General features: G+C 40.6%; 4 protein-coding genes, 1 non-coding gene and 3 pseudogenes across 8 annotated transcripts; 2 read left to right on the plus strand and 6 right to left on the minus strand.

The window, feature by feature from the left end:
• Positions 1-38,749: 38,749 nt before the first annotated feature.
• On the minus strand, positions 38,750-140,430 carry IFT80 (intraflagellar transport 80). Its single transcript, XM_074190838.1, is given in 18 exon segments — positions 38,750-39,800; positions 48,410-48,533; positions 57,559-57,731; positions 57,826-57,915; positions 59,040-59,211; positions 60,501-60,648; positions 61,641-61,776; positions 67,136-67,200; positions 73,305-73,468; positions 81,556-81,630; positions 83,580-83,698; positions 85,436-85,615; positions 101,037-101,174; positions 101,996-102,085; positions 108,110-108,219; positions 124,639-124,707; positions 129,628-129,738; positions 140,135-140,430. Coding segments are annotated over 18 exon segments (2,109 nt in total). The 5' UTR covers positions 140,172-140,430; the 3' UTR covers positions 38,750-39,692.
• Positions 140,431-154,336: 13,906 nt separating this feature from the next.
• Positions 154,337-191,444, plus strand: SMC4 (structural maintenance of chromosomes 4). 2 transcript variants are annotated; one of them, XM_074190839.1, is made up of 23 exons: positions 154,337-154,454; positions 154,537-154,715; positions 154,842-155,033; positions 155,147-155,323; positions 165,658-165,822; positions 166,209-166,336; positions 167,031-167,171; positions 167,639-167,789; positions 168,824-168,988; positions 176,012-176,245; positions 177,073-177,258; positions 178,960-179,121; positions 179,568-179,793; positions 179,879-179,958; positions 181,526-181,678; positions 181,889-182,015; positions 182,899-183,088; positions 184,839-184,983; positions 185,194-185,367; positions 188,304-188,486; positions 188,573-188,805; positions 189,339-189,522; positions 189,718-191,444. In XM_074190839.1, exons 1-23 carry the CDS (start codon positions 154,337-154,339, stop codon positions 189,868-189,870), a joined length of 3,846 nt encoding a protein of 1,281 aa, XP_074046940.1. In that variant the 3' UTR covers positions 189,871-191,444. The 2 variants fall into 2 exon arrangements, with proteins under 2 accessions (XP_074046940.1, XP_074046941.1); XM_074190840.1 differs by lacking the exons at positions 154,337-154,454; positions 154,537-154,715; positions 154,842-155,033; positions 155,147-155,323 and adding exons at positions 162,080-162,972; positions 163,085-163,171 and having other exon boundaries at positions 189,718-191,442.
• A 2,031-nt stretch (positions 191,445-193,475) lies between these two features.
• On the minus strand, positions 193,476-196,226 carry LOC141491490 (E3 SUMO-protein ligase KIAA1586-like; annotated as a pseudogene).
• Positions 196,227-196,256: 30 nt separating this feature from the next.
• LOC141491491 (E3 SUMO-protein ligase KIAA1586-like) lies at positions 196,257-197,183 on the minus strand (annotated as a pseudogene).
• Positions 197,184-203,124: 5,941 nt separating this feature from the next.
• On the minus strand, positions 203,125-206,768 carry TRIM59 (tripartite motif containing 59). 2 transcript variants are annotated; one of them, XM_074190842.1, is made up of 3 exons: positions 206,645-206,768; positions 205,885-205,947; positions 203,125-204,636 (listed from the first exon to the last, which is right to left on the minus strand). In XM_074190842.1, the coding sequence occupies exon 3, from the start codon at positions 204,631-204,633 to the stop codon at positions 203,410-203,412; it is 1,224 nt and encodes a 407-aa protein (XP_074046943.1). In that variant the 5' UTR covers positions 204,634-204,636; positions 205,885-205,947; positions 206,645-206,768; the 3' UTR covers positions 203,125-203,409. The 2 variants fall into 2 exon arrangements, with proteins under 2 accessions (XP_074046943.1, XP_074046942.1); XM_074190841.1 differs by lacking the exon at positions 205,885-205,947.
• Positions 206,769-216,135: 9,367 nt separating this feature from the next.
• LOC141490689 (10 kDa heat shock protein, mitochondrial pseudogene) lies at positions 216,136-221,663 on the plus strand (annotated as a pseudogene).
• A 5,643-nt stretch (positions 221,664-227,306) lies between these two features.
• Positions 227,307-280,275, minus strand: KPNA4 (karyopherin subunit alpha 4). Of its 2 annotated transcripts, none has more exons than XM_074190844.1 (17): positions 280,147-280,275; positions 255,524-255,568; positions 254,199-254,288; positions 254,071-254,100; positions 253,937-253,989; positions 252,578-252,673; positions 251,919-252,004; positions 249,798-249,884; positions 240,625-240,794; positions 240,497-240,541; positions 236,225-236,356; positions 234,651-234,779; positions 232,480-232,584; positions 231,430-231,501; positions 230,073-230,235; positions 229,392-229,486; positions 227,307-227,488 (listed from the first exon to the last, which is right to left on the minus strand). In XM_074190844.1, exons 1-17 carry the CDS (start codon positions 280,213-280,215, stop codon positions 227,390-227,392), a joined length of 1,566 nt encoding a protein of 521 aa, XP_074046945.1. In that variant the 5' UTR covers positions 280,216-280,275; the 3' UTR covers positions 227,307-227,389. The 2 variants fall into 2 exon arrangements, with proteins under 2 accessions (XP_074046945.1, XP_074046944.1); XM_074190843.1 differs by having other exon boundaries at positions 231,415-231,501.
• Positions 233,168-233,487, minus strand: LOC141492425 (small Cajal body-specific RNA 7). The gene has a single exon (XR_012469899.1).
• Positions 280,276-288,358: the final 8,083 nt, after the last annotated feature.

A 288,358-nucleotide genomic window follows, 5' to 3' on the forward strand; every position in this document is an offset into this window, starting at 1 on the left:
AAAAAGAGGAGGAGGAGGAGGAAAAGGAGAAGGAAAAGAAGAAGGAGGAGGAGAAGAAGAGGAAGAAGGAGAAGAAGAAGTCTTGTTTTGCTTTTCTAGGGACTAACAGGAAGTGCTATCAGGGGAAGAAATGTACAAAATGAGGATATCATGATTCTTAATATGACATGCTAACATTTTTGTGACTTCTTAAAGTTTACATCTAGCTTAGCATGTGAGATTATTTCTTTAAAAGCAGTGACTGAAATATTCTAAAACCTGGGAAACAGAATGGTGGAAATGGGAGCAAGATGGTAGGAACAGGAACAGGATAGAAGAAATCTGACTTTGACTCAGATCTAAATTTGAATCTTGGCTTGGTATTTTATTAGCCTTGTGAATTTGGGCAAATCACCCAACCTCTATTATGAGTTTTCTCTTCTATAAAATGAGGATAATAGCTCCCTCATAGAATCACTTTCAGGAAAGATACTTGTAAATCTTTAAATGTTTAAAGGTAAATGTGACCTATTATTATCAGTATAATAGAAAGAAATTATTTGCCAGGCTCCTAATTTTTGAAAATTTAAAATCTGACAAACTAGTCCAGGTCTATAAATTCATCAACATGGGTTGGTATGGAAATTCTTTTCATACTCAAGTCATAGTCTTAGAGAAATATCCAGGACATTGAGAGGGCATTGTCTAGCTGGTGTTAGGCAAGGAAGATACCTTGAAATTGAGTCTTTCTGATACCAAGGTCACATCTCTATCCACCAGTCAACACTGCCTCTCAATCCTATTTTTATCGCAGAGGAATTTCTTAAGGAGATTCCTTGGGGAAACCACATAAGTTGTTTCTTTTTGAGCTCTTGGAAATTGTCTTTCCCCAGATTTCTCCAGTGTTTACCATGATTTTCTTGGTGGGGTTTTTTTTAACCCTCAATGCAATATCTGTATTTGATTTTTCTAGTATATTTTTAGATTTATTCATGGTTTAACTCACCTAGTGCTAAAAGGACAAACTGATTTGGAGTAAGATGAGGAAAAAGCACCAGCAAGACCAATAACACAAGGAAATGAGAGAAAAAAGACAGGGGTATGATTCCTCGTGCTGAAGGACATGAGCAGATTGCTAACCAATATTAGGACATTTCCTCCTATGGATTCAGTCTCACATTACACATCGTGGGTTTGCTTAGTGGCCTTCCTCCTGTTCTCATGGGCTGTGCTGCATGAAACAGAGCAATCATCTGTCTGGGTGGGGGCTAATTATTTTCTTCTGTGCACACAGTTTTAAGAGTGTGTGTGTGTGTGTCTATGTGTGTGTGTATGTGTATGTGTCTATCAGAGAGAGACAGACAGAGAGAGATGGAGGGGGGGAGAGGGAGAGGGAGAGGGAAGTGGGAGAGGGAGGGAGATAGAGATAGAGAGACACAGAGAGAGATAGAGACACAGAGAGAGGGATGGGGAGACAGCGACATAGGTAGAGCTGGAGAGAGAGAGAGAGAGAGAGAGAGAGAGAGAGAGAGAGAGAGAGAGAGAGAGAGGTGAATAAATAAATATACAAGGAAGACTTAGAAAAAAGACATTGAAGGGACTTGAGGAACCAAGCAAAGCAGCTCAGCTCCATCATCTTTAGAAAGCTTTCCTATCATTGACAATGCTAGACAAATAGCCATTTCCTGCCCCATCCCACGAGATTCTTTGTCTCAGTACTTCTGTATTCATCTCACAGGGTGTCCAATTTTCGTCTCAGTTCATTTTGGTACTTAACCAGCATTCTTCCCTCCCCTTTCAAACTGATTAGGGAATGTGCTGTGAGTGCCAACCTCCCTCCCTGAGTCACTCCGATTTATGGTTTTCTCGGAGATGAAGCTACCTCATTCATATGTGCCTTAAGCAAACATGAGGGAGAGTAATAAAGACCTCAGAGGAAAGAAGACCAAGTATTCATTCCCTGGAGTAACTCAAGCCAATGAATTTTTTCCTCTTGTTTCGAAATGTTGCTCACGTTAAATTGGCCTGAAAATAAAAATGAATCAAGGCAAGCTGAGATCAAAAGGTGAAAGAATGGGGCAGCGGCTCTGGCAGCGATATTTCAAAGAATATGCTTAGGGACTGTTAAGTAGGAAAGAAAAGACATCCAGAGAAAACCCAGTCTCCCCTGAGGGTCCAACTCTCACCCATTTCTCTAAAAGTTGAGAATCAATGAATCCTCATTCACCCCGCGTTTCTACTTTTCAGGTGACAAGATATTCTGTTGGGATTCTCTAATTCCTTTATAAAAAAAGGGGGGGGGGGACAGACCACTTGAAACACATGTTTAGCACAGCATGTAAAACCTTCCATTCTGGTTCTAGTGTCCCTTTATGGGTTTGTTTCTTGTAACTCCCATTAGGATACGAACTTGGGGCGGCTAGGTGGCACAGTGGATCGAGCACCGGTCCTGGAGTCAGCAGGACCTGAGTTCAAATCCGACCTCAGACTCTTAATAATTACCTAGTTGTGTGGCCTTGGGCAAGTCACTTTAACCCCATTGCCTTGCAAAAAATAAAAAACAAACCTAAAAAAAAGAATACGAGCAGTGTTTTTGCTTCTTTTCTTCCTTCCCTCCTTCCCCCCTCCCTCCCTTCCATCCTTCCATCCATCCTTCCTTCATCCTTCCTTCCTTCCCTCCCTCCTCCTTCCTTCCTTCCTTCCTTTCCTTTTCTTTCCTTCCTTCCTCCTTTCCTTTCCTTCTTTCATCCCCCCTCCCTTCCCCCTCCTTCATTTCTTCCTCCCTCCTCCTCCTCTTCTCTCTCCCTCCCTCCTTCTTTCCTTTCTTCTTCCTTCCTCCCTTCCTTTCTTTTTTATTCTTTTTTCTTTTGGTAGCTCTAGAACTTATCAAGGTTCTTGATAGATAATTATTTAATAAGTGTTTATCAACTATACCCCAAGAGCAATCAAACAATACATACCCTTTAATCTAGCAATGCAACTACTCAGTCTGTATCCCAAAGAGATTATTAAAAAGGGGAAAGGATGTATAAAACAATTTTAGCAACTCTTTTTGTGGTGGCAAAGAACTGAAAATTGAGGGACTGCTCATCAACTGGGGAACAGTTAAATAAGTTCTATTATATAAATGTAATAGAACAGTATTGTTCTATTTTAAAAAATGATGAGCAGGAGGATTTCTGGAAAACCTGGAAAGATTTACATGAACTGATTCTTTATGAAGTTACCAGAACCAGGAGAACCAGTTGTACATAGTAATAGCAACATTGTGTTTTGATTGGTTATAAAACACTTAGCTCTTCCAGACAATAAAGTGATCCAACTATGGAATCTGAATGTAGATTGAAACATAATATTTTCACTTTTTAAAATTTGGGTTGGGGGGGTTCTTTCTTGTTATTTTCCCCCTTTTCTGATTCTTCTTTCACAACATGACTAATATAGAAATATGTCTAACATGAATGTTATATCAGATCACTTGGGGAAGGGAAGGAAATTCAAAATTTTACAAAAATGAATGTTGAAAATTAGCTTTCCATGTAATTTTAAAAAATGAAATACTATTAAGAAAAATAGCAACATCATATAATGATCAGCCAAGATAGACTTAATTCTTTTCAGCACTACAATGATCCAAGATGATTCAAAAAGACTCAAGATGGAAAATGCTAGTCACATTCAGAGAACTAACTGGTGGAGTCTGAATGCACTTTGAAGCTTAATATTTTCACTTTGTTTTTCCCCCATGGTTTTTCCCCCTTTTGTTCTGTTTCATCTTTCACAGTATGATTAATATGAAAAGTGGAAAAAAAATAAAATAAATGTTTATCAGTTTATTCCCAAGCTTTCCATTGTGCCAAACTGACTTATGTTGCCTGAACTCATTCAGAATTCCACCTCCCTTTCTGTGACTTTGGATCGGCTGTCCCCCAGGCTTAGAATGTACTCCATCCTCATTTCTGCCTTATAGAATTCCTGTCCTCCTTTATGCCTTTGATCACATTATGAGAAACTTTTACTAAAACCTGAGCTGCTAGTCCTTTCTCCAATAATCACATGCATCCTTATGTGTTTAGATGTTGTATCTCCCCAGCAGAATGTCTCTTCATTTATCTCTATCTCTCCAAGATCTTACAGAAAGTAGATGTCTCTTGTATTGGATTGTACCACATTTTATTATTTCATTTGCTAGAGTTTCATAGTTATTAGTGACACAAGAAATAGATAGTTCCATCTTAGTCTTAATCTCCAATAAGTATCCAGTTGTTCTTGCATTGGAAAAGCAGGTAACAAAAGGGAACTTTCTGCAAGTAATCTTCCTTTGTGATGCACATATAAAACCCACCACCAGTTATATAGGTTGTTCTAATAAAGGGATCATTTGTCTTCATAAACTGAATTTTTTCCTTTAGGATCGTAACAACAAAGCTAACTCACAAATAGTAGTTTTAACCTCTACTAGTCAAATTTGTTCAGATCCCAATGAGTGAAATAGAAGTAGGGCATGAAAAAGCTAACTTCCTCAGATTTATTTCAGAGAACAAATAATAAAGGATAAATTTGTGTTATGCTATTCAAAGTTTCCTCTGTTGTTTCTTCCTTCTTTCCTTCCCTTCTTCCTCCACTGCTCCCTTCTTTCCTTCTTCCCTTCCCTTAGCAAATATTTCTTTACACACTGCTGATATACAGATCAAAGTGCTGGGTGTTGGGGAAGTACAAGATTTGAGTATGGGATTTATTCTTGTATAAGTGCCTAGTAGTGACTGTAGGAATAGGCGATTTTCAATAAAAATTATTTGAATCCATGAATTTGACAAGATTAATTTTGCAACTAAATATGCTTGGAAGCCTTTAGCTAATTATAATTTACAAAACAGATTAATAATATCATATAGACAAGCAAACTATAGCCAAAGAGAAACTGAGAATGATAACCTACATCACATAAACTATTGGCTGAGTCCATCATGGAGTTTTGGAAAACTAATCTCCCCAAATCCAAATTATGTCAAGAGCTACAGTCTAGAATTTCAAATAGAAGACCTTTATTATAAATGTTGGTATTAGAGTGCCATGGATTCAGGAAGACTTGGGTTCCAGTGTTGGTTCTGTCATTAACTAATTCTATAACTTGAGATAAGAAACTCTCTTGGACTCAATCTCATCATTTGTAAAATAGGGGTCTGGACTTGGTTATCTCTCATTCTCTAAATCTATGATCTCATGACCTTGGTAGGCATGATACTCACCTCCTTCAGTCTGTACTAATGTAACAATGAGGCTGGACATATCATTTCCTTTGCCCCAAAACCTTCGAGGACACTTCATTATCCAGGATTTAACCCACATTCCATAGTCTGGTACTGAAGGGCCTCTGGGGTCTGCCAACAATTTATATTTCCAAGCTTATTTCATATTAGTCCTCTTCATGAATTTCATACTCCATTTGGACTGGATTGGGATCCAGTCTGTGTATCCTTGGGATAGCCATGATTCCTAGAACGGTCTCCCTGCTCATTGCTATGTACGGAGTCCTTCCCTTTGCTCCATTAAGCCTCTCTGACCCCTTCAGCTAGAGTGCCACCCATCCCTCTCCAATTTTTTTGAACTCTGACCTTTCACACACTTTTCTCACTCTTACTTGTATGGTATTTATTTGCATATATATATATATATATATGTATACACACACACACACACACATATATATGTATACACACACATACATATATATGTATACACACACACACACACACACACACACACACACACATATATATATACACACCTCATACTAAAGGATCCTTGAGGACATGACTTGTACTATTTTTTCTGTCTTTCTACTCCATGCCCCTAGCATAGTGCCTTATACCGAGTAGTTATTTAATTAGTATTTGTTGAATTGAAGAAGGAAAGTGAGACCTGATGAACTGAGATGACTTTCCCAACTTCACCCAGCCAGAATGGGACAGAGTCAAGTTTGGTTCATCAGTAGCCTGATTCCCAGGTCAGTTACCATGCACTTCCCCAATACCTCTCTTCCTTCACTCCAAGGGAATCTTTACTCCCCACTTCCATGGAAAAGTTGAATCTTTCAGCTTATTTTCCTTCAGTTTAAAAAGAAAAAAAAAGGAAGAAGTGTAATTGTTCCCTCCCCCCATGTTTGAAAGGCTCTTCTTCCTCCCAATGTCTCCCAAGTTCCCTCTCTTTCTATTAAGACTCAGATGAAATCCCACTTCCTGCCAAGGTTTTCCCTGGATCCCCTCCCCTCCTTATTCTCAAACCCCAGTTCCTTCCCTCTGAGATTCCCTTCTATCTACTCTGAATTGATCTTTCATAAACATAGAGTGACACTTCTTTGCATCTTGTCTCCCTTAGGGAGAATGTGCTTCTGCCTTTATAGCCCTTAGGACAGGGCTTGGTATTCAATCAGTGCTTAAGAAATGTTTGTTGATTAACTCATTTTTCACTTCTCTCCATGACCATGAAACTTCCTCTTTCAATTCTACCCAATGAGGCCTTTAAGTAAAGTCCAAAGTCAATGAATTTTAAAATCCTCAAGTGGAAAAGTCATTTTCATAATTCAGTCTGTGTTAAACATAACCTTCTGGGATGTTGGAGCTGGAAAGGACTTTAGAGATGACCTAATCTCATGCCATCATTTCACAGGTAAGGAAACCTAAGCCTCCAAGAATGAAGAGATTTGCTCCCATCCACGAGTGAAAAAAAGCAAGTCCAAAAAGGCTTCTTTTCCACTGAGTCATGCATGGTAGGGTTTCTGGCTAATCCCTTTGTTCCAAGGTCTACCTCTTCAGGAAGCAGGGCAGCTAGCTGGCACCATGCATAGATGTACTGATGTATTAATGTGCTTAGAGTCAGGACAACTTGTCTGCCTTCAAATCCGGCCTCAGACTCTTCCTAACTATATGGACAAGTCCCTTTGTAGTGTTGGCCTCGGTTTTCTCAGCTGTAAAATGAGCTGGAGAAGGAAATGATAAACTACTCCAGAATTTTTACCAAGAGAACCCCCAAAGCAGTCACAAAGAATCAGACGTGACAATAGTCTTCATGAATCCTGATCTGTAAGTCCTCGATCTTTTCTCTTTCCTCAAAATCATCATCAGATAGAGATGACAGATAATAGATAGAAAGAAAGAAAGAAAGAAAGAAAGAAAGAAAGAAAGAGAAAGAAAGAAAGAAAGAAAGAAAGAAAGAAAGAAAGAAAGAAAGAAAGAAAGAAAGAAAGAAAGAAAGAAAAGAGAGGGATGATAGATGATAGGTAGACAGACAGATGGACGAGGGACAGACGGACAGACGGTCGGATGGATGGATGGATGGATGGATGGATGGATGGATGGATGATGTTTAACTATCTTCACCAGGAGACTAAGATCCTAAGAGGGCAAAAGTGCATTGATTTCCCAGCTCCTGGGAGAGCTCCAGACACTAGGCAGGTTCTTCATTACTTGTTTGAATTGCATCCCACCATCAGGTTGCCACATCTAGTTATTTAGTTAGGAAGAGCCTTGTGATTTTTGTCAGCTTAGCACAATCTACACTGAAAACCTTAGCACAAAACTCACTCTGGCGGCTGCTACAGATTATAAATGGAGAGGACGGGATTTTTTCCAGGAAAACCTCTGGAGCCATAACCATCTCGAAGTGGACCCCACGGCCTTAGATCCATGTTGCACGAGCTCCCCAGCTGTTCCCTCTGGCACTTCCGTGGAGGTGGGTATTTTTTATAAGGGTCTGTGCTCTTCCTAGGCCATTGGGTGGCCCAGCTGAAGTCAGACACTCGTCTTTCTGAGTTCAAATCTGACCAAAGGCACTGACTGGCTAAGTCACAGCGCTATTTTGACTCGGTTCCTCAACTAAGGAAAAGGGGGGGGGGGGGGGGATTGAAGAAGGAAATGGTGTCTTTGCCAAGAAAACCCTAAATGGGGTCCCGGAGAGTCCCTCATAACCGAAAAACAAAGAACGGAAGCGCCGCTCCCCAGATTTCTCTTCCTGCCCCCTCGATTCGCGGCCCTCTTCAGTCTTCGCTCCGTGTGTCCTGACAGGGGCTCTGCTCTCCCCGAGCTGTTTCTGCTTGTGCCCCTGCAGAGAGAGGGACCCGGACAAGGCAGGGCAAGCCCTGCTGGGGGGAGTCTCCAAGCGAACGGAGGGCTGCGCCCAGCGCCCTGGCGAGGCCCGAGCCCTGCCCTCCTCGGCCAGCCTCTTCCTCCCAGCTCCCCGAGGGCCCAGAAGCTGCATTAAGCCCATTAACAGCCACTCAAGGGGCCCCATCAATTTTTAATCAGCGAGAAAAACCAGAAGGCTGGGAAACGCGTCCCAGCGGCGAGTAAACTTAAATAACGGGTCCGGGGAGATCCGATCGCTCCAAGGCCGAGCTCTGTCCGAACCCGGGCCCGGGTCCGTGGGGTCAGAGGAACGCAGGGCTTAAGGGGAGCCCTTAAGCCTGCCCGCTCCCGGAGGGGTCGCTGAAGGGGGGCCCCCCCTCCTGCTGGCCCCGGCGGCTCGGCGCGGACCGGCTCTGCCCTCTTGGGTGGCACCGGGCGCGCCTGGGCCCGCGGGCTGGAGGTCACCCGGCTTTTCTCCGCGGAGACAGGGGCTTTGGGAGCCCCGCAGTCCGGCCCGCCGCCTCCCCCTCCTCCTCTCCTTCCCCTTCCTCCTCCCCCTCCCCTTCCTCCTCCTTTTCCCCCTCCTCCTCCTCCCCCTCCTCCTCCTCCCCCCTCCTCCCCTCCTCTTCTTCCTCGTCCCCTCCTCCTCCCCTTCCTCCCCCTCCCCTCCTCCTCCCCTCCGTCCCCCTCCTCCTCCTCCCCTTCCTCCCCTCCTCCTCCTCCTCCCCTCCTCCTCCTCCTCCTCCCCTCCTCCTCCTCCTCCCTCCCCCTCCTCCCCTCCTCCTCCTCCCCTCCTCCTCCTCCCCTCCTCCTCCCCCCTCCTCCTCCCCCACACCTCCTCCTCCCCTTCCTCCCCCACGCCTCCTCCTCCTCCTCCCCCCACACCTCCTCCTCCCCTTCCTCCCCTCCTCCTCCTCCTCCTCCCCCTCCTCCTCCCCCCACACCTCCTCCTCCCCTCCTCCTCCTCCTCCCCTTCCTCCCCTCCTCCTCCTCCCCTCCTCCTCCTCCCCTTCCTCTCCTCCTCCTCCCCCTCCTCCTCCTCATCCTCCCTCCCCTCCTCCTCCCCCCCACACCTCCTCCTCTCTTTCCTCCCCTCCTCCTCCCCTCCTCCTCCTCCCCTTCCTCCCCTCCTCCTCCCCCCCCTTCCTCTCCTCCTCCTCCCCCTCCTCCTCCTCATCCTCCCTCCCCTCCTCCTCCCCCCCCACACCTCCTCCTCCCCTTCCTCCCCTCCTCCTCCTCCTCCCCCACGCCTCCTCCTCCTCCTCCTCCTCCTCCCTCCCCTCCTCCTCCCCTCCTCCCCCCCCCCCCAGCCCCGGAGACGTGAGCGGGGCGCCGGCAGGTAGCGCCGCCAGAGCGGAGCGGAGCAGCCGGGCCGGGCCGGGCCGCGGGAGCCCCGGGAGCGGAGCCGGGCGCCGCCGGCGGGCGCGGGCCATGGGGTGGCCCCGGGCGGCGGGCGGCTGGGGGGGCCCCGGCGGGCCGGCGCTGCTGCCGCTGCTGCTGCCGCTGCTGCTGCCCCCCTCGCAGGGCTGGAGCTGCGGGGGGCTGACCTGCGGGGAGCGGGAGCGCTGCTGCGACTCGGGCAACGTCACGGCCGCCGAGGTGAAGTGCTGCCGGCCGCCCTTCCACACCTTCCTGGACAACGTGGGCTGGTTCGTGCGCAAGCTGTCGGGGCTGCTCATCCTGCTGGTGCTCTTCGCCATCGGCTACTTCCTGCAGCGCATCATCTGCCCCAGCCCCCGGGGCTACCCCCGCCGCCGGGCCGCGCCGCCCGCGCCGGCCCCGGGCCAGCCCCCCGCGCCGCTGCACGAGACGGCCGCCACCTCGCAGGACTCGCTGCTGGACGGCGGCTGGGCCGAGCCCGCGCCGCGCGCCGCCTCCTCGCCGCCCTTCCTGCGGCTGCCCAGCTACGACGAGGTCAAGTACCTGCCCACCTACGAGGAGTCCATCCTGCTGCAGGAGCGGCCGCCGCCCGGCCCCGAGCTCCGCCAGCCGCAGCCCCACGGGAGACACCCGCTGCTCTGAGCGCCCGGCCGGGCCCCCGCGGCCCGGGGCCGCTTCCCTCCCCGCCCCGGCCGGCTGGTGGGGTCCTGGAAAGGGAGGGGCCGGGGCCAGGACCCCCAGCCGCTGCTGCCCGGTACCGAGGTGGGCAGCGCCCGGAGACCTAGGAGCGCGCGGGCGCACACACACACACACACACACGCACACACACACACACACACACACGCACACACACACACACAAACACACACACGCACACGCACACACACACAAACACACACACGCACACACACACACACACGCACACACACGGACACACACACACCCAGGATGGACAAGGAGCAGAGACCTGGAGCTCACACACACACACACACACACGCACACGCACACACACACCCATTGCTGCTCGAGGAGGGACAGGGTGCCAGGGCGAGGGGGCACCCGGAGAGCTGCCCCCTACAGTGACCACCCCCGCCACGGTTGCTCCCGGAGATGGGACTGCGGGGCTTCTCCAAAATTCCCGCCGCCGGCCCCGGCTTTACACCTTCGTTTTCCTGCTCCACCTTACAGAGACACGCGTGACGCGAAAGGATGAGCGAACGGGGGGCACCCCCACCCTTCCCCGGGAGCTGCAGTCCCCCCTGGATTTCCTTCTGCCCAGTGGATAGCTCTTCCCCTCCTTCCACGTGGCCCAGCACCTCGGAGAGCACCTTCCCTTAAGCCTTTACTAGTAATTGTATTAATCGTAAGTGCCTGGTTCCGAGAGCATCACAGTGTCCATTGAACAGACCTGCATCTCCTCACAGGCTTGGGGAGCTTTCCACCGGGCCGGAAAAGAAGGGAATGGGGCGACTATGTCTCCCCCTTCTCCCTTCCGGCCCCCCGCCCCAAGGTTTAAATCGGGGTTTAGAATGGCAGGGCGATGAGGGACCGACTAGTCTCCTCAGTGAGTAAATGCTTCTCTGCCAGGACGCCAGAGTTTTTCTAAAAATGGTGTCTTTCGTAAATCATGTCAAATGAACTGATGCTGCTAGCCAGAAGAGGGAGGGGAGGGAAGGGAGGGAAAAAAGTCTAGGGAGACAGAGGAAAAGAAAGGTGCGACAGAGAGGGAGAAAAGAGGTGACCAAGAAGGGGGGGGAGAGAAAAAGAGAGGGGAGAAGGGAGTGAGAAAGCAGAGAAAGAAAGGGCAGGAAGTGAGAGAAAGAGAAGGGGGAGGGTTGGGCTAATAAAACACCCCCCACAAATGAAATAAAAATTGTCTCTAAGAGTATTATGAAAAGTTAACTAAGTAAAAAATGGCAGAATTATGCATTGAAGACCATATTTTTTTTAATAATTTACTTCATCGATCCAGAGAAAGATCAATTGCTGTATATTTCCAAGCTAGGATTTCAAAATAAGATACAGTTGACCTTTGCATCTTTCAAACCCTGATGACTTTCATTTGTCCTTTATTATTTATATTTTGATAATTTATTGAATGCAAGAGGAGGGTATTTCTGCCACTTTAAATGACTGGCTAATGCTTCCCTCCTCTCTCAAGCCACCGACTGCCAGGAACTTGTCTTCCCAGGCTGTCATGATTATTTCAGGAATATATTGGGTGTTGGTTCATTAAGAAAAAGAAAACTTTGGGACAAAAACAATATGAACAAGAGATAAATATGATACAAATGTTGAGGAGGATACCTTATTTTCACTATCTGAGAGGAATATATTTTATTTTTAGTACTGTGGTATAAGATATAACTTTTATAGCAATTGTATATAATATGTAGTCTACTGTTTGTCTCCAACAGGCCTCCACTGTACCCATCATATCATAGGTTAGAGTATAAAGAAAAGAATTGTATTTCTGCCCTACCATGAAGCATCCTTTTACCATTTCTCATTTGGTATACATTCCACAAACTCCATCTGAACACCTCTTGCTGTGACACAGGATCTCTTAAAACACAGACACACTCAGGCACGTACTCAGACACACACTCAGACAGACACACACACTAATTTGTGATGTAACATTTGTGAATAACAAAATAAACAACCCTGTAAGCATGAAATTTGCACCATTGTTCTCAACATTTTCATTCTGTGGAATGTCTTACAAATAAATAGTAATAGAAAATGCCACTATAGGCCGGATGCCCTGTGTATGCTGTATATTGCATATTGTCTATGTACAGTATATACTTTGAATACTATTTGCTTGTTATGTTCAAATTATGATATTGCGTCTCATGGGAGCAATGGGAGCCATTGCTAGCCAGAAAAGGGAGGGGTGGAAAGAGGGGAGGGATGAGGGGAGGAAAGTCTGGGGAGACTGAGGAAAAAGAAAGGTGGAAAAGAGAGGAAGAAAAGAGGTGAGCAAGAAGGGGGAGAGAAAAAGAGAGGAGAGAAGGGAGTGGCTAGCAATGCTCCCAATGGGAACAAAGTCTCTCTGCTTTGGAAAAAAAATGGTGAACACTATTCCAAGAAAGAGTAATTATCAAGTCTAAGATGTATATCTAGAAATATTGTTCTTTGTATTTTAAAATTCTGTTAGAGGAATTTGCAAGTGTATTTGCAAAGAATGGTCTCATTACTTTGAAACTCCTACATGTTTATGCATTTGTCATCCTTTGAAAACCATTGAAAGTGTGCTAAATATGGTAAAACATTAAAGTCTCTCTCTCTACATATATTTTCACATGTGTGAATGTATTATCTAACCAAACATTAACATCTGAAAACACTTTTGCAGTTTAGAAACAGTTTTAAACAGTTAGCTGTCTAAATTGTTTATAGTTGTGTGTATGCTGGGGCAAAATAATTTAGGAAAATCACATGAACATCAATGTTGCTTTATTACAATGGCCTCAAGGTTTGTGATTTTAACAATATTCTTCCATCAATATTTATTTTCACTTCTGCCTCCCCCGCCCCCAAGAATGAATCAATCAATGAATTTGCATTGACCAAGAGGCTACTAGGGGACAGGCATGTGCTGGACCCTGACAATAAAAAGGAAAAAACCCAAACAGATCATGCCCCCAGGAAGCTTAATGGTCTTGCCATGGCAGCAACAGATACATAATGAGGTCTATGCAAAAAAAGGGGGGAGAGGAGGTTCGAGCAGAAACATCACAGGCTTCTGGGGGAATCAGGAAAATCTTCATGTAGAAGCTGGCATCTGAGTCTTAAAAGGAAATAAGGATTCAACAAGCCAGAGGTCGGGGGGATTGTGTTTCTGTCATGAGACTCAGGTAGATAGGTAAGTAAGACTAGTTTGGCTTACCATAGTGAGTGTGAAATCAGCAAAGTAAGCTAGGACCAAAATGGGAAAGAATTAGGGGATTCCGTGGGTACCAGGGAGCTACTGGAGTTTATTGAGCTGGGGTGTGAGCTGGTCAGACATGGAAGATGAATTGAGGGAGAGAGGCCAATCAGAAGTCTGCTGCCCAAGTGGAGGGGAGGGGTGATGAGGGCTTCAAATAGTATAAGAGACATCTTGGAAGTAGAAGGTATAAGATCTGCAACTGGAATAGAATAGAAATAGGTTGTTTGTCCTTCATTCTCAAAGAAGACCAACGACATCAGGCAAGTGAACCTAGGCTTGCAAGGAAATTGGATTTAAATGAAGGGAAATTGTGCAAAATTACCTGCTTCACTCTCTTCTTTAGAGTCCTCGAGTCCAGTGGCAAGGGACCTGGATAATAGATCAGGACTTGGAGATGGCCCTGGTTGCAGTGGGAGAACTTGGCCTTTGTAAGTTAAGATTTTTCCCAGCAATGCCCATTCAGTGGTTAAGGCTAAGGAAGAAATGAGGCAAAGAAAGCTCTTTCTTACCTAGTTAAAAAAAAAGTTGTCCTGATCTATAGAAATAAAAAAGCTTGAAAGAAGGATAAATATGGGAAGGGAGGGGAAAGAGAAATTCAGTTTTGGACTTGCTGAGTTTGAGGTGTCTGTAGATGTCGGGCATTTCAAATGCCCAGTAGGCAGTTCAGGAGAAATACAAGGGTTACCTATAAGCTATGGGAGTCATCTGAATAGAAGTAATAATAGAGGCAATCATTAAACTTTTGAAAGTTACTGAGCTCACTGAGAGAAAAAAGAAGACCTAGTATTCTAGGTCTAGTTATAGTTAGAGAATATTATAATAACAGTGATCCAGTTAAGGGAACAGCATCATTTTAAATATTTCAGGTTACGATATTCTTTAAAATATTTTTGATATTTGGAGCAAATATAGACACAACTTTAGAAACATCCTAAATTTTTAGCCAAATAGTAAAATACATAATAAAAAAATTTTAAAACATGAAAAGAATTGAAAAATTGTTATTGCATAATTCAAATTACAGTAAAGCCCTGAGGAAAACCTCGTCATAACATTTAGGGAAATGACTATCGCAATGCATTTAGCTCTGGTCAGAACACATGTATAGTGTTGTTTCCAGTTCTGATCACTTTTTAGGAAGGACATTGATAAGGGAAGATCATCCAGGGGGAAGTGACCAAGATGATTTGGAACTTGGTTCCAAAGTATTTGTTGAAGGAATTGGGTATCTATATCCTGGAGAGGAGAAAACACAGGGTGAGACATGATTGGTAGCAAATATTTCAGATGTTTTGAAGGTCTATCACATGGAAGGAGTTGACTTCAAAGGACATTATCGGGAACATTGAGAGGAATTCTCAGAGAGGCAAGATTGATGTCATGGATCAAAAATTTTCCTAATGATAAGACCTATGCACAAACAGGATGAACTGCCTTAGGGAGTAGTGAGTTTTCTTTCCCTAGAGACATTCAAATAAAGATTGGTTGACCAAATTTCAGGACTCGTTTCTTAAGCGCTTCCCATGTGAGAGTGTGAAATAAAAAACAGACTCTGTCCTCTAGAAGGATTTCACCTTTAAACCAATAAAGAAATAAGCTGCAATTAGAGAAGAAGAGAGTATTAATAGCTAGAAGACCAGAAAAGGTATGCTGCAAAGTGGATTCTTATTCAAGTATAATAATAATGGATACCTAGCTGGTTCAATGGAAAGAATCCCTTGAAAATCAAAGATTTTCAAGAAATAAAATATTAAAATTCTGATGACTCATGGAACAGTAGAAAAAGCACTGAGTCTAGAACTGAAGGTGTGGGTTCAATTCCTGATCCTTCTTTTTATGACTATTGTGACAGTAGACAAGTGATTTTCCCCCCAGTTTCCTTTAACTGTACAATGAAGGTGTTGGATGAAATGACCTCCAAGGTCCCTTCTAGCTTTGAATCCATGATCTTATGACACTTCAAATCCTGAATATTTTCAGACTAGTTCCAAGTATGGAAATGATGCTTCTGGTTTTGCCAGTTCACTATCTGGGTCCCTTCAGATAGATAAAGGAAGGAAGGAATGTCATTTATTAAGCAATTACTATGTGTTAAGCAATTACATTGTGCTAACCTTTGGGAATCTAAATACAAAAGCCATACAAGACCTCAAGGAATTTACATTCTGGAGGGCAGACAACATACAAAGGGCAGAAGAGCAAAAGGGGACATGGGGCTTGAATGTTAACAAGCAGACTAGTCTGAGTGACTGGAAAATCTCTTTTTCCACTGTGGTGAAGGGCTGAGAGATGTGTGGCAGACTTATTGGCAGCCTGGTTTCCCCTTCCCTCTCAGAAGTCATGGAAGCACATCCCCAGGGAATTCTGAGGAGGCTAACTGGCTTGCTTGGGTTTTTTACAGGTACCAGAAATGCTTTCTACTCATGTCTTTTCATGATTGTTACAGATGAGCTGAATTATTTTCATTACCCTAAACTTAGGTGATTTATGAGCTCCATCTAAGAGAAGGTGATGTCTGTCCTTCATTCTTGAGGAAGAAGACCTTGAAATAAGAGAGGTGATGCCATGAGATGCATGTGAATAGGATTTGAGTGAGGGGGGAACTGTCCTAAGTCACCAGCCTCACTTTCTCCTCCAGAGCCATCTGGGTCCAGTGGCCAGATATGGATCAGGATGACAGGAGATGGCCCTGGATCCATGGCAATTAGGGTCAAGTGACTTGCCCAAGGTTGCACAGCTGGTAAGTGTCAAGCATCTGAGGCTGGATTCGAACTCCTGTCTTGATAAGTGCTCTATTCATGGCAACATTGCTGTATTTGGGAGAGATCTTCTTTGGGTTAATGACACTGGACCGGAACAAGAAAAGGCTGAAAGTGAGTGATCATATTTGGGGATAAGCATATTTCTAAAAATCAATAACATTTCTTCTTTGTTGTTGCTATTTTTCAATTATGTCCTACTCTTTGTGACCCCATTTAGGTTTTCTTGGCAAAGATAGGGAATGATTTGCCATTTCCCTTTCCAACTCATTTATAGATGGGAAAACCAAGACAAAAATGTTAAGTGACTTACCCAGAATCACACAGCTAGTAAGTATCTGAGGTCAGATTTGAACTCAAGAAGATGAGTCTTCCTGACTCCATGTCTGGAACATGCCTACATGAAGTTTATCCTGCTTTGCCCAACTCTTAGCATCACTCCTTTCTATTACCTTTCTTTTTTTTTTAGGTTTTTGCAAGGCAAACAGGGTTAAGTGGCTTGCCCAAGGCCACACAGCTAGGTCATTATTAAGTGTCTGAGGTTGGATTTGAACCCAGGTACTCCTGACTCCAGGGCCGGTGCTCAATCCACTGTGCCACCTAGCTGCCCCTTCTATTACCTTTCAACAAACCAATGAGAGCCCAGTGCTAGAAGCATGACCATGGGACCCACATGGAAATTTGATGAATCTGTTTCTGGAAGTTCATGACAAAGCAGGCCTCCTTAGAACATCTCCAAATATTCACAGATTGTTTCCTATCTATTCACTAAAAGATGATGAAAAGACCTTTCAGTTGACCATCAGGATAGAATTGAGAGGGCCTGGGGGTGGCTAGGTGGCGTAGTGGATAAAAGCACAGGCCCTGGGGTCAGGAGTACCTGGGTTCAAATCCAGTCTCAGACACTTAATAATGACCTAGCTGTGTGGCCTTGGGCAAGCCACTTAACCCCATTTGCCTTGCAAAAACCTAAAAAAAAGTGAACTTTGTAGGAGAATGTTTTGTAACCTTTTAAGTTTGAGTCCATTTTTTTCCAGAATATGGAGGATAGAGGGTGCCTCCAAATCTAGGAAAGATGTGTATTACTTCTATTCTTGCTCTATCTTCTCAGTTAGTATCCCTTTATAAAAAAAAAAACCTAATGAATGTTAACTGACTAAATTGATAGTAGAACACTATTCAATGGCATCAATGACACTGAGGAAATTAAATTTGATTAGAAGTTGAATTTGGGGTGAACCCTGGAATAAGAGTTCAAATAATAGAATTAGAAATACAATCTAACTCCTCAGATGTACCTCTAGAACCCTGAATTGGAAATGTATTCTGCCATGCTTTGGGGATCTGACCAGTGAGTATGCACACCTGGGAGCTAAGGGTTAAGTCCAAAATCTGCTAAGCTTATAGACATACATATTGTTTCCCCTAATAGAATGTAAGCTCCTTGAGGACAGGGTGGGGTATTTTTTTATATAAAGTGCCTTACATAGTGTTTTATATAAGAAAGATTCTTAATAAAAGCCAACTGATTACTGCTTTTATGGATAGTTTCTCTCAACTTGAGGTAAATTTGAAATCAGGGAAAAAGAAAAACACCAATTTGAAAATGGATCTTTTATTAACCTTGCTACTCTCTCCAGCTTAATACAATGTTCTTCAATGAATTTTTAAAGATGCCACAATATCTCAGTAAATTCAGTTTGGTTCTCCAATCAAAAGGAACAAAGCTATAAAAGTTGCATTTTCTTTTTTAATATTTGGGTCTGTTGATGTTCTGGCGCCCCTTGGTAACCTCATATACTTAGTTATTGATCAGGCTCATCGTCACAAGACACCCTTCAAATATGAAATACTAAAGAAAAGCCCTGAGTAAATATCAGTCTGTTTGCCATGCTTATTTTGACGATGCTTCAGGCAGGGATTCGTAACCTAGGTAGATTTCTGGGGGGCTGTGAACTTGGTAGGGAAAAATTGACAACTTTCAATATAATGGATTTCCTTTCTGTAATGTTACATATTTTGTTTTACGCTTTAACAACATTCCTTCAAGAAGGGATCCGTCTGCTTCATCAAACTGACAAAGGGGTCCATGAAACACACAAGAGAGACAAGATTAAGGTATCCGCTTCTTTAGAGTGTAAAGGTTGATTTGGATCAGGAAGACCTGAGCTCAAGACCTCTCTTGGGCACTAACCATGTGACTCTCTCAGCATCAGTTTCTTCATCTGTAAAATGGTACCTGCCTCATAGAGTTGTTATGAAGACCAAGTGGGTTACTATCTGCAGTTTGCTTTGCAAAATTCTTATTCTTAGTAACTTGGGAGAGTTGAAAAATAAGTAAAAACCAACATCATGGGAAAACTTTGGAGCTAGTCATTCCTACTGTTATGCTACCATTAATAGCATCTTCAATGTTGGCGATATTGCTTTACCCCTTAACTCTGGGAAAACACAGATAAGAGAGTTTTACAGACTCCAGCCAAACCCCAAAGAGTAATCAGGTGATCTGGAAAGTTTGTTCACTTCTTCTGGTTCACATAGTCCTCCAATCTAAGTCAATGAAACATCTTGTCACAGTTTCCAAGAAGTTTTCAGTTCCAAAGCACTTGGCAAAACCACTTGGGAATCTTCACTGGTTTTGAGTTTTACCTTAGTTCTCACAGGTCAGAGGCACAATAAGAGATAAATTTAAAAAAAGGAAGAAAAAGAGGTGAAGCAAAGGTTATACAGTCTGCTATCCAAATCATGAAGAACCAACTGACTTTTATTTCATGTGGTTATTGACAGGAAAGAGATAACAATAGTTAAAAGGAAATTTCTTTTTATGATCTTGCTTACACAAGTAATAAAACTGACATAAGATGAGTACAATGATCATACATCAATATATTTATTACATAGGTTCATCTTACACTGCTATATCTTTTTAGCAGTCTCATATAATTCAATTGAATTCAGCCTTTATTAAGCTTCTACTGAATACAGCCAACTCTAGTAGGAGTGGGGGGTGAGGGTGGAGGGCTTGTACAGTGTTTATATAAGATGCCATGCCAACAACCCCATTGCCTTAAATAAATGCAATTTAAAAAAAAGATGTCATCATGAGTAAATAGGCTTACAATCAATCGGGCACATACATAAGTAACAATAATATGAATACATCAGAGAGGTTTAAATAACAGGTTTGTGCCATTCAAGGATAGAGAGTAGAAATGTCTTTAGCAACTGGAGGTTTAGGGAAAACTTAAATTAACCGAACTTAAAAGCCTGGATAGTAATTCAGGAGGTAGTGAGACAGATGTAAGGCTAGGCTATAGCAGATTAGCTACACTATTCATTTATCTATGAATTCTCATGCCCAGAGCAAATTTATTTGAAGAGAATGGAACCCAGAGAAAAACAATCTACCCCAGTCAGATGCTGTAACATTTGGAGGAGGAGTGGCTTGTCCTTTCAAGACTCCAACCCCAGCCCCAAAGCTTAACTGTTAACTCTATGAGAATAGTGGGGGGGGAGGGAAATAAAATGCAGGAATTGAAGAGGGGAAGGCAAAAAGGCAGGTCCAGAGAGAGGGGTAGGATACTAACAGCTGGAAGGCCTTCAAGATAGGAAGAACACTTTCCCAACAGATGTTGGTAATCTGGAACAAAGCCTCAGTTGCCCTGCCCCATTTAAAGCTCTGGGATATGGTATGAGCAAAGACATTAGAGGAGCAAAGCAAAGATGGTATGTGTAATATGGTAAAATAGGTCAGTTTGCCAGGGCTGTAGCATGCAAAGAAGGTGTTCATTCATGTAAGAGATTGCTAGAAAGGAAGTGTATCAACAAATGGTGGGGGTATTGAAAGTCAGTAAAGGGATTTGAATTTGACTTGGTTGACAAAGGGTCTGTGATTTCATTCATAAGGAGGCCTTCCATGAAGAAACCTCTCTCCCATTGTCTTTCACAACTTCTCTGTGACTTCCAGTCTTAGTGTCACCAATATAATGGGAGCAACCTCAATAGAAACAGGAACAACTAACCCTAAGGTCACATGTTGACTTATAATATCACATATTGATATTATCTATGTCTTATTAGATTTTTATTTATTTTGTTAAATATTTCCTTCCTGGATTTGTATGTACTGTTGCTGAGTGAGATGAGCAGAACCAGAAAAACACTGTCCACCCTAATAGCAACATGAGGGTGATGATCAAGCTTGATGGACTTGCTCATTCCATCAGTGCAACAGTCAGGGACAATTTTGGGTTATCTGCGATGGAGAATACCATCTGCATTCAGAGAAAGAATTGTGGAGTTTGAACAAAGACCAAAGACTATTACTGTCAATTTAGGAAAAAACCCATTATCTTATTATGTAATTTTGCTCTCTCTTATACTTTATTTTTCTTCCTTAAGGATATGATTTCTCTCTTATCACATTCAACTTAGATCAATGTATACCGTGGAAACAATGTAAAGACTAACAGATTGCCTTCTGTGGGGGGAAGGGGGAAGCAAGAATGGGGGGGGGGGGGTTGTAAAACTCAAAACAAATAAAATTTTTCTTTAAAAAAATTTCCTTCCCAATTACATTTTAGTTAGGTTCAGGCTGAAAGTACTTGACGATTCCGACCTAAAACCTTGGTGATGATGTTTGTCCTTCATTTTCTTTTTTTTTTTCAGGTTTTTGCAAGGCAAATGGGGTTAAGTGGCTTGCCCAAGGCCACACAGCTAGGTAATTATTAAGTGTTTGAGACCAGATTTGAAGCCAGGTACTCCCGACTCCAAGGCCGGTGCTTTATCCACTAGGCCACCTAGCCGCCCCTGCCCTTCATTTTCAAAGAAGACCATGACATCAGGGGAGCTGATTCCATGACAAGCACATGAATTGGATTTGAGTCCGGGGCGAGGGGAGTCCCCAGCCTCACTTTTTCCTCCAGAGCCTTCTGGGTCCAGTGGCTAGATAGGAATCAGGACAACTGGAGATGACCCTGGATGCAAGGCAATTGCCCAAAGTCATACAGTTAGTAAGTGTCAAGTGTCTGAGGTAGGATTGGAATTCCCAACCTCCTGACTACACTGTAACTCCTAGAATCTTAAGAAGTTAAGTGACTTGCCCAAGATCACATAGCCAGTATGTATCAGAAACAGGATTTGAACCCAGATTTTTCTGGTTCCAAAGATGGTTCTCTAGTCACTCCCTCAAACTCAATAAATGCTTAAGTTTCTGCTTAGAATTTTACAGTTTACAAAGTGTTGTCACACATTATTTTATTTTATCCTCAACACAACAGCCATGTGTGAAAGAAAGAGAAGATATTATGATTCTTATTTGAGGGATGAGCACAAGACTAAGTGACTTGGCCAAGATTATATATTGGACCCATTGGGTCATAGGTATAGACATAAATGGAAATTCCAAGGTCAACACTTTATTTTTGCAGATGAAAAAACTGAGGTCCTGGAGGTTAAGTGACTGCCCCAAGATTCTATAGATAGTAAGAAAATTAGAGATACAGGACTCCACCACTAGCCATCAGGAGCAGAAATTGGACTTGAGCCTCATGAAACACACTCCATATTCAATCATTCATCCCTCTGTGCTGTTCATATGCTTTGTAAATCCCTGGTACTTCATTTTTTCAGTCTAGGATTTGGGATTTAAAGAGGTCCTTAGAGAACATCGAGTTTGACCCACTCATTTTACAGATGTGGAAACTGAGACTCAAAGAATGAAATGACTTGCCTAAAGTCACTCAGATAAGATTACAGGTCTAGAGAGAGAGGGACTTGCTCTGAGATCACAGAAATAGAAAGAACTCTGGTTCATACTTGAACCCTCATTTTCTAGTCCAGAGATCAGAGCCCTGTACTTTTCACTGGCTGCCAGAAAGAATAGAGTGTTCAATCCCCCCTAAATAGAAGTAAGTAGGTAAGTTTAATCCTGAGTCCAGTTTTCATTTCAACCCCTCCTTTTCCTAGAAGGGAATATTCCCCTGATGCAATAACGCTCAACATCATGAGCTTCTCCAATGCCTCCTGCTGTCATTTTCACTTACTGTCAAAGGCCACTCAAGCTTTTGGAATGAAAACCTAATTGCTTCCCATTTGTGTTCAGGAGTGATGTGTGTTCTCCAAGCCTAAGCATCCATTCTTGCTTTTCATGTGCTAAATGAGGGAGCTATTAGTCATGATCAGTTGCTTTTTAAAGGAACCACTATCAAAAATCCAACAGCACCTTGGTTGGAGTCCTCCATCACTTTAAAAAAAGAGTATTTTCACGTGTGGAAACTCTTTATGGAGGAAATGGCCCTCTTGGATGTCTCAGAAAAGGTTCCTGCCACTCTCAGAGCCATCAGAAGTGCCTCATTCCTGACTTAGTTTCATTGATTTTAAACAACAGAAACCAAATTTTAACAAAGAAATGCTGGGCTTCACAATATTCAGGTGCTAAATTTCTTGCCTTCTTGGTGGATGGAGAAGGGGTGCGATGAGGGAGAAAATCTGGAACTGAAAATAAATATGTTATATATTATTATACATTTAAAATATAAAAAATGAAATGCTATTTACACTCACTCTGTCATGAGACACGTGTCCTCTGACATTTCGAGCCATGTGTCCTTGGGCAAGCCATGCAGCCTCCCTAGTTTCCGCCTCTGTAAAGGGTTTAGACTATATAGTCTCTGAATTTCCTTCGGACTCATTTATCTTAATGGAGTTTGAGTTCTTGTCCCAATGAATGTAAACATAGGCAACCTAGACTTTTCCATTGAATCTAATAAACAAGGTGAAAATGAGGCCTTCATTACTTTGGGAGGAATGAAATAATTGGATCATTAGATGAAGACATACAGAAACAATGTTAGGGCCAGCTGAAAGAATTAGACATAAGTTTACATCCCAACACACAACAAGGTGATTTGAAACCCCATATTCCAATAGCAAGCCAGTCTAATGGTGCAGTGGGTCCAGCCAAGCCCTGAGAGGGATTCTCTTTGGTTGGGGATGAGGAAGGAGGAGAGAAAGAGTCTCTAGTTCCCTCCTCCCCTCCTCTCTCCCAGGTAGTTGTGTAAATTCAGAAGATCCATCAAAGTCATCAGAAAGATTTCGCTGGCAACTGAATCTGGTAACAGTGTCTCTGGAGGAACTGGCTGAAGGCCACTGAAAACTGAGAGACATACCAATGGCAAATTAGGCACACTTGGGAAGGGCAGTTTCATGACTCTGCAAGGGCACCGACCCTCAGAGCTAAGCAGAGCCACGCAGAGCCACACAGGCTGAGGACAAACACAGACATAGGCAGGTTCAGTCGCCCAAGAAAATAAGGCACCTCTTGAAACAGAAAAGAATAGGAAATATGGACTCAAGAAAGGACCTCCAGTCACCAGTAGTTGTGGGTTTATTTTTTGGCTAAACAATCTCTCTATATGTGCACCTCGCGGCCTGGTAATTCTATTTAGATTTAATCCCTTATTCACTTCTATATTTTTGGAGGAATTTTCCTCAAGTTCTTTAGGGAAATATTTTTAAACCAACTGCTCTTATATTACATTTGTAATTACATTTACATTAGTAAATGCTCTTACTGAAAGCTAATTATGTCTGGCTGATAATCAATAAAGGGCAGACTGGATAGGGGCCCAAGAGCAAAAGTTCTAGAAACACTAACTTCTCAGAGTTACCCATAGGACTCTTCTCCAACTTATTGAATTTGTGGTTGTCAATAGTATTTATTCCTTTTGTGACCTTGAGTAAGTCACTTTCCTTCTCTAAGGCTGTTTCCTCATCTGTAAAATCAGGGTGGTTGAGCTTAATTCTGAGATCTTATTGATGGTGACATAAAAGGCCCAAGTATACAACAGGGAAGGAAATTATGAATTAAAGCATTAGTATTCTGTTAAGAATTCCATTTTGGAAAATAATATTTGGAAATATATGGAAATAATTGGAAAATAATATTAGCTTAAAGTAAGTAATTTAATATTTTATTCCTTGATATCAATTTTTAATATTACTGGTCTTATAGATCTTAGAGTCCTGCTATGGGATTCAAATTTTCAGTGGAAATTCAAAGATAATTTTTATATACTCACAGGAATTCATGAAAGAACACTTTCCTTCAATTATAAATTAGTCTTAAAAACCAAAGCATAAATTATATCTCTTTAATGATTTTGAGCAGTGCTTTTCCATAATGCCTACTTTGACTGCTAATTGGTACATGGATAGTTGATTTTCCCTGTTTTCACAATTGAACAAGTCACAGTATCTTAATTGATCTTTTTTTTAAAGTTTTTGCAAGGCAATGGGGTCAAGTGTCTTGCCCAAGGTCACACAGCTAGGTAATTATTAAGTGTCTGAGGCTACATTTGAACTCAGGTCCTCCTGACTCCAGGGCCTGTGCTCTATCCACTGCACCACCTAGCCACCCCTATCTTAAATGATCTTTCAGTGACATTTGGCAATCGGTATAATTCCATTGGTTTGGCCATTCCCACTAAGCCTTCTCATCGTTTGTGATTTTTTTTCTCCTCGATATAGTTTATTTGTTTCATTAAATATTTCTCAATTACATAATTTTTTACATTTTTTAAAGTTCCTAATTATCTCCCTTCCTCCCTTGCCTCCTCCCTTTTTGAGAAGGAAATCTTTAGATTATACATGTGAAGTCAATTATATATATAGTAGATTATACATGTGAAGTCATACAAAACATATTTCTATACTAACCATGACCAAAAAAACCTGAGAAAAATAAACTTTAGAAAAGTTTGCTTTGATCTTCATTCAGAGTCCATCATTTCTTTCTCTGTAGATGATGGATAGTAATTTTCATTAGGAGTCCTTTGGAATTGTCTTGCATCATTGCTTTGATCAGAATAACTAAGTCATTCACAGTTAGTCATCAAACAATATTGTTGTAATTGTACATTTGGTTCTCTTGTTCTGCTTACTTTACATCATCTGTCTTTCCAGGTTTTTCTGAAACCATCCTGCTCATCATTTCTTCATATTAGTATTTCTTCTCAATTATATACCAAAACTTGCTCAGCCATTCTCCAATTGATGGGCATCGCACAGGAAAAGGGCTGCCATAAATGTTTGTACCTACAGATCCTTTTCCTTTTGTTTCTTTGGGATATGGATCTAGTAGTGATACTGCTGGATAAAAGCTATGCACACTTTTATAGTCCCTTGGGCAGAGTTCCAAAGTACTCTCCTAAATAGTTAGATTAGCTCCATATGTGATTCTTGTCTATGTTTTCTAATAAATCCTACAAAGTTCTTCCCAATGTAATGAAAGTCTTGTTTTTTGTATAAGTCTGAAGATACCAATGTACCACTCTGGTTGTCTATCTGTTGTCTCTCTCTTTCTTGCTATTTGATTAGTCCTTTCTCTTTTCCAGTCCTTCCTCTCCTTGCAAGTCTACTTTGGGACCTCCTTATACCTACTTGATCTGCCATATATCTTCCCATTGCTTCCTGGGGTATCGCTAATTTCATGTTTCCCAAGATGATAACCTTGAGATAATATTTCCATAATTCACAATCATATAACATATAACACAATCATTTGAAAACTAGATAAACACTTTTTGGTGCATGAAAATAATGTGCTATAAGAAATGCTTATCTGACCATAATCTAATGACTTTTCACCTCTCCCCCAGCCTTCCTTTTCATAATTCCACTCTTATCTGCATCATGACCTCTAATCCCTTGACCCATTATCTCTCTCCCAGATCACCTCCCCCCCCCCCCCCCCCCCCCCCCCGCGCACTAGCCACTCTCTCCTCTTTTCCCCATCTTGATTTTATGGTAAATCAATCCAACTCTATATTATCTTCCTTTCTTGAATCTCCAACCCCCTTAATTTATCACTGATTACTTCTAGCCAAGCCTCAGCCTTGGATCATTCTCAATACTCATCATCTTCATGCATCACGCATGCTGTTGAATGAGAGTGGAGAAAAATCACCTTACTGTTGTATGTGCTACTTAACCCTACTGAGCACTCATTGCTGTGAGGCTGTGCAAATATACCTCCCTTCTCAAATCACTATCCCTCTCTCTAACCACTTTTCCCAAAATATTTCATCACTCCTCAAACCTGCTTTGGCTCTTCATTTCCCCACTTTCTAAACTAAGAACTTTCCTTCATATTTTTAGAGGAAAAAAAACTCCATGAATCCATTTACTGTGAGCTCCCTCTTCTCCCCTCTCATCTCCTCAGATGCCTTGCTCCATTCTCCCCTTCTTCACCTTTGTTTCACATGATAAGGTGGCCTTACTCTTTACCATGGCTAACCTTGACCTGCTCAGATGATTCTATTTTGTCCTAATTCCTCCAACAGACATCCTCTCTATCATCCACTCTTTCATTACAATATCTCTATCTACTGGCTCACTCCCCACTGCCTACAAGCATGCCTCTGCCTCACTAAAATCCAATTCACTTGCAAATCAAGACCTCACCCTCCTGATGTCATTAGTGCTCTTCAAGAAAGAAGGACTACCACCACCAACAACAAATTGCCTGTGTTTGTCCCAACCTGAAAAAAGTCTACACTCGATCCTTCCTCTCCACTATCATCTTAGATCTCTTCAACTCATCATATCTAAACTTCTTGAATAGGTGCCTCCATTTCCTTTCTTCTCACTCTTCTTATTTCTTAGAATTTGGCTTCTGGTCTTATTCCACCAAAACTGCTCTCTCCAAAGTTACTAATGAGCTCTCAGTTGCCAAACTCAATGAACTTTTCTCAATCCATCTTTGACACTATTGATCAATGAGTCTTTCTAGAGTCCCCTCTTTCTAGATTTTTGGGACACTTCTGTTTCTTGGTTCCCTTGAAATGGAGACGGAGATCACTAAGTAATATAGAACACCAATGTCAAACAAATAGAATTGGGAGTTATGAAACCATACATAAAGATCCCTGCAGGTTGCAGAAAATCACATATTTACATTATTTTTTTTTTAGGTTTTTGCAAGGCAAATGGGGTTAAGTGGCTTGCCCAGTGCCACACAGCTGGGTAATTATTAAGTATCTGAGACCGGATTTGAACCCAGGTACTCCTGACTCCAGGGCCGGTGCTTTATCCGCTACGCCACCTAGACGTCCCATATATTAATATTATTTATGTTCTATTATATTTTTATTTATCTTTATAAATATGCTTTAATTTAGTTTAGACAGTATAAGGTAGTAGTCCAGGCCTCTGAGTTTAACATATGATGCAAACCACTGTTTGACATCTCTGACAACATCTCTGACAATTAAGCAAATCATTTAAATTTTTCAGTTTCCTCGTTTATCAAATGGGGAGTTTATGGGGCTGTTGTAAAGATAAAATCAGATAACATATGTAAAACTTTGTACATTTTCAAATACTCTGCTATTACTAGTGTGTTATATTGATGTCTTATACATATATATATATATATATTTGATTTTTTTTACTGTCCTCTTTTGCCTTCATGCTCATTCATTCAGTCTAACCATTGCTACATAACAAGAAAAGAAAACATTCAAGTTGTAGAGAAGGGGAAAAATGGGGGACCATTCCAAGTGGGCATCTGTGGGTAAAACTGTTGAGCCTCACTCCAAATGTATCAAAGATAACTGAAAATATATGCCCTCAGGGCGGCTAGGTGGCGCAGCGGATAGAACTCTGGCCCTGGAGTCAGGGGTACCTGGGTTCAAATCCGACCTCAGACACTTACTAATTACCCAGCTGTGTGGCCTTGGACAAGCCACTTAACCCCATTGCCTTGGAAAAACTAAAAAAAAAAAATGTGCCCTCCCTACACTAAAGAACAATAGTATTAGAGGAGAATGTTTTCTGCACTAGTTCCTTGGGAATGAAATGTTAATCCCTAGCTTGTGTTCTAATTATCTTTTTCAATTTCTTTATTAATTATCCTATTCCAGATGAAAAGTTTTACTTTTAAAATGCACTTTCTTTTTCTGAACTGATAGTAAGGTAAAATACTGAGTTCAGGTGAGCAATAGGGTGTGAACCCAACTGAATTACAAATGCTTCCAGAGAACTCCCAAAATGAATTTAACAGTTTTGGGGATTCCAGGGTTGAGTGGAAGGGGGGAATATACATATCTACAACTCAATTAAAATTAGAACCCTGGGCAATAGGATTCCTGGTCAAAGAGAGGCTCAGAACTTTCATTTATTTCTGTTCTTCAATATATTCTGAGCCTAGATAGGAAATGAATGGATTGCTTGGTAATCAATGTTTGGAGACCCTTCCTTACCAAATATGGCCTCATGATGTTTCCAACTGTCACTATTGTCTCCTCACTGGGACAACTTGTGAGCTAATTTACTTTAGCCATGACCTGCAATGAATCAAAATATTTGCAAAGGCTGGATATATTTCCTTAGCAAAATTGGTCAATCTGAGACAACAAAAGTGGCTAAAGCATTATCAATTTCCATTCCACAGGACTAATGAATACAGGGCAGAATGGGACAGTGAAAAAACAAAGATCGGCTTTGGTTAGGCTAAATCCTAGGTTGGGTTGAAGATAGGAGGAAATGGGCTTCAGGAAAGGGGGTTTAAAGATTGATCTCTGGGGGTTCATTTGGGGGATGAAGAACTCACCAATCTCTGATTCAAGAGGATAAGAAAAGGCATAGACTAATTCACAGGTTGCTCAAAAGTTTCTAAGTTTCTACATAAAGTTCCCAAGGGACTACAAAAAGTTCACAGGTTCTTTTAGGAGCAGCAAGATAGTGAGTTTCTTAAAGAACAAGCTGATGAGCAGAGGTTTTAAGTGCTTAAAAAAGAAAATGGGAAAGAAAAGAAGCTTAGAGAAGAGAGAAGTATCCCAAAGGGAGTCCAGGAAAAAAGAGAGATCCCTTTCTAGTGGGTATGACAAGGGTGGTGCTTGAGGAGTGGTCTAGCACCTAGCTTCAGGTATTCTCCAATGTGAATGCCATAGAGAGACTGTCCCCAAGGAGCATCTAAGACAGTACTCATTGGGCATGAGTAGCCTTCTTCATGCTATGTGGTATGCCTTCTCCTGCCCTAAAGGACATGACCAAAAAGTAATGGAGAACAGATTTCCTTGCTACAGGACTAGAGTTTGGAGTTCCCCTTACAGAACTAGAAGACCCCTAAAGTTCCTTTCAGTTGGGAAAAATTTTCAGGAGAATTCAGTCTAGGTCATGTCTGACAAATCTTTATACTACAATATCTCAATAAGTTATCCTTTAGCTTTGCTTGACCTACAATGAAGGGAAAGCACTTCCACCTATGATAACCAACTAAATGATCCTTAGAACACCACCCTATTCTCATTTTACAAAAGGGAAATCATAACAGACACACAGACACTGTTATCTGGTATGATTGAACTTTCATAAGTGGAAATAGGAATTCTAAATCATGGAGTGGGGAATTCCAGATCTAGAGTCAGATATCGAGTATGCATCTTGCTCTGCTATTTTTCTAGCTTTAATTCATCCTCAGTTTTTTTTTAATCTGTTGTTGACCTTCATTCTTAAAGAGGACCATGACATCGGGAAGGAGATGCCATGACTTGTGAGTGAATGGATTTAAGTGAGGCAGAGCTGTGCAAAGTCAACAATTTCACTCTTTCCTCCTGAACCATTAAAATGAGCAAAACAACACTGTAATGATGAACCTACAGGGTTGCTGTGGAGAATGTGCTTTGTAAGCTGCACAGAGCTAAAGAAATGTCATTTATTATTTATTCATCTTACTCTTCTGATTGATTAGCAATGAGAAAATCCTTGCAAATCATTTTATATTTAAAGGAATTTTAAATGAGTTTAGGGATCATATGATACAATTGGAAGGAATTCTTATATTTTTCTTTTCCCCACATTGGCTACATCTTAAAATTTTATTTTTGTCCCATTCTGCATTTTGAGTCCTTCACCTTTCTATCAGGAGGTATCATGTTTCTTTATTATTCTGGAATTATGGTTCAGTATTAATTTGATAAGAATGCAGTACAATCATATTCCATTAAGATATAATAGAACAGTCTCCAACTTTGTCTAATAGGACTCATGCTATAAAATCTGATAATGATAGAGTTCAGAGGGAACACATTTATCATCTCCCCATATTTGAATGGAAGCAGTTTATCCTTATTCAGTTTTTTGTCTATCGTCCATTACTCTTTACTTTTGTATACTTCTATTCACGCCTATATTTGAAGTTAAAAGTTTCTCTACTACTCTGATTTTTTCATTGGAAATACTTGTAACTCCTCTATTTTATTTTTTTTTCTTTGTGGGATTATACTTAGTTTTTCTGGGTAAGTTCTTGTCTATAAGCCCATATTTTACTTTCTAGGATTGTATATTCCAAGTTTTCTGCTGCTTTAAAGTACTGGTTGCTAAATCTTGTGTCATTTTGACAGTAGCTCTTCAGTACTTGAATTCTTTCTTTCTGGATGCTTGCAGTATTTTTTTTCTTTGAACTGAAAGCTCTGGATTTTGGCTATGCTGTTTCTATGAATTTATTTCAGGTTTCTTTTGGATTGGGTTGTTTAAGGTTTATGTCAGGAATGACCACAGGGTTCTATTTCTACATTGACCTAGTTTTTAAGAGAATCTGGACAATTTTCTGTTAATATTTCTTGAAATAGTATGTATAGATTCTTATTTTGGTCACAGTGTTCATATAATCTATTGATTATTAAATATATTTACTCAATCTCTTTTTTTCTTTCTCTTTTCTTGAGTTTATTAAGTAAATATTTCTGGATCTCTTTTATAAGATAATGGTTTTTGCTATGAGATATGTTTTTTAGACTTTTTTTAGCCTTTTGATTTTAATATTCCTTGTTGCCTCATGTAGTTATTGGTTTCTCTGTGGTCCATTTGAATTTCAGGTAGTTTCTCTTGGACAAGGCTTTTATGGTTTTAATTTCCTTTCAAACTCTTTCTTTCATAGTGTTCATTTCCCTTCCATTTTTTTCTTCAAGCACTCTCATTCCATTTATTAAAACATTTTAAACTTTTTAAAAACTCTTGCTTCATTTCTTCCAGGAATTCCAATTGAGTTTGAACCCAACTTGTGTTCTTCTTTGAGGCATTGCTTATAGATGTTTTAGAATCATTCTCTTCTTCATTTCCATCTTAAGACTCACTGTCAACATGATAGCTTATTATATTGTGATTCTTTTGTTTGTTTTCCCCTTCTTTTTTTACAGACTACTTCCTGATTTTGAAGCTGAGGTTAAGGTTAGGCTTTGTCATTTCTGGAAGAAAGATCTCCTTTCTTAGGGTATCAAGTGTTGTGTTCTTCCAGGATTTCAGGGACAGCTCAGGCTGGAGACCTACAAGCTTTCAGTGTTCTCAAAGTGATTTGATCCAAGGCAAATTGTCTGAGCTCTGCAGGTTGGGTTTTGGGCTGGGCAAGAGTAGATTGCTGTTAGACTCTGTCCTTATTAACCAGATGGAAAGCTCTGTGGTTCAAAGTGGTTTGGGTTTCCTGCTTTGGTTATTCTTCTACAGGCTAGATGTGGAAAGTGAGACTTTACTCTGACCTTGGAGTCTGCTGCTGCAGGGGCCCGGAGCCTCCCTTTCCTAGTAGGCCCCCCTTCTCACTCTGAATCTGTCACTATGGACTGGGTAATGGGTGGCAAAGGTGACACTTGCAGTGTCCCAGCATGAGTCTGGGGGTGCCCCAATAGATATCTAAGACTGCTTTTGTACTGGTGCACAGCATCTTCTTAAATGCTGGAGTATTCTGAGTTCTTTGTCTCTACCCTGTCTCCACTGTCTGTTTACCTCTCCATCTGTCTCCCTATGCTGACCTATACTGCACAAAGGACTTGCTGTGATTTTTTCTGGATGTCTCTCTCATAATTCAGACTTCAGCTGTATTTTTCCTTCTGTTATGTCATCTTGGCCTTGCTCCTTCCCTCTCCCACTATCTTTCTTAAAAGTCACTCAGGAGGAATAGCTAAATGCCTCAAATAGAGAATACTTAGTAAAACATTTTTAACATATTTGAAATCAAATCCTAATCCTTTGGCTAAGGATAATCCATCTTCCTTTTCTAATATTAAAAAATCATTTTTAAAGCTTTGCTTCTATATTTTGTTACATTATTTATAATGAATAAAAAACCCTATTGTCATATTATCTTATGATTGAAGTACCCTATTGGGAAGCTTTTCAAGTCTTACTTACCCACCTCTTCTGCTCTAGAAAAAGTACAAAAGAAAGTACATTTTGTATAATTTGAGAGATCAGGGGGTAAGCATTTGTGTTGAGATAGGTTAACAGGATCATTTCAGCTTCCAACTATGTACCAATCACTTTGCTAAGAGTTTCAGTGAGGTGGTTGCTATTATTATACTCATTTTATAGTTGAGGAAACCAAGGGAAACAGGTTAGATAACCTACCCAGAGCCACACAGTTACTGAAGCTGAATTTGAACTCAGGTCTTCTTGACAAGCCCAGCACTCTATCCAAAGTGCCATCAACTCAATGGCAGAAGACATAGTGACCAAGATGATTCATTTCCATGGACTTCCCATCATGACTTAGGCTAACTCTTTAAAACAAATTGTCAGGCTCTATAACTTTCCCATAAATGCTCACTCCAAACTGATCTCATATATCTGGACTGTTCATGACACTTACCTGTCACCCATGAATCCTGGCCTAGTTTCTCTGGGGTTCCAGTCCTTGTCAGGTTGCCTGTCCTCCCCTATTTCCCCACTTTTGACAGTCAATTAGTCCATGTGTTCACCCAGCTACACAAACTATGCTTTCCATTGTAGTTTTTTTGTTTTTCTGTTATTGCCCTCTCTGAAGTTCTAACAGTTGATGTCCACTTGGGTGATCTGGAAGATGGTCAAGCTAGATTGCAGCATTCCTTATATGATAATAAAAGACATTAGTGCAGAGAGTCAATGAACATGGGTCACAGGCTCGATCGTCCTTTTGCCACCTTTGCACGAGCAAACCTTTCAGAAAACAGGTATGAATCACTTCGGTAGTAACACTTCAGTTAGTCACTTATGGCTGAGATTACCTTCCCAAATTCACAACCATCTTAGTTTCCATTGGTGTCTGCTAAAATTGGTTTATTTTAATCCCAAATTACACCTTCCAAGCCTTTGTTGACCATTACTAATTCTAGATGGGGAAAAATCCAACCCAAACAGAAGCTATGCAAGATGTCCTTGGGTCATGGAAGTGACAGATTACCTCTGGTACCAAGTAGAGTATGGGGACAAATGCATGTACCAGAACTGGTAGAGATACTACATTATTACAATCCCACTGCTAGGGCTACACCATGACCTCAGGTCTCTAATGGACTCACGTGAACCTAAGGTCCTAAGATATGAGTCTCCTTAGCAGTTAGTTATACCCCAGGACCATATTGGCCCATTTGTTTAGGACAGAGGCAGAACAGGAAATTCAATTTGAACATTTGCATAAAGAGAGTTAAGATTAAGTAAACTTCTAGGCATTTCCCAGACTGATTTCATGACTGTGTGCAGAAGACTTCCTGACCCTGAATCCCTGATTTGGTAATTGGTCTTCCCTTTCTATTGTGGTCTTTGAGATCTGGATGTTTCATAGCTACCTAGACAGCAATCTGACCTGACTTTTCAATTTATGTTGGTATTCTTCCTTACTTATTGGGTCTCAGGTGGAGATTTCCCATTACCTTTCTAGGGGCTCCCCTGACACTGCCCTGCCTTAACCAAGAAATGAAGTAAATGACCAATTCAGGACTTGAATCCATATCTTTTGGTTCTCTAGGGCTCTTTCTAGTAGACCACATTGCCCCTTAGTGAGACTATGCAAAGAATCTCTAGAGAAATGTATTAGCTTTTTAAGGACCTCATTAAGGGATCAAAAATAATTACATATTACTAAGTAGACAACCATGAAGCAGACCTTGGAAATTTAAAAAAATTGCCTTTCAAATTAAATACTCTATTATGTAGTCTTATCAATCCTTTGATATTACTTTTTTAATAAAAAAGTACTAATCTTTTAAAAAATAAGTTTAAATTTTTTTCATGAGAATATTAAAAGCTTGCCAGTTTCCATTCCTGACTTTCTGGACTTTTTTCCAAAATACCAACAGAATTTCCTACCCTGAAAACTCACTCCATTCCCTGTAGCCCTTCTCTCTGACTGATCATTTTCTCCCCGAATCTCCATTTTAAGGAAAATGTCTAGGCCATGTCTTCATTCTTCTGTGGGCTTCACTCTTGACTTCCCAGTTCCCCACTTCAACCTTTAACACATTCCCTTTGCAGTTTCCTTTTGTTAGCTGTCTTCACCCATCAGAAGGTAAGTTCCTTGAGGACAGGAACCTGGAACATCAGATATAAATTTTGTCTGCTTGCCTTTCTCTAATAAGGAATATAAATCTCCCATTTGTATCAACATAGGATGACACAGATATCCTGGAAGTGGAGGAAAATTCCCCTGCTTAATTAAAGGCTGTAATATAACTGATAAGGCACAGATATCCTGAGGAGGGGGGACATGCCTCCCCTAATAGAATTCTTAACAGCACCTTTCCTCCCATAATAAGACCATGACATGAAGCAGACATCCTGAATGGAGGGGCACTTCCTTAATGGAACTGTGTGTGTGATGAATGCCAAGGCATCATGAAACAGCTTTATGGCACTTGTGTCAGTTCTGATTGAATCCTGCCAATAATTTTATGGTCCTTTGTCTCATTTCTATAAATACATCTTTTCCAAAATCCCACTTGAGGTCCATTTCCAACTGGGTCTCCATGCATGCATATTTGCAAGTCTAGAGATCTCATCAACAGGTATGTTAAGCTAAATCTGTTTGTTCTTTATTAAGACCTAACTCTGGAAGTTAACACTTATTTATCCTAATTCCATTTGTCTTTCCTAAGACCATACTCTTGAGAATTCTTCAATTTTATTCTCAATTTGAGTTTTCAGATGCCCCTTTCCAGAGTTTTACCATCACTTTGAGACATTGACTTTATATATTGGCTTCTCAGCAAAGAGAAATTACTCATTTATAAAAATAGTGCCTAGCAGTAGCTAAACTAATTGTGCATAATTGTTTTACACAGTGGTCTTTTTAAAACTGATGTGTATCTAGTATTTAATTGCAATAAAGTCACAGATTTTTGGAGCTAGACAGGACCATTAAGATAACTAACCTTGGGATGGTTAGGTGGCACAGTGGATAGAGCACCAGCCCTAGAGTCAGGAGAACCTGAGTTCAAATCCGGCCTCAGACACTTAATAATGACCTAGCTGTGTGGCCTTGGGCAAGCCACTTGACCCTGTTGCCTTGCAAAAACCTAAAAAAAAAAGATAACTAGCCTAACACTCTCACTTGAAAGGATAAAGTAAAGGAGTCTCAGTGACTTGCTTGAGCTCATATTACCAGTTGGTGGCAAAGACCAAATTCAAAGTCAAAGTTCACTGTATCATTATGCAAAATGAGTATCTTAATATTTGGGTGGACTGAGGAATTATAAAATTATTTTACTAACTTCACACTTTGCCACTGTGTCTCCCTTTTCCTAGTGAATACATGGTCAAGAAATTGTGAATAGTGATCTTAAAAGTCAAGACAAGTCAACATGCAGTATCTATCATGGACCAGGCATTATGAGTAACTATGAGGACACAAAGTCAAAAAAATAAATATCACCCTAGCACCAGCTCTCAAGGAGCACATCAGCTAATGGGGAGAGATGCCACGCAAACAGCTATACACAAACAAGATACAGGCAGAATACATGGGGGGGGCAATCATGGAGGGAAGGCATTTAGATTTAAGGAGAATGGGAAAAGACTTCTTGCAGAAGGGGAGATGTTTTCTTGGACCTGAAGGAAGGAAGGGGCAGAAGATGAGGATAAGGAAGGAGAGAATTCCAGGCATGGAGAACAACCGATGAAGATGCCCAGAACTGAGAGCTAGAGATACTATGTAAGGAACAAAGTGGAGGTCAGTGGGGAAATGTGTAAGACTGGAAAGGTAGGAGGAATGGGTTATGAAGGGCTTTGAGGGCCAACATAGGATTTTATATTTGATCCTGGATGTAATAAGAAGCCACAGATGCTAGCAAATGAGAGGGTGACATCATCAGATTTGAGTTTTGGGGGATCAATGTGACAATTGAGTGGAGGATAGACTTGAATGGGAATAAATTTGAAGGGGACCAAGTAGATATCTACAATAATAAACCAGATGTGAGAACTGTAATCTATGAATGACCGTATGAAAGACTTCCAGATCATTTATAAGAAGAATGCAAATCAAATTTTGTCTCACATTTGACAAATTTGCAAATATGAGTAAGAGAAGTGGTCAACAGGGAGGGAATGTGGACAGACAGGCACATTGATATATTATTGGTGGGGGCAGCTAAATGGCACAGTGGATAGAGCACTGGCCCTGGAGTCAGTAGTACCTAAGTTCAAATCCAGCCTCAGACACTTAATGATTACCTAGCTGTGTGACCTTGGGCACATTGCCTTAAAAAAATTAAATTAAAAAAATATATATATATTATTGGTGGAGATGTAAATTAGACCATTCTAGATAGCAATTTGAAATTATATCCCCACCCAAAAAGTGGATAGAATGTTCATATCCCAGAGGTCCTACTGCTACAAAAACTTGAACCAAGTCTCATTTTCTGCACGTTGTCATTGGCCATCCCTCCCTTTTCCCCCAATCCCCAGATTAGATGCCTTCCTCTCTCAGAATACCTTGAATCCATTCTGGATATACAGTGTTTTGTGTATATATATATATATATATATATATGCAATTTACATATTGCATCCCTATTAAATAAAATATATACCCCATGAAGGCAAGGACTACTTTTGACTTTTTTAGATTTTATTGTCTTCCTTTATATCTGTGCTTTAGCATACTGTAAATGAGGCACATTATAATGGATTGACTAAAAGTCCCCATAGAGAACACAATATTGATGACAGCACCTTCATGGTAGCAAACAGCTGAAACCAAGTAAATGTTCATTGATTGGAGACTGGCTAAACACTCTATGGCATATAAATGTGATGGAATATTTCTGTGCCCTAAGAAATTATAGAAGCAAGGATGCTTCTCTACTGCTTCACTTTTTTGAAGGGATGCTGAATAGAGCAAACAACTTAAAACAAAATTAAATGATTTATTATTAGAATGATCAAACTTGGCCTTGGAGAAGAGATGGCAAAGGTGAGGGGAGATCCATGTGGAATCTCATTTATGCTGAAAAACATGGTGGATGCCTTGCTAAGTATGCCTCACTGTTTTTCTCTCTTTGAAACTGTTACAGGGAATGGCTCATTGGTAGGAGACAGAGAAGTGTGGAAATGTATGTGCTGCTAAAATAGAAGATTTCAATAAAAATATCCCAAAATATTTTTAAAAAGATGACTCCTTGAGAATTATATTTTTGGTTTGCATTGCAATTACTTTCAACCCTTTTCTCTTATAATCTGAAGAGGGGAAAGGTTCTGCTCATCTAACCAGGTTAGACTGAATTTGAGTCTGTATTTATAATACATTTATATATATGGGAAATTACGAGACATCCAAGAAATATCACCACCACTTTGATTGGTGGGATGTCATCACAGAAGAGAAGGAAGAAAGTAAGGAAGAAAAGAAGGGAGGGAGAAAGGAACATGTACTTTAACAAATAGCTCATTTATTCCTCCCAACCATTATGGGAATTAGGAGCTATTATTAAATTTTAAAGTTGAGGAAATAGAAAAGACAAAAATTTAGTGACTTTCAGAGGGTCACAGCGAGTGTGATGGAGGCCACATTTGAACTTGGGTCTTCCTGAATCCAGGTCCCAAGCTCTGTGCATTTTGGCACCCTCCTGGCTGCTTTTATTAATGCTTACTGTGTGCCAATATGCTAATATCTAAGATACAAAAAGAATAAAAAGACAGATCCCTTACTTCAAGGAGCTTCCAGTCTCATGGAGGAAGGCAGTACACAAAAGGGAGCTGCAAAGGGGAGGGTGAGACAGTCAGAGATATAGAGATGGAGGTGCCCCATACTAGGGCCACAGCTTGAAGCAGGTACAGAAGTGAATCAATAGGAAATAAATCAAGGCTGGCTGGCCTGGGCTCCCCCCATGGGAGGAGGGGAAGGGGCCTTGTAATCACAGTGAGAAGGGGCTGAGGAAAATTAGGGGATGAGCCAGCTGCAGAGGCAGACTCAGGGAAAATTTGGTCAGGAAGAGGGCCAAGAGGGAAAGGAGAACTCAAAGCTGGCAAAGGAGTGACGTGAGAGGTGAGTCCACTTTTTTCCTTGGGAGAGGGGGGGTTAGTTACACTACAAATATGTAGTGTCTCTAATTTCCAACCTGTTTACACATTTCTTTTGCTACATAAACTTAGCTATTAGTAATTAAATATGCCAGCAGCACAAGCCACTGGCCCTCTATGATATTACATTCATTACATTCAGCATTCATTAACAAGTTTTCAGAAAAAAGAATCCTACAGATACTTAGTTAAAATAGCTTGGGCCTCTGATGAAAGCATCAATTGGTAGGTAAAAAATGTGCTTTATTGGAAAAACTCATCTTTTATTTAATAAATTTATGAAAGGTGAAGAAATATTTATGTTTAACAGTGTTTGCAACCACTACTCACATTTGAATTCACAAAAGATACAAAACTATTTAGTGTTAACGTAGGAAATAAGTATGTAAAGACCAGTTTATATAATTTTAACAACTGATAAACCATAATAATTGAAGAAAAGCTACTGCCATAGATGAATAAAAAACAGTTCATTCTAAAATCTCACCTTAGTGATGTATAAAATCCCAGAGGGCCAGGCAGGGTGTCAAGGTGGTTTTTTTTCAAATAGTGCCAAATTATCAGCATTATTCTTCACAATGCTTTCTAAAGCATTCTAACATCTTTCATGGAAACAAAGGTAAAAATTATACTGAATTCAAAGTGTTATGCAGCCATTTGTAGGCCACTTCAAAAAGTCCCAGATTTGGGAATCCTGAAACATGTTATTTTGGTCAAGACTTAGCTTTAGAACTTTGCCATATCCCTTCTGGGAGATATCAGTAAGAACGTCGTGCTTGTGAGAAAACTTATATAACATTTCTTTTCTTTAGAGGAAAACCCTAAGCACCAAAGCTAATGATCTACCTGTCATTTTCACAAATCCATCTTCTTTTGTTTTCACTCTGATAATTTGGAGGATGGTACAATTCTGAAGAGTTAAATGAACAAGCTTATGATAGTTCCTTTTGGAGTTCAGACCTTGGAGAACAGCTTAAATGTTTTTCTACACCAGACTCATTCAGGAACGGCAATAGAGGGAAGACGGATATCCAACCACTTTTGGGGCAGAGATGGCCAGGAAGGTTCACAGGAGCCAGGAGAGGAGAGAAACCCTCTGCTAATGACTGGCCAGGGAGACATAGCTGCAAGCAGGCAGCCTCCCTCTGGCCATTCCCCCTACCATGGACAGCAACCCCAAGGCCATCAGTGCTTGATGGTCAGACCCTTGCCAGTGAAGCTGGAGGTCCGCTCTCGTTCTTTAGTAATCTCCATCTCGATCTTGGCTTTGATTTTGTCCCAGTCTACCTGGAGCTACAGAAAGGCAAAGGAGAAGAATGTCAATTTTACCTTTGATGGCACTTTCCTTCACACAGCAAGCAGAGGAACCCATCTGAGATGAGAACCCTGAAAGAGCAGTTTCTCCAAGGCTATGCCTGGGGCAAGAGAGAGTCAGCCAAATTAAGAGACTAGTTTTTTTGGGGGGGGAGGGTGCTTAATGAGTGGTAAATTTACCTCAAAATAACAAATCTTTTGAGAATAAGAGTCATTTGCATCAAGTTGACCTGGGCTGGTGGTGGCCAGCGCAGAGGCTATGCTGACTCTTCAGATCACACCCTCTCAAGGTTGATCCAGACAGGTGCAATGGAGACAACACCTTTGTCATGGGGGAGGGGGAAGAGTTTTTTTTAAAAAACAGAATAACAAGTTTTGTTGAAGATGTGATACTGAACATTAGTCTAACCTATAGATCTTTCTTGGAAACAGTTTACACTTTGATTTCAATGTACCACAACTTTCCAGTGCCTCCTCCCTTTCAGATTTCTATTCAGATAAATGGCTTAGTGTCTTTTTCATCTGCCTTTCCTCTCTGGTTATGGAGTATCTTCCTTCAGTCATTCTGCTTTTTACTTTTCATTATTTCATAAAAGTGTGGATTTTTTTCCCTTTCAGAAACTTGTCAGTCTCAATGGCATCACAGGACCCCATCACACTGGGGTAGAGGGCAGTGGTCCCTAGGAAATAGAAGCCAATGAGACCACAAAGCCCTATCTAGGAAGGAAGGTGTACCCCAGACGATTGGAGTAAGCTGAAGCGCTCTTGGTGTGATGAGAAGAGGAGCCATGGGAGGTGTGAGAAGGGGCCTTATGGAGATAGAGACAGAGATGGAAGGTTTTGGAGAACTGCTCAGCAGCAGTGAGGGCCCTGATTCTCTATTGGATTTATCTTCTATGTAAATGAACCTATCAAAACTGACTCTCCCTTTGTGGGTCCCTTGGGTACAATCTGTTCTGGTTTATCCAGGTTGGTGGGAAAATGTACAAATCCCTTGATCTGCCTGCCTCAGTTTCCTCATCTGTAAAATGGGGATAACAGCACCTGTCTCCCAGGACGACTTGGAGCAGCACATAGGAGATACTCCATACATGCTTCTTTCATTCCATTCTTTATGGTGAGAAAAATTTTTTTGTAAATCTTCCTCTGCTGTTCCAGGAATTGACTTTGCTTTGGGCTAATTTTAGACTGGTGTCAAGAACCTGACTTCACCCTTCCTCGCTGTGGGACCCTTGTCAGCCTCAGTTACTTCATCTGTAAAATGGGGGGGGTAACAAGAACCCCCAACGGGGGGTCCAATGACATCACAATATTAGTACCCTATCAACACTGTGGCTGTCATGTAGGGAAAGGTTTATGTGCTCCAGTTTGAAATGTACACAGAGAACAGAACTTGAATCCAGAACACCTGTCCTTTGGGGAAAGGACAGTTCCTTCACCTAGGGGGCTGCCTATCTATTGCCTGGCACTGTTATTTAGCTAGTGTAATCATTCTAGAGCACAAGTCCAACTGGTCCCACAAGACTTCAGGGGCTTCCTAGAACTGCTTAAAAACAAACTTGCTTGGTCTGGCTTTCATCCAAGTCTCTCCAGGCTGGATCCACTCCCATTGCACTCCAAGGAGAAGTGGTCCTTGTCCTCAACATTCCACCTCTATCCAGGCCTAGCATTCCCCTCTCAATCTGGCTCTGACTCCCCCCACCCCCAGCTGTTCTCTCTACCCTTAAATCATCTTGTTTTTAAGCCTGCAAATGGATGTTGTGATCCACTCCCCCCACCCCCAGGGCAAGCAGAATGGAAGCTTCTTGAAGGGAAGGAGTGTTTCATTTTGGATCCTGAATCCCCACCATCTAGCATGCCCTAGGTGGAGCAGAAGCTTAATCAATGCCTGCTTAATTGAATTTCTGAATCTCATTATTGAGTAGGAGGCTCATTTTTTATAGCCAGGGCATTCAGTTTGCAGATGAGGTCTTGTTAGGTTCTTAAGAAGCCTAGGCAGGTGTCTCCTGGTCTTAAATTACTAATGGCTCAGAGCTGAACAAATTGGGGGCAGATGGCTCCAGGTATTGAAAAGGGGGGGAATCGGGATGACTCTTTAAGAATTATATTCTGGGATCTCTCTCTTAAATAGGATCAGATTTAATGCAGGAAGGGACCTTAGTAGTTACTTAGTCCTTACAGCAGAGGAAACAGACTTATAGAAGGAGGAGGAATTGCTGAAGGTCCAACAGAAGTCATGGAGCCAAGACGACTCCAACTTGGGTCTGATGACTTTCTCTGGAATAGAGAAATAGGTGCTGGAGGCACCAATGATTTAGATTTGAATGATATGAAGGAACAGAAGAAAGACATCTGCTTAGCATCTCTTGTGCTTGTTCTGACACACGAAGGCCCTGCTGAAGAGTCAGTTGTGGACATTGATTCCAGGAGGAAAACTACAGAATTAGCTTTCCTGTTCTTTCACTGCCTTTTCAGTCTCCTTCACTGATAGGACCTCTCCTGAAGAGTGTGGGAGAAAGCATGATCCGGGGTGGCATTTGACATTGCTCCATTTCCTTAGCATCAGGATGGTACCACCAAGCACTATGGGTAGCTCCTGCTCATTCTAGTCAAAGGACACCAAGGTAGGGTTGGTCATGGGAGAGTTTCATGAGGGCAGGCAAGGCCCATTGCTTTTCTGAGTCTCAGTTCCCTAATCCAGAAAATAGAAAGAATGCCTTCACTCCTTGGAAATATCACAAAAATTTAAGCTGTTTTACACATTCATCCTTCATTAGCTGAATAAGCTGAACTGGTTGTTTGCTGTTCATAATAAGGCTGCATTCTATTCTTTCAAATCCTGCCCTTTTCTTATTTATGAAGATTTAATTTACATCACAGCATGAAGTTAATCATGGAGCTATAGCTATAATGGCTCTAGTTTACAAGTTTGTTAGTGATACATATATGCCACTTAACCCCATTGCCTTGCAAAAAACAAAAAAAAAGTTAATAGTTTTACCTTATATGAGAAAGAAATTCTTCATATACCTTATGTTTATTCTATTCAGTAAACATAATTACAAAGGTTCCTTTAATGTTAAGTACTAAATGTAGGCCAGGGCCAAGACATAAGGACCAACTCATGGAAAAGTGCAGCAAACATTAAAATACTAGAAGAGTTCATTTTTCGCTGAGAACAAAACAATTTTTTTTAAGATTGCAAAATAATTTTTGTCCACATTGAACAAAAATATTTGTGAGAGAGATTTAAAGTTTGATGAACATCTTGGTCCTCCTCCAGACCTAAATTAGCTCATGAATGTTTCTGAAATCAATCACAATAAAACCACTTATTGATGGTCCACGAGACAAGTGTCGCTCACCAGAAGTCATCAAGTCAATTGTCTACATTCACATGAGACATTTCATATCATACAAACAAGACTGCAAGTTGAAAGCTATCATATTATTGAAAATAAATGTTTTATTTTGGCAGTTATCCAGTTTGTGAAAACTATTTTTATTGACATTGAAAACCAGCAGGCTCCAAATGTTTTTGTTCACATAAGGGTTTGATCACAAACCCTTATCATTAAACATTTTTGATCACATACCTCCAATCTGTATATTATTTATACCTACATATACATTATATATAGCCTTCTTTACTAATAATTATGTACATTATAAAACTTACACAAAATATAGAGTTAAAAGGATGACATAAAGATGAAATAATATTTGATCCTATAGTCAATGGGGAGTCTACATTCCCTATTGAGAGTATGATGGATAAGGCTGGAGTTTACTGAGTAGGGGAGTGATGTGGTCAGACGTACACTTTAGAAAAATCAATCTGGCAGCTGAGTGGAGATGGATTGGAGTGAGCAAATACTGAAGGCAGAAAGAGCAACCTGAGAGTCTGTCCAGGTGTGAGGTCATTAGGGCATTGCCAGGGGGTGGCAGTATCAGTGGAGGGGGTGTGGAGGAAAGATGTTACAAAGATGGAAGCAGCAAGATGTGATAACAGGATGGATATACTGGAAGGCCCACAGCTGACTTAGAAGTGGGGAGGTGGGAGGAAGCAGAAGGGTTGAGAGTTGGGGATATAGGTACATAAAGTTATCCTGAAAGGGGAGAATGGGGTGGCACCTATCTTCCCACCATGTGACTGGCTCCCCACTTGGGATCAGGCCATAACTCCCCTCCAATGTCTCCATGGACCCCACTTTGGATCACTGTTAAAGACCACGGAGGAGGGAATCTTATTAATGGTGAATTCTGGGGAGGTAACAGCTGGAGCAGCATACCTTTCTATAGGATTTCAAGCTTCAACTCTTTGAACTAGATAGGATGACTTTTTATATCTTTTAATCAAATAAGGAAAGGTGAGATAATGTGCTCAGAAACAATGCATGGCAGAATCACCAGAGCAGGAACCCCAAGCAGGCCTCCTGAATTGAAGTCGCTACCTTCTCTATCATGTCACATAATAATCTTTAGCAAGATCAACAATGTCATTGGTCTGTACCAAATCCAGACTCTGCTAATGTGGTTGACTAAACAGAGAAGGGCAGCAAATTTCTAAGAAACAGCATCTAAGTGAGATTTTAGAAAAACAGTGTTAGGAGCTGAAAGAAACAAAAATTCTCTATTTTATATTGACCAACTTCAAGCCCAGATGGTATAGAGATTAATTCTCTCCTCCACAGATTTCCATAATTCCTTCTTTGCAGGACAGATGAAATCATCTACCAATGCCCATCTAAAAATTAAGGTTGCTATCATCATCAAACAATCCACTCCAGACTCCTTCTCAGAGAGCTTTTGAAACAAACAACAGTTTAAAAGTTAATTTGAGGGGCAGCTAGGTGGCATAGTAGATAAAGCACTGGTCCTGGAGTCAGAAGTACCTGGGTTCAAATCTGGTCTCAGACACTTAATAGTTACCTATCTGTGTGGCCTTGGGCAAGCCACTTAACCCCATTTGCTTTGCAAAAAAAAAAAAAAAAAAACCTAAAAAAAATTTAAAAAAATAGTTAATTTGAGAGCTGTGTCTCAATTTGGATTCTGATATCACAGAAAATTCTTTGTCTTCAAAGCCGAGTTAAGGGGTAGCTAGGTGGCACAGTGGATGGAGTACTGTCCCTGGAGTCAGGAGAACCTGAATTCAAATCCAACCTCAGACAGTAATTGCCTAGCTGTGTGACTTTGGGCAAGTCACTTAACCACACAGCCTTTGCTACCCACCCAAAATAACAACAACAACAACAACAACAAAACTGAATTGACCAGGAACCAGGTGTGTTTATTTTTCCACCCTGGTAATGCTCATTGTAGCAAGTGTCACTTCTGTGTGATCTGTGAAGTGTCCATTGTCCTAGGCTAAGAAACCTAATAAAAATTCCATGATGATGATGATGATGATGAAATCAGCATCAACTTTCAGGTTTTACTCCAGAATTAAAGACTGATAATCTTTGCAACATCTCTTTGGTTTTGGATAATTGGAGTCAATCCATTTAGTTCTAAAGCCCTCACCCTGGGGCTCAGTTGCCTCAAATGTTAAGTGAAGCACAAATTCAATTAGACACTTAGCTCTAGCTGGCCCCACACCCCAAAACAAACCATGATTTACATCCTAACCAACTGAATAGAGTTCTCCCATCCTTCATGTTCCCATTATCCATCTCTTGCCCTGGAAAGAATAATCTAATCCATACTATTGTTCCCAGTAAGGACATGCCAGAAGGCTGTCCTAAGGAATCAATTTTCACAAATCCTGTGACTCCCCAGATCTCATTCCCAGTAAATGAGTTTTTCCCCCCATTAGAAAGAAATTTTTTTGACCCTGGGCAAATGCCATTCTTCATCTGTAAAATGGGGGGGGGGCGCCTACAGCTCCTAATAGCTGATCCTTAGAGAAGAATAGAAAGCTCAAAGTGAGTGAAAGGAAGGAAATGTTAAAAGTTTAAAATAATAAGTAAGTTTTCAGGAAACAAAGTAATTCAGAATTAAAAACAATCAAAGAATGGATAACAAAGCTCAAAGAGAAAAAGTCACAGAGTGCTGGTGGATACCCAAACCTTCCTGCAAGGCTTAAGGACTGTCCCACTGCTTTAAGAGAGGCATTTCCCAGAAAGGAATCCCAAACTTTTAGGCCTCACACACTCCACTCTGAACCTGTAAAGTCTTTGACTTTGGCTGAAGACAAGTCAGTGATGTAGTCTGGCCAAGAAGTGATTCTTTGTGAGAGAAATGATTATTAATAATCAATGAAATCCACAATGGGGAATTGTGGAACTTTTCTAAACTTTTCTAAAGTTCTTATTTTTAAAAAGTTTAGTCTCTTAAAGGACATTGCTGAATGAGACTGGCCCAGCTTTCTTGTTCAGACTCCACTCAGGTGAAATAGCCATTAGAGTTTGCTCAGGCTTGGCGGGGAGCATTCCTTCTTTGACTAGACTGTCCAGAACTGGGGGGAACTTAGAATGATGACACAATCAAAGTTCAGGTCCAGCCTCTTATCATAATATTCATGCTCACCTGAATTGTCAACCAAGCAGAGGTGACTGCCACTCCTCTTCCAAAAGGGCATGTAAGCCATGACTGGCTTGAGTTTAAGAGAGAGGCCAAATAACCATTCTTTCATTACAATGCTGGCATTATTAATAAAATGACTAAATTACCTAGACTATGTCTCTCAAACCTTTTTAATTACCACAAGTGATCTCAGCTTTCTGACTGGGGAAACTGGAAAAGCCATGGAAGGACAGGCATGAGAGTCAGAATATGGGCAGCCCCTTCCAAGCTGCTTCCTTTGGCATGAGTTCATTTTCCTCCAACCCCTGAATGACCAGGGAGCCCAAACCCCAAACGGTCCATATCTTGTGGAGAGAATGGTTTCTTTTGGAGACCAGATCATTCCCCAACATGATAATGCATGACTGAACCCCAAGTTTTCCCTAGTTTCACAGAGACAATCTGAGATGGTGCAGAGGAGGACACTAGGTCTAAAGTCAGAAGACAGCCTTGAGACTCTTCCAAGCTGTGTGACCCTGGGCAAGGCACCAGATTTCTTAAAAGCCTCAGCTTTCTCCTCTCTAAAATAGGGAATATAATCCTAGCACTTACCCCCCCCCCCAGGTCTATTGTAAGGAACAAAGGAGATCAATATGATTAATAATGGGTACTATTCTCCTAAGATTAGACTCACATAGCATGTGACCTTTACTGTTGCTCTGTGGAAAACAGTGACCTTAATAAATAATCACATTTTCCTTGGTAGACATGGACCTACTCATTAATTAGCCAAAGTGTCCAGTTACTTTTCCCCCTTCAAAAGAAGAGTTAGAGACAGTACAGAACATGGAAGGAAAACTGAAGGAGGAATCAGGAGCACTGACTTTGAGGCTGCCACTTGTGGTCTTAGGCAAATCTTTTTCACTGGCTCTAAATCTCAGTTTGTTTTTTCTTCAAAGAGAAACAAGGACATGGGGAGGATAGGGGATGTCTTCTGGTTCTGAAATCTTTGTGAAAAAAAGTGGGATGCAAAACAAAATGTTGGAAAGAATGAAAGTAATATATATATACTGAAAAGATATAGACATAGAAAATACTTAGTTACTCCTTGTGTTAAAAAGTTCCTTCCTAACTTTTCACTTGACTTACTGGATATTAAGCCCACAAAATTCTGGATACTAAGCAGCTCTATATTTCCAAAGATCTGTAGTGCTACGAATCAGAAAACCAAGTTAGAATGTCCACTTCTGTTAGTTGGAATACAATGTCTTGGAAGAGAGAGGCTGTCTTTTGTAAAGGGCATAACTAAGACTCATCAACCTTGTCTGAATATAGCCTACCTGCACTAAAATGAACACAAATTAGTGGAGGTATTCAAGTTTGTACAAACCAGATGTGGGTAAACCAATAAATGTTGGTATTAATGAAAAAGAAGCTCAATTATAGACCACTCTTCCCAAGGTGAGATACTCCCCTCTCTCCTCCCACTCCCTCCAACTTGTGGGTCTGGGCATCTTCTAAACTGCTTGGCACTGGAGTGCATTGGTCCTACCTGATGACTTAGGAAGTGGCTTGAGTCCCTGTCCGAGGGTGTGGATTAGGGCTAGGGAAGGTCAACCTTCCTAAAGAGAGCTGCTGTTCAGGCCCTGCTAAGTCCCAAGATAGTCCCTGCCCTCAAGACGTTCCCAATGGCCTGGACCCACTAGGGGCCTGGCTTCCTAGGAACTTCCTCCTTTGATGCTTCATGACTCCTTGTAGGCATTCTGGAAGCAGGTGCTCAGGGATTCACCCCAACAGCCTCAAAAGCTGCATCAAGGTCCAAAGGCATGGGTTAATGACAAATTAAGTCTAGATGTGGCTGGTGGATGATAAAAAATAATAACAACATTAAGGGTTAAGTGTCACAGTAGAGCTGAGATCCCAGAAGTGGCAGGGGAAAGAAAATGAGGCCATGACATCATAAGGAAAGGCTATAATTAAATTTAAAGACAATTATACAAAGTTAAGAAAATTTCTCTTGTAACGCAATTATTACTTATGTTCTTTAAGATATTATTGGTATCTTAATTTTTGCTAATACTTACTCCTTCTGCATACTGCAAATATCGTTTGTTAGTTTCCTGTTTACCAAACGTCTCCAAAAACTTTTGCCGATAAGCAAGAACCGTGTCGACGTGTGTCTTGTGCTTGACCGCCAACTCAAGGGCCCTGTGAGAAGAAAGGAGAGGAAGGATGCAGGGCCCAGGCCAAGCCAGCCAAGGCCACAGTCCCTACCCACACCCACTCCTCGTTTTCACCTCTATTTTTACCAGGCTGGAATCCACAACCTGTAGGCTCACTTTTGGGCCATTGTGTGTCCTTTCTTCCATAACAAATCATTCAATCAATGTGTGCCAATTTCAAAAGTCAGTCAAGAATTTCTCCTGCTAAGTAGGTAGCTAAACTCTAAATTCAGGTCTTTTTCAACTATTATAACTAATTTTTTTTTTCAAATCAACATCTTGCCATCAGTCTATAAATGGAGCAACAATTAGGCAGCAGCTTCAAAGCCTCTTTGGAAATGGGCAAATTAAACTAAATTTTTTCAAGTTTTAATAGGTTAAAGAGAATCCAGCAAAAATTTCCTCTAAATCCTCAGCTAAATTCTTTGAAAAAAAAATGGTCACTGAGCTATTCCAATAACTAACAAAATTCTTTTAAATTAATATAGTCTCATCTAGCTTTTGTGAACATGCAAGTTATCTAAGGGATATTTATCAAACAAAAAATGGGGAACTAAATGGATGATGGGATAATAGATTTTAAAAAGGAAAGAACTTTATAGGGCAGAGATTTTAGATTATCTAGTTTAACTATCCTCATTTTACAGATGAGGAAACTGAGACTCAGGAAAGTTAGGAGATTTGTCTGAGCCCACACGGGTCATATCAGAGGTAGAAACTGAGTCAGAACTAGCGCTCTTTCCATCTAACACCTTAGTTTGGGTTTTGGTTACAGTTCCCTGTAACACTACCATCTACAGACTTAGCATTGCTCACCATCATCTCTTTTATCAATATGAGGAAAGAGTCAACACTATGCAAACCCCAATACTTCTCAAATACTGGCAAACCCTTAGAAGAAACATAAGTTTCTTTCTGTGTCCAGAAGTCACTATTTTATTTTCTTATCCCATTTGGAGCTAGAGTAACTATTAGAACACAAAGGCCAAGGGTTGGCAGCCAAGACTGGCCAGCCGACCTTTATAAGCTGGGAGAAGTGAGACTCGGATAAGATAAAGGTCAGACCTCTCACATTCTCAGTCCAGTGCTTTTTCTACTCCAGCATGGAGGCAAGTTCTGTGTGACCCTGGGCAAGCCCCATCCACTCTCTGGAGTTCTGGCTCCTTGTCCATGATACAAGGGGACTAGACTAGATAATCTCTTAAATTCTCTTCCCTCTTTACAATTCTGTGACTTAAGATTTACAAAAATATTTATGAAATCGGTAGAAACAAAGGTCTGGCTCCAGGCATTTACTCTATATTAACATTTCCTTTGAAAAGATAAATCTTACTAACCAAATGCCCCAAAATCTGGGCATTCCATTGGTGAAACACACACACACACACACACACACACACACACACACACACACACACACACACACTCTTCCACCAAAGATTCCAAGGCCCTTCATCAGAAGGCAGGGCCCTGATCCCTGTCCTCAAGGAGCTTACTTTTTGTTTATGTGACTTTGTGAATAAACAGAACTTCTTTCAAGGGTCTTTGATCTGTAAGTTGGAATGGTTCGCTCTTAGTTCACGAACCCTACCCATCCAACATGTAAGCCCAGGGAAGAGGAGCAAAGGAAAAGGGCTGTCCCCAAGGAGGAGAAGGTTTGTGAAGGCTCCCAAGTGGGGCCTGAGCTTGGAGATGCCAGTAAAGAGAATCTTTCCTCCTTCCTGAGAGTAGGAGTCGGGTCCTATGGTTCTGGGTCTCGTTTCTCATGTGTTTCCCTTTCCACTCTGCCCCTACTGTTTTGAAGGTGAAGAGACAGAAGGGAGTTCTTGATGGACAAAATTTTAACTGCAATTCTCCAAGTAGGAAAACACCGCATCAAATCAATCCTCTATATCAAAGATAATGGATTTAATAAGTATAGGACTGTGTTCCTTTGAATCCAGCATTTAAAAAAAAAGTCACAAAAGGATACTTTGTGCGATGTCAAAACAAAGTATCTGGATGGGAGTAAATGATCTTTTTTTTTTTTTAGGTTTTTGCAAGGAAAATGGGGTTAAGTGGCTTGCCCAGTGCCACACAGCTAGGTAATTATTAAGTGTCTGAGACCAGATTTGAACCCAGGTACTCCTGAGGATTTGAACCCAGGTACTCCTGACTCCAGGGCCGGTGCTTTATCCACTGCGCCACCTAGCCGGCCCTAAACGATCTTTTCAAACTGTTCTCTAGCAGCCTAGGTTGGGTTGACCAGGATACCGTGCCACATTTGGAGACAGTGCGAGTCACAAAAACGGGATGTCTTCAGTTCTAAAACGGTTCTCTGGCAGCTAAACAAATGTGACATTAGGTTCTGAATTTGGAAGGAATCCATGGCTCTTTTTGTATTCATTTTAATAGGCCACACATAAAGTTATTTCAAAATATGATCTTTTAACTCCCCTAATCAAACCCCAAGCACTTTGTTTAACCCAGAGAAAGTCGCAGAGGAGTTAAGTGCTCAAGAGCTGCTCCTCTGCAGCCTCTCCCCTTCAAGAGGAAAATCCTACTGCTTCCCATCCAGCACCAGGGCAACACCCAGATCTCAATCTGTGAGAGGCAGGAGGACCTGGGGGGATAGTGGGGGGGCAGTCTTCTGAGCAGCAGGGAGGACCAAGGGGTTTGGAGGGGCTCTCCTCATCTTATCTGACCTCCTCATTTTATAGCAAGAAACACTGAACTTTGACCCCCTGGTCCCCAGGTCACTGATCTTCCAAGTAGAGGTCAATGCCTTTCCCTGTGTCGGTAGCTGATGGAGCTACACTACAGAGATGTGTCACTGAAATTACAGGAATTATGGATGAAAGGGGCTGATTGTTAGCTGCATGATATGGGGCAAACCTCCTAAAGCCTACAGTTCTACAGCTGTAGAACAGGAAGGCTGGACTAGATGACCCTGGAGGTTTCCCTCTCAGCTCTAAATTTGTGGTTCTATGGTTTGTTTTTTATTGTTGTTTTTTTTTTAACAAAGAAAATGTCCCCAAGGGATGAAAACATCATTTTTCTTTTAAAAATCTGTCTAATTTGCTAATGGAGCCAAGACCAAATGTCCAGATTATTACAACATTATTCTGGGGTGTCTATTCCATTCTGAACTAAAACATTCTAGCCTTATCTAAGGATGATACTCTTGAACCAAAGAACAAACTGGTCATTTCCTATTCCACACTGTTCAGGTGTTTCTTCTTGCCAATGGGATATAATACTCAATCCTTAGTCTGGTGCGGGAAGCCCTCTACAATATGGCTACAACATATGTTTTTAGTCTAGTTTCTTTTTTTGTGTCCACTATGAAATCGTAATCCCATTCATTCTGGCCCCCAGGGGTTCCTCCTAGGGTACTAGGGAGGTTCCTCCTCCTATCTCCCCACTCAGTGGTCCTCGATGTGTTCAAGATTCCTTGCCTTCCCTTCCCAAAACTTCCTTCCAAGAACCACTCCACTTGTGACCCCCAGTGTTGGTGCTCTCTTGTCCTCTGGAAGCTGCTGGGCTTTATTTGGCATGTACTTTGAATTGACTCACATTAGTACACCACAGCCCTTGAACTAAGGGACTCCCACGTTTGTGACCTCTCGGCTCCCCAGCTCCTCCTCCACTACCTCGGCCACACCTGGAGATGGCCATATCCTGGGTCTTGCGATCTGCTACAAAAGCTCCGCTGCTGGGTTTATGGACTCTAAATTCCCTTCTCTGATAGCCTGTTCTTCCTCTTCCTCACTGTGTCCTCCAATCACTTGACCCTTCCCTGGACCAGCCACACGCTCTTCCTTCCATATCTTGACCCCTTAGGGAACTGTTTCAACCCCTTTGAGTCCCTTCTTCCCTTGTCCTATTGCCAGTCTTGTCTGTCCAAGCCTTCACCCTGGATGACTTCCACTATCTCCTGACTTAGCTCCTAATGCCAAATGAAGTTGAGGAAAATCACAAAAATCCCACTGACTGGATCCAAGACCTTATGGATCTCTCTGGAGCCCTCACTGCCACCAGGTACTCCTCTTCCACCTCCCAGTCATGCCCTCTCTATTCACTCTTTCCCAAACCATCACTATCTGGGTCAGCCCACATCACACACCCAAACCACAAGGTCACCGGTGATCTTGTAATGGCCAAATCTAATGGCCTTTTCTCAGTTCTGATCCTCTGCAGCCTCCTGACATTCTCTATCACCCTCTTTTCTTCAGTACTTCCTTCTCTTTCCGGTTTTATGCCAGCCCCAGCAATCATCTTTGAAAGAAAAAATGGCTATGGAGAAAAACTGGGAAAAGAGTCCACCTTCCTCATCACCAGCAAGAACTGCTGCCCCTCCTTCATTAACAGGCAGCTGACCACAGTGCCCTCCACTCTACCTCCCACCCCTAGACCACCAGTCCTTCTTGAACCCCAAGCTCTCAGCCATAATCTCCAGTAGAGAAGAGGCCAGCCATCCCTACCACTGCCGGCCTATTACCACCCACAAAGTAGATAAGCCAGGCTAACTGAAGCAGCCAGGTACCCTGAGGGCCTTGGAGGAGGTAGACAGGTCAAAACATCTCTACCATCTCCCCTCAGGCCCCTCATCCCAGGCTTCCAGTCAGCCCCTCTCCACCTTCCTGGGAAGCAACTCCCATGGAGATGCAACCTGAGGACTGCTGCTGGGGAGCTACAGCCACAGTAACCCAAGACCCAGAAAAATAAGTGTTTGTCCCAAAATCCTTGTCCCTGGCCATTGATTCCAGATGAGAAAAATGGTATGATTAGATCAACATAAAAGATATTCAAGAAAAGATATTACCATCTGCTGTGCTGCTAGGTGCCCTAAATACTATCTAACTTGCAGTTAAAACCTTCCCTATGGGTTGTCTCCTGCATTCAACCCTGAGCTTTTACTTTCTGTGGTGGCAAAGAATTAGAAACCACCCATCAACTGGGGAATGGCCAAACAAATATGAAATAGGAATGTGATAGAATACTATTGGCCTGTAAGAAATGGTGGAGGGGATGGTTTCAGAAAACCCTGAGGAAGCTTTTATGAACTGATACAGAATTAATCAAGCAGAACCAGGAGAACAACTTATATACTAACAGCAATATCATAAAGATAATCAATTTGAAAGACTTAGCAACTCTGACCATTGCCATGATTCACGACAATGCCAATGACTCATGGTGAAAAATGCTTCCCTCCTTCAGAAAGAGAGCTGATGGACTAAGAATGAAAGTTGAAGTAAGTTCTCTCTCAATTTTCTTGCCTTTTACATTGGGGGGGGGGGGACATGATTAATATGGAAATTTGTTTTGTGTGACTATACCTCTGTAATGAATTCTATTAATTTTTTTCCTTTTCAATTGGGGTGGGAGGGGAGGAGGGAACCTTTTATATCTGCACCCTTAGGACTTATTACAGAGGTCTGCACAAGGACTAAACAAAGGCTCCATTCATTCCTTCATCCCCGCATTGACTCCCTTTCCAGGCTTGAGGTGAGCTTCTGCAGAGGGCACACTGGTCTGAACTGGAGGAAAGACAGGGACAGACAGAGAAGAACCCCAGCAGGAAAGTCCCTGACTTGGAAGAGACCTCAGAGAGACCACCCCATATCTCAACAAGAACACCCTCTCCAACACTGCTGGCAAAGGTCATTCAGCAATAGTTTAGAGATCTTTAATTAATCAGTCAGCTGACACACAGTGGCAAGGGGTGAGGCAATGCAGAGAGAAGACCTAAATTTAAATCCAGTCTCAGACACATCTGACTCAGTTTCCTCATCTTGTAAAATGAGGACAACATGAGCCACTATCTCCCAGGGTTGTTGTGAGAATAAAATGAAATAATATCCATAAAACACTAAACTATTCTCATTCTCACTGTTAGCCTAGGCCAGGTCTTGGGCTTGGAACTTTGTAGAAAGGATGAAGATGGCCCCTGCCCCCTGGAGCTCACCACTAAATGGTGGAGACAACATGCAGAACTAAGTATAAACAAGTCCCAGTTGTGGTCCTCGAGTATAGTCAATGGAAGGAAGGCACTCATGAGGGGATGGGGGTCTGAAGAAGGCCCAGCATGTGGAGGTGATGGAGGGTCCTTACTGAGGAAGGCGGGAAAGGGGAGATAGACTGCAGACAGGCTCACACAGCCCAGCCTGGAGATGACAGGAGTCAGTGGAGTTGCCCAAGGCTTCTGGGACCCATCTGGCACAGCTTAGATTCAAACCCAACTTTCTCTGACTCCAAATCTGGTGCACTCTCCACTGCATCTTTCACTGCAAAATACTGCAAGCCTGCAAATACCATCCCCCAAAAAAAGAATGCTTCTGGTTTTCTTTTTAAGTTAATAGTGTTTCCTTCTGAAGGGTAGAAAGACTGGAGACTCACATTTACCCAAGACAGAATCTATCCTTGGAATTACATCTGTCTGGTCCAAATAACTGGCAGACTTAACTAAATAAACCAAAGTGCTATCTAATATAAATAACATATTTTATTTTCAGATACTAGCAAGAACAAATTTCTTTTATCAGTCACTAGTGTATATTAAATAATCATCAAATCTTTGTGATTTTTTTTCCATCTTTCTCTTCCTCAAAAAAAGCAGATTTAAAAATAAAATTTAGAGTACTTCTCCCATTACAACAAAAGTCCAGTTTTCACATTTTAAGAAAATGAAGAACGAAAGTAGGAACATTGATTGGGTAGGTACTCCTGAGCCTCAGGACAGTGCCAAAGGAATGAAATAACAGCTTTAAACTTTAAAGAGCTATTATATCCAGAGATTCGATAGTGCTTATCTAGCAATTCAGATTGCTTCTGTTATATATTTGATTTTAAAAATTAAAGCAAGTTTTTTCCAATATTCTAAATTTAGTTTATTTGCAAACTGTCAATTTACAAAAAGGAACATTTAAATGCCTTTCTATATTGAGTGATTGTGAATTAAGGATAGTAACATCCTGGATGATCAAATACAAATTGGGAGATGCACCTTTATGAATTGTACATGTATGAACTTGTTCATGGAAGATATGTATTTCTTCCCTTTAAGTACTGAAACCAACTGCTAAAAAAAGTGTCAAAACATTTTAAATAAGGACAATTAGCAATGCAAATGTGAAGTTTCTGGCACTGATACAAAAAACATTAAACAAAACAGTGAAACCGTAAGATTTTGAAAACTTCGCTTTGATGAGTCAGAAATACACAGAAAAGCAGAACTAGTTCCTGCCAAGAGGTTTGTTTATCCTGCAAATCTCAAGTCAGAGCCAACAATCCTAATGGTTTGGAATGGCCCTAAATGCTATCTTTATTTGAGGAGGATCATCTAGCCCATATGCAGCTGGGCAAAAAACACATTTCCTAGCCATACTTTTCACAAACAGACCATAACCATATTGTAACAAAGTATTTTAGGGAAAAAAATTCTCAGCTGAAAACCTTGGAGAGATTTAAGTATCTTCTAATATATGATAAACATCCTTAATCAACTAAAAATGCCTTATTTTTTTGTCCTCTCACTGAAATACGAAACAAAAAACACCAAGTTGTCTTTGAGAATCCAACAGTCTGAGGAGAAAGGGTGAAACAATAATGAGACACAGGACAGGAAAAGAAAAGTGGAGAATGGCAAGAGAACTGGGGCTAAAATTTGAACACAGATTGAGCCATGCAGGGTCAAAAAAGTGTAAGCCGAAGAGTGAAGAAGGTGGCTTGGGCAAGGATCAGATAAGAGCTCAGGCAGAAGGTAAAGGGAGAAACACAAGACAGGAATCAAATTTGAGAAATGAAACAAAAATAAGGAAGATCCAGGCCCACCAAGGAGGACCCTTGGGAGAAGACTGGGTAGCAAGGAAAAAGAAAAAAAGGAAAAAGCTATTAAAAAGGGAGTTCAAAGTCCAGGTGCTAGTGACAAAGAGAGTCAATCTGGGATTCCCCAAAAGAAATCTGATCAAGGGATCTCTACATTTTGGCAGTTGAATTACTGGTAGCATTTCAGTCAATCAATTTTGATGAAGCACCTGCCATCTTGCCAATCACTGCAAAGGGCTGGGGAGACAAAGAGAGAGTCCTGACAGCTACCAACAGGAGAAGGCCCTGGAAAGCTGAGGGACCTCATAAAAAGGCCAGGGAGGCCAGGAGTTGCTGGGGAGGGGAGGTCTGGGGCAAGGACAAGTGAGAAGGCTGGAGTCAAACTGGGATGTCCAGAGACCAGTGAGAATGACAGAGACAGCCAAAGTCAACTTTTGCGGTGGACCTTCAAGCATGGTGAAGACATCTGCAGCCAGGGATGGGAGCAGAGCCATTCATCCAGGTTGGATGAGCCACATAGTTTTAATTAACTCATAAAGTGCCTGATGATAAAGCCAGAAAATGATGGTAGAGCCAGACTGTGGGGACCACTGAATGTTATGGATGAGAAGTATTTTCACCTCCTATGACAAGATCCCCCACCTTTATCATGAATTCTGGCCTTTCTCTCAGACAGCATCACTTAGAACACAAACCAAACCTGGCACATTCTCCTGAAACATCTTCCTTTATTGTTTACCCCCCCAACCAGGATGCAGCCCCCTCCAGACCCTTGTCACCCTCCAGCTGCCCCCACCCCATCCCTGGCCCCCCATGGCCTTGCCCATTAAAGTCTAAATCCAGGGGCAGTGAGCTGGCCCAGCAGAGAGCACCAGGCCTGGCATCAGGAAGACATGTGTCCCCATGTCTCACCCAGCCTCACCCTAGCCATGTGACCATGCCAGGTCCCTTTTCCTGATTGATATACTGCAAGGCTCTGAACCCTGCCTGCCCTTGATGAGTCTCAGAGAAGGGCTCTCTCCCTGTTGTTGTAGGGAAAGTCTCTTCTCACTCTCCCAAATCCTCCTCCTGTCATCCCCTCAAGTCCATGACAGTCACCTGCCAGACCTGAGTGACCAGCAGGACTGACTTGTGCATGGTCAGCTGTCCCAACATATCAGTGACCCCGTCTGGCCCTTCCCTCTCCCTGCTTGGCATAGTACCTTTCCCAGTTGTAGAGATTGATGTTGATCTGGATGGCCTGGTAAATGAGACCCGCCTGCAAGAGGACCATCTCTGCCTCCTGGATGTTGCCACTGAACATCAGCATGTGTGCCATTTTGGACTCTTTGGACGGAAGGTCTTTAATGGAGTTGATGTACTGCACCTTGTCAATCTGGAAAAAGAGAAGTAGACATATTGCAAGAGAGGAAGAAAAGGTGTATGGTTTCAATCCAGCTGAAAAATATCAAGGAGCACCATTAGCTTACTTCTCCAATGGAGGCATAGGCTATTTCTGCGGTGGTCATATCTCTGTTGGCCACTGACATGGCAGCCAGGCAAGCCCACATCGTCTGCTCCTAAAATGAAATAGGAGAATGAGAATTCAAAAAGATTTAGTTTTTATTGGTTGAGTTGTATTAAGAACAAACAATGTAGTAACAGAATTAAGTTACAGCACAATTCTGGATTATAAAGGCTATAACAAAGTGTGCCAAAAGGTAAGCTTCAAAATAATTTCATTTTTTTTATTTTTTTTGTTTGTTTTTTTAGGTTTTTGCAAGGCAAGCGGGGTTAAGTGACTTGCCCAAGGCCACACAGCTAGGTAATTATTAAGTGTCTGAGACCAGATTTGAACCCAGGTACTCCTGACTCCAGGGCCGGTGCTTTTTCCACTACGCCACCTAGCCGCCCCCAAAATAATTTTAGATACTGGAGAGTCTCTTTAAATAAGTGTTGAAACACCAAACAGGTTTTAATTTTAATTAATTCCTAGGGAGAAAAACTGTTTTGTTTTTTTCTGAATTACAAAAGAACTTAATTTATTGAATTAAAAATCTACCCTCAAATCAATATTATAGGGGCGGCTAGGTGGCGTAGTGGATAAAGCACTGGCCCTGGAGTCAGGAGTCCCTGGGTTCAAATCCGGTCTCAGACACTTAATAATTACCTAGCTGTGTGGCCTTGGGTAAGCTACTTAACTCCACTGCCTTGCAAAAAAAAAATCAATATTAGGTTGAAGGCCTTTAGAATACACGTTATCAGAAGTTCTTGGGAATATTTTTTTTCAATTTTGGAGAATACAACTAATTAATCTTAAGGACTTACAGGAAATGTGGCTTCTCTGAAAAGAGAGCTCAATCACCAGGCAAATGTTGCTCTCCCATAGTGGTTCTGAGAGATTACAGACTGCTTTGGGTAGGAACCTTGGAAGTCACAGAGTCCACCCCTTTCACTTTCCAGATGAGTGAGTTCCAAGGTCACAGAGCTGGCAAGCATCTGAGGGAGGACCTTGTCCTCAAATTAACTTGCCACCCAAAAGAAGGATGCCAAGAAGTCCCTTTGGGGGAAGGAGAGTACGATAACCCCTGTCCCAGCTATCCACCCTCAGCTCTACTCTGGTCCCGAGTCAACCAACAATACAACACCAATCAAGACAAAAAGTATCCCCAGGGTCATTTGAACTTATTTCTATGGAAGGTACCTTCACAAAACGGCACAGTCTTACAGCATCTTCCCATTTGGAACTGCTAACATACTCGTGAAGAATAGCGGGGTACGGTGATACGCTGATGTGAATCAGAGAGCCATCTGCTCTTCTTATAGTTACCTGATTTCCAACAAAACTCACAATGTGGGGATTTTTACTGAATTCGCTGTCAAGAGAGTAGATGCTAAGTTACTTATAAATTTAAAATGGGTACTGTATTCCAAGAAGTTTTTCTACAGACTGTTAACAGATTTGGGGCAATTGTACATCCTGCCCTGTCTATGCAATATTAACTGCCTTCAAAGTCCTCAAAGGTGAAAAGAAGTATTTATAATAAAAATGAACTGTGCCTTACCGAATGAATGGACTACAAGACTAGGTGTATAGAATGTATAGTATATCAAAAGCCATTACATATTTGAAGTTCAGCCTGAGAAGCCTTTAGTATTAGGTATCTAAACAATTTGACAACCTACTTCTTTGACCACCTACTTCTTCAACACTAAATTATTCAACTTCAAGAAAAAATGTGAACTAATAAAAATAAGAGAATTAGAAAATGTTCTTACAATAACAAGAGATGAACAAGAGTGACTTTGATGATTCTGGACTAATATTCCATAAGTCTCTAAGAGCTTCAGTAACTTCCAAAAGTTTTTGTTTTTTGTTTTTCAGTCATTTCAGCTGGGTCCAAAGCCCAACTGGGATTTTCATGGCAAAAATACTAGAGTGGCTTGCTGTTTCATGTTCATTTTACAAATGCGGAAACTGAGACAAGCAGGATTAAGTGACTTGCCCAGCATCACAGAGCTAATAATGTCTGAGGCCAGATTTGAACTTAGGAAGAGGAGTCTTTCTGACTCCAGACCTGGCATTCTATTCTCTTGAGCCATCGAGTTACTTTCAAAATACCTAAAATAAATTTAATATTTCAGTGAGTTCTAATAATACATGGAACTTTAATGTGAAAACCAGACTAGAAATCAGATTCAAAAATCTATGTTTTTTTGAAAGAAGAGTTTCAGAGTAAAAAAGTATTTTTATTAGTAATTTTCAATGACCAAATGGTTAAACTTAAAAGATTTGGGGAACCTAAGAGTTAGGTTTCTAATCTCAGGGGAACAAAAAAAAGGAAATTCTAATTGTATGTGTCTACATGTAACAATCTACCTATACACTGGGGATATCTAAACATGTATGATTATATATAGCTGTAACATTTTTAAAATATAAATACACATTAATTTTTCATATTTATGTTTACATGTAAGTTGATATATAGAAATATATAACTCAATGTTTTCCAATTTAATACTAAGTAAGGTAACAATGGATGGAATCAAGCAATTTAGCTAAATCCTACATCTGAGAGTTGAAATATTTTCACAGGTTAAGCACTTTTTTGGTATGACTATTAGCCATAATAAATATTGCTTTGTGCAAAAGAGATGTTACCTTGCATCCTTTTCAAACAATGTTTTGGGCAAAATATCTCGATCAACATAAACTGTATTGGGATAATACCAAACTGTAAAACGAGTATCTTGAAGCCCACAAAGTATATTGGATGTGTCACACCAGGCCAAAGTATGCACCATTGTACCTGCATAAGAAAAAGCAATTAGAACTGTTCTACAAATGATTTTCACTGACACTATATAGAATATATTGATGACTGTTATCTTGATTATCATGAATAACATTCCTATTAGAGATGTTTGTGAAATGAATTATTAAAAGCAAATTTATGAAACATTTTCAGTTTCTTAAAATGATCTGGACCCTTTCTTGCAGAGTAAAGTTTGTAGGGAAAGATGGTGATAAGACTGGAAGACTGGGCTTGGTCTCCCCATGAAAGACAATCTCCTTGGATGATGTGTGGCCTGAGGCTGGTCATCTTCTATGCTATGGCTTAGAATGACCAGATCACCAAGGCAACACATGGCAGATGAAGGATTTAGAGCCGAATCTTTTGGGCTCTCCATTTGTGTGTGTGTGTTGGTGTGTGTGAACAGGTTTTTATTTCCATCTTTAAAAAGTATCTGAAGTTAGTGATGTCCTGATCCCCTAGTATTTTTCATTACAGGTTGAATTTATTGTATCCATAAGAGAAAAAATAAATGATACATAATAGATATACAGTGTCTACCTTTTCAAATCCAATCCACACCCTCCCCATCCCATCCTATTAAATGTTCTTGATACCTCCTGGTTGCATGATAAATGGAACATAAACTTTCTGAATAGTCCCTCCTAAAAAAATTTAAAATGATAGTTAATGGAACTGTTTTATCTTGAGTCATAACATTTCCAATTGGCAAGGCCAAACTCTGGGACACATAAGTGGAAAACAAGCCTTGCAAATTAAGCCAAATGTCTCTTAGTTAAAATTAAGTCACTTAAATTCACATATTTATTTGATTAAGTCAAATATGAACACATTTTTCAACACTCAAAAAGCACTTATTATGTATAAGGCAATATTTCAGACACTTGGATAGCAAGACAAAAATACAAAATAGACTTGACCTTCCAGAAGTTTATGTTCCATATGATGAAGAGAGGATGGTAACAGTTTAAATAGGTTCTTTTTACCAAGTTTAATAATTTGTTCTTCCTTTCCAAATCTTTTAACTGAAGTGATATAAAGATCTCTATTTTTGTCAATAAAAGCAATTTTTCTTTCATTGGTAAGTCCTTTTTGATCCAAAGCAATTTCCAAGATTTCATTCTAAGGTTAAAAAATGAAAAAAAGGTATGATTAGGTTTTCCCCACGTATAAATGTCAATATAAGAATATTCCAGATGTAAACTGCATATAATATCAGATTTACAATGATAACATATCAGTTAGTTTGACCAAACTTTTTTCTCCTTTTAAAAAATTCTGTGTTATAAGGGACATCTCCCTAAGAAGAGGCAAGTGGGTGGAAATGAGAAATGCAGGTGATGTAAAGATAAAAGATATCAGCAAAAATTTTATTTTAAAAATATTTTAAAATTTTACATACAAGAACATTTCAATGACTTTCTCATAAACACCTTTCAAGGATCCTAGACCTCATTGATGTAGATACTTTTTCCACTAAAAGAGTTTGTATCTTGAGCCCCATTAGGACTGAAAGAAAGGCATTGATTTCTATGACCAAAAACATTCATGGTGCTGGTCACATGGCCAATCTGATGCTGAGTCTCTGTGTCTCAGATGCCAGGTAGTTTACCTTCTGGGCTGTACTTGGAGCCTTCCCACCTTAGTAGTTTGTCAAACCCAGAGTCACTTTATATATCACAATTAGGCATCAAAGCAGGACTTTAATGGAAAAAATCACAATCATAACTCAATTTTATACACACACACACACACACACACACACACATATAGCCTAGATGCTATTGTATTACTCAGAATTATAAGATTTTCATCAAATAATTTTTAGTACTGCTAATATTTTACTTGTTCAATTCAACAAATGTGTTCATATAGTCAGGAATAGCAGTTATGTCATGATAAACAAAATGGTCCCTGCTCTCAGAGATCTTACAGTCTAAGGGAGCTTGGCAGTGAGAGGGAGTACATATAACAATTTAAAACAAATGAGAATATGAAATGGGCACCTTTAAAAGTCCAGAAATGTTAGGAGGGAGATCTCGTTGAGCTGGAGGGCCAGAGAAGGCTTCATGGAAAATGTTGCATTTGAGTCATATGTGGAGAGAGCTGATGGGTCATGACGCAGCTAAGCTGAAGTCAAAGCTATACCAATGATGAGATGGGGTGTCCCAGGGAGCAAAGGAACAGGCAAGAGATACCAGGAGCATGGAGGGAGCCAAGCCAGGGTCCAAGACACACCCACGCCAACAAGTGGGACAGGCCGCATGGAGAGCCGGCATGGGCTGGTATGCGGTAAGCTTCCGCTTATGGAGCCCTCTCAAGTGTGCCTGCCTCCACTTAAGATGACCAGAAAGGCCCTACAGCTCTGGTCATGGGATTTGCACAGGACACCCCAGCTATTCATGTCTGGCTCACAGATATCCCACACCACCAGCACCTATCCCCTGTGCTCAGCCCCCCATTCCTGCCAGAAATGGTCTACTGCTTAGACAACAGAATCCCTCCAGCTTTTGGGACCAAAGAAGGAAGAGGATCTGGGGCTGGAGAGTAGAAATCTGTGCCCCAGGGTGGCAACCAAGAAAAGACCCTGGGAATCCCCAAGTGTTGAGAGTTTCAGCTGAATGGCCTTGCTCCTTGGACTGAAAGATGGCCAGCGAGAGGGGAGATTCTGAGTTTATAAACAAGCCCATTCTTCTGTTCGGGAAAGATGTCCAGGGCAGGCTCCAGTTCCATCTAGTCAACCTTCAACACCAGAGTGGTCAAGCAGAAGGATGGAAAGAATCAAGAGCAACCTCCAAAGATTAAATAAAAATGACAAGTTTGAAGGATTCAATCGAGTCTAGGTTTGTTTGTCCTGGTGGGTACAGGTTGTCTGGCCTTGATGCAGAACAGCTAGGGAATGAGTAAACAAATTGTAATTTAGGGTAAGGAATATTCCTGCGCTAAAAGATGGTCTCTAAGAGACATGGGAAGATGAATTCTGGCAGTGGGAAGTGAACAGACCAAAAAAAAAAAAACAATTTACACTATGATATTATTACGGTTGAAGAGCTCTTATCAACTAAATGTTCAACTCTATTACAGAGAACAGAATTAAAAAAATCATGACAGATGGATTAATTCGTAGAAAAAGAACAGCATATTTGGATGTGACTGATGTGGGAAGGTTTTGCTTGACTGTGCTCATGATTCAGGGGCTCTTCATTTCTCTTTGTGTCTCTCTGACACTCTCTTTCTCCCCAGTGGGTGGAGGGATGTGGGAAGGAGGAAAAAAATGAATTCTTGGTAATTGAAAAAAAATTTTAATAAAAAAAATTTGCATCATTGTAAGCTCTTTCCAGACTAGATACTGACTCATTTTCCAAAGTGTTAGATTATTTGCTACTGAGATTGTGTGTGCTGGGACTTTAGGACTTTGTTTTAACTTGGGAAAATACTACGTTTTTGAAAGTTTGCTTGAGGCTCAAGATAAAAATTTTAAACTCCTCTAGCAAATAACAATTCATAACTGGCAGATGATGATACTCATCCAGTACCTGCCTGGATAATTTCGAAATGACAAATTGCAGAGAGGCAAAATGATCCAATGACAAGAGGGCCAGACCAAGAGATGGAGAAGCAGGGTCCTTAGGGACCTTGGGGGGGGATCCTCATTTCCTTCTTCATTTCCATCCCGGTTGGACTAGGAGTCAACCGATGGGTCTAGTCTGGAGACACAGACACAGACTCCAAATCTGGGCCTCTCTTCAGCCTGAGTGGATTCTTTCTCCAGTAAATCTGCTCAAGTGGCTCCAGCTACAGTCAGAATCAGAGTTGTGGTCTTCTGTGCCTAAAACCTGATCCTGCAGTCAAGTTATTCTCCATTTGGAGGTGGTCCAGTTTGGTCTGCAGGGCAGAGCCTGGCAGGCACGAGGCCAAGGGAGAGGTCAAGCCCTTGACTCTGAATAGTTCAGCGGGGAGAGATAGCTAAGGGCAGATTAATGGCACATGGGCCAGTTACTGATGGGGTGGAAGGGGGGGAGTGTTTTCCAAGAGGAGCAGTATCAGAAGCAGAAAGGCGATGCATGATGTGCAGAGCCAACTGCAGAACTTAGGGTGAGAGAGCTGGATCCCGTGATGGTGAAGCACACTGAGATGTTCAGGACGACACTCAACGCCTTTGGGAGAGCTGTGATTTCATTAGTGCTACCACTTCCTCACAACCCCTACAAACTTTCACACATGAATATAGAATTAAACAGTTATTTAAATTATGGGCTGGGAATCAGATATGTGATTTCCTGTAGTATTTGGAGGAAGAATTTGGAGGAGGAAGCAGCATCTGCTCTGGAAGTGAGGTGACTTGCCCAGGATCACACAATCAAGAAGTGTCAGAGCCAAGACTTAAACTCAGGTCCTTCTTGCTTAAAGGTTGGCTTTAGTCAATTTGTGATCCTACCATGTAAAATTCAACGTAAGCAATAAATGTTTAAAAATAAATTATATGAGGGGCAGCTAGGTGGTGCAGTGGATAGAGCACTGGCCCTGGAGTCAGGAGGCCCTGAGTTCAAATCCGGCCTCAGACACTTAATAATTGGCTAGTTGAGTGACCTTGGGCAAGTCACTTAACTCTACTGTGTTACAAAAAAAATTTTTAAAAATAAATTATATGCCAGTAAGTAAAGGGGCATGAGAGCATTAACAGAGGTAAGCAAAGAATCAACTATAGGGTTTCTGGGTTTGAAGAAATTATTGGCATTTTTACAAGTACTGGGGGGAAAGTTTATAATGCAAATAGACAATATTAACACTTTTGGTAGAGAATGGAATTCATCTTTAATTCAATCCTAATGACCCAAAAGAACAACTAGTTCCAACCCTGAATAATCTGTTCCTCTCTTATCAGACTGGCTCCAATGAAAGAGAAAACAACAGGCATAACCATCTTTATAAACAAGTTGTAAGCCAGAGGAAACATAGTTTTGATAAACTCTCGGAGTCAGCACAGTGGGAGTTAAAGAGACCTGCACAGTGAGGATTTGGCCTCTAGTCTCTACTCTGCCACGCTTTACTAGGTAAGGCACTTTGCCAAGTTTCCTTACCTGGGAAAAGAGAGGGATGGACAGAGCTGAACTTGAGGGCTGCCGGAGATCTGAATCTAGGCTTCTGAGCCTAGAAGCCTTAATGAAGTAAAAGGGTATCCTGAGGAAATAGCCTGCCTTCTCCTAGAGGAATCCCTTGGGAGGATAAATGATTTTTGTCATCCTCCTATTTCTCCAAAGCCTGGACCGCTTTGATCAAGCCAAAAAAGTCATTCAATGAGGAAGGACACATCAACAAGTCTCTTCTATCTGAGGGTCAATCTAGTCATCCCCAGAAAATTTATGAGCTCTATTCTAGCTATGGTGACCTATCAACTGCACAAAAATACATACTAACACTTAGTTTTGTGTGGTTCAGTTCCACTTTGCAGGAAATGAGAGAAAAATGGAGAAAAAGAGACAGTGAGCACTATGTCTCACACAATTCTTAAACCTTCTATAAACATTAAAATAAATGCTGGTATTCAACATGTTAGACATAAGTGTACCCATAGTAATAGTAAGTATATTATAATACAAATATATTATAATATTAAATATATAAATAAATCAAAAGTATATTATCAACAATGATATATGGTTGAAAACTTGCAGGACAGGAAAGGGGAAGGGGACAGACTCAAGAAAGGCCTCTAGCACCTTGGTGGGGTTTTCTGTGGGGGATTTGTGTAGACAGAGTTGAGAATTCCACTGTGTTCTGAACTGAGGGAAAAGCATCCACACAGATGAAAACAGATCTATCAGGAGTGTGCAATCAAACAGTAACAGAACTAGAGGAAATCTTGGAGGTCATTTATAGTTCAATGTCTCCATTTTCCATGAGGAAACTGAATCCCTGAGAGATATAGGGACTTACCTGAGGTTACACAACAGGGACATGTTAAAAGCTATCGATTGGCCATCACTAAAAGTCTGTAGCAACTAAATAACTTAGTAAATTCATCAATATTGGTGTCTTTGTTCTTCTGTTGAGGAAGATACTCATTTTCTTTTAATAAGTTTAAAATGCATTCATTTAATGCATACTTTTATATAGTAGGTTATTGAAGGCCGAGGAAGGTTAAGAGACATAGAAATACAAACAGCTTCAATTGCTCGTGGCTATCAACCACTTTAATCAAGCCAAGGATACCTCACTTAGATGAAACAAATTCTAAACCCAGACAATATAAGTATAAATGGGATTTCTTTAATTGCTTTCTCTATTGAAGACATTGGACAGTAACTTTTTTAACTAATATTTTTCTAGGCAAAATATCTCATATAAAGCTAACATGTAATGGGAATAATTGTACAGTTAAGCTATGTTTATTTTCCTTGGCAAAATTGTTAGTTTTTTAAAGGTTTAAGTACATAAACAATAAATATTATTTAAAGAATAATTTTTAAACATTCATTACCTTATGTGAAAGAATTTTTCCATCACCTAGGGGCTTTCCTGATGATGCCTCAAATAAGAAGATGACTAAAAAAGGAATCATAGCAAGATTTTATGTATTTAATGTATCATATAACATTTGTTATATTGTCAATCTCAACAAATTATCATATTATCAGTGAAAATTACCATAACTCTCTCTAAATATAAAAGAATTTTGAATGTACTCCTCAAATTTACTAATATGTCCAAATCTTTATGTAAAAATAGTGATGAATTGAATACAATTTTCTAAAACAAATATCCCTGAATTAAAATTATTTTTTAAAAACTAGGGTGGCAATGTTTCAGAAGGAAGTCAGTAGATAATCCATCTCTGGCTTGTAAAGTATGCTGGGTTAGGAGAAATTATAAGAAAACAACAAAACAAACCCATATCCTAGTGGTGAGAATAAGCGGAATTATATAACAAAATCCGGGGAAATGACCAGTCCCTCCTTTACGTTTTTATCTCACATAAAGTACATTAATTATAATTCTTCACATTATAGCCAGAAGACACCTATAATTCTTAATTATTTCTCCAGTCACTCTACATAAATAAAATTTAGTTACAAAAGAATGATCATTAATGAACATTAAAATTAATGATCATTAATGGACATTAAACATAAAGTTTTCTTAAATGCTTTTACTTATTTACTTATTGAAGGGAGAGATATGGGCCAGACACTAGCATAGTTATGGTTTTTGTCCTTTTCTGGGGAGGACAGGCATTTGATTTCTTCAGGGTAGGAGATGCAAGGTGTGGAAGGTTCTACTTTCTCAAAGATGATCAGCAATCCATCTGTCATTTTTAGCCTTAAGAGTTTTGCCAGAAGCCTCTACAAATTAAACCACTGAGCTATGTTCCCACAGCTAGGATTTGACGTAGAATCTGACCTCAGGTCTTCCTAACTCCAAAACCACTAAGTTATGATTCCTGATGAGTTAGCAATCTTGGTAAATTGGGCTGAAAAATTGATAGATATGTAGTGATGCTTGCATGGATTTATCCTCCATGAATGAGATTCAAATCCTGAATTCAAATCTCATCCTTTCTGAGTTATCAGACCTTAATTTTCACTTAATCTTGCTAGGCTCTAGACTCCCCACCTACAAGATAGAGGAATAGGATAAGATGGTCCACTAAGATCAGAGATGAAGCATGTCCATTATCACCATTACTATTTAGTATTGTGCTAGAAATGCTAACTATAGCAATCTATTACTTTCTACAGGTGATGTGATTATTTACCAAGAGAACCCTAAAAGGTCAGACAAAAAAAAAGTGAAACAATTAGCAACTTCAGCAAAGTTGGATCTAAAATACCCAATAAAAGTATATAAAATAAACCTAAACAAATCATTAGTATTTCTGTATATTGCCTATACAATCCAGGAGAGTGATAGAAAGAAAAATTTCATTTAAAATAACCATAGACAGTATAAAATACTTGATAGTATAAAATACTTGACAGTCTGCCAAGACTTCAACAGAAACTATATGAGCACAATTACAAAACACTCCACACAAATGACAATCTAAATAGAAAAATATTAGTTGTCCATGGTTAGGCCATGTATAAACTGTATAATAAAACTCACCATCTAAATTAGTTTACTCATTTAGTGCCAAATTACCAAAGAATACTTTCAAGAGCTAGAAAAATAACAAAATTCATCCAGAAGAACAAAAGGTCAAGAGTATCAAGAGAGAACTGTTGAAAAAATGGAATCAGATCTCAAACTATATTACAAAGCTGTAATTATCGAAACAATTAGATACTGAATGAGAAATAGAGAGGTCGATTGGTGGAACAGATTAGATCCTTGATATACAGAAGCAAATGAGCACAGTAACCTAGTGTTTACATAAACTCAAAGATCCTAGCTTGGAGCAAAAACTCACCATTTAACAAAAACTGCAAAATTGTCTGGAAGATACTAGATCCAGACCAACATCTTCTGCTGAATATCAAGATAAGTTCAACATGGAAGCATGACTTAGACAAACAGGGTAAATTAGTGGAGCATGGAAGAAATCACATTCAAATCTATGGACAATGGAAGAGTTTGTGACCAAAAAAAAAAGAGAAAGAGGAGGTAAAAATGGATAATTTTGACAAAAGATTTAAAAATTTTTACACAAACAAAACCAATGCTGCTAAAATTAGAAGAAAAAAGGTCTGGGGGAAAATCTTTGTGACACATTTCTCTGGTACAGGTATCATTTCCAAGATATTTTGGGAACTTAGTCAAATCTACAAGGAAAAAAACTATTCCCCAATTGATAAATGGTCAACAATATGAATAGGCAGTTTTTTGAAGAAAAAAATCAAAGCTTCAGTAGCGATATTAAAAATGTTCTAAATAACTAATAATTAGAGAAACACACATTAAAACAACTAAGGCACCTCCTCACATCCACTGGATTGGCTAAAATGACAAAAAAAAGGAAGATACTAAGTGCTGGAGAGGATGTGGGAAAACAGGCTCCCTAAGGGATCAGCAGAACTGTGAAATGGTCCAATCATACTAAAGAATGATTGGTAGCCATTCTCCTTTAAAAGCTACTAAGTTGCACATACCCTTTGATCTAAAAATACTACCACTAGTACTTTTGGACCAAAATGATAAAAAAGAAAGAGGGACAGGAACCATATGTACAAAAGCAGTTCTTTTGGAGGTGGCAAAGAACTAGAAACCAAGGAGATGCACTTCAACTGGCAAACTGTTGAATGTGAAAGAATTATGTTATAAGAAATGATGAAAGGTATGGTTTTGGAGAAACCTGTGAAGACTTGTATAAGCTGTTGCAAAATGAAGTAAGCAGAATGAGGAGCACTATTTACATAGTAAAAGCAATATTATAACAATAATCAAGTGTGAAATTTTAATCAATACAATCACCAACCACAATTTCAAAGGACTCATGATGGAAAATATCATTCACCACTAGATGAAGTGAAGAAGCAAGATTGGGGGAAGATTGTAAAACTCAAATAATATCTTTAATAAAAATAAACTTAAAAAAGATGAAGTGAAGAAAAATATATATTTTCTTTCTCTTTTTTTCAGGGGAGAAGGGGAGAACATAGTTAATGAAGAAATTTGTTTTGAATGTCCATACATATTTGTAATGGGTTTTGTCTTTCTTGCCTTTTCACGGAGTGGGAGATGGGAGAGAGAGGAGAGGAAGAATTTAGAACTAAAAAAGTCTATGTGCTTTAAAAAATATATATATATCACAAAATATATATATATATCATATATATATATATATAAATAACACATATACATACCACCTACTTCCCATGGTTATTGTGAGAATAAAATGAGTTATTTGTAAATTATTCCATCTGAAACATTTATCTTTCACCATAAGAATAGAAATTTTCCCTAGATCTCAATAGAAGAAATGATCTAGAAGCATTTTAAAAACATCAGCTAATATACACAAAAGTGATGAGTTGTTACCTAGAAGCTAATAGGAAAGAAATCTCCTCCTTACTCTCTGGGCAGATATAACCATCCAGGGACCACACAATTAGGCAAACTCAAAACCAGTTTAGTTTTGATTATCATGGAAACGGGATCAAGCAAAGGACTACTGAATAGGGAGTAGGGAATTCTGAAAGATTGTGGGGAATAGGAAAAATACTGTAGACTCTGATGACCAACCATGATTCAAGAGCACTCAAGACAAGAGCAGTCACTGATACAAGGAATTGGTTTTGCTTGACTTTGTCTGCTTGCAAGAAGGATTTTGCTTTGTTTTGTCTTCCCTTTTTAATAGGATTGCAGAGAAGTGGGAAGGAGAAACAATAGATTTTTTTAGTTAAAAATTAGTAAGATAGGATGCAACACCAGCCCTGGAGTCAGGAGGACCTGAGTTCAAATCTGGCCTTAGACACTTAATAATTACCTAGCTGTGTGACCTTGGGTAATTCACGTAACCCCATTGCCTTGCAAAAACTAAAAAAAAAAAAATTAATAAGATAAACTTAAAATGCATTGCAGAATAAGAGATGGGTAAATATTTTAATTCTTAAAAAAAAGAGAAGCCAATAAAATTTATAAACTAGTGAGCTTGATTAGATACCTGGCAAAATTCAACATTAATAAAGTGGTAGTTAGGAAACCCCTAGAAAAGGAATCGATGATCACAAAAAGCCAGTATGGTTCTCATAAGTACAGGTTATACTGGATTAGCTTCATTTTTGACAGTTGGATGAGATGGAGATCAGAGATGTCATAGAGTTAACCTAAATTTTAATAAAGCATTTGGCCAAGTCTCATATTATTCTGATGGTAAATGATGGTACAATTAGAAGGATTTGAAACTAGTTGTAAGCCCCAAGTGCAGCTACATGAATGGTCTAGTGCTAACTGAGAATTTTGCTGGGAATGCCCAGGGAATGGTGTTCAGCTATCATTTCACATTTTTATCAATCACTTAGCTGAGACAACTAGCTTGCTTCTTAAATGTGCAAAGAACAAACTTGGGAAGAAGTCACACATCGTATGACAGTCAGAATCCCAAAAGATCCTGCCAGGCCAGAATCTCCTCACATTTAATAATGATGCAGATGAAGGCTTACACTTGAGTTTTAGGCTTTTGTCTTTTAAAATACACTAAGTTCAAGATAAGAGATACCACTTGATGGCTGGTCTGAGAGTCAGTGGCCTGCAAGCTCATTCTGAATGAAGAGCTAACAAAGAGAATGTGCTCTCAGGCTTCTCTTTTGGAGGTGGTGGTGGTGGAGGTCATAGCCACAACATGCTCTGCTCTGGGTAGAAGACACCTAGAAAACAGTGTAAAGGTCTGGCCCCATGTTTTAAGAACTCACATGGACACATTAAAAAGTATCTAGATACACACACAATCCATGACTGGCCTGAGACTTGGAGAGAAGATTCAGAGAATGCATGGAAGGGTGGTCCCATGGAAGAGGATTTAGATTAGATGCCCAAGGGGAGCAAGCACAGGGGAGAAGTTGCAAAGAGGCAAAGACAGGCTTGAAGTCAGGACCTATCCCCAAGAGATTGGGCCACCTCCCAGGAGTGTCCTCAAACACAGGATAGATGCCGACTTGTCAGATCCACTCAAGAGGGCTTCCTGCTCAGATCCATGATTGACTGCATTGTCTCTGGGGTCCATGCTTCTTATAAGAATGTAAAATATGCTCTCTTCATATCATTGGGTGAGCTGGCCAGAAGGGAGGGCTTTCTAACTCTCTTACAACACCATTTTAGGTTCTATCTGAAGAACCTCTTTATAATGCCAGTTTGGCCGACCAGATTCACATTCATGTGACACATTTTCTTTGCTACTAATAAATAACCCCATGTTATTAATAAACAACACCCAAGTTAGTCCACTCTCTGGTATAGTGAGGCCTTTTATAAAATAGCTTTATTACACTGCAGATTGCCCAAGTATTTAACAAATATAAAATTCTTACATATATTTAAGTGCCAACATATTTAAAAGTCAATATCTCTTTGAAAATTGCTATGACTTAAAAATTCAACATCCAGTGATCAATCTAGTGATGCTCCTCCCTCAACTTAGCTAGGTTGGTCCTTGAACACGTGGCCCATTGCCAGGTCTGCATGTGAAGTGCTAGCAGAGCCTTCATCAGTCTCTGGTTTCTGCCACACTAAGGCTGGCAGGGGAACAATGATTTATAATCTTTGTTTCAATATAATCCAAGTCAACAAGTGGTGTTTAGTGAAAGTAATATAAACATCTAAATTTGAAAATGAATCTATTTTAAACCAAAATTAAGAAGATTATTATAACTATTTGTTGTTGCCTAAGATTTAAGTCCAAACTTGGTATCTTTTGAAAACAATGCTTTCAGTTATTGAACTTCTCTACTGCAGCGTAGGTTCTATTAGATTGCCAAAGCTCTGCTCATGGCTTTAGGGATGATTTGCAGGCCTGTCACCAAAGGGTCAGCAGAACTAAATCTGGAGAAGTTGGCTACAGCAACTCTTGACAAATAGTCACTAATTCACAGTGTCCACAATCTGTGGTACTTGCCCAGGGTGAAGCACAGACCCTTGGAACCCAAGAAGTGATTCTTCAATGGTAATAACACATTTACATTTTGAATGTGGGTGAACAATGAAAATATACATACTTTTCTCATCAGCTTTGTCTTTTATTGCTATAGTATCATTACTTAAAGATACTGTTTGGGCATTCAGAATATCTGTTCTCATCCCTGAAAATTTTGGAGAGGAAATGAATCATCCTTCATAGGAATATAAGTATATGCCTCCTCCGTCAACAAGAAGAAAATGCCTAGAAATAGAAAAAGTGACAAATTAATTTTCCAAATTTCTCTCTGGACTGTTTTTTTTTTTTACATCATTTGAAATGATGAGGGTTAGCTGGGTTTAGGAATGACAATTCTCTTTGCCATGTTCAAAGAAATCCCTTTAGTTCTGTACCCTTATTCCAATAGCTCCAGCACCAGTATCTTTTCTTACCGTCTCATCCTCCTAAGCAGTATTTTACAATACTTACCACTCTGTCTTCCTCAACATTCTCTATTCCCTTGATTTCCAACACATTAAAAAATCTCATTCTCCTGCTATTCCTAACTTTTATTTCTTTCATGGCTCCTTCCCATCCCTTTAAAATAGCTGTTCTTATCTTTGGTTCCTATCACTTCTCTCTCAACATTTTCTCATAATTTTATTCACTCCATGGGTGCAACTATCCAGATACCTCCAAAACTTCTGGCTCTAGCCCTGACTTTTGTCCGCATCTCCATCTGGCTGGTTGGCACCTCACCCTCAAAAGACCCCTAACCTAAACTTCTTTGACATCACTACTTCTGTCACCGAGAATGTCATTTTTTGTTTCCCACATTTGACCTCTTATGCTATCTTTGTTTTTCTCTCTCCCTGTAGTCTCATACACAACCACAATTCACAAGCCTCCTTCATGGGTCACCTCTTGTCTCCCTGTAACTGTGTCCTCAGTCAGGTCACCACTGCCATGCCTTTGGGTGGTGACGATAATGCCTTAAACTCAACAATGGCCCCCTCCATGTGAGTTCTCACATCACTACCACTAGAACTTTCTTCAGGCAGAGTCTGGTCATGTCGCCCACATGCTCATCCTCCTTCACTGGTTTCCTAAATATCTTCTGAGTGAAGCCTCCTTAGCCTGGCACTCAAGGCTCCTCAATTCAATCAGCTTAGAATTATAGTATTACTAATTTTATACTAAGCCCTAAATATTCCCATACAGATATCCTATACTCCCACCCAATTCGCATTTATCTTTTTTTTTTAGGTTTTTGCAAGGCAAATGTGGTTAAGTGGCTTGCCCAAGGCCACACAGCTAGGTAATTATTATTAAGTGTCTGAGGCCAGAGTTGAACTCAGGTCCTCCTGACTCCAGGGCCAGTGCTCTATCCACTGCACCACCAAGCCGCCCCTCCAATTCACATTTATCAAACACCCATTTATTGTTGTGATGAGTACTGGGGAATAAAGACAATGAAAAAGATTCCCTCTGCTTCAGAAGCTTAGGTTCAACTGGAGGGATGCAGTATGTCCCAAGGGAATTAATGCTTTGAAGGAGGGACAGGTATAGCCAAGAAGTGGGCCTTTAGGTGAAGAATGTGAAATTAGTCTGCAAAGGAGTGCTGCAGGCAGACTGAGTCAGGCTTCTTAAGTAAAGGGAAGCAGTGTGGCAATAGGGAATCAAAAAAAAACCCTTTTAAATCATCAACAACACTGCCAACCCTGAAACAGGGATGGGATACAAATGTCACTGAAGTTGTTACTGCCCATCACAGTCTCAACTCCTTGAGTTGGAAATGTGTGGGAGATCACTGGAGAAGAACAGGATGGTTTCATTTATTTTAAATTTTTATGTTACATACATTCCCTTCCCTTTCTTTTTTGTAACAAGGAAATATGGTTTTATTCTGGAATGTGCGTGTATGTGTGTGTGTGTGTGTGTGTGTGTGTGTGTGTGTGTGTATGACAGAGATAGGCAGGCATAGGGAAACAATTCACTGAATATGAGCTATATTAGGCAAGGAAAGCAAAAGTTAATTAAAAACTTAATTATCTTGTTATTTTGACAGAATGGTGCAAGGAAACAACAGAATGGCACTGCTATTTTATAACATAAAATGGGCAAAAATAACTGCATGTTCCCAATTCCCATCCATGAGCCATGAGTCCAAGGTGCGGTGATCATGTAAGGGAAAGGAAAGGGATGGATGCATGATTTGTTGCAGAGACAGCCAATTAAGATAGGCGAGATGACACAAAAGGGAGAACAAGTGGAGGCTGCTGTCCTGAAGAGACCGTCGGGTTATCATCTCCTTCCTTTGCTCCCACTGTTACTGGACCCACCACATGCTTCATGGTCCCTTTCCTGATCCTTAGGACTAAGCAGCCACCATTGTATCCACAGAGATGGAGAGAAGAAGGGGCTTCAGAGAGCAACTCACCCAACCCCATAAATGGACCTGAGACTTTGAGACATTTGATGGATGTGAATACCTCATGGCTGACAGAGCATGGGCCTTAGTCCCAAAAGTGGAACAATTAAAAAATTTAACAGCATCCCATTTATCCTCACCCTGGGAAGTCCAAGAATTGATTTTCCTTCTGTAAAGACAGACATAATTTCCCAACGAAGATGTGACTGCTGATTTTCCCCTTGTGTCCCCAACACAGTCCCAGGTTCATCAAATATTTCATTCCAAGCATTGGGGCACAGCGTACCCGGGTAACAGAAGCATTAAGAGAGGAGGGCTGCCTTCATTTTGGAATGGCTCCTCCTCACCTGGGGCATGTATGTACGTGTGCACAGGCGTCTGTATGGACGCCTGCACTGCTCATCACAGCCCACACAGGTGGCCATCCCCCAACTCCGTGACCAGGCAGGACCACATAGACCTTCCTCCCTGGGAGCTGACTGCCACAGCAGGGCTTCACCAAGAAGGGCATTGGACCCCATCCTAGGTCTGCTCTCTGGGGTCTCAGGCCCTCATCACAGGCATTTCCTCAATTATGTCTTTCCTACTATTCCCTACATGGAGAGTGCCTCTAAATATGCTACATTCATGAGAACACCTGCCAACAGCCCAAATTCTGCAAAGACTGGGTCAGGCCAAAATTCGCCATCATATGGTATCACCAAGAGTATTTTTACATTAAACAGGTCATTTTTTGCTAAAGAGCTTGGGATAATACAGTGTGTTTTCTATCTTAAGTAATAAATTTTCATTATTAGTGCGTTGTTTGAGAGACTAACCTTATAATGAAATTTTACAGAAAACATTGTTTAAAGCTTTGAACATGATGTAGTACTGTATGTCAGTTTTGTAGTTTTCAAAGAAATTCATTTTTTTACTTTGAGTTTCAGAATTTAGCATTTAACTTCCACCATATAATACTCATGTCAGAAGGAATCTACCGATCTATTGAAATTATTGCTCCATATAGTAAATAAATCAGGGTGGAGCCAAGATGGTGGAGTGAAGGCAGCATTTCCCCAGCAACTCCCCCCCCCCACTCCAAAAAACAAACAAATGATGACTCTAGCCAAAATTTAGAGGGGCAGAACCCACAGAAAGACTGAGTGATACATTTTCCCAGTCAAAGATAACTTAGAAGTTCTGCGGGAAAGGTGTGTTTCACCAGGACTGGGGGTTGGAAAAAAGCCAGCCGTAGCCCAGTCCAGCCCAGAGATCACTTGCAACAGCTTGAAGGGGTGGGGAGAGAACTCTGCTACACCAGAATGAGTGTGGAGTGAGGGGCACCCACAGAATCTGCAGTGAGAATTGGGAGAAAGCAGCCTGCACCCCCAGAGACGGTAAGGGAAGTCTGCAGAGATCTCTCTGCTCTCCCTCAGGGTGGGACTCTGCTGCAAGTCTACACTCAGATCTAGGTTGCAGTTTGGGCTTCCATACTAAGACAGCAGGACACAGAGGAAAAATTGGGAGGAGAAATGAGAGCCATACAGAAAAAATCACGAAAACTGAATCAACAGCTTGGTGAAAGATATACAAAAATATACTGAAGAAAATAATATGTTAAAAGCCAGTTTAGGCCTAACAGAAAAAGCAAAACAAAAGGCAAATGAGAAGAATGCCTTAAAAAGCAGAATTGGCCAGCTGGAAAAGGAGATAAAAAAAGCTCTCTGAAGAAAATAACTCCTTCAAATGCAGAATGGGACTAAAGGAAGCTGATGACTTTGCAAGAAATCAGGAAGAAATAAAACTCTTCCAAAAAAGCCAAAAATTAGGAAATGTGAAATATCTCATTGTAAATAAATCATTTTGTTTCCTTGAAGACATTTAAAGAAAGATAGCTAGTAGGCTTCTAAAAACCCATTTCAGGGGCGGCTAGGTGGCGCAGTAGATAGAGCACCAGCCTTGGAGTCAGGAGTACCTGAGTTCAAATCCGATCTCAGACACTTAATAATTCCCTAGCTGTGTGGCCTTGGGCAAGCCACTTAACCCCATTTGTCTTACAAAAACCTTTAAAAAAAAAGTCTGTTGTGCCTCTAATTACTGCCTCTCTTAACCTTTTATTAGCATCCCCCACCCCCTTTCTTTTATTCCCTTCACTTTCTACTGTCCTTTTGAGTAATATAGATTTCTATTTCCAATTGTGTTTATATACTCTTCCCTCTTTGAACCAATTCAGACGAGAGTGAGGTTTAGACATTCTTCACCACCTCTACCTCCCTTTTCCCCCCCCTTCACTATAAAAGCCCTTGCTGGCAAACCTCTTTTTATGTGAGGAAACCTACTTTTCCCTTCCCTTTTCTCATCCCTCTTTCTCATCCCCTACAGGTTTTTTTGGTAGATCATCAGTGCCCTTCAACTGATTTCCCTAATAATGATAATGTTCTTAATTACATATTTCGTCTTCCCATATAGAAATGGAAACAGTTTAACTTTATCAAGTACCCTTAAGATTACTCTTTCACATTTATCTTTTTACGCTTTTCTTGAGTTTTCTGTTTGTCATGATTTTCTATTCAGCTTTGGTCATTTTATCCAGAATGCTCCAAATTTCTTTATTTCAATTCCATATTTCCCCTGAAGGAATAAACTCAGTTTTGCTCAGTAAGTTATTCTTGGTTGTAATCCTAGCTTCTTTGCCTTACAAATATCATATTCCAAATTCTTCACTTCTTTTAACATGTAAACTGCCAAATCTTGTGTGTTCCTGACTGTGGCTCCATGATCTTTGAATTATTTTCTCTCTCTGGCTGTTTGCAGTAGTTTCTTCCTGACCTAGTAGTTCTGGAATTTGGCTATAATTTTTTTTACCTGGATCTAAGATATTAGGGCAATCTTCCTTGATAATTTCTTAAAATATGTCTCGCTTCTTTTTTTGGACATGGCTTTCTGGTAGTTCAATAATTCTTAAATTATCTGTCCTCAAACTATTTTCCAGATGAGTTGTTTTGCCAATGAGACATTTCAATTTTCTTCTACTTTTTCATTTATTTGATCTTCGTTTTATTGAAATCTCAGTCATAAGTTTCCACTTTCCCAATTCTAATTTTTAAGGAATTATTTTGAGTGGACATTTAAACCTTTTTTTTTCATTGATCAATTCTGCTTTTAAAGGAGTTCTTTTCTGTAGTGAATCTTTGTTATAATTTAGGCCAATTTTGTTTTTTTATAGTGTAATTTTAAGGGGTTTTTTGTGCCTCTTTTACTAAGTTGTTAATTCACCTTTCCTATTTTTCTTGCATTACCCTCATTTCTTTTCTCAGTTTTTCCTATGTCACTTATCCCTTTCTTTAATGATTCCAGGACTGGGGTTTCTTGGAGGGAGAAGAGCAGGGGGAATGGCTCATAGTTCTTTCACATTGTTATCTTCTACTAAGTTTATGTCCTGGTATTCCCTGCCAGCAAGGAATAGCAGCTTTTTATGATCAAGCTCTTTTTTTGTTGTTGTTCACTCATTTTTCCAGCCTGTTTCTTGACTTTGAACTTGGTCATATTTGGGATCTGCTCATCTGGGGAGGATGCACTGGCCCAATCTTGAGGCTTTTTCATGCTGCTATATTCAGACCTAGTTCTGGAGGTCTGCAAGTTTTCAGTGCTTCAAGATGGGATGAGCTAGGAAGAGGTGTGATCGTTGCTCCCCTAATCTGCAACTCTGGTCTTCATCTAGAAAGGGTCTCTGCACCCTGCAGCTTCCAGGTACACATCCTCCCCTTGGCCCTGAACCTGTGATAAGAGCCCCTATTCCTTGTGATTCATTATAAACACTCCTCTCACCCTGGAACTGAGACTCGGAACTGATTATGGGTAAAAGGGTTGTCAATCAGCACCAGCTGCCCCCCAGTGCCAGGTCCCCTGCCATTTCTATTTAACCACTTATCTGACTCCCCTTACCCTCTTTGGGCTAAGAGCTGTTGCTGTTACTGTCACCCCCAAAGCCCAGCACTAGTGTTTCTATGTGCTCCAAGCTGGCAGCCACCCCAAGGTTATTGACCTCCTAAGTTCTCTTAGGCTGGATAAATGTCTCCTCCTGACTTTTTATTGGCTCTGTCACTCCAAAATTTGATATAAGTGTTATTTTAAAGTTGTTTGGAAGGGAATGATGGGAAAGTTCAACTGGGTCCCAATATGTACTCTTCCATCTTGGCTCCACCTCATCCTAGCCTCTACTGGGTGTATTCTTAAATTTAATTTTGAGCCTAACTTGGCATCTTAGGGATGAATGTTCCAGATACATTTATTGATATACTCTTACCTGAAGGAAATAACTTTAAACTACATGTCACAGTATGAACAAAAGGCATTTTTCATTTATTTAGTTTTTTCTACATGGATTATTAATCTTTTCTGAGAATGTCACAGACAAAGTAATCTTCTGTATACCATTCCACAAAAAGAAAATCAATTTCTAAACAAAACTAACAATATTACAAGTATGGTATGTTGTAAAGACTAAAAGTCCACCAACAGACAAAAGTTCTATACATTGGTTATGGTCACAACACAATTATCAACTCAGTGGAATACAAAGTCTTTGAGGACTAAAAGGTTTCATTTTTGTTTCTGTTATGTTTGTTAATTTGGTTTGAATTCATCATCATTCTACAAAGGAAATTTCTAGATAAATAAAGTTTATTTCTGTATTTTGTGGACATAAAATGTATTACAGATAGTTCAATCAACAATCTAGGTCCATTCCTCCTTTCTAGCCTGTTACCCTATGTCTACTAAACTTCTCTGAAAAAGAATTGCTCCCTTTTTCATGAATTTGTCCTGCATTTCCTTTTCCATACATTTGCCAAGATTCCCCTATGGTAAAATACACTGTGCTATCATCCTCTAGAAGTTCCTCACAACCCTCTTTTTCTAGACTGGAGTTTCCCACATACTATAGCAGGGAAAATCTGATGGCCAAGTCTATTAAGAATTGCTGGAATCGGGGCTGCTAGGTGGTGCAATAGATAGAGCACTGGCCCTAGAGTCAGGAGGATCCAAGTTCAAATCTGGCCTCAGACACTTAATAATTATCTAGCTGTGTGACCTTGGGCAAGCCACTTAACCCCATTGCCTTGTAAAAACAAAAACAAAAACAAAAACAAAAGTTATGATGAACAATTCCTGGAATCAAAGATGGAGCTTTAAAGTAAGGGTAGTAGGAGAGCAAGTTTAGGCATGAAGAGGCCTTTTCCCTAACAACCTAAGGTAATAGGGGTGCTCCTATACTTGGCCTCTGGCTGACTCTCTCTAATAAACAAACGTATTGATTGTGCACATTGTTTAAGAACAATAATGGATTCATGTTAAATGGGACTTTTGGAGTTCTCTTTAAAACAGAGATTACAATATAAAATATAGAAGTAACATACAAAGTATATTTTCATGATTGAGAAAACTTTTCCCTTAAGAAAAATATTGTTTCTTATATTTCCAAGCTTAGTGTTTTAAAGTTATGGAAATGCCAAGTTAGGATTTTTTTTGAAAGACAATAAAGCAAAAACATACCACATATATCTTTAAAATAAAATATAATGCTTATTCTGGGTATTTTCTGTTTCACAGTATGTTATTTTAAGATTTTGCCAAAATAAACAGCTAACTAAATGAAATCATTCTCTTTTCTAATCGAGATGTCAAAAGAAAAAGCAAATAGCTCTGAGGAGGTCATTTTCTTTCCTTTTAAAAATATATTCTGCTATGAAAATAGTACCACACTCAATAATGTTAAATATTCACAGAGCAATCTGTGAAATTTAATTAAGACTTTTAAAACTATGTGTTGCTTTTGATTTGGTCCTAGTATTAAAGAATCACAATGTCTGAAGAGAATGTGGAGGTCATGCACATTTTAACCTAAATCTGAATTATCAAATATTAAAATAAATTTTACCTTTCAGCCTGAAGAATTAAACTAACAGTTCCTTCTTTCAGGTCAAATATAAGTGGTGTATTCCAGTTCTTTGTACTAAAAGAAAAATAAAACATAATTTGTTAACATTTGAAAAACATAAAATTAACAAATAATCAAATAATTCACTTAAATATTTTATGTAAATTTACATCTTCTAAAACTTTTTCTGGCATGTTATAGTAATAGATTATTTTGAGAGTACAATTCAAAAATGCAGTGCTTTTGATCACACATTGGACTTTTTTAAATGGGCCTCAATTCCATTCTGAGAGCAGCCACCTTGTGAGCTACGTAGCAAAAATGATGATCTAAGATATTTTCGGTCTAAATTTCTTAAGAGCAACAAAGGATAACATGAAGGAAATGATGATACTGTTTGTCCTTTGTTTTCAAAGAAGATCATGACATCAGGGAGGTGATGCCATGACAAGCACAAGAAATGGATTTGAGTGAGGGGGTTGTACTAAGTCCCCAGCCTCACTTTCTCTAGAGTCATCTGGGTCCAGTGGCCAGATATGAATCAGGACGACTGGAGATGGCCCTGGATTTGAGGCAGTCAGGGTGAAGTGACTTGCCCAAGATCACATATCTAGTAAGTTGTGTCACTTGTCTGAGGTCAGATTCAAAGTTCCATCCTCCTGACTCGAAGGTCAGTACTCTGTCTACTATGCCACCGAGTTGCTCAACATGAGGGAAAAGGGGAAAAGGGGAATACTATGGGCTGGGCTAGGATAGTGCTGAAACACAAGTCAGGTGGACATAAGGTTTATTACAGCTGGGTGCATTCCTCCTTTCCAGCTTGCCATCCTATGTCTAGTAAACTTCTCCAAAACTGAATTGCTCCCTTTTCTCTCTTCCTTTACTAAACTGCTATTTCTTTCATCAACTTCCAGGTGGTTAAGGTTATCCAAGATGATAGTGTAGCAGGCTTGCTGTAATACAAAATTCAAGTTTATCAATAAAACAAAAGCTACATTTGATATAATCATAGTATTTATCTATTGGTTCTGATAATAGAGTATCTACACTACTTTTGATAACACTGAACTTTTAAGAAAAAGACAAATCATTTTATTTTTTTAATTTATAAAATTAAGATTTTTACAAATGACAATAACTTCCTAAGTATAAAAAAAGTGATGGCAAATGAGAGAAATGACAACAAATAACTACTTATTAATATCTGGATTCAAAGTTCTGTCTCATTTTGCTTCTTCATTCAAAGTCCAAACCTTTTAAAAGGTCAAGGCAGCCTCTTGAGGACATGGCTGCAAATGGGATTGGCCTAACCCAGGGGACAGTAAGTCTCCTCTTATCTTGGGGCAGACTCTACCCAACTGAGAAAGTTTATTTCTGATTAAAGATAAAGAGAATCTAATCTAGGTGAATTCCAGCCCACTGTATAATTGAAGTGGTCTGGGATGGATCCCTTTGACTAGATTTCAAGCTAAAAGTAGTCTGGATGGGGGTGGCTAGGTGGTGTAGTGGATAAAGCACCGGCCTTGGAATCAGGAGTACCTGGGTTCAAATCTGGTCTCAGACACTTAATAATTACCTAGCTGTGTGGCCTTGGGCAAGCCACTTAACCCCATTTGCCTTGCAAAAAAAGAACAAAAACCCTAAAAGTAGTCTGGATGACATTGGATTTTTTTTTGACTGGATAGCTGGGAGGCAGCTGAGTCTCCTGGATCAAGTCATCAGCAGGAGGAGTTAAAGATACCTTCTCATTAATTTGTCCACCCCTCATTGACAGTTCACCAATCAAGGGTTGATCTCCTCCTGCCAAGGACACCTCTATGGTCTGTCTTTGATTACTAAGAGAAACCAATGACAATCAATTTATTGATTATCTGATAGTATAATTAATAAATTGATTATTAATTATGTAGAAACTTGACTTTTTGTACATCTCCCAACTAAACTATGCTTAAGATGAAGTCTATTAGTACAAATTTCTATAGTAAAATAAAACTTTAAATTACTAGGAAATTCAAGATGCTTACGAGAACACATAACATTGAAGAGATGTTGAAACAACCAAATGTCCAAAGTTCAAAGATGCTTTGATGACCCTATCACGGAATTCCAATAAATCTACTGCATCATTAAGAACATTCCGAACCTAAGAGGGTAAAATAAAATAAATCTCATTAAAGAATATATATATTAAATGTGCAAATAATATTTAATTAGGAATTTAATAAATCAGAAATCAGGGGAAAAATCTAAACAATCATAATAATTTGAGAAAAATCATCTTCTAAAAACATGTGGAGATTCAACAGGGAATGAGCAATAAAAAACAAACAATAAGGAAAGGCATAATTACAAGCAGCAGAAGCCATCACTGATTACAAGAGGACAACTTGAGAAAAAAGCCAAGATTATACTTTGGGATATTATTAAAGTAATTGTGACCCATGGACCTGGGAATTATGATATTATGGAGAAGCTACATTATTATAAAGTTTACCACACTCTGCTTCAAAGTGTTTAAAATGGTTATTTTCTGGGAAAAGTAGTAAAAATATTAAAAGGTTTGAGGAAACTAGTTAGAGTTATTAGTAAGGAGATAAGAAATTAATCAGTGGCCACATAGAACCAAATCCACAACAAAAGAACAACACATTCTTCTTTTTTTTTCTTAATTTATTTAAGGCAATGGGCTTAAGTGGCTTGCCCAAAGTCACAAAGCCAGGCAATTATTAAGTGTCTGAGGCTGGATTTGAACTCAAGTATTCCCGACTCCAGGGCCAGTGCTTTATTCACTGTAACACCTAGCTGCCTCCAAATTCTTCTCCTTTTAAAGTAAAATGTTACTAATTGGGAAAAGGACAGTAACTAAGATCTGTGCTCTCTCCTAGCTTTGGCAAAGGGAGGCTGGTACTTACACACATTTCAGGTAGGCTGTGAATTTGCATGTGAGAAAAAGATTATCTTTATTTTCATGATCCTCTGTTTTCCTTTGCATACTACATATTTTATTTTATGGATTTAAAAACATAACCCTGAGAAGGGCTCCACAGGTTTCATCAGACTGACTGCCCAATGGGTCCAGAACACAAAAAAAGGTTGAAAATCCTGGAGTTAAAAGTAACAGAGAAGTGGTTTTCATCCACAGCCATACCACCCTGAAGGCATCCAATCTTGTCAGGAAAAAAAAAATGGCTTTCAGGGAGCTTAACACTAGTCTGAGAGAATTTCAAGTTGGAGATACTGTAGACAGGCTTCAGAAGACCCTGGAAGAGTCAGGGTTCATTATATTCATTTAAATGAAAACCAGGGCTGGATGGGTCATGGTGATTGGTAACAGTTGGAAATCAGTGGAAAAACGTATCAACCTCAATTTATTTAGGAATAACTTAAAACAGCAATTCAATTTGATTTAGTAAACACTTCTAAAAACAGCCTACTAGTCACAAGACACTCTCCTTTTTAACTATAACAAAATTCTTTACAGTTGAAACAAATTGTTATGTTTTAACTGGGGGGGGGGGGGGACTGTTTGTAAAAGGGAGTTAATAATCTCTGTTGATGAAGTCATTCTCCCAGAACTGGAGGTTCAGCAGGTCACTACTAACTTGAGTTGTAAGCTCCAAGTTTAAGAAGAAAGGGAGGCAGTTCTAAATTATAAACCAGTTCATGAACTATTCCAATAATCTTGTCATAAAACAAATGTTTTTAAAGACCAATGTTCCTTCCCAGTTGACTGCATACTCCACCCCAATCCCACAGAGAAGGCAGTGAGTACTCCTTAATGTCTAACAAGGCCTTCTGAGTCATTAGTGGTCACTCCATTGACCCTGTGTTAAAAAAAAAACCTATCATGGACCAACTCCAAGACATCCCGAATGCATACTTGCATGGTCCTTCTTTTTGTTAAGGTCACTTCAAAGTTCTTCCACTCCCAACGCTGCTCCACCACATGGGCAAACACGACCTGTCCATTTCCACAAGCTCCTGCGATCTGGGTGCCATCAATTGACCAAGCAATATTGAATATACTGCCAGTATTCGGCTTCTCTAAAGCATAGGACCACTAGGGAACACAAAGCAAAAGAAACTCCATTGGTGAAGGACCTTCTATGTGTATGTCAAGAAAATAATCCAAGTAATGAAAATGCCTGCACCTAGGCATCATTTTATTTTTTAAAAATGTCATCATATCTGTAAAGTACTCAAATGAAATAATAGAAAAAGAAAACAGTGTGGGCTCAAGAATTGAAAGAAAAGGAAATTACTTCCAGTAACAAATTTATCATATTGTCCAGAGGAACTCAAAGTTTCTATGGTTTTCTACAGTTTTCTACAATTTTCATTTTAAAAGACTAAATTCTCTAAATTCTTTTAATTCTGACTTCAGAACTTTACTCAAAGAAAGCCCCAAATCAATTTGCTCTCACTGAGGGTGTTGGAAGGAGACAAGGGAAGACCACAACTGAACAGATTAAAATCCACAACAAGTTATTAAGCACCTACCAGCAAAGTCCCAGACAAATACACAACATTGACCCAATAAATACAAAGCCATCTGGGAGAGACAGAAGGCCTGACCCTCTGCCCTTAGCCTGGAGTCTGCTACTTGTGACCCTAAACAACACTTGGATGTCACTGTTTAAAAGACTGGCCTTGACTTCAGTACTAAAAGAACTCCACTTGGTCCAATATAAAATCGAATTCTCTCTTCCGTTCCATCCTGCTCCTTGTCCAGTGGCTCAAAGATCTACAGGAAACCGAGAGGTCACTAAATCCAAGCCTCTTGTCCCGTGGGTGACCCAGAGAAGCTACAGGAGAGCCCCCACAGCATCAACAGAGGGGCAGGGGTTGGCAGTCATGGTCTTGTTCTGTGATGACTCCACTCTCCCTTGTTGTACCTCTCCAAGTATCCGGCGCAGTCTGGTCAAGAGGTGGCTCTCCCCTACTTTTTTGTCCTTCGTCAGAGGTGCTGCAGCAGGGTCTCAGTTTGGCCTCACGCACAAAAAGGCATCACCTCAAAGTCGTTCCTGCCCCATTTAGCCTCTACCCTGGATGTCTTGGCCAATACCTTTGTACACACCCACAAGCTGACAGCAGCTTTCCAAACCTACAAACTGGCCAGGCTTTCTGACCATCATTTCTTTATCCATTCTCCTCCCTCATCCCTCCTTCCTCCACAGTCGCATGCTCCACAATGACAGGCTCCTCTGGCAGCTTCATTGAAATTTTGAAAGCTGCATCTATCTCCACAGAAGGATTTCCAAAAGGGCTCATGACCCACAGACTTAAAAACCCTGCTACCCAAGGGGCAGCTAGGTGGCACAGTGGATAGAGCACCAGCCCTGGAGTCAGGAGGACCTGAGTTCAAATGCAACCTCAGACACTTAATAATTACCTAGCTGTATGGCCTTGGGCAAGCCACTTAACCCCACTGCCTTGAAAAAAACCTTAAAAAAAAAAAAACCTTGCTACCCAGCTTCCTCCCTGCATGCTGGAGGAATATCGGTGACACACAAGAAGCCCTCTCCCTGGGGTAAAGAACGACAATGATGGTAGACGACCCTTGGTCTACCTCTCCAGGTAGACGGCTGGGGCCACTGGGAGACTCAGGGGCTTGGACCAGGTTCTCTCCATCATTCATTTTATCATTAAGCAAATCAATGAGATTGATTTAGAAATTGCTTCCTCCACCCCCAAACCACCCTAAGGAGGGAGAGCCCCTGCGGGCTTGTGACTCCCCAGGATTTGGGACATGTCACTCCCCTCTCAGTTTCCTCTGCAAAATTAGGGGTTTGAACTAGACAATTTCTAAAGGTTCTAATAAATCCCCATCTAGGATCCTATCAATGGAGGCAATTTTGTCTTCAGGCATTTGTCAAGTGAGTCAAGGTCTAGTGGGTCTGACTGCTTCTCTAGTCTATTCCACTGGTCAACATGGCAATTTTTTAATGTCATCATCAGACTGCCTGAATAATTAGTTTTATGATATAACATAACATAACATAACATAACATAACATAACATAACATAACATAATGCAATGTAATTAATATAATATAATATAATATAATAAATATAACTGATATAATTGATATAATATAATGTAACATCATGTAACGTAACATAATATAATGTAATGTAACATAATATAATTACTGCTTTACAATATAACAATATAATATGATAAAATATAATGATGTAATAAATATATAAAAACATTTTCCTTCATTATTTCCTTTGAGATTCTGGAGTTTTTTTTGGTTTTGTTTTTGCAAGGCAATAAGAGTAAGTGACTTGCCCAAGGTTACACAACTAAGTATTAAGCATCTGAGGTCAAACTTGAATTCAGGTCCTCCTGACTCCAAGTGCCACTTAGCTGCCCCTGATTCTGGAGTTTTTTGTTCCTGAAAATTAATTTTATTATTTAATACTTCTATTAAAGTAATCCCTTTATATTTAGTATAACAGTAAATCTATATATTAACCTAGAAAGTATTATCATTGATATTTTTTATTTTTTGTTATTAAGTGCTTTTATAATATTTAGCAATATCCTTGGTATGAAGTATTAAATCTGATTTTGCCAAAGTGTTGTGTATGTATGTATTGGGTGTCTGTGTGTACACATTAAAATACTGTTTTCTCTTTGCTAAGATTTTATTTTATTTCTGCACCAAAATTTTTTGTGTGTGTGCAATCGGTTTAGAAGTATCTCTCTTACACACTTACCTAGAGGAAAAAGGAGAGGAAGGGAATGGATGAAAGGGGATGGGGGGGGGGGTGTAGATGATAGAGGAGAGGGTAGTCAGATACAACACACTTTTTTTGTTTCTTGTGAGGTGCTGGGATTGGGTGGCCTGTCCAGGACCATGGGGCTGGGTGGTTAGAGGGTCTCTGGGGTGGGATGTAGGCTTGAGGTCTCCTGGCCCAAAGGCCGTTGCTCTGTCCTCTGTGAGACTTGGCTGTCCCACTGCACACTTTTAAAGAAGGGCAGAGTGAAAGGAGAAAGGAAAATAGAATAAATGGGAGTGGAGAGGAATGGATGGAGAGATTTACAATCAACAATAGCAACTGTGGAAAAATACAGAAGTAACTTCTCTGATGGACTTATGATAAAGAATGTGATCCACCTTGGAGACAGACCTGATGGTATCGGAACACAAACTGAAGCAAATTTTTTTCTCTTGGTTTTACTTTATTTCTTGTGAGATTTTTTATTTTTGTGAGGGGAAGGGGGGATTATGTTCGTTTTTACCACAAGACTATTTTAGTGATGTATAAATAAGTAAAAATATAAATTAAAAAAAATAAAATTAGAATTCTCTTCCTCAAAAATAAAAGGTGTCAGGGGCAGCTAGGTGGTGCAGTAAATAGAGCACCAGCCTTGGAGTCAGGAGTACCTGGTTTCAAATTCGACCTCAGCCACTTAATAATGACCTAGCTGTGTAGCCTTGGGCAAGCCACTTAACCCTACTGCCTTGAAAAATCTAAAAATAAATAAATAAATAAATAGAATTTTTTTAAAAGGTGTCTCTTGGGTGAGTTCCTCCTTAGTTTGAGTATTATGATCATACTTGTCTCATAAAAGTAGTTTGACAGATTAACTAACTTCTTTTTTATTTCTTTGAAGAAAGTTTTTAGAGCTTAGTATTAATTGCTATTTAAATATTTGTTAGAATTCATTCATAATTCATAGGAATCAGGTGTTTGTCTTTTCTTATTTCTTATTTTCCTATTTCTTATTTCTTTTCTAAGATGGAATTTTTTAAAATGTGACTTATTTTATGAATTTGAATATTTTCTATTTTTATAGATGTAATCCAGGGGATTTCATCAGTTTCCTTGGAGTACTTAGTTTTGATCATATATAATTATACATTTTTTTATATTTTTAATTTCTCTTTTTTGTGAATTTATCTTGCCCAATTATTTCTGTCTATAAAATAATATTCCTCTTGCTCTTTCTGGATCAGTTTACCTAATAATTTACAAATATTAGGGCAACTAGGTGGCACAGTAGATAGTGCACCAGCCCTTGAGTCAGGAAGGTCTGACCAAATCCGATCTCAGACACTTAATAATTACCAAGTTGTGTGACCTTGGATAAGTCACTTAATCCCACTGCCTTGCAAATCCCCCCCCCCAAAAAATATTCTTGGTTCTTTGAAAATAATCACTTCTTAGTTTGGTCAGTTCTATAGTCTTTTTATTTTTAATTTATCTACTTTCAAAATTTTCATAGTTTCTTTATTTGTACATGCTAATTTACTTTTTTTTCTCTTTTGTTAATATGTGCTTTTTGATACATAAATTTTCCAGACAGGTCTGTTTAACTATATTCTATAAGTTTGTATATGTTGTCTCATTCTTATTATTCCTTCATAATTATGAAAAGATGATTTTCTCTTGGTCCACTCATCTTTTAATAATACTTAGTATCTATTTGCTAAAACATCATTATTGATTAGCATTCTTATTCTAGAATATCTCTAAAGGAATGTCTTTCATGTTTCTATATTTTTACATTAACATATGATTTCCTTATTTCCTCACCTGATTCACTTTTTTAAAGGTACTTCATGATGCTAAGAAACATGCATATTTTTAATTCCCATGCTGAAGTCATCACAGAACTTTCAAAAAACTTCCATCAATTTTATGAATCAATATTATTTCTTATTTTTTCATTTTATCCATTTCTGAGAAAAGAATGTAAAAGTCTCTTATAACAATGCATCTTTGTCATTCAGATAGTTTTTCCTTTATAAGCTGACAGTATTATGCCATTTTGTACATATATATTTAATAATGGTACATACATAATAATATATTTAATAATGTTGTTTGTAACAGAAATATTGTACTAGGATCAACTATAAATGACTAGCAATTCTCCGCAATACAAAGATCAAGATAATTCCAAAGGATTTATGATGAAAAATGTTATCTGCCTCCAGAGGAAAAAACTTAAGGAGTCTGAATGGAGATCAAAAAACTCTATTTTTCACTTTTTTTTATTTGTTGTCTCTGTTTTCTTTCACAAAATGACTAATAGAGAAATACACTGCACATATATAACTGATATCAAATTGTCCACCTTTTCAATGAGTAGAGAGAAGAGGGAGAGATGATGAGAATTTGGAATTCAAAGTTTTAAAAAATGAATGTTAAAAAAATTTTTTAAAGTAAATAGAAAACACATTTAATTTTAAAAATGATACTGCTGGGGTGGCTAAGTGGCCCAGTGGATAGAGCACTGGGCCTGGAGTCAGGAGTACCTGAGTTCAAATCCAGCCTCAGACACCTAATAATTACCTAGCTGTGTGGCCTTGGGCAAGTCACTTAACTCCATTGCCTTGCAAAAAAACCCCTTAAAAAATGATACTGTTTTTGGGGGCAGTTAGGTAGCACAGTAGATAGAGCACCAGCCCTGGAGTCAGGAGGACCTGAGTTCAAATCCAGCCTCAGACACTTAATAATTAATAATTGCCTAGCTGTGTGACCTTGGGCAAGTCACTTAATACCACTGCCTTAAAAAACAGGATACTGTTTCATTGTGGTACCTTTAATTAAAATGTCATTTTCTCATTTGTCTTAATATTAGTCAATTATTATTGTCACCATATCTAAAATATTTGTCACTGTTACTTTTTCAAAGTCGAATGATAACAAATTTTGTTCCAGTCATTCTTTTTAACTCTACTGTAGAAGACTAAATGTGTTAAATGTGTTTGTTGTAGGCAACAAATTGTTTTTTCTCTTCTGAAAAGAGAATATTTATTTTTTTATTACACGTATTCCCTTTTCAGAAAAGAGAAGAAACATCAGTTTATCAAAATCAATAAAACCAAATGTATCTGGGGTGGCTAGGTGGCATAGTGGATAAAGCACCAGCCCTGGAGTCAGGAGTACCTGGGTTCAAATCCAGTCTCAGACACTTAATAATTACCTAGCTGTGTGGCCTTGGGCAAGCCACTTAACCCTATTTGCCTTGCAAAAACCTAAAAAAAACAAAAACAAAAACAAAACAAAACAAAAAAAACCAAATGTATCTGACAGTATATGCACTATTACTATTCTGTATTCATAGTCCATGTTTGCTCATTTTAATTCCCTGTTGTTAAGGTTTGGTTTTTTCCTACCTATATTGCTGAAGTCATGTATATTATTTTCGTGACTTTGCTTACTTAACTATATAATTCTTATAAGCATTTTTATGTCTAAATTCTTCAAAGTCATCATTTCTTACCAAACATTCCCATAGCACAACTGATCCAGTCATTCTCTAGCTACTTTGTCTAGTGCTCTGCCAACATAAAAGTGGCTATCAATATTTTGATGTATCTGTGACTTTTCTTTCTGTGTGTCATCTCATAACAATGTTTCAGACACTCTGGACTCCATATCCACAGTTTTAATACACTGTGGTAGTGTACTGTCTGTCTTTTCACACACTCCCCAATACTGGTTATACTCATCTTGAGTCATCTTTGCTGATTTGCTGGGTGTGAGATGAACCCTCAGAGATATTTTCATTTGCCAGGGTGCCCATATTTTACATGGAAATTGAGAGTTTGCAAGTCTTATTTGGAGAACAGCTTTTAAAAATCCTTGGACCATCAATCTGGGTAGAAATGACTCTTAATGATAATTAATTAATGGTATATCTTGAAAAATTAGACTTTTATCAGAAATATTTGGAGGAAAAGATTTTTCTTAATTGAATATTTCCTTTATTACAATCTTATTTCTTTTGTTTGTGCTGATATAATTTTTAAATTTCATCACTGTAGCTTCCCTATTCTAGAGTTATTTATTTCTGGCAGACATCATTTTTAGAACTTGGAATAAGAAAATATAAATCAAAATTTTATTTTGTAAAATATAAATTATGCTCTGCTTATCTAATCAATAAATAGAAGGGAATTAATGATGCAGAAAAAAAGCATAAGATAATTATTATAAATGAGATTTCTATTTGCATTCTAATAGTAAAAACTAATTTGGACTTTGAATAAGAAAGCACCACAAAAACAAAGCGACAGAGCTATTTTTCTTTTTTCAAGTCTCCTGAGCTCTTGCCTCCATCAGGCCCGCTAAGTCACCTAGACAATCATCACCAGCTCCTTCCCCCTTCTGCACATTCCCATACTCCCCCTCGTCCTCCAGGCCTACTCTTCCTCAATTCCAGCCTCTTTCTTCAGCTACCCAACCAACATCTTGCTCGTGACTGGATAAGCTTTTGAAAGGGCTCTGATACACCCAAGAAAACTAAGGTGCTTTTATATCCAAATTAGCAGCCACTAGAACGTTGCCACTCTACTCAAGGTAATAATTGAACAAAAGACTCAAAGGAATGCTTCTTATATACTCATATCCTCAAGAAAACTTCAAGGAGATCTTTGAGCAAAATCTTGGTGGAACCCTAACAAAACCATTCAGCCAGGATGTGAAGCCAATCCTAAACTCTGCCTCCAAAACAGAACCAAATTGGAAGGAAAAGTTAGCAAACCAATCTGGGGAAAGAAGACCCAAATTAATAAATGGGTTAAAATATTTGTAAGGGCAGCTGGGTGATGCAGTGAATAAAGTGCTGGGCCTAGAGATAGGAAGATCTGAGTTCAAATCTGCCCTCAGAACCTAGCCCTGTTTCCTCAACTTTAAAATGAGCTGGACCTGCTCCAGTGTGTCTGCCAAGGAAAGCCCAAATGGGGTCCAAAGTGTTGGACGGGACTGAGATGACCGAACACCAACAACATAATTATCGGTGAGTGGATTCAGTCGATGGTCAGGCACCATCAGACCCTTTCCAAAGAGCACTATTCCGGAGAGCAGTCACAGGCATTTCTCCTCCTCTCTAAGTACAAGTTGGAAGTCGGGGTCCCTGGACACCAGCCTCAGTATGAAAGTGAGCAGCTCTGGGACCTTTGGTAAATGAGCTGTTGCCTCTGGCCTCCGATGCCTCTCCATAACATGAAATAAGGATGGATGAGATGGGGTCTAACTCTAAAACCCCACAATTTCCATGATTTTCACATAAAGACTGATTTTTTTTGAGCTGCAGCTTAAACCCACCTGTCTGTTTGGTTGGGATGGATGACTTCTTCAGTGTAGATCTTAAATCAGATGTCCCTTAGACCGCCTACATCCAATCTAAAACTCAACTCACTGCCCCTGACCCAGCCTCCCCGTTTCCTGATGTCCCTATACTGTCAAAGGACCCCAGTTCATCAGTGGTCAAGTCCGATTGTTTCCAGCTCTGCTATCTCTCTCCACTAGTCCCCTTCCTCCTCTGACACAGCCCCCACTCTGGTGCAGACCCTCATCACCTCATGCCTGCTGGGAGGCTGCCTGCCTCAAGTCTTTCCCCCTCCACTCAACTAACGCAGTGATTCAAACTCCTCAGCTTAGACAGAAGGAACGAAGGCCCAGAAAGGCCAAATCACTTGCTAAAAGTCTCACAAGCTTCAAGTGGCAGAGGCAGAATTTGATTACCAGATCTGACCTGATGAGGGCAGCTTGTGAGGTGGCGCAGTGGGTAGAGCACTCATCTTCCTGAGTTCAAATCCAGCCTCAAACACCAGCTAGCTCTATGACCCTGGGCAAGTCACTTCACCTTGTTTGCCTCTGTTTTTTCATCTGTCAAATGAGCTGGAGAAGGAAATGATGAACCCCTCCAGTATCTCTGCCAAGAAAACTTCAAAAGGGGTCATGATGAGGTGGAGGTGACTGAAAAGTGACCAGACAACACTTTGACCTGACACCAACTGGGTCGCTGCCTGTTGGACCAGGAATCCTAACCAATGCATCTGATTTGCTCAAAGGAGAAGCTAGGTCTTTTTCCCTCTGAACTTAACAATTTCCTAAAACTGCCCACCTCGGTAGAATTCATCAGTTTTCTCTCCAAACTTCCCGATGCCAATTTCATTCCTGCTACCCCTTCCATATCACTGGTAAAAGAAGTCTAAATCTAGTTGCACTAAGTACAATGAATTTAGCTTATGACATTAATTCCAGAAAAATAATTTAAAACACAGCTAAAGAAAGTTTGAATTTTGTTATGATCCTCAAACTCATTTATACTACTTTTGCCACCACACCTAAGGCATTTGTTAATTGTATAGTTATTTCAGGATAAAGTACAGGTAATGCAGGTAGACACAAATCGGAGGAAATTACCGACATCTAAAAATCAAATTCTTATTTCTATCAGGATGGATCATTTCAAAAACCAGCGGGAGAAGCTGTTTATAAATATGGTTTCTAGGACTTGAGCAGTGCCTCTCAAATCCACCCACATCTTGACACGGCTCATTCTCCTTACTACCCTTTGCTTCTCTCTCATCTACCCCAACAGCCAGGATGCCTAAGGCATGGGGACTAAGTTCAGAAAGGAGAGACTTCTCTTCAGCACCACCTGCTGACCACTTCAGAGGATCACAGGTCTGCCAACCACAGGTACTGTGAGGGGGTCATTCTCAATAAAAGACAGGCAGCGGGGGAAGGGGGGGGTGCAGAAGGAAGACTGAACCGGGTACCAAGACCTGGATTATAGGAGCGCCTCTGCCATGGATTGCCCGAGTGGCCTTCCGACGTCCTCATCTGTAGAATGATGCAATCAGACTATATCCCTTCTGCGGTCACTCCATGGCCCTCTCATTCCTTTTGAACTGAATTAACCTTTAGTCCGGTAATTTAGCTTAGGCTATGCTCCACACTGAGAATACCAAGATATAAATGAAAGTCTGCCCTCCAGGACCCTCCAAAGAGGGAAACCACACATTCACCAAAATTGTACACAAAATAAACCAAGGCAATCTGGGTGGGGGGAGGCATGAGGAGCAGGGAGGGTCTGGAAAAGTCCCCCAGAGGAGGCAGCCTCTGAGCTGATCTTCAAAGGGAGTGAGAGATTCTAACAGAGAACTCTAAGGACCGAAAGGAAATGAGAAATGCATAAAGGTCATGCCAACAATCAGCAAATACTGATTGGAGGTCTGGCAACATAGTCACTGGGTGCCAGGCTTCCAGAGTTCATTGGGGAATTCTATACCCTTCTCTACAGCTGGAATCAAAAGCTGAGAAACCCAACACTGGCTATGAACCAAGGCTGTAGACTGGTATGATGGATGTGGCCAATGGTGAAGGAGCTGAGCCGTCAAGTCTGAGCATGGTCAAGTACAATTAGAGGAGTACTTCTCCTGGACTAGCTGAAGGGAGCAAGGCTGTCCACCAAAAAGACTTAATGGGTAAGAAATCTGGGGCATGAACAAAGCACAGGAGGCAAGAAAGCTGGAGCAGTCGGGCCAAGACTCAGAACAGTCATCAGCAAGGGGGACACCAGAGAAAACCAATTGGAGAGGTGAATACATTCAGGTAGACCTTCCCCAAGGTCCCAGATCAATTGAAAATGAAAATGAAAACCATTAATTCCTATTGGTTGATTAGCTCATATGCCTAATGTAATACAGACAATGGAAAAACACGACTCCTTTTTTCTAGGAGTTTACCATCACACAGAAAAGGGGAAAATGTGGTTCATTGAATCCTTAACTCAGACCAGCTCCCATATGGGAAAGGAAAATTTCAGCTCCTTACAGTTGTCCCTCAACATTAGTGGGGCTTAGGGGCCCAGCACCCCTAATGAATGTGAATGTTAAAAACATGCATGACTCTAGGATTCCCAAAACCCTTATTTCTAATCATTCGGCTCCTATTTCACAAACAAAACAAGTAAATCACACTGCACCCATAAAACAGTGGCAGTTTTTAATGTAAGATTAGTATCTCGCACATTATGCGGAGTCTTAAGAGTGGCAGCAACGGCTCCCCAGATTTCCTTCTTCTATGAAAAGCACAAGATACAACCCTCACTGTGGGAGAAATCACACAACTCGGTCTGCACAGTAGAGAGACAAAGAGGAAATGTTTCCAAAGAGAGTCCATAGTTCTTTAGCTCACTGAAATCTATAATAAATTTATGTAGCTATCCTTATGGTAGGAAAATATAGATTAATCCCTTTGCCTTGCAAAACCCAAATAACAATAATAATAATAATAATAATAATAATAATAACAATATACAGTATACATTCATGACAGTAATTTTTAATTTTCTTTACATACACATGCCTTTTCTACAGTATGTCACAAATTTCTAAAATTTCCATTTAATTACTGAGGTTCAACTACAAAAAAACAAAATTATAAATATAAAACATGCAAATGTTGAGGAATGATTGTAGTTTCTCTAGCTTAAACCATTGCTATTCCTCTCCTCTTCCCCACTCTAAATCTAGGAGATCTCAAAGGATCGACAGAATAGCCATCACTGGAAAAATGAGCTAAAAAGTAAATCAAGGAAATATTAAATAATAATTCATTAAAAAGGAATTTGAAATAATTACCTTACAAATTGATACATCTGTTTTATGTGTGGGGCTGGTTTAAGGAATAAGCCTAACAAGACTGCATGTATTTATAAACAAAAGAGTACTCACGTATCCAAAGAGTGGTACCAGGGGCTAGGCATGGTACAAGGGGGAAAGGAACAGGGTCAGAAGAAGGCAGGAGAAGGAGGGGCTCCACAGAGCCTGCTAAGCTGTTTTGTGGGGAGTAAGACTGCACCAGATCCCACACTAGTGTGGCAGACAAAGAACTCTTCTGAGCCCTAGGCTAGCATGAGCACATTGGCATAAAGAAGATCCATTGGCAGGAGAGATTGGGGGGAGGCAGCAGGACCCAACAAGAGCCAGTACCTGGGATGGTCCACATGACCATGGTCCTCATGGACCAAGTCAGAGGAGAAGTGGCTACCAGAAACACAAGGAAACAGCCCTGAGCTTCTGGGATGCTGCCTCGGTGTCTGCCTTGCTGGGAAAGGAGGATGGGGGACACAAGGTTAGCAGGACCAGGCTCTGGCAGAGTTCAACAGGACTAAGGACGGCTCTCTAAGGGACCACTTGAACTCTCAGAAAGGTTCATCACAAGACAGATGTCATCCCAACTCATCCAGCTCTCTGCCCAACCTGGGGAGAAGGGAGGGTTAGGGGATGCAATTGGCAAAGGATACAAACCCAATGATGAAATGATCTAAGAATCTAAGTAAGGAAAAATCTACAGGTTTAGAAACTGATTCCAAGTAGTAGGGAGGGAGAAGGAAGAAACCACATTGAAGCCAGGGTTTGATCATGGGGGAAATGTGAGCTTCACTGCCTGAAACAGGAGTAGAAAAGAGCAGATTTTATTTTCAAAGGAAGAAAAGGGAACAAAATAAGGCTGAGCTGCCCTTGGATTATCAAAAGGGAAATCTGCCCAGTAAGTAGTGTGAAATGAGGGCCTGAAGATAGGAATCCGAGACTTGACTTCCTGGACTGCAAAGCTGACCCTATGGGAATGAATGAGATGGAGATAGCCAAGAAAAGAGAAGAGGGCTTCCTGGAAAGAGTAAGACCAAGGAGCCTGGGTACCAACACCACTTAGTAGCGGAGACACAGGGAACGCTGGCATCAGTGGGGGAGTTCACAAGAACTGTCAGGGACACAAAGGTCAGGCAAGGGTCCTGCCAGCACCAGAGCTCCCCTGGTACCCAGCACTGCCCTGGACACACTCCTCAGCTGCAACCCATGATGAAGGCCCCACGATAAAGCCGGCTTAGGTAGCCGACCTCTACCAGCTGATACATCTCGCTATTCATTCCAAGGAGCTCTCAAACCCATTTCAAATATGCAGAGAATTGTGTGGCTAAGAAAGAAGAAAGTCAGAGTGTAAAAAGAGGTGATGGGAGTGGTGGGAGGAAGAGACCAAGGAAGGTCTCCTGCAGGAAGTGGGGGGAAGCAGGGAGATGCAGGGAGCAAGCAAAGAACAACAGTGGCCAAATAGGAACGAGATGCCACCTCAAGCCACTTTGTGTATGAACTCTAGGGATCACCCCTGAAGGCTCCCCAGAGCTCAGCACAAACTCCCTATCAGTCACCTTTAGGGGTGTTGAGGGGGTCAAACCCCAGTCTGAGAAACAGTAGATTAAATACCATTTTAAAAACCCACTATTTAATTTTAAAATGTTGATTATTTCTAGCATAATTCTTTCAAAAGTATTGTCTACAGTTTATTTTACCTAATGGATTGTTCTTCTATAATTAGATCATGTGCTTAAAAATCTGCGTTACATCTGAATTCTAAGAATATAATTTAAAGTTAATTATAAGAAAAATAAATTTCTTCCCATTTTGAAGCAAATACCCAATGAAGTAATATTGTATATAACTTTTTCTCATTACTTTTATGCATCCTAATCTGAGAACAGGAAATTAAGTTACAGTTTGCAATTTAAACACTTTACAATTTAACTATGCTTTACATATTGTGCAACATTTCTGCTCCTCAGATGTTCCACAACCCTAACATTGTCAAAATTTTATCCTACCACCCAAACTGAGCTTTTGAAGGAGTTGAATTTTACACATTAAAAAAATAAAAAACAAGTTAGCCAAACATTTTTCTAAAATCACATATACACAAACCCCTTATTATTACTATTAATTTATAAAATATGGTATCAAATTGAATTAAATGTCTTCAACGGATGTATTTTCAAAGGAAGGACAAAGACTCCTGATGATTCCCAGATGTCAATCTGCTGATTCAGTCTCTTTAAATACAATGTATACAATAAAGATGTCTGAATTGACTGCATATAAGGTCAACCTGGCTTTTGTCAAATCCCTCTGATGCTAAGTAACTTATGAATTATTTAGCCTCCTCTCTTCTCCAAGTATTAGGAAGGCTAATTCTTTTGGAAATGTTTATGTTAAATAGTTAAGGATTAAAAAAACTGCATAAAAGAAATATCATTAGAGGCTAATCTAATAAATTATTATAATTTCCTTTAACCGTTATAATTCTTATTATATATCAGGTCAAGGTAAAGCAGTCATAAGTCAAACTTCTGTGGTTTCATAAGAATTTCAATAAAACCTATTAACAGGTATCCCTTGGGTTTAAGCAAAACTGGAATTTGTAAAAACTGGTTAAATAATAATAGAAGCTCTTATTTACAGAGTACTTCCTCTGATGCCAGGCCCCCTGCATTTGACAATTACTTAGATTATTTTCTCCTCTGATTCTCACAACAACCCTGGGAGGCGACCTTACAGAAGAGTATTTTATTTTACTCACTAGAGTTTGAACCTGAAGGCACTTCTTAGGTGGAACGCTGACCCCTCCTGGTGACTGGGGTCAATACGGTGCTGCTCCAAGAGTCATGTCGATGACACAGGTCCTGGGCTCATGGACCTGAAGGGGACCCCAGACATCTAAGGGTTCCCATGAGGTCCCTGGTCCCAAGGGCGACACCTTGCTGAGGGTGTGAAGCAGCACCGCACAGTCATCCAGAGTGAGGCTCACCTGGGCACTCTCAGCAACCCAGGACCTGCAGATGTGACCCCATCAGACCAGAGGGTCCTAGGCAAGGACCCCCAGCACTTGGCCCAAGACCTGGCCGGGGCAGCAGATCATGTCCAGAAGAATCTGGACCAGATAATCAGGTGGGCAGCCTCAAAGAATGACTAAAGGGGAGGGGCCTTACACACAGTAGTAAGGTGATGCCCAGAGAGGGTCAGCAATTGGTCTGGGGTCTCCCAGGACTAGAGTAATGAGAGCACATGTCACTGAGATAGCTTGGTCAAAAGTTTACTTGTCAAAAGGCTTGTATGAAAGGAGGATGCTCGTATGGGAAAAGTTCTCACACTGTCCACCTTAAAATTCCAGAAGTCCAAGATCTTTAGACTTAGATGAAGCATTTTATTAATTTACTACAATGTCTTTACTGTAAGAAGCCATTAATTGATGCAAGATGAAAGATACACGGACAATATAAACAATAACAAAACAAAAAGTGGAACAACAATCAAAAGGAAACCAAATGCTGTCTGATGATTAAGCCTGGTCTTGAATAAGCACGATGCATACATACATCATCAGGCTTAGACAATGCGCTGCTTAGTCTTGCTGAAACGCTCTCTAAGATAAAAGCAGGGCTGTTCACGGGTAAGGCATTCAGAAATGAATATAAAACGAAAACATTAGGCATAAATAAAAATAAGATGGAAGAATAAAGACTTTATGGTGGAAGAAACTGCCTTAAAATAGGATTAAACTTTTTTTAAAGGAATAAAAGGACTTTACACATTGATCTAGTCAGGAATTTCGAATAATAGTTCCTTTGAAAAAATGGTTTTTAAGGATGTCCTTCACAATTAAACATGTTCAAAGTAAAATCTTTCCAGAAAGGCAGATACTAAAGCATGTTCACCACTCCTAAAACTTTAAAGAACTCACATGGTCTCATGAAGTCTAAAATTAAATAAAACATTAAGAAATCCAACCAGATGCATGCACTAAAAATGGTTTTAAGCTCTGTATATTTTATGCATTATCAAGAAATGTATGTGACAGTATGCCTGTGGTTTGTCAGAAGTATAACTTACCCCTGTTTTATCACACAAGCGTAAAGTATGAAATGATCCCACAGCAAATAATTCTCCATCTGGCGCCCAGGCAACTGAGGTAATAGGATGTTCAAGAAGGTGGGAGCTGTAGAGCAGACGACCATAACTGTCCCAAACCTATGAAAAACAAGTAGGTCAGTTTTTTCATTATCAAGCTCCCTCCCCCCATCACTACAAGAGTAAGTATGATTCCTACAAGTTATCAAGTAAAAGTTTAGAAACAGTGTTATGGTTTTGTAAAACTCATATTTATCAGTAGATTTTTTAACACATACAGAAAAGAGATAAGAAAGCCAATTATATTCTGTGGAATGTTGAAAAAAAGTGCAAATGTTAAAAACACAGCAATGTTCTGCCATAGTAAAAAACCAATCATTTTACTAAAAAGGCTGGAAAAGCATGCAGAATTAGAAATAGTTCATATAAATTTAACTGTTATTAAGAATGAGAGCTATGTTGAAACTAGGTTATAATCTCTTTTTTTTGAATGTTCAGTTTTCATTTCTCCTATTTTAATAAGAATTCTGTCAATGGTGTTTTATATTGATTAGTTTTCTTCTAATTATACATAGTCAATCTTCTCCCCCACACATTTATTTTTGTCAAAAGCTAAAGGTTTCCTTATATTTACTGCCTCAGTGGGTTTGACTTTCATAACACAAATGTACTGATTTAAACAGTAACTAAAAATGGAAACAGTAATTACAGTGCTATTTTATTAGGCCAATTTTTTACATCAATAAGATTGTGAATATAAATTAGGCATTCTGAGAGGTACTACTAAGGTAATACTTATTACAGTATGGAATAGAATTTCACTCAATATTAAATTTAGGTTATGTTGGGTTAAAGTTAGGAAACTTAAGGATGTTTTATGTGCTAAACATTTCGATACATTAAATACTTCCAATACTATGATGAAGTTATTTGTTACACACCTTATATTTACAGTCTTCACCAGCAGACAGGATTAGGTCATTGACTGAGTTCCAATCCACTTTTAAAATAATTCCATCATGAGCTTTCCACTGTAAAAAAAATGAGAAATTTATAACTTTAAGGAAAGGATGATGGATGGTTTCCAGTATGGCTATTTTGCAACAGATTAGTCATCTTGCTCAAATGCAAAAGGAAGAAACGAACAAGACTCTCCCTTGCTCCTTCCCAACCATCGTCCTCTTGGCTCACTATGTTCCATCCATGTCCACCATGATCCACATTTGGTAAAAGGCTGTCAGCTGCATCAAACCACAAAGGTCTTTAGTCTTCTCCAGAACAGGCTAAGTAAGGAAGCCACCAGAAGATCAAAGGCGCTGGTTTCTGTGGATGATGGGGAAAGGAACTTTTGAGTGGAACTTACTTAAGGAGCAGACTTTCCTTAAGACCTGGCAGGGCTGATCATGTTCAGGCTTCCAGCAAAAGGCTGTAGCTATCAGTTCAGCTGAGGTGCCTGTCTTCTGGAAGTCCTGGAGCAAGGTAGAAGCCAAGGGGAGGAAAGAGCCAGAGAACTAGACTCTCCTCCATTTATGTGTAGCCAGATCAAAGTCATGTTAGAATAAAGGACAACTGCTTCCCTTGAACACTGGTTGAAGTGGGAAAACAGGCAGCAACTATGGGGCCTAGGCTCAGTAGAGTCCCTTTTGTCAGAGGGGACACTAGGTCACCAACCACTCACCACCTTCCACTAGATAGGTCAATCAATCAAACCTTGCACTTCCTTTTCTCTACTTCATTTCTTTCCTCTTTTCCTTATTTCTGAGCACAATCCCTTCCATTTTTTTCTTTCCTTGCTACCTTTTTCTCTTTCGCTATTCTCAAGTCTGGGATCTCAGAGCTAACCTGTCATCTATAAGACCCCATTCTCCTTGCAAGAATGTTCACATGGCAATTTCTTAGGTTTAAGTACCTATAAGTTTAGTACCTATAAGGTTTAAGTACCTATAAAGTAGCTATCTCAACTTCACTGGCCCTACGTTTGTATTTTTCCTAAACAATCCACGTATACTTCAGTCTTAGATAATCAATAAATAGCTCCTATATTTCAAAATGTATGTGTGTTTTATTGGGCCAACTCTATCAGAGAACAAATAAAGCTGAGATTGTGGCTATGGAAGCATGACTGGAGATTAGGGGATGGTAAACAGGAAACCTCTGGAAGGCTTTCAGACATCCATGTGACTAGATGGTAGGATGCTTCTACTGTCTGTTTTACCAAGAGGCCCAAAGGACTCAAGGGAGCAAAAGGGAGCCTCTTCTTCACTAACCAAGAATGCTGGAAAGGCTGATCCTACCACCCTTCTCCTTAGCTCGACCCAGCCTCATCAGGTGTCCTACACCATCACTGGGCATCATTCTACCCAAGGAGAAAGCGATGTGTAATGGTCTGTCTATAAACGCGCGCACACACACACACACACACACACACACACACACACACACACACACCCCCCTCTATGGCTCCTTTGGGAATTTGATACATTCATATATATATTGCATATATAAGTATATAGATATATTATATAGATATATATTTCAAGGGATCTATGAATAGATGAGAGAAAAATTTTCATCTTTTTTTTTTTAGTTTATCTCTAATTCAGCATTTCCTCCAATTATTTAAAAGCATTGTTCTGAGAAGGGATCAATAGGTTTTACCAATTTGTCAAAGGGGTCTACTATGACACAGAGGTTAAAAACCTTTGACACAGAGAATAGGAAACAGATCTACAATTATATGATATAGGAAATTCCCTCCACCAATGTAGGCAGACATTTTTCTCTTCAACTGAGCTTTAGATAGTTGCCTAGAAGACTGAGATTCAAGCACAGCCAGGATGGGTCAAGAAATGAAAATTCATGGGGCAGCTAGGTGGCGCAGTGGATAAAGCACCTGCCCTGGAGTCAGGAGTACCTGAGTTCAAATCTGGCCTCAGACACTTAATAACCTAGCTGTGGCCTTGGGCAAGCCATTTAACCCTATTTTGCCTTGCAAAAACCTAAAAAAAAAAAAAGAAATAAAAATTCAACAACTCTGAAGTACTACCTCACACCTATCAGACTAGCCAATATGTCAGAAAAGGGAAATAATCAAGGTTGGAGAGGATGTGGGAAAACAGGAACACTAACACAATGCTGGTAGGGTTGTGAGCTGATCCAACCTTTCTGAAGACAATCTGGAACTATGACCAAAGGGCATCAAACTGTGCCTACCCTTTGATCCATCAATACCACTATTGGGTCTGCGTCCCAAAGAGATCATAAAAAAGGAGGAATGACCCATATGTACAAAAATATATACCACAGCCCATTTTGTAGTGACAAAGAATTGGAAATTAAGGCATACCCATCAAGTGGGAATGCCTGAACAAGCTGAGGTATGTGAATATAATGGAATATTAATGCTCTATAAGAAATCATGAGCAGATAAGATTTCAGAAAAACCTGGAAAGATTTATATGAATTGAAGCTGAGTGAAGTGAGCAGAACCAGGAGGACATTGTACACCTTAACAACAAGACTGTGCGATGATCAACTATGACAGATTTGGCTCTTCTCAGAAATACAGAGATCAAAGACGAGGGCATCCACATCTAGAGAAGGAACTATGGAATCTGAATGCGATCAAAGCATGCTATTTTCACCTTTTTAAAAAATTTTTTTTTTGCTTTTCTCCCCCCTCCTTGTTTTCCCTCTTTATTCTGACTCTTCTTTCATAGCATGACTAATATGAAAATATGTGCAACATAATTATACATACATAACTTATATCAGATTATGTGCTATCCTAAGGTAGGGGGAGGGAAGAGCAGGAGGGAGAAAACTTTATAAAAATGAATGTTGTGACTATTGTAGTAATATTTTTTCGTTGCTTCACATGTTTAACCTATACCAAGTAACTTGCTTTCTCAATGTGGGGAGTGAGGTGGGAGGTAGGAAGAGAATTTGGAACTCAAGGTTTTAGAAGTAAATATTAAAATGTAGCTAAGGAGGTGTGGCTAGGTGGTACAGTGGATAGAGCACCGGCCCTGGAGTCAGGGGTACCTGAGTTCAAATCCAGCCTCAAACACTTAATTATTAGGCCTTGCAAAAAAAAAAAAACAACAACAACCCTAAAAACAAAATAAAAATAAAAATAAAATGTAGGTGGTAGAAGAAATTTAAAAAGAAAAGAAAAAAAGGAATAGCAAGTTGTAAAAAAAATAATTGAAAAAATAAAATAAAAACTTGGGGAAAAAAGGGTAAGGACTTGGACCCAAAGTCAACTCTCTATCCATTATTGTTTCTCATTCAACATATATCAAGTGTCAAATGTCTCAGTACAATTTTAAGCTAAAATAACTTCAGAAGTATAAAGATTATAAACTTAACTAAAACAATATTTAAAAAGCTAAGCAAAAATTTTAAATATTGATACATGTCTTATTAAATTTCACCATAATCACTGTCTTGTGCTGTACTGCACTAAAGTCAATTTTTGAACTTTGTAAAAGCATTCATCAGCATCTGCTCAGGGGCTGAAGGGACTTCAAGCCTAGCTTGAAGATCATCTAAAGAATGAGGTTTGATACATAGGTGACAGTTTGGATATGATCCCACACGAAAAAGTCTAATAGAAACCAATCAGATGACCAGAAGGGTCTAAGAAGAGACTCTCCTCTCCTAATCCCTAAGACTAAGAAAGTGTCATCCAAAAACTGTGACCTAGGCAATGTATGACAACAGGATGCCCATTTCATTAAAATTTAAAATTTATAAGGCCAAATAAGTACAAAAGAATTTTAAATAATCAACATTTTCAAAGTTTTTTACAAATTTGTAGCATAGATATTTTTAAAGTTATTAAAGCTTCAAGCTGCACTAAGTCATGGAGGACCCCCCCACATAATCACATGTCTTCTTCCTCCAAGGAAGTTGGGGCAGAGTTGCTGAGGGGTTCTACAAAAAAAACTACATTATCTTACCCTTTAATGTCTTGGTGAAGCCAATTTGGGTCCCATTCACAACCTGTTGCAAAGCTGGGAGCATTTCCCTGAAACCACTTCTAAACAGACCCTAAAGTGGTAGAACCTTTAATAGAACCTTAAAAAACCAGAGTGAAACAATTTCTCAACTCAAGATATTTGGAGGAACTTCAGGAAAGGTCTGTCTTAAGTGGGTAAAAGAGGAAATAGAGACCAGCATAGGTGAGAGAGCTGGAAAACTAGCAGGAGGTCTTAGCCAAGGCCAGGCCCTGGTCTGGGCTCAGCAGGCCAGCAGCAAGGTGGCCCACCCCAGGAATGCAGAGGTCATAGGAGGGAACAAACCCCCCCAGCAACTGAAATAGAGGCAATGCCCTAGGCTAAAGTGCTAAGCCAGCAACCAGACCCCTCATACCTGAGTACAAGAAGCTTGGGACTATATATCCCTTGTGCCCTAGGAATACAGCCTCAACCTTCAAAATGAGCAAAACACCAAAATCGTGCTAACCATAAAAAGCTACAATTCTGAGAGGTGATAAAATGCCATCTCAGAAGAGGAAAGCTATGATAAAAATGGCTCCACATAAAGCCTCAAAGGGGTTTATAAATTGCTCTCAAATATAAAAAAAGACCTCTTGGAAGAGCTCAAAAAGGATTTTAGAAATGGAAGAAGAGATGAGGAAGAAAAATGGAGAAAAGAAATGAGTCATGCAGGAGAATTAAGAACAATTGCCTGAAAAAGCCACTACCTTTAAAAGTAAAATTGGCCAACTGGAAAACTCATCTCCAACCTGCTAATTTCAAGGCAATGAGCTGCTCTCCAAAGGATGGTTAAATGTGGAAGGAAGGAAGGAAGGAAGGAAGGAAGGAAGGAAGGAAGGAAGGAAGGAAGGAAGGAGAGAAGAAAGGAAGGAGGGAAGGAAGGGAGGGAGGAAGAAAGGAAGGAGGAAAGGGAGAGAGGGAGGGAGAGAGGAAAGAAGGCATAAATAAAGCTGACCAGTCTGTTCCCTTGACCTCCTGGGAAATCCAAGGGCGGGCACAGGACTGGTGATGGTGGCTGTAAGTGGGAGCTCACCCTCCACCAGAACTGCCTCTCCGTTGCTGGGTTTCTTAATCCTAGCAAATCCCTGTTTGTGTCCCTCCATTAAAGAACAAACTTGGAGAAAGAATGTCTTTAAAAAACAAATGTTCTGTTATTGCAGTTTAAAAAAAGATGCATATTATAAACTGTCACACTAGTTAAATTTCCCAACATTACTTATAAAGGAAAAATGAAAAACAATGGTTTCTGATTATAAATGACTTACAGAGGGGCAGCTAGGTGGAGCAGTGGATAGAGCACTGGCCCTGGAGTCAGGAGGACCTGAGTTCAAATTCAGCCTCAGACACTTAATAATTACCTAGCCACTTAACCCCATTTGCCTTGTAAAAACTAAAAAACTAAAAATAAATAAATGACTTACAGAGCTACAAAGCAATTCCCTCAAATCAAAATCAGATCAGTAAGACACGGGTTTCCATTTTTCTAAAACTACATTTACACAGTGCTGCAGTTCCACAGCTATCTTCTACAGGAAGCCTTTCCTGGTTTCCCCAATCCCTCACATTTCACTGCTTGGTCCAGACTGGCATGAGCTTGCTTTGCCCTGGGGTGACACAAAGTACCAGGCTGACTGGCAACAGGCAAAGAGCTGGGTAGGGGAGCCAACCCCACCCCTGAAAATTCTGAACACGTTCTAATTTCTGCATGCTACCCACAAGGATGATGTAGCATGTCAGAATTCCGGGCAAGTTTCGTGAGAAATTTCTAGTTCAAATCTACTTTGTTTCATCCTAACTCATGCCTATTTTTTAAAGTCCCCACTGTGCCCAATTGTGAGAACTCTAGGAAGTGAGGTAGTTATATTTTATTACTATAATGCTAGCAGCAGTCTCTACTCCTGCAATAAAAGCTACTAAATCATTACAATAAAGATCCATCCTGCAGAAGTAAGGAGACCACACAACAGGACACCAGAACAGCAACCAATGGCTTTTTCCCCCCAGTAACCCAATCAAGTCCTTGCTGTAATTCTGCTATTATCTAAATAGTACCTGTAAAATTTTAGCATTTGGCTGCAGAGGCTTAATGATCAGCTGCTTCCCTGCTGTATAAAGGACCTTTTCTGAGTCAGGGCCCCATGCTACTGAATAGACTGGTGTGCCTGCAGGAAGAAAGAAAAGAACATTGATCAGGGTTTGATTTTGCTTTTGGTCATGCCCCTAAAACAAGACTTCTCATGATTGAAGAGGTTATGGTGGGAAAAAAAAACAACCAAAGGTGTTATCTGTGTTCCTTCCATTTCCATGGCACATTTCAAAGTGGCTTATATCCTACTTTTGATACAGATACTGTTAGAACAATCTACCCCAGGCATCTGACAGATGACAAATAACTGACTTATTCCTATTTGGATCAGAGACCCTAAAGATTTACTCAAGATTTCTGAGATTCCTAAAGAAATTTGATCAAAATTAAATCATGTTCAATTTAATGAGAACCCAGAGATCGCTGTTGGAATGACTGTTCATCCATCACTACCTATCTCACACAGTAGGATGTGTGGACTTTCAAGCTAAATTTTTCTGTTATAAAATAGCAACTTGACCTAAACTCACCATAGAGGTTGGTTCTCCTTGGGCCCCCGCTTTCAATGGCAGGGCAACTGTTCCTCTTAACTATCTTCTAATTGTATTCTCATTGTGAGGAATTACTTTAATTGTAGTAGTGTTCTGTAACCATCCACAGTGATTGTCTTGGAAAGGAACTATCTAATTTACTGAATGATTACTTAGTGGAACAACAAAACCTATAAAGCATTCAGGACACTCTGATTCAGAGAAAATGCCTGGATTACAGAAAAGACAAAAGAGATTACCACAAAGAATTCGAATGAATGAAGTGTAAAATTACCAGAGAAGTATTCTAAGGTGGAAAATACCATTGGCCCCTCAAAAGAAATAACTTTTGGGGGGGACTTCAAAATATGCCACCATCTCCCTTCTCCCCCCAATTCATGAGCAGTTGCTAGTTTTGTTCCCTATGACCTCTCCCTTTTAGACTAGGGGGAGAAGGTCTCAGTGGCAACTATCTCCTCTGTGTAAGTCAACCCTACTTCACAGGAAAGATTTTTGATTTAGGTTGTTTCGTTTGTCATCATGTTAAAAGATAACCACTAAGTTTCCTCTAAGTTCTAAAATTCTGTGCTCCAGTAAGGATGATCTCTACTTATTCACACGGGACACTTCATGACCACACTTTATAGGAGAGCCCTTTCAAAGTCTCCCTTGCCTGGTCCCTCCCAAACTTCTGCATCGCTGCTCCTTCCAACAATATTCCAGTCCCCATCTCTGATCTTTTCCTTTACTCTGTCTGTCCAAGGTACCCAGTTTGCTTTTCCTCTCCCCCTCTCCTGCCGCCTAGTTCCCCCCGATAGAGAGCCTTCCCTCGAAGATGAGCTTCCAATCTTTCCTAGGTGCATCCTTCACATGGTGGCCCCCCATCCAATAAGGATGCGAGCATGCTACTTCAGGGTAGGGACTGTGGTCTTTCCTAGTATTCTCAGGTACACACGGCAGGTTCTGTAACTGAACTGGTCAACCTGTTACCTTCTGGATTACCTTGATTACCTAGTACATTTTGGTTGGAACTGAGAGCTAATAAAATAAACTAAGAGACTCAGATGATGAAAAAAAATAATATCCCCTTTGCTGGATGGATGTTCAGCAACAAGTTAGCTAGCTTTTCTCCATAATCTACCTATGCTATCCATGCATTAGGAGGTTGACTCAAAGTACAAGAGAGAATATATAAAACCTTAAATCTATTATAGTTATAAAACTGAGCTTTTGGAAAGTGTCCAGAATTCTTTAATGATTACTAAATGTGAATATGAGGGTAGGAAAACAAATGATTTTCTTTTGTGCACCAATACTTCTAAAATTTCTTTACTCTTGGTTAAATGAGAATTATAGAGTTTGAGAATTTTCTGGACATGTCACAAGACTAAAATGTTTAGTGAGAGTTAATCACATGGAGGATTCAGCTAATAACTGAACAATGAACAGAATTTAATAAGACAAAGGCTGGTACCCCACCTCGCCCCCTCCCATTTTCCCCTCCTCATTAATTCTCTCCCTTTCCTACAGCCGCAAAATCAGTTCAAAATATAAGGGGAAAACCCCGAACATACATATTTTAAAGACCCCCTCAAAAATCATTTCCCATGTAGAGCCAATGGTATTTTCCACCTTAGAATACTTCTCTGGTAATTTTACAATTCATTCACCCAAATTCTTTGTAGCAAACTCTTTGGTCTTTTCTATCATCCAGGTATTTTCCCAGTCAATCAAAGAGTGTACTAAAGGCTTTGTAGGTTTTATTGTTCCACTAACTAATCATTCAGTTAACTAGATAGCTCCCTTCCAAGACAACCACTGCGGATGCTGACAGAACACTACTACAATCAATTAGAGTCATTCCTCACAATGAAAATACAATTGCTCTCTCAAAATAAACAGAGATGTTCCATTAGAAGAAATAAAAAATTCATTCCAAACTAAGCACTCATAATAGTTGGTTCATAGATCTAATTAAAATGCTGACTGCATGTCCATCACCAAGTTGACTGGCTGACTGGAAGATTTTCCAAGTCAAAAACGACAGGTTCAAAGACTACTCACCAATCGGCCTTGCTGAATGTATTTCTCAGGTTAAAACTACTGAAAATGCTCTGGCTACCAGTCTGTGACTCTTCAAAGAGAATGGCAAAAATTAGAGCAACTGATTTCAATCGTCATCTCAGATTGCAAGAAGACTATGAGATAAAGTAGGTCATGGTTGCAGAGTAAATAAATGAAGTCAAGAAGATAAGGGTAGAGTGGATGGAATAAGGGGTTCATGGAATGGGGAAAAAGAAGGAAGGGAATCAGGTATAATCAAGTATAAACATCTTTTAGAGGAGATGGAGACACACTCTGGCCTTAGGGCTAAATTCTACAAACAAATTAAAGAGAATGGTTTTTACATACTACTGATGCTGTTCAGTCCTTGTTTTGGTTGTGTTCAACTCTGGCTGACCCCATTTGGCTTGGTTTGTGTTGTGGGGTGGGGGGCTGGCAAAGATAATAGAGTGGTTTGCCATTTCCTTTTCCAAGAGTTGCACAGTTAGAGTCTGAGGATGGATTTGAACTCCGGAAGATGAGTTTGGCATTCTTTCTAGTGGCACTGCGCTACTGAGCTATCCACTTAAATACAATAAAACTTTTTTTTCCCTAAATTTCTTTAATTCTAAATTGAGGGCTAAAAAAAATAAGTGGGAGAATAGGCCAAAGGTTAAATGTCATAAGACCCTGTCCCCTTAAGGAAGCCTAGGGACGGTGGCGGCCTCTGTGAATTCTACACAGTGCTCCCAAATCCAGACTATGACCCTCAAGGACACCTCATAGGATCGCCCTATAATCTTTCATGCTGGGAGCAGGGAGAGGAATCAGAGCTAACAACCAATGGAAGACTAATATTCTGTTGGACTTCCAAGAAAACACACGTCAACATGTTACATATGTAAAATGCAATGTTTGCACAGAAAATTAGATGAAAAACAAATACATTGTCTCATGGTAGACAAAAAGTGAGCTTCTGAACCTCAAAAGTTCAGAGCCTGATCCAGTTCCTCCTTGGGCCTGTACCCAAAAGTTGACAAGGCACCTGCACAAAGAAAGGGTCCACCAATGCGTCCCCCACAAGCCGGCCACAGAATGAAAGCAGTCCATCAGGGGTGATCAAAGGTCTCACCCCAGTGTGGGAAAGGCCAGAGAGAGTCTAAGTACTTTACCCTGACAGGAATTCCCATCCAGGCAGTCACCTCACCATTTCCCTGGTTCACAAAGTGCTAGCAATTTATGCCACTTTTCATTCCAAGACATTGTGAGAATTAATTTTGTAATTATGAATCTTAGAAAAAAATGTTCTGAGCAAAAGGTGACATCCTAATTGATAGCCCACAGAGAGAAAAAAACATCTCAGGCTTTGTTAGGCCACTGCGGCATCATTGCACAAGGACTCAGCAGGTGGTGATGGCGGGCTCAAACGAGGAAGAAGGGAAGGATTCTGGCTCCCTGTGCTGTCCATCTCTACCACACACCTGCCAACAGCCTAGGTTCTCAGAGCACCTGAAAATCTCCAAAGGGCTTCCCTCCCCAGAACCGTGAGGTCCAGAGTGGGGTCCTAAACACCATTTTCCAGATGAGGAATCAGAGGCTCAGAGAACTGAGAGTCACTGGCCTGTGACTCTCTCTCTTCCCTCCAGGATGAGATGTCAGAAGTGGGTCCTCCTTCCAGGGCTTCTAACTGCCTCTGGTGCTCTTCCAAAACTATGAGAGGAGTCTCTGCTCTAAGGAGCACTGAGGCAAAAAGTGAGCACCCCACACCCATATCAGAGATGGATTTTAGAAAAAAAATTAGCAGTGAAAGTTGAACCTTAGGTGACAAAACTGAAGAGTCACTGAAAAGACAGTGAGATGCCATTAGATTAAAGAAAGATATATGGATGCTATAAAATGAATTACTAACCCAATGGAATTTAATTCTATAAATGAGAAATTGACCTACAATTTTTCCTTAAAATATTATATTCCCCATTTCAGCTTCATATAATGCAAAAATGATCAAATTTTCCTATTAACTTGCTAAACTGTTGTTTATAGTAATCAGATACTGTCCTTTTGAAGGAAAACTACTAGGCATTTATATAATAATCATTAAAATTTTTCTTGAACTTTTTGGGTATTAGGATTTTTTTTTTTTTTGGTGTATGTTCCATTTCAGTTAAGACACTTAACTAGATCTTGTTTTTCTAACTTTGTACACTAAAACCATGTGACCTTTTTGACATTTTTTAAGAAACCACATGCACCTGGGGTTGGGTTAAATGTCAGACCCTTATCTCTCTGTAAAACAAATTATCTAAATTCTTTCAACTTGTCGAAGGCATTTTAAACCACAGGAGTAGAGGCAAAAAATGTATTTCAGTTGTTTTAAGGAAGTACATTGCTCAAATATACTGTGTTTTTCACATCCACACTATAAAGAGAAAGCCCCCAATTTTTTTTTCAGTTTTATGAGACCAGAAATGAACTATTTACTATTAAATATATATGAGATATATGCTTTAAGTATTTTTCAGTCTTTAATAAAATATCCTTTATTATATGTTACTATTTAATAAATAACTATTAGCCTTCAAAAAATATTCACTAATTATCCAGAGAATCCCCAGAACCAGAAATTCAAGTGACCAGTTTTTTTTACTGAATTCTACTTTAGTTAAAAAAGGAAATCTCAAAAATTACAGTTCTTTTATTTTTTAAAGATGGATTTATGCAAGACCTTTTATCATTGAAAGAAATCTTCATTTCCTCACCTTTAAAATGAGAGGAAAGGATAACCTTCATAATACCAAGGGGGTCCCCATGATTAAACAATATTCAGAAGAAATGAAAAACTGCTTTTTTTGAAAATTTATGGAATGCTAGAGAAATTATAAATGAGGAAAATAGCATTTTATAATTTAGCTCATGAAATTGGTGAATTCCTCATAAAGTTTTAATATTACTTTTCATAAATGTTCATCTCAAAAGTAATAGTAAATATCGAAGCCATATTCTTTTGAAAAGTTCCATTTATTATGGAAAATTCTGAGTAAGAAAGCCTGTGTAATAATAATGCTGGTGGTATGGCACTTGGATAGGCAATATATTCTAGATATTCTCTATGACACCATGAAGCCAGAGACTAGAGGAAGGGAGGGAGGGGAGAGGGACCCTGGACAGCCCAGGACCTCAAGTCCAAGGTTCAGATCTCTTTCCCAATAGCCAACCAAAGCCAACACCTGTGCTGGTTTTCCAAAGCTGCCATCTTGCCATTTCCTGGGTTCCCTCTTCCCAGTTGGCTCTTAGGAAAGGCAAGATTTGGGCCTCAAGAATGGCATACTACCCTCTTACAGTCAGAGATTTTCTTTTTAATCCAGACATTTGATTCTCACTTTCAGGAATTCCTGGTATGGAAACCCCTTCCTCCCTGAAGACTGACAAATCCCCTGTAGCCCTCGCTGTCTAAGGACACAGTGAGGTTACATCAGAGTAGAGACAATAATAAAACATAAAAGTCTTCCCGACTATGGCATCGGGCAAACAGACTGGACAAGATCAGAGATGGCAAGAGGAAAGGCTTTATGTAGTAAAATACAAATAGTGGACAAAGTCCTAGGTCTAGTCCTGGGTCAGCTAGAGGTCAGGAAAAACTGTCTCCACTTCAGGAACTTCTCCCTCTTTTCTAAACTGTTCTCTTCAAGGTCAGCAATCGTCTCTTACTTTGCTCAATTCTCGGACCTTCCCTCTGGTCCCAACCTTCTGATCCTGGATGACTGCCAAGACACATACCCAGTGCTCTCTACTCCTGAATTCCCCCAACTTTGCAGGGTGTGGGGGCTCTGGAATTAGGCCTTCTCTTTTCTCTGTGGTGTCTCTCAATGGTCTTGTGGTGTAAGCTACTACCTTTATGCAGGTGATTTTCAAAAAAATCTATTCATATACACTTGAGTATGTCATATTTTTTGTTGTGTATAGTTTTGTCAAATTGTTTATTCTTTATTTTAAGAAGTGGTGATCAGAAGGGCTAAATAGAAAAATTATACTGGGAAATCTGGGCAATAGAAAAGCAAAAGAGAAGAATCAAAATTTATTTTAAATATTTTCAAAGTACACTAATCCATAATAGACATATTAAGAATTAGCTCCTATTTTCCTCCCTGAATTATGAGACTAGTTCAGACTATGTTATCATTTCCTATCAATTCCTTTTCTACAGTATCTTACCAACTGATCCCCCTTTGCACCTCAACAGTGACAAGAGTCTCCTTATGGCTCTTGCCACCTCTTCTCCTATCCCACTGCTCAAATTCACCTTTCACCATTGCCAGAAAAATCTTTCTAAGAAATAGATCAGGTTGTTTCACTTTTCTGTTCAAAACCTTTTAGTGGTTTCCTACTGTCTCTCGAATAAAGTTCAAATTTCTTTGCTTGACATTCAATGCCCTTCACATCTAGGTGCCACTCCCATTTCCACTGTCCTTACTGCTCTGCATGCACTTTACATGTCAGCCAAATTGGATAAACCCTCAAACTCCCCCTCCCTTCAAAGCACAGACTGCTTCCCCACTATCTCTCCCTGGTCCATGCTGTTCAGCTCCAGGGTTCTCTTCTCTTCACTGAGTGATCTCCTCCACTCCCATGGTTTCAGGATCATCTCCACACCTACGAGTCTCCTACCCCTCTCATTCTCTGTGAGATATCTCACATGGGTCAAACTCAACCTGCTCCAGCTGAACCCAGCTGAAGCTTCTCTCTCCTCCTAACTTCCCTATGATCACCAAGGCTACAGCCATCCTCCTCCTCCTCCTCATCCTCAACTGTCACTCTCCATACACAGATCACACAAACCCCCCCCACCCCAACAGAGTCCACTACAGATTTACACTACACATCAAGAGGGTCCTCACTACTACTAGGCCATCATACTGTCCCTGCTTTCTCAAATCCCCATGCATCCCCCATTCCACAGGGGCTCTTCCAAACCTTTTCATCCTTCCTCCCACCTCCCAGCCAAGAACTCCACATTTTATTTTACTGAAAATGAGAACACTCACCATGACCTCTGCCTTCTCTTCTCTCTATGTCCTTCCCAAAGCAAAGGGACCCCATTCCATCCCATCTTCTCTAAAAGATACTCCTTCCATCATGCCCCACTCTTTCACTTAGCTTTAATCTTTCTTTGTCCAGTGGCTGCTTATCCAATATCTCAAAAAATTTCCAATCCATCCCCTGACCCATCCCATATCTCTCCTGTCTTTTATGGCTAAATTCTTGAGAAGGTCATCAGCAATCATTGCCTCCGTTCCCTCTCCTCTCACTCTCTTCACTTTCTCCAGTGTGGCTTCTGACCTTCTCATTCTACTGAAACTGGCCATCTCCAAAGTTACAAACCATCTCTTAGTTCCCAAATCCAATGGGTTCTTCCCAATTCTCACCTTCTTGACCTCTCTGCAGCCTTGGATGTTGCTGGCCACCCTTTCTCCTTAACATTTTATTCTTTCTGGGATTCAAGGACACTCCACCCCGATATTCCTCCCACCTCTCTGATGACTCCTCTATCTCCTTTGCTAGACCTTCACCTCAGTCTCATCCTCTATCTGTGGGGAACTCATGGGGATTGATCCGGAGTCCTCTTCTCTTTTTTCTCTATACTAAAATTTCAGTGCCAATGATTCTCAACTCCTCTTCTCCAGACTGATCATCTCTACTGACTTCCAGTCTCATACCCCCAAAAACATGTTAGATACATGTGTCCTACAGACTGCTTTAAATTCATCATTACCAAAACTGAATTTACTAACTTTCCCCTTAAGCCTTCCCCTCTTCCACTATTCTCCCAGTCCCCAGACTCCTACTTCAGTTCCATTCCCAATTCCTCATTCTCACCACTCAAATACAATCTGACGCCAAGGCCTATCACCTTTGTAATCTCTCTCAACTATGCCTCCCCAATTCTCCTATGACACTGTCATCCGCCTGGTAATATCTCCTTTGCCTGGACAAATTAGTCCCTAATAAATCAGTTCCCTCACATCTCTTGCATGCTTTTCCTTTTTTCTTTTCTTCTATCCATCATCCTGGTCAGGCCCTCATCACCTCGTGCCTGGACTATTACAACTGTCTTCTATTTGGTTTCTCTGTTTCAAACCTTGCTCCATTCTAATACATCATCCACTAAACCACCAAAGCAATTTTCCTAAAGCACAAGTTCAACCATGCTCCCTCCACCTATCTCAGCAGAGATACCCTTTCACCTTTGCTCCCTTCTCTTCTCTCACATTGCCCTGCCTCTGGGGCAGATCCTCATCATCTCCCACTTGAATTATGCCTCTCCAATCCAGCCAGTCACCAGTGCAGGTCTGACTCCATCATCTCCTTAATCAATAAAACTCCATTGGTTCCCTATCATTCACCTCCAAGATCAAATAGAAATCCTGTTTGGTTTTTAAAGCCCTTCATAATCTGTCCTCTTTCTAACATTCGAGTCTTCTTACACCTTATTCACCTTCACATACTCTGCAATCCTGGGACACTGGCCCTCCTGACTGTTCCCCCAACAAGACACTCCATCTCTCTGAACACTTTCACAGGCTCTCTCCCAGGCCTGGCTCCTCTCCCTCCTCAGCTCTCCCTCCTAGCTTTCCTGACTTCCTTAAAGTCTAGGCTAATGTCCCATCTTCTAAAAGAAGCTTTTCCCAGGCCTCCCTCCTCTTCATGCCTTCTCTCTGTTGATTGTCTCCAATTTATGCTGAGTCCATCTATCTTGCCCATAAAAAAGAGCATGATGTCTCTCTCCTGCCGGCCTGTGAGCTCTCTGAGGTCAGGAGCACTGTTTTCTGCCTTCCTCTCTGTCCTCAATACTTAGCACAGTGACTGGAACATGGTAGACTGGCTGGTTGGTTGTTTGGTTGGTTGTTGTCATTCATTCTCGAAGAGGACCAAAATGACATCACTATATTGGGGTCAAGATCCAGTGTGTTCGACTGTGGCTGATGAGATGCTCTCCATCAGTTGGTCATAAATAGTCCATGTGAACATTTCTTTTGAGATGCTACCATTCTGCTTAGCTCACAGGGCATAACACCTTCTTTGATGAGGCCATGCCATGCTGGGCAGCCCTGTGCCAGCATCTTCTTACCTCATAATCAATTCCAAAGTTCTTCATAGAGACCTTGAGAGCATCCTTGCATCACTTCTCCTGACCTCCCTGTGAACAGTTGCCCTAGGTGATTCTCTGTAAAATAGTCTTTTGGGCAAACATTGGAACAAGATCAGCCCATTGTAGTTGTGCTCTCTAGGACCTCAGTGTTTGGTATCTTCTCCTTCTAGATGATCTTCAGAATCTGCCTATGACAATTTAAATGGAAGTGACTCAGTTTCCTGGCATGGAGCTGATAGACTGTCCAGTCTTCACAAGCATACAGCAATGAGGTCAGCACACTAGCTCTGTAAACCTTCAGTTTGGTCAGAAGTCTAATACCTCTTCTCTCCCATTCTTTCAGAGCCTCCCAAATATTGAACTAGCTCTATCAATGCATGTGTCAACCTCATTGTCAATGTGTACCTCCCTGGAAAGGCCACTGCCAAGTGAACTTATCCATAGCATTCATTATTTCTCTATTTGCCATAGTCAGTGTTTCCATATATGATTGGCATGATGCTGACTGGCAGAGCTCCCATGTTTTCTTGGAGTTAATTGTTAGGCCAGAGACTCAATCCCTACTCTATAGCATCTCAGCCTCAGAAGCTCCATTGAGGGCACAATGTTTTGCAAATAAAAATCATGGACCAACTCTCACTCTACTTTAGTTAAATAACTACTATCAGTGCAGTAGCTGACCTTGATGTCATTTTTGCCCTTGTTGAAGGTGTCTGACAACATTGCTTGGAAACATCATACTAAAAAGAATGGGGATAAGCAGAGCCTTTATTCCCCCCTCAGAAGTGCAAGCGCATCATCACAAAACTGGCATATAAGACTGATGAATTCTCTGGGCAGCCAATTTTTCCATCATCTCCCACACACACCCTCAAGATGGTCAGGATCAAAGGCCTTGGTCAGACTGTTGGGCAACAAACACAGGCTATCTGACTGATTTTAAACCCAATTTCAAATGTCGACCATTTTAGGATGTTTTCCTTAACTCTTTTTCCCTTTCAGCCTTCAGAGCAACTTGTTTTGTAACTGTGTAATGCAGCATAATACAGTGTTATATATTATTGTTATCTGTGGTAATGTCTTATCCTCCCCAAGATAGTAAGGTCCCTGAGGGTGGGGATGCCTTCTTATCTACACTTTCTATCTTACCCAGCATAGTGCTGTGTACACAGCAGGGGCTTAAAATAGTGATTTCTAATTTCTAATTAATCTTTCCTTTCACCAATGCACCTTGCATACAGCCACCATTTACTTACTAAACTTTTTTTATGTCTAGAACTCTTCTGTTTCTTCAATGATATAGCTATAAAAATAATTGGAAATCTGCTGGAAATTCAACACACTGTTTTAAAACATCCTACTCCGTTATCAGTTCTTTCTCTGGAAGTGTAAAGCATCTTCCTACAGAGATCCTTTGTCATGGATTTGGTCATGATACTCAAGGGGAAGTAGTCATTCAAAGTTGGTTTTAGGACTGCATCACTATTACTATGTACAATATTCTCTAGGGTTAGTCATCACACTTCTCATTACATCATCAAAGTCTTTTCGTGTTTTTCTAAAAATCAACCAGTTCATCATTTCTTATAGCACAGCTATATCCCAATAATTTCTAGTCTTACAGAAAAGACAGATCAAATAAAGCAGGCTTTAAAAAATACAGTACCCCATAATACAAAAGGAAGGCTAGGATTTCATGTTATAACCAATCCTCAAAAAAGAATGAAAGGGAACAGAAGCAAGAGAACAGTAATCACATTAACAACAATATAGTGAGATGAACAACTGCGATGGATATAGCTTCTCTCAGCAGTTCAGAGATCAAGGACAATTCCGAAAGCCCTGCTATGGACAATGCTGTCTCTATGCAGAGAGAAAACTATGAGTCTGAATGCAGAACAAGCATACTAGGTTCACTTTGTAGAATTTCTTTTATGTTTTTTTCTTTCTTACTTATGGTTTTTTTTCTCTTAGTTCTAATTCCTCTTTCATAACGTGACTAACATAGAAATGTGTTAAACACAATTGTACATGTATAACCTTTACCAGATTGTTTGTTGCCATGAAGAGGGAAGGGAGGGCGGTAGAAAAATGTGGAACTCATAACTTGCAAATAGATGAATGTTGAAAACTATCTTTGGATGTAATTGGAAAAATAAAATAAAATTAAAAAACAAAAATGGAAATATCCATGTAAAATTTTGGCTCTTTCAACAGTTGATTCCAATTTTTAAGAAATGAAATCCCTACTTTGTTTTTTTAAACTCTTGACTCAGATGACTCTAATAAAAACAATAATGTGATAAATATTACAAGGTTCCTTTACTCAATTTTTAGTTTTGCAACAATTTTTGGTTGTTATTTCATGTTTTATGCCAAACTTTATGGCTTCTCCTGATGGGAAGGGTCTCTCCTCCCTCCTCTTTACTGAAGTTTCCAGGATCCATCCCTCAAAGATCTTGCTTCATTCTTACCCAATCTCAAACTTCTGTGTTTTACCCTCCAACATTTCATTTTTGTCTTAGACTGAGTTTCTGACTCAATCAATGTTTTCCCTTATCTGGTTAGCTGATCACCAACTTTCTAGTGACATTTTCACAAATAAACAACAAAAAAGGATCTAAAAAACTGGATATCACAAATTCTGAAAAAATCCCAATGACATAATTATATACAAAATAGCATGACTATTTAGCAGCCAAAAGTGGGGGGGGGATCAAATTCTCAATTTAGGCAAGAGGCAAACTCCAATTGTTAATTGTGTCATTTCATTGGTTAAAGAAACTAGCATATGGGGCAGCTAGGTGGCATAGTGGATAAAGCACTGGCCCTGGAGTCAGGAGTAGCTGGATTCAAATCCAGTCTCAGACACTTAATAATTACCTAGCTGTGTGGCCTTGGGCAAGCCACTTAACCCCATTTGCCTTTGCAAAAACCTAAAAAAAAAAAAAAAAAAACTAGCATATTCTGTAAAAGACTTAGTATTTTTGTACAACCTGCAAGGACATGGATGAGACAACAGGCTCCATCAGAATCCACCAGACTTCCCTTGCCCTGATGTTTAAAAATACATCTCACTGCCCTTTCCTATTTAGCCTCATAGCTATCTCATTAGTATCTCTGATACATGACACTTTTCAACAAATTTAAGGAAACTACCATTAGGACATGAGCCCAGTCCTTGAACTCAGAGAGCTGCCATCCAGTTGACACAGGCTCACCAGCAGCTGAGATCTCTAAGACAGGTAAACTAAACTGCCTTGCTGTGGAGACAGCATTATTTTGAGAACAAGACTAAACTTCTTTAGACACAATTAAGCAGTAAAGCAATCTACCATCTACCAAACATCAAAAAGCAGCCCTGCCAAGAAGATCAGAGCAGCGGGGTCAGGAGGTTGCTGCTCTCCCCTGATGCTCGCAGTTTTCAGGGTACTCTCAGGTCACTGAGAACCCAGGCTCTTTCTCCAGAAGGAGCCCCAAAGTCTGTTGTTCAAGAGCATGGCCACATGCTGATGTCTCCAGGTCTGTTTCTGTCTTGATCACAGACCTAGTTCCAAAGGGCCTCAGGCTCAGCCTCCTCTTCCCACCCCTTGTTTTACAGAGTCCTTGCCCAAGGTTACCTGAACCCAGGTCCTTGGGCCCCAGAGCCCTGCTTATCCCTCAGTGACTCACTGCCTCTTGGGTTGTTCTAAGGTGGCAATTTGGTCATAGGCAATAGTCCATAAATAAATTGCCTGGGGGGCACCAGCCCATGAGCCACCCTTGACCATGAGACCACTAGGAGGCTGCTCACTCCTTCCATTTCCTCTCATTAAGGACTGGGGGGAGATGATATGCTATACACAAAAGAAATAAGGTAGAGACAAAAGCATGATGATGGGCACCAAGTACCAAGTCATGAGGAAAGGAAAGAATAGAAGAGAAACCTTTCTGTGTGGCACTGTGGCCCAGAGACTAGACAACATAAGTTGGTGTGGAGGAAATGCCCTCCAGCTCCATTGAGCAACATGTTTATACTCTTTTCTTTTTTGGTTTTGCAAGGCAATGGGGTCCTTTTGTTGTTTATTTTGTGAAAATATCACTAGGAAGTTTGTGATCAACTAATCAGATAAGGGAAAACATTGAGTCAGAAGTTCAGTCTAAGACAAAACTGAAATGTTGGAGGGTAAAACATAGAAGTTTGAAATTGGGTAAGAGTGAAGCAAGACCTTTGAGAGGTGGATCCAGGAAGCTTCAGTAAAGAGGAGAGAGGAGAGACCCTTCCCATCAGGAGAAGCTGTTAAATTTGGCATAAAAAATGAAATAACAAAAATTGTTGCAAAACTAAAGGTCACACAATTAGGTAATTTTTAAGTGTCTGAGTCCACATTTGAACTCGGGTCCTCCTGACTCCAAGGCCAGTGCGCTATTCACTCTGCCACCCAGCTGCTCCATGTATGTTCACTGGAGGAGAGTTGGTCATTTATAAGAACCTAATGTGCGAGGAAGGAAGGATGAGAGGTGAGCATAGTGAGAGAGGCAGCATTGAACATGGGCTGGGAAAGGTTGGGGTTGTGGGGTCGGAAGTCATGGAGCAGCTGAAGGACTGCTAACAGGAACAGCACAAACAAAACGATTAAGGCTTCTGAATTTGTTATGCAAAAATGGGATGAGCTGAAACAAATCTCTGAAAAGAAGATGAAAATGGTCACCACAGACAGCAGCCCCAGAAGGCTCCTGAGTCACTGCAGATGGCCTGGTCGCTGGCCTTGACTGAGCTGGTGACTGCTGTCCTTGGTCAGAAGACAGGGAGTCAGTGATGGGCCCATCGCTGACCCAGCTCCAGACTGACCCAACGGATCAAAGCTTGTCCATGGCCAGCACATTCTTGTCCTTCAAGAAACAGAAGGAGGTCACAGAAAAGGAGTTCTGTGGATTGAGTATGCCCTTTTACAATCTCCGGAGGATTCCCTGCAAACCACGGACAAGAATGAGCCGGCCGCAGAAAGGGGAAAGGCTGCAGGAGGCCTGTGGCTCAGGGACTGACTCCAACCAGCTGGAGAATTCAAGTCTCAAGGGTTTTATTTACTTCAGATTTTCCACAGTGGTTTTATTTCAAGGGAATGATTTTACCAAAGGAAAAAAAAATGGAAAATCACTTTTCTCAAGCATTTAAATAAGAGTACCAAAGCAACAGTTATTTCTGAAGAGGAGCAAGAAACATAAGTGAAATAACTGCTCCTTTTGCCCTTTTCCTTTCCCCTGGAGAGGGCTCCCCTTCATCTCTCCAGACTGGAGGCCGGTTAAGGGGGGGGGGGAATCTCTTCACCCCCATCCCTCCTCCCTCAGGATCCAAGAAAGAGGCTTACAGAGGAGTGCAGGGCACCCTTGAGGGTTGCCTGGAGCCTCCAGGACCTGGTGCCACCTTCTGCCTCCTTTTCTTTTCTGAGCCAGAGGAGAGACTAGACATGGACATGTCCAGCCTTGGGGGTTAGCCCCTAACAGCTCAGTTCTAGAAAACTTGAGTGGAGTCCAACTGCGCAAAGGAGATTCCACAAGCAGAGAGAGGAGAACTTGAATCAGGAGCATCTCCAACAAGGATGAAGGCATAGAAGCAGCAGCTGCCAACAGTCCACAATCTTGACGGTTTCAATGCCAGGCAAATGAGAAATATCTGAGGGCCAAGGAGTCCTTCCTCCTCAGAAGGGTCTAATGAGTGGGAAAGGAGCAAAAAGCGCCTGGGTGGGGCTCACAGCTGGCCCAGCAAGCACCATGCCCTGGCGAGGGACCCTGACCCTACAGCCTTGAGGAGCCATGCAGGGCCTAGACGAGAACATCCAGCAAAGGAAGCCTGGGTATGGCAGGTGGTCACGGAAGGACCCCTGAAGAACATGCCAGCCTGCCTGCATTTTTGACCACATTCAGGAGCCATCTGCTATTTTCTCCTCTAGGAAATCCCAAATCATTTGCTCTACTCTCAGCTTAGGGAATAACAGACTCATACTTTCTAAGTCATAAAAAGGATGGTCAATAAGCAAATAAAACAATGCCTTCAAGAGCTAACTCTGAATTTGGGACTGTCTCTATTGCTGTTGCACAATCTCTGTATTACTGTTTCCTTCCACCGGCAGGTGCATATAAGAACCAACTCTACCTGATTTTTCCATTACCCATTATTTTGGATCAACACATCTGTTTCCCCCTGCTGTGAAGGATCAAAAGTTCATAAAAAGTGAGAAAGGATAAAGGCCATTTATATTTTTGAAGGGGAGACATTCTCTGAATCTATACCCTTCTTACTATGCCTATTTTTGACCAGTGAATTTCAAAAACTCTTGCCTAATTATTCCACAAAAAGGCTTCTAAAAGGACTGTAAATTTCAAGCAAACATGAAAGATTCTCCTGGCATCTGAATCAAACTAGTGGGAAACTGAGGGCTAGATTAGAAAGGAAATGAAAAAAAAAGAAATAAGGGATTTTTTTCTTTATCAGACCAACCTAAGCTTTTAATGCACAAGATTATTATTGCCTTTTGTTAAAAGTTTTTATAGAACTTTTCTACTGTACAGTTTAAAAGGGGCGGCTAGGTGGCGCAGTGGATAAAGCACCAGCCCTGGAGTCAGGAGTACCTGGGTTCAAATCCAGTCTCAGACACTTAATAATTACCTAGCTGTGTGGCCTTGGGCAAGCCACTTAACCCCATTTGCCTTGCAAAAAAAAACCAAAAAAAACCCCAACAACCTAAATAAACCCAACAATTTAAAAAATAAGTGATTAGCTGGTAGCAAAACTTACCTTGCTGAGCTAAAGTAGATCTTAACATTCCAGTCTTTGACCAAATTTTTACTTGTCCATCTTCACCAACTGTAAAAAATTAGGACTGTGACTAATTATCTCAAATTTTTAAATGAAAATTTTGATGCTCTTAAATATATATATATATATAAATGAAAGAGACTACAAAAATGAATAATTCATTTGTTAAAAAACATAGGCACCACTGTTTTTGCCAGAATTTCTTTGAAAAGAACTACAACACATTAACAAAAACATTGTGAGTTGATTAACTGTGATGGATGCAGCTGCTCTCAGCATTTCAGAGATCAAGGACAACCCTGAGAGACCTATCATGGACAATGCCATCTACATGGCTGGGGGGGGTGGGCATAGCATCTCAGTGTCTACTATGTTTACTTTTTAAAAATTTCTCTTTTTGTTTTTCCCCCCTATCTTATGATTTTCTTTCTTTCCCCTTAGTCCTAATTCCTCTTACACAAAATGACTAATATGCAAATATGTTAAACACAAATATACTCGGACAACTTTTCCCAGATGTTTCACTACCAAGGGGAGGGGAGTGGAAAAGGAGGGTGGTAGAAAAATGTGGAACTTACAGATCTGCAAATGGTTGAATGTTGAAAAACTAACACAGAATTGGAAAAATAAAGTAAAATATAAATTTAAAAAGAACTACAAAATACATTTAAAACAAAAATGTTATCTAAAATATATTTTCTAACTTTCATTTTGTGACTCCAAGCAAGTCACTTATTTTCTCAGTGCTTATAGGCAACTTTCTTAAGACTATAAGTTGTAATTGTTCTATAAGAAATCATGAAGGATGAGACTTCAGAAAAGTCTGATAAGACTTGCATAAACTGGGGCAGCTAGGTGGTGCAGCGAATAGAGCACTGGCCCTAGAGTCATGAGGACCTGAGTTCAAATTTGACCTCAGACATTTACTAATTACCTAGCTGTGTGGCCTTGGGCAAGTCACTTAACCCCATTGCCTTACCAAAAAAAAAAAAAAACTCGCATAAATTGATGCTGAGTGAAATGAGCAGAACCAAAAGAACATCATATACACTAACAACATCTTGGGGTGATGGTAAACCATGATGGACTTATTCATTCCATATAATAATTAAAGACAATTCTAAAAGACTTGTGTTAGAAAATACCATCCATATTCAGAGAAGTTTAAATGCAGACCAAAGTTTACTACCTTCAGTTTTTAAAAGATTATGTGGTTTTTTTCAAATTTTTTTCTCCCACTTGGATTTTTCTTTCACAACATGATTAATATGGATCTATATTTAGCATGTTTATACAATGTACAGCCTATACTAGATTGCTTTCTGTCAGGGGAGAGGGGAGAGAAGGAAGGAGAAAAATGCAAAACTCAAAACCTTGCAAAATGATTGGTGAAAACTACTGTGGCATGAAGTTGAAAAATAAAAAAAATTTAATTTTTTAAAAAGACTAAAAGTTGTAGAGATGATGCCACCCACCATTGTTTTAAGAGCTCATCAATGAAATCGCATATATAAATCTCTATCCTAAATTTCTTAAACCAGATTTTCTTTCATTAAAAAATTTCAGAATCAGTCTAAATACACATTAAAAGAACATTTACAATAGTCACAAATTAATGTCTAAATAATGAAAGTCAGTAGTACACATTAAAGCACAAATAAGGAAATAAGTATTCCTTAAGGTATTATAGCTAATTAACTGTAGAAAGATGACTTCTTTTGTTTTCTTTAAGACTAGGTCTCCCCTACCTTTCTGAACTAGAAAATAGCATAGCCACCAGCACTGGGCCAGTCCCACGACTGCAGAAGAAAAGCTTCAAGCCATTCCACTTTTCCAGCTTGAACTAGTTCATCCTCAGTTTGGGGAAACCTGCCATACTGGTGCCCCACTCAGGACCAGGAACAGATCAGCTTCACTTTTGGGAACTCTGAGCTCTCAGGCTCAAGCCATCCACCATCGTGGGCTTCACTGCAAACAGACAGCAAGGGAGCAGCCACATCTGGAGTTGTTCTTTTCTTTTTGGGTTTGCTAACAAAAGGGTGGGTTTCAGAAATTTCCTTTTTAGATTCCTAAGCATGTGAATCTTTTTTAAGACCATGCACTCAAAACTGTAATAAACTGGTGATCTCACTGGTCAGCTCACATCTCAGTCTGGCTCAAGTTCTTGTGACAATCCTCCCCAGAGGGCTGGCCCAGCTCCTGAAGGCCTGTGCAATATTCAGGTTCTCTATTTCTGATCTTCCAAACATTTCTTATTTCTTTACCAAATACAGTCCACAGTCTGATGGCCTTTGTCTTGACAATCCCTACATGTCTCGTCTATGAAATGTGCACCTTGACAGACTAACTCAATGGGCTTCCAGGCCAAGACCATGGCACAATCTGAGCAATATACATTATACAGTTCATCCAGTTGTTTTTTCCTAGAGAAACTACCAGGCCAATTCTGATGACCCCCAGCGGGATAACTGCACCATCAAAGAGATCATTGGATCATGGAGGTAGAGCCACATTGGGCAGGAGTACTCCCAGGGGCAAGGCTCTCCTTCCACAGATGAGGAAAGTGAAGCCCCTCAAGAAGGGACACCTTCAGGGATGAGGTCCCACAGGCCCTGGTGAATGGACACTCCTCCTGAACAAAAGCTCTCTGTAGAGATATGGCAGATTCTAAAGGGCAGGGAGGAGGCCAGTTGGAAGATGGCCTTGGAGGTTGCACCCTGGTCCACCAAGTCAACCAGACTTGCAGTCACTAAGCAATAGATACAACATGATTTCCCGCGGCCAGCAACTCTCACTTGGAAAGCTGCTCATCTGTATTCTTCTAGACCCCGGAAAAGTATTTTTGCAATGGAAATGATAGAACAAAGTTACGCAATGGAAGCTGATGCTGCAAAGGACAAGTAAGGAGTTACAACACTGACAAGGTGGATGAGTTCACATCATCAGGGCCCAGATGAAGCTGTTACACAGAATAGGCATGGCCACATCATGTTCAGTAAGTCTAAAGATGCTGACTGCCGTGCTGAGAAATCACTAGTGATTTGACAAAAACACACACACACACACACACACACACACACACACAGAAAACATCTAGTAAAAATTAAGTTCTGACCAATATTTTACATCATATAGCAATATATACTCCAAATGGATATAAAACTTAGATTTAAATAATCATGTAATAGAGAAACTAAAAGAGTCAGGGAGGGAAATACTTTCTGCAACTATGGATGATCAAATATGTGAAAGGTCACGAAAGATAAAATGAATCATTTTAATTTAAAAAAATCTGTATGATTGCATTTTTATAATAGATTTATAGGAACAGCAATAGTACATAATAGATGTGGTTCAATAAACAACCGTTTTGTCTATTCTTCTTTATATGTGGAAATTTTCATTAAATTTGGTATTTGTTAAGTTCAAAATAAAAATAAAAAACAAAATCTTTTTTTGAAAAGTTCAAATTAATCTTTAATATTTTTGCCCACTTGTTTTTCTACATAAATTGCTATTATTCTAACTAGTTCTATAATGAAGTCAATGATTACTCTTATTGTTATTACATTAAATCTACTAGTTTATTTGGGAGGATACTTTAATATTGCTCCTACCTGCCCATTAATTTCACTCCATTTATATTTTATTTTACTTGTGTTGACACCATTTTCTAGTTATTTCTATATAGGTCACATCCGTGTTTAGAAAAGTCAATTTCCAGATATAAAATAACATGTTTTTTATGAGATTGCTTAAACTTTTTCACCTGAATGTGGATGGCTGAAATCAGCTAAATTAGCTAGATTCTTTTTTACTTCTCATTATCTTCCTATGTTAAGATATGTTTAGTGTATTTAATTATAAATATAACAATATAATAGTTTTCCTTTAAAATATGAAATCCTTACCTTATTTTAAAATGCAAAAAAAATCTGTGCCACATTTTAAGATCCTCTTAATTTTTTATCTGACCAACTTCACTTCTTTTATTTATAACTGTTTCCTGTTTTGTTGTATTTTATATAAATTTTAGATCTCTAAAACTATGATTAAAATAAGCAACCTTTTTTTTTTAGATTTTTCAAGGCAATGGGGTTAAAGTGACTTGCCCAAGGCCACACAGCTAGGTAATTATTAAGTGTCTGAGGTCGGATTTGAACCCAGGTACTCCTGACTCCAAGGTCGGTGCTCTATTCACTGCACCACCTAGCCGCCCCTCACCGCGCCACCTAGCTGCCCCTTGTAGTTGCATTTTTTAAAAAAAATTATGAACAGATGCTCTTTCATGTAGTAAATGTTACAGAGGGAAGCTATTCTCTGACCAGGTTACACTAGGCTTCTCCTGGAAAAGAAGTGTTATCCAGCCTTTCCATTGGTACAATTTATTTCTTTTAAGCTCGAGTTTGAAGCATTGATTTATTAGACATATAGTCTATTTATATTTACCAAACTCTTGTGCATGTGCTGTTTCCTCCTCCCCGAATACAAGCTCCCTGATAACAGAACTCTTTTTAGTATCCAAGAATGTGAAATGAAGTGACTCCTGACTGGTGGAGATGGCTGAACAAACAAACTGTGGTATGTGAAAAGTGGCAGAATTTCACTATACAGTGAGTAAGGATGAACATAAGAAATTCAGAAAAACACAACATGTAAGGAAGGGACTGGTCCAGAGTAAACTAAGCAAACCCAAAAGCATATCCATCTCAACTGAGACAATGCAACCCAACAATGGAGTCTTCAGAGCAGATGACACAATATAGCTAGCTCCCTTCCTTCCAGTAAAAAAGTTAAGTGTTGTCAATACGACCACTGTGATTTTACTCGATTGTTTTGGGGCTTCGGATTGTTGGAAGAGATCATTCTAAAGAAGGTATACTTCTAGAAATTACTAAATAAAGAGACAAAAGAAAATCCATAAAACATTTCTTAAAAAATATATACTATTTGTGTTATATAACTTACCTGTAATCAATGCTGTTCCTTCATAATTCCATCTCCCAGCAAGTACAGCTCCACAATGAGCTTCCACACTTTTTTCCACTCTTCCTAATTTGGAGATCAGATGAAATTTACCTGGACAAAAAGTTATATTTCAGAAATTACTTATGAAATTTATATAGTTATGATATAATTCTTCCATTTGACATGATGATTTAATAGATAGTCAATTTTGAATTATGCTGAGCAAATATTTAATTCCAGATTTCTTCCCATATCCCATGGGTTATATTCCCTTGCTATCAATTGAAATATTTATGGAAACCAAATTAATTTTGATATTAGATTAAGTAAAGCATGATTAAGAAGAAATTCTCTTTAGGGTATCTGCAATGGAGAATACCATCTATATCAAAAGAAAGAATTGTGGAGTTTAAACAAAGACCAAAGACTATTACATTTAATTTTTTTTAAAAAAGGTATCTTCTTATGTAATTTTGCTATCTTTTAATATTTTATTTTTTCCTTAAGAATATGATTTTTAAGGGGCAGCTAGGTGGCACAGTGGATAGAGCACTACCCCTGGAGTCAGGAGGACCTGGATTCAAATCTGACCTCAGACACTTTTTTTTAATTCTTTAACTTTTTTTTAAATTTATTTTTATTAAAGATATTATTTGAGTTTTACAATTTTCTGCCCAATCTCACTTCCCTCCCCCAACCCCACCCCCAGAGAAAGCAATCTGTCAGTCTTTGCTTTGTTTCCATGTTGTACATTGATCCAAATTGAGTGTGATGAGAGAGAAATCATATGCTTAAAGAAGACACAAGAAGTCTAAGAGGTAACAAGATCAGATAATAAGATATCTGCTTTTTCCCTAAATTAAAAGGAATAGTCCTTGAACTTTGTTCAAACTCCACAGCTCCTTATCTGGATACAGATGGTACTCTCCTTTGCAGACAACCCAAAAATGTTCCCGATTGTTGCACTGATGGAATGAGCGAGTCCTTCAAGGTTGAACATCCCTCCCATGTTGCTGTTAGGGTGTACAGTGTTTTCTGGTTCTGCTCATCTCACTCAGCATCAGTTCATGCAAATCTTTCCAGGTTTCCCTGAAATCCCGTCCCTCCTGGTTTCTAAAAGAACAATAGTGTTCCATGACATACATATATCACAGTTTGCTAAGCCATTCCCCAATTGAAGGATATTTACTGGATTTCCAATTCTTTGCCACCACAAACAAGGCTGCTATAAATATTTTTGTACAAATAATGTTTTTACCCTTTTTCATCATCTCTTCAGGATAAATACCCAGTAGTGGTATTGCTGGGTCAAAGGGTATGCACATTTTTGTTGCCCTTTGGGTGTAGTTCCAAATTGCTCTCCAGAAAGGTTGGATGAGTTCACAGCTCCACCAACAGTGTAATAGTGTCCCAGATTTCCCACAACCCACCCAACAATGATCATTATCCTTCCTGGTCATACTGGCCAATCTGAGAGGTATGAGGTGGTACCTCAGAGAAGCTTTAATTTTCATTTCTCTAATAATTAATGATTTAGAGCATTTTTTCATATGGCTATGGATTGCTTTGATCTCATCCGTAAATTGCCTTTGCATATCCTTTGACCATTTGTCAATTGAGGAATGGCTTTTTGTTTTAAAAATATGACTCAGTTCTCTGTATATTTTAGAAATGAATCCTTAGTTGTAAAGATTGTTTCCCAATTTACTACATTTCTTTTGATCTTTACAGTGGTTTTGTCTATGCAAAAGCTTTTTAATTTAATGTAATCAAAATCGTCTAATTGGTTTTTGGTGATGTTCTCCAACTCTTCCTTAGTCATAAACTGCTCCCCTTTCCATAGATCTGACAGGTAAACTAGTCCTTGATCTTCTAATTTGCTTATAGTATTGTTTGTTATGTCTAAGTCCTGTAACCATTTGGATCTTATCTTGGTAAAGGGTGTGAGGTGTTGGTCTAATCTAAGTTTCTTCCATACTAACTTCCAATTATCCCAGCAGTTTTTATCAAAGAGTGAGTTTTTATCCCAATATCTGGACTCTTTGGGTTTATCAAACAGCAGATTACTATAATCATCTCCTGCTTTTATACCTAGTCTACTCCACCTAGTCCACCACTCTATTTCTTAGCCAATACCAAACAGTTTTGATGACTGATGCTTTATAATATAATTTTAGATCAGGTAAGGCTAAGCCACCTTCTTTTGCACTTTTTTTCATTAAACTCCTGGAAATTCTTGACTTTTTATTTCTCCATATGAATTTATTTACAATTTTTCTAATTCATTAAAGTAATTTTTTGGAATATTGATTGGTAGGGCACTAAACAGTTTAGTTTTGGTAGAATTGTGATTTTTATTATATTAGCTCTACCTATCCATGAGCAGTTGATATCTGCCCAATTATTTAAATCTGATTTAATTTGTGTGAGAAATGTTTTATAATTGTTTTCAAAAAGATTCTGAGTCTGTCTTGGCAAATAGACCTCCCAAGTATTTTATATTGTCTGAGGTTACTTGAATGGGATTTCTCTTTCTAGCTCTTCCTGCTGTATCTTGCTAGACATATATCGAAAAGTTGAGGATTTATGAGGGTTTATTTTATAACCTTGGGCTAGACACTCTTAACCCCATTGCCTTAAATAAATAAAATTTGAAAAAAAGAATATGATTTCTCTCAACACATTCAATTTTGATCAACATACAGCATGGAAACAATGGAAAGATGATCAGACTGCCTTCTGAGGGGGGTGGGGGAGGAATCGTGATGGGGGGAAATTGTAGAATTGAAAAAACCAATAAAAAATGAAAATAATTTTTTAAAAAGAAGGAACTCTTTCTGTAAAAATGAAAGAGTTCAAAACTACCACAACCATCAGCATAACATTAGTAATAAAAAGCCACCATGATTATATCAATAGATTAAAGAAAAGTCTTCCCAAAATACAAACTGGGAAAAAACCGCAGCTTTACTTTATATTAAAAAGCATACAGGGGCAGATGGGTGGTACAATGGATAGAGCACTGGCCCTGGAGTCAGGAGGACCTGAGTTCAAATCCGGCCTCAGATACTTAATAGGTACTTAGCTGTGTGGCCTTGGGCAAGCCACTTAACCCCATTGCCTTGCAAAAACCTAAAAAAAAAGGCATACAAATAAAAAGTGACCAAGTTCCAGAATTAGAGGGGGGAAGGGCCCTCAGGGACCACCCAGGCCAACCTTTCACTGTACTAATTTATTTCACAAGTGGTCAGCCTTCGAGGAGAAGGAACTGACAGCCTCTTCCGGCAGCGGCAAGCTCTTGGACAGCTCTGGAAATGGTTATCAAGCTTGTCCTGGCAATTGTTCTAAATCTGCCTCTTTGTAACCTGTACCTCTTGCTCCTGATTCTGGGGTCAAACAGAGCCTCTTTCTGTGACAGCCCTTCAAATACTAAAACACAGCTCTCATAAATAACCTCATTGGGTCTTCTTTTTTCCAAGTTAAATATACTAAATTCCTTCAACCAATCCTTGTGTGCTAGACAAAAGAACTCCATCCATCACACTTGCCCTCCTCTGGAAATTATATCCAACTAAAAGAACAAAAAGGAGGAAGAGGAGAAGGGAGATCTCAAGTTATTAGATTCAGCTCAATACTCTAAGCTATTACTATCCTCTTAAACTCTGTATCATCTGTAAATCCAGTGAATATACCATCTACCCTTTAACCCAAGTCACTGAAAAAAATGTCAAACAGCACTGGGACAAGGATAGTCAGATCACTGATTTTCAGAACAAAGATCAAAATGAATATTAAACTAAAAGACTTAACATTTGAAGACATATTATACAACCGAAACAACTCCAACGTGGCTCAAATAATCTGCTGATAGCAAATATGGGAAAAGGGTAAAAATGACAGCACAGAAACAACCTTAGATATCCAACACTGGATCTCCCTGCCAAGGAAAATCCTTTGGCAGCCAAGAACAATACAAGAGTCAAGTACTAACTGGTTTGTAGGATCTTCCAAAAAAGCAAAGTGGGAAGTCATGAGTACTATCACCTCCTAAACAATCAAGAAACTGTAGACCAAAAGAAAAAAATCTGAAAAAAGCTTTGTGCAGAATCTAAATAAGTAAAATCATCTGGAGAGCATTTAATGGTGACACTGGGGAGCAACAGCTGGATAAAGGGAAAAGCTGTAAAAAGTTTTTCTAACGACGGACTCTTCATGGACTAATGGCATTTGGAGGTCCCGCCGGCTCCTGATGTGCTCCTCTTAGGTCCTTCGTCAGCCCCAACATAGATCATCTGAAGGTTGTGCTGTCCAGACTCACCACCATACAGCATCACCTGGAGGACAACTGGGAACCAACATCTTAACAGGTCCTCCTGGGTGTCAATTACTAAGAACATTAAAATTACCTCATTTGATCCTAATGTAGGAAGCAGATGCTTTTATTAACTTCATTTTCACAGATAAGGAAACTAAGGCAAACTGGTTAAGTGACCAAGGTCTCATAGCTAGTAAGAATCAAGGCCAAATTTGAACCTGAGTCTATTCAAACAAAAGCTGGAGGTGATCAAACAAAGCAGAAAGATTCAATACTGACATCCTGTGATGTCAGTGAAGTAAATGGATTGAAATGAGTGAATTTAATTCAGGTGATCATTACATAGACTACTATGAGCAAGAATCCCTTAAAAGCCCGGAGTAGCCCTCCCAGTTAATTAAAGAATGAGAAAAGCAGTACTGGGGTATAATGTCAAAAATCACAAAATAGGGGCAGCTAGTCTACATTGGGGGCTATTTTGGAAGTAGTGGGTCTAGCTCCAGGGTGTGATTCTAGATCTCAGTGGGTACTCTTTGCCTTTTCTGTATTTTTTTTTTAAGAAAACAGGTTGGGAGGCAACTAGGTGGCACAGTGGATAGAGCACTGGCCCTGGAGTCAGGAGGACCTGAGTTCAAATCCAATGGAGAATTTGCGAATTTTTTGGTTAAAGGTCAAATTAAGGAAATAATAAACCACTGTATTAAGAATAATAACAACAGAAATACACCATCAAAATTTATAAGATGTGGTCAAAACAGTACTCAGGCAAATTTATATCCCTATAACATTAGTGAGTTGAATTTAAAATCTAAAAATATATATACTATATGATCCAATAATTATAAAAAAAAACTATCTGTTCCTGAATTTTAACAGAATAGACAAATCAGGATTAAAAACAAATGAATAGGGGCAGCTAGGTGGTGCAGTGAATAAAGCACCGGCCCTGGAGTCAGGAGTACCTGGGTTCAAATCTGGTCTCAGACACTTAATAATTACCTAGCTGTGTGGCCTTGGGCAAGCCACTTAACCCCATTTGCCTTGCAAAAAAAAAAAACCTTAAAAAAATATAAAAAAAACAAATGAATATAGTAGCAATTGTTCAAAAATCATGAGAAATTCATTTTCAGTAAAAATTACTGGAAACATTAGATAGCAGTAGGGAAGAAAATAGGATTAAGTCCTTACCTCTTACCATATACTATATTAAATTACAAATACACCACTCACCCAAGTAATTGAAATCCTTTTCTTAAAAATAAAAGATTATGGAATAATACAACTTTAACAATTGTGGAAAAGTAAAAATCCTTACCTACTCAACAAAGAAATTATAGGAAACAAAAAAGTGAATTTGCTTATGTGGAAAAAAACACCATTGTACCACAAAAAGCAACCCATACAAATAACCTCTCACCTCAAATACCCTAATAACTCAAGGATCTCATAAACAAACTAAAAAAATAAGGAAAGATAACTTTTCACAAATAGCTGAGCAGAGGAAAGTCCTTAACCAAAGAAGAGAGATGGTTCTAAAAGATAAGATGAACAATTTATTTTATGTGAAATAAAGTTTTCAAACAAACAATGCAGATAGAACTTTATGGGAAGTAGTAGAACTAGAGCAAAAAATCTTTTCAGCAAATTTCTTTAATAAAGGATTAAAATTCAAACTACAGAAGGAACTGATTTAACCATATAAGAAGAATCACTACCAATAGACACATGGTCAAAAGATTTCTGTCCCTCATGCCTGGGATTGCTCTTCTTCTTTCTCTGATCTAACTACTAATCTCCCTGGCTTCCTTTGACCCCACAAAATCCCATTATCCATGGGAAGTCTTCCTCTATTAATTCTCTTTTTATCCTGTATACAGTTTGCTTGTATACATTTTTTTGCAGGTTGTTTCCTCCATTAGATGGTAAGCTCCTTGAAGGCAAGGGCTCTTTTCTCTCTTTTTTGTATTCCAGTATTTACACAGTGGCTGGCAGAGAGCAGGTGCTTGATAAATGTTCACTGATTAACTGAATGATTGTGAAGCCACAAGATCATTCCTTCCCCTTGTGGGAACATTGAGTTGCTAGCATGTGTCATCCTGGAGGAAATTACCATGACGGCTTCATCTTCCATCACTGGATCTGCTTGGTTTTTGACTCCAAGAACATCATGTCCACATAAGAAACTCACCTAGAATAGCCAGGCCACACCTTCACAGTACCCTCTGCTGCCTCTGCCCTCTAACTGGAGGTGGAAGTGAGAGCAAAGACTGTGCTCTATCTTTCTTCTTTCTTCTTCTTCTTCCTTTTTCCTCTTTTTTCTTATTCCTTCTTTCTCCTTTCTCCTTCTTTCTCCTCCTTTCTTCTTCTCCTCCTCCTCCCTCCTCCTCTACCTCCTTCCCTCTTCTTCCTCTTCTTCCTCTCCTCCTCTTCCACCCTCTTCCTCCTCTGAACAGTGAAACAATCTGGAACTACACACAAAATGGATTAATCTGAGCATCCTGGGTAACCTTGGCTGCTCTGCTCTCTACAGAGACTCTCATCAGCTGCATTCAGAGGTGAAATTCTGTTCACTTAGCTTCTCTCTAGGAACCTTTGTCCTCCCCAGCCCAAGTGACCTTGGAACCAGGACTTCAAGGGAGGGATACAACCCTCCAGCCTGAGAAGCCAGGGTACCTGAGCATCAAACTTCCAGGTCTGTGGAAGCCCCTGAAGCTGAGGATGACAGCCACCCAGAAGAGAGAAAAGCACCACCTAGACCCATTTCTGGGTTGGGTAAAGGTGAAAGAGAAGTAGCAAAGGAAATGAAGTCCATCCTCTCACATCAGTCAGGTCACAGTATCCCCACTATGGCTAAACTAAGATATTCAACCTTGGGATCCCGCAGAAAAGAGCAAGCAAAGTAAGCTCCTCCATCCAAGAGGTGGGGACATAGACCCCTGCATTACCAGAGGAGCCAGGGTTACACACCCCCAAAGAGAACAAAGAAACTCTAAGGAACAACACATTTTGATGCAAAAAACTGGAGACAAAGTGACTGAACAAATCATGGTCCATGACTATAAAGGCACAGAGTCCAGGCACAGCCACCAAACAGACTTGTATGATCTGACTTGAAGTAAAGTGAGCAGAACCAATAGAAAACGTCCAGAGCTCTGATCAATGGCTAATCAAGACTCAGAAAGCCAGTGATGAAATGAAACCATCTTAACTGGTGACAGAGCTGTAGGGGCAGAACGAGTCTCACCTTTGAAGACATAACCAATGTGTGAGTTTGTTTTATTTGATTCTACTCATTTGTTATGAGGAAAAGTTATTTTTGAAGAGGGAGGGTAGTATCACTACACTAAAGGGTAGTGATAGAAATACAAAAAAAAAGAGTTTCAATGAAACAGTTTAAAATGTACATGAGTGAGCAAAAGGAATGTTAGAAGGGGACAAAGATGAACAAACAAGCTGTTGTCAGTCCTGCTGAGTTCAAATTCAATATAAACTTAAAAAACAGGGAGTTTACCCCCCCACCAAAAAAGTACCAGTACTATATCTATAGAGTGAATGTATTTTTTATTAACCAAACTGAGAGGAAAAAAATGGGTGCTTTGATTTAGGAGAGACCAGATCAAGAGAGAACTGGTTCTTTTTTCTATACCATCTTTACCACCACCTAATGGAATTACTTTTTGGGGAGAGAATTTCTCCTAAGATTTATCCTGATATTAACTTGATCACCTTGTTTATTATTTCTAAAAACCCCAAATGCAACTCTGTTCTGCGGTTATTTTATCATTATTATGGAATTTCTTGATTTTTTGTTTCTCTGGTTCTATAAAATATGAATTGGAAAATGCTTGGGAAGGATTGCTTCTCCAATTTAGGAGGAGAAATTCTATTAAAAAGCCTTCTCGCCAACCAGCTTGTCCATGAATGTGTCTGACAGATTTAGCCAAAACAAGTCTATGTTGTCTTTCGTTATCTGCCCCTTCCACTTCATGATTTGGATCAACTGGGTCTCTAGGGGAAGCCAGCTCCTGTCCTCTGCACATTGATTCTCCCCTCTCCAGAGACAGACCCAGAAGGCAGCAGGATGTAGGAGAAAGGGCAGGAAACCAGTTGTATCATTTTAAACTTCCCTCACCATTCTGTATTTCCTGATGTGGAAAAAAAGGGTCTTTGCTGCTTTCATATTTACTTCATAACTAGGTTGTTTCACCCAAAGTCACAATAGTTGATACTATCTAATACCACAAAAAAGGTGGGCAGTATTAATTTTACTAGTTGGAGGAATTGCTTGATTTTCTTGTTTTTTTATTCCTCAACTGTCCTTAATTTTACTGATCTGTACCCTTTTCTCTAGGCACTTCCAGCAAAATTCCCTGGACCAGGGGGTACTGCTAAACTCCTCCCCACTGGTCATAGACTGACTTTTCTGTTATTCATTTCTAAGTTATCTGTCACCTTTTCTCAGAACTATGTTAGGATATATTTTTTTAATTCTGAAATTCAAATAATTCTAATCCAAGTAGAAGAGAACCATAAATTTTTATAATACCTTGTGTAAAATGTTTTTCTAATTAAAAAAATTCAAATCTATTACAACAAGGCTTTTGAAACATAATAGGACAGGGGTGGTTAGGTGTCACAGTGGATGGAGCAATGGCCCTGGAGCCAGGAGGACCTGAGTTCAAATCCAGATGCAGACACTTAATACTTACTTAGCTGTGTGACCTTGAGCAAGTCATTTAACTCAATGGGGTTAAAAGCCCCCCAAAAAGGAAAAGAAACATAAGAGGCCACTGGATAGTTTGGCTGGGAATTTTCTTTAAGTTACTCAATAACCCAATAAGAATAATAAATACTGTATAAACTCAAACTCATTAATGTTAATCTTATAAATGTTCACAATAACAATTGCAACCTTGAATTTTGTTTCCCATTTGTAACCATCCCCTCTAACAGCTTCCCTTTCTTTCTTTATACAGTCCTTTCCAATTACTCAATTGTGCTGCTTTCCCATCTGTTAATTCATGGGACCCTCACAACACCACCACCAAGAAAGAGGATTTCCTAAGAGACTGCTATTGCCCAGCCCTGAGTCATTCTGTCCAAGGTGAAGCTCTGCTCTCTCCGAGTCTGTCTATGCACCGGAAAGGCTGAGAAATAAGGGGCAGACCAAGTCCTCTAGAGGAGAAGCATCAGACTCCAACCCAGGCCCTCTGCACCTCCCAGAACAGCAAACTGCTCGGGAAGCAGATGACTGGGCAAGTAGTCAGTCCCATTGCTGGGGAACAACCAAGTACTTTAAGACAAAAGAAAATCCTGTATGGTCAGCAGCAGATGAACCCTGTTCCAACTGCCTCTTAAGGGCCCAGACAACCCCACCACACCCAGCAGGACCCCTCCAACAGCCCCACTACACCCACCAAGACCCCCTGAAACAGTATTCAAGCCACAGCAAAAGCCCACTTTCTAGCTGGGGGGGGGGGCAAAGAAAGGCCGCTTCTTGGTGATGACAACAAGCATCACAGTTATAAAAGAAATAATACACAAAGTTAACACATCAAATTAGATAACCTATACATGACACCTAACTGTTAGACTTAATGACAGTTAATTAAATTATAGTTATAATGAGCTTGCATGTCAGTGGAGACTCTCAGGCTAGTAGCATGAAGTCAGAAATGCTGATAATAGTAGACAGCATTAATAACTAGATAAATATATTAACTATATGAACTTGAAAGTTTACAAAACACTTTAGACATCTCATTCCATTTGATTTTCACAAGTGCTCAGAGAGGAATGCATCCATTTTACAGATGAGGAAACAAAAGCTCACAACCTCAAAAGACTTAATTTTTAAGATGTCATGGTCTCATTGGTCTGCAAAAAAAAAAAAAGCTAACCCTCCCTTTAGAGTCTCTCCCCAAAACAATACATGAAGGTCAACCAAAAAACCATGGATAAGCTTTAAGCACTGCAGCCTAGTAAATCAGAAATAACAACAGATTTTAGAGTCATCTCAGGAAGACCTGGTTCCCAGGACAAATCACAAAATGGTAATGCTCCCCAGGGCCCCACCTCACAGGGGAATCTCAAACAAGACAAAGAACTTTTATAAAAGATTTTGATACATGTAAAACAAATAAAAGCTTAAGTCCTGGTGCCAGTATCCAAAAAAGTCCTTGGTAAACCTACCATCAGAACTGGTAAGGACAAAGCTCTCGGCCTGCATCTGCTTCTTCACACCAATGCTTTTTGGGAACTAGTGAAGATCGATGGGGTAAATGTCATCGGGGAGCTTGACGATCTGATTGGTCTCGCTTGTTAACAAGTTCCATTTGACTATCTGGTGATCATCACTACAGGAATACAACTCTTCAGCAGTGGTCCAGCCTACACAACTCACTAATTCTTGATGTGTGATGTGTCAAGGAAGTCTAAGTCTTAACAAACCAGATAATTAGCAGAAAAAAAAAACAGGTTAGTAGGAAATAAAGCACAATATGATTTTAAAAAGGGAAATTCCAACTATTAGTTATTTTTCCTCTCATTAGAACTCTGAGCCATTAAAACATTACAGCTATGATCCTATCATTTTCTTCAGTTGAATAGTAGTAATGTAGGATTAAAAAAAAATTTTTTTTTTGGTGGATTAGTTGTGTCCAACTCTGTGACCCCATTTGGGATTTTCTTGCTTGGCAGATACTCAGTGGTTTGCCCTTTCCTTTTGCAGCTCCTTTTACAGAGGAAGAAACTGAGGCAAACAAGATGAAGTGACACGCTCAGTATCTCACAACTAGTAAATGTCTGACTCCAGGGCCGGCACTCTATCTCCTGAGCCACGTGACCATCCCATATAATATAACATGGTAATTTTTTTTTTTTTTTTTTAGGTTTTTGCAAGGCAATGGGGTTAAGTGATTTGCCCAAGGCCACACAGCCAGGTAATCACTAAGTGTCTGAGGCCGGATTTGAACTCAAGTACTCCTGACTCCAGGGTTGGTGCTCTATCCACTGTGCCACCTAGCTGCCCCCAAACAGGGTAATTTTCAAAGAACTTTCAAGCAGTATTAACATTACAGTAACATAATTAGAACAGATTTTAACTGAAAACTCCACACCACAGATTTATGTTAAAGAATCTAGATGGTAATTCAACTAAATTACTGAGTGAAATATTCCAATATGTACATGATCCAAGAATTTTGTAAGTTTCAACCTCTAAAATATATTTTATATGTATACAGTGTAGACATAAATATGTGCAGATATATTCTCTTTACGTGTGTGTGTGTGTGTGTGTGTGTGTGTGTGTGTGTGTGTGTGTGTTCCTTTTCCTTGCCATGACTCTACTTCACAATCTGCCTGGTCTGCAGTTTTGTTGTGCATCATAGCCTGTATATGGTCAGCACAGTCCCCTTGAGCAGCAGACATCCTCAAGCTGCTCTCTACCACTGCAGCCCAGTTTCCTTGCATCGAAACTGTTTCTGGTTAAAATTATTTACAGATGATTATTCCACATTAGTCCTTATTTCAAGACCACTGGGGTGGGGTGCCACAGTGCACAGAGCACCAGGCCTAGAGTCAGCCTGACACTCCCTACCTGTGTGACCCTGGATAAGTCACTTAACCCCGTTTGCCTCAGTTGCCCATCTCTGGCTCTCCAAGTAATAAGAGAGAACTTTTGGCCACCAAACAAAGCTTTGCCACTGCAGAACACAGGAATAAGCGGCCTTTTGGAAATGGGATACCAAGTTGTCCCTTACTCTTTTGGCTTGGGGGGGCTAAGTGGAGAGGAGCAAATGCAACAGCCTAAGAGAAAGGTCCTCAGAAGGTTCCCCGCCCCACAACACCCAAACCTCTCATTCAAAACTATCTCAATTCTCCCAGGAAAAAACATTTGCTTTCTCTTATTTAAATTCGGAATCTCCCATTAATGTTGGAAGGGATCATACAGAGCACACCATTCTGCGGAAGCTCATCTAAATCTCATGGGGAAGTACAGAAGGGAGATCAAAGCCGCCTCGACTCTACTCCCCCTGCACTGGAGGGGACGTGGCTGGCAGATCAATGACTTTGGAATACACAGTCACTAAAGGCTCCTTGTCTCCCAGCAGGTCGGGTCCCCCAAGTTCATTAAGGACATAGGCTATTGAGTTTGGGAGCTTTTACCACCAGTCAGCGTGGCTCAGAAAGGGGCTCAATCCCACCAGACAAGAGGGAAGCACAGAGCTCAGCGGCGGCCACAGCAGGAGGCCCAGAGAGAGGGTGCTGCTGACGAGGCGAGAGACTAGGAAAGGAGATGGGGGTGTCTGCTTATCCTAACAACCTAAGCCTGGATAATCAGGGGTAGTAGCCCTCAAAAAGCACTCACCCTTTGTCTCCCCATATATGCAGTGAAATTCTGCATTTTATTTATTTATTTAAGATAAAAGAAAATGTATAAATGATTTTGTTTCGTGTGTCACTTCACCAGTAAGGTCACAAAATCAATAAAACTTGCCTAGGACAGATGTACACCAATATGGAGTTGTGTTTGAACTAACGAAAAACAGCTGCTTGCACTTGCCGGAGCCCATCTGGGAGTGCCAAGTTAATAAGTGGCCACCCCCTTTCAGGCCAGGGAAGCTCCTTGCCTGCCCTCTCTGGACCAGCATCTGGCATTTATCCAGAGGTGACAAGGACAGAGGAAAAACAGTTCCCATCATCCACCGGCCTGCACTCTCTCTGTGATTGTGGGACTTTGCCAAATCCCAAATCTCCTCTCTTTAAATGGTACAATCTTTTCAGTCTCTTGCCACTGATCAAATGCCCTTATCCTTCCCCCTATCTGGAATCTTCAGTTCTCTCCTCCTCACTGAACCACTCATTTTCTCCTAAGCAACTGGTTCATTGTGTCACATCTGAAGCACTCAGATCTTACTAAGGAAGTGGAAATGGGGTGAAAACATTCGAGTTCGCTCCTGGCCCTACTAGGAGCCAAGCTCATGCTCCCCAAGTGCCAGAAGCAGATTGGTCACAAAGCTCTTCCAAGCAGGAGGGCTCAAGAAAGGCCTCCTCCAAGATGACTCTGGAGCGGAGGCTAGAATGGAGCTTGGACTATTACCAGGTGACGGAGCAGCCTTCTCAGCACTGGGGAGAACTGGAAGGAAGGAAGACATGGGCTGGGGTTAGCAGGGAGGAGCCAAGGGGCCGCTCTGGCCAGACGAACTTAGAGCCAGGCTGGTGAGTAGCCACCAGTGGAATCTGCTTTATCTTAGGGGTGACCAGTCACATGGGTGCACTCCATGACCTCCAAGGTTCCATCACAGACTCAATCTCTAGTTTTATAGAGAAAATAAGTCTGGATGAATCATACCTCCCCTTTCTCTGTTTCAGAAACCATAGTCACCACAGGTATAATGAAACAGAAAAACAGAAAAGAGCAATTAAAACACTACAGAGATGAAGGAGTGAGGTACAACTAGAATGGAAGAGATGAACAAAGAGTTGGATTCTTCCATCTTTTCATCTGGAAAGAAAAGGGAGAGGTTTAAATCTTCCCTCTAGGAGATTATGTTCTTCCTAGGAATCAGGAGCAGGGCTAGGGATAAAGGTAAATAAAAGGATGACAAGAACACTCCTCCTAACTCGACCAAAGTAACTAAGGGGAAACAATTATGAAACATGAATGGGTGCCAAAAGAGTTTGGACAGATTCCTAAGAGGACACGCAAGAAAGGGCATCTAACCTGACTGTTTGGGACCTCAGCACAGCTACCTGAGGAAGGAGGGAAACACCCTCAGTGGCAGAAGCCGCCTGGTATGGTTATGACTGTATGGATTCCCCAGTTTCCTGTCCTGCCCAAATTCTCCTCCATGTCCTCCTGCCTCTTGGCAGCAGACTCCATCCTTGACAGAGACTGAAAACTTGCTGGCTCCTACCTTCCCTGGAACAAGGAAGTAACTGTTTTACTTTCAAAGCTTTTCTCAAGATCCTGATAAACTAAACAAAAATTCTATTTAGTACCCAAGTGAAATGGGTGAAAATGTCAATTAAAAGGTGAAAGTGAGATCTAAAGTTGATTATCTTTATCTTGAAACTTTACTACATATATAATCACAAATATTTAACACTATTTGAGTTGCAGTTTATCAATAAAGAAACATGAAAAAACAATTGATTTTCCAACTATAAGAGAACAATTAAAGTAAAACTATAAAATGATTTAGCAATAACATCCAAATAAGTTTTATTAAGGAACAAAGGATATGTTTTGGTTCTTTTAGAAGTGATATCTTCAATCTCATTTTCTCAAAATTTCCAGTCTCCAAACAAATGTAAAAGTTGCTTGGCTATATTCACCACAGAGGAGACATTTGTAGAGCATCAAAAATCTGCACAAAAAAGAAAATATGTTCACATAGATAAGTAAAATAAAAATACTGTAACAACTTCCTTGTTTTCCAGTTCAACATCTCTAAGGAAGCATCAGAATACTGCAAGGATGCCCACACATTCCCGCATATGAGTTTACAGAATGGGGACCCTCATCTCACACCAACTAAAAATTGAGTCATGGACACCCTTTTGAGCAAGGTCTACACAAACTGAGCTAACAGACCTAGCAGGCAAATTTTGCCTTTTCCTTTTTCAGAAAAAGACAAGAAAGCAGCAGATAAAAACTGACCTGGACTTCCAGACATTACCAAAGGGCTGCCAAAAAGTGTGCACCCAGACCCTAAATCCCCTACCCACCCCTTGTTGGCCCAAGAGGGAAGCAGTTCACCCAAGGAACTCCCTGAGCTGGAGGACCTGCCAAAGAAGCCTTGGCAGAGTGAACCGAAGAACCCCAACTTACCTCCCTTTGGAGTCCAAGAGATGGGAGGTACAGGGAGTGGAAACTCATTGCCGGGGGGGGGGGGGGGCTCTAAATCTCCAACTTTTAGAAATTTAGTGAAAATCATGAGCAGATCTCTATGATAGGAGTTAGAGACATCTTCCCTAGGCCTGAGCCACTATCATGGCTTTCTAGGGGGTCTAGGTACCCTAGGGTTGCCGAGATCGAAAAGCTGTGCTCAGCTCCATCAATTCAGGGTTCTGGCTGAGCCTCCTTTACAAGGGATAACCAAGTAAATCTGCTTTTTCTTACTATTAGATGGTTCTCCAGAGTCTCATTTTGTTTCACTGCTGAACCTGAAGCACCAGCCAGGCCTAAAGCAGGCCCAGTGTTCATTAACAGTTGGGGTCTTCCCTTCAAAACGGAGGTAAGTCCCCACAATGGGCTTCTAAGAGGGAAGAAACTTACACAAGCTGGAGGACCTGCACCCCAGCAACCCCCCATGAACTTCCTTTGGAGGGGAGTTCAAATCCCAAACCCCTGCCGTGCCTCAGGGAGCGGGGGGCAGCATGGGGAAGTGGGCCTGAGCCAGAGAGGAACTGCCTCCATGGCTAGGGGCTATTTCTGCAGCTTCCTGTGGGTTGAGAGATAATTTGTCCTGTATCCGTTGGTCAGCATCACCATGAGGATATCTATCGGATCTCAGGGGATGTAGACACAAGTCCCCAAGATCTGGGAGACAATTCAGGACTACAGCAGGAGGCTTTCCTGAGCCAGTCTTAAGAAGACCAAGGCTGACCAGGTCCCAGACGAGGCAAGGGACCCACCTGACCTCAGGGAGCTCTTTCCACTCCTGGCCAACCCTGGGCAAACTAGAGGGTCTACCATACCTCCACATGAGGGTTGAGATGAGAGAACCCTAGGGCTCTCTCGTGCTAAGTCTTTAGGGGGCTTGTTTCTTCTAGAATCTCCTGGGTCACACTGAGAAAAGAGACTTACCAAAAGCACCATGGGATAAACCCACAGAGGATTTTATAGAAAAGAAACCACCAAACCTCGGGCCAAAGCAGATCCACTGGAGTACCTGTGGGATCGCAGCACTGATTCCCATGGGTTCTAGCTGACCCCCAAACCTGCCCTGACCTGAGAGTACAATTTGTGTCACCCTGAGGTAAGGGTGGTACAGGGCCCAGCATTTATAGGGTGATGAGACTCTAGGTCACCTAAGGAAACCATGTTATTATCCAACAATACCACTGCCAGGTCTGTATCCTGACCAGATCATGAAAAAGGGTAAAAATCTAGCACACACAAAAATATTCATTGCAGCTCTATTTGTAGATGCAGAGAACTGGAAAGTGAGGGGATGCCCATCTATTGGGGAATGGCTGAACAAATTGTGTCTATGAATGTGATGGATGGAACACGACTGTTCTACAAGAAATCAGGAGGGATGGGACTTCAGAAAAACCTGAGAAGACTCGCAAGAACTGATGCTGAGTGAAGTGAGCAGAACCAAAAGAATCTTGTACACATCAGCAACATGGGGAGATGATCAGCCTTTACAGACCTGTCATTTCAGCAGCACAGGCTTGTAATGGAAAATACCATTCACATTCAAAGAAGCAACTGTGGAGTTTGAATGCAGACTGAAGCTTCTTATCTTCAATTTCTAAAAGCTGTCTTATGTCTTATCCCTTTTTTTCCCTCTAATGTGTTCTTTATTCTATTTGGATCTCTCACACATATTCAATATTGATCTATTTTTAGTATGTTAAAAATATGAAGCTTATATCAGATTGCTTTCTGTCAATGGAGGGGGAGGGAAGGAGGAAAAAAACTGTAAAACTCAGAACCTTGTTTAAAAAAATGATTGGTAAAAACTATCATTGCATGTAGTTGGAAAAACAAATAAATCAAATATTTAGACAGAAAGAAAGGGGGGGAAAAAGGAAACCATGTTATCACCCTGGAGGCTGAGACGAGTCCCAAGGCTTCCCTTGGGGTGGAATGACCAAGGTGGACTCTGCTTCCAAATCTTTCCACCATCTCATGACGCCTCAGTCCATCCACAAGCACCCAATGCCATCTGCCCCAGGTGAGGCCTTTTGTTGGGCACCAAAGTGTGACCCAGTTGACGACCACAGGACAATGCCCAGACACCAGGTAATATCCAGGAGAGACAGTAGTGGCATCATGGAGGCACCAAGGAGTTTGAGAAGGAGGAATCTACTGCCCACAAGAGGAGATCCTACTGAGGCCAAGGTGAGAGATGGCAGGTCAGACATTGAGGACAGCCAGAAAGTCAGTCTGGTTGAACTACAAACTAAGTTCAGAAGAGCAATGTGCAAAGAGCCTGGAAAGATGGAGTGGACAGCATGGAAAGGGAGTGCCCACATTCGCTCCAAGGAGCCCCGGGAGCCTGAGCCGGGACAGGACATGGACAGACCCGGGAATGTCACTGAGACAGCTGGGGAGGGGGATGCCTCATTAAACATAGGAACTATCATAAAACTTCCAGTTCCACTGCCCCAAATGAAGGAAATGCTTCATGTACATATGGACAAATACCCCCAATGACCAAAATACATCAGAGTGAAAACGAATTAAGCCAAGGACTTCCCCAAGTGGAAAGCTACTGCTCAATAGAATTGGTCCTCAAGGACCAAATGTCAGAACTGAGATGTTCTTGGGTATAATCACTCAAAAGGAGAAGGGAAGAGATCTCAGCTGCTGGCCCACCCCAGCCGGCTTCTCCTCCCATCCTCCACCATCAATAAAGTAAGTACAAAGCACACAGTAAGCGCTTCATCACCGTTCTGTTTATTCATTCATCACGCAGAGGGCCTTCCAAGTCAGCAATCATGTCAATACTGAATACGGCTGTATTGATGTTTTTGGGTGGTGGTGAATAAATATTTTTCAAAGTGTACTATTGATTGAGTCTAATCATAAACTTTGAGATAAGGTAAAATGCTATTTTAACCATAACTCACCCAAATTAGAAGGATCATCTCTTTCCTAATATTCTAAAGAGTCCTGTGGCCCTAGCACATAGAAGGCATTTAAATGTTTGTTGAAAGACTGAGAACAGAAATTACAAATCTCCTAATAAGCACGAAGAGATCTATGAAGATAGAATAATCTAGAGATAATCACCACGAGCTGGTCAACATCTTCATATCTGCCCTTGAGCAGATGTGGAGAGTGTGTGCACACATGCAAAATACATGCTGCATGTACATGTGTGTGTGCAGACATGCACACACAGGCATACACATACACGCACGTGCATGCACACACATACGCATGCACACACATACACACGCCCCACCATCTTCTGTTGAGGTTTTTAAAAAACCACCAGGTTGTGGAAAGACCTGAGTGAATTGATCCTGAGTGAAGGAAGCAGAACCAGGAGAACACTGGACACTTAACAACAACATGGGTGATGATCAGCCATGATGAACTTCTTCAAAAGAAAAAGAAAAAGCACCAGGATGAACCCCAAGCCTTGTACTCTGCTGAGGCACAGTGAAGGGGCTAAGAAGACTAACAAAGGCCACTGTCTGGTAAAACAAGGGTCACAGAAATCTATCCAAAGTCAAGGCAGTGGAAGTCAGATGGTTGGAGAGGAGGAAGAATGAGGCCCCGCAAGGACAAGGAGGACTTTTGGATGATGCACCAGCACAGAACACCCCAAACTGAAGATGCAGGAACAAAGAAAACCAACCAAAAAGGTACCAGAAATGATTCCCCTACTTTGACTGGGCTCCTAGGAGCAACAACTGTCCATCCAACTGTAAGAGAAAGTCAATAGACAGACCAGATAACTGAGGACACACAGCTTGTAGTGATGGAATAGGGAGGGATGGTTTATTCCATTACCTCAAGTTCAGTTCAATTCCCCACACATTTAATGAGTCCCTTCGAGGACCAGAACTCTGGTGCCTAGAGGGAGCTTGTCTAAGGCCTCTCTACAGAAAAACTAAATACAAACTACAGGGAATGTCAAGTCAACATGGGGGAGGGAGAATCGGGAGGGAGACCCGACCTCCTACAAAGCAGAGGGAGCCCTGAGACAGAATGGGAGAGGGTGAAAGGTGCAATCCGTCCCTCCCGGGCCCAGCCTCCTCCATGCACAGCTGACCATCTCCTCCAGCAGATCAGCCTCTTGCATGGCTGTCCTCCTAAGCCTCCTTCCTCCTCTTCTTACTCACTCCTAAACCTTCTGCCCCTTATCCTTCAACCAAAACCATCTTCTCCACAGTCACCAATGATATCTTAATCCTGACCTATCTCTACTGGCTCTCCTTCAGCCTGTCTTACCACTCCTCCTCAGGTTCCTCCTCCAAGTCACAGCCATGGTTGTAGGGGTCCCCCAAGTTCTTTCCTAGGCCCCCTTCTCTTTTCCCTCCATATTCTCCCACTTGATGATGCCATTCACTCCCAAATCTCTATGTAGATAACTCCCAGACCTGTGTAAATAGTGTCTCTCAGGAGCTCCAGAATGGATCACCAATTGTCCCCTGGACATCTTCAGCTGGACTCCCAAAAACCTCTCAAACATATCATGGGCAAAACAGAGCTCATTATTTTACCTCCAGGTCTCCCCTCAATCCTCCCAAGTCACCCAGGGGACACCCAAACTGCCCGGTCTTGGCTCTATTCCAAGACACCAAACTGTTGCCAATTCCATTTTCTCTTCCACAACTTAGCTCCATTCACATAACCATCAAGCTAGTTCCAGCCCTTAGCATTCACCTCCTACTACTGCAATTCCCTTCTCTCTGATCACCAGGTCTTGTCTCTAACAGAACCTTTCCTCCACTAGGCTGCCCAAATAACTTTCCTCAAATGTAATTCTGACTGCATCACCCTCCTCCTTCTCCCCACCAATAAACTCTAGTGACTCACTATTATCTGTAGGGTCCAATGCAGCAGGCCCCTTGCTCACTGCCCAGCTTTCTCTCCCTTCACCTCCCCCAATTCAGCTTCACAGCTTCTTCACTGCCCCAGACTTGGTACTGTCTCCCACCCCAACAAGCCTTCCTCCTCATCTTGCCTTGTGGTGGTCTCAGTCAAGTCCCCTTAAACCCCACATTCTGCTCAAGGCCCCTCCCAAGGCCCATGGATGGGCACATCCTCTCCTCCAAGAATCCCCTCCACTTCCTCTGGAACCTGAATGTCCCAGGATACTTTGTGGGCAGGGACCCAAGTTGTTTTTGCCTTCCTTTGTCTCCCCAGCATTCAGCAGTCAGTACTTAATAGTGTTGTGATTCCTCCTTCAGTTTTTTTTTTTAGATTTTTCAAGGCAATGGGGTTTAAGTGGCTTGCCCAAGGCCACACGGCTAGGTCATTATTAAGTGTCTGAGGTCGGATTTGAACCCAGGTACTCCTGACTCCAAGGCCGGTGCTCTAGCCACTGCGTCACCTAGCCACCCCCCTCCTTCAGTTCTGAGGAGGACCAACAACATCTTGACTGAAGTGAGGCAGAATTGTACAAAGGCATCAGCCTAGCCCTCTCTTCCAGGTCACTGAAGACCTATGGCAAGACAAAAGTCAAGAAGACTTGAGTCAAGAGCTTGAGGCTGTCTGACTGGGCCCTGACACTCCACAGCCCCCATGTCCATTACCTTCCTGGCTGTGGGGACCAATGACTTTCATATGCCCATTCCATCAGGGAAAAGTCCTCACATGCTTGGGGTAGACACCCCCAAGTCAATTGATGGGTTTGAGGATTATCGGTTACCCTCCACCCAGCTTAGCTTCTTGGAGCCACAGGTGAGAGTCTAGTGCTGTTAAGCTTCTTGACTGGTTCTTTTGGGGTGATTTAAATCACCCCAATGAGTTCAATCACTGTCCCTGCACCAAGGACTTCCCAAATTTCCCTATCTGGCTGTACTATCTATCTGAATTTCAAGTAAAAAGCCAACATTGCCAAGTGCCTAATGAAAACCAGCATCTCCTACTCACTACTCCCCCAAATCTAACTGATTACCTTCTTCCATAAACCCATTTCTCCTATAAGGTAGCCTAGATCTGCTGAGTGCCCACTATTCTTCCAGTACTTTTAACAACAGACTGATGAGTTTCATCTTTCTTCCTCTCTGGCCTATCACATCTCCTTAATTACCAAGCTGTCTAGTCTACCCTCACAAGCCCTCCCCCCTCTCTCAACATCAGACTGGGGTCACTTTTCACTTGGCCTACTGAAATGGATTCCTAACTGGTCTCCCAAATTTCAGACTCTACCATTTACAATCATTTAAAACTTCACAACTCTGATCACTTTGTGATTTTACCAATATAGGTACTTCCTCCAAAAGTCCAGCTAACAACCCATCAACATTTCATTCTAGATGGCTCTTATCTATGTCCCCTAATAAATTCTCTGCCAGACTGTCTCTTGTGGGTTCCAGGGCTTCCTCTAGATTAGGATCAGGCTCTGCTTTTTTATAAAAAATATTTTGACAGCTATAATTCCATCTAATTGGCTTCTTTTGTAACCCTATGTATTTCATGCATTTAAATCCACGAATCAAACATGGAGTCCCAGGTTGCTAGACTGACCATCAAAGGGATTTAGAACTCTGAAAAGTGAAGATTCCCTCATGCAGATCTCCTCACAGCATGGGCCAACCAATGAAGCATGCACACTCAAAACCCTCTCTGCTCCTCCAAGCAGCTGCTTCTGAGCTCAGCCAGCCAGGTGGTACTTTGGGTCTCTGCCCAGGTTGCCCCCTTCTCACATCCTCCTTGAGAATCCTCAGCTTGGGAGCTCAGCTCAGCTGGTATCTCCTCTGGGAAGAGGCTCCTCATCTTTCTTCAGATTCTCTGTGGGTTCCTAAGCCCAATGTCACACAGTTTCATTTTTCTTTTGTTTCTGCAGCATCCAGCAGAGTTGCTAAAACAAAGCAAGTCTTAATAAACATGTGTCTAAAAACTCTTCCTAATCTCCCTGGGTTCTCAGTGCACCATGAACCTCAGCCTCTGTCATTAGATGACCTCACTTTCTATGTTAGGAAGATCAAGAGCTTCCTCCTGAGCTTCCACATTCACCTCATTTTTGCTTCAGTTCAATTCCATTTTAAAATATCCTCCTTTATCATGAACTTAATAATCAAACATGAACAATTCAGCCTTCAAAGAATACAAAAATACTGCCACCCTTCTGGTGCAGGTCCTCAGAGGGTCTCTCTCCAACCTGCCCCCCCAGCTAGTCTCCACTCAGCCACTAAATCTTCTCCAGGGTCAAATATAAATTCCATGTGGCACCCCAAACCATTCATAGCTCATGCCCCCCACACACACCTTTCTGGGTTTTTTTGGTACATCTTACACCCCACAACATACTCAGATCCAGTGACACTGGCCTCCTGTCCATTCCTCCATCTCTTGGTTGACTATCTTCCCAGGGACCTGAAGGCCTTCCCTCCTCATGCTCCCCTCCAGTCCCAGCTAAAACCCTACTTTCTGCAGGAAGCCTCTCCCAATCATCTGTTCTCAGTTCATTATATCCAATTTATCCTGTCTATAGTATGTCAGTAGTTGATGTATTTGCATGTTGTCTTCCCCATTTGGGTCCCATTAGATTGTGAGGCCCTAGAGGACTAGGACAGTCTTTTACCTTTCCTTGTGTCCCCACTGCTCAGGGTCTGAAAAAATAGAAGGCACTTAAATACTTACTCAAACAACAGCTAAAGGACTGTATATGCAACAGGAAATTTCAATTATGTATGGTTTGTCTTATAAAAGTACATATTAGTTTAATAGTATTAATAAAGTCGTCCTGACTGTTCATATACCCTCCTGAATATTTCTGTTTTCTCCTGAGACTTGTTTAATTTTTTTGCCGATGCTTTTCTGCGTCTCTTCGCTCACTCATTCGTATCTCTGTTAACTTTATCCCTCCTTTCAATTTCATCACATGCGCTTCCCAACAGTCTCAAAGGGAGCTGACCTCCCGTTGGTACCCTTCTTCTCACCCTGTGCCCAGTTCTGAAAGGGCTTGCTTCCACAATGATTCCTGTCCTCTCCAACATCTTCAAACACGCCCATGTCTCTCTGGCCTCTACCCAGTTTGCCTTCTTCCCGTGCTCTTGGCTGGGGGGCAGCAGGCTGTCTGTTAGAGGGACCCCAAGGCCCTCCCTGTGGCTCCGCGTCCCTCCATCGCCTTCTTGCAGCTTGCTCTGCCTCTGCCTCTAGCGCATCCCTGCCATCATCTCTGCAAAGTTGTTTGAGCTTCTCTAAATAGGCCCAGAATGCGAGGGAATCTCAAAGACCTAGAGATGAGGAAACTGAGGCCCTAAAAGACGGAGCGGCCTCCTCGCATTCAAGGGGTCCGCAAGCGGCCGGGGTTCTCCCGCTGGCCAGTCACGCAGCGGCCCTCCCCCGGGGCCAGGTTTGACTTCAGCCGGCCTTTGTGGGCTTGGGGGTGGGCAGGGGTCATCTGCTGTCTCCCCTTCCGCGGGGCTCGGGGCCCAAACAGAAAGGGGGTCGCAACGCGGGGCTTCCACAAGTTCGTGCTCCCCGGTGCCCCCTAAACCAGGGCCGTAGCTCGGAGGCTGCCCCTCACAAAGGCCTCCCTCCATCCCCCGAGGGTACTGCGGCCCCCCTCGGCAAGGTCAGGGTCGGCTCTGACAAGGGAGGGGCCGCCGGGTGGAGGGGCGGAGCAGCGGCCCGGGGGCAGGGGACGAACCCCCCTGCCTTGTGACCTCTAGAATAAAAAGGACCGGGAAGCGAGGGGCATCGGTTTGGGGTATTCAGCGAGCGCTTAATGAGTGCTGAGCAAACTTAAGGACACGGGCGGAAGTCCCGCCCAGCCCTGCGCGGCCATGCTGGGGCGCTCACGCAGGTCGGGGGACCCCCCAGGTCACAGGGCAGAGGGGGTGCCGGGGCTGCGAGGTCGGGAAGGCACAGCCCGGGGCCTGGGGGAGGGGAGGGGAAGGGGCGCCGCGTGTCCAGCTCCCCCGCCCGGCCCCGGCCCCGCCCGTACCTGCGCCCCGAGGCCGGGGTCCCCCACAGGCGGGACTCTAGCTCCCTGTCACCATAGCGACTCCCCACCAGAGCGCCCAATTCTTCTCGCCATGGTTTTTCCCGCCCTGCCCCGAGGAGGGGGCGGGGCTCCGGGGCGGGGCCGGCCGGCCGGCCCCGCCCCCGCGTCACGCAGCCGCCTCCAATCAGAAGGCGGCATTGGTGGTTCCCGTTTTCAAACTTTAAAAAAAAAAAAAGAGGCAGAAAGTGCGGCGCGGCGGCGGGCGCCTCGGAGGGCGGCGCCCGGGACGAGCGGCGCCCATAGGTCCGGAGCGCCCGCCCCGCCCCCGCCCCCGCGGCCCGCGCCTGCGCCCCGGGCCGCGGGAAGATGGCGGCGGCCGCGGCCGCACTTTTTTCAAATCGCCGCTTCCCAGGAGGCAGCGCGCGCGTTTGTAACGAATTTCCGTTCGAGTTTGGATTTTAGGCGCCATTTTCGAGTGGTGGAGCCGGAGCCGCCGCAGCGCCGGGCGGACGCGGGCCGAGCTCGCGGCCAGGGAGCGGCCGGGCGCCGAGGGGCCGAGCCGCGGGCGCGGGCCGCCGCCATGCCGCCCCGCAAGCGAGCCAAGCCGTCCACGGCGCAGCAGCCGGGCGCCGCCGAGCCGCCGCCCGCCGAGCCGGCCCCGCCGGAGGAGGCGCGCCCCGAGGCGGCCCCGGGCGCAGGTAGGCGCGGGCGGGGGGCGCGGGGCCGGGGCCGGGGCCGGGGCCGGGCGGGGGCTGACGCGCGCCGCCGCTGTGCCCGCAGAGCCCCCGGGCCCCGCGCCCGACCTCCGCAGCCTGGAGGACATCCTGGCGGCCGTGCCCCCGCCGCCGCCCCCGGCCATGGCCAGCGAGGCGGGCGCGCCGCGCCTCATGATCACGCACATCGTCAACCTCAACTTCAAGTCGTACGCGGGCCGCAAGCTGCTGGGGCCCTTCCACAAGGTGCGGGGCCGGGGCCGGGGGGTGCGGGGCGGGCCGGGCCGGGCCGGGGGTGCGGGGCCGGAGTCCGGGGGGTGCGGGGCGGGCCGGGCCGGGGGCGCGGGGCCCCACGCCGCCTGCCGCCCGCAGCGCTTCTCCTGCATCATCGGCCCCAACGGCAGCGGCAAGTCCAACGTGATCGACTCGATGCTCTTCGTGTTCGGCTACCGGGCCCAGAAGATCCGCTCCAAGAAGCTGTCGGTGCTGATCCACCAGTCGGACGAGCACCGCGACCTGCCCAGCTGCACCGTGGAGGTGCACTTCCAGAAGATCGTGGACCAGGTGCGGCGGGGCCGGGCTGGGCCGGGGCTAGGGCTGGGCCGGGGCCGGGGCCGGGGCTGGGGCCGGGGCCGGGGCACGCCCGCGCCCGGCCCGCCTGACGCCGCTCCCCACAGGACGACGAGGGTTACGAGGTGATCCCCGACAGCAGCTTCAGCGTGGCCCGGACCGCCTACCGGGACAACAGCTCGGTGTACCACATCAGCGGCCGCAAGGCCACCTTCAAGGACGTGGGCAGCCTGCTGCGGAGCCACGGCATCGACCTGGACCACAACCGCTTCCTGATCCTGCAGGTGAGTGGGCCGGCGTCCGTCCGCGCGTGTCGGGGCCGCGCTAGCCGGAGGAAGCCTTAAAGTGCTATAGCAGCACATCATGGTTTACACGTCCTGCCCGCGTGCGAATCGTCATCTGCTGCTTTAGGAATTTAAGGAGCGCCAGGCCGGGCCGGTTCGGGCGGGCCCAGGAGACGGGACCCGACGCGCTTGTCCCGCTGTAGCAGCACGTAAATATTGGCGTCGTGAAGCTCCGGAACCCCAATATTGTCGTGCTGCCTCCGCGTGGCAGGCCCAGCCCGCGTCCCGTCCCGGGGCTCTGTGTCTTCGGGCTGCCCCGCGCCTTGAAGCCCGAAGGACACGGGGGCTCCGATGGGCCCCGACGGCGCCGGGGGTGGTGATGCCGTGAGCCCCTAGGCCCTTCCCAGGAGGAGGGGACCCTCTCGGTTCAGTTTCCTGACCGTGGAGGCCGGCGCGCAGAGACTGACCCGGGCGGTCTCTGCTCCCTTGGGACTCGGGGACGCTGAGAGAACTCAGACTTGACTCCTTTACTTCCTCGAGTTCCACTCAGTTCTCAAATTAAGATTCTGCAGAACTGGGGGCAGTCACGTTTGTAGTCGCCGAATTAAAGCATGGAAATTGTGAAGAAGAATGCTACTTTGACCAGAAAAAGGGCTATGGCATGATGTTTAGTAGAATTTACTTTCTTTGTTGTTTGTTTTAGTCCCCATTCTCTCCTTTAAAACAAGAATTTTCTTTTCTAGCATTGTTTGGATGAAAATGTAATGTTTATATACTTGTGCTGCTTTGCCAAAGGATTCAGCATTTATCCCAGACTTTGTTTGCCTGCTTTTAGGCTTTCTTACTTGTACATTTCTAATAAGATCACCCCAAAAGTCAGTTTTTGGTCTGGTAACTGTTGGGTATTCTTAAGTCCGATGCTTCCGAATGAAGTTAGAGAGGCTCGAATGAGGCAGTGTGGTTCCATTGTCGTTGGATTTGGAAATGGGGTTTCTTTTAAATAATGACAGAGAGCCCCCAGGAGGAAATATGTAAAACTTCTCTTGACACTAGGCTTGATTCCTATCACTGAATATTGTGACTTAAAGAGAGGGAAAGCAGATGGAGGATTTGTGGAATTTGAGGATTATTTTATAAAATCTATTTACCTAAATGAGACAACTTTTATCAACCAACATTTTGTTTTCTTCTTTAAACTTAAATCTTTAAAATGTTAATTTTTCGCTTGAAAATGCAGAGAGGATGTAGACAAACCAGCTTAAAACATTAAAAGAATTTTCATATAAGGTACAGATTTTTTTAACACTTTGCTAATTTTACACACTTTGAAAGTTGAGCCAAAAAAAGTTTGTTTTTAATTTATTTAGAATTTCATTCTAAATTTAGGAAAGAACTGTCTCTTCCTTTCCCCAGCTGTTAATATTGCGGGGGGGGGGGGGGGGGTTAGTTTATCTGTTGCAACAATGGAAAATATAGCAGGACGGATAAACTATGTATTGAAAACAAACGTCCCCCCTTTTTGTCTCACACACACACACACTTGCGAGTAAATAGGTCAAGTTTGCTGAGTAAAACTTAACAAAATTTATAGTTCATGAAAACCAAAGTTAAAATTTCACTAGGATAATTTGCTTCTGTAGGAAGCTTGGTCTGAAGTGTGCCGGATGATTTCTTTAAAAAATCATCTCTTTTTAAGGCTTGGGATAAAGGCCAGAAACGGTCATTCTTTAATTTGAAATTAGAGTGCACAAATGTTTTAGTTCCACTCAACAAATAGTATGATTCTAAAATACTTGCAGGTATTTGGCAAGTTTGTTCCTAAATAGTATTCACACTTACAATTGCTTTTCATGATAATTTTGTGGTTAAATGAACTCCTTCCTACCTGAGTTGCAGTGCTAAGGTAAATTTCCACCTAGATCCCCTTTAAAGCATCACAAATTCCAAAATGAGGGATCTGAGTAAATTAAATTTCATAGAAAGTATGTGCCATAGCTAGTAAATCGATCGTTTTCACTATCTGGTGACCCTAATTAGTAATTGATGGACCATGTGTTTAATTCTAAGATAATTTAATTTTCCATCTAAAATGAAGAAAATAGGTTTTGTGTACATTGATAATTTTTCTTTTGGCGATAGAAGATTGCTTGCGGGCCTCATTTTTGAAAACACTATAGAAGATTGAATTCAGAGAGGTGAATATTAGATACAACAATCTCGAAAAAGAGCAAAGCTATTCTAATTCAGTAGTACAAGAAACTCTACTATGTTTCTTGGAAGTTACCCTGCAGGTGAGGTTAAATACAGACAAAAATTAAGTTTTAAAAGATTCATCAATTATTAAATAGGATCAGAAAAGGTTTCCATTTGGGGTCATAAAGCATGTGAAGGAAACTTTGCTTTAGCTGTATCCAGTGGGGAAATGGAGGTGAGATAGATACCCGAGGAGGAATCATTCCAAAAATTTAGGGGGAAAAGAGAGCAGGAACTTGGTTTCTCAAATATGCTATCCCTGAGGTGTAAAATTTATTCAGAATGGGTTATTACCGATTAACAAATGAATCCTACCAAATATTGCATAAGTGGTGATAAAGTTAAGATAATAGAGGTTGTTTAGTAATTTCAGGAAAATAAGATTTCATTTCAACCACGAAGGATATATCAAGGCGAATGTCTGCTTTCTGTTTGTTAGGGTTGTATTTGTTAAACATTTATATAATGGGATGGGCTTGTTTTGGTGACCTCATCACCGTGATAGTAAAAATTACCTCAAAATAATTATATCAATAATCCAGTTTATACTCACCTTGATCCTTTCTGAGGGACCTATATTTTATTAAGAAATTGTGTCTTGAATGTACTGCAATTGGGAAAGTGCTGGGAGTTGGTTTTTCATTTATTTTTAGCTTTTATGTTGCTGGCCTGTGATATACATGACATCTTTAAACAAAACACATGACATCTTTAAACAAATATGATTGCTTTAAGAAGTTGTTTGTAAAAGGTTATCAATATATGAATATAAGATTAAATCTTAATTTACTATGCATTATGTAATCAAATTTATTTTGCCTCTGTTGTATATTTGATTATCTAAAAAAGTTGTGCTTTATTTTTTGCATGTTTCTACCGGTATTTAAGGTGCTTAATAATGGGAGGGTTGGAAATGTCTAGCAGGTTTCTCAGAATCAAGATTTAGTATAAAATAATATTGTTCGGCTTAATGAAGATTGCTAATAAAGTTCACATAAATTTCATAAGTTGCCTGACAGTTGGATTTTTTTTTTGTTTAAAACTTTAAACCTGAGGTCTGAAACAACAAAAATTACTTCAAGTATTGCATCTTTTGGGATTCGATTTTTTTTAATTGATTATGTGTGGTGCTCTACCACAAGTTCTGTGTATTTAAGTTACACAACTTTTAAAAATGTATAGTTTTATTGGAAAATTGTGGAAGTGATAGGGTTTTTTTTAAGTGATGGGGGAATTCCTGCTATTTTTCTGGGGCTAGGCAGAGCAATCTTAAGGTGAATAGATGACATTTGGTTTTTAGAGAATTTTTAGGAAGTTGATTTATTCCAATTTTTTAAATCATTTTTAGTACATTAATTTAGTACAATAATAGTACATTTTTCTTTGGGTTTACACATTAAGGAAGTCTAAAGAATCGAGTTTTTTTAATTCATGGTCGGGGTTGAGGAACTTCGAGGATGTTTATAAAGATAAAATAGGTATTACTTCTCTATATGAGAGTCCTAGTAAAATTATTTGATGCTATTTAAGATTTTTCTTGTTTCAAGGTTAGAATTGCATAGTAGAAATTTCTTGAGGGAAGGGTCTTTTTTTTTAATCTGTCACAAGTGTTTAGCAAAGTCAAATGTCAAGCTTTTAATAAGCTTAAATAATTTAAAATAAATTCTGTTGATAAATGGCCTAATTTAATTGAGCTCAAAAATAAGACATTCTAGTTCACATAAGATGGTTGTTGCTGGGAAGTTTTAGTCAGACAATTAAATTGTAATCAATTTTTAACATTCAAATCTTAGTTGAATTTTTGCGTCACATTCAAAAAGCAATTTTTTTTGTTCTTTATCAGTGAACGGCAGATTTACTAGGTCTATGAGAAAAATGAAATATATATTCAGAGTGTATATGTGATAATTCCCAACCTTTTGAGGGCAGTGAATGTGCTTCCCAGTTTCCAGATGGAGGAATGACTTAAAAACTTTGCCTGTTCAAGGGAGTTAACTTGGTAATTTAGTGAAAAGCATAAATCAGCCAGTAATCCCAAAGATATCAGGTTTAAAAAGTAAGCCTTTGTGTGAAGAGAGGTTTAGGGATACTACCTTAATAGCCTTTCCACTATCTGAGGAAGCCTGCAACAATGGGAAGAACATGATTTGGTTACAGGGAACTAGATTTGAAGGTCCTCCAACTCTTTACCTTAGCACCTGAGTGACCCTGGACAAGTTGCTTAGCCTTTCTAAGCCAGCTCAGAGGAGGTTTCTTAACACCTTTCAGTCTCTGATTCCACATTCCCCTCATTTTACACATTGGAGATGTTCTCTAATTCAGATCTTCTTCTATGGCAAGGTCAAAGAAGAATCTTGTCTTTACATTGTTTAACAAATAATTTTTAAAAGTAATTGAATAAAAACTAACCAACATGGATTGGGGGTGGGGATCTGGTTTACTGTTCCACACCTATAGTAGCCCCATTGGGGCTCATCTTGATTATTAGCATCTCAACTTCATTTGGCTCTCGTTTTCTGCTTTCCGGTTCTGTTGTGGCCATTAGGGATATTGTTTTCCTACTTCTGCTTTCCTAGTTTTAGGCCACACAGATCATCTTCCTGTGCACTTTTCTATATTCATAATCCACATTACTTAGCCGTTCCCCAGATGGACACCTTTTTCTCCCAGTTTTTTGGCTATTTAAGAAAGATTTGTGTAGCTCATTTAAGTGACTACGAAGTATGTGTTGACTCCTTTTAAAGGGAAGGGAATGAGCATTTTTGAATTACCTACTCTGTACAAAAAACACTAGAGATAACTCAGTTGTATCCTTGCAAACCTAGTTGGCATACAAGTTGTTCATTCAAAATCTATAATATTTCATAGGTCATTTTTCCCACAGTTTAATTTCTCAATGCTAATTCTGTTCAATAGAGGAGAGAAAAGTCTCACCGAAAGGACAATGTTTACTCTCCAAGCCAAGTCTTGAACCCAGGCGTGAGCAGCTAGATGTGAACCAGGGTTCTACTTCACCACAGTGTAGTATTATTATTGTTGTTGTTTTTTATTCACTAACTTGAAACCAAATTTATCTTTCCCTTAATGTTCATAAAATCATAGAGTTCACAGGGACCCTAGATAGCATTATTTAATTTAGAATAACTACAGAATGGCTACATTTAGTCTGAACTGATTTGTGGACAAGCCTGTTGGTAGTCATTAAACTTTGAGACCCCTGTGGCCAATTTAAATTGATTAACTTGGAGCATTCTTATCCTTTTAGGGTTGGGCCTGGCTAGTTGTTGAATTAGTAAATTTCCTGGTATGCTTATTTGAATGCTTTTGTCCAGTTTGGCACCTGGCTTTAGTGGTTGAGAAATTCTGATACTGTTCATATACCCTTTAATGGTTTCTTTGATTTCTCTGGGCATTCATTTCTATAATGGATTTTAGAAAGCCACAGGTCATTGAAGAAAGTCTACCAGCTTAAGGAAAGCTATTCACTTTTTGTCTGCAGAAATGCCAATCTGTACTAATTTTTAAAAAAGGTAAGGCTTGGCCTTTAAATATGTAACAGCTTAATTTTTCAGAAGGCACTGCCAATTGAAAGCAAAAAAGAAAGTTAAGGTTTCTCCTACCAAAGTACATGTCAGAAGATCATACTGAAAATAAGGCTCTTGTAGCTCCAAACCTGTTGAGGTAAAATTTCCTACAAGCTTGGTCATTTCTTGCCTCCAGAATAATAAAGATTTATTAACTTGGCTAAAATAATTTATGTGAAATGCCTTATGATGAAGATATCTGTATGATTAAATTTTAATTTTGTATACATTTTTATTGCCTCCTGAGAAATACCCCTTTGCAGTTTTTCAGATCACTTAAAATATACCATCACAAGGAAATAAATGGTTTTTTATCTCAAAACAGTTGTTCCACATCTCAGAATCTTTATTCATTGAGATCATTTGAATTAGTGGTACATCTGTTGGGTTTAGAAATTGAGGAAAAATAGTCTTAAGCTATAGGAGCATTTGAAGAGACAGAATTAAATCAATCCCAGTGTGCCTTCTTGCTTAGGCCTACTACATCCTCTACTTGTTAGACTCATTCTAACCTTTGGACTGATGCATTACAGAGACACACAATTTCATTTGGGGAAAGGTGTTGATAAAATGTTGCTATTTATCCAAAAGACTATCTGCCATATTCCATGTTATGTTTCAATCCCATTAAGCTTTGAAGTTTAAAAAAAAATTCCTAAGTGTTCTACTTTTACCTAGATGTGGAATTTTAGAAATAGATAATCTCATAACAATTTCCTGAATCCTCCAAATTATTTTCTTGTTTGCAGCAGTTATCATTGAAATACTTAAGAACTAGACTGAAATTTAATTTTAATTAGCTTCTAGAATACTATTATATGTTATTATACTTAAATGTTTTTCTTTTACACTTGATTTTGAAAGTGAAAAGAAAATTTATGTCCATTTTATATTATGACATAATTTTCTTATCACAAATATCAGTGCTCTGTATCCTTTATAAAGCTAATTAATGAGCAGATATCTATTAGAAGTCAAATACTGAAACAGTTCTAATTGAAGAGAGTTTAAATCCTAATGGGAAAAACAAGTCCATAAATTATAGACATATAATAATTATCAGATCATTTTACAGAGTAGTTTACTCTAGGAGAGTGGATTCGGGACAACTTTTACATATAGGGTTCTTGAGGTTACAGAAGACAGGGGTTTCTGAGGAGTAACCCTATAAAATTAGGAGGGTGCCCTTTTCTAGGATCCAATAAAAATTTTAAATGCTCCCCTGCTCTCCCCATGCCCAAAAACAAAATTCCATCGGTTTTTTGAGATTTTGACTTTAGACAGTTTTTTGGTTGGCTAATTCTGACTTGTGTCAACTCACTTGTAAACGTTCCCTGAATAATTTCTAATTCCTGGTGAAACATCCTCTTTTTGTTAGCCAATTCCATCCCTACCCCCATAACATCCCAGTATATTGTCTTGCCTTCACTGAATAGTAGTTGAATAATGTTTAGTAGTTCTGGAACTCTTAAAATTTAATCTTGTTTACAAGGCATAAACATAAATAAGGGGGTGTGATCGGAGCTCCCCAGATTTTTGTACTTGACCATTTTAGACCTGTGTCCTTAAGGTTAACAGGTTTTTTTGTTCTGAACAGATAACCCCTTCTTACTGAAAAAGTTCTGCCATTTATTCACCTACCAATTTATTTCTTTGATTTTAGCTAATGAATGAGAGCCACCTTCAAATTTTAAAATAAAACTGATCCAGCCACCTCTGTTGAAAATCCCGAAAAGAAAGATCTTAGACCCATTAGAGGGTTCATCGTCAGAAACTGATCTGATGGCCTCAGTGGAAAGGGCATGTCAAGAGGTTGGTCTTCTAGCTGCTTTGCTCGTTGGACCTTTCTGTCTTGGCTTCTTTGCCCTATTAGAATGTGAGCCTCTAGAAAGGGAGAATACTCATTTTCTGTTTGTATCCCCAGGACTACACATAAGTGCATAATAAAGACCTCGATCAAGTCAGGAACATTTTGAGTCCAAAGTGGTTTCATGTTCTTCCTCACTGAAAAGTAGGTAACTGATGGCAAGATCTTTACAAGAACGTACATTTCAGATACCAGTTCAATATAAAGTTTAGCACTTTAAATTTTAGCCACCCAAAAAATTGACTCGTGCAGAAACTCTCATCCTTGGAAGGCAGATAATGAAGCAGTTTGTTGATTTTTGTGTTTGCATGGGGAGAAACTAAGGCCACTAGGTGTCATCATCTACTACCAAACCACTTTCATGTTTTAAAAGCAATATTTTTAATGAAAGGATGATTTTGTCATTAATTGTGCATATTTATTATAGTACAGAGGTCATATACAATTGTTATGTAATACTTGCCCCTTTGCTTGGCATTTTATTTTCCTAACAATGTCTGTTACTTACTGTTGTCAGTTGTCTAAACTGACTGGAATCTACATGGCTTGACTCTTAAATTGATATTATGAAGCCTCTGGTGGGTAGAGGTGTGGAGATGAGCTCCCAATTTCAGTTGTCCTTTGTTTCTATCGGTATCCCAGAAATAGTTTGATTTAAAATTAAAGTTTGTGTTCTTTCCTCCATAATTACAGATGCTCAAATCAGTGTCAGTTTCTGAAATGTTATGCAAACCATAAAATAAGCTGTTATTAGGTGGGTTAGCTGTTCTAAAAATCTAAGGAAGACTACCAGTACCCAACACTGAGAAACAAAGTTTTGAGACATCAGAGTACACATACATATAAATAAAATAAATACAAACTGGATATATTAAGAAATCATTTGTTTCACTAATTTTAAATATACATTTATATTTTATAAAATAAGCGAGAAGAGTTCTAGACTTCATTTCATTGGACTAGTCAGATTTAATCAAGTGCTCCACTGAAGGTTTTTACAGGGTTTCCCAAAAGAATTAGCAGTTTTGAGTTTTTATCGTTTAAAATGTGAGAAGACTCCCTCATCTCACAGACTCAGACTCTTCTCCCCCACCTCCTTTTTTTAAAAACTACTTGGCCTCTAGTCTCGTTTTTTTCTTCCTCAATTTCCATAGCCATGTTCTTTTTTCTTCCCTATAACGATTTCATTTCTTGTCTGGGGCTTTGGGAGGAGCAATAGATGGAAATTTTCTTACTTACTATTCTGAAGTACAGCTAAAGTTTGTTATTTCTGGTTATAAAGTTGACTTCATTCAGTCCAAATATCTGAAGTGGGACCAAAACTCTTTTCTAACTTGTCAGCTATCTTAAAAGTCATTCATTTAGAGGGACCATAAGCCGAAAAATGATGTGGCTATTTTAAATGCTAGTGTTGGGGAAGGAATGTATTCAAAGTCCTCCAAGAGGACCTGGAAATTTAGGTGGAAATGAAGGAGAATATATTTATTCTTGCTTCAAGGAACACCTGTTTTGTAAGATTCAAAGTACTCAGCATGAAGTTCAGTCTTGGGGATGGGAGGCAATTGCACATTTACACATACGAAGATCATTATTCTCAAATGATTGTTCAAGCTTCAGTGTTTTCATACCTAGTGGGTAATATGTCTGAAGATGAGGAACTCCCTTTCTATTTGGCACTCTACTGTTCATGACAGGCCTTTTGCCCGGCAGGAGAAATAGGCCTGCACATGTTCCCCTGTGATCTTAAACAGGCTAAATGGCTGCCTGGCAAAACAGCCGAGAAAGGGGATTGAGGGTGGCTTTCATTGTGCAAATGGAAGCTTCCCCTTTTCTGTCAGCTGACTGTTTATAAAGTTAGGGGGCAATTGAACAAAGAAGAGCATTTCTCATTAATTTATAAAATTATACAGTTGGTATTTTCTCTAAAACTAAAAGTAAACTTTTTTCCCCCCTCCTGGCTAGCATTTTAATGAAATACAGGCTATACTCTTGAACTAAAAAGGAATTTAAATCCTTGAAGGGGCTTAACATTTTTTTTTACTCCCATCTGAATGTAGGTAAAGCCATTTGCAACCAGAATTTTACAGTGAGAAGATGAATCAATTTCAACATAATTAGAATATATTGTAAAAACCAAAGTACTTTAAACATAGAAGTGTTCAAATTAGGTGTTGTGGAATTTTACAAATATGGCAAAGGAATGCTATTTTTAAAACTTGTCAATATGGGGACCTCTTCAAGTTTATCATGGTAATTCAAATAGCAGTACTGTGATTGTTCAGGTTTTGTGTATAGGTGAGGGTAAATAATGCTATAACACCTAAACCTTGGTGTAGGCTAGGAAGCAAATTGGAGAGGATTGTTCAAAGGAGAAGTTTAAAAAAAAAAAAATCATGTTTTCAAAAATTCAGAAAACTTTGAAAAAGAACTGGACTTTCTTTGGCTTGTTTTTGCTTAATTGTTAGTGAATACTGTTGCTATCAAATGCAATAACTAGAAACATTTTTGTGCCTCATTGTAAGCTGAATTCAGCAGCATGTGTGTTTATTTTTTGTTCTTTAGTTTCTCTGACTCTCGTTTCTGACTTTACTCATGTTAAGTCTTAATAAAATTTGAATTTTTTTTAAAAGGGCGAAGTTGAGCAGATTGCTATGATGAAACCAAAAGGCCAGACTGAACATGACGAGGGTATGCTTGAATATTTAGAAGATATCATAGGATGTGGACGGCTAAAAGAGCCTATTCAAGTCTTATGTCGAAGAGTTGAAATACTAAATGAGCAAAGAGGAGAGAAGGTAAACTTTCTGTAATCGTTTTTATTGTTGTTTTTTGTTTTTTAATTTTTTTTGCAAAGCAATGGGGTTAAGTGGCTTGCTCAAGGCCACACAACTAGGTAATTCTTAAGAGTCCGAGGCCAGATTTGAACTCAGGTACTTCTGACTCCAGGGCTGGTGCTCTATCCACTGAACCACCTAGCCGCCCCTGTAATCTTTTTTTAATCTTAAAACTAAGAATAACAGTATCTAACTTAGAAATTTCAATTATAGATACATTATCTTTTTTTAAGTTTGTTGTAATTTCATTTACATCCTTGCTTAATTACAACTTTTATGTTGCACTCTTCTCACCTAATTTTTTTAAGAGTTGGGAAAATTTAATTTGTGAACTTTATTCTTTGTAGTTAAACAGAGTTAAAATGGTAGAGAAAGAAAAGGATGCCTTAGAAGGAGAAAAAAATACAGCCATCGAATTTCTCACCCTGGAAAATGAAGTGTTCAGGAAAAAGAATCATGTCTGTCAGTATTACATGTAAGAAAACTTGCTGTGGATTTTTAGTGTTTATGTCAATTAGAGCTATTGTTGGGAGAATTTATTTATGCTAGAAAGCACATGTGCACCCTGCTCTGTGTGATAACAGGGTGAATATTGAATGACAAGGCCCAGGAGACTCTGCATCAAATCCTCCCGCCCCACCTCTGGGCCTCAGTTTCCTCCTCTGTAAAGTGGAGCTAATGATTCCTCTAGATGGAACTTTCTCACGAGTTTTGGGAAGTCAAATGCAAAGATATAGTGGAAGGGCCATAAGATTTAAAGAGATGTCTAAAGCAAGTTATTATGGATCAAAGGCAATGCCAAAAATAAGTGCTCTTATTTTCATACATTTACCAAGTGGGACCCTAGAGCAAAATGGTCACACTTAGCATTTTCAATGGCAGGAGTTATAAGCATTTCCTCATCAGGAGTTAACCCAAGAAACAAACCGCCAACATGGTAGTCACTTGATAAATGTTTAATAAATTAAGTTATATGCCTTACCATACATACAGTTTATGGGAAAAGGACTGCAATTGATTACCAGTTGATTGAGAATATTAGGGATGCCTTCTCATTCTTCCATTTTAAGCCATGTAATTTAATATTACATGTATTAATTTTAGATATATTAAATTTAGATGAGACATTATTGTGATCCTAAACATTTTTTCTGTGTTATTTTGAATAGTTATGATTTGCAGAAACGAATCACTGAAATGGAATCCCAGAAGGAAAAAATTCATGAAGATACAAAAGATATTAACATGAAGAGCAGTAAACTCGCAGATGAAATGAAAGCCAAGACTAAAACTTTAAAAGACGTTGAAAAGTAATTTTTTTCTTGCCTTATAAAAGAAGCATTTGGCTTAGCTTTTAAATTCATGTTAAAGCTATACTTAAATGGCTCACTCACAAGACAGAATGAACACCATACATCCCATTGAGATTAGGAAACCATAATAAAGCATTCTCTTGAGTCACTCATATCATGGAAGTACTCTAGATTTCCTGGTGGGGGAGAAAAAGAAAGCTTTTCCTATTGAGTGAAAAATAATAACAGAAATCAGAAATTAGCTGTAGAGCAAATTTCTGTGTAAATGAAGCAAAAAAAATGATTCCAAGAATTTTCTGATGTATTCTATGGAAAACTTACTTGAAGGACTAAGGGGAAAAAAAATTAGAATTTGTTGTGTGAATTGAGTTAAATTTTATATTAGATGATAGCAATTCTTTAGATTTTTTTTTGTTTTTATATTCCCAAATAGTATATGAACATAGCTTGCTTTTTTTGGCTAGGAAACTCAATAAAGTGACAAAATTTATTGAGGAAAACAAAGAGAAATTTACACAACTGGATTTGGAGGATGTTCAAGTTAGGGAAAAAATGAAACATGCTAAAAATAAGACCAAAAAACTTGAGAAGCAACTCCAAAAAGATAAAGAAAAGGTAAGTATTATATAAGGTACTTCAACTATAAAACACATTAGGATATCACTGAATTTTGTTAGTGTGTGTCTAATTTTTTCCCACATTGCTTTCAATCTCTTTGAGAAGCTGGAATGCAAATATTAAACTTATCTAGGCAATAAACTATTAAGAGAAAGTGAAACTGCATCATGAAAATAACTGCCTTCCCCATTTTCAGTCATCCAGTTCGTGTAATTGGAATTGCTGATACTTCACATAAACAGTTAGCAGTATAGTTACAAGATAACTAAAAGAAGGAAATTTGTTTGGAAAATAGGAGTCATGTCCCCACATGAAGTTGCTACAGCCAGCAATTATTTTGCAATAAAGTTGTTGATAAATGTTGGTTAGATTGAAGACATTATAATCAAGCTTCATCCCAAAGACGAACCTCCTCTTAGCCTAGACATCCTTCATGTGGCATAAAATTCTGCAAATACCATATTTGAGATGGATTTGAGAATATCACTAGCCTGAGCTGACTTCTGAAACATTTAAACCTTTGGCATTGATGGATAAAGAGATGGAGTCAGGAATACCTAGGGTTCAAAGGCTTTCCTTTGGCTGTGGATAAGTCATTTAACCTCAGTGGACCAGAGACTTTTCTAAGAAGCTAAGTTACAAATGATTACCTATCTTCATTTATGGAGGGAATTTCCAAACCAATGAATCATGAGACCCAACTTTAAAAAGAGGTGGTGGGAGAGTTGTGCAGGGGCTAATTTTTTTTAATTCTAAAATAATAGGTAAATAAGAAGCACACTTTATTTCAAAAAAGCTCATTATGAGTCATTCTAAGTTCCTATGTTCTCAACTAGCTGAGGTAGATCCTCAAATATTGAAAAATATTGAAAAATAAAGATACTGAATTAGCCTGAATTGTTTCCCATTGGTGAGAATTAATTTTGGTAAATGACTAAACATAAATCATACAGGTAATTGTTTAATGTGAAAGTCAGACTTGTGTGTGCCTCCCAAGATCTTTATCATCATAGCTCTGATGTCTCTTTCAGGTTGAGGAATTTAAAGGTGTACCTGCTAGCAGTGAAAAGATAATAACTGAAGCAACAGCACGAAAAAGTATTCTGGAAAAGGAAAAGGAGAAAGAGGAGGAAAAATTAAAGCAGGTTATGGATAGCCTTAAACAGGAAACAAAGGAACTTCAGGAGGAAAAAGAGGTATATATGATTTGGTGCTATTTATTTTTATTGCTATACAAAATTCTTTTAAGTCTAAGAAGAAAGAAGTCTTTTTGGAAAAAAATATAGATTTAAATTGTTGGAAGGAAGCAAATCAGGTATAATCATGTCCCTTTGTGAAATTGCTTCAGCCAATGATTTCATAATAAAGTTGATGGTAAACAAACAATGGTTGAATTGAATGCATCATAACTAAGCATCACCCTTAAATATTCTTAACTTTTTTCCTTTAATTTAAATATTTTATTTTTCTAACTACATGCAACAGTAGTTTTTCCAGAAGTTTTTTGAGTTTTAAAATTTCTCTCCCTTTTCTCTTTGCTCCCCCAAAATAAAGCAAACTGATGTAAGCTCTATATTTATAACCATGCTAAACATAGATCGAAATTGATCCTGTTTTAAGAGAAGACTCAGATCCAAACAAGAAAGGAAACATTAGAGAAAAAAATGAATGTCCTTAATGTTCTCTAGGCAGTCCCCTCATAACCACGTTGGGCCCAAGTAATCAGTTTATTTTGTTTTTTTACTTAAATTGTGACTATCTTAGAGGTTTTGTTTTTTTTTTACTTAAATTCTGACTATCTTAGAGGTTAAACATTTTATTCAAACAGTTCCCTTTAAAAACCCAAGCCTTCATCATGGAGGTAGCCCTCTTCTTACACACACAACACACACACACACACACACACACACACACACACACACGCAGTTAATCCGCTGTCTATCGTTTCTGGAAGTCAAGACAAAAAACAAAATCTTGAATGAGTTTGTTCTTGTGTTTTTATTTTGTCATTTTGAATCTTTTTGGGAAACCTTCCCTTGGCTTACTTACTCTTCTTACCTAACCCCAGAAAGAAAATCTAAAGGATTTTTTGCTTGAATCGTCTTTGGACAGGCCTTATGCTACCTTTAGTCTCTCTTTTCCAACAGTTGTATGAGAGTTCAATAATTTACTATTTCTCTGAGGAAATATCTCTTCCAACTTTGAACAGTTTATTTTGTCATGCATTAGGGAGGGAGGGAGGGTGTGTGTGTTAAAAAATACTGTCCAAACCTATCTATGTGTTTTAGTAATTGCTACCATTTATATCATTACTTAGTTTTTCAATGTTCTTCACATATATCTTATCTTGTTGGACTTAACCACAACTTGTGAAGTAAGCATTAGTGGCACTGTCTCTGTTTTAGCAGATAAAGAAATTTAGATTCCAAGAGCTTGTGACTTGCCTTTAGTCACAGTAGAAAGTAGAAGCAAAATTTGATTCTAGGTCCCTTTTGACATTTGCCAAAAGCTTTATGTAATACTTAATAACACTAGCTATTCTCCACAATAGTTGTGAGTAGGGCTATAGAAATATGAGTAGGTGGTCATAACGGTGATGCAATCTCACTCCTCTTATCTCAGATCTTGGTAAATACAGATTTTAATCTCTGAATTGTTGATATTAGAATTTGAAGAGTCACAGAATGTGAGTCAAAAAGAACCCAACAACCATCTAACCCAATCCTCATACTGGGGAAAATTGTCTGTGTCTGTCAAATTACTTTAAAATGAATGCCAAAGAGTTGTGCAAAATGTTCTTGTTTTATTGGATATGTTAATCTTATTTCCCTGTGGGTCTGCATTATGATGCCAGTGGACTTCTGCAATTTGCATTAATAAGCATGTTCTTCAATTTTAACTCTTGTTATGTTGGGATTTTTCTGACAGTTGTTTTTAACATTGTTTTTTAAATTGTTTTTTCACATATTTGAATGCTTTCCCTTGGGGTATAGGAAGTTTAATCTACTGAACTGAAGGATGGTTCAGAATGAGTAGGGAGTATTAACGAAACTAGTCTTTGGTCCTGTTGAGCCTTAACTTTGGCCAATATCTAAATTTCTTTCATAAATGACTGAAGAATCAATATTGTAGAGAATCAAACAGTTCATCAATTCAAACTGAAATGCCTCATAAAAGTGATCTAGTCCCAGTTTCTTAGTCTGTTTTGAGTTTTTTGTTTGTTTTAATAAAGAAGTCAGAGTCTAATTGCCATGTTTGTTCCTTTGACCATTGAAGTAGAATACTGGTAGATGATGACAAGTTGAAGATGTCTAACTATAGTCGCAAGGCAGAGTGGAAGACTTAGGTCGTTATAGCCTAGCCATTGGAAGGTCAGCATGTTCAATGGCTTTTCCTTTTTCTGCATCATGCAGAAATCATGAAGAAATGAACAGAACAGCATTTTAAGTACTTAGTGTTTATTAGGTCCTTTGACCAACAAAGAGCCCTTGCACTCAAGGAGCTTATGTTTTACTAAGAAAAAACAGTCCGTAAAATAGCAGCGACAAGGGAGAGGGAGGTATGGTTTAGAGAGGTGGGAAGCAGGAGATGGGATGAGGGTCCACTGGCAGGAAGAAAGTAAAATGTTTTGGGTGACTGGCTCTTTGGGATTTAGAGCCAACTGGTTTGGCCCCCTAAGGCAGGAATACAAGATATAATAGTACAAATTTTCTCACAGACTGAAGCCTAGATTTTAAAGACCAGGTGGGTGTGGTGAAGGCTATGTCTCAAGTCCAGTGTGGAGGGTGGGGGGGGGGGGTATGCTGCTAAAGTTTATGAGAAAGGAAAAGACTGCTACCAGGATCTGGATGGGACAAGAAATTTAAACTGGGTGAACCTCAAAGAAGATGAAGTTGAGTAATGGTGGCAAAGTGTAGAAATAAAAGAAGAAAGCTCAAACTGCCTCTTCTTAGAAATACTTTCGGGGGATGAAAGAAAATTCAACTGATGGGAAAAAAGAGTGTCTGGCAACTGTGTCATCTGGTGGGAGCCAGATATCTGAGTAAGTAGTTGGCAAGAGCTTAGAGAGGAAATACAAAAAGAAAGGAAATTTGATGTTGCTATAAGAGAAACTCCAGAGAGCACAGTGGAAAGTATTGAAGGCTAGAATGATGAGAGGATGACTGGGGGTGGTCAGGAGGGATGTGATGCAATTTTGCAATTTGTTGTTCATCACATTGGTTTGGTGAGAAATATGGCATAAATTTGTCAGGCATAGAGGTTTGAGACTAGGCATCTGTGGCAGTGGGCCTCCATGATCTCAGTGGTTTCTGCAGGTCCACTACCTTGTGATATCTAGTTGCCACCTCCAGAGAGATGGTAATAGAAGCTGCAGGTGAGCTGTATGGCCACCATTACTGTGAGGGGGGAAAACTGAAAAATTTATGGTATCTTCTGTATGAGAGGGTTGTATATTTGTTAGAACCCTGTGGTACTTCTACAAAAAAGACTTTGAATCAAGACTTAATATGGGGGGACAGCTAGGTGGCGCAATGGACAGAGCACATGCAGTTTTTAAAATAAGGGAAAAAATAAGCATATGGAAGAGAATGTCTTGAAAATGATAGAAATAAGTACACTGAAAGACAGAGACTGTAGAACTGATGAACTCAACACTGATTCTTTGAAAGAAAAATAATAAAACTTTGAGCTAACCTAAAAGGAGATAGAAGAAAATCAAAATAACAAAAAATGAACAAGAAGAGATCACAATAGAAAGGGGATTAAAAAAAAATTAGGACCCAATATGCAGAATTATTTGCCACCAAAAAATTTATTTTAAGAAATGAAAAGCAATCCTCATAAATTTAAAATACCAAAATTAATAGAACACCCTATAAAGATCTCAATATGATTTCACTAAAGGAGATTAAACTAGCTAAAGAGGAACTATTAAAGAATAAAATACCTGTACTAGGTAGATTTCAATAAAAAATCCTGTCAAAACTTTTAAAGAACATTAAATACTAGATTACAAATTATTGTCAAAATGAGAAGCTAGCAAATTCCTTTTATAAGACAGTGATAGTCTTTGAACTTAACTTCTGTAATATATCTTCTTTCCTCTTCTCTTAACCCTTTTCCTTCCTGTTTGACCAATTGAGAAAAGAGGTTCAAGAGATTACCTTGTCAAGAGTTGCCACTTAGCAACCTTTGTGTACATAAAATCTTAAAACTTATATAACTTAAACTGAGATCATTTTCTCATGGGGCAGCTAGGTCGTGCAGTGGGTAGAGCACCAGCCCTGGAGTCAGGAGTACCTGGGTTCAAATACAGCCTCAGACACTTACTAATTACCCAGCTGTGTGGCCTTGGGCAAGCCACTTAACCTCATTGCCTTGCCAAAAAAAAAAGAGAGAGAGAGATAATTTTCTGCATCCTTCCTTTTCCCTTTCCATTCTAGTAAGGTCACCAGAACAGACTTGTGTAATTAAGAGTCTCTTCATGACCCCTTGAGAGTTTCTGAGGGCTTATATGCATCACCTTTCCATATTGGTATGTATATTATTTGTCTTTGTTTAGTCCTTTATCATTGTTATTCATATTTACTTCTTTTTGCTCCTACACTACTCTTTTCATCAAAAATACCTGTAAGTCATCTCATTTCACTAAAGAGTACATATATCTTTCCCGGTGTAATTAGTTTTTCTAGATAAATGATTCTTGGCTGTAAGCCCAAGCCATTTACCCTCTGGAATGTTATTCCATGCTTTCTTAACCTTCTGAAATGGTGACTGAGCAATCTGTCACTGTGTGATCCTGGCTTTGGCTCCTTGGTACATTAATTCTTTCTGGATACTTGCAGTAATCTCTTAGTGATCCAAAGGATCTGAATTTTGGATTTTCTGTTCCTGGCAGTTTTCATTTCAGAATTTGTTTCAGGAATTAAGCGGAAGAATTTTTCCATTTTCACTTTCCCCTCTGGTTCAAAACAATCTTAGCAGTTGTCTTTTTTCTTTTTGTCTTTTTTTTTTCAAGGCAGTGGGGTTAAGTGGCTTGCCCAAGGCCACACAGCTGGGTAATTAGTAAGTGTCTGAGGTCAGATTTGAACCCAGGTACTCCTGACTTCAAGGCCTGTGCTCTATCCACTGTGCCACCTAGCCACCCTATGTCTTTTTTCTCTAATTTTTTTCTCCACAATCTTTTTTTCTAGGATAGTTGTTTTTATAGGAGATTCTTTACTTTTTTTAAAAAAAGATCTTGATTTGTCATTTCCCCTCATTTTCTTGTGGAATTGTTGGCTTATATTTGAGCCATTCTAATTTTTGAGCAGTTGGTTAGTTGGACAAGTTTTTACATCCTGCCAAATTCTTGATTCGTTTTCCAGTTCTTTTTTCCATGGTATTCATTTCTTTTCCCATATTTTTCATCTAGCACTGTTGTTTATTGTTTTCAGTCTTTTTTTTATTGTTGTTTCATGTCTTACAAGAATTCTGACTGGATTTGTATTTAAGCTGTTTCATTTTTTGTTGGTTTTGAAGCTGTACTTGTAAATAGATATTTTGGTATCAGTTACTTCTGAGTTTGTATCTTAAGTGCCCCTGTCACCACAAAGGCCCTCTCTTTTGGAACCCTTTTGGTATTCATTCTTCTAACTTTTTTCCTGACAATGGTACATGATGTTGAGGCTGCACTTTGCACTCTTCTGGGAGGAATGTCCAAGCTGAGCTTCTTTCCTACCAGCTCATGATGTATTGAGTTATATGTCATGATCGCCTTCATGATGAAAAGTTCTTGGAGTTCCCGTTCCCCCCCCCCCCTTTAGGACTTTGTGTTCTATACCAAGAGTTTGTCCCTGATTTTAGAAGTTCCAGTAAATTGTTACCTCAGCCAACTGGAAAGCCCTGGAGGCTGGGCCAGAGGTCTGATTCTGCTCCTGAGATCAGAACTACGCAACCACTACCATTGTCTTCTAAACATGCTCCTTTCCCAGATCACGGCCACAGCCCAGAGCCCATGATCACTGCTCTCTGTGCAGATCCACTCCTCAACCTGCCCTGATTCTAACTTGTCTGTCTAAGTGGAGGAGGACAGAGTTGCAGCCCCTTCTGTCTGCACCATGTTCCAACTCATCCCCTGGGGCCTCTTCTTGTTCTGGTGAAAGACTCAGTCTCCAGTGATTTGCTGTGACTTTTTACCTTGGATCTCCTAGTCAGGCTTCTCTTTTGCATGGTCCACATCTTTATGGATGGGTTGTGGTGGAAGACCCAGGCTATACTTGGCCCTGGTATTCCACCATCTTCACTCCACAAATAGCCTTAATAATCTAAACTAGGAAGAACTGTCAAAGAAGGGAAAACCATAGGCCAATATCATTGTTGAATATTGACATGTTTAAAATAAAATCCCGGCAAAACAAAAAAAATTATCCAAAATAACTATTCACTATGGTCAAGTTGGATTTAGATAGGAGAGTAGTGAGAGTCAGTTAGTTTTAGAAAAACAGTAACATTTACATTCTTAAAAAATTCTGTACCACATATGCTTCTAGATGCACAGGTGTAGAAGAAAACTTTTGGTAAAGAATAACCCTAATTTATGCTAAGAAAACCTTCAACCAGGCATCAGCCTGGAATCTTATGAACATGATAAGAATAGATCTCAAATCAGAAAGGTTACGTGAGCTTCCTAGGACTTCTTGCCCATTTTAGAAAAGTTGTAAATTCTTAAAAATTCTTGAATGCGTTTTTTTAATCCCTTCAATCGGAATAGGGCCTGGCATTAAAGAGATGCTCCTTGCATGTGTATTCAGTGGTATGAGCACAAAGGGAGGCCATTGGGGGAGCCATCTGTAAGACTTCAGCTTAAGAATAGAGAAGAGGGCTTTGGGTGCTCACTATTCCAGCTGCCTGAGAAGCAATTTTGCAAATGATGCCTTTGATGTTCTTTAGGTATTTATGTTTGCAATTTTACAACTAGGGGTTAAAATCTAAAATGTTCAGATGTTTTATGGAAATATGGAAAAGTTTGGATGGTTATTTGATGTCAAACCTCAGCCCCAGCTAAATTGTAAGAAGACTGCCCTTGGCACATAATTATTTTATATTCATAAAAGTGTATGACTAAGTGTTTGTCTAAACTGTCCAGGAGAAATCTGTCCAGGTAGTACTGTCGTATGCTGTTCTTATTTCAATTTAAAACCATTTCAAGTTTAATAGATTCAATGAAATCTTAACAGACCCAAGAAAAAGAACTCATGGAATTCAATAAAACTGTAAATGAAGCTCGATCCAAGATGGATGTCGCCCAATCTGAGCTTGATATCTACCTGAGTCACCATAATACTGCTGTATCTCAATTAAGTGAGGCCAAGAAGGCCTTAACTACAGCTTCTGAGACTTTGAAAGAAAGGAGAGCTGCCATCAAAAATCTTGAAAGTAAATTGCCTCCTGCTGAACAGGACCTAAGGGATGTAAGTCTTGTTCCATAATTCAGTTTCAAGTGATTTGGTTCTTTTAAATACTGTGCTTTTATTTATTTTCAGTTTTTCTTCTTGGGGCAGCTAGGTGGCGCATTGGATAGAGCACCAGCCCTGGAGTCAGAAGATCTAATAATTTGCCATGCAAAAATAAAAAACAACTTAACATAAATTCATTCAGGAAGAAGAAAAATTTTGCTAAGAAAGTGAGAAGTTTGTTTGTAGCTTGAATTACATGGTTGTCAAGATTTGGGTCAATCAAAATTTTAATAAGCACTCTCCCTGAGTTGGAAAGCAAGCAGATATAGATCAGACGGGTGAAACCATGTAAAACATTAACATATTAATCATTTTGTACACAGCTCGAAAGAAAAAGAATGAACGAAAATGAAAAATACTTGCTTAAGTCTGTAGTCAAACATTTCTTTCTCTGGAGGTAGATCGTATGCTTCATCATTAGACCTTTGGGGTTTTCCTGGATCATTATTTCTGAGACTAGCTAAGACTAAATCATTCACAATTCTTCATTGAACGTTATTGTTGTGTTACTGTTTATAACTTTTTCCTGGTTTTATCAGGAAATATCAGTCATATAAGTCTTACTTTTTTTTCTATGCTATATTAGTATAAATAATACTACAATATATAATAGTATACTATCAGACATACTAGTAGTATATTTGCAAATTAGATTACAAGATAAATATCAAATAATCCATCGTCTTCTTAATGACATTGTGCCTCTAAGCTGAAATTCTGAAATTATTTTTAGTTTTCTTTTTCTTTTTTTCTTTATATTTTTGGTCTTTTCCCCTTTTTAGAAAGAAAATGAACTTCAGAAACTTAAAAAAGAATCAAGAGATATTGAAAATTCAGTTCAGGATCTTTTGCAAAAAGTTGAAGAAGCAAAAAGTTCTCTTGCAACAAATCACAGTCGAGGAAAAGTTCTTAATGCATTGATTCAGCAGAAAAAATCTGGCAAAATTCCAGGAATATACGGCAGATTGGTAATTTAAAATACTTGATCATTAGTTTTCAAATCATAACAAACTCTGAACTATTTGTGCCTAGTGATGATGAGCAGTATTTTAGAAGTTTCTTTAAAGTATTTCATTAATTGTGTCAGGTGAAAAAGGCATATGAATCTATTAAACTATGCATGTGCCTTAAAATGTCAAGGCTTCTGGTAACCAATTTTTATTATTTTGTGCTCATTTTACAAATTCAGCATTAGTGAAAAAGCATCAGTTGTGACAAGATAAGTTAAACTCTCCAGTTGAGAATTTATGAAAGCAAGCTTTGTTGGGTTGTTTTCTAGAAATCACTTTTGGAGGAAAAATTTCATAATTTTATAAAAAAAATCTTGATAAATACTTTATGATTTCTTAAGTCTTTATATTATTAAAAATATTATCTTTAAGTTTCTTTTTGTTTTTTGTTTTGCTTTGTTTTGTTTTAGGTTTTTGCAAGGCAATGGGGTTAAGTGGCTTGCCCAAGGCCACACAGCTAGGTAATTATTAAGTGTCTGAGACCAGATTTGAGCCCAGGTACTCCTGACTCCAGGGCCTGTGCTCTATCCACTGCACCACCTAGCCGCCCCTTATCTTTAAGTTTCTAATGACAGTCTTTTACTAATATTTATCTGTGCCTTAGAAATAAGGAAGCATTTATATTTTTTTTTATTTTAGTCTGTATTTATAAAAGAAAAGCAAGGTGCAGCTAACAGTCCCAGCACGCTGAATCCCTTAATCACCTATATCCAGAAAATGCCATAATTAGAGATCAGCCACTCCTACACTCCTACTAAATGATGGTGGGGGAGGGAGGTTCCTGGATGTTTCCTCACATCACCCTGTACCTCTGCTGGTCTGAGCATTCTTTATGAGGTCCTTTGGGTCATAAGTTAGTCATTTCCTTTTTTTTTTTTTTTTTTTTTTTTTTTTTTTTTTTTTTGTACTTTACATAGTACTACTATATGTGCTTAGTGCTTGAAGTTCAAAGCAAGAGAGAAAAAAAGGGGGGGGGTGGCTAGGTGGCACAATGGATAGAGCACCGGCCCTGGAGTCAGGAGAACCTGGGTTCAAATCTGGTCTCAGACGCTTAGTAATTACCAGCTGTGTGGCCTTGGGCAAGCCACTTAACCCCATTTGCCTTGCAAAAAAAAAAAAAAAAAAGATAGGAAAAAAGGAAATAATAAAAACAACTGAAGTTATCAGACAACAGTTAATAAAAGTGTGATTTTCAGAGATTTGCCAGGAAAAAAGCTCCAGTTGTCTTTTCTTTTTGGTCCTCCATTTGAAGAATCCATTAGAGAAAGTACACTTTTAATTGCTAGCTTGTACACTTGGCTTTTTGTCAGTGACAGCTTTGCTTGATTAGCCATTGGAATACATAAGCAGAGTGGTTTAGTTGATAGAGATTTGAAGACCTGAGTTCATTGCTCTCTGTGTTGCCTGTTGTCCCCATCACCATATGAGCCAGTCCATAGACCTCTTGTCCACTATTAGCAATTGGCTCAGAGAGCTCATCTCTGGCAGGCTGTGGGTAATTGGCAGGTTAATGGCCAATAGGTCAGTGGAGGGAGATCCCTTTTCTGATGAAATCACAAGTTGAGATACATAGGTTTTCAGTGCACCCTCTTTGGAGATAAGTTTTATTTTGGTAGAATGATTTGGGTCAGTATCATAACATGACTTTTGTTCTCTCAGGGAGACTTGGGAGCCATTGATGAAAAATATGACATTGCCATCTCATCTTGCTGTGGTGCCCTAGACTATATTGTTGTTGACACTATTGATACAGCCCAAATCTGTGTGAACTTCCTGAAGAAACAAAATATAGGAGTGGCAACATTTATTGGGTTAGATAAGGTAAGTACTTGAAGGAAATCTGTTTTAATTCTTGGAATGCCTCTTTTATAAAATCTGCAGCCTTTCTTAGGTGCAAACAAAAGAAGAGTGGTCACTTTACTTTTGAAATTATAAATCCCTTAAAATTTCAGTTTATGTTTTTAGAAACCAAATTCCTATAGTAACCTCCCTTGCAAGTTTCTATCAGAAGTTAATGAAAAGGGGGCGGCTAGGTGGCGCAGTGGATAAAGCACCGGCCCTGGAGTCAGGAGTACCTGGGTTCAAATCCAGTTTCAGACACTTAATAATGACCTAGCTGTGTAGCCTTGGGCAAGTCACTTAACTCCATTTGCCTTGCAGAAACATTAAAAAAAAAAGAAATTAATGAAGGGCATAAACAATGACTGTTTTTGATTTGCAAGTTCTTTTCTAAACAATGTTTCTTAATTTCCCATACTGTCTTCTAGATCCGAGTTTCAGAAAAAAATATGAACCCAATCCAAACCCCTGAAAACACACCTCGGTTGTTTGATTTAGTAAAAGTAAAAGACGAGAAGATTCGCCAAGCCTTTTACTTTGCTTTACATGACACATTAGTAGCTAACAATTTGGACCAGGCAACGAGAGTGGCCTTTCAGAAAGATAAGAGATGGAGAGTTGTGACATTACAGGGACAAATCATTGAACAGTCAGGTAAAAAAAAAATCCTATCTTTGATCCCCCCAAAACAAATTTAAACCGCATTCTCTCCCAAACTGACTTCTGTTCTCTTCTTCAGGTACAATGACTGGTGGTGGAAGTAAACAGATGAAAGGGAGAATGGGCTCCTCACTTGTCGTGGACATCTCGGAAGAAGAGGTTGGTAGAGATGAAACTGTGCACATGATGAATATTTACGTGGTGCGGTGATTTGATTTTTTTTTTTGAATATAAATATACTGGTGATAATCATTCTACACATGAGGGGTGAGCATTCTTATAGTTTAATGGTGGGGAGGGAGGATCTGAAAGTTGGAATTTTATTATTTTTTAGGCAGAATGCTTTCTATAAGTCATTGATGATGGATGTGCTACCTAAACAGTAGAGTGGCATTCATACAGGATTCTCTTGGACCTCTTCTGGGAGGAAAGAAAATCTATCTCTGTCTATCTCCTTCTTTCTCCTTCCCTGCATCTCTTCTCCCTTTCTCAACTTGAATTCATCAGAATGGGTTAGATACAGCCTCAATTCTTGGATGTCAGCCTCCTATTGGCTATGTTTGTTAATGCCCTTTCCAGTCAAAAGATCATTCTCCCTTATAGAGAACATAGAAGCTAACTAAAAGTGAAGTTTCCTTAGTAATAACTTCATCTTGCCAGTAAATCAAATTGCGATTGATCAGATCTTTCATTTATCTCTCCATGCTTCTCATCTACAGCTGTATTCTAGATAATATTATTTAAGGGATCTCATTCTAAGCTCTCTGTAAGTTTGTTTTTTTCTACATCTGCTTTTATTCTTTTGTAAGAGACTAATGAATGTTTTTAACATTTAGTCATTCTCAGGATATCATGCAAATAGCCATGTGTTCCAATATTTGTACTGTCTTGTCCACAGTGACATAAACATCTTTCCTAATATCTTCTCATGTTTTTGTGTAACTTGATATTCATTATTCTGTTCTAATAAATTGGCTATATCTAGAATCTGATTGTTAAAGTCAGTATTTGTGAGATAACAGCCTGTACATCTAAATCAGGGCTGTCCAACCTTTAAAAGTTTCCATTGAATCAATAGATAATATGTTTTGACTTGCTATTTTAGTGAGAGCTCTGCGGTAGCTCAGCTTCATTTCCCTAAAGCATTTAGTAAACCCACAAGGGCTGCATTTTGGACAGTCCTTATCTAAATGATTATAGTATTTGGTCTTTCATTCCAACATGGTTTTTGCCATATCCCACACCCACCTGTACCTTGAAATTGAAATTATCAAGAATTAAGGTGCATGTTCACATGTTAGGAAAGATCTATTGCTAAACAAGGTTGATTTCTCTATTTCATCTTCTTTTGCAGATGTGATTATTTTTGTCTTTTTCTTGACCTTTCTCACAGATAGCACATGTCATGAAGTGGTGCTTCTTCATTCTTAACTCTGGGTAGAATTTTCCATTAAACTGCAGCTTTTATAGGTATTCTGGTAATTGATTTACAGTAAAAATTGCATTTGGTGTGTGGAATTGATATTTTTTGGTGGTGTGTCAAGTAATTGGGTGTTGAATGGGGTGCCATTATAAGGGGTTGTGTATAGTACTAAAGGCTTTCTGGCTATGGCACCAGCAGACCCAGAAAAGATCTTCATGGGAGATATCCATGATATCCATTACAGAATAAAGAAAAATGTATGTGTGGAAGGTCTGAAATAAGAGCTGGTGATTTTCTTTACAGGTATCCCAAATGGAATCCAAGTTGCAGAGGGACTCCCAAAAAGCGATTCAAATCCAAGAACGCAAAGCACAGCTTGAAGAGGTGGTAATTAAACTACGTCACAGCGTGCAGGATATGAGGAACACATTGGAAAAATTCACTGCAAGCATCCAGGTGTGCTACTTTCAATGAGTGTCTACCATGATGAACAAATGAACTCTCAGACAATATTGTGTATATTGTTTGTTTCATTTAACCCTTGTCACAACTGATACCACAGTATTTTGCATATTTAGTCTCACTGTATTTTAAAAACATTTTACATTGCTGTAGTTAACCTAATTAATATCTTCCAATGTTGAATCCACCTTCTCTATTTCATAGAGTTTATCAGAACAAGAAACCTACTTAGATGTACAAGTTAAAGAGCTTGAAGTCAATGTCCGTGATACTGCCCCTGACAAGAAAAAACAGAAATTGCTAGAAACAAATATAAGTATTTTCAAGAAAGGTATGGGTTTGTTTGGTTTTTTTAAATGGTGATGAGTTAAATTTAGAATTCTTCACTTTGAGATTTGTGGTTTATTAGTTTGGCAATGAGTAAGTTAACCCTCCATGCTGATATTTCCATGACAACATTACATTTGTTTCTTAAGTGGTCAGAGTTCTCATTACTTTGGTTTGGTTCTCTTACTGGGTGTGTTTGAAGCTATCTCAGCTCGGAAACCTCCCAGAGACTGCTCTGATAGAAGTATTTCCAAGAATGCCAGGTGATCATCACACCTCACAGGATGGTACTGAAGTTTTTTTTAAATGAAAAAAAAAACCACATTGTTGATCACTTTTAAGATCTGAAATGATTGAAAACTCAAGCCTGCTGTTCAGAAATTGTATTTCTTTGGAATGAGTGACTGTCTTCAAATTGGCAAGTTTATTATTGAGATCTACATGCATAACACTGTGCTGGGTGTTGAGGACTTCACAAAGAAATAGGAATGACCACCCCTAGGGTCCCTTAGAATTTAATTTAGTTGGTCAAAGACTTACAGACTTGGAGAAAATCAGAATAATAAAAATTAAATGCCAACTCCATGCTGCAGAAAAAATTTAAAAGGCTTGAGCTTGTTGACATAAAATGCTCTAAGAAGTCTTGAGTCTGAATCATTTTGCTTAGATTACTTTAAATGAAAAAACTGGCCCTTTGAAATCTGCTTTTTAAAGTGTTAAATTTCATGTAGAATTTTTTTTTAAATAAACTTGATAGAGGTTGAGTTTCATCTGGAATCCTTCTGTGCCTTCATGTCAGTTGACATGTATATTTACAGTAAAGAAAAGCTGTGTATTCTTTACTTAGAATCTCAGGCATAGGCTCCTTTTTTTCTTTTCCTCCCCAGAGTATGAACATGTTGCTGAGAAGGCTGGCAAAGTTGAAGCCGAAGTCAAAAGGCTACACAATTTAATTGTGGAGATCAATAATCATAAGCTTAAAGCCCAGCAAGACAAAGTTGACAAGATCAACCAACAGCTGGATGAATGTGTATCTGCCATCACGAAAGCCCAAGTAGCAGTAAAGACAGCTGACAGGTAATGTGATCATCCTGTGACAGGATAGGACCTGGACACCATTCACCTGCCTGTGGGTCCAGGTGTTCACCAGTTCTCGCTAAGATCCTTCTTACTCAATAGGACACTTCATCATACACCTTCAATTCCAAAAGACCTATGACAAGCTTATAGAGAAAAACAAAGTATTTTCTTTTTTCAAAAATTATTTATTTATTTATTTTGGGTTTTGCGGTTTTTCCCCAAATCTTGCTTCCCTCCTCCCACCCCCCACAGAAGGCAGTCTGTTAGTCTTTACATTGCTTCCATAGTAGACATTTATCCAAATTGAATGTGATAAGAGAGAAATCGTATCCTTAAGAAAGAAAAATAAAGTATAAGAGATAGCAAAATTACATGATAAGATGATTTTTTTTTTCCCCCTAAATTGAAGGCAATAGTCTTTGGTCTTTGTTCAGACTTCACAATTCTTTCTCTGTATACGGATTGCAGACAGCCCAAAATTGTGTCCGATTGTTGCACTGATGGAATGAGCAAATCCATCAAGGTGGATCATCATCCCCATATTGCTATTAGGGTGTACAGTGTTTTTCTGGTTCTTTTTATCTTGCTCAGCATCAGTTCATGCAAATCCTTCCAAGCTTCCCTGAATTCCCATCCCTCCTGGTTTTTAATAGCACAGTAGTGCTCCATGACATACATATACCACAGTTTGCTAAGCCATTTCCCAAATGATGAACATTAACTTGATTTCCGATCTTTGCCACCACAAACAGGGCTGCTATGAATAATTTTGTACAAGTGATAAAAGCAATATTTTTTTTTGCAAGGCAGTGGGGTTTAAGTGGCTTGCCCAAGGCCACACATCTAGGTAATTATTAAGTGTCTGACACCGGACTTGAACTCAGGTTCTCCTGACTCCAGGGCCGGTGCTTTATTCACTGCGCCACCTAGCCGCCCCAAAACAATATTTTCAACATGGTTCTCTAGCCCTTTCCTAATAGGAAAACTCTAGTAACTGGCATTGACCCTAGCCCTAGAACAGAGCTCTTTAGCTATCCTAGGGTTTGTTCCTGAATTATTGTGGCCTGGAAGAGTTATACCATGAAGATTGTGAGGGATAAGAGACCGGGGGAAATGTAAAGGGAAGGACTAGGTAACAAATTAATTTTTGTTGAATGAAATATAACTTGGTTCCTAACTGAGTTTCTTTACTTGTCCTTTTCCTACAAACGGCCTACCTTTGAGTATTTGGTTATTCCGTGGCATCTCCTCCGGAGGAAAAAGAATCTTAAGTGTTTGGTAACCATTTCAATGAAAAGAGAGAAGTTGCAAAAACAGCTTTAGCAAACTTTGTTCAGTTTTAGTAGTATTCATTCAGCTAGTGAGATTTTATACTCTAGAATAAAAATAAGTAACATTCAGACCTTGTGGACTGTGAGTTCTGCATCCAGGTTGAAATATCTCTTATTCTGGGGTAGCCTCAGAATGTACGAAGAAGGTCTCCTTTTCTCTCCTTTGGGCTTTTCACATGTACATAACTTTGTATTCTTGTCTTATATGACTAGACAGTGACAGGGTGCTTGAGAAGGGTTTGGTAAATACACAAAGACCTCCTTGGGAAGTAAGTAAATGAAAAGGAAGAGTGTATTACAGATATCCTGAGTCATTAAGGAGGATAGTTTATAATTACTGCACCACATGTTTCCTGGTGCACCTGTCAGAACAAACCAATAGATTGTGACTATTCTGTGTCTGTTTTTGAATTTAGAAACCTTAAAAAGGCACAGGATTCTGTACTTCGCACAGAAAAAGAAATAAAGGATAATGAGAGGGAAGTGGAAGACCTAGGCCATGAACTAAAAAACCTTGAAGATAAGGCAGCTGAAGTCATGAAGAATTCCAAAGAAGCTGGGGTCAGTTGAGTGCTCCTGGTAATGGTTTGTTTCGGCAGGGGGTGGAGATGAATAATAAAGCTTTATTTTAAATTTAATCCAAAAATGTAAGATGTTTATGAAGAGGACTCAGCACATTACAGTTATTTAATTGTTTTATGTTTTTTCTTTCTTTTGAGGGGGTAAGGAATTAAGACCTTTGAGAGGAAAACTTTGTTATGTTTTTTTTAGGAGTCCTTGCCTGAGATTCAAAAGGAACATCACAGTGTGCTTCAAGAAATAAAAGAAATTAAGGAAAACGAACATGCCCTTCAAAACGATGCACTTAGCATTAAGTTAAAACTTGAACAGCTGGACAGTCGCATTGCTGAACATCACTCTAAAGTAAAATACTGGCAGAAAGAGGTAAGACTGCTTCTCAGGTGAATTTGCTGAAACAGCTTGCAAATGAGTTGTTTGTTGCTTCTATTGCTAGTCATGGTTGCTATTTTGGTATTTTTATTCTATCGAAATCTCAGGCTAGATTGAATACTCAAGATTAAATGAGAGAAAAGACCCCTTTTCTACTAAATCATCCAACAGAAATTTTTTTGTGAAAAGGTTATAAATGTTGACTTATTAATAAGTACTTTGTAATCAAAACTATTGAATATAATTGCACATAAATGCATTTTCATGTCCATCTTTAATAAGCCCCCCTTTAAGGATCATTGGTCATTTTCACTTAATTTTTAATTGGCAACACATCACAAAATATAAATCATAATCAATAAAATATATATTCAATTTGAGACCACGCCTTGAAAGCATAGCAGGGAGAAATAGTATAGCCAAGCCCCTTTCCACAAACTTCTCTAGTCAGATCTGGACAATTCACCAATTAAAACCCTAATGATTAACTCTAGTAAAAAGCCATAAGAAGTCATTTTTCTATGGTAGGTTAGAGTAGTATGTAGACACTGGTAGGGAGAGCTTTACACAGATTTCTCCAGTGCCTAGTGAGAAACTGCACCAGGGTAAGAGGAGATCCTAGGTTACACCATGCTCTTCTTGATAGACAAATTGATCAAGCAACCCATTTCCTGAAAATTAGAATGGACTAATAGAAGCCAGTGATTCCATGAGACAAGAAGAAACATAAACACAAAGGCAGAAAGTACAAAATTCTCCTGGAATCAAACAGCTGAGTGAGAAAATTTCTATTTCTTGCATTCCATTGTGTGGGATAAAAATCCACTTTAAAAAATAGACTCCTGAGCAAAAAAAAAAGTTTATTTTGGCTTTTCTCAAGAAAAGGGCATACTCGTAAGTCTCACAAAGGTAGTGAAGATCAAGGAGCTGCCCTGAGGTGTGACAGTCAAGCAAGATTATATGGCCTAACATGATTCCTTCCCCATCCTCTTTCTCTGTTTACTCATTGTTTAGTCTTCAGAGTTACAATCTACTCAGAAAATCTACCCCAGCAACAAAGAAAAGAACAAAAAGTTTTCATAAAATATTACCTCACCATCCAGATGGGGGGAACAACCTTCAGGATTATAACTATCTTATTAAAGTAATGTAACTTGTCTAGGAACAGTCTAGAAAACAGGTGGTGTTACAAGTCTCGTTTGTAATGCAAGGTGTGTCTTCTAAGAATAATGGTTTGGTTTTAATATTTCCTAACCCTGAGAGGACTTCACTAGGAATATTAACCCTAAGGAGATTTTATTGGGGAATATTCCACTCACCATGAACCCAAATAAAGTACCTAGACATTGTATTTAGAACCACAGAGCAAAGTAAAAGTTGATGGCATCCACTGGACACTTCAGAAAGAAATCCTAAAATGGAAAGTCCAAGGAACCTAAATTCAGATCTTCCTAGTCACAGAAAAATTACTGCAAGCAGCTAGAGAGACAGAATTCAAGTCCTGAGGACCACAATTTCGGAACACTAATGTGATTTGACAACTTCCCTGGCAAAGGAGCAGAAGGCAAACAAAGAGGAGTTTCTAGCTAGGAATAACCTGCTAGGATATTCATGAAATAAAGGACTTGTAAGCCTTCCTAATGAAAAGACAGAACAATATAGAAGCTTTGGATTTCAAACACCATTATTAAGAAAAATAGTCATAAGGGACTAAACAAGGATAAATTGCTTATATTCTAATATGTGAAAATAATACAGATGTCTGCTCTGAACTCTTAACATTGGGGTCATAGCCCTATATGCAATAGCTCTTTTTTGAGTTGACAAAAAATCTGAGGTGTTTCCATCAATTGGAGCATAACTGAAAATAAAACTATGATGGAATAAATGATTTATGGATGGTTTTAGAATAACCTGGAAGATTTGTATGAATGAATACAAAATAAAGTGAGCAGATCCAAAAGTACAATTTGTAGTGACAACAATATTGTAGAAACATACAGATCTGAAAGTCATAAAAGACTACTCACTAATTACCAGTCACACAGTTCCAGAAAACTAATAATTAAAACATGTTGCCAACCTTTTGCTAGAGATGATGGATTCAGAGTGGTGTAAGAAAGAGGTGTGTTGATGGATTTTTATTTATTGTCTTTTTTTTTCTTTCATTCTCAGTTGATAATAGAGTAGAATAGAAGGGCAGGAGATGAGTATTTTGCAGATTGGAACAAGATGAAATGTAATTTTAAAAATAATAAAATTCTATGTACATATCCTTCCCCTAAGAAATTAGAGATTACTATTATCATCCATTCTGAGTATCATATTAGCTTCATTTTTTAATATTTTATTTGTTCAGCTTTCAGGCTTCCCAATTTTACTCTCACTAGGCACCAGTTACCTCAGGCCCAATCTCTGTCAAGCTGATTTTGAGCAACTGAATTTAGAATAGAATAACAGTAGAATAACAAGTAATTTTAGCGCAATTGGAAAGGCGACCTTGGGTCATATGACTAATATGTAATCTGGTTCCTCACCTTCACTAAATACATGAGCCATTAAAGAAATCCATCTAACATTGTTCTCAGTGGTTGGAGAAACTGTCCCATTAAGTCTTTGAGTTGCCTGTTAGTCTTACATTGGAAATATTAGTCTCTGTAAGTGACAGAAATCTTGACATGTATGATTTTGTTATGAATTGCTGTTCCCTGCTGGGGTTTTTTCCCCCTGTAAATTGGTTTTAATTTAAACCGTCTCTCATCACAAGGAACATGTGAGATAGAAAGGACATAGAGCCCTTATTCTAATGACATTTGACATCTCTGTAAGCAAGTCCTTTATGTAAGGGATTTCATTGTGATAAATGTTGTTACTGAACTGACCTGCTAAAATAGTGTTTTCTCTAAAATTGCTGTCTAAAACAATTGCAGATTTCAAAAATATCATTGCATCCAATAGAAGATAATCCAGTTGAAGAGATTTCCGTTCTAAGCCAAGAAGATCTTGAAGCAATACAAAGTCCTGATTCTTTAACAAATCAAATTGCTCTGCTTGAAACTCAGTGTCATGAAATGAAACCAAACCTTGGCTCCATCGCAGAATATAAAAAGAAGGTGACTTTTCATATAAGTGTTTAATGCCTGTTAGCTGCCTCTTATCCAATGGTTTGAGGTGCTCATTTCCCAGCATTCTTTTACAGGAGGAGCTGTACCTGCAGCGGGTGGCAGAGCTGGACAAGATCACCAGTGAAAGGGAGCGCTTCCGACAGGGCTATGAAGACCTGCGGAAGCAGAGGCTGAATGAATTCATGGCAGGCTTTAACATCATCACCAACAAGCTGAAGGAGAATTACCAGATGCTGACTTTGGGCGGCGATGCCGAGCTGGAGCTGGTCGACAGCTTGGATCCTTTCTCAGAAGGAATCATGTTTAGGTTTGTCGAGGGGGGTGGGGATGCTGCTGCTCTCCAAATCTTCACAGCCCAGGCTTCATTGTTTTCTAAAGGACAGTAGGAGGAAACTGAATAGCAGAAATTGTCAGTGAACTCAATTTGAAGCAGATTTTAAAGTGAAAAAATGACAAAGTAGTAAAGGCCAGTCTGTCACAGTGTCTCTCCTCATTGATTTAAATATAAGGACGTAGAGACGTAAAGCAAAGCATGGGGCCTCAACCTCCTGAGAAGCACAAAATAGCCCCTGCCTCGGGTTGTAACCCTGGAGAAAGTGCTAGTATGGGGGCAGCAAAGTAGGGAATGGGATGGGATTCTGAGAGTCCAGGCAGCAAGAGATGGGGCACTGGGGGTGGGGAGGGGATGCTCACGGGAGAATTGTGGCCCAAGTCTGGAGGTTGCTGGGTAACTTGGGTCTCCTTGTGTTTTAGAGATTCTAGTTAGGATGGTGAAAGCAGTAGTTTGGTGCCTTGGTCTTTCAGCATCCTCATCTGTCTTATTTTTTGTACCTGCTGTAGTGTTCGACCACCCAAAAAAAGTTGGAAGAAGATCTTTAATCTTTCCGGAGGAGAGAAGACACTGAGCTCCCTGGCCCTGGTTTTTGCGCTCCACCATTATAAGCCCACACCCCTTTATTTCATGGATGAAATTGATGCAGCCCTCGATTTTAAAAATGTGTCCATTGTGGCCTTTTACATATATGTAAGTGGACTTAAGTCATAATAAAGTAAAGTATGTTTTGGGGATATCCTGTGGCCACAGAAAGAACAAAGAAATAATTGGGTATTTATCACAATGAATAGCTATTTTAGGGAAATTGTAGCTTATGTAAATGTAGCTCAAATGTCACTGATATAAGTTGGAAATGTTATAATTGATTGTTTTCTTTTTCTTTAGGAACAAACGAAAAATGCCCAGTTTATAATCATTTCACTTCGAAATAACATGTTTGAGATTGCTGATAGGCTCATTGGAATTTACAAGACCCACAACATAACAAAAAGTGTTGCAATAAATCCCAAAGTCATCGCATCCAAAGGACTTTGCTGAACCTGAACCTGTTGTGACAGCTTGATGAAAACAGGAAATCAGTGTCTGTGTGTGTGTGTGTGTGTATTGAGCTATGGTTTTTATGTTCTTCCAGTTTTGTAAATATATTTTCATAAACTTTATATATATTTCAGTTTTGCTTTTTGTCATGGCTTCAATAATAGGTATCTATGACAGTTCCCCTTTTAAGAAAAAAAAACTATCATGCTCTTTTCACCAAACCAGCTGGAGTGGAATGAAGAGGTCATGGGGGTAGGAGGGGCCTCTGCAGCAGTGGTGAGCTTCTGGGGCTGAGGGAATTATGACCCCAGTTAGATTCCCACCCACTTAACCAGCAGAGGAGCCTGCCCCACCCAGGGAGAGCATGGAACCAAGCAGGGACCTCCTCCCCAGGCTGCCAGGCTCTAATCTCAGAGAACCTCAGACCATTTAGCCCCACAGTTTTTATATGTGAGGAAAATGAGGCCCAAGGAGGTGGATTGGTTTGATTTAGTTACATTTTATATATTTGCTAAGTGTCTGTTTTGTACAACCCAGTCTTTGTGTAATAATCCTTTGTTCTCTGGCAAGTACATCTTAGTGCTTCTCCTCATCCTCTATGGATAACTTCTTGTATTGAAACAAAGAGAGCCTTCCCAAAATAGCATCTCCGGGGATCTTAGAAATGCTAGTGATGCCATCCGTAACCTACCTGCATTTGGTCATTTCTCCAAAAGAAATGTGCAGGTGAGCTGACTCCGATAACCCTGCGCTGGCCTGCCTGGAAGAGCAGGAGAGATTGTGCTAGGGTTCTCCTCCAGTCAGGGCTGGCGCTGGCCCTGAGCCAGTGTTGGAAGGGATCTGTGCAGGATCACTCACGATGAAGCAGTGGGCCAGGTCCTGGCCAATGTGTGGAACTAGGGCATGTTTCTGGAGTTCAAGCCGAGGTCTTCCCCAACTAAGTCAGAGTCTCTGCCATCCTTTCTCAACAGAAAGCTTCCTGGTATGAACAGTTTGACTTGAGATATCAAACAGTTTGTGGCTTTCTAGATGTCCCATCCTGGATCTGAAGGGTAGAAGACCCATCTTGATTTATTCAGCTTGATGCCAGAGCCGAAGGAAGGAGGGCCAGCCTTGGGCCTCCAGACCAGTAAAACTTGGGTACCAGCTCCTCCATCCCTCCTGCTGCTTTGGCATCAAGCTGAACAAATCAAGATGATCTGTCTGTTGGAGAGATCCTGCTGCTGACCTGCCCTGGTAAAGGTGGTGCCCTTGTCCCAAGGTTCTCAGTGCTAATGATGTCAGGGGACCAGTTCTAGGGCTGCCCATGAGGTAGGGGGGGCTCCCCAGCAACAAGTGGACATCTTCACAAAAAGGCAGGAGATAAACATTTGCTTGCTGTTGTCTTATGGATTGTGTACCTCTGCCGCCATCGCTGAATGATAATAACTGCTCATGTTTTCATTCTGGTCCAAGTCCCCATGGTCACCCACCAGCTTCCAAGATAGTCTCTCTCCTTTTTCTTTTGTTTTGAATGATAACCCTTGCAAGTACCAACAAATGAAGATTGTAAACAATCTGTTTTTCAAATAAAACTATCAATACTGCTTTCTGCCCCCTTCTAAGTTTCTAATTGAACATTTTAAAATGTTTCATTAAGACTATGAAAGTTGGTTTTAAGTATTAATTCATAGAAGCATATTTCCTCTGAACGAATAAAATTAAGGAAATAGTTTAGTTTTGATTTAATCACATCAGTTGCCAAAATTACCTAACAACCAACCAGAATTGGGAGAAAGGCATCTAAGACATAAGGGGGGGGGGGGGCTTAGGCTTTTTTTTTTTTGCACAGCAATGGGGTTAAGTGGCTTGCCCATGGCCACACAGGTAATTATTAAGTGTCTGAGGCTAGACTTGAACTCGGGTACTTCTGACTCCAAGGCCAAGCTGGTGCTCTATCTACATGCCAAAAATTAAAAATCTTACCAGAAATTTACACTTAAAATGACTTGCTAAATAAAGGGTTTCACCCCCAAGATGGTAATTCATGATGGTTTTACAGAAACACATTCAAGTTAATCATTTTTGTAGGATTTCTATGGCCTTGTTAATGAAGGTATTGTCCACTAAAACATACAAAGGCATTGAAATCAGCCTCGATGGAGGGAGTGCCAACACAGAGAAAGCAACATATAAACCTGTGGGTTTTATGCTCTTCCAGTTTGGTGTGAGGAAATGGCTAAGAGAATGGCCAGTCAGTATACAGAAGCAGATAAATGAGCACAGGAATAGTGTAGGATAAATGCAAAGAGCCCACCCAGCTTTTGGAGCAGCTATGCGAAGTCTCTTTTAGGGTAATCATGCTTGTCAAAATGATGTTCAATCCATTCATGACTTAGGATCGAAGCAAAACCGCAAGAGACAGTTCAGTGTGTTCTCGCACATGTGTTGTGAGATCATGTCGTCCTTGCTCTCCAAGGAGCTCAGGCAGAAACTTAACAAATGAGGTCCAGGTGATTGGTGGGCCACAAAGGTAAGCAAATTGGCACAGTTGTCCAAATTTACAAAAAGATACATCATCTACAGTGAGCGTGAGCACATCCAGCATGAAGAAGCTAATGGCACAGCTGTCCATATGGGCATTCCCCCAGTAAGGTAATTATCACCAGACTGAAACTGGACAAGGATCACAAAAAGATTCTTGAGTGTTAAGTCAATCCTGACACGCTAGAAAGGAGAACGGCAAATATAAAGAAGCCGTGGAAAAGATGCAAGAGTAAAATGGTCTGTTGTACAATTATAATTAAAAATGAGGAATCGGGGCAGCTAGGTGGTGCAGTGGATAGAGCACCGGCCCTGGAGTCAGGAGGACCTGGGCTCAAATCTGGCCTCAGACACTTAATTACCTGGTTATGTGGCCTTGAACAAGCCACTTAACCCCAATTGCCTTGCAAAAAAAAAAAATCTAAAAATGAGGAATCTGGTAGGAACTAAGAACTGACCAATATCTTGAACCTCAAGAGAAACAAAAATGGGCACGTGATTTAGACATAAAGGGTAAATTAGACAAACCAGTGCATGAGAAACTATGAGGTCCACGGATGGGGAAGAGTTCATGACCCAATGAGACTGAGAAGTTAACAGGAGATGAAAAGAATAATGAAACGTGGGCATCCATGTGTTGTACGTATAGACAGAACCAAAGTCTGAATTATTTCAGGGAGCCCAACAATCCTGAGACTCTCAGTCAAGGTTTAATTAGATTAAGCTTTAATTAAACTTAATTAAACTTTAATCTCAGATTAAAGTTTTTGCATAGATAAAACCAAAATTAAGAGAAAAGCAGCAAAAGAGTGAGGGGGAATAATCTTTGTAACAAGTTAATCTAAAAAAGGTCTCATTTTTAAATTTCTTTTATTTTTTGAATTTTACAATTTTCCCCTAATCTTGCTTCCCTCTCCCCACCACCCACAGAAGGCAGTCTGGTAGTCTTCACATTGTTTCCATGCTATACACTGATCAAAATTGAATGTGTTGAGAAATCATATCCTTAAGGAAAAAATAAGAGCAAAATTACATGATACCTTTTAAAAAAAATTAAAGGTATTCTCTATCGCAGATACCCTAAAATTCTCCCTGATCATTGCATTGATGGAATGAGCAAGTCCATTAAGATCAATCATCAACTCCGTGTTGCTTAAAGTTCTCATTTTTAAGAAATACAGGGAACTGGATTAAATATATAAAAATAAAAGCTATACCCCAAATAATAAATGATCAAAGGATATCAATAGGCTTTTTTTTTCAGATAAAGAACCCAAACTATCCATTTTTTAAAAAGTGCTCTAAATGCACCACCTCCCACTGTTTTGGTCAAAGAAAAAAAGGGAAATGACAAATGCTGGAGGGGATGTGGGGGGCCAGGTGCACTACTCCACCCAATCTGGAACCCAGCCTGAAAGCAGGTTCTTGAGAAAATGCCTAAAGTTCTCTGGGCTTGAGCCTTCTCCTCTCATCTTGAAGACCAATGTCAAACTCTACAGCCTAGTTGCTGAGGGCGCCAAGTAATACCAAGGTGAAATTCCCTCTGGTTTCAAATTAGAACTTCAAGAGGAATCTTCCCTCAAAAGGGCAGATTTCCTACAGATTTCTGTCGCCTATCTACATGGCACTGGGCTAAATACGGGAATCATTTATAATCACTATTGTGCTAGCAAATGTCTAACAACTGGCTCAGAAAAAAGTAACCTTGGATACGAGTTTATTACAAATTTTTCTTATATAAAGGATGACACACAAATTTACAAATAATAAGCTATACAAAACTATTGCAAATTTCAAGGAATTAACTTTCATAGAAAGCTTTTGTTGATCTTTTTCTGAACTCTTGTACTGTGATTACAACTCAAGGATGATTTGACAAATACAGTTGCATCCCAAGCTGCTAATTCTTTTCCCAGGAAATTTATTGTCATGAAATCAAATATGTAATCTTTTAAGCTATTTCTAACCCATGAACAAATTAATATTCATTAAATCAAAACCTCTCTGCTTCAGTGCTGCTCACGGCAATAGTGCTATCTTCTTAGTTTTTTTTGTATGGTGGCAGGAAATGGAGCATTACTTGATTTTATATTATCTACAAAATCTTGAAAATCATTCAATTTCATATTTTAAAATCTCAAATGATACAATTTTCTTTTGTAGCCGCTGGCTACTTGGGTCCAAGTTCTGCCTATGAGGAATTATTCAGACTCAGGAAAGCATGGGTGGAAATAAAACAAAAATTTATTTAAAAGGTTGCAAGACTGGGGCAGCTAGGTGGCGCAGTGGACACAGCACCGGCCCTGGAGTCAGGAGGACCTGAGTTCAAATCCAACCTCAGACACTTCATAATGACCTAGCTGTGTGGCCTTGGGCAAGCCGCCTAACCCCATTTGCCTTGCAAAATCCTAAAAAAAAAAAAAGTTACAAGACATAGGAAGGGCTAGAGAGAGAGAGAGAGAGAGATAAAGGAAGAGCCAGTCTTGGCTGGGCCATGCCTAGAAGACTGCTCCAGCTCAGGTTTTTGTCTTGCCTCTCAACCAGAGGACAAAAGGTAAACTCCCTTTCTCTTACTAGACCAGGAATTAGGTGGAGGGTAAAGCCTAAGGAGATCACAATACATGTTTTACATTAAACAATGAATCAAGGATACATTCTGAATGGGGGGCAGGTCTCCACCCCAAGCAGCTTTTAAGATTACAATTATTTATTTCTCTTACAATCATAATTCTTTACTTCAGGTCAATTTACATCTCAAGAGTCAATTTACATCTCCACCCAAATTCTTTGTTAAATTCACAATTCTCTTCATCTTTCCCCTGCATCAAGAAGAAGGAGGAGGGGCAACTAGGTGGTGCAGTGGATAGAGCACGGGCCCTGGAGTCAGGAGTACCTGAGTTCAAATCCGACCTCAGACACTTAATAATGACCTAGTGTGGCCTTGGGCAAGCCACTTCACCCCATTTGCCCTGCAGAAAAACCTTTAAAAAAGAAAAAAAAAGGAGGAAAATTTCTGTGTAATGCAGAAGAGGAGTGCCACGCAGCAGCTGCAACTGGTAGACTAGATGCTGCCCATGTTGGACCCAAGACTTGACCAGTGTGAATATCAAATTCAAATTCCTTAGCTGTGGCTTCTAGCTCTGTTTTTTATTAGATTGATGATAAATAGAGTGTGTTTTATCAAGAAACGTTTTTAAACGATTCACTTGTTTGATTTTGGATATCAAATCATCAAATGATAACTATAATTGATGATTTAGACAGTGATGACTTTAGCAAAGTTTTCCACTAACTTTACAATTACTCCAGACCTTCTTTCCAACATGTATTAGCACCACCAGAAAAAAATACAATTAAATTGACTTTCAAATAGTCATTATGAAAGCCACTATCATTTAAAGCTGACAATAATGCTTCGAAAATATATTCTGTGGTCATTGACACCAATTCTTTTAAAGCAACAAATAACATTACAGGTGATGGAGCTGATTGAACTGTACACTGAAGATATGTCACTAGGGTGCTTTTCTCCGAATCTGTAGCTGTCTCATCAATGATGATATGGATTTTGGCCTTCTCTTCTCTAATATTCTTAAATACGTTCATCTTAATTTCTTTTACAATGTGTGCTGCTATTCTTGTTGCACTGCATCTTGTAGGTAAACAACTGCCTTATATTAACTCCTTTTTCCTCTTATAATTCTATCATCCCTGTCAATGTCAGATAAAGGCCTATTACATTTTACTAAATTGTCAATAGTATTAAAAAATTTTGTATGCCATGGAAACAAGGTAAAGACTGGCAAACTGCCTTCTGTGGGGGGTTGGGGAGGAAAGTAAGATTAGGGGGAAAACTGTAAAACTCATAACTCAAATAAAATCTTTAAGAAAATTTTTACAGGGGCAGCTAGGTGGTGCAGTGGAAAAAGCACCGGCCCTGGAGTCAGGAGGACCTGGGTTCAAATCCAGTGTCAGACACTTAACAATGACCTAGCTGTGTGGCCTTGGGCAAGCCACTTAACCCCATTGCCTAGCAAAAACCTAAAAGAAAAAAAAAAGAAGTTTTTTACGGCAACATCAATGTTTTTGTTATTTGGTTTAGGAATAAAAATGGAAACTGATTCACTAGGACATTTTTTTAAACAGATCTTGAATTTTATTATGGGCTTTAGAAATATCATGTTCTCTCTCTTTTTTTTCATAAAGAAGCTTATCTAGTAATTTTATTAATTTCCTTTGGGGCTACCAGATAGACAATCCACTCTTTGGAGACATGGGCATATTTTTTCCGTTCTTCTTGAATGTTGAGCTGCTGAACAATCCTCACATCCTAATTTACCTTTTCTTATCTCAATCCCTGTGTGCTGTGATGTGGATAGAAAGGCTTGTCTTTTGTTCCAACAGTCTGGAAGCACAAGATTATGCATTTCTTCCTTTGATGAAGAGGATGGCTTTCTTCAATGAAAGGCTGTTCAACAGACTCGGAACTGGGTTTCTTCAGCTTCCATCTTCCATGATGATTTTAATTCATATCAGTTTTATTTTGGGGGTTTATGCAAGGCAATGGGGTTGAGTGGCTTGCCCAAGGCCACACAGCTAGGTAATTAGGTGTGTCAGGCCGGATTTGAACTCAGGTCCTCCTGACTCCAACTGTGCTAGGTAGCCACCACCCCAATTCATCTCATTTTTTGTGTCTATTTTTGCCTTTTTCACCTTTAAAAGCCCGAATAGATCGCCCTGTGACTTTGGCATTTAAAGACCAGAATCCGGTAACTCATTTTATACTACATTAGCAAGATGCCTGTACCACGCACTCGGTGGCAAAAAACTTACTTTCTGAGTTTCTTGATGTAGTTTCAGAAATAATGACATTTTAAGTGTAAAGAGTTTAGGTCCTTTGTCAGACGAGCCGGATAACTGGTGTGAGGTGAAGCCCTCCCCCAGGAGCGGAGCATGGAGAGCAGCCGGCGGGCACCGGGGCCAGGGCTTTGCTGCACCCGCGGGGAGCCCCGGGTGCGTGCGAGCGGAACGGCGGGGTCGGGGCTCGTCTCCCCAAAAGGGCCGGCCCGGCCTCCGAGGGGGCTGCCAGCTTCCATTCTGGCCGGGGGGGGGGGCAGGGGGCGGGGGGCGGGGGGGGGGGGGGAGGGGGCGGGGGCAGGGGGCAGGGGGAGGGGGGCGGGGGGCAGGGGGAGGGGGCGGGGGGGCAGAGGGCGGGGGGCAGGGGGCGGGGGCGGGAGGCAGGGGGGAGGGGGGAGGGGCAGGGGGAGGGGGAGGGGGCGGAAGGGGGGCAGGGGGCAGGGGGCAGGGGGCAGGGGGCTGGGGTCCCTCCTCGGCCGCCGCTTTGCCCGGAGATGCGGGTCTCCCCGAGGGTCTAAGGGCGCCGGCGGCCCCCCAGGAAGGCGGCCCGGACTGGGGGTGCCCCCGGCCCCTCCCCCCGGGGCCCCCTCCCCCGGGGGTCTCTCCTCCCGCCGGGCCCCCTCCCCCGGGGGTCTCTCCTCCCGCCGGGCCCCGCCCCCGGCCCGGCTCCGGAGCCTCAGGCCGCCCCGCGGGAGCCCCACTGCGCAGGCGCCAAGGCGGGAGGGGCGGGGCTGCGCCCACGGGGCCCCGCGGGGCATCACGGGACGGCGGGCTTCCCCAGAGGAGAGGGGGGGGCCCCGGGGGGGGGCGGGCTGCACGTGGCGGGGGCACGTGGCCGCGCCGGCCTCCGGCCTGTTAGCCGGGCCGGGCAGCGGCCGCCGGGCCTCGGGGCCTCATTGGAGCCACCTGCCGGGCACGTTCCAAGACCATTATTGTTCTTACAGAAAAACAGATCCCTCACATTTTAAGGTGTTCATGAAATTTTTTTTTTTTGCAAGGTAACGGGGTGAAGCGGCTCGCCCAAGGCCACGGAGCTCGGCCATTATGAAGTGTCTGAGACCAGATTCGAACTCGGGTCCTCCTGACTCCAGGGCCGGGGCTCTATCCACTGGGCCACCCGGCCGCCCCCTTCAATGACATTCTTAAAGTCCTCATGTATCTATATATAAGTAGGTGTCCAGGAATGACTGGATTCAACTGGGGATCATTCAGCATAACTGATGCAGGGGAAAGATGAAGGAAGTGTGAATGTAGAGACCAGGTGGATGCAAACGGACTTCCATGGAGAACATACAGAGAATTATGACTGAACAATTTGTAATCTGCTCATATTGGGTGGAGGTCCCTAATACCACTGACATATTGTTTAATGTAAAACGCGTACCCTGATCTCCTTAGGCTTTACTCTCTCTCCCCCATTCCAGATCCAGTAAGGGAAAGGGAGCCCACCGTTTGCCCTCTGGATGAGATAGACGCAAAACATAAAACCCTTGGTTGGACAGACACTCGGGGCCACAGTTCTGTCCGACCTGTGCTCCAGCCGACGCTGCTTGGCTGTTTCTCTCTCTCTCCCCCCTTCCTATGTGTTGTAACTTCTTTTAATAATTTTTTGTTTTATTTCCACCCTTGCTTTCCAGAGTCTGAATAAATGATTCCTCATAGGCAGAACCAAACTCACGCAGCCAGTGGCTACAACAACCACGGTTTGCTAAGTGTAGAACCCAACCTGTCTTTGCAGGGATTTTCCTGATTGATATGGGTAAAAATAAGTTCAGAACTGATTTTTAAAAAAAATGAAAAAAACCAGGGTTGGCTGCCCCGGGCCCCAAATACTTGACCATTGTGGCCTTGCTCAAATTTTCTACCTCCTCCCTAGAGGACAGGCCACAGCTGCTCCATTCTTAAACTGAGCAAATGAAACATCTAAACCCTAGCAATTCAGAATGAATATTGCTTTCATTTGTATAGGATGCTACCTTTGAATCTGGGCCCAATAACATGTTCAAAGAATCAATCCTTTTTTTAACATCTTTCCAAAAACAATTCCATGAAACCAAAGTATAAGATTATATTAATATTCCTAAAATAGTTATTTCTGCTAAGTTGAGGTTAGCGTGAAGTCTTTCATAATTTAAAGGACAAGAAATCTCAGAAGAGCCATTTCTTAATTCATCTGGGATAGCATGATCCTAGTTAGTCCAGTTCAGACCTGAAACAAGTCACTCCTCTAGGTGTAGTTTTTTTTTTTAACTCACAAATTCAGGCTAAAACTGGTGCCTGAGGGGCAGCTAGGTGTTCCAGGAATAGAGCACCGGCCCTGGAGTCAGGACCTGAGTTCAAATCCAACCCCAGACACTTAATAATTACCTAGCTGTGTGGCCTTGGGCAAGCCACTTAAGCCTTTGAAAAAAATTTTAAAATGCAAAGGAAAAAATAAAGCTGACTCCCCCAGACAGTTAAAATCAAAGCGCATTATCTCTCTTCAGTCTCCTGCCCCAAAGAACCCTCTTTCCCTCTGTCAAGTAGGGAAGAGATAGCAGGAAGGGCACATTAACACTGGTCTGTCTACATTACTTTTTTAATGCAAATTCATACAACTAAATGGTGTAAACTAGAGTCACTTTCTGCAGTGTGAGGAAAACCCAAGTGGAAGTATCTAGATTCCCTTAATTTAAATCTATTAACAGTTGGTGGTTGACTGAATTACAGAGGAAAAGGACTGATGCTCTACTCATTGGGAGGTGGGAGGGAAGGAGGAGAAAAAACCCCTCTTTTTATACGTTTCATATTTAATTTGATCATAAATTTATAAATATATAACTATTTTGTACACAAAAAAAATTGGAAAAGAATCTTTCCTTCTGACCTAGGTAAAATATACTCACTCTAACCTGAAACCCAAGGAAGAGTGAATGGAAATCTCATTAAAAACTTGGCTAGAAACTGCTGGTTTTTCACCTTTTCAACCCTTCCTGGCCCCCCACCCCACCCCAAATCCTAATCTAGGATTATACACATGACTCCCAATTTAGCATTTTCATGATGGAGGTGAGGGCAAAAGAAAATCATGAAGACTATTCTTCATCTTTGCTTATCCATTTTTTCTTCACTGAGAAATAATGAAATCCTAATTTGGATTGAGCCAACTTCCCAGAGTTAAGCATATCACTGTATTTTAAATACAGTTAACTATTAAAGCTGAGGAAATAAACTTGAAAGAAAACGAAGATATTGATCTCTTATTAAGAGTTGGGTGGGGGGGGGAGGTTCAAAACCATGGATCTAAGGGGTAATATGCCTGAAATATGAGTTAGCGCTATTTTCTTTGGTAACAACATTTCTGCAGGAAGCTCACAAGTTTCATTGCTCAAACTGGTGAAAAGCACCGTGTGTTCTTTTGGTTTTCTGGCTGGCCTGAAGATTAACAAATGTTTTTGGAATGTCATTCGTGCTAATAGAAGGAGCAAAGACAGTTATAATCTGTTATACTCTTCCAGTTTTGTGACTATATTTTCATAAACTGGGAGGGGGCTCCCAGAGACTTCTCCTGTGCCTCTGCAGCGGCTGTGAGCCTCTGGGCTGAGGGAAGAATGACCCAGTTAGGTTCCCACGCTTCTTGACTAGCAGAGAGGACCCTTCTCCACCCAGGGAGAGAATGGAACCTCCCCAGGCAGCCCGGCTCCCCTGAGCTCTTCACACCTAAGAGCTGCTGGGGAGTTGGTCCCAGAGAACTGGGAGGAACCTCAGGCCATTTCTACCCCAGTGCCCCAGATTTTACATGAGGAAAGTGAGGCCCAGGGAGATGGATTGATTTGTCTTAGTTTTACATGTAAAGGTTTGAACTCAGCCTCTGAATCTAGAACCAGTTCCCTCTGCTGTGTTTGTTTTGCTACTACTAGCAAAGTGGTACATTTACACTGCAAGTGTCTTTAAAACTCCTACAACCCAGTCATTGCCTGTGTTCTCTGGTAAGCAGACGTTAGTGCTTCTCCTCTTCCTCTATGGATAACGCTTGTGTTGTCGAAACAAGGGAAACCTCAAATTGGCATCTACAGGGAGGTATCTCAGAAACCCCAGTGATGCCAGTCTTGACTTACATGCCTTTTATATAGTCATTTCACCATAAGAAATGTCCAGATGAGCTCCCTCAATTGCCAGGGGTCATTGTGATCAGAGTTCTGTTTGCCTTTATAAACTATCGAGATTGTTCTGGTTCTGCTCACTTCATTTTGCCATCAGTTCATACAAGCCTTCCCATGTGTCTCTGAAATTATGCCTCTGATCATTTCTTACATATACCATGTCTCTGAAAAGGAAATTTTCTAAGGATGAAATCCAAGCTAGTAATACCCAGATGGAAAAAAGCTCCAAGTCATTGAGAAATGTAGATTAAAGCAACTCCATGGGATTAGCAGAGGTGACAAGTTGGAAGGCTGAAGGGGAACGGGCACATTGATGGAGCTATGAGGCCCTCCAGAACTACACTCTGAGAGGTAGTGAAGCCTGGGCCCTTCCCCCACAGGGACGCTCCCAGGCTGACCAAGATCATACAAAGTCATTTAATTATTTACTAATATTGATCAAGTGCTTTAGAGGTCCTGGGTAACCCAGGCTCAGAGCAGGAGTCTGCCCCAGAGCTCAGGAGGTCTGGAGGACAGCCTGGCAAGGAAGAGCCAAAGACCCACGTGCACAGAAAGCTTTACCGAAGCTGTTGTGGCCAAGCAGGTGCAGTTTGATGGTGGAGACTGCAATGCAATGATATGTTAAGTTGTAAAAAGGGGGAAAGGGAGTGGTGGGGAGGAACTGGTTCACAGAATCTGAGGAGACCTGTCTGAAGGGAGGAGGACAATCTATAAAATGAAGTAGGAAAGACTGACGACACCCAGCTACCCATGTCCCAAGAGGCAGAGGTAACACATTCAGCATACAGATTGAGTCATCTGTTTTTAGAGGCCACCATGGGAAGAATTTGTTTTGCTTAACCATATGTATTTGTGACAAGGACTTTGTTTTCTTTTTTTTCCAATAGGGAGGGAGAGAAAATAGATCTTTGTTCTCTGGAAAAAAAAATCCACTTCCTCAGACACTGAAGATATGAGGGTGATAAAGGTTTTTGAGGTGCAGTCTAATAGAAAAGACTATTCAAGTTTACTTCATTTGTTCATGCTGATCTCGGTAACCTCCCAATTTTGCGCTGCTGAAGCGAGCACTACTACATTTTTAAATAAGATTGCCAAGGTAAAGACACAGGTGAACATGGGAGACAAGACTGAAATAACAGCTGTGTAGTAAGACTCAAGCAGTCTTGAGTGCAGAGGGGGCAGGAGAGCCTAGAGGATGGCAGGAAGAACACAAGCCTCTGCAGGCTCAGGGGAGCCTGGCAGCATGGGAGCCTTGAGGCAAAGTCTCCACTTTCCCAGCCTCATTTTCTCACCTTGGATTAGACAGCCTTCTGAGGTCTGTGATCCTCTTCAGCAAGATGGAAGCAATGACATACAAAGGTGACTTTGGCAATAGCTAGGCCAAGATCCAGCTGCCTGAAGGGAAGGGGCGAAGTAACAGCAATAGTTTATAGCTGCCCGCCTGAGGGCTCAAGGTAGGCCAGGCCAAGGGGTGGCAGACTGCAGAATGGGGAGGGATTGACTAGGGTGGGTCCTAGTAAGACATATCTTAATGCTTGTCCTTCACCTCAGATTGGACCACAACATCAGGGAAGGGATGCCATGACAAGCGGCTCACTCCCAGGCACCAGAGCCAGCTGGCTCTTAGGACTATCAGACATTCATAATGACATGTCAGTACATAAAGGTGACCTCAGAAAATGTAAATGTGATCAGGGAAAATCTCAGGAGAAACACATTCAAGGTGACAATGTTATAAAAGTCACTCTTTATTAACCAAAGTAGAAGAGTAAATAATCTTGATTTGGAATACTTAGAAAACTAGAGTCAACTTGGTCTCAGCTGTTCATCCAGACTGGCTTCTCCCCATTATTCCTTGTTTCGCTCTGCCAAACAGGAGCTGTCAAGACTCGACTAAGCAATCAGGCCCACGTTTGGTCATTCTGAGGCCGAGCTTTAGTGACCATCCCGTCCTCCACTTCCCACGATACATTCACAACTGGCTCGACAGAGGTAAACATAATTCAGAGCTGAATTCTCACAAACAACTAGAAAGAGCGTCCCACATTAGTCCCTTCAGCACATGATAAGCATGGCACACTGTTTCCTTAACTGTATCCACGTTGCTAGACAAAATATGATACAGAGATTGAGAAACTGCTGGGAAATAGACTGAGCTCATGTCATTTAAAATGGGCAGCATATGTTTGTTAAACAAAAACATGAATATCAACATCCCGGACAAAAGTGTTAATATAAAAATGCTTAAAATCTTCAAAAACTCCTCTGTCTTCTTCTCTTCTTTACTGACTGGGGCACATTGTGTCCTTTGCGGGGAAAGCTTTATTTTGGGGACTGTAAGTTTTTTAACTCGACCAATTTCAGTCCTTGACCATTCCTTCTTCAATACCTGGCCAATTTGTGGATAAATTTCAAGAGGCTTAACAATGGGGAGTTTTCTTTGTTTCAAGGCCTGGACCCGCTGACGAACATTATGGACTTTTTCCAGGAATTTAAGGGGTGACTCCTCCTCTCCCAAAGCTGTGGTCAATGACATCAATTCAAGCTGCTCTTCTCTTATTTCTTTCATTCTTTCAATTTGTGGAGAGTATTCTTCATCAATTGCAGTCTTAACATCGTGCAAAGCAGATAGGAAGGCATCTTTTTTCAGGTCCAATATGTCATTAAGCTTCTTAAAATAATGGAGGACGACATCTTTTTCGCTTTGAACAATCTCCTCAAAATGCGCCTTCTGCTGCTCTAACTGTTCAATCAGCAGACAGGCCTGAGTCCAGTGGCCGTCGGTGAGCTGCTCCAGGAGCTCGGCAGGACTCTCCGTCTCCTTCCCGTAGGCGCTGGCCAGGTCATCGATGGGGTGGCCGTGATGCTGGCCGATGGTGAGGCAGTGGCCACACACCAGCTGGCGGTCCTGCAGGCAGTACACGTTCAGCGGCTGGCCGGGATGCTCGGGGCAGGTGACCACATCGGGCCTATCTTCCTGCTGGTATTTTTCAATGATTGCTCTCAGGGCAAAATTGATCGGTAAAGATTCAATACCAGGGGGAGGGATTTCGACCGTACTTCTGCAATTAGGACACTTCAGAGGAATTCGGATGGGTCTCCACATGTAAAAGTTACCAGATGCCTGAAGAACGTTTTCCAGACAATTTCTGCAAAACGTATGGGAGCATGGTAATACTCGAGGATCTTCAAATATACTGTAACAAATGGAGCATGTTAGCTCTTCCTCAAAGTTATGCATTTCCTGTAAGAAAAAAAAACAACCATCCACTTTAATCAAGTCATTTGCAAATATTAATTTCAACAGGTTTAGAATCTATCCCCAAAGCTAATCATTTAAGATGGAGTATTTGGTAAGAACAAATACAACAAGCAATTAATGATGGAGATGAGCATCACCTATAACTAAGGTAAAGGGCTCCTGATCTTGTGGAAAAATCATCTTCAGAGCCAATGTCTACCCTTAATGTGGGACCAGAGTTCAGCAAACTAAGAATACTCCAAAAAATGAAATAAGCAGTTCTAAACCTGTTTCATTTTTTGTATAATCAAGATTAGGAATCTAAGTCAATAGGCCTTTCTCAGGGATTTTCTCTGTACCAGAGAAGAGAAGAGCCCCTCTCATCCCCCCGCCCCCCAGCAGCTGGGGATGCAGCCTGGGAGGAAGCCAGGCATCTGGAGGGCCGGGCCCAGGCAGGAGAGGAACAAGTTGGGTGAGGGGACCAATGGGTTAAGAAGGCCAGGAAGGGAAGCAGGGAGCCACAGCCAGAAGCCAGTGGGCAGGGGGCCCAGGCCCTGCAGGGTGAGCTGCAGGGAGATCCTCCTGCATTAGTCAAGACTCCTCACAAGCTTCTTCCAAGGGTCCGGGCAGGGGGAGGGACAAGCTTGGGAACTGGGGGAGGCTGGGCACCTGCGGAGGGTCATTCTCAACAGTAACAGGGAAGGGTTGTGGTGCCTCTGGAGCACCAGCTCAAGACTCTCTGTCCCTGACGGTGGCCTGCCAGGGACTCAGACTGGGGCCAGAACTCTGGCTTTTGCTCAGAAGTCGATTCCAAGCCAGAAAGAGTGGACTGGGAGGTTTCCGAGCGGCTTCACCTGGAGGGAGTTTGCCCTTTTTAGAGAAAAGCCCAAACAATTGCATCTCTAATGCCCCTTAGATAAGTCTTCCCAGTAGACCCTGGGGACTGGAACCTTCCTCTTCGCCTAGGAAACAAAAGAGGAGGCTCTGGTCAAGTCCAGAGGAGCCTAGAAAGAGGGTGGCCCCGGGAGGGCCCGGGGTGCCAGGCTCTGCACTCTCCGAGGCTGCCCCCGGGGGCCTGGTCCCGCCAGTCCACCCAGGTCAGCATCCACCCACAGGGTCCTCAGGCTTGGAGCAAAAGCTGTCTGTCAAGAGGAGGAGATGAAGGGTTGGAGGGGCCGTGCCCGAGGTGTCCCCCGAGGCCCCTAAAAGCTGAAGCGGAACATCCTTCGGGATTCCCTGGAATCCACACACCTGTGTGTCCGTCCGTCCGTCTCTGTCCGCCAGGCACTGCTCACGGGGTCTGGGGTTTCCGTTCTGCCATGTCGCACAGCCGGTGTTATTCCGTGTGTGCGGGTGGGGTCGGCGCCAGCCCCCCGCTCTGCCCGCTCTGCCCGCTCTGCCCGCGGCGCCGCCCCACCCCAGCCCCGTGGCGCCCCGTGCGGGCCTCGCGGCCCTCGGCGCCCGGCCTCCCTGCAGCTGGGCAGCTGGTGCTTGTGGGGGCCGCCCGGGGGGCCGCCCGGGGGTCTGCCCGGAGGTCCGCCCGGAGGTCCGCCCCGGGGTCTGCAGTCCAGTCCGGGCTGGCACTCGCCCCAGTCCCTTCACGCGGGCGGCGCCCCCTGCCGGGCGGGCTCGGCGGCACAGGGCAGGGCGGGGGGCTGCAGCGCGGGGGGCCCAGCCCGGCCGCCCCGCCCCCCCCCCCCCCCCCGCTCTCCGGGCGCTGTCACGCGCTCTCGGGGCGCCCGGGGGCCTGCCTTGGGACCGGGGGCGGGGCGGGCCCCGGGGCGCTGCCAGCCCTGCCCGGCGCTCCCAGCCCGTGCCCGGCCCGGGCCGCAGCCCGGAAGGGAGGGTCAGGGAGGCGGCGCCCCGGGCCCGGGGCTGGCAGTGCCCGCCCGGGCCCCCTCGGCTGTTGGCGGGGCCCCGCGGGGCCTTCGGGCGCGGCTCGGTGTGCCGCGGGGGCCCGGCCCCGCCCCCCGCCCCCCCCGGCCCCGCCCCCACGGCGCCCCCAACCCACCTGGCGGCCCGGCGGGCCCGGCCCTTCCGCGGGGGTCCTGGAGCCGAGGGGTGCCGGGGCGCTGCCGGGGCGCTGCTGGGGCGCCGCGCCCCTCCCCCGCAGCCCCGCCCCCGGGGCCGCCCAGCCCGGGGCGAGGGGGCGGGGCGGAGCTCCGGGGCCGCACGGCGCAGGCGCGGCCGCCCCGCCCCGCCCCGCCCCGCCGCGCGCGTCTTTCGAAAGGTAACGGCTCCCAACGGCCGCGGCCGGGGCGGGGCGGTCAGTGCGCAGGCGCCGGGAGGCGGTGACGGCGCCTGCGCGGGGCCGCGCCCCTCCCCCGCCCCGCGGCTCGTCCCTCCGACGCTCCTTCGGCCGCGGCCCCGTCCCGAGGCCCCGCCCCCGCCCCGCCCCCGGGCGAGGCCTCAGCCGGAAGTGACTCGCCCGAGGTCCGGGGTGGGACTCGAACTCGGCTCCTGCGCGCGGGCTCCCCACGCGGGGCAGGGGGCCCCGGGGCACAGCCGCTCCAGCCGGCGCGTCCCCGCGTGGGCACGCACGTGGGCACGCGGTGCCAGCCCCCGCCGGGCGGGGCTCGCGGACCCGAGGGCAGGCCTGGCAGCCCCGGCCCTCCGGTGCCGCCCAGGAGGTGCCCGGCCGCGAGGCCTCGCCACGGCGTCTCCGTGCCAGTGAAGCCCAGTCCAGCGCCTGGCACGCGCACGGCCCGCTCCTAGCCCCGGACCCGGGCATCACAGGGCATCGCCCCCTCCCCGCCACTCCCCCGCCCACCCCCCCCCCCGGGCACTCGCCCCGTGCCCCCGGCCCGCTGCCATCGACTTGAAGGCGCTGCCCCCTAGTGACGTCACACACCGGGGCACTGAGCCAAGTGCCAGGAGCCCGAGGGCAGCCCCCGGGCCGCCAAGGGCCGCCGACCCTTACTGTGCCCGGCCCCAGGACGGACGCCCGGCCTGCTGACCAAGGGCCACAGCCGGTGCCCACCCTGGAAATTCCCAACCCGGAAACAGGTCTTTCTCCAATTATCTTGACAAGTATTTGAAGGGCCTTCATCCTGCGGAACCGAAGACAAACCCTTTATCCTTGGGGGACCCTCAGCTGGGCCTGGCAGCCCACACCTGCAACCTCGGCTTCTCGGAGGGTAATGCCCGTGGACTGTCGAGGAGAGCCAAGGTGACCGGTGTATACGCCAAGCCCGGCACGGATGCGGGAACACCCAGAAGCTGCCCAAGGAGGAATGACATCAGCCCAGGTCCCAGAAATGGAGCGGGTGAAGCTCTTATTCCGCTCCCTGTCTGGGGAGATGGGTCTCCAGCAAACCCCAAAGTAGCACCTTGTCCTCTAGACCCTCAACGATACGTTCATTCATTATTGAGAAGGATGCTATGGTGGCCTGAACGTTCAACTCACCAGCTATTTCTTTCTTTCTTTTTTTTAGGTTTTTGCGAGGCAGTGGGGTTAAGTGGCTTGCCCAAGGCCACACAGCTAGGTCATTATTAAGCGTCTGAGGCCGGATTTGAACCCAGGTGCTCCCGACTCCAGGGCCGGTGCTTTCGCCGCTTCACTAGCTATTTCTGAAAAGAATCAAATACCCACTGAAGGGTGAAGCAGCACAGGAGGGTTGCTCTCCCTGCACTCCAGTCAGGAAGATAAGCCTAAAGATGTCCCCATTCCTCCAGAATCTGAGTAATGACGGTACCTACAGCTTGTGCCACACTAACTTCTTTGGAAAATCAAAAGAGATGCAAAAAATGGCATTCAAAAGCTTTATAATCTAATTGGAGAAGTATATTTGATTCAGTTCACAGGCCCTGACCAGGACATGGGCCTGGGCCAGGGGCTGGAGATTCATGATGAAATAAGAGCTTCTGCCCCAGTGTTACAGTCCAACATGAGGTGGCTAAAAGCAATACCCAGAGAGGCTGATTGTCCAGTCCTCCTGAGGGTACCACGGCGACAGACATCATGGCTGGTTATCTGAGCTTTCCTGTCACCTCTCCAAATGACCCCAAGTGGCAAAGGAGGCAGGGGCAAGGAGATGTCAAAAAAGACTTAGCCTACCTAGGGAAGCTATAATCAGCTCATATAATGTTATTGGACAGACAATCAGAAAATCAAGTTTGTCCAGTGATCAACCAAAGCACAAAATAGGGAAACAAGGCTTGACAAAGGTGTTGGCTCCTCTCTTATCATGGTGAATGTCTCAGACAAAGTCAAAGTAAATGCCATATCCTCATCAGCCCTGTGATCCTCCAGTTACTTCTGTTTGCTGGTGACATCCTCCTTCAAATTACTTCAGGGTCTTTCTAGTAAAAACCACAACTTCTCAAAAGAAAATAGCCTACAGCAGGCTGGTTACTGAAATGTCTTATTCCAGAAGTTCAAGCCTCTCCAACTCAACTTATAAGGGCAAGAGGTTCTAGGGGTTTTTCTACTTTCTACTCTTCCTCCATTTTCTATTTTTTTAAAGCATTCTCCTCAATAACTTTTTGAACTGTTTTATCTATTTGACCTAAGCTGGTTTTTAGCATGCTCTTTTCTTCAGCCTTTTTCTGGATCTCCTTGACTAAGCTGCTGACTTCATTTTCATGTTTTTCCTGCATCTCTCTCATTTCTTTTCCCAATTTTGCTTCTATCTCCCTCACTTGATTTTTCAAAAATCTTTTTTGAGCTCTGTCATAGCCTGAGCCCAATTTCTGTTTTTCTTGGAGTCTTTAGATGCAGGAGCTTGTGCTTCCTCATCTTCAGACAGAGTGTTTTGATCCTCCTTGGAATCATAGGCAATGTATTTCTCAATGGTGTTCCTCTTTTTTCTCTCTTTACTCATTTTCCAGCCTGTCCCTGATCTTGGGGTGCTTCCTGAGCTTTTGAGTATTATTGGGACACTCCCACAAGGATCTGTGTGTGTGAGGCTCTGTCTTCCCTCCTGGTCTGTGAATGAGCACAAGCGCACCCCTCTGCCACGGGGCCGAGGTGGGGGGGCCCTGCTGTTCTATGGGGGGGTCCTGGACTGCGATCAGGATCTGAATGTGGTCAGAGCCCCAGAGTCCTGTTCCAGGGACAGAGGACAGACCTGGGCAGTCTCTCTCCACTCCCCTCCCCAGGCTCAGCACTCAAGGCTCAGTTGCCTGCGGGCTCCTGCTTACTGGCTCCACCTGCTTCTGGTTCCTGGATCTGGGCTGCCAGCCATGCTGCTGGCTGTGTGCCCTGAGGGCTGGGCTTCACCCACTTGCTCTGGCAGAGGTCCCCCCCCACTGATTCCCCAAGTTGTGCCTGGTGCGGCTCCCAGCGCCCTGGGGCTGCCTCTGGGAGGCTGAAGTTACTTCACTCTGGCCGGCCGCCCCTCCAACCCCATGGAATGGAGCCTTTCCTCTATTTTCCAGGTTACCTTGGGCTGAAGAACTGCCTCACTGGATCCCTCTGTGGGTTCTGTCTCTCGAAAATTCAGTTAGAGTCCTTATTTCATAAGTTTTGAAATATTATGGAGAGAGCACCTAGGACAGGTTCTTCTGTCACCATCTTCATTTTCTATTTTTTAATTCATCTCTCTTTACTCTTCCTAAGTCTATTCTTTAAATAACCTCCAAACCTTCACCCCTATGTATTCCAACATTCTCCCACAGTTTTCCTAGCCTCACTCTCCCTCTTTTACAGATAAGATGTGATGGTTTACCCTTCAACCAGTTCAGCTGTACCCTTTTCTCTTTTTCTCTTTGAGTCCCTTGCCTCTTTGTCCCACCTCTTTCTCTGCTCCTGTCTTGCAAATTCCCAGTCTTAGAATACTCTCATCACCTTTTCCATGCCAACTTCTAAGTTGTTGAATACCTTTGGTTCACTAGATTTGTTATCTAACCTCAGCTGGACCCTGTCTGGTGTTTGGCAGCCATTTTATTATTTCCTTGATTGCTTCCTTATCACACTTGCCATATATTTCATACATATATCTATAGATATCTATAGATATATATAGATATCTATATATATAATGTATAATACATTATACGGTATGTTCCAAAACTCTCAAAGTGGTTTATTTAATAGCTTAATAACTTAAAAGCTCTAAGTTTTAATAGCTTAAAACTACATTGAAATTTTCAGAATACTTAGACACCCTGGATTTCTCTTATCTTTCTCTCTCTATCATCTATCTATCCATCATCTATCTATCTATCTATCTATCTACCTACCTACCTTCCTACAGCTTTTTAACTCTATAGAGACTCATGCCACCCCTCCTGGATAATCTCTTCTCCCTTGGCTTCCATGATGCCACCCTTTCCTTAATCCTCCCCTAAATGCCTGCCAGTTCCTTTGCTCATGCCTTTATTGACTCATCATCACCCTCAGAAGAACTGAGTGTGGGTAGCCACAGATATGGGGGGAGATTAGTGGTGGGGGGAGCTGCTTCCATCATAGTTGATCATCCCCCAATGTTGTTAATAAGGTCAAAGTTCTGCTTCGACTCCCTTTGCTCAGCATCAGTTCATGTAATTCTTGCCATTCTAAAGTCTGACCACTCATGATTTCTTTTTTTTTAGGGTTTTTTTTTTTGTAAGGCAAATGGGGTTAAGTGGCTTGCCCAAGGCCACACGGCTAGGTAATTATTAAGTGTCTGAGACTGGATTTGAACCCAGGTACTCCTGACTCCAAGGCCAGTGCTTTATCCACTACACCACCTAGCCGCCCCTACTCATGATTTCGTATAGAACAATAATACTCCATAACATTCATATATCAGAACTTGTTCAGCCATTCCCCAGGTAATGGCTGTCCTCTCAAATTCCATTTCCTTGCCACTACAAAAAAGAGTTGCTATAGATAATTTTGAACATGTGAGACTTTCTCCATTTTTTATGATTTCTTTGGAATATAGACCTAGTACTGGTAATACTGGGTCAAAGGGTATGATCAGCTTTATTGTTCTTTGGGCATAGTTCCAGATTGATTGGATCAGTTCATAACTATACCAACAGTGTCCCAATTTTCCCACATCCTTTCCAACATTGAACATTTTCCTTTTTTGTCATCTTAACCAATCGGATAGGTATGAGGTGGTAGTTCATAGTTGTTTTAATTTGCATTTCTCTAATCAATAATGATTTGGAGCATTTTTTCTTATGACTATATATAACTTTAATTTCTTTACCTGAAAACTACCTGTTCATATCCTTTGACCATTTATTAGTTGGAGAACGACTTGTATGCTTATAAATTTGACTCAGTTCTCTATATATAGTTTAGAAATGAATCCTTTATCAGAAATACTGGCTATGAACATTGTTTCCTAGCTTTCTGCATTCCTTCTAATTTTGGTTGCATTTGTTTTATTTGTGCAAAACCTTTTTAATTTAATATAGTCAAAAATATCTATTTTTGCAATTTATAATTCTCTATCTCTTGTTTGGTCAAAAACTCATTTCATCTCCATCTTATTCTCCTAATTGGCATTATGTCTAAATCTTGTACCTACTTTGACTTTATCTTGGTTTAGGGTGTGAGATGTTGGTCTATACCTAATTTTTGCCATCCTATTTTCAGAGGAAAACAGGCATATTAATGTACTTTATTTTAGAGCTGTGAATTGGTCCAGCCATTCCAGAAAGTCCTTTGAAATTATGTCCCCAAAGGTGCTAAACTCTACATATCCTTGATATAACTAGTAGGCCTCAAAGAAATCAAAGAAAGAGTTAAAAAACCCTCATGTACAGAAATATTTTAAATAGCTCTTTTTTATAGTTTAAAAAATCCTGGGAAACTCAAAGAGTCCCCATCTTTTAGGGTAATGGAATACTATTGTGCCATAAGAAATGATGAAAGGGTTTGTTTAGTGAAACTTGGGAAGACTTAATGGGAACTGATGAAGAGTGAAGTGAACAAAACAAAACAATTTAGGCAACAACAGTATTGTACAGTCTGATTTTTTTTTAGGTTTTTGCAAGGCAGTGGGGTTAAGTGACTTGCCCAAGGTCACATAGCTAGGTAATTATTGTCTGAGGTCATATTTGAAGTCAGGTCCTCCTGACTCTAGGTCTGGTGCTCTATTCACTGCACCACCTAGCTGCTCCAATTTGTTTTTGTTTTTGTTTTTGTTTTTTAGGTTTTTGCAAGGCAGTGGGGTTAAGTGGCTTGCCCAAGGTCACACAGCTAGGTCATTATTAAGTGTCTGAGGCTGAATTTGAACTCAGGTATTCCTGACTCCAGGGTTGGTGCTTTGTCTACTGCGCCACCTAGCTGCCCCAAATTTGGTCTATTCTTAAAAAATATTTTGCTTTAATCAGCCAAGATCCTTCTCACCCTCCTACCCCAAATTCTCCTTTTCCCATCCCGTGCCCTTGAGAACACGAGAAAAACAAAACCCATTTCCTGTATGACTAGTTCATCAAAATACCACATTGATCATGAATAAAAGAAAGTGTGTCTCTGAATCCCTCTCCTCTCCAATAGGAGTTGGCCAGCATGTTTCATCATTAATCCTCTGGAAATCTTGGTTGGTCATTATGCTGATCACAATATCACTTTATTCATCCATTCTTCACTTTTTGGGTACTCCCTTGGATTTCCATCTTTTGCCTCCTCAAAAAGTTATATTTTGTACATTCTTAGAATTTATTTTGTTGAGTGAATCCTTCCCTTAACATACTTTCCCTCTAATTCTCCCTACACCCCCCCCACTTTCTCTCAAATTTCCTATTGAGTGGAATGGATTTTTATACCTAACTCTGTGTGTATATTCTTTCTTTTCTTATATAAATATCTACTTGTGGCATAGATATGTTGGGGATTAAGGGGTGTTAGTGCCACTGGTATGAGTGACTACTGAGCCCTTTTCAGAGCTGGCTCATCCACCTGCCAACCAATTCCCACTTGTGTTTCCAAGAAGTTGTAGTATGCTATACCATGCTAAAACCATCTCGGCAGATGGGCTTGATTTAGCCTGATTTAACCTGATTTGGTTGAGGGTAACTGATGGACCTCAAACCTGCCAGTGATTGGGGCGGGGGCATGGGAAGACTTCCCAGGTAGAATAGGTGGATGTGAACAAATTGTTCCAATGGACCATGAAGACAGTGGAAGTGGATGCTGTGGAGCACTTAGAGCTTGATTAAACTGAAGATGCCAAGGTTATCCGCTGCATTCTGGGCCTTTGCCAGTTGTCTTGACTGTTGCTACTACATACTGAAAACTCTGGAAGAGAAAGGGAGGATGACTATTTCATGTGACTCTGCCTAATTTAAATTCAGTCTATGTGTGAGTCAAAAGACATCACTCATACCATTTTACCATTTTACCTACCTCAAAGACCTATGGCGGTGGGCAAATGATGAAGCAGCAGGTGCAGATACAACCCTTCCCACAGGAAGCCCAGGTCATAGGATCTCAGTGGACTGAAGTAGCTTTGGGATTCAGCAACCTCTGAGCAGCCTTTTTAAAGGATTGTATTGTTTAATCCCTGGGGAAGGGGTTAGAAGCAGTGCCAGAGCTTCCCTAAAGGGGCTAGAAAGGTGAGGAAGGGGGCTAGGTAATTATTAAGTGTCTGAGACTGGATTAGAACTCAGGTCCTCCAGATTCCAGGGCTGGTGCTCTATCTGGTGAGCCACCTAGCTGCCCAGCCTGACACTTAATACAGAGGTGAGAGACGTGAATTGAAAAATTAGAGAAATATATTTTTGGACATAGTAATTATAGAAATTTATTTTGCTTAACTAGACATATTTATGATTTTTTGGTATCCTCAATGATGGAGTAGTATTAGGGTGGGAGATGGAGAAGGTGGAATTTGACTCATTAAAAAAATAAACCAGAAAAAAGAAAAAATAAACTTTTCAAGGGCATGAATAGTGGTATTTTTCATCTTGGTATCCCTAGTTCTCAGAACATCACTAGGTAGGCTATAGGACTCTAACAACTATCTTATCATCTTGATTTGAATTATTTAGATGCCTCTGTGATCTTGCTCAAGAACTTTCCATAGCTCCCCATTGCTTACTGCACCCACTACCAACTCCTTATCTAGGCTTTGGACATAGTCATCACTTATAGCCACGTTTCTGCTTCTTATCTCACACCCTCCAGTCATACTACACTACTTATTCACTATGGTTTGTTCAAGTCCTCCTGTCTCTTCCCTTTTCTTGCTTTACTCACGTCTAAAATACATTTTTGACTCTCTCTCTCTCACCCAGGCTGAGAGCCTCTACTTGGTGATATCTCTCCTTTCCTTCAAGGCTCAGCTCAGGTGCATCATTCTTCATCATGTCATCCATCATCCCCAGCTTCTCACAGAACCCCAAATCTACCATTTTGCTGTCTGTGTATCACATCATTGGATCCCTTATCTGTAACATGATAGAGTTGAAGTAGATGATGACTAAAGTCCCTTGAAAGTTCACTAAGATGTGATTCCTCTCCATGGTTACCTTTGAAACATGTTTGTAAAGGAACTAAACTAAATTGTCTTGTAAGACAAGACCTGAGCTCCTATTCAACAGAAGTTTCTCTTGAGTTTGCTTGGAGATAAACCTTCAGGGACCCACCCTGGAGGCTGTGGAAACCGGCCCTTTAGGCTGTTTGTCAATGGCCTGTTGGTACCATTTCAACAAAACAAACAGCATTAGCATCAGAAGAGAATTGGTTGGTTGTCCTCAGCCTTTCTGAGATTCATCAGTGTCCCTTCTAGTAGATTTGGGATTTTGCTGTACTTTTCACCTCTTGAGACAATGATTATAAATACAAATGGCCTTTGGGATGTGTGTGTGTGTGTGTGTGTGTGTGTGTGTGTGTGTGTGTGTTTAATAAGTTTCTTTCCAGGTTTGCCCCTATTTTTGTTAATGTTAAATGGTGCTTCATATCTATACATTTTTTTTGGGCAAAGCTGATTTGCTCATTCAAGGGGAGGCTGTGAATATTCAGAAAACAGAACACTGAACTCTGGGTCAAATAGGCTGTGTGTTTCCTACAGGTGGTAGCTATTGATGTAGAATATGTGTATGCAATTTACAGGTGTGTGAAAGGTAATCCTTAGGAAAATGAAGCCTTCTTTTATTTGACTATAAATGGCCCAGAGAGAGGCCAGAGACAGGGGGTTATTTAGTTCTATTTGCAGGATGGTGTATTACTGAGTAGAGAAAACAGTGGATTTGGGATAGAGTTCAACAACTGTGGGAAAGACCAAGTAAGAAAATATATATGTAAAGGAAATTAAACAAATTCTTAAAGCCCTAAATATCCATGCCTGCTAGGATTATTAAAAATACCCAGAAAACAGAACAAATACAGAAAATTGAATCTGGACAAGGAAAGATTTTTATGACAAATGCTTCCTCTGGTCACTTTGGATAAAATGATGATGATGATGATGATGATGATGTTGATAGTGATAACTATAAGGATGGTTTGCATTTATACAACTGATGTGATATATGATTATATCTTAATATCTTGTTTATCTGATAATCTCATATTCTTTAAAGCTTGCAAAGCTCTTTATATTATGATCTTGTTTGATCCTCACAACAATCAGAAAGGTAGCTATCAACCTCATTTTTCAGATGAGAAAACTGAGGTTTGGAGTCATTGAATTGACTTGCTCAGTTATATAGTTGGTAAGCATCTGAGGTGGGACTTAAACCGAGGTCTTAGCCACTTTCTAGAAGGAAACAGCTTGTTTGAGTGTTATTAGTTTTGTAGGTGGGCAAAGGAGAAATTTAAATTTTTGTTTGAATTCTTTTCCTGTGTTAAATATAAATTTTTTTTAGTTTTTTTTTTTGCAAGACAAATGGGGTTAAGTGGTTTACCCAAGGCCATACAGTTAGGTAATTATTACATGTCTGAGGTCAAATTTGAACACAGGTCCTCCTGATTCCAGGGCCGGTGCTCTATCCACTGCGCCACCTAGCCACCCCTTAAATTTTTAAAAATTTAAAAAATTTAAAAATTAGAAACATTATAAGCACCAAATAAAATGAACGTTTCCATATGCAAAGTAGAGCACATGATGCCAATGTTTGCTAAGAGGCTGCATCCAGGAAGTTTTTATTGCATTTAGGGAAACAGAAGACAGTGTTTGTGATGAGGTCATGAGATATGCAAGACTTAAGTAGAAGGTGACCAATGTATTGCTCTTTCCAACTCCAATCCTCCCAAGGACTATGTCTGGTGATCTGAGCCTACTCTAGCATTAAAGTCATCCAGAATTATAAGCTTGTCCTCTTTAGGTACATTGATGATAAGGATCTCCAGGTCTTCATAACTTTTTCTTTAACTTCAGCAGTGTTCATCATAGTGGGAGCGTATATGCATTGATGATGGTGGCATGGCGTTTTCCTATATATTCAGACAGAAGGAGACTCAGGAGAGTGAAGGGTGCAAAAGCCTCAAGAGGAGATAATGTCAGGAAAATGAGGGTGGTCAACAATGTCAAAGACATCAGAGAAGTCAGCCTGTCATCCCCTCCTTTTGGTAGGTATTCAAGAATGTTGATTAGATTAGTTGTGATTGAAAGACCTACCCCAGCTTCACTTGGCCACTCCAGAAAAACGAGTATCCAGCTCTGACTTCAGTACCCTGGCCTTCATCTGCCAGCCCTGTTTCACTCAGGGCTGCTATTTGGATACCATACCTGCTGAACTCTCCTGCAAGAAGAGCTGTTCAGGGAGCAGATGCACCGAGCTGGACAGCGAGCTGCGCTGCGGGAGGCATGGCAGGGCAGGCTTTTAGAAAGTTTCTTCCCCTCCTTGACCAAGTTTTGGTGGAAAGGAGTGCTGCTGAGACCGTTACCAAGGGAGGTATCATGCTTCCAGAGAAGTCTCAAGGAAAAGTATTACAAGCCACAGTAGTGACTGTTTGATCAGGATCCAAAGGAAAGAGTGGAGAGATTCAGCCAGTTAGTGTGAAAGTTGGAGACAAAGTTCTTCTTCCAGAATACGGTGGCACCAAAGTAGTTATAGAGCACAAGGACTATTTCTTATTTAGAGATAGTGACATTCTGGGGAAATATGTGGACTGAAATCACTAATGAAGTGGCCTCTGAAAGTTGCCCATTCCACTGAAGTTCTGAAATCTTTGTTTCATCATGTAAATAATTTCCAGGTCTCCTGTTTTATAATAAATGGATATCTTGTGTCTCTTTAAAAAAAAAAAGAGCTGTTCCTCTTTCAGGTCCATTGGATCTTGTGCTGCCCATGAGTGTGCGCTTGTTCCATGCACTGATGGTGAGTGGAATCTTCTTTGAAGTTTTTGTAGATTTTTTTTGTGTCTTGACCACATTGTGGGATCCCCTGCCTGCAGCAGTAATCAGGCCAGGGTTGGGTAAACAGAAAATGTTTAGGGCACCTTTTCTAGCCCCTTCCTTGCATCAGGAGGTGAGCAGTGAGATGCTTAAAATGCCTGCTCAGTCACCCAGGGGTTGCCAAATCCCACTGCTGCTTCCAGTGGGGAAATGACCTTATGGCCCGGGCCACCTGTGTGAAGGGTCACGACTACAGCCCTCAGTGCTTCCACATCTGCTTCCTCACTCGCCTGTCACCACTGGACTTTGAGGAATGGTTATGAGTGATGCCTTTTGTTGCCTACATAAATTGGATTTTAAGTGAGGTAGAGCTGCACAAAGTCAATCATCTCACTCTTTCTTCTAAAGTCATCCAGCATAGCAAGACGAGAGTCAAGACAACTGGCGATGGCCTTAGATGCAGTGGATGACCTTGGCATCTTCAATGTCTAACCAAGCTTTATCAGTATTGCGCATCAAACTCATGATGGTGTGCTCGCCCAGGTTCTGGATAGTGGACAATGCTCTTGAGATTTCCCAGTGACCAGTGGAGTAAAACAAGGATGTGTCCTTGCTCCCATACGTTTTAGTATGTTTTCAGCCGTGTAATCAAATGCCTTCAATGAGGATGCCGCACTGATGGCAAATTCTTCAACTTGTAAAGGCTACAAGCCTAGACCAAAGTGGAAGGAGTATTGGTGCATGGTTTTCTGTTTGTAAATGATGGTGCATCAATGCAGCCTCTGAATCTGAGATGCAGCAAAGTATGGATCGATTCTCTGATGCTTGTGCTCATTGAATACCAAGAAAACCCAGGTGCTCCATCAGCCAGCACCACCCCTTCCACATGTGGAACCAGTGATTAGAGCAAATGGGAGCTTTGAGTACTTTGGGCAAGTTCACTTCCCTTGGCAGTGTCCTTTCCTGGGAGGCACACATTGATAATGAGGTTGACACATGCATTGATAGTTAGCTCAGTATTTGGAGGCTCCAAAAGAAAGTGTGGCAGAGAAGAGGTGTTAGATTGAGGACCAAGCTGAAGGTCTACAGAGCCATTGTGCTGACCTCATTGTTATATGGCTGTGAAACCTGGACGGTCCACCAGCACCATGTCAAGAACACTGAATCACTAATTGTCTTAAGATTCTGAAGATCACCTGGCAGGAGAAGGTTCCAGACACAGGTCCTTTCTCTAGTTAAACTGCCTAGCATTCCAACATTACTACAGAGAGGTCAACTATGATGGGCTGAAACACGTTAGAATGCCAGATGTAAGCTTGCCAAAAAAAACTTTTATGGAGAGCTCACACAGGACAAGTGCCATGGGGTCAGAAGTGATAGAGATACCCTGAAGGTCTCTTTAGATTTGATATGGCATGGGAGACCCTGGCACCAGAGAGTGGGCTGTCCTCTATGAGGGAGGCAGAATTAAAGCAGCTCAAAGGAAACATGACATTGTTTAGAATACTCACCCCAAGGGTTCACCTGGACTGTGTGCCCGATCTGTCATTCCGAGCTCATATTGCTCTGATCAGCTACAGTTGATGCGCTGTCATCTGTCTCAAATATAGCAATGTCATTTTGGTCTTCTTCGATAATCAGGGACAAGAACAAGAGCACCTGAGGACTGCACATGAAAGGCCATGTCTAAATGCTTCGCAGTTCTCAAACTTGACTTCTCTGATGCCTTTGACCTTTGTTGACCACTTTTAGTTCCCTTGAAATCCTCTCCTCTCTAGGCTTTTGCACCTTCACTCTCCTGAATGAATACTTTCTTGGTATCCTTTGCTGGATCTTCCTCCTGGTCACCTCCACTAATTGGGATTATTTCCCGAGGTTCCGTCCTGGCCTTTCTTCTCTTCAGCCTCTGTACTACTATCTCACCTGTTTTCATGGGCCCAATGTCCTTTTCTATTAGGCCTATTTATTCGGCCCTGGCTCCTCTCTGGATCTGTATCACCTCCTGCCTGTGACCTGGGTGTCTCGGCCATCTCAGGCTCCACAAATCTAAGAACGGAACTCGATCTTTCTTCCTGAATCTTCCCTTCCTTTCTTTTTCAAGGAAACCATCATCTTCCAGACCTTCCAGGTTTGTAACCTCAGGCTTGTTCCTGACTCCTCCAAGGCACTTACTCCACACGTCCAGTCTGGTTATCAGATCTGATTATTTCTACCTTCATAATATCTTGACCTATGTCAAGAAGATAGGTCAAATTTGAATTCCGATCTTACTAGCTGTGTGATCTTTGACAAGGTCACTTGACCTCTGCCTCAATTTTTCTCACCTATAAAATGGGATAATAGAACCCCGCTCATAGGATTGTTGAGAAGTTGAAAAGAAGTATTGGTTAAGCACTTTGTCCATGTTAAAGTGATATGTCTAAATGTTAGCTATTTTTTCTATTGTCTATCATTTCTCTACTCATTAGAGCCAACACTAGTGGGTCTGGCCTCATCCCCGAGATTCTGCAGTAATCTCCTCGTGGGCTTCCCTTTCTCAAGGTCTCCGCACTCAAGTCCATCCTCTCCTCAGCTGCCAAGATGATCTTCCTAAAGTGCAGATAGGACCATGTTAGTCCCATAGGCTGTAAATTCCAGTGGCTTCCTATTTGCTCCAGGATCAAGTATGAAATCCCCTTATTTGGTGCCCAGTTATGTTTACCCATTAAAATGTGAGCTTCTTGGTTAGTAGGGACTGCCTTTTCCTTACTTTGTATCCTTTGCACTTAGCACAGCACTTTGCCCAAAGGAAGAATTCAATAAATGCTTTCGTTGGAAGCCAAATGAAATGGTGCCTTCATAGCACGCCTTACAAACTACTCCAGACAAATCACAGAAGGGCTGATCTGCAGTGGCGCTCCGACACCAGGCACATCCCATGCTGAGGAAACCAGAAGTCTTGAACAGGCTGCCACAAATGTGTAGTGAGTGTAACTGGTGCTTTAAGTTGGTGCAAATTTATCCTTTAAAATTCATCACAGAACATTTCGTGAGGACAGAGACCATGTCTTCAACTTTGGAAACATCACTAGCACTAATTTGTTGAATGGTTACAAAATGCAAGGGTTCTCGTGTTTGTGATGAACTGTTTGAGAATCCTAAAGGATGGAAAGGTGGGCATTAGGCAAGGGAGCAGTGTGAACACCACTGAAGCTATCAAGGCTGTGGGAAGGCAGGCTGAAAGGTCCTTAAATGCCAACAGGAGTGGCGTTTTTCTCCTAGTTTTAAAGAACCCCCAAAGGCTTTTGAGCAGAGGAAGGACTGTGCCTCAAGAAGACTAATGGCATGGAGATTGGGCAAGATCAGTGAGACTTTGCAGTTTACTAGACAATGAGAACCTGCGTGTTGTTTTGTGTCTGGTGAGGAGGACCTGGACTGTTGTCTCCAGGAGATGCAGGTGGGCAGTTGGGCACAGCACCACACTGGATTTGGAGTCAGGGGCCCCAGGGTTCAGTCACGCGTCTGACTCTGGGCTGAATCTTTAATCTTGGGTATCACCTAATGCTGTTTCCAGTTGAGAGGGCAGAGGGTCAGCTGTGGAGCCCAGTTGTTGGGCAGGGGGCCCCCCAAGTCTGCAGGTAACACTTTACACATCCAATGGAGGTAGATTCTGCAATATGACCAATGGTCATAAATCCAATGGCAGCTATTTGCAAGAGGGAGGCAATTCCAAGAGATTTTAATAGCCTACCTGGGAATTCACCATGTTTGGTTAGAATAATAAACGCTAAGTTACAAAGGAAGAATTTTGGCCTATTACTATAGGATGACAATAAGAAATCCTCCACATCAACTGAGGCAGTTTCCTTGTCTGTAAAACAGGGCTGGATCCGATGATCTCTAGAGACTTCCTTGAAATTCTTGGATATTCAACTACACTTAACTACAAGGGGCTTGAAGATATTGAGGATGTGGCAGAGTAAGGAGACATCTGGATGACAACTAGAGGCCGCTCCCTTTTCACCAATGAGAACTTGTTTTCAGAGCTCATTGCAGTGGATAGAAAAGGAGAATTGAGGAAAGGAGAAGGGGGACCCAACAGCTGTAGAAATTCCCAGGTGATATTAAAAAATGGAGGTAGAATCCTAAATATCAAAATTTTTAGGACAGGTAAGCTGGTCATCAGAAGTCATATAGCATTGTGTCAAACTCAATTAGGGAGGAAGCACTTTTCTTCAAGTTGTTGGAAGAGCCAACTGAGGGGTGCTTCACAGTGCCAGTATCCCATTTAACAGATGAACTGAGGCTTAGAAAAGTGGCTACTGGGGCGGGTAGGGTGGCACAGTGGATAGAGCACAGGCCCTGGAGTCAGAAGTATCCGAGTTCAAATCCAGCCTCAAACACAATAATCACCCAGCTGTGTGGCCTTGGGCAGGCCACCTAATCCCATTGCTTTGCAAAAACTTAAAACTTTTTTTTGGGGGGGAAGGCAATGGGGTTAAGTGGCCTGCCCAAGGCCACACAGCTAGGTCATTATGAAGTGTCTGAGGTAGGATTTGAACCCAGGTACTCCTGACTCCAATGCCAGTGCTCTATCCACTGTGCCACCTAGCCACCCCAAAACCAGGGAAACTCTTAATGGTTGTATTCACAAAGTAAGCCCTAACTCCTCTGCCTCAGTTTCTCTATCTGTAAAAAATGGGTAATAATGCTTGCAATACCTTCATGGGCTAAATGGATTTAGGGCTTTTGCAAATCCAAAGCACCACTGAAGTCTAAGTAGCAACTATAAATGGTTCACTTGAGAAAGGTAGAGGCTCCATAGGTCAAAAAGGAAACCGGGAAACACTGGTGAGAATTCTGGATGGTTGTTTTTATGAAAGCATGAAGGTGAGCAGAGCCTGCTAAAAAGTACTAGGGAAAAAAGCCCAGGATATGCGTCCAGGTGAATAATAAAGGATGGGGAGGCCAGGCCTGCAGGCCAGAACTCATTCCAGTTAAAAGGCCGAATCCCAGGTAAATAGTTGGGAGTTACAAAAGGAGAGTTTGCTTAGCCCCTCCAACCCCACATGGAAGGGGCGCCTTGACAAATGAAATCCATTTCTCTTTTTGTTCCAGTGCAACCTTAAGGGCGGGGAATGAGTATCTCTACAGGCCATGCTGACCATCCATCAAATAGAGGGGTTCTGAAGCAGCGTAGGCTGGTCCCCATTTTTTTGTGTTCTCAAGCAAAGCAAATGACCTCATGCAGACATGCAACAATTCTGATTGTTTTAAGTCTAAATTCCACATTCAAAACTTTGTAAATAAAAGATTTTGGATCCTCCTACTCTCAAATCACCCTGAAGAGCCCTGGAATTCAGTAGCCAGGAGTCACCCTGTGCTGTCACAATCTTGGCAAAGACAAAACCTGCATTTGTCTATCTACCTCCAGTTTCACTAGCTGTGCCTGGGCAGGGGCCACCGGCCCATATTACTTGATTGGAAGGCATTCTTGAAACCATGAGCTATCTATCTCCATAGTGAGGCAACAGTTTTCTATACAGTATTTAAAATGAGCAAAAATACTAAGAAATAAAACACACAATTACCAGTGGGGTCACATTTCAAGAACTTTATTGTTCTTAGTGAAAAATAGATCCCTCACATTTTAAATTTTTCAATGAAATTCTTGCTAATCCAGTGACTAGTAATTCCTGGATTTACAGGGGACCAAATTTTAGAACCAGGCGCTTGATATGGGCAGAAATTAACCTATCTTTCTAGGAATTTTCCTGATTGATGTGGCAAAAACTAAAATTAAAATTCAGGGCAAATTAAAATACTCTCTAAAATGGTTGGTTGCCCTGGCCCCAAACATACTTGATCACGTAGCCTTGCCCAAATTTGCTACCTCTTCCCTAGAGGATAGGCTACAGCTGCTCCATTCTGAAGCTGAGCAAATGAAGGATCAGTTCTCCCCGTGGTTAACTCTAAAACCAGTCAATTCAGAATGAACATTGCTTTTATTTGTCTAGGATGCTATCTTGGGATCTGGGCCCTGCCATCATTTAGATGGTCCATTACCAAAAGGCAGATGGTCACACCCTGAAGAAATTGAGATTGTAGTTCAAGGAATGTCTTTTCAAAAATGGTGCCATAAAACGAAATATAAGCATCACTTATGTTAATATTCCAAAATTAAATCTCTTTCTGCTAAGTTGGTTAACATGAACTCTTTCATATTTTAGAGGATAAGAAATCTCAAAGGAGCCATTACTTAATTCATCTGGGATAGCATGATCCTCATTAGTTCAATTCAGACTTGAGGCAAACGACTACTCTAGGTCTAATTCTTTTCATTCATTAAAACTGAAGCCTGACTTCCTCAGATTCTTAAAATCAGAATGCATTGTCTCTCTTCAGTCTCCAGCCTCAGAACTCTCTTGCCCTCCCTTAAATGGGAAAGACAGCAGGAAGAGCAGGCCAAGGAGAGATGGGAAAGGTCAGATAACACTCCGTTACTTTTTCAAAAGCAAATTCATATCTACAACCAAGAGGTGTGAAAAAGAGTCACAAATGTACTTTCTGTAAATCCAACAAGATTTCCCTTAACCTATAAATCTCTTAACAAATGTTAAAGAATCTTCAATCCCTGGTTTCCTTCTCAACCAGGTGAAGTGGACTCATTCTAACATGATACCCAAGGAAGATCTGAGTGCCAGTTTTTTAAAAATTTAGAAAACTGGTCATTATTTTTCAACTTTCCAACTCTTCCTTGTTCCCCACCTCCACCTCAGAAGGTAAATCCTAATCCAGGGTTATATGGAGGATTTAACTCCAATTTGGGATGAAAATCTAGAGATGAGGGTGAAAGAGAAGAAAATTATGAATACTGTTCCATCTTTGCTAATTCATTTTTTCTTCATTGAGTTGGGTGAGCCAACTTCCTGGAGTTAAGTATATTGCTGTATTTAATACATGATCAGCTAACTCTTAACATTTGATGAGAGAAAATAAACTTGAGAATGAAGATATTAAACTTCTATTAGGAGTGAGGTGGGGTGGTGGAGGGATGAAAGGGTTCAAAAGCCATTTGTTTAAGGGAAATGTGTGAAGTATGAAGTAGCTCTTTTATTTGATGAGACGTCATGTGCTTCAGTAACAACATTTAAGCAATAAGCTAGTTAGTTTCATCTTTAAAGTTATATTTACCAAAAGGGGGGGGGGGGAGAAAAAAGAGGCCTCATGGCTTGATTAAATTACTTAAGGCATTTAGCCCATTTCTATGTAAACATCCTTTACCAAATAAGTCAAAATTATATTTTTGTACAAAATCCACCATTCAAGAGATATTGACACATACCAATGCTGTCAGAATATGGTTCTAAACAGAGTTGAAGCCATTCATAAGATTATTTGAAGGGGGAGAGGGTACATAGGCTTTCATGTGCCAATTCAATGGCTAATATTGTCACATCACGTGGAATGAAATTGGACAACTAAGTTGATAGGTCAGTCTCCTATATTCTTTGGATTGTGAGGCAGGTCAAAAGGCTAAGAGGTAAGAAGGTGAGAAAATTTTAATAAGCTGAATTGTTATGTTGCCATGGCCTAGTGATAGAAAGGCCCTCCCCCCCGCGCACACACACACGCACACACCACACCCTGTGTAAAACATTGCTTTAAGTTTTAATGTTTATTTCCCCAAGACAGCCTAGCCTGCACTCTACTTGGATAAATTTTACAAGCTAGTTTTCTGCTGCTTCTAATTTTAAACTTTAACCATGTTCTGATGACAAGGAATGCTGCAAAAATACTCTAGTCCAACAAAGAGTTATGATCACAAAATAATCTTTATCCATTCTACAGTGTTTCAGAATTACCAGTTGATTTTTAAACACAAAGTAGATAACGATGCTAATGGTGGCTAATCTGGTATGTTTCTTATAGCAAACCGCTGTTCATGCAACACGTGTGCTCGAAGGGGAAGGCACAGGGTTTCCTACAATGAGCCACCTTATAAAGAGTTCTCCTTTTTGTACAAATTTATTTGTGTCACATTTAATTTAGTGTGCAGAACCTCAAAACTGAGGTATTATTCCAATTTATAAAAACCACTTGCATGCTTTTTATGCAAGTTTTAGAAATACAAAGTTTTCTCCCTAAAGTGGCTCAAAATAGATTGTTCATGGCTGCCTACATCTAAGATAAAAAGAGTCTAAGACAATCGAACAGATCAGGCATATTATTAAAGGTGTTCAAACCATTACTTGATTTGTACATCTATTCACACCTCGTCATCGGTCTTTATTCGGCAGTACATATGCACCAAATTCCATTTTAGAAGTTTCCATATCATTTTCATAGAAAACAAAGTTTGAAAAAGCAAGTAACATTTAAACACAGCACGGGATTCTACCACAACTGAAAACTTTTTTTTTTCTTCTTTACAGGACTCAACAAAATCTAAAACTGAACTAGGCTGTAGATTATTACCACATGCAAAGAGCTTCATGTTATCTTTGAAAATGAAAAGGATGGCTTTAGAAAGCACATTTTACTGTTTATTATGGCAACTTGTGTACTGCAACACAGTCTATTTGGAGGGAAATTTTGATTTTTCATGCAAAAGTCTACACAAATTAGATTTGATGATATGGAAAGCTTTTCATAACATCAAACATTCATCTGGTGCAAATGCACAGGGACTCCTTCCTGAAAAGTTATCTGACTTGACAAGCAACTAATAAAAGCCATACTAGATAAAGTAATTAGGGGAAAAAAAGAACAAAAAGAAAAAAGGAAAAGAACAAACAGAAAGAAAAAAAAAGGTCCAAGAGAAAGGGAAAGGAAACCCAGGCTGCAGAAGTAAACCAAAGTCTGCTGCTAAACCGGTCTTTTATATCCATGTCCAGTGTACGCCAACACTTAGGGTCTCCCCCTGATGATTCCCAGGTTTGTCCCCAGCCCCTGAAGGCGAATCAAGCTCGCACGCATCCCCATACAGCACCACAACCACACTCTCGCACACGCGCCCCTCCACAACTGGGGTCTGCTCCCCGAGGGAGGAGCCCTGGGTCTGAAAGATGAGCCGGGCTCCCCACCACAGAGGCCAGAGCCTGCTCAATGTCTTCCATTCACACAGGGCTGAAATCACAGCAAGACCGAAGCTCTCTCTCCTCGGGCTCGGATGGGCACTCTGTTCTCATTAATGCTTACAAGGCTGGAAGATGGTGGTTCTGCACCCCCTGTTGCTCTAGCTCTAGTCCATGTTCCTTCTCAGGCCCGACACGTCAGTGACCTGAGCCCTTTTTTCCTTTGAACGACCTAAATAAGCATTCGTGTGAAGTTTTTCATTACATTTTGCCACTCACTCTCACTCGCACCCACTCGCCATCTTGACTTCATTTGGGCTTTCTGTGATTCCAAATGAAATCTTCACGTTCTCTTTCCCCGATTTAATGCAGCAGCAGATCCCATGAGCCAAGCTTGATGGATCAAACCTTTTTTTTATATATATATATGTATATATATCAGTGCTGCATTGTACCCAACACTTCCACAACATCTTTCTAAAACTGGAACCCTTCTGTTGGTACATTGGCAGAGGAATTGAAACCGAATGTTCCCCCTTGTATTGCCTCTGGAACAAGGCTAGGGTCTTCATCAATCTGGAAGGGGGGTAGGGGGGTGGTAAGGAGGAGAGAAAGGAAACAAAGATTAAGATTAAATATCTTACATAGTTTCAGATGATTTTCTATCAGAATGATTCCCCTCTAAAAATAATCTATGACACTTAGTCTATTAAGAATGCAGGGGCGGCTAGGTGGCGTAGTGGATAAAGCACCAGCCTTGGAGTCAGGAGGACCTGGGTTCAAATCCAGTCTCCGACACTTAATAATTCCCTAGCTGTGTGGCCTTGGGCAAGCCACTTAGTCCCATTTGCCTTGCAAAAACCTAAAAAAAAAAAAAAAAAAAAAAAAAATGCAGACAATCTAATACAAAGGTTGGCAAACAGCTACCAGCTATTCTTGTTAAAGTATAAAAAATGGTTTTTAACGTTTTTAAAATACAATAAAACTATCTGAATATGTAAAAACTGCTGGTAATTCACTGGGCATTACCAAAAACAGGGCCTGATGAATTTAGTTTGTTGAACCCTGATAATCTACAATGATCCAATTGCCATATTATGCTTCCTCTAACAATTGTAATTTGAATATTATATTAATCTGAATCCATTTTTGGAATCTCTAGTCCTCTCATCAAATTTCCATTTAAAAATCAATACTATTATAAAAAATATTGACATTCTTATCTTTCTCTTCAGGTGAATTTTATTATCTTTTAGTTCTATAAAAATCCTCTTTTCCCTTGGGGATTTTAATTGATCCTACATGTTTGTATCTCCACAATTTTTTACAACTGTAAAACTTTTTTTTTTTAGTTTTTGCAAGGCAATGGGGTTCAGTGGTTTGCCCAAGACCACACAGCTAGGTAATTATTAAGTGTTTGAGGCCGGATTTGAACTCAGGTACTCCTGACTTCAGAGCTGGTGCTCTATTCACTGCACCAACTAGCTGCCCCCTGTAAAACCTTTAATGCTCTGTTGATATAAAAGGACTCAGTTTTTTTCCTGCTATTACAATGAATTGCATTGATACATTTATTTTAACATTCTTTCAAGGAAGAAAGACTATTTATGCTAAGATTTTATTTACTAAGATTCTCCATGTTGGTTCATAAGTAAACACAGGGCTGTATTTCTGGTATATAATTTCTCAATATTTTTGAAGACTATGTTCTATACGGAATGCTTCATGTTCTACTCTTTTGATACTTTGGAAGGAAAGCACTTAAAGGTCAGATCTATTTTTATTTTACTGGGGTCATCTCACTTGTTGGTTTCTCTTCTTCCTGGAACTTTGTGGGTAAAGGTGACAAAGGGACTACTAATGCCAATCCCCAACTGTACTCATTGTGGTTTTTGGTGTCCTGGGTACTTAATAACTTGGTCAAGGTCACAAGTCATCTTAAACAGAGTCAAGACGTCTTTTTTGTTTTGTTTTTTGCAAGGCAATGAGGTTCAGTGACTTGCCCAAGGCCACACAGCTAGGTAATTGTTAAGTGTCTGAGGCTGGATTTGAACTCAGGTACTCCTGACTCCAGGGCAGGTACTCTATCCACTGCGCCACCTAGCCTCCCCCACCTGATACTTTTAAAGCTTTGCTTGCTATTTGAACTGCATGTTAGATTTTGTATATGAAGATTACAAGGAAAATATCTAAAATCAATGCCTACATTTTCATTCTGTCAAATGTTTATACCATTAACAATATCTTTTTGAAAGAATTTTTAAGGTAAAACATTTGCCAAAGGTAATTTTAGAATAAAAATGACATTTTTTTAGGATAATTGGCTTTCTATACTCGCAATAGTCAAGCAGTTGATACTCTTCTTTGATTGGTCCTACATGTTTGTTCCATTCCCCCCAACTCAAGTGTCCTTAAAACTCTATTTTCAGCTTTCCTCTTCAAAAATAAAAGAATTAAGTTAAGAAATAAAGTTAATTACATCATCTGATGAGAAGAACTGATCAATGATCTCATAGGCCAGCTTGTAGATGTCTTCATTTTCGTGATTTTGAAGTTGTTCAATCTTTTCAAGGCCTGGAAAAAAAACAATTTTATTAAGTGAAAGAAATCACACTAATATTCAAAGGTAATGACTATCAAATGAATTAATTAGATCTCACTTGAAATCCAGTGTTTAACTGAGAGAGAGAGAGAGAGAGAGAGAGAGAGAGAGAGAGAGAGAGAGAGAGAACCCTGTAAAATTTCATTCTGGCCACAATTCCACATGGTAAAACTATGTTACTTGAAAACTTAAATTAAAAAACTTAAATTAAAAAAAAATTAAAGAAAAGGAGGCATTTGTCTTCAAATGTTACTCAGCCAATAAACTGTTTATCATTTGGACAAAGTAAGTACCAACACATTATTTTACCATGCTTAATATCCACTTTGAGAATATATAATAATTAGTCCAAAATATGTTCTATATAATATGTTTTAAAATAATTTCAGTTTTGTATTTCAAAACATATATTACCTTATAAAACAGAAGACATTAACAAGGCAGACATATGAGAAGTGAAGACATGGTATCAAATTATTTAGATAATCATCAAGGCAATAAACTGAAAAATGTTGAAAATTTTACTTAGTGAATTATCTGCCAAAATACTGAGCTCACCTCCACACTCTTCTATTAGGTTGGCTATGGTTTCTGCCTCATCTTCAGCCATTTTTAATATATTACTTAGCCCATCAAGCACAACCTGCACAACCTGAGCGTCTTTCACAGTCAGCAAGTTGCAGAAGGGCGGGATAACATTCTGCTGGATAAGATAGGCCACCTAAGGAAAGAGAACACAATGAACAGACTCACTGAGGACCAAAGAGGCTTAGTACTGAAGGGGCTTTGCTTTGCAGGCCCCAGAATGTTCAGTGAGTTACTACAGTTGAGCACTAGGAAAGCAGCAGCCAAACCATGACAGAATTCAGGTCCTTTGACTCTTTCCAATGCCAAACAAGACCTATGCATGCAACACTGACATTATGCTAAAAGATATGATTTTTAAACTTATACCATTCAATGCATACTAACTAATGTCTAGTTAGATATAGTGATCTAAATTTTAATAAAATACATCATGATTGCTATTAATCTCTTTGAAGATGTCAAGATGAAAATTAATACAACTCAAGGATACATGGATTCCCAAAGGAATTTGATAAATGGAAAGAAAAAATACACTGAAAGAAATATGCAAATAAATCTCAAAATATTCATGGGAGCCCTTTGCAATAGTAAAAAACTATTAATTAGGTAATGAATGAGCAAACTGGAATGTGAGAACTGTAGCATCACAGAAAATAGGAATGGAGGAATTTAAAGAAACTTGGAGAGGCTTCCTTGAACAGAGGGAGCCCCAAGAAAGGAGGACCAAATCTACATAATGACCATAATAACATGATTGAAAAGTAGTACTAAAAGTATCACCTCTTTAAATCCCAGCAATGACCAGATTTGGCTTATTACTATTCCTTATTGGTGGAGAGGCCAACATTGTGAGAAATGGTCCTTGTATTGGGCCGATTATTTTTTAAAGCATACAAAGTCATTACTTTGAGTATTAAATGAAGGTCCAATTATAAAGCAATTAATACAATCTCTTCTTTTCAAGGAAATCTAGTCACAGAATGTCATGTACTATACTCTATGATAAAAACCAGGTCAAATTCATTGGTGATAAATGTCACCAACACAACAAAAATGAAATTCCGACAGAAAAAATGGTCAAAGGGAAGTATTGCCTGAGAAAGAAACTTCTTTTAGGAAAATTTAAATAAAACCAGAGGCCTAACCTGTTAGAGGCAACAAGCTGAAGCTTCTTTTGCTGGGAGAAGGACTAAAAAAATCCAAATAAGGATTCAGCAACATCTTTCTCTTCTCTAAGGCGTTGTGTGCCTCTCACTATGGGGTTCCCCCAAGCCCTCCCCGACAGAGACACAATAATGGGTATGAAGCTCACCGATGCCCTCCTCACCTGGTCTTTTCTTCCACTGATTGTTAAGTTACTTATGGCCCAAGCAGCTTCCTTTTGAGTTCCAAAATCACCCTAGAAAAAGCAGAAGGCCCCTTTTCAAAACAAACATATCTGGAGGATATCTTCAAGGAATGATGACTGCCAACAACCTATCCTCTCTCTCATTTCAAAAAGTCTAATAATTAAAAGCCTAGTGTCCTAATGACAGATGACCAAATGCTAAGCAGTGACAATGGTTTCCCTCTCTAGGTACATTTGGGTCCAATGGCTTCACCAACTGTGGTACCTAGGGAAGGAAGGTTGGCACCACAGAGCTGATCACATGGCTCTCCTCAATGTTAGGATTATAAGGATGCCTGATCTGCTTCCACCCAAGAGAACTTCCAAAGCTACAAATCCACTGTCTCATTCTGTCTTGTATATACTTGTGGGCGGCACTGCCACTGCATGAATAATAGATTCAAGAGGGGAAAATGGACAGAGAATTCAGCATCAGAGACAATACTGCTTTTTTTTTTTAAATGCCTCTGTGAGTCAATGAAGCTCAAAAGAAATTTGCTAACTCCAACCCTCTAGCCTGCCTGGCTTTTGTGCCTATGCCATCACTGCCAAACATATCATAGGTATTTCTCATCTGTGTTAAATGGCCCCTTTCCTAGCTTTGTATTAAAATGTGTTTAACAAAAGCATCTCTAAGAATAATTATATATAAAGGTTAGGGAAAAGGTTTCCTAAATTTTTTTAAAAAAGGGGTTATTATTTAATCTGATGCTTTCCTATTACTACATCAATTTCATAGTAGCATTTTATGGGGCGGCTAGGTGGCACAGTGTATAGAGCACCAGCCCTGGAGTCAGGAGTATCTGAGTTCAAATCCAGCCTCAGACACTTAATAATTACCTAGCTGTGTGGCCTTGGGCAAGCTACTTAATTAGCTCCATTGCCTTGCAAAAAAGTAGCATTTTACTATTGCTCCACAGAATGTTGCCTGGTAACAGTCACGAGTACATGAAAACAGGTCCACACAGCCTCTCAGGAACGCTTCCTTACCTTATCTAGGAGGTGAATGATCATGGGCACAAGGCTGGCATCGATCACTGCCTGAACCTGTTGCTGATTTCCCGCAGTGATATTTGAAAGGAACCATACAGCCTCCTAGAAAACAAAATCCCTTCAATAATCGATAGGATTAATTTTAAAATATTTAATTATTAACAAAATAACCTTAACAATACTGTCAAAATAACTCACATGTCAAACTCCTATTCTCAATGATATGCAACAGTATCTGAGATACCTTCACAAGTGCTTAAAATTGAAAAACGCCCTGTCAAAATTGGCCCATAAAAAAATTCCAAACAAGAGATTCAGAGCAAGTGAAAAGCAAACTAAAATCACATATTAGCCAAAAAGTATTTGGTCCTATTGGGCAAAGCTCCAAGTCCTGGTTTATTATTTTCTCTGAGTGGTTTTTGCTTCTATTTGTGTGATAAAGGTGAGTATTCTTTTATCACTCCTACCAAATTCTTTGTATTTTTCACTGAAAATACTGAAAACATTAAAAAAAGTTCAAATACTGCTCTAATAATGAGCAGATACTGCAAGTTACTAGAATTTATATACACCTAAAGGAGAAAAAAAATTATTTGTCAATTTATTTGGTTGGGGAGGGAGAGAGGGAAGACCATGTTATGCCAAAAATAAATGATTCCCACTAATTAATGAACACTTAGCTCTTATGGATCAGATCACAGGTCCAATTTATGAACCTGTTAGAGACTGTAGGGTGCCAGGCAGGTAGGTAGGTGAGCTGTTCCACAGTTATAATCATTGGCATGGTTGCAATAAACACTCAAGTATTTTTACAACAGCCTCAGATGCACTCCGATATCTGCATTTTCAGTTAGGGCTCCCTTTCCTTAGCCTTTACATTTATACCCAAGCACACACACACACACACCCCTCCCACCCAACATTAATGTTTACTTAATAAATTTAAACTATTCAAATCACACACCATTCAAATGCACCCAGTTTTTCTCTGTTTCATCATTTCCAAGAGAGCCAGTTTTTTTTTAAATCACCTTAAACTACTTCTATGCATTTATTTGGCAAAAATCCTTAAAAAAAAAAATCCATGCTTTGAGACATCATGTTAATTTAACTTAATTTGAAACTTAAGCAACTAAAATTAACCTGAATTTCTTATTTCAGAGAATCTGTAAGCCTACTCATAATAGAGGGAACTATTCAATTCCCTTTTGAAAATACATTTCCAATCAGAAGCAAAATTAAACAGTAGATGCCTATATTAGGTCAAAATTATCTTATGCAATATGATTTATGTTATAATTTTTCAACCCTATTGAGAAGTCAAGGCTAATTCTTTCACAAACATGTACTCCCTTTAGACTTAACTCAAAGGTCATCTTTAGAAGAACAAGGATAGAGCAAAGTCAGCAATGATGTGGTCCTTGACAACCCACTGCAGAATATGACTCTGAGGATAGCAAACTTAGGGTTTAAGAGAAATCAGCCTGAATTTTCAAGTCTTTTTTAATTAATAGTAAATTTTTATTCCAAAACTGAAACAATTCATTGACTATGAAATAATAAGCATTTATCTTCTGCCTAGTTAAAGAGGCACAGAAACTAATCAGAAACAGGAAATCATTAATGACTATGTTCCACATGCTCTGGTGCTTCTGGTAGTCACTAAATTTGGTTTCTGGGACATTAAGGCCTGAATAACTTGTAAATTTCATGAAGCACCTAAAATGGAAAATTAATACAATTCTCAAATTCATTTTGTCATTATTTGAGAAATTATTAACCTTCCTAAGCATCTCTTTACTAGGAAACATTCAGTAACTCTTCCCTAAAACTCAGTCATCTCAGCTAACTTGGCAGTTTTCATTTAAAAGAGAAAACAAAAAGGGCCTAATTACCCCAAATAGCTGTCATTCAATCTGACAGTTGATTTCTAGTTTATTCGGTCATATTCGGTCATAATACTCTATCGGCTCTAGTTTCACAGACTGTAGAAGACAAACACTGTAAAGGGAGGGGGAAAAGGAACTGACAGTCAATAGGCTAAAAGAAGAAAAGGAGCCAGGTAAGCCATGTGGAAAGTAGCAGCAGCAGGGACTTTGGGGACTTCAAGTTCAGAACCCTCCCTTCGCCCCAAGGGCTGAGTACTAAGGCACTCAATACATACCCACCTTATTGATTTTTTCTTTGGGATGTGTCAGAAGTGCAGGGAAGTGTGAAAGAGCATCGCAGTTCAGCACAACCTGCGTCTGCTCATCAGTACCGGTGACGATGTTGCCGACAGCTCGAAGAGCGGCCGTCTGAAAGACACCAATGCTTCCTGAACTCTCATGCGAGTACACATGGTCACATGTGAGCAAGGTTAAATACAGTGAAAGACTCCAAATGTCATCTCATATCTGACATGTTGGGTGCTATGGGGTGGGCCCAGTCTCACAGGGTGCACACAAGATGGAACAAGAAAAAAAAAAGATGGAACAAGAGACACAAAGTCATCTGGGAGGAGAAGCAGCTCGGCATTAGGTCTCTCACTTTCCCTTAGTTTTCTAATCCTATGTATTTCATGCTACAAGTATCTAGTGACAAGAGAGAGAATTTCAATCATTACTTAAATCAAGTTTTTCTGGTTCACTGTTCAGCAAAAATCCGACTAACCAAAATGTTAAGGGAAGGTATCCTGTTCCCTAATTTCTTGTTTAAAAGATTTCAACATCTGTCAAAAGTTTAATCCTCCTGGCTTTTGTACAGTACAGTGTCTGTGTGTGTGAGACAAAAGAAAATCAATTCAAAACTAATTTCCAGAATGTCCCTCCAACTCTTGTTTTGCATAAATTTTATCAGATTGAAAGTGGAATACTTCTGGAAACCCTTAGTTAACTAGGGAATCCAGTTAATTGGTAATGAACACTCATTTAACTGGATAACTTAGGTGAAGAGAAGTTTTTATTTTATGGTCTAGTGTATCACATACTTCAACTTGGAGGTTTTCAAAGAAGTAGCAACCAATCAAATTTCAATAACTTCTCTTAAAACTTTAGGGTATCCCAAACTCTTAAGAAATTCTTTACTCTCATTTAAAAAAAAAAAGTATGTGAACTGTGCTCTGCAAACAGTTCTATTTCTGTCCCTCCTGTTTATTGTTTCAATTAATCTTTTTCTGTTTACTATGGGGACCCCCCAAAACCCCCAAACTCACTTCTAAAACACTGAGAACAAATATTAATTGTACACCTTAACATTTTGGTGATATATATATATGTATATATATATATTCAAATCACATAAGTAACTTTTTCATTCTAATCAAATGATTACTAATCATTAATTTACATCCATTAATCACTTGGATCCCCCCCCCCCCCAATTTTATTTAGTACTTTTCTTCCAAACTGAAATTAAGGTCTCCCATCACAATTTCTATCACCTGGATCATAGAGAATTTATAAAACCAGGCAGCAACTAGGTGGCACAGCGGATAGAACACCAGCCCTGGAGTCAGGAGGACCCGAGTTAAAATCCAACCTCAGAAACTTAATTGCCTAGCTGTGTGACCTTGGGCAAGCCACACAGCCCCATTGTACTAAAGGAAGAATTTATAAAATCAAACTAATTCAAGGCTTTGCTGCACTTTTAGCAGAAGAGCTGGCAATTTCACTCACAACTACCCAGCATCCTCTTTGCCCATGGGAGCACCCCAGCTTCCAAAGACATGCTATACTCAGATCCTTACTGATAACAAACTCACCTGCACCTTCACCTCCTGGTGGCTGAGCAGAGGGACTAAATGAGGGACGATGCCCGAGTCAATGACCATCTGGATCTGCTCATTGCCAGCATCAGTCAGGTAAGAGAGGGCCCAGACAGTGTCTACCAATATCTACAACAAAAACATCGGACACATCAACAAGATATATCCTGTAGTCCAAAAACGAGCATCCCTTTTATTTTCCTTTTCTGGTAACCCCCACATTTTATCGTACCACTGGTAGGATTGGGGAATGGAGAGGCCTCATGGGGCCTGAGAAGGGCTGCACTTGTCCTGGGAGGACCAGTCTTAACTGTATCAACCTAGAGATGCTTTTCCAAAAGGAAGGATTTGTTTTGGCCTCAATATCTCATAAAGGTCTATTAAGGTCTGGAGGAGTCTTAATTTGTACTGGTAAAGAGAATCTTAAGCCAGTGAAAATACAGACTGTCAAGAACTGAAAAGAGTCCTGTCATGATACCCAGCTTTCTTCAAACTTTGAATTACTGCTCCTGCCTTCATTGCCCCCTCTATTCATTCTTCTTAACCTTAAAAGTCCCTGTGAATCTTTCCCTTGACTTTCTGAATTTCCATAATTATAATGTGGCTGGTTCACTATAATAGAAAGTAAAACATCTGTGTATTTCTAGCATCACTATTACTAAGAATATAAGCACCTCAGAGAGAGGGAGGGAGAGGCTGCCCTTCCACATATATCACCTTTATAAAGCACTTTCTAATTGGCAGAAAAGCCTTCTCCTGGGACTCCTCTAGGATAACCAGTCTAAGGGCTCCTAAGGGAAGCAAAGACCAGAGGAGTAAGCCATACTTCCAATGGAGAAGTCTTAGTCCATGAGGGCCTCCTCAGAAGAAGCTTTGCTGTGATTTCCAAAGAGCTTGGGGAGAGTGGAAGTGTTCCTCAAAGGGCTCAGCAGGTGCAAAGGGTGTCTGGACAAATGTAGGTAGACTGCTGTGATAATGGGGATGGGCCCTGGATGTCAGCAACAGTGCCTGCCTGCATGGTCTGAGCACTTAGACAGCTACTCCCAGCTGTTAAGGAGGTTTTTTTGAACATCACATTGATCCCTCCCTGACATGAGGGTGAAAAATCTGCAAGCTTTAGAGATCAGGGATTCATCAATCTGGGAGTATTATAAACAGAATTTTTCCACACTAAATCATATATCTTCCTTTAAATAATCTCATTCTAGAATTTTATCATGCTAAATATTTTACATTTTTTAATATTTCACTTTAAAGTATTATTTACAAGTCTCTTAACAACTCCCAAATAGTCACTATGACCAAAACAATGAATAAATACTCGGAAAAAACACTACAACATTCAAGGTATGACCTTAGTTTACAAAGATTCTAACTAAAAGCAACCCAGGAAAAAACTGAGTTAAATTAAAAAAGAGGGGAATTACTTCACATTATTCCTCTGGAAATTTTTCCAAGTTAAAAGCATTTAACATTGGAGGAAAAAAGACATTGGCATCAAATGCAAATGTTCGTGGGCATGCTTGGGGCATGGATACATGCAGAACTATATTGATGTGAGGGTATCAGTTTCAACTTGCAAATGGCTGGGATCTTCTCACCTTACATCAACATAGGCCCAAAATAGTTCACATAAAGCAAACAACGTTGCTGAGCCAGACGACACTTAAATACTAAGTAGTTAAAATTTTAGTTAACTTTTTTCTGTTTATTCTTAAATGTGTCTTAACATGTTCAGGCTGAGTTAGAAGCTTTACATCGGTCCCTATCTAGGGGGGGAAAAATTGGAAATAGGGAAAGAGGAGCACAGAATACATCTCTGTATATCCAAGATGGAAAGTTTTCAAATTGTTGCCTTTTCAACACTTAGGATTGAAAAGATTTCTGTAAGATATTAAACAGGAAGAAATTGAGCTTTACTTTTAAAAAATACAGCATGAAAAAGTCAGAAGGCAGGTCCATCTCTCCAATTTCATTTGTCCTCAATCCTGAAAACCCAAGTTCTAATTCTCTGTGGTGGTTTCTTCCCCCTTAGCTTCAGTCACTCATTGTACTCCTTATGTTCCATCTGGTTCCCCATTTCCCAAGGTGCTTCTCTCTCGGATGAGCTTGGTCCCTCCCAAATCCACATTCCAACTTTTCCTCTGTATTTTGGGTCTTTTCTTTTGACCCCAGGCTGAAGAGCTGCCACCAACTGTCCATTCTCTCTCCCTGCCATCAGTCTGACAGACTGTAGTCCTCTTTTTCACTCTGCTGCTCCTAAGAAAAGACAGAGGTAGGGGCAGGGCACCATAGTGGATAGATCAAGAAAACTCAGGTCCAGGCTCTGCTTCTGACCCTGTTGCTTCCTGGATGAAGGACCCAGGGCAAGGACTACCTCAGTAAACTCTCAAGACTCCCTGTGGCAGAGCAGGCCCCAGACTTTATGGGCAAACAGAATTTCAATCCTGGCAGCTTCCTCAACCAATCCAATCACAGGCTAAATTCTAAACACAAACTACTCTAATCAGGCAACTCCTGGATAGTGGCCCCTTACTACTGAACCAAGGATTACTCCTGGATTCTGGATCTGGCTTGACAATCTGGCTCAAACTGACCTCCCCCCTTATTGTCCTGTTCTCATCTGCACTCTCTCCTCCCAGCCTGGGTAGCTAAATGGAGGTGGCTACTTAATACTCATCTCTCCATTCTCGAGCTTCTCAAAGCCCTCTAACTGGACATCTCTTTTATAGTTTTCTGTATTTTGAACACAATGTACTCTCTCCTTGAATTCTATCTTTTTTGTACAGAACAATCTTTTCACCAAGACTGTGTGATGAACTGGAAATCCTTGGACATTAAAAAGTCTTTGTCCTGAAGTTGAGGAAGTTCAAATTGTTTGTTTCAAGCATAGTTTGCCTAATGAAGCACTTCAGAGAGCCTTTCATTTCTGGATCCTACCTAATTTTAATCTTACATTCCACATTCTATAAAAAGATCATGGACATGAAACCATCCCAGGAGAATCTTTAGGGTAATGACATTTAAAAATACTGTTAAGACACGTCAACAGGATCGTGACTTGTTACTCTGTGACTGTGGGCAAGTCTTAACTTCTTGGGTCTTCAGTTTGCTCATCTGTGAAATGAAGTGGTTTGACTAGCTGACCTCAAGATTCCTTTCAACTCTCAACCACTTCTCTCCCCTCAGTAATGCACAGAGACCTCTCCTCAGTCTGCCTGACTGCTCAAGCATTTCAGACTCCTGCTTCCAGTTACAGGTTAAGACTTGCTTTCCACCTCATACTCAGGGTTTTCTTTTCATCTTTCACTTGGTGAGTGAATAAGGGTGGAATAGTCGCTCTTTTTTTTTCAAGAAGATTAGTTTGGGTCATCAAACATTAGCTTAACTGGTTAATCATTTCAGGAAAATAAAAGTAGGCTTAATGAGCAGATAACATTTAAATTTAGCAAATGTTTATGCGATTTAACTATTAAAAAGATAAAGTTAATATTTGTGCTGCAGTCTATGTGTATAAGGAGGCTCCATTTCTGATTTTTCTCAGCACAGAATTTTATTTCCAGACTCTAGACAATAGAATTTATTTTTTTTCCTTTGTGCACAATTCAACATTTTGCTTGTAAAAGCTAGTTAATGTTTATTGACTTGAATCTTTAAAAAGTAGGATCAACTTTAATATAATATGGTGAGAGGAAAAAAAAAGGTAAGTATTATTTCCATGGTTTAAAGAAGACATTCAGAGTTTAGAAACTGTTGACTGATTTTTAAAGGAGAATATTCAGATTTTAATCTATTAATCTACTCAATTTATATTTAATCTACTCTGGATATTTTAAGGGCTAATGCCTTAAAAGATCTGTCTTGGAAAGAAAACATATATTCACCTACAAGAAATATGAATTACAGGCCTTGTTCAGGTTTTACATAAGCCAGATTCAGGAAAACAAGCACACACACACACACACACACACACACACGTATGTTCAGATCCAATGTAAAGTATTTCTGCTTTGACCAAAAAACCATCGCCACCCTGAGTCATGTTAGAGGCAGTATGCCTCCTCAAGTTTAATTTTTCTATGTATCCATCAGATCCATCCCGAAGTTAGGTAAACATAATTGGGGTAAATATTTACTTATCTGGGAATTGACAAGATGGACAATGAACCACTACAACTTTGTTTCGTAAAATACATTTTTGGGGATCATTACCAACAGGTCTGTGAGCCTATGTGCGATCTGGATATACGCAGTAAAACTTTTACTCACATTTACATCTGTGTGATGAATTAAAACGCAGAGGGCTGGAAGAATCTGAGGAGAAAAATACAAATTGAAAATGAATATGTAGTCAACTGTTTCTAGTTTATTTTTAAAAAAGGGAGGAAAATATTTACCTCCTGAATGGTTTCCATGGGTGGCGGTGGGTCTTTGTGGCGACATAAATTGACCATAACCCAAGTGACATTCCTCAAGAATGTTATGGGGATAGAGGGACTGATGAAGGAGAGCAAAGGCTTCACAACCCCAAGACTAATGACATAGTCTCTACACTGGGGCCCATCACCTGTGGGATCAATTTTTTTCAAGAGATTAACAAAATTTCTATAAAACACAATACATAAGAGCTAGTTTCACATTCAGTCATTTTACTTTCTTTTTCCTTGAGATTTCTTAGCCTTTCCTGACATAAGAATATCAGGTAATGACAGAAAAATGGAACTAGGAATATTTCTTTTTTTCTTTTAAATTAAAAATACTTTATTAATAAAAATGCTTAACCATCATCTGAGCTTTCAGTAAACCACAATCTTTTTGCTGGTAGAGGGGCTTGCCTCAATATTGATGGCTGCTGACTAATCAAGGTGGTGGTTGCCGTAGGCTGTGATTTCCTAAAATAAAATTACAATAAAGTTTTGCCTCATGGATGACTCTTCCTTTCACTTGAACACTTATTTCTTTTTAAAAAATATTTTCCCTGAGCTACATACAAATCCAAATTTCAACATTTACTTCTGATGCCTTGAGTTCCAAATTCTCTCCCCTCTTCCCATCCCATTTCCCCTTAAGGAGAAAGCAAGTTACTTGGTATAGGTTAAAAATGTGAAGCCATGAAAAACATTGCAATAGTCATGCTATAAAAGCAAACATAACCAAGCCCTACAAAAGAGAAAACTCAAGAAAAATAAGGTGGAAAAATTTTTTTTTGCTTCAGTCTATTTTCAGACATCATCATCAGTTCTGTCTTTGGGATGAAAGGCATTCTTTATCATAAGTCCTTCAGAGTTCTCTTGAGAACTCTGATCATTCTGCAATAAATGCTGTTACTTTGTATAAGGTACACTTCCCATTGCATCTGCTTGTGCACATTTTTTGCTGAGACCGTCCTGTTCATCATTTCTCATAACAGAACAGCATTTCAACTCAAATCACATGCCATAATTTGTTCAGACATTCCCCAAACACTGGGCATACCTTCAATCTTCAGTTCCCCACCACCAGAAGAGAGTTGTATGAAATAGCCACATACATGTATGCATATTTGGCATTGCTAGGCTAAAGGGTAGGCATGCTTTATAGCCCTTTAGGCAAAGTTCCAAACTACTTAGCAGAATCGTTGCATCATTTCACAATTCCTCCAACAATGCAGCAATGTCTCAATTTCTCTACATCCCTTCCAATATTTGTCATCTTTTCTTTCTGTCCCATTAGCCAATCCAATAGATATTATTCGGAGTTATATTCCTCAGAATGGAATTAGGATATTTCTTAAGAGTGAAGGAAAGCATCATTAGACACAGATCTATACAAACTTCCCCAAACATTCCATAGTTCTTTATTTATGAAATCTTTTTCATTAAAATAGGAAAAAATACACAGCACCAATTTCTTTTGCTCTTTCTAATGAGTGACTTTCATTAGTATGGCAAAGGAATTGATGAAAAATGGAAAAAAAAATCTTGCTAAAAAAGACAAAGTATCTTTAACATTTTATAAGACTTTAATAATAAGCTAACATTACAAAGTATTACTAACCTCCAGAAAATGCTTTACAGTAATTTTAGAACTTTTCAATCATGAATTTGTACAGGAATCTCCAGGGATTAAACAAGCTGAACACTCCGTATTTGAAGAATGGCTTAATTTCAAAGTCTACTCTGAATTTTTGTTTTCCATTACAGGAGATTCTGGCTATGGATTTTATTGTTTTCTTTTATTCTATTTCAACTGTCTCAACAATACATACTCTCTTCAACTGCAAAGATCAAAACCTATCTGTAACTTCTCATTTGGTAATTTTTTGTTCACATCCTCCCATAAATCCTTTGCAGAGGTTGGTCCCAATGAAGGGAAGGTTGTGTCCTTCATAGGTATGAGAGCAATCAAAGTTCCTGTACATGGCTCATCTCGATCATACATTTCCTGAATATTTTACACCATTTCTTGCTTGCAAATCATCATCAGTACCATGTTGTTGGCTTATCGCTGCCCACTAAATGTCTATCACACTCTGGGACATCCACAACTGTTATTATTCAGATGTGGTTAAGTCTTGTTGTATGAGAGAAAGCCACACCATGGCCTTGGATGAATAGTGGTATGAGATGGAGGTTTTGGTGATGGCAGAGTCATGTAACTGCAGCAAAATGGGCATTTTCCTAAACAGGAATCAGATTGCTACATTCCTTCTTTTAAATATTGGGTACAATTTCAGTGCCTCTCAAGATGGTCTTCCAGCAAAAACAAATGTTTCAATAGTTATAGGATGCCAGCCAATGAGCATTTAATACAAAATGTTTGATGTAAAGACTGAAAAATGCTGTAGACAGAACATATCCTTTTGGGTTTGACCCATTTAAGTGGATACCATTTGTGACTTAAGCACTTCTGGTTATATAATGCATTAGATTTCTTTAAACAACAATTCTAGTGATTTCCAATTTTTTTTGTCAACTCTCATCAATAAAACAGTGAGGTATGCACCTCAAATTTAGTATCTTTGCATATATATGCATAAAAGATTATATAATATGACCTAACATTTTTATCATGCTTATTATGTGACAGGTTATTTAATTCTCACAACCTCAACGGGGAGGCTGCTGTCATCCTCATTTCAGATGAGAGTATTGAAGCAAACAGGTTAGACAACTTGCCCAGGGTCACAGAGCTACTAAAGTGTCTGAGGCTGGATTTGAATTTAGGCCTTGATTGTAGGTCAAGCCCTCTATGCATTCTATACGCAGTTGTCTAGGATAATGTGTGTGTGTGACGTGTTGATAATAGTCCTGAGGAGAGATGTTGGGAAGGCAGAAATAATTGTAGATTTAACAACTGTTTCGATGGCTGAAGTGGGTTAAAGTAAAGGGTCTAGACTGACCCTGAGGTTGTAAGCCTAGTAGCTGGAAGGATGAAAGTGTTTTCAAGGGGTGACTAAGGGGTGTGCATGCATGTGTATGAGATTGTATATATGTTTTTAGGTTTTTGCAAGGCAAATGGGGTTAAGTGGCTTGCCCAAGGCCACACAGCTGGGTAATTATTAAGTGTCTGAGGCTGGCTTTAAACTCAGGTACTCCTGACTCCAGGGCCGCTGTTCTATTCATTGTGCCACCTAGCCACCCCTATAATTCTTGAGGGCAGCTTGGTGGCACAGTGGATACATCACTGGCCTTGGAGTCAGGATAGGAGTTCAAATCCAGTGTCAAGACACTTTATACTCACTAGCTGTGTGACCCTGGGCAAGTCACTTAACCCCAACTGATGTGCACCCGGGGCCAGTTCTAGTTGTCCAGATTCACATATGGCCATTGGACCCAGATGGCTCTGGTGGAGAAAGTAAGGATAGGGACTTAGTACAGCATCCCCATCCCCAATCCAATTCATATGTTCGTCATGGCATCACCTCCCTGATGTTGTGGTCTTCGTCAAGAATGTAGGACAAACATCATCATTTGACATTTTCCCAACATGGACCAGATAGCAGCAAGTTCTTGATTAGACTCAGGGGAACTTGTCATGGGAGTGGATTAGGGGAGAATGGGTGATGGGAAGCTAAGGTGTGTTGGAAATAAGCTACAGGGGAGACTAGGTGGCATAGTGGATAAAGTACTGGCCCTGGAGTCAGGAGGACCTGGGTTCAAATCCGGTCTCAGACACTTAATAATTACCCAGCTGTGTGGCCTTGGGCAAGCCACTTAACCCCATTTGCCTTGCAAAAACCTTAAAAAAAAAAAAAAGGAAATAAGCTACAACTAAGGTGCTATGGGGTCAATATTAGCCCAAGAAGCTCCAGATGCTTCCTCTTTAGGCAGCATGCCTGGTAATAGAACAGAAGTCTGGGGTTGAGGGAAACAACAGCCAACATTTCTGAACTCTCCAAGCTCCCGATCCTCTACAGATCATTCCTTGGTCTCTGGGGGGAGACCTGAATCAGATTCCAGTTCTAATATGCACCTCAGGTACCAACTCCATCACAAAAACCACAACAGATACCTCTAGGGGTCAGGACCCTTTGTCTTCCTGACATTTGACATTTCACTTTAACCTTCAAACTGAACCTTTTCTCTTGACAATGAAAAACAGGGAAGCAAATCATTCCATATTTTACAATATCCTTCAACTCTTTCTTACTGCATAATAATATTAATTTTGTCTAGCCATTTCAGAGTATGGGCAACACCCATTCTTTGTTCCCTGCCATCTTAAAGGGTGCTGCTATACTATGGTATGGGGGCTCGGGGGCTCGGGGCCTCTTGGCCCCAGGACAAGGGATCTGTCCGCTGCGCCACTCAGCGACCCTACAGCAGAGTCAGAGTGAAAGGAGAGGGAAAATATAGTACATGGTAGTGGAGAAATAATGAAAGGAGGGAGTTGCGATCAGCAACGGCAACAGTGGAAAAATATGGAAGTAACTGTTGCCATGGACTTATCATAAAGAATGTGATTCACCCACGACAGAGTTGGTGGTGTTGGAACACAGAGACTGAAGCACATTTATTATTATTATTATTATTTTTTGGGGGAGGGGTGCAGGGCAAATGGGGCTGGGTGGCCTGCCTGGGGCCACATCGCAGGGTGATCATTGGGTGTCTGGGGCCTGATTTGGACCCAGGTGCTCCTGGGCCAGTGCTCTGTCTGCCACCCAGCCGCCCCTACTATTATTACTATTTTATTTTACGTCTTTTTTTTTTTTTATGCAGGGCAGTGGGGTTGGGTTGGCTTGCATGTCACACAGCTGGGTGATTGTTGGGTGTACGGGGCCAGATATGGGCTTGGGTGCTCCTGGCTCCAGGGCTGGTGCTCCGTCCATTGCGTCACCTGGCCATACCTACAATTGTTACTATTATTTTTTTTATTTTTATTTTAATTTTTTTCTCTCCCCTTTACTTTATCGCTCAAGTGAGTCTATTTTTTGGGGGGGAGGGGCATTTTGTTTACTCTTAAACAAGAATATTTTATTAATGTATAAAAAAAAACATTGTTTGTACAAAATGAGAATATTTTTAAAAAAATGACTACCTCAGAAACATATTCCCTGGGTGACTTTGGGCAATCTAATGCTTTGGGTCTCATTTCCCTCACCTGTCAAATGAGGGCAACTAACTCCTCCTTGTTCTGAATTTATTCTCTTTCTTGCCAAAAACCAGTAAATACAAATATTGTGACCTAGTGGTAAGATCTTAGATGCTTTCCACCTCCCTTCAGTATTTTTCTATTTTTCAGACAGCTTAAGAATTGATCACTAGTTCTTTCCAGTATGATCTTGTTCGTTCTCGTTCTCTCTCTCTCTCTCTCTCTCTCTCTCTCTCTCTCTCTTTTACCTGAACTAAGTAGTTCTTTTTTTTACTTTAACAATGAAGAGACTAAATGTTTACAGCAAGTATCTCATTTCTCAAAGACATAGAGAACTAGAGAACTGAGTCAAATTTATAATACAATTTGTTTCCTAATTGGTAAATAGTCAAAGGACATGAACAATTTTCTGTTTTTGCAAGGCAATGGGGTTAAGTGGCTTGCCCAAGGCCACACAGCTAGGTAATTAAGTGTCTGAGGCCGGATTTGAACTCAAGTACTCCTGACTCCAGGGCCGGTGCTCTATCCACTGCACCACCTAAATTCTCTTCCTACCCCCCTTTCCCCCTCCTTGTTAAGACAAACAATTTGATATAGATTATACATATGCAGTCATTGAAAACATATTTCTATATTAGTCAAGCTGTGAAAGAAAGCAGATCCTAAAATAAAACCAACCCAAAGAAAATAGTGTTGTTGTTGTTTTGTTTTGTTTTTCCAAGGCAAATGGGCATAAGTGACTCCCCAAGGCCACACAGCTAGGTAATTACTAAGTGTCTGAGGCCGGATTTGAACTCAGGGACTCCTGGCTCCAGGGCCAGTGCTCTATCCCCTGCGCCACCTAGCTGTCCAACAATTTTCAGAAGAAGAAATCAGAGTTGTCTCTAGTCACATGAAAAATGCTCTAAATTACTAATGATCAGAGAAATGTGAAGTAAAACAAGTCTGAGATACTACTTCACACTTATCAGACTGGCTAAATGTCAGGAAAGGAAATGAAAACTATTGGAGGTGAAAGAAAATTTGGGACACCAATGCTCTCTTGATGGTGAGGTTGTGAACTGGTTTGGTTATTCTCGAGAGCAATTTGGAACTAAGCCCAAACAGCTCTACAACTGTGCATACCTTCTTACCCAGCAATACCATTTCTAAGTCTGTATCCCAAAGAGGTCGAAGGAAAAAGGAGGACCTATTTATATAAAAATAATTAAGGGATGGCTAGGTGGCGCAATGGATAGAGCACTGGCCCTGGAGTCAGGAGTCCCTGAGTTCAAATCCGGCCTCAGACACCTAATAATGACCTAGCTGTGTGGCCTTGGGCAAGCCACTTAACCCCATTGCCTTGAAAAAAAAATCTAAAAAGAAAAAAATAATAACTTTAAGTAGCTCTTTTGGCAGTGACAAAGAATTAGAAACTTGAGTGAATGGTTATCAATCGGAGAATAACTGAACAAGTTGTTTGTACATGATCATGACGGAATTTAATTTTTCTATTAAAATAATGAGCAGGATGGTTTCAAAAAACCTGGGAAGACATGTATGAACTGATGCTAAGTGAAGTGAGCAAAACCAAAAATTGCAATGTACATAGTAACATCAACATCATACAGATCAACTATATATGGCTTAGCTACTCAGATCCAAGACAATTCTGAAAAGCTCATGACAAAATATGCTCTACACCTCCAGAGAGAATTCTGAGTAAATCTTAGCATAATTTTTTTCATTTTCTTATTTTTTCTTTGATTTTTTTGGCAACATGAATATGGGAATCTGTTTTACATGATTTCATATGTATAATTGATATCCTATTGCTTGCCTTCTCAATGGGTGGGTGAGGGATGAGAGAGAGAGAATTTGGAATTTCAACACATTTGCAAAATTAATACTAAAAATAAATAATAAATTGGCTTCTCTTTAGTTGAGTATCTTACTAGTCTTCTATAAAATAGCCTCCTTTCCACTACCTGTTTATTGAATCAATAATATTCACAATATTTCATCATCCTCTGTAATATCTTATATAAAGATAGGTTTATCTTAGAAAACAGTGCTTATCTTGGCTGTTTCTCTCTCCATTTGGCAAGATGATCCAAGTTTTGACTCAACTTTTGTACCAAATGTTGTAACCAAAGCTGAAATCCTTTCCCCCATTTCTCATTTTATTCTCTCTTCCAGGGACAACAGAGCCCATTCTCCATCAAACTTGTTGTTTCAGATTTTACACAGCAAACTCACTCAGACAGAGCAGATGAAGTGAATTCTGTGCCTAGACCTCTCGACTCTTGAGCAGGTTCTTTCGCTGTTGTACCATCCTGTTTCTGGGCCTTTTCTGTAACTAACTGGTGGTCTCTTGGCACACCCAAAAGCTGACTCAGAAATGATTCAGTTCATCAGTAAAGCAGTGAGTCATTTCCTGTCTGAAAAATCATTGATATCACCCCCCCTCCCCATCCATCTTATTCAGGACTTATTACGTCCATGCTTTCTGATTCTCTTTCATGAAGAAGGTACAGAGTTGTGAAGCTGCCAGGGGAACCACAGACTTTGGTCAGTCTTTTTTTTTTTTCTTTTAAATCAAGAAGATTTTAGTTGGCACTTGTGTGCCAGACATTGCCAAGCAATGCAACAGAGAGACTAAACTACAACTCCTGCCTCCAAGAGTTTATCTGCTCTCTCCAGTATCATACTTGGCCTTGGTCCTGAAGCCCAAGTAGCAAAAGATGGCCCAAGCAGTTAGAACCTTGACTGGGCTCCTGTGGCAGCTCTTTTTTGCACATTTTTTACTGAAATATTATAAAAGAATCCCAGACATCCCTTAAACTGTGATTCCTGATGTCTGAGGTCACTAGGGGGTGCCACAGTGTGCGGGGTGTTAGGGGGAGGGATCCTTATTTTCTTTACCTGTAAGATGAGGGTGATAGCAACTCCTCCTCAGGTTGTGAGGCTCAAATGAAGTGAGGCTCAAATGAGATCCTATTTGTAAATAGCTCATAGAGCAGGTGCTACATAAAAATCCTTGTCCCCTTCCCTTTCCCCTTAGGGTGAATAATAAAAGAATTCATCTCCAAGTAGCTGGTCTTCTGGAGATGTATGCTCTCTGCACTCAACTCAGCTGGTTGCCACACTAACAGAAATATACTTAGGACCAGGTTCCCAAATTACTCAGGTCCTCTAGGTATTTGGAAGGGACATCAGAAATAAAAACAGAATCTAACCCCCTGTTTATAGAGGACTTTTGCCCATACAGAGCAAGTGACTTGCCCAAAATCAGAAAGTTAATAGAGGGTGGAGCTTCCAAGGGATGTTTTATTAGACATAAGATTCTGTCTTAAAGGACTAAGAAATCCCCATTTTCTCACTTGTGGGAAAAAGGCCACTTAAATAGAGCTGAGATCCAAAGAGCTCATTTATTTATTTTTTTTTTAGGTTTTTTTCAAGGCAAATGGGGTTAAGTGGCTTGCCCAATGCCACACGGCTAGGTAATTATTAAGTGTTTGAGGTTGGATTTGAACTCAGGTACTCCTGACTCCAGGGCCGGTGCTTTATGCACTGTGCCACCTAGCCGCCCCTCATTTATTCTTTTAACAGAATTTGGAATGAGAAAAGAAACTAAGTGACTCAGTTTGATATCTTTTCTGTTCTTACACACTATGACAGAAACTAATGAACAATTACTCACAAGGAAAAAAGAACAAATGGAGAACTAATCTGGATTATGCACACACTTATTACATATAGCATATAGGTAATATTCTAAAATACTTTCATTTGCTGTGATTTGCATCTACCAGCTATTTCAAATGAATTTTCATAAGCTAACTCCAAAGCTCATTTTGGTAATATTAGGAGATGTCAACTTTCTTCTATAGGATATACTGACAGAATGCTTTGTTTTCTCTTCCTTTTGCTATGTCTAGTGGTATTTCATTTTACTTACATTAACACTTTATATATTGACAGATTTTTGGTTATTAATAAAAAACTTAATACAGACCTATGATATTTCCCAATGCCCAGACAGCTTGCTCACACACATTCTGATGAGGTGAATGGAGAAGCCTCAAAAAAAGTGGTACAGCATCTAGGAGAGAAACAAAGAACTATGAGAAGTAAAGATACTGCTGATTTCTGTATCTCAGTCCAATAAGCAGATCTCTCTTCTCCTACAATCTCAGTCCCTGGAAAATAAAATTAATTTTCTTTGGTATAGAACCAGAAACATTTTTATTCTATGACAAATTTTCATCTATAAATTATATTATAAAAAATAATTAGCAGATTATTTTAAAATTACTTCATATAATGACTGTATAAATTATAATATTAATTTTTTTTAAACCACCCAGAGTTAAATCATTTCATAGAAGTACAGGACTCTAAGTTGCTCTATTAGGTTAGAAGTTCATTGAGGGAAAATCTTCAAGGTGTCAGTTATCTTGTGTCTCTCCAGGCACTTCAGAAAAATGCTTTCTGTGTAGTACTGGCTCTTATAAAGAAAAAAAAAAGCTGAATTCTCAGGGCTGATTATAAAAGGTGTTTTTCACAAATGCTGAATGGATACGCTTCAATTCCATTCTCTATACATGTTAAGCTTCCATTGTGGACCAGTGTTCATTCACAAACAAGTGACAGTGCTTGTCAAATGAGCTCATCTATTGCCATTGCAAAATGTCTTCTGATATTACCATAAAATTAATTCACAACATTTATTATGAACCAAATGAGTTGCCCACTCTTAATGTTGGCAGGTTAGTGAAGAATAGAATCTAGTCTGTTATATACTATGGATCTGATACTGTTTTTTTCTATGTATAGTCAAAAATTTTACTTTTCGGGGAATGGGCTATCAGAGAGAGAGACAAAGAGAAAGTGACCATGTAAAAAAAGAGAATACACTAATAAAATATAAAAAAAGTTATCTGTTGAATGCATTGTATGCTGAATGTGTGGATTTATATAATATTATGAAATTCCAATTCCAACTTTCCTCAGGCAATCAAAAAAAGGATCCATCCCCACACAACTGAAGCAACATCAGAATCAGGGCGGGAGGATGGGGCATGGGGAAAGGGGAGTGGTTATTAACCACCTGAGACTTGTTCTTCAATGTATTAATCATCGAGGGAAACACCTGAGATTCACATGATTAAGAATTTGTAAAACAAGACCCAGTTCTGGCATCTATTCACATCCACTTCCTCTAGCCCCTAAGAAATAGTCACCAGCTTCATTCCTACATTCAAAGACAATTCTTTAGTTACACCCCCTTTCCTAGGCTCACACTGCTAGTGTATGTCAGCCACAAGCTATCAATAATAATACCAATAACTAATATTTATAGAGCCCTCTGATCTTCACAACCACCCTGGGAGGTAGGTTGCACTGCTAAGCTCATTTTCCAGAAGAGAAAACTGAGGCAAACCAAAGTCAAGTGACTTGATCCAAGTCCCAAAGCCCATGAGACTGGATGTGAACTCTTCTTCCTGATTCCAGCACCTGTCTACCATTGTACCCTCTTAGGGATGTAGGTAACTCTTTAAGTGAAGACAGCACTGGACTCTTCTGGGACTCCCCGTACCAATGGAATCACAGATCTACTTCCTATTCCTTTAATATTTCTCTGAATTCCAGAATCAGAGAAGAAAAACTGCACAAGCCAGTTTGGCAAATGCTGACAGAAAGGCCCTGGTACCAGGCCCCTGGGTGTTGGGCACTTCAATAAAATGAACCATCTGCAACATTCAAAGGAAAGGCCCTCACTTGGTATCTATGTAGTATTGTTTGGGGGCACAATTTTCCTGGAAGGAGCCATACATATCAGTTATATATAAATTTTAAAAAATTGTTTTTCTAGAGATATTACCTCAAAATTTGCAAAATAATATAAATGCAAACTAAGATTTTTCTTCTAATCAAGTAAGAACTGTTTCAAGGCTGACATGTTTAAAATGTGTTTACACTTAGTTTGTGTCAACTACCTCACACTATTTGTAGAAGGTTCTTTTCTAGATTTACTCTAGCAAGAAAATAACTATTTCTTTAGTTTTTTTAACACTGATTTTAAAAAAAAATAACCAGACATGCAATTAAAATTGTCAAATAATAATCAACTTACTGGACTGAACTACAGCCTGTGTTTGTTCAGAGGTTCCAGAAGCAATGTTTGTCAAAGCCCACGCAGCTTCAAACTGTAAAGAAGGACTGTAAGAAACAAAAGTTTTACCAGCTTGAAATTTTTTTTTTTAAATTGGACCAAACCCCATTCAGATTAAATTCTCCCTCTATAATCTTTTATTCTTCTCAGCAGGTCCAGGATCTGTCCAAAATTTGTCACCTTAATAGCCCATACTCATCATAAAAACAACTGTTCTTTGTGGTAACAAGCCTGACATTTTATCTCTTCCCCAAATAAGCAGCTCACAGCAAAATAAATAAATAAATAAACAAATAAATAAATAAATAAATAAAGGTTTTGCTTATCTTTTTTATTGAGGTAGTAATTTATTTCAACCCAGCAAGTAAGTCTCTTCTAATTCACAATTATCCTATTTCCCATCTATGCTCCCTCCTGGAAACAGTTAAGAAGAACAGACTAAAAGAATGATTATTATTAATAGTACACATGAACTTATTCCATTGAATTTACCATTTATAAACAAAAAAGACCACATTCAAACATGCCTTCATTTCAGTCAATATGCAGTGTCGTCCACTGTTTTTTAATCTGAGTGTTCTTCCTGCTTAGAGTACAATCAAAATGTTAAAAGCACTTACTTGTCGTCTCTTTCAAGACAATGGACTAAAATAGGTAATATTCCAGATTTTATTAAGTCATCAATTGGTGGATTGCGATCACTGGACAAAAGCTTTCTATGAGAAATGAAACAAGAGAAATTTGCATAGATACATTGTGCAAATAGTAACAGGTTATTTTAGAAAACAATCATTTCTATAAAAGTTTAAAAATTCCAAAAACTTTTTTGAGTGCTGCTTTTGTGTAAAAACCTCCTTAAAAATTACATTTTCTTCATGTGACTGATGAAACTTTTCTCTATTTCCTATGGAATTGCTGAAATTAAACTGTCTCACTTTTGGGGAGCTCCATTTACTCCTCAAATATGCTATTACTATGCATCTTCCCTAGTTTAGTGAGGACACCCTATTAATTTGACAACATTAATTCTCATGCTTGGAATGCCCTTCTGCATCTGTCTAGATCCTCACCATCCTCTATGGATCCATTCAAGTTTCCCCATGCACCATCCTCCATATTCTGTTGTTTTCTTTTTTTGGTTTTTCCAAGGAAGTGAGGTTACGTGACTTGCCCAAGGTTACACAATAAAGTAAGTATTACATGTCTGGGCAGGATTTGAACTCAGGTCCCCTTGACTCCAGGGTCAATGCTCTATCCACTGTACCACCTAGCTGCCCCCATCCTCCATATTTTAAAGTCCTTTGGCTTTCAAACTAAGGAGTTGATATCTTAGCTAGCTGGCAAGAGGAGCAGTCAAAGATTCTGAAGCATTGGAATGATTGGTCAAACCTGTGTTTTAGAAAAGAGATTCTTTGTGGTAGATTTATTTGTAGGCCTGTAGCCTTGAGATTTTGCTCAATCAGTTACAATAACAGTATCGGAAACTGTATATAACTAAACACACTAGGGCAGCTAGGTGACGCAGTGGATAGAGCACTGGCCCTGGAGTCAAGGAGGACCTGAGTTCAAATCTGACCTCAGACACTTAATAATTACTTAGCTGTGTGGCCTTGGGCAAGCCACTTAACCCCCATTGCCTTGAAAAAACTAAAAAAACAAAACAAAACAAAAAAAACTAAATACACTGGAAATTTAGCAAAAAACTAAGTTTTATACAATCTCTTTTCCCTTTTTAGGCTATGATCTTTTATAAAGTCAACCTTCTTATTAAGTTTTTATTTTATACACATAACAAAATGAAACAACTGCATAAGGAATGCTACAAATTTTAATACCATTAGTTATAAAAATTACTAAGAAATATTTGAATGACCTCAGTTGGCCTGAGACTTCTCATCTGATTAAACTATGTACTGTGAATTTTTAAAAGATTAACTCTTATGAATACAAGCTACAACGGCCACCGATTTAAAACTTACCTAGCAGCCTGAACAGCACTTAATTGGATTCCTTGGTTATCACTTGAAGCATTCTATGATAAAATAACAAATAGTTTATAATACAGTAACAATATTTATTCAGGGAAAAAAATGACTAAAGAAAAAAGACTTACTTGCACAATTGCTTCTAAGGAGGTATTTTGCTGGAAAACAAAAATCACAGAGTATTAAGTAAAAAAAAAAAAACACTCTGAAATTGTACAGTTCTTTTATCTGTAGTCTTAAACAGAAGCAAACTTACCACTCTGTAATCACCATCTATATCAGAATCTTCACAAATATCTTCATGTGGTACATTTCTTCTTTTTAACAGATGCTCATCTCTTTTGTTCTAAAAACCAAAAACAAAACAAAGAAGGAGAAGGAATGAATGATTTTTTTTTAAAAATTTAACTTTTTAGGTCGCAGTAAACAAAATTTTATGCCTTTATTTAACTAAGGCACTAAATTCCTTGTAAAAAAAAAATTCATAAAAGACAAAAAAAGAAACTATGACAAAATAAACTAATTTGAACCCCAAAGTTATCAAATAATAAAAAACACATGAAACCAATCAAGAGGTTTTTTTTAATTAAAGATATTATTTGAGTTTTACAATTTTCCCCCCAACCAAGAGTTTTTAGAAAATATGCTTGTGCATCAAGTTTAAAATAGGAAAGATGTTCTTAAATTACTGAACCAGACAGGACAAATACAGGGATAGGGATTGGACCTATGTTTTTATTGATATAGGGAGCCCCTAGATGGGAAAGCTCTCTCTAGTGATAAAGGCTGGCACTTTCTCTGCAGTCTGCAGTCTCAATGAACTGAGTTGTTGTGACCTGCTCAAGGTTACACAGCCAGCATCTGAACCAGGTCTTCTTTACTCTAAGACCAGATCTCTTCTCCCTAATTCACTCTCCAGGCTGAGTAACCAGTGTTTAAATAAAACCTCAGGCAAAGATGGCTAAAAGTCAGATTAGAAAGTACACCTATTGAACCGTTATACATTAAAATACCCTTTTCTAAGAAGCAATAAAATGTCATTTTAATAGCTATTATTTAATTTAGGACAGGCAAAAACAAATCACTAAATGATGACACAAACTTAAAAGAAAGTTACAGGTAATGTTCTGACTCAATGTGTCCATTATTTTCTTGTCTAAGTCATAGTTCTAATAAACATCAAACTCGGTGTGTGACCGCTGTAACTTTTAGATCTGTACCACATTTTATGACAATCCAAACAGATTAGAGATTCTAATTTACTGCCTGAGGCAGTAAGAAGGAGAGATCTTCCTGGCATGAGTCAATGGTAGGAACTGAACTCAGGACTTCCTGGCTTGGAAGCTGGCATTCTATCCATCTTACCAGTGGCTGCCTACCTCTCTATCTAAAGTTCGTAAACTTAAGTGGGAAGTGTTACAATCAACACACACAAAACCTTTATTTACAACTTTCTTGAAGTACTATCTGTGACTGGTTGACTTTCTTATTTGTAGACCTTTCACTTAGCACAGTACCAACTGTACTCATTCAGTCAGTTGGACAAACCGGATTTGGAGGTATTATTTGATTCAGACTCACCTTCCTTAACTCAACAACAACTTCATTTCGCTGTCTTCTCATAGTCTGTTAAAAGAAGGAAAAAACCCATGATTATGATGACAGCCTCTTATGTCTACTCGTAGTGTTCCCCCAAATATATAGTTACTAGGAAATATGCTGGGCTCAGACTATTTTGTAATGAAACTGAAGAATTTCCTCTAAATAAATCTAACTTCTATGAGCTACATCTAAACCATGGATTGCAATTTTTCATTAAGATTCCTAACAGAGGACCTTTATTTTCTTAAGTAAAAGAACATTAATTCATTGATACTATGAATAGAATACAGTCTGAAGCAACACTTGTAAAGAAACCTTCTTTATGACAGTGATTCAGAAGATACAATACTTTATGCTGGTTTAAGTTTGGTGATAATATTCCCATAGTTCCACAAGTCTGGGGCCGCCTTATTACATCAAAGAGGACTTTTATATAAAAGAAATGATTCCACAGACTCCCACTTTCAAGAATCTGAACTAGGTTCTTTGCTTCTTAGGAAAAAAAAATGAAATATACAAGACATAAAATGGGGGGCAAAGTAGGCTGGGGTAAAGAGAAAGGGTAATAAGCAAGCAGTAAAAATCCATTTGATGGAGTCAGTAGATTCAAGGTAAAAAGGTCCTTGAGGTCATTTACTCTCATTTCACAGATGCCAATTAACACTGAGAGAAGATGACTTGTCAGAATCTGAACCCAGCTCCTCTGGCTCCCAAGCTAGAGCCTTTCCCCATTTCTGGCCCTGATGGTGGCATGAATGCTTCATTACTTGCGGTCCAGCAGGATGTGCTCCAGCTTGATGCATCCTCAACTCCTCTGGGAGGTTACTTCCTGGACAAGGTCCCTGACCATATATGGTCTCCAAACAAAGGCAATATCAATCTATTCACACTTGACTAACAAGGCGAAGATGGGCTCAGGAAAATGGTGAAAATAAAGTTTTAGGATGATGAAGCCTATTCAAAAGCCTCATATCACAAATACTTTAAGAAGAGTGTCTCCACGTGGTAAGCATTTGATGACTACAAATAATAAAACTGATTACATATTTTGACAGGAAACTGGTCATTTCCAAAAACAACTGTCTGTGTGTAGCTAGTTCACTGACTAAATAAAGCAAGGAGGAAAGTCAATTTCTAATTAAAAATGAAGATACTTTAACTCATACTATGTAAACTATATAAAATAATGCTAAAAAAAATGGTTAGAGTACATAGGGGACACGTGGACTGATCCAATTTCTTTTTCTTTTTCTTTTTTTTTCAGATTTTTCAAGGCAATGGGGTTAAGTGGCTTGCCCAAGGCCACACGACTAGGTAATTATTAAGTGTCTGAGGTCGGATTTGAACCCAGGTACTCCTCACTCCAAGGCTGGTGCTCTATTCACTGAACCATCTAGCCACCCTCTGATCCAATTTCTTATAATTTAATAAGTAGCTACCCCAAAAGGAAAGCCAAAAGAACAATACAGCAACAACTTTGCCAAGTGGCAAGGTTAGGTGGGGTAGGGATAAGAACATGGGCCTGGAATAAAGAATACTTAAATTCAAATCCCATCTCAGATACTTTCTTATTAGCTGAGTGACCCTAGCAAATCATTTTCTCAGTCTTAGTTTCCCCATTTTACAAATCTAAAGAGCAGTATAAATGTTACCTATCTCATAAAAGGGGAAGAACCTGAGAAGGAAAAATGAATCTGCAGAGCATGAAACTCAATTTAAGATTAAGTCATTCCAAGAATACTGAAAGTTAATTATTTAAAATGATGGGCAGAATGGGATGGTATGTGTACTTGAAGAAGGGAAGATCTGGGTTTAAACCCTTCCTCTGACACTGATGTCAATGGGCCAAGATGTGTACCGACAACCTTACAGAAGGGCTGTGAAACTTTGTATTCTGTAAACTTTAAAGCAGTCTATTTCAGTTGAATGGACAAATCTTGGGATCAGAATTCAGATGGCAAAGGAGCTTAAAAGTAAACAGGAGGAGGGCAGCTAGGTGGCACAGTGGACAGTGCACTAGCCTTGAAATCAGGAAGACCTGAATTCAAATCCGACTTCAGATCCTTGACACTTTACTAGTTATTTAACCCTGAATGCCTCGCAAAAAAAAAAAAAAAAAAAAAAAAGTGAATAGGAGGAAAAGGATGGATGCACTCAGTCTGGACAACCTCCTGAGGAGTTAGGTTATCCTCAGTTACAACAAAATACACAAAAGTCAGTCTGACAGAAAGCAATTTGAGAAGAGAAAGGGAGAGAATATTGAAATTGTATATATTACTGTAAGTTTGTAAAGTACATTATTTTATTTGAAACCTCATCACAACTTTAAAGTCAGCACAACAATTTATATGTAAGGAAATTTGCCCATTTACAGTCAATAAAATATAAGAGAAAGAATTCAAACTTAAATTTATCCAAGTAATGCTGCCAAGAACTAGATCAGAAAAAGTAGTGAATAGTGACACAGAACTAACAAAAGATAAAAAAGATGTTAAAGATCTAGAAAGAGTTTTAGGAAACATAAGACAACTAGAACTTTGAGAATTACTGCAAATAGTTTACATATTCTTCTGTCATGTACCACACACATTTGTAAAAACTAACCATGTGTGAATATTAGGATATAAAAACAGCCAGATTTTTCAGAACTTAAAAGACCAAGCTGAGCAATATGCCATTTTCTTCCTAGGGCAAAAAAGATCTCAACTCTAGAGAAATTTTGTTGGTAGCTGAGTGAGATACTCTGGAGAGAAGAATCTAGAAAAAAAAGGAGAGTGAAGAGGCAGAAGGGAAGGTGAGGATAGGGAGAAAAGAAGTGATAGCAAGTTTTCAAAGCACTTAACATATATCCTCTCATATGATGCCCATAACAATCCTGTAACTATTGTTATCCTTCCTGTATAGATACTGAAAGTGAGACTGAAGAAGGCTAAGTGACTGGCCTAGGTCCCATAGCTAAAGAAAATATCTGAGAAAGGGATTTGGACTTGGAAAGAGGAGAGGCTATTGTAAGGCTTGTGATTGGGATTCTTTTGGAGTACAATATTTTCCAGCTATAAATCATTAAAATATGCTTCTCCATTTAAAGAATTTTAAGAATGCTAAATGGGTCAGCTAGGTGGCATCACAGTGCTAAATTCAGGAAGATCCGTTCAACTTCCTGGATTCAAACCTAGCCCCAGACATTCACTAGTTATTTGACCCTGGGCAAGTCACTTCCACTGTTTGCCTCAGTTTCCTCATCCAAAAAATGGGATGGAGCAGGAAATGGCAAACTACTCCAATATTTTTGCTAAGAAAACTCCAAATGAGGTCACAAAGAGTTGAACACGCCTAAATAACATCAACAAATTAACACTGGTACATAGTATTTGCAAATAGTTTATGTCCTCTATTTTTTTAAAAGGTTTTTGCAAGGCAATGGGGTTAAGTGGCTTGCCGGAGGCCACACAGCTAGGTAATTATTAAGTGTCTGAGCCCGGATTTGAACTCAGGAACTCCTGACTCCAGGGCCGGTGCTCTGTCCACTCCACCACCTAGCCGCCCCTATGCCCTCTATTCTTAACTGCAAAAATGAATGAGTAGAAAATCATATTTCCCCAAACCACATGAGTGCATCCACATCAGACTATACTGCTGCTGCTGCTGCTGCTGCTGCTGCTGCTACTACTACTACTTCTACTACTACTACTGCTGCTGCTGCTACTACTACTACTACTTCTGGTCAAACTAGACTTCTCTCTGTCCCTCATCTCCTTCCTTCAGGGAATACACTTCTTTCTTTACTTCACCCCCTGAGAATCCTCCCTTCCTTAATCATTATCTTCTGTACGAAGCCTCTTGACCTCACTTGCTTATGCCTTCCTCCCAAAAGTTCTTGTATCAATTCCCTTTATATTTGTGCTACTTGACTCTCCATGGAGTAAAGTGGTAAATGCCCTTAATTCCAATTAGCTCCACCTTTCTGAATTCTTAGGGTTCAGCTTCATTATAAGAATTTTGCAGATCTCAGGTCTTCTCCCCACCCCACCCCCAATCCCAAGCTGTCAATGCTCCCTGCCTGCTGTGCCTCCAATTTCTTGTACATTGTACTTGTGCACAGGTGACTTTTGCCTTAGGTGAATGTGAGCCTCTTTGGGAAACAGGGGCCATTTTGCTTTTTGTTGAGCTCTGGAGCCTAAAACAGTGGCTCACACATTAGTGCCACAAATAGCAAGACTTTAATGTTTATGGAATGGAACTGAAGGCGACTGTTTCCACTGAAGAGGCAGACCAGTGAGTCATGCTGAAAAGCTACAGAAGACTTGTGGCTTGCTTGACCTGAGACACTTAGAAGCCTAAGAAGAAAGGGCACAAGGATAGGGGTTCAGAATAAAAGAGATGTCTCTATCTTAGACTAGTGAGACAAAACCACAGGCAGATGCCTAACTGTAAACATGTGCAAGACTCAACCTGAAAAGGACTGGCTGGCCTCAGGTGAGATGCTCTTCAGACATGGCCAGAGGAGAAAAGGGATCAATGACTTTGTGCCTATAAACTGACACCTGGATCTCCTTCCTAGTCTGGCGGAGGAACAGCCAGATCCGATCCCATAAAAAAGGCAGCTCAGTGACGCTGACAGAAACATGAGGTTTTATGGGGAGAGTCAGGTCTAGCAGAGATGGATCGGACTTGTGATGTCCTAGGTAAGTGAGGTTAAATAGGGCAGAATAAAGAAGGCAACAGAGGTCATGTTTAAAAGAGACAGCCTATTGTAATTATTTTTCTCCCTCTCTACAAAACTCTTCCGTTTCTGTCAAAAACACCATTCATTATTCTAGCCTCTCAGATACCTCACCTTACATGTCCAATCAATTGCCAAATATTGTGGTTTCCTTCTCCATCACTCACATCTGACTCCTCTCTTTGCTAACAACTATTGACTAACTACCAAGTTCAAGCCTTCATCACCTTTTACCAACTTATAACGAACAACTTTGTTGTTCCTTGCTTAAAGTCTTTCTCTACTCCAGTCCAACCAAACAACTGCCAAAATGATTTTCCTCAAGCACACATCTGACCAAATGGCTTTTCATTGCTTCTAAGATCAATTATAAACTCCCCATTTAGTTGGTTTTTTTTTTTTAGGTTTTTGCAAGGCAATGGGGTTAAGTGGCTTGCCCAAGGCTTCATAAGCTAGGTACTTATTAAGTGTTTGAGGCTGGATTTGAACTCAGGTCCTCTTGACTCCAGGGCCAGTGCTCTATCCACTGTGCCATCTGGCTGCCCCACCCCCCAATTTAGTTTTTAAAGCCCTTTACAACCCGATCCCAAACTATCTTTCCATTCTTATCATAGATAATTCCTCTTCCTGTAGTCTATAGTTCTGTTGAAGAAGCCTTCCCTGCATTCCTCAAATTCACCATCCTTTAGGCTCCCCTCCATCCCATTTCACAAAATTCCTCACTTCTATCAAGAAGGACGCAACTGGGGGACAGAGCCAAGATGGCAGCAGGAGAACAGCCTCTTAGGAGCTCTCTCCAAAATATTTCAAAAACCTTAAAATTATGACTCTAAATTTTTGGGAGACAGAACTCAGAAAGATCCAGTAAGGCAATTTTCCAGCCCAAGGAAACCTGGAAAATAGTGGGAAGGCTCTATTCCACAGGGTCGGAGGGGTGGCAGCACCAGAGCGAAGGAGCTTCAACCTTCTGGGAACAGCCCCAGGGCGCCTGGCAGCAGAAGCAGTTTCCTGACCTGTCACCTCAGGGCGCATCAAGCACAAACTGGAGATCAGCAGGAGACCTCTGCCAGAGCAAGCACAAAGCCCAGGCCAGTGGCCCTGCCCAGCACATCCCAGAACCCAGGATGGAACAGTCTATGGAGCTGCCAAGCAGCTACTCCCTGAGTGCTCAGCCCATGGAAATAAGGGAGTGCAGGGAGACTACGGAGGTCTGTCCTCTGTCCCAGGGACAGGACGCTGGGGTCCCAGAGGAGTATGCTTGTGGCCACTCAACAGACCAGGAGAGCAGTCACAGCCTCACATACTGAGGTCCTTGCAGGGGTGTCCCAATAATACTCAAAAGCTCAGGAGGCACCCCAAAACCAGGCACAGGCTGGGGAAATGAGTAAACAACAACAAAATAAAAGGAACCTGACCATAGACAAATACTTTGGTCCCATGGAGGACCAAAACACTCAATCTGAAGATGAGAAAGTCCAAGTCTCTGCATTAAAGACTCCAAGAAATATAGAAGTTGGGCTCAGGCTATGACAGAGCTCAAAAAAAAAGATTTTGAAAATCAAGTTGGGGGGGGAGTCAAGATGGCAGTATGAAGGCAGCATTTCCTGGGAACTCCTCGCCCCCCAAACTTCAAAAGCCATGAAATGATGACTCTAGTCAAAATTTAGAGGGGGCAGAACCCACAGAAAGACTGAGTAATACATTTTCCCAGTCCAAGATAACTTAGAAGTTCCATGGGGAAAGGTGTGTTTCATCAGGACCGGGAATTGGAAAAAGCCCAGGTAGCAGCACAGCCAGGAACAGCTTTAAGGGGTGGGGAAAGAATTCTGCTACACCAGAATGAGCATGGAGTGAGGAGCACCAGCCACAGAACCCGCAGCGAGAATTGAGAGAAACCAGCCTGTAACTCCAGAGCACAGCTCACAGAGGGAGAGGGGAGCAGGGGAGAAGGCAGGACTCCGCTGTTTGCCCACACTCAGAGCCAGGTTGCAGTTTGGGCTTCCATACTAAGACAGCCCAGCAGGGCCCCTCCTTACAGCTCCAGGGCAGAGGGGAGTGCTGTGGTTATCTACATATCAAAGCACAGGCTAGAGCCCATAACACCTTGGAAGAATAAAGGTACCAGTGGGGTGTACCAACAAAAAAAAAGCCCCCAAAGCCATGGAAGTGCTGTAAATTAGTCTTGGGCTGAAGAAAGGAGTAAACAACAGAAAAAGGGAAAGGAGTAAACAACAGAAAAAAAAAAGAATCTGACAATTGAAAATGACTTTAATCCCATGGAAGCTCAAAACACACACTCATGATGACAAAATCGAAGCTTCTGATTCCAAAACCTCCAAGAGAAATAGAAAATGGGCTCAGACTATGAACTCAAAAAACCCCTGAAAAGCAATTAAGGGAGGTGGAGGAAAAATTGGGAGGAGAAATGAAAGTGATGCAGAAAAATCATGAAAACCAAATCAACAGATTGATGAAAGATATACAAAAAAATACTGAAGAAAATAATATGTTAAAAACCAGTTTAGGCCTAATGGGAAAAAAAAAGCAAAACAAAAGGCAAATGAGAAGAATTCCTTAAAAAGCAGAATTGGACAGCTGGAAAAGGAGATTAAAAAAAAAGCTCTCTGAAGAAAATAACTCCTTCAAATGCAGAATGGAACTAAAGGAAGCTGATGACTTTGCAAGAAATCAGGAAGAAATAAAACTCTTTCAAAAAAAAGTAAAAAAAATTAGAAGAAAATGTGAAATATCACATGGGAAAAACAACAGACCTTGAAAACAGATCCAGAAGAAATAATTTAAAAATTGCTGGGCTACCTGAAAGTCAGGACCAGGAAAAGAGCATAGACTTCATTTTTCAAGAAATAATACAGCAAAACTGCCCTGACATTCTAGAAGCAGAGGGTAAAATAGAAATCGAGAGAATTCACCAGTCCCTGAAAGAGATCCCAAAAGAAAAACTTCCAGGAATATTATAGCCAAATTCCAAACTCCCAAATCAAAGAGAAAATTCTAAAAACTGCCAGAAACAAACAATTCAACTACTGAGGCTTCATAGTCAGGATTACACAGGATCTGGCAACATCTACATTAAGGGCCTATAGGGATTGTAATATGATATTCCAAAAGGCATAAAAGATCTTGGTTTACAACCAAGTATCAACTACCCAGCAAAACTGAACATCCTCTTTCAGGGGAAAAGATGGACTTCCAATGAAACAGGGGACTTTCAAACTTTCCTATTGAAACAACCCAGAGCTGTACAGAAAGTTTGATCTCCAAGTACAGGACTCTGGTGAACCATAGAGGGGGTATATGAGAAGGACTAACTATGAGGAAGGAACTTAATGATATTGAACTGTTTGTATTCCTGCATGGGAAGAAGATACTGATAACTCATGAACTTTCTCATTTATAAGAGCTGTTAGAAGGAGCATGTATAGGCAGGACACAGGAAGGAGTAGAATATAATGGTATAATATAGTAAAAAGATGGAGTCAATGGGTGATAAAGGAAAAGTACTGGGAGGAAGGGAAAGGAGATGAAGAAGCTAAGATATTTCACATAAGAGGCAAGAAAAAGCTTTTTCAATGGAGTGGAACAGAAAGGGGGAATGAGTGAGCCTTCATTCTCATCAGAAATGGTTTAGAGAGGAAATAACATATACACTTAATGGGTTATAGAAATCTATCTTACCCTGGAGAAAAATGAGAAGGGATGGGATAAGGGGGAATGGATGGAGGGAATTACAATCATCAGCAGCAACTGTGGGAAAATATGGAAGCAACTTCTATGATGGACTTAAGAATGTAATCCACCCAACAAAGCTGATGGTATCAGAACACAGACTGGAACACATTTTTTCCTCTTTCTTTCACTTTATTTCTCATGAGGTTTTATATTTTATATTTTGGTGTGGGAGGGGTATTATGCTTACTCTTAAACAAGAATATTTTAATAGGTAAATAAATTAAAGAAAAAAACAATTATAGACCAATGATGCAAACTTTTATACAAAAAAAAAACAAACCAGAAAGGGGGCGGCTAGGTGGCACAGTGGATAGAGCACTGGCCCTGGAGTCAGGAATACCTGAGTTCAAATCCGGCCTCAGACACTTAATAATTACCTAGCTGTGTGGCCTTGGGCAAGCCACTTAACCCCATTGCCTTGAAAAATCTGGAAAAAATAAAACAGAAAGATGCAACTTAAGTCCTAGTTTTCTAATTTTTAAAAATTTCTTTTTAAAAGTTTTTTTTTTTTTGCAAGGCAATGGGGTTAAGTGGCTTGCCCAAGATCACACAGCTAGCTAAGTGTCTGAGGCTGGATTTGAACTCATATCTCCTGACTCCAGGGCCGGTGCTCTATTCACTGTACCACCTAGCCACCCCTGAGGACCTATTTTCTAGATGAAAACTCTTCTGATCCCAACTAACAGTGCTTTCCCTTCCATTTTGTCTTGAGTATTTATTCTGCATTTACCAAAAATTTGTGTAGGCAACATATGTAATCTCCTTGAGGGCAGTGGCTGTCTTTTATTTTTTTTTTACAAAGATTATTTATTTTGAGTTTTACAATTTTTCCTCCATTCTTGTTTCTCTCCCCCCACAGAAGCAGTGTTAGTCTTTACACTGATCTTAGTTGAATGTGATGACAGAGAAATCATATCCTTAAGGAAGAAAAATAAAATGAGATAGTAAAATTACATAATAATATAACAGGTTTTTTCCTAATTTGAAGGTAATAGTCTTTAGTTCTTGTTCAAAGTCCATAATTCTTTCTCTGGATTCAGATGGTATTCTCCATTGCAGATAGTCCAAAATTGTCCCTGGTTGTTGCACTGATGGAATGAGTGAGTCCATCAAGGTTGATCATCACCCCCATGTTGCTGTTAGGGTGTACAGTTTTTCTGGTTCTGCTCATCTCACTTAGCAACAGTTCATGCAAATCCTTCCAGGCTTTCTTGAATTCCCATCTCTCCTGGTTTCTAATAGAACAATAGTGTTCCATGACATACATATACCGCAGTGGTTGTTTTTTGACTGTTTTTTGTACTCCCAGTACTTAGCACACTGGCTACACTGGGTCAGAACCACGTTCTCTGTGTCACCTTAACCTTCCTAGCCTCTGTTTCCTCCTGGCTCTCTGCTGGATGGATGACTTGACAAAGACTCATCCTAGAGATCCAGTGCTTTTCTCCACTATGGGAGTTGGTTACCAAGAGTCTTTGACCACTAACACTTGGATCCCTCCAACAGCTTTTCTCATAAAGTGACCACATGGTTTCAGATCCCCTAATTATCTTGATCATCTTCCTTCAAATGTGATCTCCAGAACTGAAAACAACATTTGAAAAGTGCTTGAACCAGGGCAAAATACAATGGTGTTATAATCTATCTAATGCTGGACAAAGTGTTGGTTCTTGGGCTGCCACTGAGTTTGTAGGCTGCTAAAAACCTCAGGTCACTTTCACAAGAAATGTTATGGAAAAGGTCAACTGTACAAGTCTAGGACTTTATACCATATTGTCAAAGTTACGAGACACATTTCTCTTAACAATCATTATACCACTTTTTAGGGACTTTTCCAGGTGTGTATTGTGTGTTGTTAATTCCTTCTAAAAGAGTGACTGCACCCCGAGTTCTATAGTTTGAAGAACATTTGCTCACTTTAACTTCTCATAGTTCATAAACTTTTAATCATTATTGACTAAAAGAAGCTCAGCATCACCTTCACAAATTCTTTCAGTATCTTAGGGTCCAGATATCTAGTTGGAGTGACTTGAAACAGTCTCTTACACTCACCTTAACTTGGATGTTAATTCCCTACTGGCTATTCCTGTTCCATAGACTAAAAGAACAGTCATTCTGATAAAAAATATCAAGTGAAAAATGAGTTGAATTCAACTGCTTTTTCTTCGAAGAACATCCTATTCCCTTCTTTTAGTTTCTGTTCTATTCCGTGGTGTTCCTGTCCTCAATTATCACAAACTCCAAGATGACTTGGTCGCTTCTTTCCAATTTTCCCACTTCTACTTCAGCAACCATTCCTCCTCTCCTTATTGTTCAGGAGCAGGTTTAGAATAGTAGTATTCCTTTTACTTTCTGACAAATAAAATTATCAGCAAAGTAATCAAGAAGTAAACACCAGCTTTTAGCTACTCCCATACACTTCCACTGCCACATTCTAGTACAACTCTACCAAGACATAAAGTTATATTTCCCCTGTAAATTACTGGGCCTATGCATTCTTCCTTTTTTTATGTTGCACCTGTTAATTTCTGTGACACCTAGTTTGGCAAAAGGACAAAAGACATTTATCTCCTGCTTCTATTTTCAATATAAAACTCCTGACAAGATTTTTAATATATCAGTGTCAATGTGGCACAAGGCCTTCCCTGAAAGTAGCCTAGGGAACTGTACTGTGTTATTTAATATTTTTTTAAATCAATAATTGGGATAAAAGCAGATAAAGGTTCATTAAATCTATAGCTGGCTCAATATGGCACAGGATGACTCAGACTGGCTAACCAAGTCAGGATCATAAAGCTCCTTAATAGTTTAGAGCATTTGAATGAATCCAATAAGATGAGATTCAATGAAGACAAACGTAAAGTCCTCTACTTAGTCAACTTGCCAGTATAAGGTAGAAGAAGCATGGTTAGATAGCTGTTCTGAAAAAGATCTGGAGAATTTAGCAGTTTGTGTTCTCAGTGATTCAGCAGTGTGACATGGCAGTAAACAAGCGAATTCACTCTGGGTTAACATTAGCTGGAATTTGCATTCTAGGAAGAGGGAGATAATTGTCTCATAGTTCTATTTGTCAGACCTCACCTGGTACAATGTGATCAGTTCTTGACAACAGGATTTAGAATGTCTATAGGAAGACTGAAATCAGGAGGGTGAATGACCTGAAGTCTCTGTAAGCTGAGTGGTTGATATAGAAGAGAAGATTCAGGGGAGCTATGAGAGCTGTCATCAAGTGATGTGTAAGAGGAATTATTTGTTCTGTTCAGTCTTTCTCTGCCAAATCAGAAACAATGGGAAGGGGTTTAAGAGAAGATCATTCAACTTTAAAGTCAGGAAAAACTTCAGAACAGTTAATGTTCCACAAATGGAATGGGATAGTTATAGAAATGATGAGTTCTTCTTTCTTGGAGGTTTTCTATCAGACTGGTCAGGTTTCCAACAGATTTGTCAGGTTGGTTAGGGTAGGGAAGCCCTTTTACATGGACTGGACCAGATGGCTATCAAAAAGACTCCTTTCAACTCCCAAATCCTTTAACAATGCTATACCAAAAGACCAAGACAGTCAGTTCTAATAGGGTTATAATTGGGGGACCTGCAAATCTAGTTATTATGTGACTAGCATAGTTAACTTTACAGAACATAAACACTATGTTATGAACACTAGAAATATTATAATTAAGTGAAGTGCAACTTTTAAGCAAAGTAAATTGCAAGTTTAAGAGCTATGGGACCACAAATTTATTGCAAGGAGTCTCACGGTCCCTATGTACATTAAAACAGATTTTTTTTTCTTTATCTATATTATGGCTCATTATAAAAAACAAAAATATACACAGTAAACTGGACAATTAATGCCCTGCAAATATGTATCAGTATTTTTCAAATATAGGTAAATATCATTAATTCAAATTCCTTTTTAAGTATTATTAAGTTTATAAAAGCTTTTTGTAGTCTTATCTTTTCTACTAGTGGATGTCAATAGTAGACTCATCATCACACAAGGAAAGGATGGGAGGAAGGGGAGTGAGGATCCACAAAGCTATCTGAGGTTTAAAAATTAGCCCTTCTACCAAAAAAGGTGAACACTGAAATAATACATGTGTTACTTCTAGAAAAGGGGATACTTTATTTCCCCATGTATAAGATACACCTTAATTGGGGGCCCCAAAATTTGAAAAAAATTATATATAAAGTTATTGAACTCAAGTTTTATTCATCAGGAAATTCAAGGACTTTCTGCTCATAGTCTTCAGGCATTTGGGGGGCAAGTCTGGTGCATGGATGCAAGCTTAGCTCATTCCATTTCATGAACCTGAAGCACCAATTGTTTCCTCCTTTGAAATCAGTCGCTTATTTTCCATCAGCCAATTCTTCTGGACTCTTGGAACCATCATTTTGAACACAGGAATTCCAAATGCCCTTTGCTCTTCAATCCATCTCTCTAATTCCCTCTCTAACTCAGGCCATTTGGCTGCCTTTCCTCTCATGGCCTTCTTCTGCATGGTTCAGCAGTCAGGTTTCTTCTTCCCATAGCCAGTCTCAGATTATTTTCTCAGTTGATGGAGGGCCAAACAGCAGCATGATTTACATTAACTTTGGCAAACTGGATCCCTTTGAACTTGAATTCAGCACTGGAAGAAAATCTTTTCTGAGCCATTTCTGGGCAGAACGTGACAAAACATCACTTAATATACCAGTGAGCGCAAAATAAGTTTGAAAAACAGGCAATGCAAGTCAAAAAATTGAAAACCACTGTAGAAGACACTCCCAGTTTTTAGATCCCAAAATCCTCCAAAAAGGGGTATGTCTTATACATGAGAAAATATGGAAAATATACTGAGAGGGCAGAAACTGGTACTTTTCTCAATTGTTTGAAAAATGGAGGTTAAATTCCAGAAGCTACTTTAATGACAAGTAAATGGGGAATAGTTTCCATAGATTAAATGCAGTCAAAGTGCTATGGTTTCAAACCTAGTAACCACCCCTATTATATATTATGGATTCACATTCTGTCCTGATCACCCCTTGGTGCATATACAGGCCTGCATCATCTCATATCTGAACTACCACACAGCTACCAACACTCTGCTGGTTGAACTGTTTCAAAGTGCTCTCCACTTTCATCCATTATCCGCTCAAATGGATACCTCCCTAGAACCTCTCTTTTGACCTTACCTTCCATATACTTAGTCTGTAGCTCACAAAAACACAGTTCCTGTTACTCCCACTCTGAACACAAGCTGATTGAGAGCAAAGCCCATGATTCTGCCCTTTTGTATCCCTAGAACATAGCACAGTGCTGAGCCAACAGTCCTTAAACAAATGCTTGTTGACTGAATAACTTTGATGGAGAGTCTGAGATAAGAGCTGAATATTGGGGTCATTTAGAGAAGCACAGATAGTATACAAGAAAGGCTGGGTGAGCATTAGGCTGTTATATAACTGTCTGATGAAAAATGATGATATAAGGGCCATATTCTATTTCACTGTATATCTGATTAACCAAAAATGTGATCCTTTCTCCCCCTTTTACAAAATTATTATCAAGTTTTTGTGGTTTAATATAGAACATAATACCATTCATTGGCTCTTCAAAAAAAGGCAATCTAAAAAAAAGTTCTTACTTTGGAAGAGACTGGTCATATGATTTCATGAGTAGGCCAGCATCTTCCTATTGGCTCCAACTAGATTTTTTTAAAGTAAGTTAGCTGTTTCCCTTTTGCCCATAGAGGTTTGTTTTTAAAACCATCACTCTGCCCAAGTCTAAAATGTCAACATTTCTTACAATTTTTGAAGATATTTTGAAGATAATTTGAAGATAAAGTGCTTTCCAAAATAACAGAAGGGACAATTCAAATGTGCATTTTCAATTTAAGTAGTTATCAAGATAGCATTCTGAGTTATCTGAGTCAGGAAAGATTTCTAAATGGACTATGTCTATATGGTCATCTATCTCTATCTATCTATCTATCTATCTATCTGTCTATATTATATAAAAAGAGAGATAGAGATAGATATCTATATGTGTGTATGTAGTGAGAGACAGAGGTAACCATGTTAGTGATTTAACCCCCTAATAGTCTTAAGCTATGAGAGAATGTGTGCTCATCGAGAAGACAAATGCTAGAGGGACAACCAGTTGAACTCCAGAACAAGAATTATATGCAGCATAATTGATGATAATTATAGAAGGGTATTTCTGGAACACTTTAAGACTGATAAAGCGCTTTACAAATACCATCTCATTGGATCCTTATGATAATCCTTGGAGGTTGCTATAATTGCTCTCATTTCACAGAATAGGAAACTGTGGCCAAGTTATATAACATGTCCATTGTCAAATCTAAAAAGTGTCTTGAGGTCGGATTAGAATTCAGTTTCCTATGCTCTGTCCAATATGACACTCGCTGCTTCTCAGTCAAAATAAAATACCAAGTTTCCAATGAAATTATGTCACCAACACTAAAACTTTATACACTTACTTTCTTTGTATAAAACTTTAATATGGCTAATTTCCACCACACCAAATGGGTAGTAGGTAATTTACTGGACACTGAGCTCTAGTAATGTTTCTTTTGCTACCTTCCTTACTCAAAGACTCCCAGTATTTACCATTCCTTGACTATATGAGAAATGGTGGTAAGAAGTTCTTAGTACCTGCTTCACATTATAGATATTCTACCTGTGGGCTGAGAAGGAAGAGGAGGGGGAGCTGGGGGAGGACAAGAAGCCAAATTCATACTGAATCAATCAATAAACATCTACTAAGTACAAACTGGGTATCTCTAACATAGCATAACCTACTCATTAGCCCCAAACCAGCTCCACTATTCAATTAAAATCCAACCCATACCATACCCTAATCAGTAAACAATAAATCAATGACTCCGTAATACCTCTAGGATCAAACACAAAATCCTCTCTATATACAAATCACAACCTGGGTCCTTCCCACCTTTCCAGTCTGCTAACTTCACTTTCTTCTACATGCTCTATAAGTCAGGGACACTAGCTACCTTCTGGCAAGTCCTCCCAAAGGGTACTCGGTCTTCCCATTCTGCCTGCTTCACTGGCTCTCTCACATGACTAATACTTTCCTTCTTTGTCTCACTTTCTCCTTCATCTCGAATCCACCTTCTTCAAAAGGCCTTTCCTAGTCTTCTCCTTCGACAATGGTGCCTTCCCTTGAGGTTACCTTCCATGGAAAGAAAGGCAAAGGAAAGGAATAACCATTTCTATGTCTACTAGGGCCAAGCATTTTAAATGTTTCATTCCATAGTTCTCTGCAGGTTTGTCTCCCCCATTAGAATGGGGGCTGCCTGAAGCAGATTTTCTCCCTTCTCTATTTAGTGCCTAGCACTCTATAAATGCTTGGAAAAAAAACTGAGTATCCAGTCATGTCTGAATGAATGTGTGATATCTTTATGGGGCACATCACAGAGAATATGATGACTTCTAACATGAGCTTTTCCTAGTTAATTCCATCATACCAAGAGCTTCCTTCCCTAGCACTGATTCACTGCATTTTTACATCATAACAAGTTACTTTGGAACTGTTCTGACCATCACAGAATACTCCTAACTTAAATGCAAAGCATGGTCATGAGAGTTGGAAGTGTACTCTTGGAAAGCACAGGACTAACACTGATGGATGGGCAAGTGCATGTCTTTAGGTTAAATAACCCAGGACATTTTTCTAGCAGTTTCCTTTTGGAATTCTTTGTATTCTTAACAACAACAAAAGCATCTTTGCGGCCAAGGGCATAAGCAGTAGGCATGATTGACACAATGCTTTACACACCAACCATTTTTATACAAACCATCCTCCTTATAGCTTCCCAAAACTTCCATAAGGCAGGGAGGGCAAATATGATCATACCCATTAGTACTGAGGTCAAGTGACACAACTAAGGCCACCAAGTTCATCAGTGGGCCAACAGAGATTCCAAATTCAATACTATTTCCACAATACCACCTAAGGTGGAATGGAGAAGGTGTGAGGGAAGGTTTATGGCTCTACAATGACTAGTAATTAAAGTCAGTAGAGATGAGCATCTCAAATAACAATGACTTACCCAAAGTTACAACCACCAACAGCAAAGTTAACTACAAGAAACTCAAAAATTATATATAAGCAATTTAAAATACTTCATATTTATGATTGCTCTTCTCTTCAAGTTTAGAACTTCAGCAACTCTGGGTCTGGCAGCAAGCCCCAGATTCTAATGCTCAAGTCTTCCCATTGGGCTGGAAGCATGTGGGATAAGCTGATAGACCTGTACCTCCAGCTCAGGGAAATGAAGGGTGTGGCCAGATGGCCAAGAAAGTGGGGTGAAGAATCAGGGATGGGATGAAGCTGAAAAGATTAGAGAACCAGGAGTGCTTTCTGTGGGTTCACTAGGATTGTAGTGAAATGCCTTCAGGTATGACATTTAAGGATATTGATGCAGAATTGCTAAGGGCCTGGCTTGAATAAACAAAGGGAGCAGCAGAGTTAGGATTTGAACCTGGGTACTGATTCCAAACCCAATGTCCTTTCACTACAATCTTAGTGAACCCACAGAAGGCACTCCTTTAAGGGAAATTTTTATTTTTATAAAGGACTATATAAATACAGTGGCTGTTTTGGGGGTGAGACAGGAACTTTTTTTCTGCCAAGGGTCATTTGAGGGCCATACACAATTATGAACTTAAAATTTAGCCTGCTCTATTTGGTCAAACACTTAATTCACCTCTAACAAGTTCCTAGATTTATTGAATTTCAAGTCCTGCCTGCAGTTGTCATGGTAGCGCCAGACTAAATGATTTCATGGCCTTATACAACCCAGGATGGACATTCCCTGCTCCTGGATGAGAATATTATTTAATAAGTTTTTTTTTCCTCCAGCCTAATAGGAGTTAAGACACTCTGCCCTGCAACCCTTGCCTTCCACCCCATGCCTTAATCTTGGTGCCATGGGGTGGAAGGCTAGAGTTTCAGAGCAGATAGCCTTGGTGGTTGGCTTGCAGTATACCAGAGCACTGAACCTGGAGTCAGAAGACATGAGTTCAAATCCAGCCTCGGACACTTATTGGCTAGGTGATACTGGATATCTGTGAAATGGTGATATTATCCTCCCTCCCAGGTTATGAGATGGAAAGAGATATTTGTAAAGTGCATTTTAAATGCTAGTTACAATTATTAATAAATATCACTGTCATCTCCTGTCATGTTCTCCCAAAACTGTTGCTTTGGCATTCTCCCCCTCAAGCTCAGCTGTCCTGCCAATTGAGACTCCAGTTCCATCCAGCCTGCTCTTTGGATCTTGGCTTAGCTTCTCCCTGGTCATCTTCCTATTGCCCTATGGGTACTTCCTCTGTGAACAGTGACCAGAACCCCATCTCCACGGCCTTCACCCTACCTCTGGCTCCATTCACCATCCCTGGGACTTTTTAGACCAAAAGGCCTGCCTGAGTCACCTCTCCCAAAGGGATGCTGCCTCTCCCTATTAAAAGAAGATCCTTGAGGGTAAGGATGGTTTCTCTTTCATATTTGAATCCCAGTATTTAACAGTGACTGGCATATAGTAAAAGCATTTAATGCTTTTATTTTTAATCATAAGTATGGTGGAAGAAGAGGGGAAATATGGTATTACTTAGATGTTTAATTCAGTCACCTTGGCATATTCATCATATGAGATTCTCTCCAAATTATGATACAGTCAGCTACCATTCCACAGCTTATTAGAGAATTAAAAAACCTCTTACCTTTAAATACATAATGATTATGATTGTACAAATATAAACTATATCACATTATTTGAGGGTAGAGAAAGGAGGGTGATGGAAAAATGTGGCACTCAAAATCCTACCAAAAAAACTGAATGCTGAAAACTATCTTTTATATGTCAGAAAAAAATGAAATGAAATAAAAATAATAACAAAGTAATGATTAAGCCTTAGACTGTTTCAAAGTATGTATTTTCTTATTTTTTAGGTTTTTGCAAGGCAAATGGTGTTAAGTGGCTTGCCCAAGGCCACACAGCTAGGTAATTATTAAGTGTCTGAGACCGGATTTGAACCCAGGTACTCCTGACTCCAAGGCCAGTGCCTTATCCACTGCACCACCTAGCCGCCCCTTAAAGTATGTATTTTCGAACGTTTCCTGAAACCCCTGACCATTTACTAAGTAAGGGTCTACTGGATATAAGGTCCTGTGTTAGGTGCTTCTTAGGTGGAAGAAATCAGGAGGGAGAGGACTAGCATTAGAGGAAATGAGGGCCAGGAGGTGGAGCTGAGGTACAAGACTGGTCCAGACATGGGGGCAGTCAGGAAGAATGTAGAGTCAGAGTGACTTGGGCAAAGAAGTTAAGAAAGGCCCTGTAACTGGATGGCAGAGGATGAGGTGGGAAGCAAAGGTAAGAGAATCAGAAAGGAAGGGCTAGAATTTACAGAATAAGGAGGTGGCATGAGAGTAAACATTACTGCAACACAAGATGAGAAGACAGCAGCACATGGGATTTACTAGAAAGGGAGAAAAGGCAGGAGTTGGCAACAAATGAGATGGAGGAAAGGGGGAGAAGCAGTCAGAGCGGCAAGTCTGGGTGCACCTGACAGGAAGAGAAATGTCAGGAGGGGGGCAAGGAGGGCTCAGTTGCGAACGGAACAGGCAGTTCCAGAGTTCTAAGGGGCAGCTGGACATGAGAGCCTGGAGGTCAGCAAAGGCTAGGTTAGATAAACCATTTATCTGCCCAGAGATGACAACAGACTCCATGGGAATGAATGAGAAGAGGACCTAGGGTTATGGGACATGACCTAAATGAAGATCCAAGGAGGAACAGTCAAATAGCAGAACTAGGAGAGAGGAGAGAGCTCTAGGGTGCTAGAGGTCAGGAGAGGAGGAGGACGACTGAGAAAAGCAGGGTCCTGATGGTTCAAGTTGGGAGCAGATCTGTGCTTTACAATTTGTCAGCTTGGTAAATGAAGAACAATTTGGGGGGGGGGAAGATTAGATAAGGAGGAAGCTATTGTTCAACTAGTCTAATCATTAAACACTGGACAAGCATTTATGAACTTCCTATCATGGCCCACTTGGAATCTGAGAAGCTGGGTTCAAATCCTATCTCTGCCAATGACTATTTATCTTAGTTTTCCTCATTTATAAAAAAAAAAGTTTGACTCAATGACTTGAAGGGGCCCATCTATCTCTAAACTAGTTATCACATGGAAAGTACTGGGGATATCAGTCTTGGCCCTCAGGTAGCTCACATTCCATTGGGAGAACAAATAAATCAATGGAGGCAATACAAAATGCAAGATTACTTAACAGCTGGAACATCAGTGCAGGCTTTCAGAAGGAGGTGGTCTGAGTTGAGCTTTGAAGAAGGCTAGGGAATCTATAAGGTAAAGGTGAGGAAGGAGTGTTCATCTGTGCAAGGCAGAGTCAGGAAATGCCATTCTGGGGAAACAGCAAGAGGGTCATTATGGCTAGAATGTAGAGTATGTGAAGGAGGTGATGAGCAACAAGCAGGGGAAGGGTTGTTACTAGAGTCACACTGTAGAAGACTTTAAAAGCCAAGAGTTTTCCCTTTTATTTTAGGGGCAAGAGGAAGACACTAGTGTGTATTATGAATATGAATTTAGCAGTGACACAGGGGATAAACTGGTGAGGGGAAAGTCTGGATAAAGCAGCTGTTATACTAGTCAAGGAGAAAAATGATAAGGATCTACAAAATGGGTTTAAATGGGAAAAAAAGAGGAGGGTTTCATCAATTCAGACAGTCAATGTTGACTGAAATTATCTGAGATCATCAAATTATTAAACTAAATTTAATCTTTGGTGCTAGAAATTTTAGAGACTTTTTTGGGGGGGGATTTTGGAAAGGACATATAGAAACTTGCATCATCTGAGAACTCTGAAAACTTTTTTTCTTTCTTTTTTTCAAGTGAGTGCTAACTCGAATAGGTTTAAAGGCAGACCTGGAATCAAGTGAACATCTTGGGGATCCAAGACACTTGGCAACAGTTCCCAGAACTGTTATGAGGATCCAGGGACACAGTCTGTCTAAAGGGCACATAGTAGGTGCTCTAGAAATACTTTCCCCAATAGAAAAATGGGTCCAAAGAACCCTCTCACTAGAGACTTTCTAAGTGAATGCGATATCCAGGATGATCTCAGGGAAGGTTATAAAAATAACATTCTTGAAATACAAGACTGAAATACTACAGACTGCATCACAAGCACATAACAACGGGGAATCCTCTTTTTCAACCCTAGCATTTTGAGGTTCTGCTGTGTTTCTAAAACCATGAGCTACTGTAACTGTAGCCTTCTCCTCCCCACACAAAACACATACAGAGGTAAAAACAAGAAGTCCCATATTCCCATTTGGAAATGAAATGAACAAATGAAAAGAAATAGAAACAACACCAGTTTGCCCCAGTGGCAGACTTCCTGGAGCAGCTCAAGGGAGGAAGCCCTCAAACACAAAGTCAGCCTAAGTAAAATAGAGAAACCCCCTGATCAGACTGAAGGACCTAGGCAAGGAGCGCACCAAAGCAGATTGCCACTGTATAAATATGTTGCCAAATAAATATAAACAAAACTTCTTTTAGGGGGTCTATCAATAGGTAACTAATTGGTCAATTGCCCATCTCAAATGTCAGGGAGAGAATGATTGTTTCCTCATTAAAATGAAGACCAAATTAGACACATGTTGTTTCAGGATGCTTAGTAATAAAAAAAATCTAAAGATTCACTTACATTAAGATAATACATCAAAGTATAATAAAATAAAGACAGATGACAATGGTTAACTGACATGAGTCTTAATTTTGTCCTAAAAGTGAATAAAGAGAAAGCAGTAATTCACATGAAACAAAGCATCTCTAAGACTATCAGAAAATGTTCACTGCATACCTATTTACAAGCATAGGATCTTATCAGGTTGTGTGGTGTTTAAACTAGAGCTTTTGCTGGAAAAAACCAAATGCATTTGTGGTCAAATAGCACTAAATATTACACACATAAAGAAAAGAACACATATGTGCAACAGACACACAACCTTGAACAGTAAGATAGTTTGTAATACATTTAGCAAAAATTTCCCCTAGTCCTATAGAAGGGAATCTATGTACTATCACCTAAGTTAAAATCTGTTAAAACACAAAGATGGGAGATTATCAGTTCAAAAGGCCAAGTTCACCTGCCTGGAGCCAGAGATGAAGGGATGAACACCTAGTGGAAAAGCTATAAAGGGAGGAACCTTGGGCTCCCAGTTCTCCTCCTGAAACCTACTGTCCCCCAGGGCAACTTTCAAGAGGAAGTTGCAGAAAGAGGGTACTGGCTTCCCTTTTCTTTCACCCCTCCCCCCAACCAAGGGCTCTCTATCCCACTGAAATCACAGGTCCAGTCTTTACCCTATTTAAATTTGGCGTTCACATATAAAGATTATTTTAAATGACAAGTTGAGCTACCAAGGTCATCCATGAACAACCCATCTATGATTGAGTAGGTAAATCCCATAACAATCATAGATGAAGACCTGGGAGAGGCAATGGAGATCAAATCCAACACTGACTTGCTCAATGTCATAAGTGGTAAAACTAGGATCTGAACCCGGATCTTTTAACTTCATCCCAATGATGGTTCCTTGAGGTATGGAGAGATAAAGTGACTGACTTAATAGGATTTCAGGAGGTATCCAAACCAGGTCTTCCTTACTCCAAGCCCAGGATTTTATGTGTCTCTTATATGTGATATTTAATTGCAAACGTGCATATTCTCAAGTGTAGAAAGCACTAACCTTATCTCTTTTTCAATAAATGACTAAGACCCCATGGTCAGTGAGTAATGCTCAAAAAAAAAGGTTGAAAGTTGCTTTAAAATTTTATCATTTTGCCTATACTTATCACCATACCCCTTTCCCACTACTTTGGAGCACTTAAGAGATTGGTACACATGAAAACTAGTTTTTTAAAAATTTCACTTAAGGGGAAAAAATGAAGTGTAAATATGTTCCAGAACTCATGTGTCAAAATGAATTACAGGGAGAGTAAAACATTAATTCAAGGAAGTAAAGAAAGTTAATTTCCAACTATATTTTTATCAATCAGAATTAAACATTAGCAATACTCAAGAGTGAGATGACATATTGTCTATCTAAAGGTGTATAAATATTTTATGCGGTTACATGCTTGATCTATTGTATGAAAAAATCATCACACACAGCAATTATTTTAAGTACTGAACATCTGTTTGAAGATTTGTGATGAGAGAGGTTTGTCTCTGAAGTTTCACTGCTTAACACTGAATCATTTACTCAGAAAGTTTAGTGACAGGTCACATCCACACAGACTGTCCCTATACACATACAACAAAATATCTGAATCAAATTCAGTTTAAATTAGCTCTCGGTCCTTTGTATCATTTGTGCAACGATGAAATGCCCAAACATTCCTGATGACTTAGTTTAAAAAACTTTTTTTAATGTCTTAAGTGGTCATGGCCACAATTAGGGGGCAAACAGATTTAAAAATGTAATCTAGACTTTTTAAATGGTCAAAAATATTACATTATTTTCTATTTCAGTAGACTCTTAATTTTAAGTTGACTTTCAGTTTCAAATCATAGTTAAGACTTGAAAATGTCCTATTTATAGCTTTTTACAACTTGCAAACAGGGACTTCTATGTATTTGAAGCCTTATAACAATCTTGAGTGTACTGTAGATATTGTAATCTGTTTTTTTTTTTACAAATGAAGAAACTAAGACCCAGAAGGGTAAGTGGATCGCCCATGGTCACACAGTGAAAGTATGATTTCTGTGGAATTCACCTTCAACCCTCTTCCCACTTTATTCTGCTTTTTTATTTGTTCTTCAGTTTATCTGAACTTTATGATTTTCGGAACTGAATTAAAAAGCATGAAAAGGACTCAAGAAAATTCTACTCTGTTAAAAACATCAATCAGGTAAGCTTTGAGTTGAAACTCCATTTCCCTAGGAAAATTGTTCTAGAAGCCTGGGTACCCTTCACTTCCTTTGTTGCCTAGTGTCCCCTTCTCTATGGTTACTATCCACAACTGAACAGTGATACTGTCATACTCCAGGGGGAAAAAGTGCTGGTTCTACCGCTTCAAGTTCCCCGAAATTCGTTTGGATGGGAGGGGGAGGGGAGCGTTAGGAATCGGGTAAGAGAAGGGGGCTGAACAGATACTAGTGAACTCAAGCCGCATCGCTCATTAGGTTGCATTCTGAACATGTCTGACTTTTAATTGGAAAACGAGCATTTTTTGGTCCACGTCCAGGGTTTCAATGTAACAAGAGAAAAACAATGAAGCAAAGTACTCAACGACTTTGAATCCTATTAAATACTCGGGAGAGGGGCTGGCCCAGAGGCGACTCTGACAGGGGGCCCACACATCTCCCTAATGCGGACCTAGTCGTCTTCACACAACTCGAGAAGCAGCAGCGGCCCTGGAGCCGGGGGGCCCGAGTTCAAGTCCAGCTCGGGCGCTGGATGAGGACCTGCTGTGTGGCCTCGGGCCAGTCCCTTAACCCCGTGGCCGTGCAAAATCTAAACCCAAAACGAGCAAACACATTCCAAGGGGCAGCGGGCGGGGCGGGCCGGCCGCGCCGGGGCTGGGGTCGGGCGGGCTTCGGCCGGGCGGCCGCGTGGCCCGCGCTGTGCCGCGCCGCCGCCCCGGGGCCCCCGCCCGAGAGTCCCCCGAGCAGGAGCCCCCGCGGCCCCGGCCCGAGAGTCCCCCGAGCAGGAGCCCCCGCGGCCCCGGCGTGCCCCGAGCAGGAGCCCCCGCGGCCCCGGCCCGAGAGTCCCCCGAGCAGGAGCCCCCGCGGCCCCCGGAGTGCCCCGAGCAGGAGCCCCCGCGGCCCCGGCCCGAGAGTCCCCCGAGCAGGAGCCCCCGCGGCCCCGGCCCGAGAGTCCCCCGAGCAGGAGCCCCCGCGGCCCGGGCGGGGCGGCCCCGGCGGCCGCGGGGCCTAGGCCGGGCCTCCTCCCGCGGCGGCGGCGCAGGCCCGGGCTCCGGGCACGTTGGCGGCGGCGTCACGAGCGGCCCCGCCGTCACGAGCGGCCCCGCCCCGGCCCGGCGCACGCGCGCTGCCCGCCGCACACCCCGGCCCGGCCGCCGCCGCGCTCACCTCCAGGTCGCGGCCTTTGTTCTTGAAATTCTTGAGCCGTTGGTTGTCCAGTTTCTCGTTGTCCGCCATGGCCGGGCCGGGCCGCGCCCCCGCCCGGGCCCCGCGGGATCCGCCCCAACCCCCGCGCCGCCCCGCCCGGGCCGCCTCGGCCGCCGCCCTGGCCGCCGCCGCCCGCCTCCGCCCGCAGCTCCGGCCCAGAGCGCCCGCGCGGGGGACGGGCCGCGGCAAGGGCGGCCCGACGTGTGCGCGGCCGCGGCTGCGCCTCCCCGCTGCTGCCGCCCCGCCGCCGCTCCGCCCCGGCCGCCGCGCCGCTCCGCTCCGCTCCCGCCGCTCCCGCCGCCGCCGCCGCCGCCGCCGCCGCCGCCGCTGCTGCCGCTGCCGCCGGCGGAGAGGGGGAGGCGGCCTCGCTCTGAGGCCCCGGCGCCGCGGCCACGCCCCCGCGCCGGGCCCGCCCGCTCATTGGGCGCCCCGGCCCGGCCGCCGGGCCAATCAGCGGCGCCGAGGCCGGCGGAGGGGCGGGAAGCCGCGAGCGAGGAAGGGGAAGCGGCGGGAGGGGCCGGGGCGGGGGGGGGGCGGCGGCGGGAGCGGCGGGAAAGGGCAGGGCGGGGGCGGGGCAGTGCCCTCTCCGGCCGCCTGGCCCTCCCCCTCATGCTTGTGCCCTTCTCCACTTTTCTCCCTCTTCTTCTCTTCCTCCCTCCCTCTCCTGCCCTCTCCCCAACCCTCCCCCTACTTCCCCCCAGCCTTGCCCCCCCTCATGCTTGTCCCCTTCCCTACTTTCCTTCCCCTCCCCCTCTCTCCCCAACCCTCTCCCCACTTCCCCCCCTTGCCCCTTCTCCCTGCCCCCCCGCCCCCTTCCCTCCTTTCTCCCCCTCTTCCCTTGGGTTTCATCCATTTCTCCTTCCTCTCCTTTCTCTCCGGAGGTGCCCGCTGCTTCCCATCCCCGGGTGGCAGGGGCCGAGAGAGCCTCCCCCTGCCCCGCTCCGAGTCCAGGAGTGACTCCCGTGGGGGAATGTTGCAGGGTTGGGTGGAGAAGGGGAGAAAAACTCACCTGCTGTGCTTTGGATTATAAATGTTTGACCGAAAGGGAGCTTAGAAGTCATCAAACCCAATCCCTCTCCTCTTTTTTTTTTTTACAAATGGAAAAACTGAGAGCCCAGAAGATTAAGGACTTGCCCAAGGTCATCCAGCTCATAAACCTGTTAGGCAGGATCTGGACTTCCAAGTTCAAGCGGAGAGCTCTATCCCCTGGACCACCCAGCTGTCTCTTCATGATTGATGTGCAGATGAAAGAGACTTCAGAATTGCTCTCTCAGTCTCATATTTATAGATTTTACAAGACTCGGTATTCTGGCAAAAATGAAATTTCTAGAGAATAGGCAAGGATCAGAGTTTTTGGGGTCATCTCTAAATGATACCTAAAGAGAGTATAATAATGTAGTATCTTTTTTAAGGAAAGAGATGAATTCCAGTGACACTGTTCTTTGTCAAAACCTCAGTTCCTAGAGAGAGAAATACTATAGGAAATAGATGTCTTTTCAAGACATTTGATTTGGGATAGAAGTAGGTAGAGTTTGAAAAAGAAAGGGAGCAAGACTTATTTAGCACTATTTGTCAGCTACTGTGCTAAATGTTTTACCGATCACATTTGAAAATATAGTTACTTGCTAACTGAAGTAATATCAAATATTCCATAACCCTCTCTGGGCTGTCAGGCACAATGGCAGCACAATTGCCAGCCAAGGACTCAAGGTTGAAGATTGTGGCTGTTGGCTAAACGTGAGTCCGAGTTGAGAGGGGAGTAGAGTTTTTTGGGGAAATTTCTATAATTGAGGACAAAACCTTTCATTCCACTGTTGGAGATAAGACCCATTAAAGTATCACTGTGTCAATCATTATCAAATTGGGTAAGACTTGGAATCAGGAAAACCTGATTTCCACCATCACCTCAGCTACTAATGGTGGCCCTCATAAGTACAATGGAGTTATCACCCACCTTACAGGGATGTGGAAAAGTGGGGGGGGGCAGTAAAATGAGGCAGTGTACGTAAGATGCTTTGCAAATCTCTTCAGGACTATGAAAATAGTAATTATTCTGAATGACTGATATCTGATCTTGTGGATGAAGAAGATAGGAGGACATTGAGCCCTTGGAGTTCAGGAGTCACAGAAGGGAGAAAAGGATTAAGAAGGAGGCTGGAGACTTGAATAAGATCATCCCTCTTTAGCCATTGCTGGATGTGGACACTTTTTTTCCTGTTCTGCCACAGATGCATAAAATTTTACTGTGAATGATTTAGGATTCCTTTTTTATAACAAAAAATTCTTAAAAACAATAACTTTGTTCTAAAGGAATTTCACCCTGGGAAATATATTGAATGAAGCCTCATCGTACCATATATTTGAGTTCAAGATGAGAAAACAATAGACGACCAAGGACTGACTTAGAAAAATTTCTCTAGGGTGAAGACCAAACAGGATCCAAATAACCACATATTAACAGAGAAGCCTCACCCTGTCATTAGACATTTTGCCAAAAGGCATCATATAAACATTGGTCTGCATGATCATCCAGGAGCTCTTGGAGCAAATCAAAGCTAATGTCTCATGGTTATGGGGGCTTCTTACCCTCCACATGGATTTGATCACAAGATTTCATTGACCCTTCTGAAGAAATGATCTTGGGCTACTGGGAATAGCTTTTCCCTTTGCAATTCCAAAGCTGTTTGGAGTATTTTTTTTTAAATTATACCTTTAATTTTTAATGGCAGGGATTAAGATGCCATGTTGGGAAGGGCATTGGGTAGGCCCTTGGGCAAGTCATTGATCCTCCCTGGGATTCAGAGAGGTATTAGACTTTCTGACTTCTGGAGTCCCTTTCAGCTCTAATCATTGATTTCTATAACTGGAGATAAAGTCTTTCATCCCACATGAACAAAAAAAAAGACCCATTAAACCATTACTAAGTATAGATTGGTATCAAATTGGGTAAGACTTGGAATAGACAATCCGACCTCAGATACTAGTGGTGTCCTCGTCTGTACAATGGGGATGATATTATGCCATTCACCTTTTAGGTCTGGAAGCTCAGCTATTAGTGCCTTCTCCCTTGTATCTAATCGATATTTTTCTTGAGAGAAAGAAAGAGGGAGAGGAGAGAGAATAGTGGAAGAAGGGAAAGGGAGGAAGGGACAGAGAAAGAGAGGCAGATGGGAGAGTTAGATGATAGTAGGTAGATATTTAGAAGGTAGAGGTAGGTAGAGAGATAGAAAATTAGCTCCTTGAGAAGAGGCTCTGTATTTTGTATTAAAAAAGTGATTAGTGGGACAGTGCCTAACACCCAATAGCCACTAAAGAAACACTTGTTGAGATTTATTGGCCTATATTTTCACTGATATAAGGAGCTCCTCATAGAAACACTTTCCCTGGATGCAGACCTGTATTTGTAGTGTCTTAGAGAATCGTCTTGGGATACAGAGAGGTCAGGTGTCGGAGGAAGGGCTTGAACTTGGGTTTTCTGGACTCCAAGACCAATATCTCCATGCCATATTGCATCGGGTATGGTTAGTTACAGATCATCTCTGGGCTAGCCGGAAATCTCCCTCCAAGAATTGCCACGTGTTTTCCAATTTAGATACTCCTCCTAGCAGGCGAGCGCTCTCGGGTGTCAAGGAGTGAAGACTTTTCAGGTATCTGGAATTAGCTATAAAACAAAGTAGTGGGAAACCTGATTGCAAAGAAAAAAATCTAGCAAGGAGTTTTTGAATTCTCATATTTAAGAGACTCCAGGCCCCTACAGAATTCTCAGATCTAATTTAGACATAAGGGCCGTGAAGAATTCACACATCTAAAGCAGATTGTAGTCCCCTTAGAATTCCCAAATCTAAGATGAATTCCAGATCCCTGTAGAATTCCCAAATCTAAATTAGATTTAAGGGTCCCATAGAATTCCCCAAACTAGGATAGACTCTTGGCTCTCATACTACTTTTTTTTTTTTTAGGTTTTTGCAAGACAAACGGGGTTAAGTAGCTTGCCCAAGGCCACACAGTTAGGTCATTATTAAGTGTCTGAGGCCGGATTTGAACCCAGGTACTCCTGACTCCAAGGCCGGTGCTTTATCCACTGTGCCACCTAGCTGCCCCTCCCATACTACTTTTAAAGGCGATTATTTAGAGCAGAAGTAATGAATATGTAAAATGCACTGAAACACAAGAAACCCAATAGCTTGAATCCTCCCCTTCAAGGGAATGTTGCAAAAGATTCAAGGATAAGTGAAACATTTGAAACCAGCCCTAAACAGAATCAGAATTCGAGGTAGGAGGGACTTTAGAGGTCATCTCCAAGTTTGCTGAGGAGTGAAAGTCTTCCAGGAAATGACCAAGCATTCAGTTGAGTTGGGGTCTCCAGACTTCCAGTATCTTTGCCAAGAAAACCCCAAATGGAGTCTCAAAGAGACAGACATAGCTGAAACAGCTAAGAGTAGGCAGTGTTTACCCCAATAAATGAGGCATGTTTTTAATCTTTAACAAATATTTATTGAGCACCTACTATATGTAAATCATGGTACTAGACAGAAGTGGACACTCCTTTGTTTTTCCCTCTTTGGCTAGCCATATGCAATTGAACTTAACTCTTGAAGTTTCTACTATTAGGAACTATATTAGCTGTGAAAGGATAAAAAGGTCCAAATGTAACAATCTAGATTTGAATGGACTTTTGTGTTTTTTTGAGGGAGGTCGGGGGTGTGAAGAGGCAAAGGAGGTAGACAAGGGTTATCCAGACAAGTGAATATCTAATCTACACAAAGAAATGCAAAGTGGAAAGCCCTTTAACAACTGTAGGAATTGGAATCTATTCTTTTTTATCAGTAAGAAAATATGTTAGAAACAGACTTGCTCAAGTATGTGTAAGAGTTTCATCTTCTCCTAGCTCTCTCCTCATTCTTGGCCTTTTGTTGTCCCATTTTGAAGTTATCGGGGACAATTTTTTTTCTTTTCTTTTATCTTAATCTTAAAGAAATTTTTAGTGTTCATTTTTTAATATTTTGAGTTCCAAATTCTCTCCCTCCTTTTCTCACCTCTCTCCTCCCCAAGGCAATAAACATAAAAGTTATATATGTTTAATCATGGAAAACATTTCCATTTTAGTCATATTGTGAAAGAAGAAATACAACAAAAAGAAAAAACTATAAAAAATGAAGTGAAAATAATATTTTGATCTGTGTCAGACTCCACCAGTTCTTTGGATGTGAAGAACATTTTCCATTAAACTTTTGGAATTGTCTTAGATCCTTATATTGTTGAGAAGAGCTAAGCCAATCATAGCTGATCATTGTACAATGTTATTGTAACTATATACAATGACCTCCTGGTTCTTATTTCATTTTGCATCAATTTATGTCTTTCCAGGTTTTTCTGAAATCTGCCTGTATAGCATTCTGTTGCATTTATATACTGCAACTAATTTAGCCATTCCCCAATTGATGGACATGCCCTCCATTTCTAATTCTTTGCTACCACAAAAAAAGAGCTGCTATAAATAATTTTGTACATGTAGGTCCCTCCCCCTTTTTTAGGTTTTTGCAAGGCAAATGGGGTTAAGTGGCTTGCCCAAGGTCACATAGCTAGGTAATTATTATGTCTCTGAGACCGGATTTGAACCCAGGTACTCCTGACTCCAAGGCCGGTGCTTTATCCACTACGCCACTACGCCACCCCATCCTTTCCCCTTTTTTATGATCTCTTTAGGATACAGATCTAATAGTGGTATTGCTGGGTCAAAGGGTATGAACAGTTTTACTGTTCTTTGGGCATAGTTCTAAATTGTTCTGAAGGGTTATATCAGTTCACAACTCCATCAATAATGCATTAATGTCCCAATTTTCCCATATCCCGGATCTCCAACATTGATCATTTTCCTTTTTTTTTGTCATTTTAGCCCAGTCTGATAGGTGTGACATGGTACCTCAGACTTGTTTCAATTTGCATTTTTTCTAATCAATTATTTACAGCATTTTGTCTTATGACTTTACATAGCTTTAATTTCTTCATCTGAAAATTGACTTCATATTCTTTGACCATTTATCAATTGAAGAATATCTTATATTCTTATAAATTTGACTCAGTTCTCTACATGTTTGAGAAATCAGGTCTTTATCAGAAACACTGACCATAAAGATTGCTTTCCAACTTTGTGTGTTCCTTTTTTTTATTTTTTTAGGTTTTTTCCAAGGCAAATGGGGTTAAGTGGCTTGCCCAAGGCCACACAGCTAGGTAATTATTAAGTGTCTGAGACCGGATTTGAACCCAGGTACTCCTGACTCCAAGGCCGGTGCTTTATCCACTGTACCACCTAGCTGCCCCTGTGTGTTCCTTTTAAACTTGGTTGCATTTGTTTTGTTGGGACAGTTACTTCTTAAACTTGATTTTAATTTCCAAAGAGCAGATCTTGAATTCCAAGGTTACCATATGGTAAGGCATATACCCATCAAGAGTAGGGTTGACTATTTCTTTTTCCTATCATGTTAGTTTTCATTTTAAAAAAAACTTTTAAATTATACAGACCATATATTTTAGATCAAGATGTAAATAAAAACCTAAATATTGTAGATCAACATGTAATATTCAGTATGTACATGGTGAATGAATCCAAAACTTCTTTGTATCTGCCAAAAGTTCAACTTAGTTCAATAAGCATATTGAGTTCCAGCACTTCTAGCTACTGGGATTGCAAAGAGAACCAAAGAGAGTCCTTAACCTCAGGAAATTTAGGGTTCTTACAGGGAAAAGTGTTTGGTTCCAGATTAGTAACTGGAATATAGACTCAGGCAGAAGTTGTAGATTGCCAAGAGTTGGTCTGGATAATCTCCAAACTTCTCCATGGTTTTAGATTTAGAACCAAAAGGGACCTCATAGGTCACCTAATCTAATTTACACTTTTTAAAGGATCAGGAAACTAAATCCCAGAATTGGGAAGTGAATTGCCATTACCTTCCATCTCTAAGGCAAGGCATGTTATCTCTGAAACATTCCTGTAGAAGGTGGGATTTCAGTGGGATCTATCACACAACCAATTTAAGATATTTAAAGATGAAAGCCAAGGCAGATGACAAAACTTCATATAAATGTTCCTTTACAGGATCAAGAGTACTAGATCTCAGAATAAGCTGGGCTGGGTGAGGAAAACTAAGAAGAACCAAGGGTCTCGGGAACTTCACTCTAAAGAGAATTGAAGGAATATGGGATTGCCACTCCATGTTGGTGATAATTGACAACAGAAGGTGGATTCTCAGTTTTCATATTTTTAGTTTCTCTGACAAAACAGAAGTGTAAACTAAAGAGGCAATACCCAAGATTCATAAGGACATGGTAGTAGGAGAGCTACACATGTTGTTACCCATTCTGTTTGAACTATGTCATGAGTTACAGTAAACTCTTGAGGATGTGGTTACTGAGTCACTGACAATGATCTTGAAAAGTCAGGTCTGATAGAAGAGATATATGGAACAGGATGGATGGGCAAAAAGTAGAAAAGAGAAGAGATAGGGCTGGCAAACTACAGGATAGTGAGGTTAACTTTGAGTCTTACAAATATCCTGGAATGTGACGGTGAATGAAAGTTTAGAATTACAAAGAGAGTTAATGTGACTTCAACAAGGTTAGATTAAAATAATGTGCTAGACTGACCAAGGAGAGAATGGTGTAGATATAGTGGACTTAGATTTTAAGGTGTTTTTTTTTTTTTTTTTGGCAAGGCAGTGGAGTTAAGTGTCTTGCCCAAGGCTGCACAGCTAGGTAATTATTAAGTGTCTGAGGTCAGATTTGAACTCAGGTACTCCTGACTCCAGGGCTGGTGCTCTATCCACTGCACCACCTAGCTACCCCAGGACTTAGATTTTGTCAAAACATCTGATCATATTGTTATGGAGAAGATGGAGAGATGTGGGCTAGATAATAATTCAGTTGGGTGGGTTCACTGGTTCCTTGTACTCAAAATGATTTGATGTGAACTTAAGCATAGGAATGGAGGGATCTCAACTTTGCCCCATACTAGTCAATATTTTGTCAGTGACTTGGTTTAAGGCTTAGATTTGTTTATCAAATTTCCAGTAGATATTTTACACTAAATCTAAAAAGATGAAATTTTAAAAAATCTAATAGAGGCAAATGCAGAAGCTTACACAAAGTCTACTAATAGAAAGAAGCAAAGATGTAA

This window comes from Macrotis lagotis, chromosome 6 (genome assembly GCF_037893015.1).
Source record: "Macrotis lagotis isolate mMagLag1 chromosome 6, bilby.v1.9.chrom.fasta, whole genome shotgun sequence".
In the NCBI taxonomy this organism is placed as follows: Eukaryota; Metazoa; Chordata; class Mammalia; order Peramelemorphia; family Peramelidae; genus Macrotis; species Macrotis lagotis.

Coding starts and splice junctions, on each gene's coding strand:
- SMC4 (XM_074190839.1), top strand. CDS start 154,337: ATGCCGCCCCGCAAGCGAGCCAAGCCGTCCACGGCGCAGCAGCCGGGC. Junction 154,716..154,841: donor TGCTGGGGCCCTTCCACAAG/GTGCGGGGCCGG, acceptor TGCCGCCCGCAG/CGCTTCTCCTGCATCATCGG. Junction 188,806..189,338: donor TCAGAAGGAATCATGTTTAG/GTTTGTCGAGGG, acceptor TACCTGCTGTAG/TGTTCGACCACCCAAAAAAA.
- TRIM59 (XM_074190841.1), bottom strand. CDS start 204,633: ATGCATAACTTTGAGGAAGAGCTAACATGCTCCATTTGTTACAGTATA.
- KPNA4 (XM_074190843.1), bottom strand. CDS start 280,215: ATGGCGGACAACGAGAAACTGGACAACCAACGGCTCAAGAATTTCAAG. Junction 230,236..231,414: donor ACCAGGTGAGGAGGGCATCG/GTGAGCTTCATA, acceptor CTCTTTCCTTAG/GTGGCCTATCTTATCCAGCA. Junction 229,487..230,072: donor CCTAATAGAAGAGTGTGGAG/GTGAGCTCAGTA, acceptor TTTTTTTTCCAG/GCCTTGAAAAGATTGAACAA.